The 288358-nt window shown below is 39.2% G+C and overlaps 9 protein-coding genes and 1 long non-coding RNA gene across 10 annotated transcripts; 6 read left to right on the top strand and 4 right to left on the bottom strand.

The window, feature by feature from the left end:
* The first annotated feature begins 98211 nt into the window (after positions 1–98211).
* LOC134671665 (uncharacterized) lies at positions 98212–98763 on the top strand. The gene is made up of 2 exons (XR_010099246.1): positions 98212–98299; positions 98627–98763. It is a non-coding gene; the product is annotated as an uncharacterized LOC134671665 (long non-coding RNA).
* A 1120-nt stretch (positions 98764–99883) lies between these two features.
* Positions 99884–279804, top strand: LOC134672088 (uncharacterized). Its single transcript, XM_063529995.1, has 2 exons — positions 99884–99893; positions 277123–279804. Exon 2 carries the CDS (start codon positions 277214–277216, stop codon positions 278195–278197), a length of 984 nt encoding a protein of 327 aa, XP_063386065.1. The 5' UTR covers positions 99884–99893; positions 277123–277213; the 3' UTR covers positions 278198–279804.
* Positions 213976–216006, bottom strand: LOC134671664 (uncharacterized). Its single transcript, XM_063529492.1, has 2 exons — positions 215587–216006; positions 213976–215009 (listed from the first exon to the last, which is right to left on the bottom strand). The coding sequence occupies exons 1-2, from the start codon at positions 215893–215895 to the stop codon at positions 214842–214844; spliced, it is 477 nt and encodes a 158-aa protein (XP_063385562.1). The 5' UTR covers positions 215896–216006; the 3' UTR covers positions 213976–214841.
* Positions 216234–217911, top strand: LOC134672057 (uroporphyrinogen-III synthase-like). Its single transcript, XM_063529955.1, has 2 exons — positions 216234–216340; positions 216497–217911. Exon 2 carries the CDS (start codon positions 216550–216552, stop codon positions 217297–217299), a length of 750 nt encoding a protein of 249 aa, XP_063386025.1. The 5' UTR covers positions 216234–216340; positions 216497–216549; the 3' UTR covers positions 217300–217911.
* Positions 217830–221130, bottom strand: LOC134672058 (uncharacterized). Its single transcript, XM_063529957.1, has 5 exons — positions 220945–221130; positions 220644–220887; positions 219165–219341; positions 218806–218907; positions 217830–218534 (listed from the first exon to the last, which is right to left on the bottom strand). The coding sequence occupies exons 2-5, from the start codon at positions 220737–220739 to the stop codon at positions 218397–218399; spliced, it is 513 nt and encodes a 170-aa protein (XP_063386027.1). The 5' UTR covers positions 220740–220887; positions 220945–221130; the 3' UTR covers positions 217830–218396.
* LOC134672279 (uncharacterized) lies at positions 226169–232766 on the bottom strand. Its single transcript, XM_063530176.1, has 7 exons — positions 232555–232766; positions 232310–232472; positions 230216–230488; positions 228916–229104; positions 228358–228486; positions 227877–227963; positions 226169–226282 (listed from the first exon to the last, which is right to left on the bottom strand). The coding sequence occupies exons 2-7, from the start codon at positions 232430–232432 to the stop codon at positions 226169–226171; spliced, it is 915 nt and encodes a 304-aa protein (XP_063386246.1). The 5' UTR covers positions 232433–232472; positions 232555–232766.
* Positions 233023–238389, top strand: LOC134672277 (E3 ubiquitin-protein ligase TRAIP-like). The gene is made up of 9 exons (XM_063530175.1): positions 233023–233194; positions 233374–233486; positions 233815–234027; positions 234435–234593; positions 235589–235690; positions 236022–236135; positions 236272–236452; positions 236732–236869; positions 237165–238389. The coding sequence occupies exons 2-9, from the start codon at positions 233374–233376 to the stop codon at positions 237459–237461; spliced, it is 1317 nt and encodes a 438-aa protein (XP_063386245.1). The 5' UTR covers positions 233023–233194; the 3' UTR covers positions 237462–238389.
* Positions 240210–257098, bottom strand: LOC134672276 (tudor domain-containing protein 5-like). Its single transcript, XM_063530174.1, has 13 exons — positions 256965–257098; positions 256483–256674; positions 254532–254632; positions 252698–253037; positions 251942–252101; positions 251385–251496; positions 250689–250824; positions 250180–250308; positions 249624–249811; positions 249014–249155; positions 248083–248307; positions 247550–247663; positions 240210–241550 (listed from the first exon to the last, which is right to left on the bottom strand). The coding sequence occupies exons 2-13, from the start codon at positions 256672–256674 to the stop codon at positions 240210–240212; spliced, it is 3180 nt and encodes a 1059-aa protein (XP_063386244.1). The 5' UTR covers positions 256965–257098.
* LOC134672056 (NADH dehydrogenase [ubiquinone] iron-sulfur protein 3, mitochondrial) lies at positions 257268–258264 on the top strand. Its single transcript, XM_063529954.1, has one exon. The coding sequence runs from the start codon at positions 257348–257350 to the stop codon at positions 258143–258145; it is 798 nt and encodes a 265-aa protein (XP_063386024.1). The 5' UTR covers positions 257268–257347; the 3' UTR covers positions 258146–258264.
* Positions 279287–284273, top strand: LOC134672275 (uncharacterized ABC transporter ATP-binding protein HI_1051-like). Its single transcript, XM_063530173.1, has 2 exons — positions 279287–279380; positions 279951–284273. Exons 1-2 carry the CDS (start codon positions 279287–279289, stop codon positions 281135–281137), a joined length of 1281 nt encoding a protein of 426 aa, XP_063386243.1. The 3' UTR covers positions 281138–284273.
* The last annotated feature ends 4085 nt before the right edge of the window (positions 284274–288358 follow it).

Here is a 288358-nt window from a genome sequence, read left to right as displayed (position 1 = left end):
GACTTTTGATATGTTCACCTCCTAACTAGTCTAAACAAAGTTACGGAGTCAAAAATTGTGTTCCTAGCATTTCCCTCTACAACGTTTTTTGAGCATTCATTTACTGACCTAACTACCTTTAAAGCTTACTGTTAAAAGGGATTTTTGTCCACTCCTAACTGTACATCGGTGGACCTTATTACAAGTGACATAAGGTGCACCGACGTACAGTTAACAGTGTGGGCGAAGACACAGTTATACGAGGTCACTTCATTGGCATGTCATATAGCCCAGAGCTGACATTTGCAATCCACATCAAATCAACAGTTGATTGTATCACATGTTCAATGGAATTGCGTTCTATCGCAAACTTGTGATCGAAAAAATAAGTAAGAAAAAATCAACTTTGTTTTATCACTACTATACGGTTTATAATGACTTTGAACTCGGGGTAGGTCGGTTAAGTCGGTTTGGTTTGGTTGTCACCTAACTGTGGATTGCTAATGTCAAATTTTGACAGGCGTGGATACTATCGCTAGACTTTTTTGTCCATGGGCTTGGGCACCATCTTGGAGTTTTTGACGTGCGAAAGGGTATTTTATAGCATAGAGTAAAGCTTTTTTTTTTCAATATATACGTTTACAGGAATTAATGACATCTTGTGAGCGATAGATGAACTAACGCGCTATTCACGGTGCGGCGGCGAGTAGTGGAACTATACGTGACAATTTCCCTCAATCAAAAGGGGACTACACTGTTGATGGTCGATAAAGGCTATTAAGGTAAAAGTACGCTCCACCGAACGCTCTGAATCCGTCCGTATCACCGAATTTCTTCTATTTTAGGCTATAAGTCGATTACTTACAGCTGATATTTACTTGCGTATTTTTTTTTCACGAGTTAAATACCTGTCCCTTCCATTAGGCCTCAGAGTCGGCCAATTTGTGCCGCAGTTGGGACGTGGCAATTGATCGAAACAGGTCGTCGCTGCCGATTGCCACTTTGTATGGGCAACCTTAAAGAAATTGTTAAGAAGTTGCGTATATTTCTTAAGGCCATAAAACCTTTTAAATTTATTTCTGTGTTTCAAAGTATGGTTTTACAGTGTGATTACCTAATTAGTTTGTGTATTTTAGTAAATTTAATTAATTTAGTGCAGTCATATTATCAGAAATTAAGCTTAATGTGAGTTCGGTGATGAGTACACCGACAATTTAATTGGAAGGTATTATCGAACAGCGTCCGGAATCAGGAAAAGCGTATGTTTTTGAAATTATTTTTCTACTGGTTGATTACGAACTATTTAGATTAACTACCTAATCTCACAAATAAATTAATGTATTTGTAATTTTATGAGCAATTGCCGAACAACAATAACCTATATAGATTATTATAAAACTGCGTTTGAAATGTTCATGTTTTACGACTTTTTGGCATCAAAATAAGATTTTTGGCAAGACTATTATCAAACAATAATTTTAGATATTTTACGCCAGTATTAGCGAGAATTTTATACATGTACGGTTTAGTAATGGATTCAAGTATTAAATTAATTGATAGATTTGTAGTTATACCATATTGATTACGATTTAAATACTATTTTCAAAATCTGTTCGCGAAATAGGTTCCTCATATTTTCCATGTTTCGTTCAGCGAACGGCTGTTCGGTGAATGGTACCCATGGTCTCTGCTACCGAACTCACGTTTGCGTTGACCATGTTTCTATTCGACGTTTATAAGAATATCATCCTTATTATTATAACGACTAGGTCTATATTTATATGTTTATTTTTTGTGACCATTATTTCAATGCCAGCCCTTCTCAAACTTTAGACATACTTATTGGACGCCTGATAATAGTCTCGGAATGTGGACAAAAAAACTCAATCTGATAATAAAAATAATAAAGCAATAATATTTTATACAGGATGGTCCAAACCTTGACGTCCAACATTTTTTTTAGATTCGGCTCGTCGTCGTCGTCATCTCGTCGTCGTGGGGCGATTTAAACTTGACTTTTGAAACTTCAAACTTTTGTTATTTAACCTTCCCTAGAAAATGGACGAGACAAAATGCATAAAACAGCCAAATTGTTTTATACATATACGTACATGTTTGATAATTGTTGCATACCTACCTATTTGGGATGACTTATTTTTCAAAAGTATTTTTCAATAAAAAAGACACGTCAAGATCGCTTACCACTTTTCTAATGCTAAAAAACAAAGTATAGTAGGGATTTAATACTGAACTACTAAAGTTTGGGCACCACTCAACACCATATTTTCATACAATTATTTCCTAGTTCGGTAATGCGGCCTCCCTATTCGGTATAATGTGCAAATCACCTTTCTTAGTTCGGTAAATGGTACAATCAAGGAAACTGGAAGAAATTATTTTAAAAATATTTTTAATATACGTCCAATCATTTCAGTAATTTATAGTTATGTTTAAATGAGGACAAATTTATCTAAATTTCAATTTTAGTATTGAACATATTCGTATGCAAATACCAGAACTAATTAAAAAAAGAAACGTAAGTCTAGGTCTTAAGCATTCGGTGAAGCGTACGTTTACCTTATTAATTGAATTTTAACAGCACGAACGCCTTATCGACAAGCGTTCTTTTTGTTGAACCCACACCTACACGTCAAATAATGCTCACTCCACACATTCACCTATGAACGCTCAAAAATGCCTATTCACGCAAGTTTTTTTTATGTAATACTCTGCAAAGTCAGTTGTACATAAACCATATATAGAAAAGTGAGTTTTTTTATTACTGGGTGGAATCAGGGATGAAAATCCCGGAAAAAATTAAATGCTTATCGCACACACAAAAAACAACACAAAATTTCGTTTTTTCCGGTTTTTTTCAGTTTAGGATAACTCAGGTTAGACCGGGCTGTGGCCGGGCCGCCGGAGCTACCGGAGCTACCGGAGCTTCGTTTTCTATGCAAAGCGTTATGTCATCACCAGGGCTCGGGAGTGGCACGGTGGGGGCCCGGCCCGGTCTTGCTATGTGCAAAGCCCTGACCCCCCCCCCCCCAGTATCTTTCAATTTTCATTATGACATTGATGCATCAAGGTGATTTGCTTACAGTACCTATGTTTACAGATGGGCTACCGCAAAATGCGATAATCGAAATTTCGTTATCTGCTTCTCTGTCGATCGAATGGCCAAGAGTAGTAGAGGCAGAAAACAATATTTCGATTTATGTGTTTCGCGGTAGGCCCTGGGATGTGCTATTAACGTCCTCTACGCAGGGTTTTGCGTAATGTTGCCTATTTCCTGCCTCAAATAACAGTTTGACAAAAACTAGTAGAAAATAAATGAGGGCGCCACTTTCTACGTTACTGTCCCTTTTTTGACGTAAAATGCTTAAAAATGGCATCAATTTAGTATGGCATATTTTTAGTTCCAGTTTATTTAATTTCTACTTTTTATGTCGCACTTTGGGTATAGGCACTAACTACTGAAATAATACAATAGAACTCTTTGTATATATATTTTTTTATAATAAACTAAACGGGGATTGGCTCTAGTCACACCTGATTGAAAGTGAGAGCCTGAAGATGATGGAGCTCAGTAAGTAATAATAGCCTATTCACTCTTGCTTTAAAGACACCGAGGTCAAATTTCCCAGGAAACACAGATGACGGGAGCGCATTCCATTCCTTAATCGTCCTTAAAAAAAAATGAGGCAAATCGTTTTGTGCGGATAAATAGTATATTAACAACGAACGGGTGCATTCGCTTTGCTCCTCCCGCCTGAACGTCCGACATAGACCTAGTATTACATAGATGAGCATACGCGTGTCTTCGTGAGGGACAAAACATTCGCAAAGCGACAATATTAAAAACACGTTTTAACATTCCTGACAACATACCAAAAATAATCTACGTAATTTGGTCGGGTTATTTGTTGATAAACCATACTAAATTTTTTGTGGGGAACAAACAAAAAGTGAGACTGTGACAAGGACAAGCAATAATACTTTATCTGCTACTCCTACTGAAATTTCCATAAGTGCATCTGGTTCGGTCGTGTACCTACTAACATTCGTTGTAAGATTTAAATTAAAATGACGAAATTGATCCTTTGTTGGTCTTAAATAAATTAAATTATTTTTTTAATCATAGGGTAATTAAATAACAACAATCTTAACAAATATGGCGTAATTGATCATGATTGTAGGATTGCTTTCAAATAGGATCCATATTATATTAATATGATCATTTATATGACAGTTTAATTAATTGCCTTGTATTTTTTAGAAATCATAATTCCCTCAGTGAGGGTGCTATTGGACGGTCGACGCAGTCTTAATATCATCTTACTGACGTACATTTTTACATATCAAACGACAAAGAATAAATATTCTTTGAATAGGTAGGTATATCTTCCTTTGACATGGCTGCTATTATACCTATATTCTTCAGGATTTGATTTGCCGTGTGATCATCGCTTTCTGGTTGCAACTTGGTGCCATCTAGGAACGTCCATACTATATACTTATATGAAAATAAAAAATATTTATCACAATACCTTCTACTACTACAGGGCGGCACCTTTAACCTTATTTTGGCAGTGATATTAATATATCCCTACAAAAATAGGTTAGGTGTCTAATTGTGCATCAATTATATTTTCAGTGGCTCATCTTTGTTATATATACTAGCTTTTCGCCGCAACTTCTTCAGCGTGGAATTATTAATTTAGGTAGGTAGCTATTATTTTATTCAATCAGTTAATGGGTGATTTCTTGAATGAAAACTACCCTTTGTCGTTCCCCGGGACTCAAACTATCTGTATGTACCCAACTAAATCGTGCACCAGCGCCGGTGCTACACCGTGCGGGCGGGACAGTTCCTATTGACAAAGTCTGTTGTGCAGTTTGTGTTAAGTGCCCATACAAAGTTCCACCGCTTTAAAGGATGATTTCTGGAATAAAAACTATCCTATGTCCTTCCTCGGGACTCAAACAATCTCTGTACCATATTTCAAATAAATCGGTTCAGTGGCTTAAGCGTGAAGAGGTAACAGACAGACAAACAGACAGCCGCACTTTCGCCTTTGTAATATTAAGTAGCTATGGATATACACTAGTCCAAGCACCAAGGGCGTGTAAGCGATAAGATAGAGATTCCGTGCCGGTAAAAGACAATAGATAGGTATATTAATAGTTGATCGCTGGCTGTTCATATTGCCGGCGAGGACTCTCTTTACACTCTTTACTCGCAGCGATCTAAGCTGTCAACGGTAAAATCGCTTAGCGGTAGGTACTCGCTAAGCGATGTTCGCTTGGCGGTCGGGAGACCATGAAACTAGAAAAAATAGTCGTATTGTTTTAGAACATCTATATCGATATTACTAACGAACCTCTGTAACTCAAAAAAAATGTATTTTTACGTTTCTATGTATTACCTGCCTAACACGAATTTTAATGTGTTTTTAAGACTAACAAAAACCTACAAGAACCTCTCTAAGTCGATACCCTCTACAAGACAAAACCTCGTTAACACGAAGTTTTGGCGTTTCCCTTGAGATCCGTGCTATCGAGGTTCCACTGTACTTCTATTCTGTGACTAAGGTTACAATACTTAATTCACGTAGGCTGATATTTGCTTGTAGACCTTATTAACCTTAAATACGGTGTTTAAAACGTCAAACTCGCATTCAAACACTCGCTTCGGTCGCAGCCGGACGACAAAACTATCAGAAGTATCAGAGGGCCTACCGCGAACCACGTTCGACGTGTTGCCTCCCTGTCACACTTACGTACGAATTTACAAGTGTGACAAAGAGGGAACACGTAGAACGTGGTTCGCGGTAGGCCTTCAGAACTAATATACTCGCTTCTCATCGGCGTGAAGTTAGCAGCCTAAAGTTATCTGCCTATGATAACCCGACCAAATAAAGAAGTCTCGTTTTATAAATTAAACAAAACAGTAAAATATACGGTTTCAAGGTCAGGGACAAACTTAAAAAGCAAATAATGATTTTTCTGATGTCCTGGCTAAATGTGTGAAATAAAATAGGAAAAATATTGCAACAATTACATAGGCAGCTAACTTCACAAAATGCAGCCTTACAAATACGATCAATTTTCTACATGAAGCTGTCTAGATTACACTTTGTGTTTGGTACCATTAGAACCGCCTTGTAACCAGTTGTAAACGAGGTAAGTTTCGTAAATTTTGAAAGAAAATGACTAGCCCAAACTGACTGAAAAAACATATCTGCCTAAGTAAAGATGACAATTTTCTGGAATTTCCACATGAAGCTGTCTAGATTACACTTTGTAGTTAGTACCATTACAACCGCCTTGTTACCAGTTATAAACGAAGTAAGTTTCATAAACTTTCAAAGAAAACTACTAGCCCAAACTGACTGAAAATACATATCTGCCTAAGTAAAAATGACAATTTTCTGGAATTTCCACATGAAGGTGTCTAGATTACACTTTGTGTTTAGTACAATTAGAACCGCCTTCTTACCAGTTATAAACGAGGTAAGTTTCATAAACTTTCAAAGAAAAGTACTAGCCCAAACTGACTGAAAATACATATCTGCCTAAGTAAACATGACAATTTTCTGGAATTTCCACATGAAGGTGTCTAGATTACACTTTGTAGTTATTACCATTAGAACCGCCTTGTTACCAGTTATAAACGAAGTAAGTTTCATAAACTTTCAAAGAAAACTACTAGCCCAAACTGACTGAAAATACATATCTGCCTAAGTAAAAATGACAATTTTCTGGAATTTCCACATGAAGGTGTCTAGATTACACTTTGTGTTTAGTAAAATTAGAACCGCCTTCTTACCAGTTATAAACGAGGTAAGTTTCATAAACTTTCAAAGAAAACTACTAGCCCAAACTGACTGAAAATACATATCTGCCTAAGTAAACATGAAAATTTTCTGGAATTTCCACATGAAGCTGTCTAGATTAATTACACTTTGTAGTTATTACCATTAGAACCGCCTTGTTACCAGTTATAAACGTAGTAAGTTTCATAAACTTTCAAAGAAAACTACTAGCCCAAACTGACTGAAAATACATATCTGCCTAAGTAAAGATGACAATTTTCTGGAATTTCCACATGAAGCTGTCTAGATTACACTTTGCAGTTACTACCATTAGAACCACCTTGTTACCAGTTATAAACGAAGTAAGTTTCATAAACTTTCAAAGAAAACTACTAGCTCAAACTGACTGAAAATACATATCTGCCTAAGTAAAGATGACAATTTTCTGGAATTTCCACATGAAGCTGTCTAGATTACACTTTGTAGTTATTACCATTAGAACCGCCTTGTTACCAGTTATAAACGAAGTAAGTTTCATAAACTTTCAAAGAAAACTACTAGCCCAAACTGACTGAAAAACATATCTGCCTAAGTAAAAATGACAATTTTCTGGAATTTCCACATGAATGTGTCTAGATTACACTTTGTGTTTAGTACAATTAGAAACGCCTTCTTACCAGTTATAAACGAGGTAAGTTTCATAAACTTTCAAAGAAAACTACTAGCCCAAACTGACTGAAAATACATACCTGCCTGAGTAAAAATGACAATTTTCTGGAATTTCCACATGAAGGTGTCTAGATTACACTTTGTGTTTAGAACAATTAGAACCGCCTTCTTACCAGTTATAAACGAGGTAAGTTTCATAAACTTTCAAAGAAAACTACTAGCCCAAACTGACTGAAAATACATATCTGCCTAAGTAAAGATGTCAATTTTCTGGAATTTCCACATGAAGCTGTCTAGATTACACTTTGTAGTTATTACCATTAGAACCGCCTTGTTACCAGTTATAAACGAAGTAAGTTTCATAAACTTTCAAAGAAAACTACTAGCCCAAACTGACTGAAAATACATATCTGCCTAAGTAAAAATGACAATTTTCTGGAATTTCCACATGAAGGTGTCTAGATTACACTTTGTGTTTAGTACAATTAGAACCAACTTCTTATCAGTTATAAACGAGGTAAGTTTCAGAAACTTCCAATGAAAACTACTAGCCCAAACTGACTGAAAAACATATCTGCCTAAGTAAAAATTACAATTTTCTGGAATTTCCACATGAAGGTGTCTAGATTACACTTTGTGTTTAGTACAATTAGAACCGCCTTCTTACCAGTTATAAACGAGGTAAGTTTCAGAAACTTTCAATGAAAACTACTAGCCCAAACTGACTGAAAAACATATCTGCCTAAGTAAAAATGATAATTTTCTGGAATTTCCACATGAAGGTGTCTAGATTACACTTTGTGTTTAATACAATTAGAACCGCCTTGTTACCAGTTATAAACGAGGTAAGTTTCATAAACTTTCAAAGAAAACTACTAGCCCAAACTGACTGAAAATACATATCTACCTAAGTAAAAATAACAATTTTCTGGAATTTCCACATGAAGCTGTCTAGATAACACTTTGTGTTTAGTACAATTAGAACCGACTTCTTATCAGTTATAAACGAGGTAAGTTTCAGAAACTTTCAATGAAAACTACTAGCCCAAACTGACTGAAAAACATATCTGCCTAAGTAAAAATGATAATTTTCTGGAATTTCCACATGAAGGTGTCTAGATTACACTTTGTGTTTAGTACAATTAGAACCGCCTTATTACCAGTTATAAACGAGGTAAGTTTCATAAACTTTCATATAAAACTACTAGTCCAAACTGACTGAAAATACATATCTGCCTAAGTAAAGATGACAATTTTCTGGAATTTCCACATCAATCTGTCTAGATTACACTTTGTAGTTATTACCATTAGAACCGCCTTATAACTGGTAACAAGGCGGTTCTAATGGTAATAACTACAAAGTGTAATCTAGGCAGCTTCATGTGTAGGCAGATATGTATTTTCAGTCAGTTTGGGCTAGTAGTTTTCTTTGAAAGTTTATGAAACTTACCTCGTTTATAACTAGTAACAAGGCGGTTCCAATGGTACTAACTACAAAGTGTAATCTAGACACCTTCATGTGGAAATTCCCGAAAATTGACATTTTTACTTAGGCAGATATGTATTTTCAGTCAGTTTGGGCTAGTAGTTTTCTTTCAAAGTTTATGAAACTTACCTCGTTACTAACAGTTAAGAAGGCGGTTCTAATTGTACTAAACACAAAGTGTAATCTAGACACCTTCATGTGGAAATTCCAGAAAATTGTCATTTTTACTTAGGCAGATATGTATTTTCAGTCAGTTTGGGCTAGTAGTTTTCTTTGAAAGTTTATGAAACTTACCTCGTTTATAACTGCTAAGAAGGCGGTTCTAATTGTACTAAACACAAAGTGTAATCTAGACACCTTCATGTGGAAATTCCAGAAAATTGTCATTTTTACATAGGCAGATATGTATTTTCAGTCAGTTTGGGCTAGTAGTTTTCTTTGAAAGTTTATGAAACTTACTTCGTTTATAACTGGTAATAAGGCGGTTTCAATGGTACTAACTACAAAGTGTAATCTAGACAGCTTCATATGGACATTCCAGAAAATTTTCCTTTTTACTTAGGCAGATATGTTTTTTCAGTCAGTTTGGGCTAGTAGTTTTCTTTCAAAGTTTATGAAACTTACCTCGTTTATAACTGGTAACAAGGCGGTTCTAAAGGTACTAACTACAAAGTGTAATCTAGACAGCTTCATGTGGAAATTCCAGAAAATTGTCATTTTTACTTAGGCAGATATGTTTTTTAGTCAGTTTGGGCTAGTAGTTTTCTTTCAAAGTTTATGAAATTTACCTCGTTTATAAGTGGTAATATGGCGGTTCTAATTATACTAAACACAAAGTGTAATCTAGACACCTTCATGTGGAAATTCCAGAAAATTGTCATTTTTACATAGGCAGATATGTATTTTCAGTCAGTTTGGGCTAGTAGTTTTCTTTGAAAGTTTATGAAACTTACTTCGTTTATAACTGGTAATAAGGCGGTTTCAATGGTACTAACTACAAAGTGTAATCTAGACAGCTTCATATGGACATTCCAGAAAATTTTCCTTTTTACTTAGGCAGATATGTTTTTTCAGTCAGTTTGGGCTAGTAGTTTTCTTTCAAAGTTTATGAAACTTACCTCGTTTATAACTGGTAACAAGGCGGTTCTAAAGGTACTAACTACAAAGTGTAATCTAGACAGCTTCATGTGGAAATTCCAGAAAATTGACATTTTTACTTAGGCAGATATGTTTTTCAGTCAGTTTGGGCTAGTAGTTTTCTTTCAAAGTTTATGAAATTTACCTCGTTTATAAGTGGTAATATGGCGGTTCTAATTATACTAAACACAAAGTGTAATCTAGACACCTTCATGTGGAAATTCCAGAAAATTGTCATTTTTACTTAGGCAGATATGTATTTTCAGTCAGTTTGGGCTAGTAGTTTTCTTTGAAAGTTTATGAAACTTACTTCGTTTGTAACTAGTAACAAGGTGGTTCTAATTGTACTAACTACAAAGTGTAATCTAGACAGCTTCATGTGGAAATTCCAGAAAATTGTCATCTTTACTTAGGCAGATATGTATTTTCAGCCAGTTTGGGCTAGTAGTTTTCTTTGAAAGTTTATGAAACTTACTTCGTTTATAACTGGTAACAAGGCGGTTCTAATGGTACTAACCACAAAGTGTAATCTAGACACCTTCATGTGGAAATTCCAGAAAATTGTCATTTTTACTCAGGCAGATATGTTTTTCAGTCAGTTTGGGCTAGTAGTTTTCTTTCAAAGTTTATGAAATTTACCTCGTTTATAAGTGGTAATATGGCGGTTCTAATTATACTAAACACAAAGTGTAATCTAGACACCTTCATGTGGAAATTCCAGAAAATTTTCATTTTTACTTAGGCAGATATGTATTTTCAGTCAGTTTGGGCTAGTAGTTTTCTTTGAAAGTTTATGAAACTTACTTCGTTTGTAACTAGTAACAAGGTGGTTCTAATGGTACTAACTACAAAGTGTAATCTAGACAGCTTCATGTGGAAATTCCAGAAAATTGTCATCTTTACTTAGGCAGATATGTATTTTCAGCCAGTTTGGGCTAGTAGTTTTCTTTGAAAGTTTATGAAACTTACTTCGTTTATAACTGGTAACAAGGCGGTTCTAATGGTACTAACCACAAAGTGTAATCTAGACACCTTCATGTGGAAATTCCAGAAAATTGTCATTTTTACTTAGGCAGATATGTAATTTCAGTCAGTTTGGGCTAGTAGTTTTCTTTGAAAGTTTATGAAACTTACCTCGTTTATAACTGGTAACAAGGCGGTTCTAATGGTACTAACTACAAAGTGTAATCTAGACAGCTTCATGTGGAAATTCCAGAAAATTGACATTTTTACTTAGGCAGATATGTATTTTCAGTCAGTTTAGACTAGTAGTTTTCTTTGAAATTTTATGAAACTTACTTCGTTTTTAACTGGTAACAAGGCGGTTCTAATTGTACTAAACACAAAGTGTAATCTAGACACCTTCATGTGGAAATTCCAGAAAATTGACATTTTTACTTAGGCAGATATGTATTTTCAGTCAGTTTGGGCTAGTAGTTTTCTTTGAAAGTTTATGAAACTTACTTCGTTTATAACTGGTAATAAGGCGGTTTCAATGGTACTAACTACAAAGTGTAATCTAGACAGCTTCATATGGACATTCCAGAAAATTTTCCTTTTTACTTAGGCAGATATGTTTTTTCAGTCAGTTTGGGCTAGTAGTTTTCTTTCAAAGTTTATGAAACTTACCTCGTTTATAACTGGTAACAAGGCGGTTCTAAAGGTACTAACTACAAAGTGTAATCTAGACAGCTTCATGTGGAAATTCCAGAAAATTGACATTTTTACTTAGGCAGATATGTTTTTCAGTCAGTTTGGGCTAGTAGTTTTCTTTCAAAGTTTATGAAATTTACCTCGTTTGTAACTAGTAACAAGGTGGTTTTAATGGTACTAACTACAAAGTGTAATCTAGACAGCTTCATGTGGAAATTCCAGAAAATTGTCATCTTTACTTAGGCAGATATGTATTTTCAGCCAGTTTGGGCTAGTAGTTTTCTTTGAAAGTTTATGAAACTTACTTCGTTTATAACTGGTAACAAGGCGGTTCTAATGGTACTAACTACAAAGTGTAATCTAGACAGCTTCATGTGGAAATTCCAGAAAATTGACATCTTTACTTAGGCAGATATGTATTTTCTGTCAGTTTGGGCTAGTAGTTTTCTGTGAAAGTTTATGAAACTTACCTCGTTTATAACTGGTAACAAGGCGGTTCTAATGGTTCTAACTACAAAGTGTAATCTAGACAGCTTCATGTGGAAATTCCAGAAAATTGTCATCTTTACTTAGGCAGATATGTATTTTCAGTCAGTTTGGGCTAGTAGTTTTCTTTGAAAGTTTATGAAACTTACTTCGTTTATAACTGGTAACAAGGCGGTTCTAATGGTAATAACTACAAAGTGTAATCTAGGCAGCTTCATGTGGAAATTCCCGAAAATTTTCATTTTTACTTAGGCAGATATGTATTTTCAGTCAGTTTGGGCTAGTAATTTTCTTTCAAAGTTTATGAAACTTACCTCGTTTATAACTGGTAAGAAGGCGGTTCTAATGGTACTAACTACAAAGTGTAATCTAGACAGCTTCATGTGGAAATTCCAGAAAATTGACATCTTTACTTAGGCAGATATGTATTTTCAGTCAGTTTGGGCTAGTAGTTTTCTTTGAAAGTTTATGAAACTTACTTCGTTTATAACTGGTAACAAGGCGGTTCTAATGGTAATAACTACAAAGTGTAATCTAGGCAGCTTCATGTGGAAATTCCCGAAAATTTTCATTTTTACTTAGGCAGATATGTATTTTCAGTCAGTTTGGGCTAGTAATTTTCTTTCAAAGTTTATGAAACTTACCTCGTTTATAACTGGTAAGAAGGCGGTTCTAATGGTACTAACTACAAAGTGTAATCTAGACAGCTTCATGTGGAAATTCCAGAAAATTGACATCTTTACTTAGGCAGATATGTATTTTCAGTCAGTTTGGGCTAGTAGTTTTCTTTGAAAGTTTATGAAACTTACTTCGTTTATAACTGGTAACAAGGCGGTTCTAATGGTAATAACTACAAAGTGTAATCTAGGCAGCTTCATGTGGAAATTCCCGAAAATTTTCATTTTTACTTAGGCAGATATGTATTTTCAGTCAGTTTGGGCTAGTAATTTTCTTTCAAAGTTTATGAAACTTACCTCGTTTATAACTGGTAAGAAGGCGGTTCTAATGGTACTAACTACAAAGTGTAATCTAGACAGCTTCATGTGGAAATTCCAGAAAATTGACATTTTTACTTAGGCAGATATGTATTTTCAGTCAGTTTGGACTAGTAGTTTTCTTTGAAATTTTATGAAACTTACTTCGTTTTTAACTGGTAACAAGGCGGTTCTAATGGTAATAACTACAACGTGTAATCTAGACAGCTTCATGTGGAAATTCCAGAAAATTGACATCTTTACTTAGGCAGATATGTATTTTCAGTCAGTTTGGGCTAGTAGTTTTCTTTGAAAGTTTATGAAACTTACCTCGTTTATAACTGGTAACAAGGCGGTTCTAATGGTAATAACTACAAAGTGTAATCTAGACAGCTTCATGTGTAGGCAGATATGTATTTTCAGTCAGTTTGGGCTAGTAGTTTTCTTTGAAAGTTTATGAAACTTACCTCGTTTATAACTAGTATCAAGGCGGTTCTAATGGTACTAACTACAAAGTGTAATCTAGACACCTTCATGTGGAAATTCCAGTAAATTGTCATTTTTACTTAGGCAGATATGTATTTTCAGTCAGTTTGGGCTAGTAGTTTTCTTTCAAAGTTTATGAAACTTACCTCGTTTATAACTGGTAACAAGGCGGTTCTAATGGTTCCAAACACAATGTGTAATCTAGACAGTTTCATGTGGAAATTGGTTCGTATTTGTAAGGATGTAATTTTGTGAAGTTAGCTGCCTATGTTATTGTTGCAATATTTTCACATTTTATCTCACACATTTGGCTAGGACATCAGAAAAGTCATTATTTGCTTATTGAAGTTTATCCTTGACCTTGAAATGGTATATTTTACTGTTTTGTATAATTCATAAATCTCGACTTCTTTATTTGGCCGGGTTATCTTAGGCAGCTTACTTTAGGCTGCTAACTTCACACTCGTTCGCTTCTCGCTGTTTGCGCCCCAACTCGTTTCCAGTTTTATAGCTCTAATCGCTTCTCGCTCATCGTTCTTAGTAAAACCAATCCCAGTATATTGAACCTAAAAAAATAATATATTATATTTACATTATAACACGAGGTACGAAAAATATACCAATTATTTTACACTACTGGAAACTGCAACTAAAACGTTCGATATGTTTCGGAAATGTTTGGGCACAGTCATTTGTAAGGTCAAACATGCCTCCCATCACCCATCAAATTAAATAAAATGTTCCGTAGGTTGTATGTCAAACTGTACACAGGATACAGGTGTATAAAGACGGGCCAATAACACCTGCTTTATAGGTATCTATGGTTTTATTTTTGAAGATTATCTACCTATACCTACGTAAAATGAACACCAACAACGCCGTTGTGGTTGTTCGTTTTTCGTCAAGTTCTTAAAATAGTCCTATTCTGCTTTTGTTACCCATTCTACATTCGTCACAATCGTCGGTGGCTTTCAATGTAGAATGCGTGACGAAAGCAGAATAGGGCTGATTTAAGAACTTAGCGAAAAACGAATAGGACGACCCAAGACGATACCACTACGCCATATTGGTTAGTACCAACCCCGCGACCCGCCCCGGCTTCACACGGGTTACACAAAACCTTAACAAATCATACACCTAAATCTTCCTCAAGAATCACTCTGTTGATAGATGAAAACCGCATGAAAATCCGATCTGTAGTTTTTGGGTCTATCGCGAACATACATACACACACAAACAGACGCGGCGGGGGACTTGGTTTTGTAAGGTGGAGTGATTATATACTCGCTGTGGCCAGCAAGGCTTTGCCCGCGTGGAATTTGGTCAGTTTCTCTTCCTCCCTCTCTCCCCGCCCGGGAGGGCATAAATAAAAAATAATTAAAAGCCTAAGCCGAAACACCTATTAAATACTTGTCATGGAGAAGTTACTTTCTGGTCTTCATGAAAAAGTTCCATTTACCAAATTGCACTGTTTAAATGCAAATGTAAAAATATACTATAAGTACCTATATATATATATATATATAAAAGATTTGAAAAGTTTCGTCTATTCTTTCTGCAACCCATCACCAGAAATAGGTCTCGACTAAAATGATGCTTAAAAATAACTTGCAGATTAAACATAACAAAGAAGAAGGAATAAATTCTTGCGGAATGATCATTCACAGAGATAGGTAGAAAATGGGTAGAAAGATGGACAGACGGACGGATGCACAGACGGATAGACGGACAGGCGGACGGACGGACAGACGGACAATAAAGTGATCCTAAAAGTGTCCTGTTTTTTCCTTATGAAGTACGGAAACCTAAAGAATTACTTTCTGCTTATCATAGCGCTCTTTCTTTCGACACACAAGTACTTTATAGTAAATGATAATAGTATTTACTTTATCCTCTTCAACTCGATACCTACACCCTAGGATAGACAGACAGACGGACGGACTCACAGACGGACCGACGGATAACGAATTGATCCTTAAAGGGTCCCGTTTTTTTCCTTTTGAGGTACGGGACCTTAAAAAATAACTTGTACTTATCATAGCGCTCTTTTTTTGGACATATCGTATAGTAATACTCGTATTTACTTTACTCCTCTTATTACATATTTTGGTCCCTTTTACATACTACTTCGTGGGTTAAAGAAAAACTATTAAGGTAAGTATATAAAAATTCTACTTACAAACATACCTACACGTAATATAAAACAACCGGGCTAGTGCGAATCAGACTCGCGTTTCTATGGTTCCGTACATAAGTCCGACTCACGCTTGACTGCACATTTCTAATAGGTTTTCCTGTCATCTACAGGTGAAGATTTTTTCAAAATTTTAGACTATTGTTTCGGAGATAAGTAACTTTTTGGCTCTATCTATGTATTTTAATTTTTTTTAATATACCTATGTCCATCTTTGGGTCACTAATTTACATATGTGTACCAAAATTCAACTTAATTGGTCCAGTAGTTTTGGAGTAAATAGGCTGAGACAGACGGACAGACAGACGCACGAGTGACCCTATAAGGGCTCCGTTTTTTTTCCTTTTGAGGTACGGAACCCTAAAAACAAACCTCCTATGAGCAGATCCATTTCACTAAATGTCACTTTTTTTGAACGTAAATACTTGCTTTATTGATGAAAACACAAAAATCGCTATATGTATGCCTACTTATAAGATTCGAGGAGTTCGGATGGACCCATCATCAGAACTGGGATTAGATAAAAACGGGACCAACTTGGAACTACATATACCTATAATTTCAAAAAAATCCAAATCGGTTCACCACCGCCAACCGGTTGAAATTCTAACTTACGAGTATGTAGTGGTTTACAAAATTAAAAATACCTAATTTCGAAATTTCATTATAATATAGTTTTTGAGTAAAATTGCTGTGGCATATGGACAGATAGACGGACAAGCATGACGAAACTTTAAGGGTTCCGTTTTTGCAATTATAGCTAGGGCACCCTAAACTTACAGTGTTTGGTAAATTTCAACTACCTATTATCGATCAAAAATTATTATTCCCAAGAAGAAAGTAAGTATGTCTTATATAGTTTATTTTTTAACTGTTAGACAATTTTACCTTAGTGTACTTATGAGCTTAATAGTTAATTTACTTACTTCTTTTTTTTACTTTGAGACATTCTTAGTGGTAAACGTATTCGCTATAGCCGAAAACAGTTTATAGATGATTATCTTCTATCGATACTTTAAAATGTTGTTACTTTCCCACAGCCATCGGAAATTTATTATCTTTTAAACTTTCGTTTTTCACGCGTTCCTGAAACCATAAAGTAACTATAATCTGTGCTGAAACTGAACAAATCTGTACACATGAACACTGAAGAACGTGAGATTGATCTGAAACCAAAACCTGAAAGCTGAAATCTAAATTTGTAGAATGTAGTAGAACGCATTGAGCACTGTCAGTTTGTTGATATTCCATATTCCATAATATCAATATCCAGAGAGGAAAATTGCGACTACGTTTGTATGGAGAACTGGACATCCCCTTCCCTCTTAATAATATGCTTCGGCACATGATTATACATATTTATATGTAGGTACGTGCATTGTATTTCCATATCTTACAAGCACCAGGCAAGAGCCAGACGGTGCCAAAGAGCATATAATCACTACGTTTTAAGAGTCGGCACTCTCGAACAATCCTCAAACCGAATTATGAACGTACATATCCCAACACACCAAATACAGGCTTAAAGATCTCGCATCCAGGCCATAATTGTTAAAAAAAAAACCACACACAATACTACCAACACAAAAAAAACAACGCTAGGGCTCGACACTTCCAGTACCTACTGTTTATCGATATCGATAAATGTGCGATACGTGCTGCTGTATTTACATACTGTACTACTGTAACAGTACATTTTGAGAATCACGTGGATTAATAAAATAAAAGAACATTATATATATAAACAATTTTATTTTACATGATAAAAATAACATAGTTTATTATTCAAGTAGGCATATTACAATATGCTGAATTCGCGCGCATTCTTTTTTAATCTGGTCCCTTTTTATTGAAGGCACTGGATGGAGAATGATTTCCACAAATGAACTTGTTTCCATTCAGCTTTTGAATAGGTAAATAAATACGCCAAATCCTCATTTCCTTTTCCTCAGCTTTGCCCATAATCGACATCTGAAATAAAGAGATTATCGATAGAATTGGTCGTACACTATTCGTGTCATAGGTTACTTAGACTTTTTTACTTAAAAATACTTTATTCACTAAATATTTTCGTTTTAATCATGGATTGTACACGACTAAAACTAATTAAATTAGTAACTGTTAACGACTCAAAGTAAAAAATGAAAATATTGCATACAAACATCAGTTTACCGACCTGTTCGGATCAAGTTGGAAATTTGTCCAAAAATGCGTCAGTAGTTAGTCTTCTTACACACCCACTACAAACTTCACATTTCCTTAAAGATTTGGCCCCCATTTAAATAACAGCTAAAGTTATTTTACCAATTACAATAAAAAATAACCACGTATTTCCACGTTCACGACAATTCAAATGACGTTTGACGTTTTACTACCAATCATACCAACCTAAAGAAAAGTAAGTATAATACGTCTATGTTAAAAGCAAGTATGGTATGTGCCACCAAAATGCAACAGCAGTCATTTTAATTCGATAAGATTATTTCTATGCCTCAATGTTGGTAACAAGTGCTTTCTTAATTTATCAAAGTATGGGGTGTCGATGGGCTGGACGGTGCTTGCTGGATACTTATTGGTTTCTGAAATCTTCGACTAAGTCTTGGGTCATACTTATGAAAATAAAGCTCTTTACATAACGTATAATATTTTCCTTTTTCCTAATTTTTTTATATATTTTGCATTTTTTTCTTGGATATTTTCTTGACTTCGATTGACGTGTTTATTATTTTCGTTACGATGACAGCGTGAATATTGAAAAAAAAAATATAACGTGAAGGTTGAGTCCGCAGGTGAAGGTATAGTGATATTTATAGTTGGTCAAGCAGATTTTGTCAGTAGAAAAAGGCGGCAAATTTGAAAAATGTAGGCGCGAAGGGATATCGACTCATAGAAAATTTGAATTTCGCGCCTTTTATAACTGACAAGATTTGCTTGACCACACAAGCAAGAACCACCATTTACATTAATATGATAAACATTTAAATACCAACTTTTTGGCGTTTATCGTGCGTACTTCTATTCGTCTTTTGGGAAAAAATACCACAAACAAAGGGCCTACCGTGAAACACGAAATTCCAAATTTCGTTAACTGCCACTCTATCACTCTTGCATATCCGAGCCATAGAGCGGCAGATAAAGAAAATTCGCTTTTCGGCTTTCGCGGCAGGCTGTAAACAAACCGCCTTGATCCATCAATGTTATACACCGTGTTCTTATTGAATTCCGTTAACTTCGTGGTATCGTTAAGTACGTTTAAGAGAACTAAATAGCATAGTTAAAAAAAAAATTGGATCATGAAAATAATAACAAGGTTTAGGTTATGCTCAGAATAAAATTGGGTAATAAATGTGACGGTTATTCTATTATTTCGAAATTCTTACCTAAAAAGTTTTCAGATGCAATGAAATCTTCGGATTTAAAATGTGCTGAACATATCTTTGAGGTTTCTTTGCTTTACGACGTACCGCCGCTTCCCACAGTTTCATACACTTTGGTCTTTCGGAAATGAATGATTTCCTGGATTTCTGCAGCCAAATACGCAGCACTGATGCATTATTGTATTAACATATCTTGTAAGTACCTTATCTTAAAGTCGAATTATATTAATATCTTTAGCAATTTTATTTTAATCCCGATTTGAAAGACTTGTCAAAATTGTCAAAAAACTGTTTACTATATGGATCGGTCATGCACTCTGGCGGAAGAACAATGCAGTAATATTCCCTATTAGAATATCGGTGTCTTTGAGAAAGTTACTTAATTTAAGCCCAGGAATGCACCCTTGAAATTAACGGAAATTAAAAAAGAACACGGTGTATAGTTGGTCAAACCAATTTGTCAGTCAGTAAGAACCGGGAAATCTTTAGTCGTCCTTTTCTTTTGGGTGCTAGTACTAGTGTAAAGTGTAAACCAAAGAATGTATGATTGTCTCTGTCTATGATTGAAAGGAGACCTTTGAAAAAACTACCTATATTTATTCGAAACATCTGTGAAAACTTGATTATTGACTTGTTTACTTACTTGAAACTTGATTATGTATGCAAATTTTGAGCTTAATTGAACACCCGGGAAGTGGGTCTTTAGATTTGATTGTTACAAACAGACAACGGGGCAGGTGAAAGTGAAACTAAATAAAAGCTTGTAAAAATGTGGCTTCTGGAATTTCCAATTTCTATTGGAATTTCAGATGAAAACGTCCTTGTTGCATTTGAAGCATAAAGCCGTACCCTTATTTTATGGAAAGCCTCAAAATAACAACGACGACCGGTCTGGCCTAGTGGGTAGTGACCCTGCCTGCGAAGCCGATGGTCCTGGGTCCGAATCCCAGTAAGGGCATTTATTTGTGTTGGAATCCGACACAAGAGCAGCCGATGCAACGGAGCCACGCCGTTTTGTCGACTAAATAGTGTTTAGTTTTAAGTTTATAAAATACATTATGTATGTTAGTCTGTCAGGTATTTGTAATATGGGCCTTGTTGCCTGAATTAAATTTCTAAATAAATAAATAAATAAAATTTGTATGATGATACAGATATTTGTTCCTGAGTCATGGGTGTTTTCTATGTATTTAAGTATTTGTATATTATATATATCGTTGTCTGAGTACCCACAACACAAGCCTTCTTGAGCTTACCGTGGGACTTTGTCAATCTGTGTAAGAATGTCCTATAATATTTATTTATTTATTTATTTTTATAATTCGAGGCTACTAAGGTGGCAAAATATGAGTAGGTCCAATGTAGAGAATGGCACAGGCACTAGTTCTTACGAATTTTACCTGAATTAATTAATTAATGGAGCTGATGTAAAAGTGACTTGGGAAAGTTGGCAACTAGTCGCCGAATCTCCGGTTTTCCAGAGATTAGCCCCTAATCATGCACCTAACATATAATTAATACCCTGGCTCATGGCTTAGGGCTTTTAACAACACAATAAATGCTTATTTTGCCGCATTCTTCACTATCTCTCCCTGCCATCTAACCCAGAGGGGAGAAATATACCTTATTGTGGCTACTCCATCTTCCTCATGATATTATACTTCACAGAAAAGCAATTGGTTAAGATAGTTACAACAAGTTCATTGTTAATAGCCGGGGTTACGACCCACGACCATTGGTTTAAAAATTATACTTTTTACCTATATGATTTGTAAGTATGTTTATAATATCTGTTTTCTTTTTGCCATTTTGAAGTATATGTATTGCTTTATGTTATTTGTCAATATTTTTTAATCATAGACAATTGTCACATGTTCGTTTCATGATAGATCTACACCCACGCAACTGCATGTCATGTTCTTGCGGTTTATTTTTATAACGCCAAGATCGAAATTTGACTGCTAACTCCATCTTGCGTCCAGTAGAAGAATCAAAGTATTGTAGAAAAATAAGAATGCAGTTTACTCTATGCCGTAGGATCCCCTTTTGAATGTCATAAATCCAAACATGGCAGCCATACCCATCGACAAAAAAGTCTAGTATCATTGACAGTTGCGATCGCAAGTTGTCAAATGTAACAACTTGCGATACATTGTGATCCTAACTAGAGCTGGGACACGTTGGCAAAATGCGTACCAAAAGTACGTTTCTATGAAAGTACCAGTTTTACGTGTACCACCCCAAAAAGGCAATTTACGTGTTTACCGTACTTAAGCGTTTTACAAATAAAGGTTATTTATGCAAATATCGACTTTTCATTAGTAGGGATCTGACGTATCGTGACTTTTTGAGTCAAGGCCATTAATCAAATGAGATATTAACAATGTAAAAATTATTTCCATAATTTTTTGATCCAACAGACACCCAGACGACTGCCAGTTAACAAAAAAAAAATATTTAAAGTAAAGGTAAGAATGGAGGTACGAGGTGTTGGCAACTTCATATCTGTTATATTTCGAAAATTAAAGTAGTACTTGCTTTTAAATACTCGACAAACGAAAAGTCGTCCATTAAGAAAAACCTGTCCCAATAACTATTTCAGTACAACGCCCCACCTCTAGTGTGGATAGAGTTCACTGACAGGTGGTGATTGTACGCAATTCGACAAGTCATGATTTATCAGTATCAACTGGATATCCTCATGATACGTCAAATGTGCCTTCTCGAATACACCCCCAGAACTATGTAACAGCTTATATGGACGTTACACTCGCACAAGTCGTACATATATTTATCAGCGAGAGTTCGATTCCAATTCAATAGAATTCAATAGTATGTTATGGTTTTAACCTGCATGGGTTTGATACGGCCTTGACGATCATCTTGGTGATCGGCACAACCTCGTCACGCACGACTTTCACTTCATTTCGGTTGGACAGAGATCAAAACCGTAACATATTGTCAAATCTGAATCGGGCCCCTATTTACATCCGAAATCGCGTCATACCGGTCAGTTTTAATACTTTATATAGACATTCATGCAAATAATAATTAAATGTGATCCGATTTATTGTTTTTTCGTTACAATATTGATTTGTATTTTACACAAAAATGCGCGTACAATGAACACCTGCTACAATTTGATTTGTTAGGTATATATTTGTTAGGTATAAATATGTTAGGTATAACTTTGTTAGGTATATATTTGTTAGGTATATATTTTTCGTAAAAGCATATACATATAAGTACCTATACGTAATCTATTATCATAAATATTTTTACACTCTTTGTTGGGCAAGATTAAACCCTAAGCGTGTAAACCGATTCTTCAAGATAAAAGGTTGAAGATTGAATGCAGAGCTTATATGTATGAGCTAATTTAAATGTTAATGTAATGTGAAAAGTGCGCGCATAGTAAACGGGTGCCATCCGTTTCAGCTTGCGGCGTTGTCGCTTAAAGCGGGGAAATATGAGCGTAATATCTGGGTCACTACATAACGGCTTGTGGTTTAAACTTATTACTCCTAATTACTGTTGGAGTTGAAACTCTAGGTCCATGGGGTCCCAGCGCGCATAAGTTGTTCGCAGAAATCGCGAAGCGTCTGGTTGACGTAACTGGTGACCGAAAAGCTGGCGGCTACCTCGCACAACGTATCAGCATTGCGATACAGCGAGGAAATGCCGCCAGCATCCTTGGTACAGTGCCTCAGGGGCCTATTTTAGATTTATGCTAGTTATTAATTTCATTTAGTAGCACCGCTGTATATATGTTGTATGTAAATAATGATTATAAAATTATTTTACTGGGTGTAAAATACTTAACTAAAAAAAAACCATATCCCTATATCAATGAACACGACATCACCATCCCATCCCGTCCCATGTTCATTTTCTGCGTCAAGCCACTTCGGAAATTTAGATTAAAGTTCTCTAAACTGTGTATTGGGTAAGAGCCCGATCTTTGATCGACACTCGTGATTGGCACGTATTGTTCAAAGTCTCAGAGCCGGTAATTAACGCACGTCAAGCCTCACAACCACATCATTCAGCTATTTTCAATGTTGGCGTAATGTGAATACGTCGACGCGCTGAAAGCTATTGTGGGTTGGATATTGTGATTGACTTTCCTGATACAGAATTTGCTTATTTACCTCTTTGTTCTTAAGACTATATATGTGGATTTTACTAAAAGTTTGTTTGACTGTAGAATATCACTTAGTGCGCATTAAACTGTCATGATGCTTTATGCAGACCGGCTAAGAAATTTTAATATGTTTGTTTTTACGATTGAATTTTAGAAGATTTTAATGTTCACTAAACATGTATGGACCTCTTAGTCTCAATTAAATGATTTTTATTTATTTATTTTTCGTCTTAGGTTAGGTATTTTTATAATATGAATATAAAAGTAAAATATAAAAACACTTACAAAACAATAAAAATACATATAAACACATTATAAAAAACCTAACCTAGGGTGCCGCCAGCAGCGGGGCAAGGCCCAAGCTACCGGTGGTCAGGGCTGCAGAGAGAGGAACCGACGTACTATCCGCGCCGTGTCCAAGATCTTCCCCATCCTTCCTTCCCCATCTGCCTTCTGCATCTGTCTCTTGATCCAACCACCTAGCGAGAGTCTCTCGAGATGTTGGTCGAGACTCTTCGCTATTAAACCGTTCTATTCTCTCTGTCTTTATTTATTTTATTACTAGCTGTGCCCGCGGCTTCGCCCGCGTGGAATTCGGTTTGTGTCAGTAAGCTGCTAAATATATAAAAAATTGTAAATTACATTACGCTGTAGTTATTTATTTAAAAAATTATAACAATTATAATTTCCTGCATGCAAATTTCTGATAAGAATTTATCTAATAAGATAAGAAAGAGTCGGGCAATAGCCCGACTCTTTTAGTATGAGAAAGTCGAAGTCGCCTAGCTTTGGACCGCGTGCAGTGCGCCACATACGTCGGGCTACGCTCGACTCTTTTAGTATGAGGGTGCCTTCGGCGCCCAACTTTGGCAAGCGTACAGCGTGTCACGTACGTCGGTCTACGTCCGACTCTTTTAGTATAAGAATTTCGTAACGTGTAGTGGCTTTGGTAACCATACAGCGTGTCACGTATACGTCTCTTTTAGTATGAGAAAGTCTAAGTCGCCTGGCTTTGGACCGCGTGCAGCGCGCCACGTAAGTCGGGCTACGCCAGATTCTTTTAGTATGAGAAAGTCGAAGTCGCCTAGCTTTGGACCGCGTGCAGTGCGCCACATACGTCGGGCTACGCTCGACTCTTTTAGTATGAGGGTGCCGAAGGCACCCAACTTTGGCAAGTGTACAGCGTGTCACGTACATCGGTCTACGTCCGACTCTTTTAGTATGAGGGCGCCGAAGGCGCCCGGCTTTGGAACGCGTACAGCGCGCCACGTGCGTCGGGTTACGTCCGAAGGTTTGACTATGAGGGCGCCTGCGTACAGCGTGTCACGTACATCCGGCTACGCCCAACACTTTCAAGTACTTATGAGAAAGTCGAATTCACCCGGCTTTGGAACGCGAACAGTGCGTCACGTACATCGGGCTACGCCCGACACTTTAATATGAGAAAGTCGAGGGCGCCTGGCTTTGAACCGCGTGCAGCGCGCCACGTACATCAGGTCTTCTTTGTATTTTAATAAGTATCCCATTCAATAATAATATTTGGTTTAATGAGATTAGCTTCTCTTAACATTTTTTGTCAATTCGTACTTTCTTAAACTCAAATTTGAACCCACATGTTGGATATATATTATTAATTGGCTTTCACAACCCTTCATTTTGATACCCTACTCGATGCTTTGCACGATATTTTTTCTAAAGGTTGCGTAATATGGCGTATTAAGTCCGCAATATTGGTTTGATAATGTCGTCACATGTTCTCTCATCATCTCACCCGGGATGACGTGAGGATTCTAATGATGTATCGTACGTCTAAATCGGTTAAGGCATTCAGAAGTTAAGGTGGAATAAAGAAACTCACATAAATAAACATATATCTACATACAAACACAAACGCTGAAAACACAATACACACTCTCTCTCTCTCTCTTTTTTTGGGCAGTCGTGAAAAAGATGGCACTGTGCAATGAGGGGTAATTGATTTACTGTCGTTTAATTTTGTTGTATTATTAAATCAACATAATTATTCAATTAAATTTGTTGATATCCGTACCCCTCATCTAAACTTAGAGCTGCTTAGAGTTAATTTGGCAAAATCCTTCCTCGGTGGCTATGCATGTCACGACGTATTAAATTCAGCGCCATCTGTTAGTTTACCAGGGTACTCAATAGTGGTAGCAAATATTTGAAAAAAGTTTGCCCCTCCTTCCTAAGTAGCGCCATAAGATTCAGGGGCAAACTTAAATCAAGCGAGTGTTGTGGCTACCCCCCCTTTTAGGGGTTAAATTTTTATAGCCTATAACCTGGCCGGAGATTTTCTCGACAGATTAGTAAAGTTTGTATCAAAATCCGTTTAGCCGTTTTCACGCGATGCGCGTTCAAATAAACAGACAAACAGATAAACAGATAAACAGACAAACGGACAAAAATTCTAAAAACTGTTGGAACGTGTTCTGTTATCGATTCTAAGTATCCCCAGCCAACTTTTTTTCAAATATCTTCCATGTACAGACTTTCGACCCTCTACAGCTTTATTATATGTATATAGATGTGCCCGCGGCTTCGCCCGCGTGGAATTCGGTTTGTGTCAGTAAGCTGCTAAATATATAAAAAATTGTACATTACATTACGCTGTATTTATTTATTTAAAAAATTATAACAATTATAATTTCCTGCATGCTAATTTCTGATAAGAATTCTATCTAATAAGATAAGAAAGAGTCGGGCAATAGCCCGACTCTTTTAGTATGAGAAAGTCGAAGTCGCCTAGCTTTGGACCGCGTGCAGTGCGCCACATACGTCGGGCTACGCTCGACTCTTTTAGTATGAGGGTGCCTTCGGCGCCCAACTTTGACAAGACAAGACAAGACAAATTATTTATTTGTAAACATAGGTAACAATGTTGGATAGGTACAAATAGTACATTGTGTATTAAGGGCGGGAAATAAGAAATTACGAACGAGTGTCAATTTTAAGCCCGACGCGAAGCGAGGGCTTAAAATGTTCACGAGTTCGGAATTTCTTTACCGCCCGTGGCACACACAATGTTTTTCATCACACTTGTAAGGAAAAAAAGGAGAATTAATAAAAACAAACTTCTGTATAAAACACTTTTCCGCCCTAGGGCGAAAATTTCAATTTCCCGCCCGCAAGCCCTACGTGTAAATAAGTGTTTTTCATCACACTTGCTCGGAAAAGATTTTTTCCGCCCTAGGGCGAAAATTTCAATTTCCCGCCCGCAAGCCCTACGTGTAAATACATCTTTTCCGAGCAAGTGTGATGAAAAAGTATTTGAGAACGCTATGTTTCGCCGACAGGCATACAAATTCGAAATTAGGTATACACATACCAATTAAATTACATTATTACAAGGAAATATACTTAACTAAAGAAATTAATCAATTATACAATAACTTAATCATAATTGCGCGTATTACAAACTCATAATTATTTATTAAAATCTATTCATATTTTTATGTCAATAAGTCATGCATATATACAATACTTATATTCACTAATTACTTACAAGCTAATTTAAAGTGTCACCAAGAAACTCTGGCAACGAATAATAGCACTTAGAAATTAATAAATTATTCAAGTCATTTTTAAACAAGTGCAATGGTTTCATTCTTAGAGCTATAGGAATTTTGTTAAAGATCTTGCTCGCCAGACAAAACACACTTTTCCGCATTAATGCAGTACGAGAAAATACTGTACAAAGGTTGTCAGCACGGTAGGTATCTCTGTTAAATATCTGTGACACTTGTTTAAATAAATGCAGATTTGTTTTTACAAAAACAGCAGTTTCAAATATGAAGAGGCACGGTAGAGTCAACAGATTAAGTTTTTTAAAATACGGAACACAGCTATCCAATTGATGCAGACCACACATTGACCTTATACATCGTTTTTGTGCTTTGAATACGATCTCCCTGTTGGTTGAATTCCCCCAATATATAAGACCATAGCGGAGGGTTGACCCAACGTAACCATGATATGCGGCAATTACTGCTTCAATGTTTACTATCTTCGATAATCTGTAAAGAGCGTATGCATATTTACTTAGCTTTGTACAAATTTCCTCCGTATGTGGTTTCCAAGACAACTTGCTATCAATAGTTAGTCCCAAAAATTTAGTTTCTTCAACCGGTTCTATAGTAAGTCCTTGATAATTACAATTTATAGGCAACATGGGTGTGTTTTGTCGAAAGTGCATTATTTTAGTTTTATTAATATTTATTGTCAGATTATTTACATTAAGCCATCTTATTATATCATTTATAGTATCATTAATTTCTATTTCATAACTATTAATATTTTTACATTCAATTATAACTGTACTGTCGTCCGCAAATAAGACCATAGGGTGCTTGACATGTTTAGGGAGATCGTTGATGTAGAGTAGAAATAACAGTGGCCCTAATACGCTACCTTGAGGCACACCATACCTCAACATACGCACATCCGATTTGTATGACCTTTCCTCTTTCGTATTCAAACATATTTGAGTCAGTTCCGTGGTCTGCTCTCTGTTACTTAAATATGATTGTAAAAGATCCCAAACATTTCCGCGGATACCATATGTGTCTAGCTTTTTTAGAAGTATCGAATGGTTCACATAGTCAAACGCTTTACTTAAATCCATAAAAATGGCGCATATATGTTGTCGTTTGTCGATTTTCGAGATTACAGGGTATACCAAATCGTATATTGCCATATTAATAGTTTTCTTTTTACGAAAACCCTTTTGTTCAGTAGCTAGCAGATTATACTTTTCCAGATAGTTATATAAAGCTTCATATATAACTTTCTCAAATATCTTTGAAAATACCGAGGCTAAGGCAATTGGTCTGTAATTAGATATATTGTATTTGTCTCCCTTCTTAAACAGAGGTTTAACAATCACAGGTTTCAGTTGATCAGGATAAATACCACTTGAAATGGATAAGTTCATTATATGACTAATTGGGAATGCTATGATATGGGATACCTGTTTAATAGCTTTAGTACAGATATCATCATGTCCGACACTGTGCTTGTTTTTAAGATTTTTTATGATCGACACGATGTCACAAGGAACAGTCGGCCTCATATATAAAGACCCCGGGACGTTCGTCGTAATATTGAGCGGTTCAGCCATTGCCATATCGTTACCTTTAATTTCGTCAATGAAAAAATTATTAAATGCATTCGCCATGTCTGATGGATTAGTTATAGTTATTCCATCCCGAACAACTTTTGAAATCGGTTCTTTAGGCATATTTTCACTAGTATTTTTAATGACTTGCCACGTCGCTTTGGACTTGTTAGTAGCATTTTTTATAAAATGAGTATTCTGAGAACGTTGAGTAAGGTTGATGATTTTTTTAAATTTAGCACTGTATGTTTTAAAATGATTTTTATTTAGTAAGCTTGGTTGGGTTCTGTATTTCCAGAGCAGTGTCCTTCTTTTTTTACTACATAATTTAATTCCTTTGGAAATCCATTTAGGTTTCTTGATTACTTTTACTTTAATAGTTTTATATGGGAAACACAAAGAATAGAATAGTTGAAACATTTCTAAAAAGTTATTGTATGCTAAATTCGGGTCGGAACAACTGAAAACATCCGTAAACGACAGGCAATTCATACATTCTTCGAATCGTATTAAATTTTCTGGACTCAAGTCACGCCGCTTGATTCGCCAGTATTTCAGTATGCAGGTCTTTTTTACCGGACATTTCAAAATTTGAGCAGTGTGATCAGATAGACCCAGTTCTACGACTTCGCCCTTACATCCTTTTATATTATGAGCAAAGTTGTCAAGGCAGGTATTAGTACTCTTTCGGGTTGATTCTTTAATTTCTAGGTGTAAGTCGTGATTAAGGAGTAGGTATTCAAATTGAAGGGTCTTATTGTTTCTATTTAGGATATTAATATTGAAATCACCGCACAAAATAATTCGTTTTCTAGTATTATCACATACACTAGAAAGTAAAGCCTCAATTTTATCAAAAAACAAATTAATATTAGAGTTGGGTGTTCTATACAAACAAATAATAATTATACCGTGACATACTAGTTCAACGGCACAGCACTCAATGGCACATTTCACAGAAAAACTTTTGACATTACTTAGTTCTATGTACTCTAAATTCGATTTAATCAATATACACGCTCCTCCTCTTCGACTATCCCTTGAAAAACAGGCAGCGAGTTTGAAATTGGGAATGGTTAGCGAATCTTCAAGGCCATCCAACATGAAATGCTCAGTGATGCATATTACATCGATGGACTTCCCATTCGCTGCTAGGTCTTCCAGGTAGACGGCTAAGGCATCGGCTTTGTTCAGTAACCCTGCTATGTTTTGATGTAGCACGTAGATATATCTGTGCGAAAAAAAACGCCATTGTAATCATTCTGAGTATTTACGGTGGCGTTTTCATAGTTACTTAAGTCGTGGTCGTGGTCGTTTTCAGCATCTGTACTCGTAGCCATAGCGGAGCAAGAGTCTTCGGGTCTTTGTAGATTGGAAATTAGATCGGCAAGGCCGCGAAGCACAGTTCGGACTCCAGGGGGTGTATTCGAGAACGGACATTTGACGTATCAGGGGGATATCCAGTTGATGCGGATAAATCATGACTTGTGGAATCGCGTACAATCACCACCTGTCAGTGAACTCTATCCACACTAGAGGTGGGGGTGTTGTACTGAAATAGTTTTTGGGACAGGTTTTTCCTAATGGACGACGTTTTGTTTGTCGAGTATTTAAAAGCACGGACTCTATTTTTCGAAATATAACAAATATGAAGTTGCCAACACCTCGTACCTCCATTCTTATTTTTACTTTAAGTAAAATATTTTTTTGTTAACAGACAGTCGTCTGGGTGTCTGTTGGATCAAAAAATAATGGAAATAATTTTTACATTGTTAATATGTCATTTGATTAATGGCCTTGACTCAAAACGTCACGATACGTCAGATCAGACTAATGAAAAGTCGATATTTGCATAAATAACCCTTATTTGTAAGTCGCTTAAGTACGGTAAACACGTAAATTGCCTATTTGGGGTGGTACACGTAAAACTGGTATTTTCATAGAAACGTACTTTTGGTACGCATTTTGCCAACGTGTCCCAGCTCTAGTTAGGATCACAATGTATCGCAAGTTGTTACATTTGACAACTTGTGATCGTAACTGTCAATGAAACTAGACTTTTTTGTCGATGGGTATGGCTGCCATATTTGGATTTATGACATTCAAAAGGGGATCCTACGGCATAGAGTAAACTGCATGCTCATTTTTCTACAATACTTTGATTCTTCTACTGGACGCAAGATGGAGTTAGCAGTCAAATTTCGATCTTGGCGTTATAAAAGTAAACCGCAAGAACATGACATGCAGTTGCGTGGGTGTAGATCTATCATGAAACGAACATGTGACAATTGTCTATGATTAAAAAAATAATTGACAAATAATAATATAAAGCGATACAATACTACTTCAAAATGGCAAAAAGAAAACAGATTTATTATAAACATACTTACAAATCATATAGGTAAAAAGTATAATTTTTAAACCAATGGTCGTGGGTCCTAACCCCGGCTATTAACAATGACTTTGTTGTAACTATCTTAACCAATTGCTTTTCTGTGAAGTAAAATAATTACCATGAGGAAGATGGAGTAGCCACAATAAGGTATATATTTTTCCCCTCTGGGTTAGATGGCAGGGAGAGATAGTGGAGAAAGCGGCAAAATAAGCATTTATTGTGTTGTTAAAAGCCCTAAGCCATGAGCCAGGGTATGTGAGGTGCATGATTACTTGATTAGGGGCTAAACTCTGGAAAACCGGACCTTCGGCGACTAGCTGCCAACTTTCCCAACTCACTTTTACATCAGCTCCTTTGATTAATAAATTCAGGTAAAATTCGTAAGAACTAAGTGCCTGTGCCATTCTCTACATTGGACGCTATGCCTAATTAGTTGTTATTGATGTTGAATTTTCAGTGGCATATAAGACACCGGTCGTATAACGACTTAGAAATTTGGATGTTTTCAGTTTGAATGAATAGCAAACTGGAGAGTTTTTGATTAATTTAAAACTTATTATTTTAGGTATTTTGTGACGAAAGGTCTTCACAGACATCGACAGAAAATCGGGAAAGCCCGGCCAGATGCGTCAGACCACGCAAAATGGAGGATTCCATGCCTACTTCTACCATGTATAGGTATCCATAATAAAATTATGTCATTATAATACCGTTTCTTCGCAGCACTACACTTCAGTCCTTTTATTAGAATATGTAAATTATTTTGTTCTGTGAAACTTATTTTGTGTTACGAGGCTTACGAGTTACTTTGACCTACTCGTATTTTGCCACCTTAATAATAGTAGCCTCGAATTGGTTGTTATTTGTGGCTTTCCATAAAATAAGGGTACGTCTTTATGCTTCAAATGCAATAAGGACGTTTTCATCTGAAATTCCAATAGAACTTGGAAATTCCAGAAGCCACATTTTTACAAGCTTTTATGTAGTTTCACTTTCACCTGCCCCGTTGTTTGTTTGTATCAATCAAATCTAAATACCCACTTCCCGGGTGTTCAATTAAGCTGAAAATTTGCATGCATAAGTAATCAAGTTTTCACAGATGTTTCGAATAAATATAGTTTTTTCAAAGGTTGTCTCCTTTCAATCATAGACAGAGACAATCATACAATCTTTGTCTTACACTTTACACTAGTACTAGCACCCAAAAGAAAAGGACGACTATAGATTTCCCGGTTCTTACTGACTGACAAATTGGTTTGACCAACTACTTATATAACATTGATGGATCAAGGCGGTTTGTTTACAGCCTGCCGCGAAACCCGAAAAGCGATATTTCTTTATCTGCCACTCTATCGCTCGGATATGCAAGAGTGATAGAGTGGCAGTTAACGAATTTGGAATTTCGTGTTTCACCGTAGGCCCTTTGTTTGTGGTAATTTTTCCCAAAAGACGAATAGAAGTACGCACGATAAACGCCAAAAAGTTGCTATTTAAATGCTTATCATATTAATTTAAATCGTCGTTGGTGGTTCTTGCTTGTGTGAGTTATATAGATGGTCAAGCAAATCTTTTCAGTTATAAAAGGCGCGAAATTCAAATTTTCTATGAGTCGATATCCCTTCGCGCGTACATTTTTCAAATTTGCCGCCTTTTTCTACTGACAAAATCTGCTTGACCAACTATAAATGTCACTGTACCTTCACCTGCGGACTCAACCTTCACGTTATATTTTTTTTTTCAATGTTCACGCTGTCATAGTAACGAAAATAATAAACACGTCAATCGAAGTCAAGAAATTTATATCCAAGAAAAAAATGCATATTATATAAAAAAACTATGAAAAAGGAAAATATTATACAATGTTATGTAAAGAGCTTTATTTTCATATGACCCAAGACTTAGTCGAAGATTTCAGAAACCAATATCCAGCAAGCACCGTCTGGCTCTCTGCTTGTAAGATATGGAAATACAATGCACGTACCTACATATAAATATGTGTAATCATGTGCCGAAGCATATTATTAAGAGGCAAGGGGATGTCCGGTTCTCCATACAAACGTAGTCGCAATTTTCCTCTCTGGATATTGATATTATGGAATATGGAATATCAAAAAACTGACAGTGCTCAATGCATTCTGCTACATTCTTCAAATTTAGATTTCAGCTTTCAGGTTTTGGCATTATTTTCTTCCATCAATCTCACGTTCTTCAGTGTTCATGTGTACAGATTTGTTCAGTTTCAGCACAGATTATAGTTACTTTATGGTTTCAGGAACGCGTGAAAAACGAAAGTTTAAAAGATAATAAATTTACGATGGCTGTGGGAAAGCAACAATAATTTAAAGCATCGATATAAGATAATCATCTATAAACTGTTTTCGGCCATAGCGAATACGTTTACCGCTAAGAATGTCTCAAAGTAAAAAAAAGAAGTAAGTAAATATTAACTGGCGTGTCTCACTCCGCGATTTCGTTGCTTTGCTACAGGTAGCTAAAAGTACGTCCGTTCGGCTCCAATTTTGGGGTTTGCCATAAGCCGCGCGTGGCGCTGTCGCCACCTAGCGGCCATATCTGTGCTGATCGTAACAGACGCGTTTTGTTAGAGAGTGAGTCTTCTGTACTTAGTACTATTATTTATTCTGTGATTAAGCTCATAAGTACACTAAGGTAGAATTGTCCGTCTATCCGTCCATATGCCACAGCAATTTTACTCAAAAACTATATTATAATGAAATTTGGAAAGTAGGTATTTTTAATTTTGTAAGCCACTACTTACTCGTAGGTTAGAATTTCAACCGGTTGGCGGTGGTGAACCGATTTGGATTTTTTTTTAAAGTATAGGTATCCCGTTTTTATCAAATCCCAGTTCTGATGATGGGTCCATCCGAACTCCTCGAATCTTATAAGTAGGCATACATATAGCGATTTTTGTGTTTTCATCAATAAAGCAAGTATTTACGTTCAAAAAAAGTGACATTTAGTGAAGTGGATCTACTCATAGGAGGTTTGTTTTTAGGGTTCCGTACGTCAAAAAGAAAAAAAACGGAGCCCTTATAGGATCACTCGTGCGTCTGTCTGTCCGTCTGTCACAGCCTATTTGCTCCAAAACTACTGGACCAATTAAGTTGAAATTTGGTACACATATGTAAATTAGTAGTAGTTTTTTTTTTATAATTTTAAAATACATTTATTCGAAGTTATTTAAGAAAATAGCCTAAAAGTTACTTATCTCCGAAACTACTAAGTCTAAAATTTTGAAATACAAAAAATACACAAAATATAAATACATAAAATCTTCACTTGTAGATGACAGGAAAACCTATTAGAAATGTGCAGTCAAGCGTGAGTCGGACTTATGTACGGAACCCTAGAAACGCGAGTCCGACTCGCACTTGGCCGGTTTTTTTAAATTACGTGTAGGTATGTTAGTAAGTAGATTTTTTGGTACTAGAAATAATATTAGTATATATATAGGTATACATACTTAACTTAATAGTTTTTCTTTCACCTATGTAAGTAATATGTTAAAGGGACCGAAATATGTAATAAGAGGTGTAAAGTAAATACGAGTATTACTATACGATATGTCCAAACAAAGATCGCTATGATCAGTACAAGTTATTTTTTCAGGTCCCGTACCTCAAAAGGAAAAAACGGGACCCTTTAAGGATCAATTCGTTATCCGTCCGTCTATCCGTCTGTCCGTCTGTCTGTCTATCCGTCCGTCTGTCTGTCTGTCAAGTCAAGGCCCTTTATCTCGGGAACGGGTGTAGGTATCGAGTTGAAGAGGAATAAAGTTAATACGATTATTACTTACTATAAAGTACTCGTATGTCTAAAGAAAGAACGCTATGATAAGCAGAAAGTAATTCTTTAGGTTTCCGTACTTCATAAGGAAAAAACAGGACACTTTTAGGATCACTTTATTGTCTGTCTGTCCGTCCGTCCGTCCGTCTGTCCGTCTATCCGTCTGTGCATCCGTCCGTCTGTCCATCTTTCTACCTATCTCTGTGAATGATCATTCCGTAAGAATTTATTCCTAACTCGTCTAATCTTACAGACATAATACATTTAAATTTGTTGTTGAATCATATGATGATCAAGCATTCAGATTAAATAAAATGAGTGATATTTAATGAAGTGGAACTGCTGATGAAGACCAGCTGGAACACCCTAACGACGCGTATTTCACGTTTGGCAATATGTCTTCTTCGTTATGTTTAATCTGCAAGTTATTTTTAAGCATCATTTTAGTCGAGACCTATTTCTGGTGATGGGTTCCAGAAAGAATAGACGAAACTTTTCAAATATTTTATATATAGGTACTTATAGTATATTTTTACATTTGCATTTAAAGAGTGCTATTTGGTGAATGGAACTTTTTCATGAAGACCAGAAAGTAACTTCTCCATGACAAGTATTTAATAGGTGTTTCGGCTTAGGCTTTTAATTATTTATTATTTATACCCTCCCGGGCGGAAGAGAGGGAGGAAGAGAACTGACCACAGCGAGTATAGAATCACTCCACCTTATAAAACCAAGTCCCCCGCCGCGCTGTTTGTGTGTATGTATGTTCGCGATAGACCCAAAAACTACAGATCGGATTATCATGCGGTTTTCATCTATCAACAGAGTGATTCTTGAGGAAGATTTAGGTGTATAATCTGTTAAGGTTTTGTGTAACCCGTGCGAAGCCGGGGCGGGTCGCGGGGTTGCATGGTACTAACCAATATGGCGTAGTGGTATCGTCTTGGGTCGTCCTATTCGTTTTTCGCCAAGTTCTTAAATTAGTCCTATTTTGCTTTCGTCACGCATTCTACATTGAAAGCCACCCACGATTGTGACGAATGTAGAATGGGTGACGAAAGCAGAATAGGACTAATTTAAGAACTTGACGAAAAACGAATGGGACAACCCAAGACGATACCGGCGTAGTTGGTGTTCATTATACGTAGGTTTAGGAACTTGTCGCTTTTTTAAAATTTAATTTCCAAAATATCGATCCTAGAAGAAAAATTGTGAGGACCAAACTTGTAGAGAATCAAATTTCCTACAATTTTTGTCCTCACGGTTTTACTGTAAAATCAAAAATGCCCGAGTTATTCAAGAAAAACCGTTTTTTGAATATACACAGAAGCCTGATTCAGTCTACTTTTTGAATTTATACTCCCTTGACCCCCCCGAGGGACCTACGAAAAAAAATCCAAGAACTGATTATTCACAGGTCAAAATCTATAATGACTGAACTAAGATACCTACAAAGCAGGTGTTATTGGCCCGTCTTTATACACCTGTATCCTGTATATAGTTATACATACAACCTACGGAACATTTTATTTAATTAGATGGGTGATGGGAGGATATTTGACCTTACAAATGACTGTGCCCAAACATTTCCGAAACATATCGAACGTTTTAGTTGCAGTTTTCAGTAGTGTAAAATAATTGGTATATTTATCGTACCTCGTGTTATAAATGTAAATATAATATATTATTTTTTAGGTTCAATATACTGGCATTGGTTTCACCAAGAACGATGAGCGAGAAGCGATTAGAGCTAGAAAACTGGAAACGAGTTGGGGCGTCCGGCTGCGACCGAAGCGAGTTTTTGAATGCGAGTTTGACGTTTTAAACACCGTATTTAAGGTTAATAAGGTCTACAAGCTTCGAGAAGGAGGTCAACCGCCGAATCCAACTCGGTTGGGCAGCGTTCGGGAAACTACGTAATGTCTTTTCGTCTGACATACCTCAGTGCCTCAAGACGAAAGTCTTTAATCAATGTGTGTTACCAAGTGATGACTTACGGCTCCGAAACGTGGTCTTTCACTATCGGCCTCATCTCAAAATTCAAAGTCGCTCAACGAGCTATGGAGAGGGCTATGCTCGGAGTTTCTCTGCGTGATCGAATCAGAAATGAGGAGATCCGTAGACGAACTAAAGTCACCGACATAGCCCACCGGATTAGCAGGCTGAAGTGGCAATGGGCAGGCCACATTGCGCGCAGAGAAGATGGCCGATGGAGTCGAAAAGTGCTCGAGTGGAGACCACGGACTAGCAAACGCAGCGTAGGACGTCCACCCACAAGATGGACGGACGACCTTGTTAAGGCCGCCGGAAGACGCTGGATGCGGATCGCTTCCAACCGGTACGAGTGGAGGTCCAAGGGGGAGGCCTATGTTCAGCAGTGGACGTCTTATGGCTGAGATGATGATAATGATGATGAAGGTCTACAAGCAAATATCAGCCTTCGTGAATTAAGTATTGTAACCTTAGTCACAGAATAGTAGTACAGTGGAACCTCGATAGCACGGATCTCAAGGGAAACGCCAAAACTTCGTGTTAACGAGGTTTTATCTTATAGAGTGCATCGACTTAGAGAGGTTCTTGTAGGTTTTTGTTAGTCTTAAAAACACATTAAAATTCGTGTTAGGCAGGTGATTATACATAGACACGTAAAAATACAGTTTCTTTTTTTTTGAGTTACAGAGGTTCGTTAGTAATATCGATATACATGTGGTAAAACAATACGACTATTTTTTCTAGTTGCATGGTCTCTCCGACCGCCAAGCGAACATCGCTTAGCGAGTACCTACCGCTAAGCGACTTTATCGTTGACAGCTTTTATCGCTGCGAGTAAAGAGTGCAAAGAGAGTCCTCGCCGGCAATGTGAACAGCCAGCGATCAACTATTAATATAGGTACCTATCTATTGTCTTTTACCGACACGGAATCTCTATCTTATCGCTTACACGCCCTTGGTGCTTGGACTAGTGCATATCCATACTTAATATTATAAAATTTATAAAGGCGAAAGTGTGGCTGTCTGTTTGTCTGTCTTGTCTGTTACCTCTTCACGCTTAAGCCACTGAACCGATTTATTTGAAATATGTATGGTATAGAGATTGTCTGAGTCCCGAAGAAGGACATAGGATAGTTTTTATTCCAGAAATCATCCCTTAAGGTGGATGTCTAGGGATGGGATGCCGATTATCAGCCAAAAGATGGCGTCACTGTGCACGAATTGTGGATTTTCACTATTTCTCCCAAAATACAAAGTTTCATAAGATGTGTTGATATGTGCGAAAACTATAAAAAATACTACATCCAAATCGAGACATGTTCAACTCAACATTGTCTCATTTCGTTATTACCGGAATCCAACTGCAAAATATTGCAATTTCTTGCATTCACGCACACTTACGTACTTAAAGTCACCTTAAAGTCAGTGTCAAATGTCAGCAGATTCGTAATGTTACAGTAAAGTAACCTAGAGGGCGCAGCGGATGAAATGTTTATTGTTGAAAAAAGATTGGAAATTAAATAATAAATTCTTGTTTGAGCAACGATTAAGAATTACAAGGCATTCAGAAGCAACTAATGTTTTCAACCATCAACTGTCATGTGCTCGTGGCACCCGTAGCCTCTATTTTGAAAAAAAATCAGATTGTAGCTAAGATACATGGTTCAAACCCCGACAATGCCAATTTTTTTTTATTTTATAATTTTAACATTCTCTTTTGAATTATTTTAAGCGTATGTTATTCTTCGAAACTAAACTTACGTGAGTAAAACATTTTCAGTAATTTGATTATTTTTTAATAATATTATGGGAAGATATATAAAAGTATTTTTATTTTCCGGTTTTCAAAGGATATAAATAATGATTAAAATAATTTAAAAAAAGTCATGCATGAGGCTAATTAGGATCGCAGAATAGGTACATAAGAAGTCAACTATCGACGAAGTATAGCTGGTCAAGCAGATCTTGTCAGTAGAAAAAGGCGGCAAATTTGAAAAATGTAGGCGCGAAGGGATATCGTTCATAGAATAGAATAGAATAGAATAGAATATCGTTTATTGCACCATGGTAAAAAACAAGTTGTTACAAAATAATAGTATCTCATGGACCCTAATAGGGTATGGCAAACATTTCCTTAATATAAGTAGGTACATATTAAGAAAAAATACTACAAACTAGCTTTATAAGTTTAGGAGATCAAAACTTATTTACTATAAACTAACTTATTTAACAAAACTGTCAGTGAGAAAATCGGTTACTGAATAATATGCTTTTTCAGCAAGGAACGATTTCAACTTCTTTGTATACGAAGTGTCACTTTCCACTGATTTTAAATAATTTGGGAGGTGATTATAATATTTTACTGCCGCATAATGAGGGCTTTTGCGGTATATTTCTAAGTTTGGCTGGGGTAATTCAAGTTTGTATTTTTGTCTTTTATTCTGTATCTCTTTGAACAAATGTATGTTTTTTCTTACATATATACATAACTCTAAGATGTAAAGGCATGGAAGAGTGAGTATGCCGTGTTTGATGAAATAAGGTTTGCAGCTATCCCAATTTCGGATTCCGACTAGCACACGAACGCATTTTTTTTGCATGACAAACAAGTCATGCACATCTGTGCTGTTTCCCCATGTTAAAATTCCATATCTGAACCATGAATTAGCGAAGGCATAGTAAGCGGCTAGTGCAGTACTGAAGTTAGTGGTTTTGCGAAGCGTAAAGAGTCCATACAAAAACTGTGATATCTTGGTTTTAGTGTTTAATATATGTGTTTTCCAGTTCATATGGTTATCGAGAGTAATACCTAAGAGTTTGAAATTATCTACTTCTTCAATTTCTGTGTTATTAAGCGATAATTTTAATTGTAATGGAGTTCTTTGGTAAGGATAAAATTGAATCAATTTGGTTTTGTTTGAATTTATTGCTAGATTATGGTCGCGCATCCACAGATTGATATGATTTAAGGTTTGTGTCAGTTTTAAATTAAAATTTTCATTATTTTTAAAATCAAAAAGGAGAGAGACGTCATCTGCAAAAAAATAGAACATTTGGATTTCGCGCCTTTTTTTACTGACAAGATTTGCTTGACCAGGTATAAAATAAAAGTTTCCAAAATTTTATTGAAATGATATACCTACATGAAATAATCAAATACAACACATTTACTTAAAATAACTTTTAAAATAAGGCATATAAAATTACCAAAAAGATGAAATAAAATAAATACAAAAAGAAATGAGTCTTTGTTCGTGGTTTGAACCCTGTCATGCTGTTCAACTTGTTAGACTTATACTCAATAGCTAAAAGCCACTAGACCATTTGACCATAGTAGACCCGGGCGAAAAATGCCTTCTTATTTAAGTAACCCATTACTGTCAAAAATATCAAGTTTGAATTGATTTGAAATATAATTTTTCATTGTCGACTTATTGACATCCAACGTTGCGAGCATGTTGTACTTTAAACCATTTGGCAACGTCGCACGCGGGGAAATCTTCTGAAAATGTATGTCCTTTTATATTTTGATATTTATGGATATATGAGGATTCTTCTACTTATGTTGCAAATTGATTAAATTATCGAGAGACAAGAACAAGAAATATGATTCGGTTAAATTGTGTTCTAATGTATGGGGAAGACAAACTAATTATAGCCAGCCTTTTATGAATGTAGTATGATACCTTAGGGTATGGTGCTTTACGCACACTAGCGTCCCTTCCCCTCCCCCTGACGCAACCCCCCCTTTTTGCATGAAATATGTCCCGGTTCACAGTTTTTTACATTTTTTGAGGAAAGTATATATTTTAGGAAAAAAGTGTCAATGAAAGAAATAATCCTTAATAAATTCTTAATAAAAAAGGTCTTATTCATTTTTTTATATGATGCACCTAATTCATGTATTAGTTTGTCAAAATTCGAAATAACATAGTTTTTACTTAGGATTCGAAACTCATTTATTATACACAGTGTAACACGAGGAACCCGAATAATTTTGACAGCGTATTCCTGATCATATTTAGATACAAAAATGTCCTATAAACTTTTTTGAAATGCGGCTAGTTTCAGAGTTAATACCAATTTAAAAAAAAAAAACAAGTTTCTATTGTTACATAGTTCAAAACGCCTTTTTGATGGCGATGTTGTTGTTTGGATTTAGTCTAAATATCCCTATTGATATGTCAAAAAGTGACAATTAAGTAACACGTTGCAAAAACTATGTTTTACGAAAAAAAAGCAAAAAATCCATGTTAACTGACAAGTTTACCAATAACATTTACTTTTTATGTACATACATATATAATATATGTCGAATACCGACGGTCTTAAAGGCGGTGGGCGCGTGGGGGCAGCACCTAGATGTATTACTTCACAGCTAAACCAGTATGCTACCATTGCTACCAGTGCATGAAATAAATATTCGGACTCGTTAACCATACTAGTGCCTACTATATTTCAGTACTAAAAAATAAAAAGAACTAATTTCTTTAAGGATGTTAACGGATTACTTTCAAAACAAAAAGATCACATGAAACCGTTAAAATCTTTATTGAAGTCAAACTAGGCCGGCTCCAACCCTACACATCTGACCTAAGAAGATTTAGCCCTATATGGGACCGGCAACAAAGTCAGAGGGACAAATCTTTTCAAAACAAGTTAAAACAACACATAACACATCCTTTCTTTATTTCACAAAAGTAAGCTTCTAATGAAACATAAGAAATCAAAATAACACTTGAAATAAAACACTTAGCTAAAATGGTTAAAGAACGCTAGATTCTATAAGCTATCAGAATAATCCTTCAGGTATAATATAAGCCTTCAGGAACGTAGCGAGTTAGGCACGAGATATGGCTAACGATAACGTCCGATCTCTAGCGCGGTCCGATCAAGAAGAACTACCAGCGGCGGAGCCACCCTGCTCCCGCTTCAAGTCAAGTTGGCAAACCTGCTCGACCAGTCTACCAACATACCGACAAAATGCCACTCGTGCCTACGCTCACTCGAGAGAAACCTCTCGACGTTCCAAAGCCTTCTACCTGTCATCTTAGTTCAACAACACGCCAATAGATGGCGTTACTTTACGCAACTTTATTTCAACAATGCGCCAATAGACGGCGTTACTCTCTACACAACTTTATTTATTTTGTTACAATCAATACGTATCAAATAATACGTAGCTCAACATTGCTATTTAAAATCGATTAGCCCTATACAGTATGGTACAGGCGTCTAAAATAATGAACTATAACGCTGCAATACGTCTTTCTGGTGTCAGGCTCCGACATATATATATTCAAAAAATTAAAAAAAAGCGGCCAAGTGCGAGTCGGACTCGCGTTCCAAGGGTTCCGTATATTACACAATTTTTAACAATGTATTTTTTTATTTTTTATTTATTTATTTAGATATTTAATTCAGGGAACAAGGCCCATATTACAAATACCTTACAGACTAACATACATATGTATTTTATAAACTTAAAACTAAACATTATTTATGCGAAACGTGAGTGAAATCTTTAAAAAATCCGTAGGAGTCGGATCAAAAACTGTAATTAAGTCCGACTCACGCTTGACTGTACATTTCTAATAGGTTTTCCTGTCATCTATAGGTATAGACCTATTTTATGTATTTTTTCAAAATTTTAAACCTTGTAGTTTCGGAGATAAAGGGGGGGGGGGATAGTCATTTTTGCCTATTTTCTTGAATAACTTCTAAACTGTTTATTCAAAAATTATAAAAAATATATATTTGAGATCCTTACAATAAGCTCTTTCATTTGATATGTAACATGATATAGTTTGGAAATTTTTATTTTTGAATTTTTTCATTTACCCCCCAAAAGTGGCCCCCATGTTTAAAATTCATTTGTTTACAAACTTACATATGTGTATCAGATTTCAACTTGATTGGTCCAGTAGTTCCGGAGAAAATCGGCTGTGACAGACGGACAGACAGACAGACGCACGAGTGATCCTATAAGGGTTCCGTTTTTTCCTTTTGAGGTACGGAACCCTAAAAACAATAAAAAAAATTGTTTTCGGCGAAATTGACCTAAACTCATACATACATTTTTTCCTTCTTTTGACCTCAGAAATAAAATCTTTCGCATTTCTTGAGGACACCTTGTATAATAAGTGTTATAAAATGAATATAACCTTTTTTACTAAGAATTTAATAAGGAACTATTTCTTTCATTGACACTTTTATCGTAAAATGTATACATGAGGTCAAAAAAGGAAAAGATGTAATATGTGTTTAGGTTAATTTCGCCAAAAAAAAATTTTGTTTGGTTTTTTTTTTAATTTTATGAATGAATTTGTACATAAATATTAAATGCTATTGGTAAACTTGTCACTTAAAATGGTTTTTTTTTCGTAAAACTTAGTTTTTTCAAAGTGTTACTTGTCACTTTTTGACATATCAATAAGGATATTTAGACTAAATCCCATAGTAGCAACATCGCCATCAAAAAGGCGTTTTGAACTATGTAACAAGAGAAACATGTTTTTTTTTTAATTGGTGTTAACTCTGAAACTAGGCGAATTTCAAAAAGTTTATAGGACATTTTTGTCTCTAAACGTGATCAGGAATACGCTGTTAAAATTATTCGGTTTCCTCATGTTACACCGTGTATAATAAATGAGTTTCGAACCCTAAGTAAAAACTATGTTATTTCGAATTTTGACAAGCTAATACATGAATTAGGTGCATCATATAAAAAAAATGAATATGACCTTTTTTATTAAGAATTTATTAAGGATTATTTCTTTCATTGACACTTTTTTCCTAAAATATATACTTTCCTCAAAAAATGTAAAAAACTGTGAACCGGGACATATTTCATGCAAAAAGGGGGGGTTGCGTCAGGGGGAGGGGAAGGGACGCTAGTGTGCGTAAAGCACCATACCCTAAGGTATCATTCTACATTCATAAAAGGCTTGTAATTAGTTTTTCAAAAAGCACAATTTGGCCGAATATATGAAAGAGGGTCATTGTTGTTGTAAAAGGTGTGCAAGAAATGATACGTTACTGCACTAGAGCAGTTTAGGTTCCAATTCCAAGTACGATTTTATTATCTAGACACGCGACAGCGTGTCAAGCCAAGTTCAAGCAAAGGAACTGGCTAGCCAGCGCCGAGTGTAATATTACACGAACCACTTGGTGCCACTTTTGACCCTTCTATAACTCAAAACATCTTTGACGTAAACACATAAAACTACGTGTGTTTAATTATATCCATAAGGATATCTAGAAGCCCAAATTTCATGAAGCTAGCTCAAACGGTTATAAAGGTATGAAGGTCAAAAAGTCGTAAATTTTAAGACTGACTTATGACTTATAGTACCTAAACCTAAGCTACTTCCAGATGACCTAGAAGGATGAAATTTGGAATCCAGCTTGGTTATTGTGTGTAACCGTAGGAAAAAATCTAAAAATAAAATAAAGTTAAAAAATAGGGGGGGTCCCCATACAAAAAAAACACTTTTTATTGGGACTGACATATAAGTACCTAAACCTAACCTACTTCCAGATGACCTAGAAGGATGAAATTTGGAATCCAGCTCGGTTATTGTGTGTAACCGTAGGAAAAAATCTAAAAATAAAATAAAGTTTAAAAATAGGGGGGGTCCCCATACAAAAAAAACATTTTTTATTGGGACTGATATAAGTACCTAAACCTAACCTACTTCCAGATGACCTAGAAGGATGAAATTTGGAATCCAGCTCGGTTATTGTGTGTAACCGTAGGAAAAAATCTAAAAATAAAATAAAGTTTAAAAATAGGGGGGGTCCCCATACAAAAAAAACATTTTTTATTGGGACTGATATAAGTACCTAAACCTAACCTACTTCCAGATGACCTAGAAGGATGAAATTTGGAATCCAGCTCGGTTATTGTGTGTAAGCGTAGGAAAAAATCTAAAAATAAAAAAAAGTTAAAAAATAGGGGGGGCCCCATACAAAAAAAAATTTTTTTATTGTACCGTTGGAACCGTTACAAGCAGATATTTGAAACTACCCCAATATATGTATTATTATATTTTCTGTATTAAAATAAAGTTTAGTCAAAAAATAAGTGGTGTCCCCATACAAAAAACTTTTAATACGCTCTAAACAACCGGCCAACGGTGTGTCGTCGGCGGCGCGCGGTACTACATAATTATACAAAGAACAGAAGTAAAAACCATACAGCGGAAACACAAGAAAAAACATTAAATCTCAATACCTGCCTAGTTTTCTTTACAAAAAGTATTGATATCCTACCAAAAACATAAATGTAAAAAAGGAGAGCCAAGTTCAATACAAAAATTATGCTTGGCTGTTGGGCTCGCCGCAAAAAGAATGGAGATCTAAATGAGTGCCACTGCCAAGTTCTATGCAAAATCCAAATATGTATTTATAGGAACAAAATAACATTATAAACAAGTATTAAACTCTATTTCTTTGCTTTATTGGATACCTATAACAATTGCTGTTATTTAAAAAAATGTGAGATCTTAAAGTAGGTTAGATTTGGCTTGGCCAGGTTTTATCAGAATTACAATATATATAAAATGATTGATATAATGAAAACTGGCCAAGTCAAATCTAACCTACTTTAAGATCTCACATTTTTTTAAATAACAGCAATTGTTATAGGTATCCAATAAAGCAAAGAAATAGAGTTTAATACTTGTTTATAATGTTATTTTGTTCCTATAAATACATATTTGGATTTTGCATAGAACTTGGCAGTGGCACTCATTTAGATCTCCATTCTTTTTGCGGCGAGCCCAACAGCCAAGCATAATTTTTGTATTGAACTTGGCTCTCCTTTTTTACATTTATGTTTTTGGTGGGATTCTTTTTACAATAAGCAATTGAAATTTGGGTATAAATGGATTTGTTATACATAGTCATATGCCTTATGGGAATATAGTTCAGAGCCGGAAACCGCTACCAACTTTTAGTATGTTGTTGGGCATAGCATTGGGTCTCCAAAACTGCCGGGAGACGGCGGCGCCGGCCATCTACTTCAGCGGAATGACGTCATCAAAATGACTCCCGCTTCGTTGCGAATATTGCATACTGCACCCAAATTATGCATAACACATACACGTGTGGGGTATTAAATGAAAGCCAATTAAATGAACTATATTTTATTCATACAAAGTGTATCAAAATATGCAACAGTTGAAGAAAAATTTACAAAATAATAAAAATTACGTAAAAAAATATTCGATTATTTGGGTTTTGCAACCAAACCAAAAGTCGGACGATAAAGCAATGTACTACAACATTAAAGATGACGTCTCAAGCCATACACTGATATCAATAAAATCAAAATTGAACCAAATATGTGGAAATTATGCATCAAAATGTAGATATTTGCCCATACCAATGCATAAAAGTTAAAAAAATCAAAATTGGTCATTTTCAGGATAATCCGCATAAGCTTCTAGTATGTTATTAGCAATATGACCTGGATTCTAAAACTGCCGGGAGACCATCTCTGTTGTTCCTCAGTTACAAATAATGACGTCATATAAATAATCACTGCCGAATTTCGTAAAATGTAAATTATAGCTATACCACGAGTCTCACATACACGTGAGTTACATGTAATGAAAGGTTATTAAATTTATTATGATTCACTTAAACATTGTTTGTAAAAAAATGTACGGTTTCAGAGCTAGAAACAACGAAATACCACTTTTTATGGAAAAAGTAGATATGTATCAATTTTATAGCTAAACTAAAACTGTCAAAAATTTTTTGCATATAATATTTGAAAAACTAGTTATTCAACTATATATCACAATTAAAATTTTACATTTCCGACAAAAACTGTGGTAGGTGTGGAAAAAAAACTAAAGCGCCCCAACAATTCTACCTTAATGCGCTCATATTATGCAAAGAATAGTTCTATTTATCGAGTATTAAATGAATGAACATTACATAAAATACATGAAAACGACATTTTCGAATGGAACCATAGTTAAAAAAATAATAATTTACTTGATAAGTAAGCAATATACTGTTTCTTTAAGTACCTAATCTCCTTCTTTCAAAGTCGGTTAAAATGTAGCTTTTGTGACCTGAGCTACAAACACAAATAAATTGACACCTAATTTATCAAAATCAGTTCAGTAGTTTCATGCAAACAGTACCTACTTGCACGCATAGATAGCAAATTCTGCCGTAGTCGGACAAAAAATTAAAATTCAATAATTAACCTTTACTATTATGGCCTGGCGTGGCTTGGCATCTAACGTTGAAACCCTCAGGCCGTAGATGTTAGCAGGCCTAGCGGGCGTCGCCTCGATGAGTTAGCAAGATGCCTTATGGAGGCTTCGAATGATCAGAGGGGTGACCTGTATTTCGGAGAACCAGAGGGAAAATTCTGCCAGCCTTCTCAGCTCAGCCTTGAAACCCTTGCACCAATCAAGATTCCACTTTTATAAGAATACCCAACTTACCCAGTATAGGGCAGAGTGACGCTCTTTTGTGCCAGATTCCAAGATCCTCTTTGCTTTGGGTCACTGAGCCAGTGATGTATGTATGTACGAGGCTAATCGAGGCTTAAATATATAATTATGTATCGCATTAAGTGAACTGATATGGCATTTACCTAGATAAGGCATTTTGTATTAGGCATGTACCTACTCACTGACATGTAACTTTACATTTCTCTAATAATGTAGCGTTAGGCCATGACAATAAGAGTCTATTTCTAGTGTCCGACCGAAGGTTCGGTTTCGGTTTCGGCCAGTATCGGCCAAAAAATTATGTTTCGGCTGTAGTTTCGGTTTCGGCCAAAAAACGGCCGAACCTTTCGGCTGGGCCGAAACTTACGAAATGGTACTTCGGAATAAGACCAAAAGTTGGGGAATAAGTAGGACAACAATATTAATACCTCTAAATATTATACTGATTCATGTATAGGTACAGAAATTAATTGGTTTATTATAAAACACAATTCCACTAATGAGGGCGCCACTGGACGGTCGACGCAGTCTTAAGAGGCTGTCAATACCTATAACGCACACACTGTCTAATTGTTTCGGAGTGAATGAGTGATTTTACCTCAATTTACTATTAGTTAGTGTTCCACATGTCCCCTACATCAGCTTAGCCTTTGGCCTCGCTGCGCCATGCTCGGCGTGTGGTCTCGCTTTTTAACACAATGGACATTGGTTGGAGTCTGTGCTCAACTACTTATCCTGAAGCCTGAAGCACGGCTTTGACTTCGCATGAAAGTTCGCCTCACTGGGGCACTTCGGACTTTTAGGCCCAGGTGAAGATTGGTACCCGGCCTTGCAATATTGTCAACAAAAAATTTCGCGCTCGCGGTTTTGGTTGGCCCTGTATCTACAGGTGAATGAATAGAGTTAGACCAAGAAAATTCTGCAATGATTTTAATAGCATACGCAGTGCAACTAGTGCAAATGTTATTTATACGTCATAATTTCATAGAAGTTTTGATGTTTAAAATAACACTTGCACTGCGTGTGTTATCAAAATCGTTGCAGAAATATCTTGGTCTAACTCTAGTAATTTTCTTAAAAAACTGCTTAAGTAACACCAATTTCAAGGATATGGGTGTTGACAGCCCCATAATATGTGTATAAAAGGGGTTTTGACATTTTTGCAGCGATTTTAACAAGTCTACAAAAGTTTCGGTTTCGGTTTCGGCCGAAACTAGAGCCAAAGCCGAACATTCGGTTTCGGTTTCGGTTTCGGCAAAAAAACATGTTTCGGTCGGACACTATCTATTTCATATTAATATTTACCGCGACTACAGCAGGAGCTGCTATCTACGTATGTAATTATGTATTTTTTACATGAAACAACTGAACTGATTTTGATAAATGAGGTGTCAATTTATTTGTTTTTGTAGCCCAGGCCACAAAAGCTACATTTTAACCGACTTTGAAAGGAGGAGATTAGGTACTTAAAGAAACAGTATATTGCTTACTTATCAAGTAAATTATTATTTTTTTAATTATGGTTCCATTCGAAAATGTCGTTTTCATGTATTTTATGTAATGTTCATTCATTTAATACTCGATAAATAGAACTATTCCTTGCATAATATGAGCGCATTAAGGTAGAATTGTTGGGGCGCTTTAGTTTTTTTTCCACACCTACCACAGTTTTTGTCGGAAATGTAAAATTTAAATTGTGATATATAGTTGAATAACTAGTTTTTCAAATATTATACGCAAAAAATTTTTTACGGTTTTAGTTTAGCTATAAAATTGATACATATCTACTTTTTCCATAAAAAGTGGTATTTCGTTGTTTCTAGCTCTGAAACCGTAAATTTTTTTTACAAACAATGTTTAAGTGAATCATAATACATTTAATAACCTTTCATTACATGTAACTCACGTGTATGTGAGACTCGTGGTATAGCTATAATTTACAATTTACGAAATTCGGCAGTGATTATTTATATGACGTCATTATTTGTAACTGAGGAACAACAGAGATGGTCTCCCGGCAGTTTTAGAATCCAGGTCATATTGCTAATAACATACTAGAAGCTTATGCGGATTATCCTGAAAATGACCAATTTTGATTTTTTTAACTTTTATGCATTTGTATGGGCAAATATCTACATTTTGATGCATAATTTCCACATATTTGGTTCAATTTTGATTTTATTGATATCAGTGTATGGCTTGAGACGTCATCTTTAATGTTGTAGTACATTGCTTTATCGTCCGACTTTTGGTTTGGTTGTAAAACCCAAATAATCAAATATTTTTTTACGTAATTTTTATTATTTTGTAAATTTTTCTTAAACTGTTGCATATTTTGATACACATTGTACGAATAAAATATAGTTTATTTAATTGGCTTTCATTTAATACCCCACACGTGTATGTGCTACGCATAATTTGGGTGCAGTATGCAATATTCGCAACGAAGCGGGAGTCATTTTGATGACGTCATTCCGCTGAAGTAGATGGCCGGCGCCGCCGTCTCCCGGCAGTTTTGGAGACCCAATGCCATGCCCAACAACATACTAAAAGTTGGTAGCGGTTTCCGGCTCTGAACTATCTCTGCGACCGTTTCCCATAAGGCATGGCACTAACAATTTCCATTCTGATATTTGACTCCCCATTCCATAAATAACGATACTTTTGGCCAAATTGTTAATTGAAAATACCTACTCTCAAAAATACCTACTATAAAAATGTATTTAAAAAAACACATGCGTTTTACTTTCCTCGTATGCGAAATGAAAAGTAGAGTGTTTTAACTCGGGTGAAAAGCAGCATTTTTGGAAAAAAAACCAGGCAAGTGCGAGTCGGACTCGCGCACGAAGGGTTCCGTACCATAATGCAAAAAAAAAACAAAAAAAAAGCAAAAAAAAAACGGTCACCCATCCAAGTACTGACCACTCCCGACGTTGCTTAACTTTGGTCAAAAATCACGTTTGTTGTATGGGAGCCCCATTTAAATCTTTATTTTATTCTGTTTTTAGTATTTGTTGTTATAGCGGCAACAGAAATACATCATCTGTGAAAATTTCAACTGTCTAGCTATCACGGTTCGTGAGATACAGCCTGGTGACAGACAGACGGACAGACGGACGGACAGCGAAGCCTTAGTAATAGGGTCCCGTTTTACCCTTTGGGTACGGAACCCTAAAAATATCATCTACTAATGTTATTGTTATGCACAAGCAGAAGATATTATAGAATCTTGTTTATTTACAAGAAGATGACATTTTTCTCCACATAGGTACCTATATATTTTTGAGAAAAATATAGCCAGGTATTTTAGTTTAAAAATCATTGTTACAATAAATATAGGCTTTTCCAGAGAACATTTATATTTCTACCGAAACGAAAGCAGAATTCACAAGGGTTTTCGGTGGACGACTGTAAACGCGAATGATTGTTTGGACTGACCTTTCTATAAATATGTAAATGTATTTTATTGTGTAATAATCATAATAATTATTAAGTTATATTAAATCTGGGAATGAAATTATATCAGAAAGGAGATTCTTAAATGAGTAGGTATACTCGTAACATGCTTTGTGCATTAAATATACCTCCCTCTATTGAGTGAAAATAAAACAAAATACACAGGTAATCTGTGTTGCGGTTTTAAAGTGCCATCTGTTACAGCTTTGACAAATTAAAAATGATTGCTTGTCAAATGAAGTCGCCATGTTAGAATTACACCGATACTATAAGCATCACTCACACAAACAAGCAATGAGGCAAAATTTTACCAATATTCAAAGGCTTTTTTCTTAATAATTTTAATCAAAATCTAGTATTTTTTTACGTTCTGCGAAGACAGAAATATATATACTACCCAAACATTACATATACAAGTGAAGAAACCCTATATAATAGGAGCTAGGGTGCCAAGAAAGTTGTATGAAAATCGAGCAAGGAGAACCACCTTAAAGGGGTGGAACTTTGTATGGGGACTTAACACAAACTGGACAACAAACTTTGTCAATAGGAACTGTCCCGCCCGTGCGGTGTAGCACCGGCGCTGGTGCACGATTTAGTTGGGTACCTACATAGAGATAGTTTGAGTCCCGGGGAATGACAAAGGGTAGTTTTCATTCAAGAAATCACCCTTTAACTGATTGAATAAAATAATTCCATGCTGAAGAAGTCGCGGGGAAAAGCTAGTATATATATAACAGAGATGAGCCACTGAAAATATTATTGATACACAATTATGTAGACACCTAACCTATTTTATATTAAGTAAGGATATATTATTATCACTGCCAAAATAAGGTTAAAGGTGCCGCCCTGTAGTAGTAGAAGGTATTGTGTTGTGATAAATATTTTTTTCTTTCATATATAGTAACAGCACCAGTCATGGGACATTTAAGAGGGAATTTGGAGTATTTGTGATATTTCCCTAATACATGTGAATGGTCTACCGCTAAGCGTATTGAAAGATGAAAGTCCTATCCGTCTTTCATGTTTTAGGCGTGTTGTATCAAAGATACTGCAATGAGTTTCCACATACTTAACAAATTAAAACTATGCTATTTTTCTCCAGTCATGGACACCAAAGCTCCAGTAATGGGCCCCCCAGTAATGGACACTGCTCTATCAGTATAAAATAGTGAAATAGGTCATCAGATCTGGTCCATGTTATCATAATATTGCATTATCATCCGATTTGCATATTTAATTACGAATACAAAATTTCAACTCAATCGGAAAACGGGAAAGTGGCTCAAACTCGGCTACCAAGATTTGACCCACACTAAAAAACGATATTAATTTATCCGAAGTCCGAGCGTACCTCCTGGTTGACATATTTCGTAACTAAATTTACTTCTGTATTGTTTAAACATGAAATGATGGCATGGCAAGCATCATTATGTAAATTGTCCCATTATAGGAGGTATGCAGTTTTAGAGCTCCTATAATGGGATTGGGCCAAATACCACTATTTTTTTACATCTGTGGAGTCACAACATAGTATGTTGTATACCTTATCTCATGGTAAATGCAATTAACAAAGCACATTCTAGTTTTCATCAAGTATTAATTAATTAAAATTTAATAAATTAACTCACCTCTCTTAGCGAAGTTGTTAAGAATTCGTAGTGGTATTTTTTTTCAGTGACACGACAACTTTTGGGTTGACGCCAATTTCTTAAAATACAACCAAATTTAATAAAAATTCAAACTGAAACAGCTCTAGGACTCTTATTTATGATAATATACAGGCAGTGTTTATAAACTACTTTTAGACACTTATTTTACAGGATTTGTGGTTTTTTGTCCCATTACTGGTTCCACGCCCATCATAGGGTACACTACTATATATACTATGGACATTCCTCGATGGCACCAAGTTGCAACCAGAAAGCGATGATCACACGGCAAATCAAATTCTGAAGACTATAGCAGCCACGTCAAAGGAAGATATACCTACCTATTCAAATAATGTTTATTGATCCTATTTGAAAGCAATCCTACAATCATGATCATACACGCTATATTTGTTAAGATTGTTGTTATTTAATTACCCTGTGATTAATAATTTAATTTAATTTATTTAAGGCCAACAAAAGATCAATTTCGTCATTTAAATTTAAATCTTACAACAAATGTTAGTAGGATACACGCACAAACTTATTAACTAACTACATATTTACAGATGATGGTGTAATAACAACAATTTTGACAAATTTGGCGTGTATGACCATAATTGTAGGATTGCTTTCAAATAGGATGCCATATACAGGGTGGCAAGATAAGTCGGGCCCTGGAGGGAAACTACCTTAAATCCTTAAGCTGGCTCATTTTACTTTAAAGGAGACATTCCTTTATTTTTAAAAAGAAACAAAACTTGGTACAAAACAAAATTTTTATGGTAGTCTCATTGCGGCCTTTGTATTAGAAAAATAATAATCCAACCAAAATTTCGGGTCGACAATTGAGTCCAGGCCTGCTACCAAAACCTGATGTCCTATTTAAGGTGAGGCGGCACTAAACATAGGTCTGCTCGTGCATGGAATACTGCTGCCACTGGCTATCAAATCTGCTGCAGACTTTTTTGGTCCGACTATCAGCTGGCAGCCCTGGACTCGATAGAGCGCCGGGCTCATATACTTTTTGGCGATGGCTGTCAAATCAAAGTTACAAAGCCTCGATCATATCATCGCCGACGAGTTACATGTCTATCGGTGTTCTATCGGATATATTCTAGGGAGTGCGCAAAAGAATGTGTTATTCCCACTAGTTACCACCAAGTTCTTACCAGTGGTAACTACTGGGCATTTTTTCCCACCTTTTACCACTGGTAAAAAAAAATCCCACTAGTTACCACCAACTCGGCTTGGTGGTAACTACTGGGAATTTTTATTCCCAGTAGTTACCACCAAAATATTGTTAGAATTCAATACTAATAAAAACAGTATAAATAGTTTAGTATACATGTAGCGTGCTGAAATAAATAATTATGTGTCGGTTACTGGCGTATATGGCGGTCGGATACTTATCCATACCCCGAAGGTAACGGAATTCAACAAAAACACGGTGTATAGAGATGACACGGGGGAGGGGCTAAACGACCGAACCAGATGCACTTATGGCAATTTCAGTAGGAGTAGCAGAGAAAGCGGTATTATTGCTTGTCCTTGTCACAGTCTCACTTTTTGTTTGTTCCCCACCAACATTTATTTATATGGTTTATGGTGGGCAACAAATAACCCGACCGAATTACGTAGATTGTTTTTGGTATGTTGTCAGAAATGTTAAAACGTGTTTTTAATATTGTCGCTTTGCGAATGTTTTATCCCTCACGGAGGCACGCGTATAGCTCATCTATGTACTATCGGGTGCAGCGACGGTTGAGCATTTCTCAACGAAAATCGCTTGCACCCAAAACTTTAAAACGTCACGCCTTCTTATATTACAAGTATTACAACCAATCACAGTCGTGCCTTAAGTATATTGCATCGATATTGTTTTTGGGTTCTTACCTGACCAACCCAAACATGTGTTGACCATCGTTATCAGTTGCATTTTAAAGGGCATTCTATGTTAGAAAGATTACACATCTGGTGCCCGTAAAACAATTGTGCGACCAAGAATACGTGAAAACTTTTTTTAATAGCCATAATGTTTGTCCAGAATTGTTAAATTTTGCGCACTTTGCGTGCAGAGACCGTGCGGCGTCTTAACTTAACATCTGCCCGCTTAAACGAATCTTAAATTGTTTAACGACTCTTACTTTTTTGGGCACGTATTTAACCGGTCAACTAATTAATCGGATTTCAGTAGCTTAAAAAATAGAAATAGGTACTAAAATGAATACCTACTTTGGCAACAAAAGCGTTAAAATATTTCAATATGAGCAAGCTACCAATTATTTATTTAGCAACTGAATTATTATGACTCGCGCACGAAGGATTCCTTACCATTGCGCAAAAAACGGCAAACAAGTCACGTTTGTTGTATGGGATACCCCACTTAAATATTTATTATAAAAGTAGTTAAGTATAAATTAAACACATCAATAGTATTATTTATTGATCTTTATTGAACTCGTTAAGCACTCAACTTTTTTGAAACTTAGATAAAAAAATGTCTAGAAAAAAGGAAAGTCGTCAAGAAATTTAATTTTACAACCGAAACTGCGAGGTAAGGAATTTGAGTTGGGTCATTACAATGCATTCAATTTTAAGTGTTACTAGCCAGATGTTTCTTGGTGGTTTACTTATAAAAAAAGGTAAAAAAAGCTACTCCTTTCGATTTCATATCCGTTGCAAATTGTACCGTATTGTTAGGCACGTTACGTTTATATTAAAAATTTAGAGTTACTGGTCAAAAATCTTGGACTGTTCCCATTGGTGGATAATGTAAATAAGTGACCGCGTCTGGGGTGCATTTGAAATCGAACTGTAGGATCCCATATAACCATTCCAGTCGCAGAATCATCAAAGTGGTAACTAAATGTCAGATGTGTCGTAACAGAGTCCACACAATGTGTCTAGAATTGTTTCGAAACAAAGTGTCGTCGCCGTGTGTACACTTTTCCGTAACAAGGTGTCGACACATTTGTGTGCACTTTGCGTGCGGTTTGCGACTAAATCTGACAGCAAATTTGTGACAGCAAATGTCAATATAAAATACCTCTTGAAACCCAAGGTTTGTCAAACTACTATTAGTGCCTCGTGTGCTCGTAAGTAATTCTAGTAAGTCATCATGGGCGATGCAAATGATAATAATCGACCAAAACCATATAAACACCCAACACCCGTCATCCTTTTACAGAAAAGTTTTTAAAGAAATGCAATAAGCTACTTAGGTCAGCCAACGAATGCTCCAAAAAGTTGTAGAGGGAAATGCTCGGAACACAATTTTTGACTCTGTAACTTGGTTTGGGCAAGTTAGGAGGTGAACATATCAAAAGTCCCCGGCCGTAGCCCTTGAGCGGGGGGAAGAGAGGGGGCTTTGTTTGAAGGTCCCATTTTCCGGTTTTTCGATTATATCTCGGAAACTATGCATCTTAGCGACATGGCCATTTATACAAAATGAAAGTTAATTTAATTTGTTACAAGTTTATTCAGTAAATTATTTCGATATGTTAAATAGTTTTTGAGATATCCGCTCTTGAAAGTTTATTTAGGGCTCTCAATTTTATCTTGATATATCTACATCAGTGAAGGTGCTAGGCCGTGTATGGTATCGTTTTCGTATAAATCTGGGTTGCTGAATCCATTTAAGGTATCACATTGACACCATTCCACAAAATTAAAAAAAATCTTTTTAGGGTTCCGTACGTCAAAAGCAAAAACGGAATTCTTATGGGATCACTCGTGCGTCTGAATACACAAAATAGTTCTTTACCTATAGATGACAGGAAAACCTATTAGAAATGTGCAGTCAAGCGCGAGTCGGACTTAATGTACGGAACCCTTAATACGCGGGTCCGACTCGCACTTGGCCGGTTTTTTTTAAACTCCTCTTGACGCTTAACCGCTGAACCGATGTCGTTGAAATTTGGTATAGAAATAGTTTGCGTCCCGGAACAGGACATAGGATAGATCTTATAACCAAAATCATCTTTTAAAGGTGTGAAAAGTGGCGTGGAAATTTGTACGGGAAATCAATAACCGCTGAATCGATTTATATGAAATTTGGGATGGTCTACATCTTTGATTTAGTTAAAAATGGTAAAAAAACATGACTTCAAACCTAAACTTAAACAGTATTAACTTCAAGAAGTCAATTCTAAATTCCCTCCTACACCTCATTTCACACCTTTAAAGGATGATTTTTGAGATAACTTATTATGTCCTGTCTCGGGACTCAAAATATGTGTACTAAATTTAAATTAAAACTGTTCAGCAGTTTAAGCGTGAAGAGGAGTTTAAAAGAAAGTATTATAATAAGTTTATATGTTTTTACTTTGGAATGGTGTCAATGTGATACCATAACTAAATTTGGTACTGCGAATTTATACGAAAACGATACCAAACATGGCCTCGTAGCTTTACTGTTGTAGAAGTCAAAATAAAATTGAGAGCCCTAAATTCTTATTACTTGGCCAAACTTGTGCAGAAGGAAAAGGAAAAATAAAAGTCTTCGGCAGGAATATAAGACACAAATATAATTTTATTTTCGTTACTATTTCAATCATTAAATATAAACATACCTTGATTATATTATTCTAGTGAGATTCTCATAGATAAACAAAAACATTTACTTAAAAAATTACAAGGTCGAAATGTCACGGAACTTGTGAGAGTACCTAATATGTGAAAAATAAAAACTTTTATGACAAAAAAATCTGGACACAATTTAAGAAGCATCCAATTGCGTCGAGGAATCATCTGTATTTTTGCTGGTTTCATTACCTCCTCGCTTCTTTTTTTGTCCTTTGTATTCTGTAGCAATTTGTTAGATCTGAAAATAAAGATAACTTGCGTCGTCACGGATGTCGATTTATAGGTTTTAGGGAGTGCAGAATTCGAAAACGATGATCATTTTATAATCCAAGATGGCGGCTACGTATTTTGTCATAAAAGTCGTCATGAATATCGTTTTATAGGTTTTAGGAAGTGCCGATTTCGAAAATGATGACCAGTTTGGAATCCAAGATGTGTGCCGTGCACTTCGTCATAAAAGTCGTCATGGATATCATTTTATAGGTTTTAGGGAGTGCAGAATTCGAAAATGATGACCATTTTGGATTCCAAGATGTCTGCCGTGCACTTTGTCATATAAGCCGTCATAGATGTTGATTTATAGGTGTCAGGAAGAGCAGATTTCGAAAATGATGACCATGACCCATACAACGACATCCATGACGACTTTTATGACATAGTGCATGGCCGCCATTTTGGAATCGAAAATGGTTATCATTTTCGAAATCTGCGCCCCCCAAAACCTATAAAACGATACCCATGACGACTTTTATGACATAGTGCATGGCCGCCATTTTGGATTTCAAAATGGTCATCATTTTCTAAATCGGGGCCCCCTAAAACCTATAAAACGACATCCATGACGACTTTTATGACATAGTGCATGGCCGCCATTTTGGAATCGAAAATGGTTATCATTTTCGAAATCTGCGCCCCCCAAAACCTATAAAACGACACCCATGACGACTTTTATGACATAGTGCATGGCCGCCATTCTGGATTCCAAAATGGTCATCATTTTCGAAAGCGGGGCCCCCTAAAACCTATGAAACGACATCCATGACGACTTTTATGACATAGTGCATGGCCGCCATCTTGGAATCCAAAATGGTCATCGTTTTCGAAATCTGCGCCCCCTAAAACCTATAAAATGACACCCATGACGACTTTTATGACATAGTGCATGGCCACCATTTTGGAATCCAAAATGGTCATCATTTTCTAAATCTGCGCCCCCCAAAACCTATAAAACGATACCCATGACGACTTTTATGACATAGTGCATGGCCCCCATTTTGGATTTCAAAATGGTCATCGTTTTCTAAATCGGGGCCCCCTAAAACCTATAAAACGACATCCATGACGACTTTTATGACATAGTGCATGGCCGCCATTTTGGAATCGAAAATGGTTATCATTTTCGAAATCTGCGCCCCCCAAAACCTATAAAACGACACCCATGACGACTTATGGCACAGTGCATGGCCGCCATTTTGGATTCCAAAATGGTCATCATTTTCAAAATTGGGGCCCCCTAAAACGTATAAAACGACATCCATGACGACTTTTATGACACAGTGCATGGCCGCCATTTTGGATTCCAAAATGGTCATCATTTTCGAAATCGGCACTCCCTAAAACCTATAAATCGACACCCATCTCGACTTTTATGACAAAGTGTTTGGCTACCATCTGCATGCAAGACATTTCTATTATTTTTACGTACAAAAATGGCCCCCTGTCAACTTGCAACCGAGATTTAATCGATAATTAATTGGATTAATATTCAGATTAATTCAATTTCAATCTATGTTAGGTCGACTAAACTAATCGCGATTAAAATTTGAGGATTAACTTTTTTTATTCCAGTAATTAGTCGAATAAACAGTGAATCTTAATAAGTCCCATCTCTGACCACGGCATTTTTACACTTTGAGAATATCTGAAAACAAATGAACACAAGGAGCCATTTTGCAAATCCAGTAACTTTGTTATTACTTTTGACAGCGCGTGTCATGTGTCTACACAGAGTCGACACAAAGTCGAAACATTTGCGACTACTTTGTGACTGCAATATTTCTTAGCCTTAAACCATATTTATACATCATAATTAACAAGTTTCGTAGTATGTAAAGCGTTATTTCTGTTATTTAAGTATAGTATACGCATCGAAGTACTAAAAATGCATCAAATACTATAGTTATGAACACAGGCACTGAGAAGTAAACAATTTCATTTCCGGCAAAACTAAAACAATGTGGTGGCGCGTTGATTATATTACACTTAGTTTATCAAATCACTCGAGCAGTTTAATTCCCCATTATAATTTAAGTCCTATTGTAATATAAATGCAAACAATATATAATTACGTCTTGTAATCCGTTTTAGAGATGGCGTATTAATGTCACTTATTTTTATTTAACTATTTTTCCATCTGACAGTTTCCATTTGACAGGAACAAAATGAACGAATGAACGAATGATTTTGGCATAAAGTAGTCGCAAACTCGTAACAATGTGTGCACACGGCGACCACACTTTATGTCACTTTGTGTCATGTGTCGACCCTTCCCCATTTCTGGTAACTGTGTCGACACGGCGACGACTCTGCGACTGGAATTGTGACCGAAACAGACGGTGTCGACACAAGATGTGTCTACACCGCGTCGTAACGGCGACTAGAAATGGTTGTATGGGATGCTCAACCGTCGCTGCACCCGATAGTACCTAATACTAGGTCTATGTCGGACGTCCAGGCGGGAGGAGCAAAGCGACTGTACCCGTTCGTTGTTAATATTCTATAGTTGGTCAAGCAGATCTTGTCAGTAGAAAAAGGCGGCAAATTTGAAAAATGTAGGCACGAAGGGATATCGTCTCATAGAAAATTTGAATTTCGCGCCTTTTTCTACTGACAAGATTTGCTTGACCATCTATATTTGTCCGCACAAAACGATTTGCCTCATCTTTTTTGTAAGGACGATTAAGGAATGGAATGCGCTCCCGTCATCTGTGTTTCCTGGGAAATTTGACCTCGGTGTCTTTAAAGCAAGAGTGAATAGGCTATTATTACTTACTGAGCCGGTAAGCTCCATCATCTTAGGCTCTGTTTTCAATAGAGCCAATCCCCGTTTAGTTTATTATAAAAAATATATATACAAAGAGTACTATTGTATTATTTCAGTAGTTAGTGCCTATACCCAAAGTGCGACATAAAATAGTAGAAATTAAATAAACTGGAACTAAAAATATTCCATACTAAATTGATGCCATTTTTAAGCATTTTACGTCAAAAAAGGGACAGTAACGTAGAAAGTGGCGCCCTCATTTATATTCTACTGGTTTTTGTCACACTGTAATTTGAGGCAGGAAATAGGCAATATTACGCAAAACCCTGCGTAGAGGGCGTTAATCACATCCCATGGCCTACCGCGAAACACGTAAATCGAAATATCGTTTTCTGCCTCTATCACTCATGGCCATTCGATCGACAGAGAGGCAGATAACGAAATTTCGATTATCGCGTTTTGCGGTAGCCTATCTGTAAACATAGGTACTGTAAGCAAATCACCTTGATGCATCAATGTTATAGTGAAAACAGTCCAAATAGCGTGGCTACATTCCAAAATCGGTCCGTGAATGTCAAAAACGTACAATGTTTAGTATTAGGATGCCGTCCATTTGGATGAATCCATTGTAACGGCATCCATTTGGAAGGCTCTTCAGTGGCCTGCTTAACGCTTTGCATAGAAAAGGAAGCTCCGGTAGCTCCGGCGGCCCGGCCACAGCCCGGTCTAACGTGAGTCATCCTAAACTGGAAAATAACCGGAAAAAACTAAATTTTGTGTGTGCGATAAGCATTTGTTTTTTTCCGGGATTTTCATCCCTAATTCCACCCAGTAATAAAAACTGACTTTTCTAAATATGGTTTAATTACAACTTGCGTGAATAGGTATTTTTGAGCGTTCATAGGTGAATGTGTGGAGCGAGCATTATTTGACGTGTAGGTGTGGGTTCAACAAAAAGAACGCTTGTCAATAAGGCGTTCGTGCTGTTAAAATTCAATTAATAATAGCCTTTATCGACCATCAACAGTGTAGTCCCCTTTTGATTGAGGGAAATTGTCACGTATAGTTCCACTACTCGCCGCCGCACCGTGAATAGCGCGTTAGTTCATCTATCGCTCACAAGATGTCATTAATTCCTGTAAACGTATATATTGAAAAAAAAAGCTTTACTCTATGCTATAAAATACCCTTTCGCACGTCAAAAACTCCAAGATGGTGCCCAAGCCCATGGACAAAAAAGTCTAGCGATAGTATCCACGCCTGTCAAAATTTGACATTAGCAATCCACAGTTAGGTGACAACCGAACCAAACCGACTTAACCGACCTACCCCGAGTTCAAAGTCATTATAAACCGTATAGTAGTAGTAAAACAAAGTTGATTTTTTCTTACTTATTTTTTCGATCACAAGTTTGCGATAGAACGCGATTCCATTGAACAATGCGATACAATCATCTGTTGATGTGATGTTGATTCGAAATGTCAGTTTTGCACAAGTGGAATAAGGCCCCGGAGTTGATAATTTTCCCACTCAATGAAGAAAATTTGTCTATTGATAGGTTCTGATTAGAATTGTACACCAAACCGTAATTATATTTTTCAATGTCTTGCTCAAGTGCATGCTTAAATGAATCAATCCTAGAGTTGTATAACGGTGCACCGCAGATATACGGTGGTAGAGCCATTATAATGTTTGTATGGGAAATGCGTGTTAACTTTTTATTTATTGTGTTAACTAATTCACGGAAGTCCTGCGTTGTATAAAAATCGGTCTCACCGATCATAATTATACAAAAGTCTTGTTTGGTAAACTGGCTGAGCTTTGCTTCGATGTCCCTTAGTAGTACATTTATTCCTACATTAGGTGTAATAAAATGACACCACTCGAACTGTGAGTAGAAACTATTCGATTTCATATTACGCAATAAGTGAGATCTTTTACTGCTAGATATTAAACATAATTTGTTAAGTTGATTTTTACATTTTGTCAATTCAGTAACACGTTGACAGTGCCTATTTTGTACTATACTCAATTCTACTGGTGGTGAAGTAAGCCGCAGTTTTTCTTCAAGGCTCTTGATAACTAAGTTTAGGTCTATTATTTCCTGTTTTGAATGAGATAATTCATTTTCCAGTGTTGTTATCATACGTTCCATTTTTATAATTTTAAAGGGGTGACTTGCAGATGGGCTGGAATCGATTGTGTTCATAGGTGTCGCCACTGAAGATCGGGTCTTGCGAACAACTTTGTTCGAGGGCGATGGGGTTCTACAGAGGTTTTTCAATGTACTTAACTCCTGCGCGAGCTTGTTTGATTGGCGTGTAAGTTCATTCTTTTCGAGTATTACATTTTGTAGTTCTAACTCTGTGCTTGCTAATTCAATTTTTAATTTTTCTATTTCACGCTTCAACTCTATGACAAGGCTAGACTCGTTGGTTAGGTCAAGACTTCGTGACAGCTCCTCGTCTTCATATTGGAATGTATCTTGCATATAGTCCTCAGTGTGCAGTATAGATTCAGTGGACTTCGATCTTAATAACACATTATTCTGTGTGGTAGAGACGCTTGGAGTATTTATAAGCTCTTCCGTAACTTGAGAGCTATCTCTCTGGATAATTGGAACGCATGGAAAGCTTTCAGACTTTTGCATAGCAGAGGAAGCTTCGTTGTGGACGATAGAAGTCTCTAAAACTTCGTCATTGTCCAGTTCGGGCTCTGCCGAGGAAAAACAACCAGTACCAGTACCAGTGGGGGCAACGGAGACATTTAAGGCTTCTTCAGGCTCTTCCGCCACTTGAGAGCTAACGCACTGGGCAATCGGAAAGCTCGGAAAGCTCGCAGGCTCGTGCATAGTAGAGGAGGATTCGTTGTGAACGAGAGACTCTAGCTTTTCCGAGGAAACAGGACCAGTAGGGGCGTCTGAGACATTTAAGGCTTCTTCAGGCTCTTCTGCCACTTGAGAGCGATCGCTCTGGGCAATCGGAACGCTCGGAAAGCTCACATGCTCGTGCATTGTAGAGGAAGGTTCGTTGTGGACGAGAGACTCTGGCTTTTCCGAGGAAACAGGACCAGTAGGGGCGACTGAGACATTTAAGGCTTCTTCAGGCTCTTACGATACCAAAGGAGAACAAATCTGGTCGTTGGATTCGGCAATAGGTGCGATGGTATCAGTGTATTGCACCGCTCCACTTTCGGAAGCTGAGTAGTATGAGAGATTTTCTGGCTCAGATTGTTTTTTACAAGGGAGATTATTTGCTGAAACTAGTACTGCCGACGCGATCTTATTTGTTGTTTTCGTATTTTTTCTCCTTAATGTGACATTTTGTTCGTCCTCACTTCTTAGCATAATGGGGTTTTTTCTTGTCGAAATTTGGTTTGGTGAGAGTGTACTTTGGCGACACGGAAGGCATACCCAAGCTTTCTTACTTTCTGTCGTCATTAAATTAAATAATTTACCAGATCTTCCTGCACATTTTTTGTCAAAAGTATGTTTGCACTTGGAGCATTTCAGTATATCTTTATTTAACAGGCTCTCATTGCATTTCGCGCATGTTGGCGCCATCTTACCACTCATTCGGGAAGTAGACTCAACACTCGTATGAACGTAAGCGCAGACGCAATGTACAGTATACTATTGGTGCTTTCTGGTTCAGCGTTACGTTAGTAGATGGCGCTCTGAGTGCCCTTCGCGGTAGTAGCAGATACCTCGGGCGCACGGTATCACCATACAGTATATAGATGGCGCTGTAACATACTCTACTCAGGTCACTGGGTCAGCGGTGTAGTTCAGGTGTTTTACGCTAGGTGGTTATGTGAGTTAGCTGACCTTTGTCTTAAGTTTGAATGTCTTTGTTTATTTTGAATAAATTAACGGATACTAAAATGTTATTTATCACTTTATCACTGTTTTACACATATATCACAGTTACATTCCTTATTTTTATTGATATGGGATGGTCAGTGTAAATAGCTGTTTCTCTGATTTTCTTTAAATACACGAATATTCCGAGTTAATGACACTAGCAAAAAATAGTCTTTTGTCACTTTATGTAAGGTTCTTTCGCGTAGATAACACTTTCCAGGCGTAATTGCACAAAGTTTCACATGTTAGCTAGTTTGCTACACTGATATTTGTTATTAATCTATTTTTAAGTAAATATTATGCACTGAGTTGACGTTACTCGTGGCAGTGGCGCCATCTCTCATCATCTTTGGCAAGCGTACAGCGTGTCACGTACGTCGGTCTACGTCCGACTCTTTTAGTATAAGAATTTCGTAACGTGTAGTGGCTTTGGTAACCATACAGCGTGTCACGTATACGTCTCTTTTAGTATGAGAAAGTCTAAGTCGCCTGGCTTTGGACCGCGTGCAGCGCACCACGTAAGTCGGGCTACGCCAGATTCTTTTAGTATGAGAAAGTCGAAGTCGCCTAGCTTTGGACCGCGTGCAGTGCGCCACATACGTCGGGCTACGCTCGACTCTTTTAGTATGAGGGTGCCGAAGGCACCCAACTTTGGCAAGTGTACAGCGTGTCACGTACATCGGTCTACGTCCGACTCTTTTAGTATGAGGGCGCCGAAGGCGCCCGGCTTTGGAACGCGTACAGCGCGCCACGTGCGTCGGGCTACTCCCGACGTTTTGAGTATGAGGGCGCCGAAGGCGCCCGGCTTTGGAACGCGTACAGCGCGCCACGTACGTCGGGTTACGTCCGAAGGTTTGACTATGAGGGCGCCTGCGTACAGCGTGTCACGTACATCCGGCTACGCCCAACACTTTCAAGTACCTATGAGAAAGTCGAATTCACCCGGCTTTGGAACGCGAACAGTGCGTCACGTACATCGGGCTACGCCCGACACTTTAATATGAGAAAGTCGAGGGCGCCTGGCTTTGAACCGCGTGCAGCGCGCCACGTACATCAGGTCTTCTTTGTATTTTAATAAGTATCCCATTCAATAATAATATTTGGTTTAATGAGATTAGCTTCTCTTAACATTTTTTGTCAATTCGTACTTTCTTAAACTCAAATTTGAACCCACATGTTGGATATATATTATTAATTGGCTTTCACAACCCTTCATTTTGATACCCTACTCGATGCTTTGCACGATATTTTTTCTAAAGGTTGCGTAATATGGCGTATTAAGTCCGCAATATTGGTTTGATAATGTCGTCACATGTTCTCTCATCATCTCACCCGGGATGACGTGAGGATTCTAATGATGTATCGTACGTCTAAATCGGTTAAGGCATTCAGAAGTTAAGGTGGAATAAAGAAACTCACATAAATAAACATATATCTACATACAAACACAATCGCTGAAAACACAATACACACTCTCTCTCTCTCTCTCTCTCTCTCTCTTTTTTTTTGGGCAGTCGTGAAAAAGATGGCACTGTGCAATGAGGGGTAATTGATTTACTGTCGTTTAATTTTGTTGTATTATTAAATCAACATAATATTATTCAATTAAATTTGTTGATATCCGTACCCCTCATCTAAACTTAGAGCTGCTTAGAGTTAATTTGGCAAAATCCTTCCTCGGTGGCTATGCATGTCACGACGTATTAAATTCAGCGCCATCTGTTAGTTTACCAGGGTACTCAATAGTGGTAGCAAATATTTGAAAAAAGTTTGCCCCTCCTTCCTAAGTAGCGCCATAAGATTCAGGGGCAAACTTAAATCAAGCGAGTGTTGTGGCTACCCCCCCTTTTAGGGGTTAAATTTTTATAGCCTATAACCTGGCCGGAGATTTTCTCGACAGATTAGTAAAGTTTGTATCAAAATCCGTTTAGCCGTTTTCACGCGATGCGCGTTCAAATAAACAGACAAACAGATAAACAGATAAACAGACAAACAGACAAAAATTCTAAAAACTGTTGGAACGTGTTCTGTTATCGATTCTAAGTATCCCCAGCCAACTTTTTTTCAAATATCTTCCATGTACAGACTTTCGACCCTCTACAGCTTTATTATATTTATAGATAGATTATATTATATAGATAGATTATTTATTGTAAATGTTGTTCAGCGTGACCTAAACTAATGAAATCCATCTTGGTGACACGATAAAAAAACTAAAATGCAGATACAGTCAGCATCAAATAAATAGCGGCGCGTCAGCCAAAGTGGCCAAAAATATTGGAACCCCCCCACCCTCACACCCCAACAGGATTAAGGACGTTGCGATATTTAGCTGCTTCGGCCGTCACTATCTATTAAACGCTGACTGTAGTACCTACTCGGACCGTATCGGCCACCGCAGCCTCGTAATGACTGCCGCATTCCTAAAGTGAAGCGAACGCTGCTGCGTAGGTGAGTCGAATGCTGGAACAAACCTGTGGAAATGTAAATGAGAGAAAGTAGACTTCGCTGGTAATATGGTCACATTATGCGCAGAGATGATAGCTACTCCGTGAAAACTGTACTCAACATCGGTACCCAATCTAGAGGAAGAGGCAGACGATCAGCTACCTGGTGGTCAACTGTGGAGAAGGATTTAAAGCCCAGAAGCTTACACCAACGACAACCCGGGATAGTATATCCTGGCGCCGATGCACAAGGAGGCCCAGGCCCAGATAAACTGGGATAAGGGCACAAAGAAGAAGAACCTACGAAATCTGTTACAACTGTAGGTACAATGCACCCTTGCATAGCGTTATTTAATTGTTTAAAAATGGATCCCATCAATAATATTGGTCATATTATGATGATATTGCCAATGTCAAAAATGTTTGATACAGCATTGCGGACAATTCAATTCACTTAGTTGCACTGATAGTTGAACTATAAATACCTATGTTACCGCGTTTACCAGGTGTTGACTAAAGACTGGTTAAACGCGTTCAAGAAGAATTCTGAGTTCACTGTTGCGCACAAAAACAAAAATGTAGTCACAAGACGACTTATCTCTACTCAACCCTCCTTCGGCCTCGCATGTAAAGCCTATCGTGGCCAGACGCTTCGAGCATATGGCCTTACAAAGAGCTCGGCTTTCGACCTTCGTTCATATACATAATATTACACAATAAATTACACATAATCGGAGCGACCAAGGTTTTCATAAATATCAGAACCGAGCCTTTATTATCAAGATGTTAAAGTTTGAGCAACTTGGCAAATATGTAAGTATGAGTTCTTCTAACAAAGTGATGCCTATAGTAGGCAGGCGATCGCAACGCCACCGTTGATCGAGGGAGGGAGAGTGGCGGTAGCGGCTGGTCGCTGCTTAATTAAAAACAAATGAACGGTGCCGCTCGTCTCTTACATCTACTGAAGCAATGCGGGCTTTAAATAAGAGGCGGGGAGAATCCCGTAGCGTAGGTGACAAAGGTTTTATTGAAGTAACTTTATTTTACTTCAATATTACTTGTGTGGGTACATATTATATCTACTGAAAACCGATTTAAAACTTACAATTTGATGTTCATGTCATCTCATTTTGACATCAACATCCGTGTATGATAAGATGAGATAACCTATTTAGGTTAGGTAATGATGGGTACAAATCCATCGCCGATTTTTAAAATTTTGTTTTAAATGTCATTCTTGTATTAATTTTGCTTACGGCAATAGGCAATTCGTTAGCTCGTTTGTTTCATAAAGAAGTGGAAATGCCCATTTGGAAACTTGCATGAGAATTTTCTCATGGATTCTTTCATGAGAAAATTCTAGAATCTTCCGAAAATTTTGAGAATGTTTCTACAACTTGCACATTGTTACACTCAATTCCATCCATCCTTTGTATCAATTTTGTACTTAAGTAATGACAAATTGGTCAATAAAGGCCACGTTTGGGTGGTCGGTAATTGAATGTCATAATCGCGGAAGTAAATGCAGCGGCGAACGTCACTAAATTTACCTTTACGGTCCGTTTACCTGGGATATAAAACATGGATTAACTAGCCGTTGGGTATTTAAACAGGAGCTCAGTTAACTCTTCAAACGAATCCTTTTACTGCGATATTAACATAGTTTTATCCATTTACGGAACAAAAAGAAGACTCCATCTGTTTGCGGAGCTTAAGAGCTTAGCGGTTGCTTTATGAAGTTGGCGTCTGTTTGTTGGCCATTAATACCGTGGCGGTTTACTTCAACCAGGATCCCATTTTACAAACTTAAATGTTTACTTATTGTTACATTGGTGTATGGAAATCCATTGTCGGCGCGTTTCATAAAAGCACATGCAAACATGGTGCTTTGCTTCGCAGCCCACTATCGCGAACATTAAAACAATATTTCTGCGCATATTTGAAAAAAATCACGTTTTTCTTCGGCTCTGCAGAAGGTTTTTATAAACCAAACAGTCATATATTATTTAGGTAAGTATAAGTACTTACACGAACAGGCGCTAAAGAATAAATGAAGACGTGGAATGTAATAATGTCCTCCGCCTCCTTAAACCCTCGCTAGCTTTAGATTTACGGCCGGGAGGGAAATGTATTTAGACGCCGAGAAAAACACTGCGTGGGCACAACTCTTTACCTCGTTTTCTCTTCAACGTTAAACGTCATGATTTAGTATACGTGTTTGGTCCCCTCCCCTTTTTTTTCCTATGAGAGTATTAAAAAATAACCGTCAGTAACTTGATTGTTGACAACACTGTCACAATCAATTAATTTTGTTATCAAGCAGAAACATCTGCGAACGATGCCTAGAAACAAATTAAGAGTGAAGAAATTCCAGTGAATTTCTTCACTCTCCTTTCAGACAGACAGTTCTTGGAAGGACTTGAACCCACGACCACTTGATGGCTAGCCCAGTGCTCTGTCCCCTTACCCTGCAGACCTTACCCAATACAGCGAATATTTCCACTATATATGACAACCACCCAACACAGTGAATTTATCCACTTTTAAATTATTACCTTATTAAGGCTGTTACGGCTGTTATGAGGGTAGGAAATGCGACAGTGAATTTCGACAAGGCGTTCGCAGAGGGGGTCCCTCGTTTGTGAAATAAACTCTGCTTATGACGTTCGCCCTCCGTCACAGACAAACAGCCTTGGCGTTAAATAACGAAGTTCACTGTCATCTTCTTATGCAAACGAGTGCGTTAAGTTAAGGATAATGAAAGTAAATGACAATAACAACCCCATTTAGTAATATGTTTCGTAAAAAAGCTAGGCGGCTCGAGTAGTCCTGATTGACAGTGACAACATTATGTCCGCGTCAACCATCACGCGTCAACGCTACAGTAATAATGCCGTAACTTAATTGCATCATTGCGTATGCAACGATTTTATTTTAATACTACCCTACTAGTTTATATCTTGAAACCGCCCATGTTCGTAAAGCGACTCCAATGCCACCCACTGAATTAATAAAGCCTGTATGTTTTGTTCTATGTGTCAGCCGTCCGCAGCCTGAATATGCATCACCTTTCCTGTCGTCCCTGTCTCCTCTCCCAATCAATGTGCTAATCCTACCTTTGTAAGTTTTTTCTAACAAGGTTTTGAGAATATCGAATATTTTACACTTGTTTTTATAGTTTGTTAGTCATTGAAATGAATGTAGCCTCCATGTTCTAACAGTATGTAACACTCTTAATTAACAACCGGTGGAACTGTAGGTATAATTTTAACGATGTGTTTGCATTTCACTTTAAGGTTTAATTGTCAGTTCGCAGCGTGGACGACGGTACTACGATGCCACCATCCGATATATCTGAGCGCCGATTTAGGATGCCGAGGTAGCTAAACATTTGCGAATGATACTAAATATCAGAATCGGAACAAAAGTGACCTTAATTTGTGAAACGATAACTAAATAAATGATACAAATGGCCCAATTCGAACTTTAAGATACGTCAGTTAATAGATCTAGAAAAGATATGGATTAGATATGTCTGTGTCAAAAGTGACGTTTTTGTTTGAAAAAACAAAACCGATCAAGTTCGTGTCGGACTCGCGTTCCAAGGGTTCCGTACATAAGTCCGACTCACGCTGACTGCACATTTCTGATAGGTTTTCCTGTCATCTATAGGTAAAGAACTAGTTTGTGTATTTTTTTCAAAATTTTAGGCCTAGTAGTTTCAGAGATAAAGGGGGGGGAATGGTCGGACAGACAGACAGACGCACGAGTGATCCTAAAAGGGTTCCGTTTTTTCCTTTTGAGATACGGAACCCTAAAAATGTCACATTTGACACTGACATATCTAATCCATATCTTATCTAGATCTATTAACTGACGTATCTTAAAGTTCGAATTGGGCCGAAACATCCTTCTAAGTGTACGTTCGAATTGGCCTTAAATAAATTATATCAATTCAAAGTTCCAGTGCACGAACGGCACTCTTAGAGCTGACAAAAGCAGGCTCTCCAAGTTTCCACGCAAATAAATTTCAATAAGCACCCATTTACATTAAAGTAATTCCTATTGAACGCCATATTATATTAAATAGGGTACCTATTGAGAGCCAGCCTTGAATGATTTAACTGTTTATTCAAAATAATTATGTTAATTATTCAGATTAGCGAGCGTCGTGAAAAGGGACACTTTGTATGGACCACGACGACGCTTATTCCGAATTTTAAAATTGCAACTTGATTTGTTAATGTGCAAACGTAATCCACGTCCATATGCAAGGGAGACGAGAGGCTTCGGGTAGTGCCCGATGCTCAAATCCCTTCGGAACTTGACGCCACGCGACGCTCGCGTGCATGTGCCGAACGCGCCGCTGGACGCTCGCTACTAAAGCTACCTTTTCACTGAGACGAAGATGGAAGGAGACGAGGTGTCTATTACCAATAGCATTGGTTGTAATGCAGCGGCGCGGAGAAGAGAACCCATATACTACCTACTTATAGGTTGATTCCAGCCCGTCCAGAGAGAGATGAGAAACTTTCACTGCGGGGCGTGTCAGGATTGTATGTTGGTAATAACATTTAATGTTAAGATTATAATTTCTGAATGTTCATCATTCATTTCGGCCCCAGCGATTTGTAAATAAATGGTGAGCTTTATTCACTTCCCAAATAACAAAACTAAAATAAAATATGAATACGACTAAAATTTATTTAGAAGTAAAATAAAAAATTGCGGCGAAAATTCTAGTGTGCAATTTTACGTTGTTTTACTCTTTTAGTGGTTTTAAATGTTATTTTAGGCCACCTTTCTCTGCCCGCGTTAAGCTAAAGCTCCAGACACGATTATTCCGAACTAGGGTACCTACCTACAGACCTAAACTAAGATTAGTAACAGCTGGTACTCGGACTTGTGAAAGCCTAGGGTTGGCCACTATTAAAATAAATTATTTCAGACCACGTGGGCACCTGAAAGCTTTTGGACAAACTGCTGTAATTTTTTATATGCGATTTATATTTCACACTTTGAACGCCAAAAAACCTTAAAGGCGTCGTAATAAATCGTGGCTGTGGCGCCAAAAACGCGTACGAAGTAACCTTCACCGTTTCCCGTACTAGTTTATATTTGCTAGCTTATGCCAGAGATACCTATTGGCGTGGGCAATAACGTTCTTGGGTTTGACAGTTCAAAAGGTTAATAAATCAGAAAAATACGTAGAGAAGATATTCGTGACATCACCCGTTTTTGTTTCGTTCGTCGTTTCCCTTACATTCTTTCTTATTTAGACTGCTGTCTATGTCGAATTCCTATAATCCGCTGATCTCAAATAGGAATTAAATACACAATAGACAGCCGTTTGCCAGATAATGCCTGTTTTTTCTAGCCCGGTAATGATGGGCGATGTAAGTAAGTAAGTAGGTGTTACTGGCGTGAATCCTAATATAGTATAGTAGCAAAGTGGCCGCCACACTCCTAAACCAACACATCTAAGTAGTTGTTTCAGCCGCGAGCCTCCAATAACAACGGTTGTCTGTTTTAAGACATTACAAATAGAAATACTGCAGTGTTGGTCCGACACACTCTACATGGCATTTGCATTGTCGAATTTCTATAAAAATATGACGTTAATAAAGACACTCCCTCACTTTATGTTCAAATCTGTCCAAAGTAAGCATAAATGGACTCCAGTACCTACGTTATTGCAATGTTTCCATCGCAATGTAGGTAGTCGTTCCCGACCAAAGGTCAACTTCATTAACGAAATATCATCACGCGATTTTTGCCCATAATCGCTGGTGCCATGTAAATGTTATTAGTGTCCTGAGCCAACACGGCAGGTTGTTTCAGCCGCGAGCCTCGGATGAGCCCGATTGTGTCTTTAATAACATTACTGCGGAAAGTTCGCACTCGCTCCAGAAAGAAGTTGTGTTTTCACTAAATTACATTCGAAGCTAGAGCTTCCATTTGCGATGCGGCTTTATTTTAGCTGCCGTCCTATTGAAGGATTGAGAGAAAAGTGGGATTTATTTTTAGTACCCATCTAAGTCATAGTACCCAATAGTAAGTGATTCGCCCTAAACAGAGAAACAGGACATTTTGTGGCTTTTAGGTAAAGCAAGTATGGTATGTGCCACCAAAATGCAACATCAGTCATTTTAATTCGATAAGTTTATTTCTATGCCTCAATGTTGGTAACAAGTGCTTTCTTAATTTATCAAAGTATGGGGTGTCGATGGGCTGACTGCCAATGTCTCACCTTGATTCTCAATGGCCAAAACCAAGCGGTACCCACCGGTCACCGATTAGATCAGGCAAATATAAAGAGGTTGTATCGTCATTGAGTGACAAATACGGCCCATATAAATCCGTATCTAGAATGTGTTTGTGACGTCACCTTATATGCATTTTAATATGGCTATGGTGTGTTGTACTATAAAATTAAACGCCTCTGATAGGAAAGTGCTTTAAAAAACCTATAAGCGAGGCGGATAGGGGCGGCAAAATCGGCATAGCCTACGGGCGGCAAATGTCTAAATCCGGCACTGATTATATAGATAGATTATTTATTGTAAATGTTGTTCAGCGTGACCTAAACTAATGAAATCCATCTTGGTGACACGATAAAAAAACTAAAATGCAGATACAGTCAGCATCAAATAAATAGCGGCGCGTCAGCCAAAGTGGCCAAAAATATTGGAACCCCCCCACCCTCACACCCCAACAGGATTAAGGACGTTGCGATATTTAGCTGCTTCGGCCGTCACTATCTATTAAACGCTGACTGTAGTACCTACTCGGACCGTATCGGCCACCGCAGCCTCGTAATGACTGCCGCATTCCTAAAGTGAAGCGAACGCTGCTGCGTAGGTGAGTCGAATGCTGGAACAAACCTGTGGAAATGTAAATGAGAGAAAGTAGACTTCGCTGGTAATATGGTCACATTATGCGCAGAGATGATAGCTACTCCGTGAAAACTGTACTCAACATCGGTACCCAATCTAGAGGAAGAGGCAGACGATCAGCTACCTGGTGGTCAACTGTGGAGAAGGATTTAAAGCCCAGAAGCTTACACCAACGACAACCCGGGATAGTATATCCTGGCGCCGATGCACAAGGAGGCCCAGGCCCAGATAAACTGGGATAAGGGCACAAAGAAGAAGAACCTACGAAATCTGTTACAACTGTAGGTACAATGCACCCTTGCATAGCGTTATTTAATTGTTTAAAAATGGATCCCATCAATAATATTGGTCATATTATGATGATATTGCCAATGTCAAAAATGTTTGATACAGCATTGCGGACAATTCAATTCACTTAGTTGCACTGATAGTTGAACTATAAATACCTATGTTACCGCGTTTACCAGGTGTTGACTAAAGACTGGTTAAACGCGTTCAAGAAGAATTCTGAGTTCACTGTTGCGCACAAAAACAAAAATGTAGTCACAAGACGACTTATCTCTACTCAACCCTCCTTCGGCCTCGCATGTAAAGCCTATCGTGGCCAGACGCTTCGAGCATATGGCCTTACAAAGAGCTCGGCTTTCGACCTTCGTTCATATACATAATATTACACAATAAATTACACATAATCGGAGCGACCAAGGTTTTCATAAATATCAGAACCGAGCCTTTATTATCAAGATGTTAAAGTTTGAGCAACTTGGCAAATATGTAAGTATGAGTTCTTCTAACAAAGTGATGCCTATAGTAGGCAGGCGATCGCAACGCCACCGTTGATCGAGGGAGGGAGAGTGGCGGTAGCGGCTTGTCGCTGCTTAATTAAAAACAAATGAACGGTGCCGCTCGTCTCTTACATCTACTGAAGCAATGCGGGCTTTAAATAAGAGGCGGGGAGAATCCCGTAGCGTAGGTGACAAAGGTTTTATTGAAGTAACTTTATTTTACTTCAATATTACTTGTGTGGGTACATATTATATCTACTGAAAACCGATTTAAAACTTACAATTTGATGTTCATGTCATCTCATTTTGACATCAACATCCGTGTATGATAAGATGAGATAACCTATTTAGGTTAGGTAATGATGGGTACAAATCCATCGCCGATTTTTAAAATTTTGTTTTAAATGTCATTCTTGTATTAATTTTGCTTACGGCAATAGGCAATTCGTTAGCTCGTTTGTTTCATAAAGAAGTGGAAATGCCCATTTGGAAACTTGCATGAGAATTTTCTCATGGATTCTTTCATGAGAAAATTCTAGAATCTTCCGAAAATTTTGAGAATGTTTCTACAACTTGCACATTGTTACACTCAATTCCATCCATCCTTTGTATCAATTTTGTACTTAAGTAATGACAAATTGGTCAATAAAGGCCACGTTTGGGTGGTCGGTAATTGAATGTCATAATCGCGGAAGTAAATGCAGCGGCGAACGTCACTAAATTTACCTTTACGGTCCGTTTACCTGGGATATAAAACATGGATTAACTAGCCGTTGGGTATTTAAACAGGAGCTCAGTTAACTCTTCAAACGAATCCTTTTACTGCGATATTAACATAGTTTTATCCATTTACGGAACAAAAAGAAGACTCCATCTGTTTGCGGAGCTTAAGAGCTTAGCGGTTGCTTTATGAAGTTGGCGTCTGTTTGTTGGCCATTAATACCGTGGCGTTTACTTCAACCAGGATCCCATTTTACAAACTTAAATGTTTACTTATTGTTACATTGGTGTATGGAAATCCATTGTCGGCGCGTTTCATAAAAGCACATGCAAACATGGTGCTTTGCTTCGCAGCCCACTATCGCGAACATTAAAACAATATTTCTGCGCATATTTGAAAAAAATCACGTTTTTCTTCGGCTCTGCAGAAGGTTTTTATAAACCAAACAGTCATATATTATTTAGGTAAGTATAAGTACTTACACGAACAGGCGCTAAAGAATAAATGAAGACGTGGAATGTAATAATGTCCTCCGCCTCCTTAAACCCTCGCTAGCTTTAGATTTACGGCCGGGAGGGAAATGTATTTAGACGCCGAGAAAAACACTGCGTGGGCACAACTCTTTACCTCGTTTTCTCTTCAACGTTAAACGTCATGATTTAGTATACGTGTTTGGTCCCCTCCCCTTTTTTTTCCTATGAGAGTATTAAAAAATAACCGTCAGTAACTTGATTGTTGACAACACTGTCACAATCAATTAATTTTGTTATCAAGCAGAAACATCTGCGAACGATGCCTAGAAACAAATTAAGAGTGAAGAAATTCCAGTGAATTTCTTCACTCTCCTTTCAGACAGACAGTTCTTGGAAGGACTTGAACCCACGACCACTTGATGGCTAGCCCAGTGCTCTGTCCCCTTACCCTGCAGACCTTACCCAATACAGCGAATATTTCCACTATATATGACAACCACCCAACACAGTGAATTTATCCACTTTTAAATTATTACCTTATTAAGGCTGTTACGGCTGTTATGAGGGTAGGAAATGCGACAGTGAATTTCGACAAGGCGTTCGCAGAGGGGGTCCCTCGTTTGTGAAATAAACTCTGCTTATGACGTTCGCCCTCCGTCACAGACAAACAGCCTTGGCGTTAAATAACGAAGTTCACTGTCATCTTCTTATGCAAACGAGTGCGTTAAGTTAAGGATAATGAAAGTAAATGACAATAACAACCCCATTTAGTAATATGTTTCGTAAAAAAGCTAGGCGGCTCGAGTAGTCCTGATTGACAGTGACAACATTATGTCCGCGTCAACCATCACGCGTCAACGCTACAGTAATAATGCCGTAACTTAATTGCATCATTGCGTATGCAACGATTTTATTTTAATACTACCCTACTAGTTTATATCTTGAAACCGCCCATGTTCGTAAAGCGACTCCAATGCCACCCACTGAATTAATAAAGCCTGTATGTTTTGTTCTATGTGTCAGCCGTCCGCAGCCTGAATATGCATCACCTTTCCTGTCGTCCCTGTCTCCTCTCCCAATCAATGTGCTAATCCTACCTTTGTAAGTTTTTTCTAACAAGGTTTTGAGAATATCGAATATTTTACACTTGTTTTTATAGTTTGTTAGTCATTGAAATGAATGTAGCCTCCATGTTCTAACAGTATGTAACACTCTTAATTAACAACCGGTGGAACTGTAGGTATAATTTTAACGATGTGTTTGCATTTCACTTTAAGGTTTAATTGTCAGTTCGCAGCGTGGACGACGGTACTACGATGCCACCATCCGATATATCTGAGCGCCGATTTAGGATGCCGAGGTAGCTAAACATTTGCGAATGATACTAAATATCAGAATCGGAACAAAAGTGACCTTAATTTGTGAAACGATAACTAAATAAATGATACAAATGGCCCAATTCGAACTTTAAGATACGTCAGTTAATAGATCTAGAAAAGATATGGATTAGATATGTCTGTGTCAAAAGTGACGTTTTTGTTTGAAAAAACAAAACCGATCAAGTTCGTGTCGGACTCGCGTTCCAAGGGTTCCGTACATAAGTCCGACTCACGCTGACTGCACATTTCTGATAGGTTTTCCTGTCATCTATAGGTAAAGAACTAGTTTGTGTATTTTTTTCAAAATTTTAGGCCTAGTAGTTTCAGAGATAAAGGGGGGGGAATGGTCGAACAGACAGACAGACGCACGAGTGATCCTAAAAGGGTTCCGTTTTTTCCTTTTGAGATACGGAACCCTAAAAATGTCACATTTGACACTGACATATCTAATCCATATCTTATCTAGATCTATTAACTGACGTATCTTAAAGTTCGAATTGGGCCGAAACATCCTTCTAAGTGTACGTTCGAATTGGCCTTAAATAAATTATATCAATTCAAAGTTCCAGTGCACGAACGGCACTCTTAGAGCTGACAAAAGCAGGCTCTCCAAGTTTCCACGCAAATAAATTTCAATAAGCACCCATTTACATTAAAGTAATTCCTATTGAACGCCATATTATATTAAATAGGGTACCTATTGAGAGCCAGCCTTGAATGATTTAACTGTTTATTCAAAATAATTATGTTAATTATTCAGATTAGCGAGCGTCGTGAAAAGGGACACTTTGTATGGACCACGACGACGCTTATTCCGAATTTTAAAATTGCAACTTGATTTGTTAATGTGCAAACGTAATCCACGTCCATATGCAAGGGAGACGAGAGGCTTCGGGTAGTGCCCGATGCTCAAATCCCTTCGGAACTTGACGCCACGCGACGCTCGCGTGCATGTGCCGAACGCGCCGCTGGACGCTCGCTACTAAAGCTACCTTTTCACTGAGACGAAGATGGAAGGAGACGAGGTGTCTATTACCAATAGCATTGGTTGTAATGCAGCGGCGCGGAGAAGAGAACCCATATACTACCTACTTATAGGTTGATTCCAGCCCGTCCAGAGAGAGATGAGAAACTTTCACTGCGGGGCGTGTCAGGATTGTATGTTGGTAATAACATTTAATGTTAAGATTATAATTTCTGAATGTTCATCATTCATTTCGGCCCCAGCGATTTGTAAATAAATGGTGAGCTTTATTCACTTCCCAAATAACAAAACTAAAATAAAATATGAATACGACTAAAATTTATTTAGAAGTAAAATAAAAAATTGCGGCGAAAATTCTAGTGTGCAATTTTACGTTGTTTTACTCTTTTAGTGGTTTTAAATGTTATTTTAGGCCACCTTTCTCTGCCCGCGTTAAGCTAAAGCTCCAGACACGATTATTCCGAACTAGGGTACCTACCTCCCATACAACCATTTCCAGTCGCCGTTACGACGCGGTGTAGACACATCTTGTGTCGACACCGTCTGTTTCGGTCACAATTCCAGTCGCAGAGTCGTCGCCGTGTCGACACAGTTACCAGAAATGGGGAAGGGTCGACACATGACACAAAGTGACATAAAGTGTGGTCGCCGTGTGCACACATTGTTTCGGGTTTGCGACTACTTTATGCCAAAATCATTCGTTCATTCGTTCATTTTGTTCCTGTCAAATGGAAACTGTCAGATGGAAAAATAGTTAAATAAAAATAAGTGACATTAATACGCCATCTCTAAAACGGATTACAAGACGTAATTATATATTGTTTGCATTTATATTACAATAGGACTTAAATTATTATGGGGAATTAAACTGCTCGAGTGATTTGATAAACTAAGTGTAATATAATCAACGCGCCACCACATTGTTTTAGTTTAGCCGGAAATGAAATTGTTTACTTCTCAGTGCTTGTGTTCATAAATATATTATTTGATGCATTTTAGTACTTCGATGCGTATACTATACTTAAATAACAGAAATAACGCTTTACATACTACGAAACTTGTTAATTATGATGTATAAATATGGTTTAAGGCTGAGAAATATTGCAGTCACAAAGTAGTCGCAAATGTTTCGACTTTGTGTCGACTCTGTGTAGACACATGACACGCGCTGTCAAAAGTAATAACAAAGTTACTGGATTTGCAAAATGGCTCCTTGTGTTCATTTGTTTTCAGATATTCTCAAAGTGTAAAAATGACGTGGTCAGAGATGGGACTTAATAGATTAACTGTTTATTCGACTAATTAATGGAATAAAAAAAGTTAATCCTCAAATTTTAATCACGATTAGTTTAGTCGACCTAACATAGATTGAAATTGAATTAATCTGAACATTAATCGAATAAATTATCGATTAAATCTCGGTTGGAAGTTGACAGGGGGCCATTTTTGTACGTAAAAATAATAGAAATGTCTTGCATGCAGATGGTAGCCAAACACTTTGTCATAAAAGTCGAGATGGGTGTCGATTTATAGGTTTTAGGGAGTGCCGATTTCGAAAATGATGACCATTTTGGAATCCAAAATGGCGGCCATGCACTGTGTCATAAAAATCGTCATGGATGTCGTTTTATACGTTTTAGGGGGCCCCAATTTTGAAAATGATGACCATTTTGGAATCCAAAATGGCGGCCATGCACTATGCCATAAAAGTCGTCAGGGGTGTCGTTTTATAGGTTTTAGGAGGCGCAGATTTCAAAAATGATGACCATTTTGGATTCCAAGATGGCGGCCATGCATTATGTCATAAAAGTCGTCATGGATGTCGTTTTATAGGTTTTAGGGGGCCCCGATTTAGAAAATGATGACCATTTTGAAATCCAAAATGGCGGCCATGCACTACGTAATAAAAGTCGTCATGGGTGTCGTTTTATAGGTTTTGGGGGGCGCAGATTTAGAAAATGATGACCATTTTGGATTCCAAAATGGTGGCCATGCACTATGTCATAAAAGTCGTCATGGGTGTCGTTTTATAGGTTTTAAGGGGCGCAGATTTCGAAAACGATGACCAATTTGGATTCCAAGATGGCGGCCATGCACTATGTCATAAAAGTCGTCATGGATGTCATTTTATAGGTTTTAGGGGGCCCCGCTTTCGAAAATGATGACCATTTTGGAATCCAGAATGGCGGCCATGCACTATGTCATAAAAGTCGTCATGGGTGTCGTTTTATAGGTTTTGGGGGGCGCAGATTTCGAAAATGATGACCATTTTGAAATCCAAAATGGCGGTCATGCACTATGTCATAAAAGTCGTCATGGGTGTCGTTTTATAGGTTTTGGGGGGCGCAGATTTCGAAAACGATAACCATTTTCGATTCCAAAATGGCGGCCATGCACTATGTCATAAAAGTCGTCATGGATGTCGTTTTATAGGTTTTGGGGGGCGCAGATTTAGAAAATGATGACCATTTTGGATTCCAAAATGGTGGCCATGCACTATGTCATAAAAGTCGTCATGGGTGTCGTTTTATAGGTTTTAGGGGGCGCAGATTTCGAAAACGATGACCATTTTGGATTCCAAAATGGCGGCCATGCACTATGTTATAAAAGTCGTCATGGATGTCGTTTTATAGATTTTAGGGGGCCCCGCTTTCGAAAATGATGACCATTTTGGAATCCAGAATGCCGGCCATGCACTATGTCATGAAAGTTGTCATGGGTGTCGTTTTATAGGTTTTGGGGGGCGCAGATTTCGAAAACGATAACCATTTTCGATTCCAAAATGGCGGCCATGCACTATGTCATAAAAGTCGTCATGGATGTCGTTTTATAGGTTTTAGGGGGCCCTGATTTCGAAAATGATGACCATTTTGGAATCCAAAATGGCGGCCATGCAGTATGTCATTAAAGTCGTCATGGCTGTCGTTTTATAGGTTTTAGGGAGCGCAGATTTCGAAAATAATAACTATTTTGGAATCGAAGATGGCGGCCATGCACTATGTTAAAAGTCGACATGGATGTCGTTTTGTTGGTCATGGTCATCATTTTCGAAATCTGCTCTTCCTAACACCTATAAATCAACATCCGTGACGACGCAAGTTATCTTTATTTTCAGATCTAACAAATTGCTACAGAATACAAAGGACAAAAAAAGAAGCGAGGAGGTAATGAAACAAGCAAAAATACAGATGATTCCTCGGATGAGACGGCAGACATCTTGGAATCCAAAATGGTCATCATTTTCGAATTCTGCACTCCCTAAAACCTATAAAACGATATCCATGACGACTTTTATGACAAAGTGCACGGCACACATCTTGGATTCCAAACTGGTCATCATTTTCGAAATCGGCACTTCCTAAAACCTATAAAACGATATTCATGACGACTTTTATGACAAAATACGTAGCGGCCATCTTGGATTATAAAATGATCATCGTTTTCGAATTCTGCACTCCCTAAAACCTATAAATCGACATCCGTGACGACGCAAGTTATCTTTATTTTCAGATCTAACAAATTGCTACAGAATACAAAGGACAAAAAAAGAAGCGAGGAGGTAATGAAACAAGCAAAAATACAGATGATTCCTCGACGCAATTGGATGCTTCTTAAATTGTGTCCAGATTTTTTTGTCATAAAAGTTTTTATTTTTCACGTATTACTCTCACAAGTTCCGTGACATTTCGACCTTGTAATTTTTTAAGTAAATATTTTTGTTTATCTGTGAGGATCTCACTAGAATAATATAATCAAGGTATGTTTATATTTGATAATTGAAATAGTAACGCAAAAAAAAATTATATTTGTGTCTTATATTCCTGCCGAAGACTTTTATTTTTCCTTTTCCTTCTACACAAGTTTGTCAAGTAATAAGAATTTAGGGCTCTCAATTTTATTTTGACTTCTACAACAGTAAAGCTACGAGGCCATGTTTGGTATCGTTTTCGTATAAATTCGCAGTACCAAATTTAGTTATGGTATCACATTGACACCATTCTAAAGTAAAAACATATAAACTTACTTTATTTTAAACTCCTCTTCACGCTAAAACTGCTGAACAGTTTTAATTTAAATTTAGTACACATATATTTTGAGTCCCGAGACAGGACATAATAAGTTATCTCAAAAATCATCCTTCAAAGGTGTGAAATGAGGTGTAGGGGGGAATTCAGAATTGACTTCTTGAAGTTAATACTGTTTAAGTTTAGGTTTGAAGTCATGTTTTTTTTTATCATTTTTAACTAAATCAAAGATGTAGACCATCCCAAATTTAATATAAATCGGTTCAGCGGTTATTGATTTCCCGTACAAATTTCCACGCCACTTTTCACACCTTCAAAAGATGATTTTGGTTATAAGATCTATCCTATGTCCTGTTCCGGGACGCAAACTATTTCTATACCAAATTTCAACGAAATCGGTTCAGCGGTTAAGCGTCAAGAGGAGTTTAAAAAAAACCGACCAAGTGCGAGTCGGACTCGCGTATTAAGGGTTCCGTACATTAAGTCCGACTCGCGCTTGACTGCACATTTCTAATAGGTTTTCCTGTCATCTATAGGTAAAGAACTATTTTGTGTATTCAGACAGACAGACATACAGACGCACGAGTGATCCTATAAGGATTCCGTTTTTTGCTTTTGAGGTACGGAACCCTAAAAAGATTTTATAATTTTGTGGAATGGTTTCAATGTGATACCTTAAATGGATTCAGCAACCCAGGTTTATACGAAAACGATACCATACACGGCCTAGCACCTTCACTGATGTAGATATATCAAGATAAAATTGAGAGCCCTAAATAAACTTTCAAGAGCGGATATCTCAAAAACTATTCAACATATCGAAAAAATTGACGGAATAAACTTGTAACAAATTAAATTAACTTTCATTTTGTATAAGTGGCCATGTCGCTAAGATGCATAGTTTCCGAGATATAATCGAAAAACCGGAAAATGGGACATTCAAAGCCCCCTCTCTTCCCCCCGCTCAAGGACTACGGCCGGGGACTTTTGATATGTTCACCTCCTAACTTGTCCAAACCAAGTTACAGAGTCAAAAATTGTGTTCCGAGCATTTCCCTCTACAACTTTTTTGAGCATTCGTTGGCTGAACTAAGGTAGCTTATTGCATTTCTTTAATAAAAACTTTTTACAAAAAAAAGAAAACCGACTTCAAAAAGGATGAAATAAAATATTATCCTTTTTAAGTCTATGCGTTACCAACTGATATGTTTGAAGTCGGTGCCAAGCCAACTTTTGAAGCATACCATGATTTTGATGCGATTCGATAAGGATGTACGTTGGATTGCCTTACACGACAACAATGAACGTACTTTTTGTAGGTACAGTCGACGTTAAAAACTGTACATGTTCGTACATGTTTTGTGATCGTCACGAATAAAAATCTTTTATTTTTTTTTAAATATGTTTACACTTTTCGTCTTATTACAAAGGTACTCCTAAAGGTACACCATGAAGGTGCAAAAGTGTAAACATATCTTTGACGTCGACTGTACCTAAGAACACACCTCAGAACACACGATCAAACCTTCTTGGCACAGTCTGTACCATGTTTGTCGGCACGCAAGCGTGGGATTGGGACTGAAGTTATTTCCCGTCCCTTATTTAGAGGACTACATTTCAAAATATAAAACAATTCAAGGATTTGTTGCCAAATTTCACCTAAAGCGGTTCAGTTGTTTAGCCATGAAAAGGCGACAAAGAGGCAGACAAAATTACTTGCACATTTATAATAGTTATTAAGTACAGTTCTAATGGGATTTATAGTCATAAAGCTGATTATTTTTGACGGGTATTGTTACTACCCAAGTAACATTTTAGTCCTATAATTTTAGTTTTTATCGCTAAAAGCTTGTATAGACGTCGTATTAGGGTTCCAGAGGTGACCACCTGTTGTATAAAAGCGTTTGGCAACACCTTTTTGCTCTATAGGCTTATACAGCTAATATATTCTATAAACAATTGATGTAAAGGTTTACATCATCATTTTATAGAGCCGTTATAGGCGTGTACTATGACAGGTTCAAATATAACCACTATAGAGCAATATTACTGTATAATAGTCTTTGGAATCACTTTTATGCAACAAATTTGCACTATTAAGGTCCTCTGCAAGCCACTATAGTTTTGTGTTTTAACAGTGACAAAAACCCAACTATACAACGATTTTAGGATATAGTGGCTTTAGAGATCACTGCTATAGTACATAATACTTTAGTAGTTTGCTCTTTTACAGTTCCCTGCAAGCCGCTATAGTTCTGTGTTTTAACAGTGACAAAAACCCAACTATACAACGATTTTAGGATATAGTGGCTTTAGAGATCACTGCTATAGTACATAATACTTTGTAGTTTGCGCTATTAAGGTTCCCTGCAAGCCGCTATAGTTTTGTGTTTTAACAGTGACAAAAACCCAACTATACAACGATTTTAGGATATAGTAGCTTTAGAGATCACTGCTATAGTACATAATACTTTAGTAGTTTGCGCTATTAAGGTTCCCTGGAAGCCGCTATAGTTTTGTGTTTTAACAGTGACGAAAATCCAACTGTACAACGATTTTAGGATATAGTGACTTTAGAGATCACTGCTATAGTACATAATACTTTAGTAGTTTGCGCTATTAAGGTACCCTGCAAGCCGCTATAGTCTTGTATTTTAACAGTGACAAAAACCCAACTATACAACGATTTTAGGATATAGTGGCTTTAGAGATCACTGCTATAGTACATAATACTTTAGTAGTTTGCGCTATTAAGATTCCCTGCTAGCCGCTATAGTTTTGTGTTTTAACAGTGACAAAAACCCATCTATACAACGATTTCAGGATATAGTGACTTTAGAGATCACTGCTATAGTACATAATACTTTAAGTAGTCATATGAACACTATTATACAACTGTTTTGCTCTGTAGTAGCGTTTTTGGGACATATTTATAGCATTAAAAAGCGCTTTCGTAGTTTTTAAATCCCTATTATATCTCATCGCTGTAAACGTCACAATGACTCTTTTATATCACAAAACTGTTGTATAGTGGTTTTTCTGTTTTCTTTTAAAAGACAACAGCGTTATAGCTGAGTTTTTATGTCTTTTATAAACCGAGTTAGATACATAAAGGTAGAAACCGACTACTTGTAAATGATAAATTTGATCTGTAATGGCTACTTATATCTTGCTTATATAAGTTCAGGCCTAAGCCACATAATGTGGTTCCGTACAATAGTACATTTCGATGCTAGTGCGGAAGGTATGTCATTACTTCACGAGTACCGAGATATCTTGCCACGAGCCGCAGGCGAGTGGCAAGACTCGGGACGAGTGAAGAATGACATTTCCGCACGTGTATCGAACGACGTTTTTTAATACAGTTGCGAAAAAATAAGAAAAACATTGTTAATCGTACACTAAACAAAAGTGGTAACAGTGACAGCTCGGTTAGACGTCGTCTTTAAGTATATTATATCTATGGGCGTTTGACAGCTATTCCGTTCCATTCAGTCAACTTATTAAGAACGGAATTTTCAATATTGAATAATAAAAAATAAACGTGTTATAATGACGAAGAGGTAAGTAATTAAATATGAAATATGTAATATTTTTCGTATTCTTACATTAACGGTAGGTTTTTATGCTGATTACGACGTTTAAAGGAAAATAATATTAACACTCATCAATAAGTAGTCGTGAATTGGAACAAATATAAATTTAAAAAAATTGGAAAAGTAAAAAGCACTAGTTCGAGATAACCAACTTTCCGCACGCTAAACAGCTACGTAAAGTAGCACTTTTTGAGCAACTGTATTAAAAAATATTTTTATATTAATGAATTGATAAAAAAAGACCCCAGTGATATAAGTGATTGTAGTTCAGATTTATCATCAATGATTTAATACAAGCATATAATCGTGACGGTTTAGATATTTATCGACATCCATTATTAGCACATTTTTTTTACCAATAACACTGAAAAAGAAAACAACAGTAAGTAATAACTACATCTTAATTTAAAAAAAATCCTACGTCTTTCTAAAGAGTTTGTTGGTGTAACTGGGTCACCGCAAAATTCTTTTGGAACCCTAATTTTAATCATGATGGCGGTGAATATTTCGTCGTAAGTTCTATAGTTAGCCTATAAAAGCGTCGGATTTACTTCTTGGCTATATAGTAGTAACTGTGGTGAATATCATAATAATTTATTAAATTATTTTATTTTAAAAATTTTATTCAATTTTACATATTTTATTAAAATCATAAATAAATCGAGGGGGCATTTAAAATTCCTCATTAACCTAATACTATTCTAACGGTAAAACTTCCGTCCCATATACTTTTTGCGCTAAGGACCGAATTATTCGACATCTAAATGACGCATATTAATTAATATAAAGTCTTTACTTGTCACCATTTTACTTAGTACCGTTTTTGTGAAGTAAACACACAACAAAACCACTCACAACAGTTGATGGAAAACTTGATAGCAAATTGCGTAGTAAAGGAACTATAAATTCTACAATAGTATAAAAAAGCACTATATAATGGAATCTCAAATGCTACTATAGTATAAATTAACACTATAATGGCGTTTCTGACAACAAATTAGAACAAGAGTCATGCATTACATCACTTTTATAGACCTAAAACGTCACGACTGACACTGCTACAGGTCTACTATATCACTATATGGCACATAAGATGCGCCATTTTGGCTGTATACAACCTTCTTAGGTCTTTTATAGGACCTTAAGTGGTATTTAGGAAACGTTCTATCGACTGCTATAGTACCACAAATTGTTACTTGGGTACTTGGCTTGGCACCGACTTCAAACATATCAGTTGGTAACGCATAGACTTAAAAAGGATAATATTTTATTTCATCCTTTTTGAAGTCGGTTTTCTTTTTTTTGTAAAAAGTTTTTATTTTTCCATTTTTAGTTTTAACGCATTGTTAAGAGCGCGACGCATGAATGAAAAACAACATCATGATTAACACTAAATTCGTGGACCTACTTTAATCAAAGGAATTTTCTCGAGTCCGTCTGGGAAATTATAATTCCTGTCACTACACTAAATCCATCCTCCGCCCCGCCACTGACCCAATCCCTCAACCCCCCCCCCCCCCCCCGATCACTCTACCTCACAGCGCATCAACCCCTGATCCATGTACCCTTTGGCCCTGAAACAACAGCCCTTCAACCACCATTACCCGACCCCTTAACTCCTAACCCTAACCCCCGATCAGTACCTATCCTTACCAGCTTACCATTGTTACCAGAGTTTGACATTGATTTATTCGCTAGCGTGTGTGTAACTTACCTACTTTCTTTGCATCTCGCTCGTACTGGCATATTAGTGCGAGCGAGATGCATAAAAAGTAAGTTACGAAAGCGTTAGCGTCGCTAACTTAGCGAATATGCGGAATATGTCAATGTCAAACTCGTGGTAAGGCTACACGTGCACTACATCAAATTGGCGGTGTTCGGAAGCAAATGCTCAAGTTACTTTAGAAAACACCGAAATCACTTTACATGTGCCTTTAAAAATTGAGGAGTTCCCTCAATTCCTTATGGATTCCATCATCAGACCAGAACCAAAAATAATACCTTGGAGGCAACTCCTTCCAAACAAAAAAGAATTACTCAAATCGGATCACAGGTGCCGAAGTAATCGCTGAACATACTACATTTAAAAAATCATCATCATTATCATCAAAACAATCATCATCATCAGGTCTATTTCATCAAAGTGGTGGTTTTCGGGAAAAAATGCTCGAGTTGCTTAAGAAAACACCCAAATCACCATGCATGTGCCTTTAAAAATTGAGGAGTTCCCTCAATTCCTCATGGATCCCATCATCAGAACAGAACGAAATTAAAATGGGACCAACTCGGAGGTAGCTCCTATCAAACAAAAAAAGAATTACTCAAATCGGACTACGGATGTCGGAGTAATCGGTGAACGTACATAGAAAAAAAAAATAGCCACAACCGAATACAGAACCTCCTCCTTCTATGAAATGGAAGTCGGTTAAAAACTTTTCTGTAAAAGGTTGACGGGTGTTGGGTGTTTATATGGTTTTGGTCGATTATTATCATTTGCATCGCCCATGATGACTTACTAGAATTACTTACGAGCACACGAGACACTAATAGTAGTTTGACAAACCTTGGTTTTCAAGAGGTATTTTATATTGACATTTGCTGTCACAAATTTGCTGTCAGATTTAGTCGCAAACCGCACGCAAAGTGCACACAAATGTGTCGACACCTTGTTACGGAAAAGTGTACACACGGCGACGACACTTTGTTTCGAAACAATTCTAGACACATTGTGTGGACTCTGTTACGACACATCTGACATTTAGTTACCACTTTGATGATTCTGCGACTGGAATGGTTATATGGGCTACAGACCTAAACTAAGATTAGTAACAGCTGGTACTCGGACTTGTGAAAGCCTAGGGTTGGCCACTATTAAAATAAATTATTTCAGACCACGTGGGCACCTGAAAGCTTTTGGACAAACTGCTGTAATTTTTTATATGCGATTTATATTTCACACTTTGAACGCCAAAAAACCTTAAAGGCGTCGTAATAAATCGTGGCTGTGGCGCCAAAAACGCGTACGAAGTAACCTTCACCGTTTCCCGTACTAGTTTATATTTGCTAGCTTATGCCAGAGATACCTATTGGCGTGGGCAATAACGTTCTTGGGTTTGACAGTTCAAAAGGTTAATAAATCAGAAAAATACGTAGAGAAGATATTCGTGACATCACCCGTTTTTGTTTCGTTCGTCGTTTCCCTTACATTCTTTCTTATTTAGACTGCTGTCTATGTCGAATTCCTATAATCCGCTGATCTCAAATAGGAATTAAATACACAATAGACAGCCGTTTGCCAGATAATGCCTGTTTTTTCTAGCCCGGTAATGATGGGCGATGTAAGTAAGTAAGTAGGTGTTACTGGCGTGAATCCTAATATAGTATAGTAGCAAAGTGGCCGCCACACTCCTAAACCAACGCATCTAAGTAGTTGTTTCAGCCGCGAGCCTCCAATAACAACGGTTGTCTGTTTTAAGACATTACAAATAGAAATACTGCAGTGTTGGTCCGACACACTCTACATGGCATTTGCATTGTCGAATTTCTATAAAAATATGACGTTAATAAAGACACTCCCTCACTTTATGTTCAAATCTGTCCAAAGTAAGCATAAATGGACTCCAGTACCTACGTTATTGCAATGTTTCCATCGCAATGTAGGTAGTCGTTCCCGACCAAAGGTCAACTTCATTAACGAAATATCATCACGCGATTTTTGCCCATAATCGCTGGTGCCATGTAAATGTTATTAGTGTCCTGAGCCAACACGGCAGGTTGTTTCAGCCGCGAGCCTCGGATGAGCCCGATTGTGTCTTTAATAACATTACTGCGGAAAGTTCGCACTCGCTCCAGAAAGAAGTTGTCTTTTCACTAAATTACATTCGAAGCTAGAGCTTCCATTTGCGATGCGGCTTTATTTTAGCTGCCGTCCTATTGAAGGATTGAGAGAAAAGTGGGATTTATTTTTAGTACCCATCTAAGTCATAGTACCCAATAGTAAGTGATTCGCCCTAAACAGAGAAACAGGACATTTTGTGGCTTTTAGGTATTTCCTAATCAAGCTAAAAATAAAATTCTTCCAATACAAGTCCGTAGTCTACTGCCTGCTCACGTATGCAATGTAACACCTGTCATATAATTCCGTACGTTACAACCTACGAGTGCACGCGCGTGTCTACACATGGAACCAAAGCTCTCAGAACACGCAGCGACCAGATGGTCTATGTTGGACTTCAGTAAGCGGGTACTTACTCTGATCATGAGTGACAACTTTTTTAATATTTCAGAAAGTCGAAGGTCCGACTATTGTGTCCACAAAGTCTTTGTTCAACTTTGAATGATATTGAGTTGTCGAAAGTCGCGTGTTTAATATTTAAGTTTGTCACATAAAATATTCTATTGTATTCTCCTATTCAATCAAAGTTTGTTCCACGGCACAAAAGTCTACTAAAGTAATAATAAATGTCAGTTCAACGCGTCCGTCCGACGCTAAAGATGGCGGGGTCATAGATTACCTTTCATAGATTTTGCATCATAAAACTTTATATAAAATTACATATGTGCTAACTAGTTACACATAGGTACTTTTAAATATATATTTTAGGTAAATTGATTTGAGAGGGTGCTATGATATGTCAACATACTCGGAACCCAAAACCTTAGGGTATAGTCATGAACGCTCTATCTAACGTGTTGGCAAGAAATCTTCACACGAGATAAATCGAGGGAGTTCCGGGCGCAGATACCTAAAGACATTAAATTAGTTTGTAGAATTACACCAACAAAGTCTCCAGCGATTTTGAAAGCCCAAGCAGTGCAAGTGATATTTATACGTCATTATTTCATAGAACCTAATTTACCGAAAGTGCGATGGATGAGAGTATCTAATGTACTATATTTACATATTTCAGTAAATCATATAACATAATGTATTTGCAACGCAGCAACTCGCCAACACTAACATCACGCACCTGGCTCTGCTCACGGCCCGGCATCAACAGACTCTATAACTGTCACAGTGACATCACCATGACATAAGCACGAAAGACGTCCATACACTACCGCAGTCATGAACACTCCATCTAAAGCGTTGGCAAGCGATCTGTGGATGAGATAAATCGGAACAGTTTCGGCCGTGGAAAAACACGTGAAACTAGTTTGCAGCAAACAAATTAAATAAACCGAAGTCGTTTAGCCGCGGACTCGGAACAGGCTGGCGCTCCTCGACATTCGGCACGATTCGGGAAATGAATTAGAGAGTCACTAGATATTAAATAGTAACGATACCTATGTGACGTTCCACGGCAAAAGGTACCATTGCCCCGGCTGAATATTGGAGCGGCGTTAATAATTGCGTAAGCGCCATATGCATTTGTTATGGATAGTTATGATCTGTCATTGTCAAAAATGTCGTTTTTGGTTGAAGAAGAAGATCAAATTCAGAAGCTGTTATTACAATCAAGATACGCCTCCAGGTTTGTTATTGGCGGTTTTTGGAGGTAAACAACACAACAACTATTCATCCACCGTCTCAGTACAAAGGAAGGAGATTCTTTCCCTTTGTTATTGTTACCTCCTCCCTAGATTACGTTCTGGAGGCTGATTCTGATTTAATGATTCGAATAAATTTTAATCATGTTTTGATAAGGCCTCGACGATCGCTTACGTGCCAACGACATGACTTTAATTGCATTTTGTAAGTGCTTACTCAAGTTCGTCTGAAATAAGATAAAAACCGTATTAAATAGTCAACCGAGAATCTACCGCTCTTCATGTGAATCATGTGTATCACAGCTGTTCGTAGCGCGCTACGAAAACTCTACGCGGCGGCGTAACTACGACGATTAAAGATGCTCCGATAGAAATACAATGTCGCGCGACGCTGTGCGGCGTAACCGCCATCGACAATAAGGTACATTTTCATAGATAATGCCCCATATAATATACCTATAAGCTAAGCGGCCCCTCCAATCCATATTTCGCTCGCACTTGTCCGTACATGTACTGGCGCGAGCGGCGCACGGGCGAATGAGAACAAAACGTCTCAATTCAGGTATCATTTTGATAACAAAATGCTATTTTTAATTATTATACCGACACTGATGATAACAAATTTACTATATTTTATTTAGTTGGGAAACCGAAATAAGTACTTTAAGTGTGTCAGCACGGAAACATGATATGCAACATTAAAACTCGTTCCACTTGCGTTTATGTGCCTATCTATCAAACAAGATCCCAGCGTTCACGATGAGAGTACACGTCTAGCACACGGTATTACCTAACTTATAACGTTCTTACCTGAAAAGCCTGCTTTGAAAATAACACTTAAGTGTTCCGTATAAGCGTGTCTGTTATCACCAGGTGTACCTGTATGTGTGTGTGTAAGCACGTTTTCGCGTACGTGTGTGTAATGTCAACATAATCTTCCGCGGTAATGGACCACTCGCGCGTAATACAGCGAAAGCGGCATTAGGAAATTACAATCTGTTGTCGATTTGATATTGATGACATTTTGTTCTCTATCGTCTCCATGTATTGGGTTCGCATAAATAAATATAAGATGAGTACATTGGCACTACTAGCGACCTTTAAACACGTCAAAATATTACAAATATATTATTATGCGATTTATTAGCTAAACATTAGCATTTGCGGCGTCCATGGAACTCTGTTCCCATCGACTTGTTTAATAAAATGTAAAATTTGATTTCAATAAATATCAATATCAATAACAATAGTCAGACAGTTGATTGTTGAAAACTTTCCCACTTTTTCGTGAGGAAAATTAGCTCAATCTTGCCTACGAAATGACGAATATAATATACTATATTATATATTAAGGCATATCTACTAAGTACCTATTAAATACATTATAAATGAGTCGTAACCCGATGTATAACGAGGAGCTTTAACAGAAGCACGCGTTGGTGGACCGACGCAGGGGTGGTGTGCTCAATATGATTGTGTCTCACGAAATTTTCATTTTTTAGGTCCTCCATCGCTGTATATGTATACGACAACAATTCTATCTTCACCGATTAGACGTTTCCTGATCAATATGACCTCCAAATCTTATAGAAAAGAGCGTACTCGTCTCGTCTACTCGTTTGCCTCCTGTATCATAAAAAGATACATCAATAAAGATCCGATGTTTTGATTCGCATGCCACGTCGCGTCAGGGCTTACCTCGCGAGCTTACTTTTCCACGTGAGGCGGAGCTGCTATAGTGGGCTTATTTTACCATTCTATATTGTGAGGAGCGGGGCGATCGATATTTTGAAGGCATGGTTATAAATATGTGTTACCAATATTCACATAGTATAACAATGTATTTAGAGACTCTAGAGCTATCGTGTCTTATAGTAAGTCAAGTGTAAGTGTGTCAAGTCTCGGGCAGTTGTGTAAAAGTGTGTGACAACCCTACTGTGTTATTGTGCGGCGTCGGCATTTACGCAAACATCTAAGGTTACTTTTTACATTGTTGTGATATCGTTTGTTGACGAAATCTTTCGAAAGTATTCTAATTGTAGGTTGACCATACATTTAGTAAATAAGTAATAACTTTTTTTTCAACACGACAAAAACATAAAATAATTAAGTAGTGTTAATATGCCTAAATAAATCTGGTATGAAACCGTTGCGTATAATTTACTAAATGTGCATTGTTGATCCTGCTCACGTCTCCTGAATCAATCTGTATAAAAATTAATAACAGATTTCTAAGTTCTAATAATCCTCTTCTAGATGGCAATAAAACGTTTTTATATAATTTAGTTTTCTTTTTTAAAAGTTAATTCATAAACCTTGCAATCACCCGAACACATGTGTAACATACATTAACTTCGATCATTAGGAGCCACCTCCGGTAAAATGTTGTCCAAACAAATATACAAAGTGAAGTTAAATGGCTTGTAAAAGGATATTCTGTTGAAGTTGCGGCCGCGGTCCGCCGCGACCGCAGGGGGCCCACAACACACAACACACGATTACTATGGGTCGCTATACATTTACATAGGGTGGCCAATAGTTTACATACTATAAACTTTCATTTTATATTATATTAATTTAATTTTTAGGGTTCCGTACCCAAAGGGTAAAATGGGACCCTATTACTAAGACTTCGCTGTCCGTCCGTCTGTCCGTCTGTCTGTCACCAGGCTGTATCTCACGAACCGTGATAGCTAGACAGTTGAAATTTTCACAGATGATGTATTTCTGTTGCCGCTATAACAACAAATACTAAAAACAGAATAAAATAAAGATTTAAGTGGGGCTCCCATACAGCAAACGTGATTTTTGAGAAAAGTTAAGCAACGTCGGGCGTGGTCAGTACTTGAATGGGTGACCGTTTTCTTTTTGCATTTTTTTCCGTTTTTTTTTTGCTTTATGGTACGGAACCCTTCGTGCGCGAGTCCGACTCGCACTTGCCCGGTTTTATTTAAGACAGATGAATACATATAAGTACAGTAGTCGTTCTCGGCTCTCATGCGTTAAGCCGCTTAGTTCAGTCCAATTCCAATGCCAGATACGATAAGAAATATTCGAAACCTGGCAAATTGTCGAAGCCTAGATAATCCCACAGCAATATGTAATAGGTAGGTACTAAAAGTGTTTCAGGCCCATAGTTAGGTCTCAATCAGTGACAGCGAATATATGTATACATATAGAGAGAGCTCTCCTACTAAGCATGTACATTATTACGGTCCTGGCGGCCTAGCATAAGTGTTAGTCCTAATCCGATTGTGCTAATATATGTGGGATCATTTTTGAGCTCTAATCAAATTTATATACTTAGTTATTCTAGTTCGTTGGTCAATCCAATCACAAGTATCGTCAAATATCTGATAGTCAGCGGTTGATGTCTAATTTTACAGCATCCAGTTAAAACAACGGCCCTTTAGTTTAGAAGTGAAACAATTTACTCCGACCCAATCGCACAAATTGCCGAACGCCGAAGTGGTTGAAGTTAAATAGTCCGCGACACGTAAATCTTCCAAACTTGGCGCGCTGTCGGCGCCGAGAAATAATCCCCTAGGCTACGCCAATTCTGATTTACCAATTTTTTATAGTTTGCATAGATACATAATAAATAAATTATACTATAGGACATCCTTAAAAAAATTGATTGAATCCCAGAGTAAGCTCGAAAACGCTTGTTTTATGGGTACTCACACAACGATACGAATATATGAAACTAACATACAAATACTTATTTAAATACATAGAAAACACTATTAACTTGAGAACAAATAAATGTGCCCATCTCACAAATAAATGTTACGACCTTACATCCAGCTCATTTCTCCCACACTAATCAGTGTAAGCTGACGTCAAAATCGTATCAAAACATGATTAAAACCGTAACAAATTGTTTAATCAGAATTGACCTCAGCAGCTGCAATGATGTAGCCCCTGAAAAAGACATACGATTTTGAGAGCGACAAATCCCAACTAGTAGACGTCAGCAGAGGGATTTTAAAATCAATCGAGATAACGTACGTCTTATCCGCGCCATAACGACGATTGGCGGAGAAGGTCACATTCGAGTTAGGTCACGTTCTGAGGACGTCACTTTCGAGATAAGGTTAAGGTATACGTATAGGTATTGGGATAATTCCGACTACTCCGACATGTCGGCAAATTCCACCACCCATAGTAAAATAATGGAATTTTAGAGTTTATTTTGGAATTATCCACAATATTTTTGTCAAATACACTTATTTTGTCAAATAAATAAATAACACTTAATGTATGAAGTCGCTATAATAAATAATTAACTCACATTAGGATTTAACTCGAGAGTTATAAATAAAATTATCAAAGGTTCTTTTCGTTTTAAAATTAAAGCTGTAGGTAACTTTTTACGTAGGTTTTAAGACAGCTTACCTACTACGTTCCTCTACACACATCTCTGTTGCCGCAGCCGCCACATGACGACACTGCGGTAATATTCCATTTACCCGGCTTGTCGGGAAGCCCGGGCCATACTGTAAGATTGAATTTGGCTCGGGATCAGATCATGTTTGAGCCGCTTGCTGCTGTTAAAATCTAAGCCATCAAGCTATAAACATCTTTATTACGGATTGAAACTTGACGCGTGACTTGTGCGTCGTTTTACCGGAAAGTTTGCATTCGGATTGTGTGATATAATTCACGATAAATAATGCGGTAACATAGTTTACTTTCAAGAGTTTACTTTCAAGATTAAATCCGTAACAAATTGTTAAATTAAATTGACTTGCAATAATGTAGCCCCGGAATAAGGTACCTACATTTGATATTAGGTGAGAGCGATGAATACGTAAAAAATAGAGAAAATAAAATAAAACATGTAACTTTAAGAGCGATGAAACCCATCTAGGAGTAGAGTTAGCTTAACCTAGCAAATCAGATGGATTGCAGAAGGATTTTAAAATCAATGAATAACCTGTCTGTAGTGTCTGTTTTATCCGCGCCATAAAGTCATCTTTATGGCGCGCAACTCTACTAGTTGGATTTAGTAGCTCTCAAAATGTCATGCAATAACTTTGGTTAAGGTAGAGCATGCATTCTACTTTTCTCCTAAGACCCAGAGTCAGTTTTGCAGTTTTGAATTTAGTAATTCCATTATAATACAAATTTCGATTTGATTTAGGCCTTCTAAAGGGATTTTTTTATATAATTAATACCTCTAAGTAATATAAAAACCTATAATAAAAACTTGATAAGTTTATCGTGAAATTAACCGATCGCATTAAAAATACAATACTACGTTCCAAAACTGGAATAACTGATGTAGCTGAAACTGCCGCCAAGCTCAAATGGGATTGGGCAGGACACGTCAGCCGTATGCCGGAAGACCTGTGGGCCAAAACAGCCACCCATTGGGTCCCACAAATTGTAAGGCGTCACGGTAGACCTCGTCGGAGATGGCGGGACGAGCTTGACGCTTTTGACAGAGACTGGTGGGAGACTTCTGAGGATAGGGATACGTGGAAGAATAAGAGGGAGGCCTTTGCCCAACAGTGGGACAATATAGGCTAATAATAATAAAAATAATAATAAGTTTATCGTGTCCCTCGCGAGCTGTAAGTGCACGAGCGAAGTAATTTGTCGCCCGCGGCTTGTTCCGAGTGCTCCGCGAGCACCGGCGAAGCCAGTCCTGTAAAAACTTGTGTACCATGACCTCGATGTTAGTCCAGTGGCCGGCAAACAATAGCAAATGTCCTTGACGGCATAAAGGAATTCAATAAGCTAACTACCCGCCAATTTCACATACGTAATAATGCTCAACGACGATGACGACCACGAAAGATCGAGATCTCTCCTTAATGCTAAACTCAGGCGCATTGACACCGACTCATCATTGAAAATATTCCTTCAAAAGTGATTCCATAGTGAAAACTACTTCTTGAGTGTAGAGCGCGCAACAGGAATAACACAAGTGCAGCCCGTCCTAATGCCCGCGCGGTCATTACTCACGAACCTCTTACGATATGAAAGAGTTCCACTTGATATATCGTCCTGAACTGAAGCGACAAAATTAGAGAGACCAATTAATCTTACGATGAGAACTTTATTTAACTTGTATGTTGAAACGCCTTTATTTTTGCCATTGTACCTAACTCAGTTCCTGTAACTCTTTTACCCATTCTTACTGACTTCCAGTTCAGTAGATGAATAATGATCGTTTGTAGAAAATGTTTATTATATGTAGGTACTTAATGGAGATGTTTCCGATTGGCATTTTCGATAAACAATAAAAAAACTATAAACGACAAAATATCTCCCGTCATATGGTTATATTTAAAAAAAAATTAGCCGGCTTTGCGTTGCGCTGTCGAGTATATATTTCATATAAGTAGGTAACTTACCTATAACTTCAATAGTAAACTCACGAATCAGTAACTCAGTTACCAAAGTCCCAACCAACCAAATAAGAGGTGTGCTAGGTGCAGAAAATTGTAAAGTAGTTCAATATTCTAAAGTTAGGTGAAGTTGGCCGCAGCTGCGGTGCGATGCGACGCAAGTCGACTCAACAAGTCGCATGATGCCCGCAACTATTCAAATGAGATAAACTCACGAACCAACAAACTTTAAGGTGGAGGCAGACATGAAAAGCTTTTTTTTAAATATGTTAGTAGAAATCGAATTTAAACTGTTAAGAGACATATTACCATCAAATAATTTTATGGTTTAAACATAACATGTCGCGCGAGTGACTAAAAATAATGAGTCTCAACCGTAAAACTATTTAATGTAGACTAACAAACTAGATGGCAATGATGGCACTATCTATACATATAAGTGCGGAGCTAAAAAAAACATTATGCTCGTTATTAACAAAATCCCGTCGGTATTCATTCTAAAGTACTTCATGGAATATTATATAAGAAAGCATTTTAACCCATTGTTTTAAAATAATGCAGGTTTAACGAATAATATTATAATTTAAACATCTACTCGCATGCTTTCACGGGCTCAATGGTACCGTCATTAAGAGCCGCATACGCCTCAACAAGCGACTATGCCGGGAATTTATTGGGACGTTTTTATTGCCATGACACATCGCCAAGCATCCATGCTAATACGGGGGGTTTGTGGAACCGCACGATGCTCCACTGTGTGAGCAGGACAGAGGTATCTACGTATATAGCTATGTCCCGTTTGTTCACTGGAGCGAAGGCGTACGAGATGCTGTTTGTTAATAGGTACTTAGTTACTATCACAACTTAACTAAAGAATTAGAAAAAGTTTTGTTTTGTTTATAAAACGAATAGGTTAAAACTTTAAAACTTATATTAATAATAAATGCCATTTTTCAAAACAATTATTTTTATTACGTTGATAGGTACTTATCTCTAAAGGTAAAACAATCCTTTATGTTAGTTTTCAATAAAGCTTATAGGAATTTTTCGGATTCCTCAAAATAGCGGTACGTTTAAATAGTCTTCAGTAGGCAAATAATATGGCCGATATTTACTGGTACTTCCTAGATTGAACCTTTCCGAATTGAAGGGGAGAGAAATTTCAAAGTAGCCATACCTTCACAAAGCACCTCTGCAGTAGGTACTTACTTATACCTACTCGAATTTCTTAGACCGATATTCTATGTGATGCGGAGGGATGACAGTTATGTGACGAAAAAGGTATTACGAATGAATGTGGAGGGAAGTAACGGGAGAGGAAATCCGAGAAAAAGGTTTCGGCGGAAAGTCGCCAGCCTGTCGGTATTCTACAGGCTGCACTTCGGGGAGTGTGCCCAAGAGCTACACGAGCTTATTCCACCGTCCCCATTCTACCATCGGACTTTTAGACGCACGGCCGGTTTCCATCCTTACATGGTAGATATTCCACCAATTCGCACGAAGCGCTTTGCTTCTACTTTCCTTATGCCTTATGCTTCAACCTTCAAATCAAGAGTGAACAGGCACCTTCTGGGCGAGCTCGCTCCATCGTAGGCCACGTCTACGCCTCGGCTAGTCTGTGGCCATGAGTAAGCCCATTCATAATAATAAAAAAAAAAAAGGTGGATGGACTGTGTGAGAGATGATATGAAACGAACGCAAGTGAATGATGAGATGACGGGCGAGAGAGAGGTATGGAAGAAAAAGACATGCTGCGCCGACACCAAATGAATGGGATAAGGGCAAGCGAATGATGATTTTCTATAGTAAATATGTCAGAATTGTAAATATCGTCACTTACAATTAGTCACTGTACCACAACTTTTCGACAATTTTAATTACACATAGAACTTTTAAAATCACTTTTACTGATGCATGCATGTACTTAAATGAATTAGGTGTATAAAAAATATTCCCTTTTCGATAAATAGGCAAATTAGAGTTGCACTAGTATCTTCTTGGGTCAGAGGCGTAAGTGAGGGTCAGAGGTGAGTAGGTAATTACGTATCACTAAATTGGAGTACATAATTATTAAATTAAATTTTTGTCTTGGTCGGAACTCCATAAGTCACAATCAGATTTTTTAAACATACCTAAAACCTGTCTCAAAATGATGTCAATGGCTTCATTGAAACTCACAGATATCGTAACCTTAACACACACAGAGTTGGGTTAAGCTGCACTGTTAAATAAACAATCGTAGTCTCGAGCAACCGACGGGTGTCCAGTGTCCAGCCATACTAGCCATAGTGTTAGTTTAGGTCATTACTTCACAAGAAGTAAAATAATTTTACTTCTTCTCATCCAATTCGCAGTCAAACATAAAAGGTTTCCTTACTTATGTAATTATGTTGTGTGCGCAACAAACCAAATTACGTCGAAATTAATGTAATTTGTGCAGAAAACAAAGCGAACTGAAGCTGCAGATTAATTTACTGTTGTTTGTAGATCTAGACTCGTATTAATAATGGTCTGCCAGAATCAGAATGTAAAACAAAAGATAATTTAATAACAAAGAGCTTCAGTACAATGCATACATTTTTAATACAAACGCAATTTGAAACGAGGCGTAAGTTTTAGTGCTATGAAACGATTTGAATAGAATTTTTGAAGTGAAAACTTCTTTAGCGGTGTTGTGCACTTTTGGAGGTGGGGATTTTTTTTTTAAACTAGAGACAGCGTAAGGCGTAACCCTCTCTTTCTGCCGCACGGCGAAAATGTATGCCTGAGCCTGCTGTTTCGTCTAGGCGGCGCAAGGCGCTTGCGTGACGGTGTCATGTGTGACGGACAATGTCATTGTTTTTTGATTTAAATGCCATCTAATGAGTTTCCCTCAAACTGGTATTAATATAACTGTAGTACTCACAGTGATGTGCTTAGGGTATTCAAGTAATGCGACGAAATAACGCTAGATGGCGTTTACCTCAATTATACATAGTGCTGCAAACATTTTGCACTATATGGCGCTGTTATTAATATTTTGAGTTACAATGTCGTTGAGTTTTCACTTCTGCCGGCACTCCCGGAGTGAAACCCGTTGTTTTTTTTTAGGGTTCCGTACCCAAAGGGTAAAACGGGACCCTATTACTAAGACTCCGCTGTCCGTCCGTCTGTCACCAGGCTGTATCTCACGAACCGTGATAGCTATTAGACAGATGAAATTTTCACAGATGATGTATTTCTGTTGCCGCTATAACAACAAATACTAAAAACAGTATAAATAAAGATTTAAGTGGGGCTCCCATACAACAAACGTGATTTTTGTCCGAAGTTAAGCAACGTCGGGCGGGGTCAGTACTTGGATGGGTGACCGTTTTTTTTTTGCCGTTTTTTGCATTATGATACGGAACCCTTCGTGCGCGAGTCCGACTCGCACTTGCCCGGTTTTTTATTTGGCCTTAAAAAACAGAGTGCAAATAAGTTTTGATTTATTTACGAGAACCAATGTATTGCGTACATAATTAGGCACCACAGTTAACTTTACGTTTGCAAATATTACGGTTTTTATTTTCCCTTATTTTAATAACCCACCTGGAGTCGATGCAGCATGTTCTTTTCTTCCTGTTTCTGTTTATTTTTTTTCATCCATACTCCCTCTCCGTCCTATTTTAGACACCAGTCTTTATTTCACTTGTCTGTGATAAAACCAAATGTACCTACGTTTACCGAAATTAAGCTCCCACAACGCGGGTGTGCCCGCTATATCCATCCGGCGCGCTCGACTTTAAAATTAACATGATTATTCAGAATAATAAATTCAGAGCTCCAGGTAGATAGGTACCTAATGCAAGGCTGCTATATTAGGTTAGCACAAGCGAATGCTCACCTCAGCGTAGTTGAGCAGGTACTTAGCAATATAGGAAAAGTAGAAAAATTATCTATGTCGGGGCTAATTTTACGAGTATGCAAACGATAAACGATACTTCCACAAGTACCATCAGCTGTAATAGTGCATGACGACTTTATCAATGAATTCATTCATAATGTCTCCATGCGATTTCGCAGCTCACTGTACAGTCAGCAAAACTTAAATAAATTAGAGGAAAAAAATACAACATGAAGGAAATTCAGTTCATGTATATCTACGGCATCGTAGCTCTAAAATCTCAAATAGCTAAGGTGGAAAAGTGTAAACAAAGATTAAGCGTTAACAGCACACTACATCGAAATGGAACTAAGCTATTAGATTAGAATCGTCCACAACACAGTCCTTTGAATCATCATCTACCCACTTCTACATAGAGTTGTGGACCTTTGGTTCTCTGCGAAATTCTTAAATGCGATATAAAGAAGCATTTATAGCTCCCTAGTGTTTGCGAAGTGAGATCGGCAGATCAAAGCTCTCACCAAATCAAAGCTCTCTCTCACTAATCAGACTTGTCCTGGCTGTGCAGTTTCACGTGTAGTAAGTAATCCCTGCAGAATTGAAATTAACGCGTCAACGTTCCCTATATATGTATGTAGTGGTGGCGGTGATGGTGACTAGGTGTGCCTAATGTATTCTATGACAAACATTCGTATTCAATCCGCATAAGAGCATCATGTAGATATGTTGAAAATACTAGATTTCTAGTTAACATTTAGTCAGCTATACTTAATATTTAATATTGTTTGTGTACATTGTCGCACAATTACGAAGCACTCAAAAATATTTATCACAAGTTTATTTGCTAAACGCTTCATTTACAGGGTGGAAAAAAATCGAGCCCTGGAGGGCAACTACCTTAAATCCTTAAGTTGGCTCATTTTACTTAAAGGAGACATTCCTTTGTTTTTAAAGAGAAACAAAACTGCACTCAAAGATTTTTCTTTTTTTCTTCAATTTTGCTTGTCTAAAAATATTCTTGAGTAGGTACTAAATATTCAATTTTATGGATATTTTGTACGACAGACGAGTGTGAGACCTAATATTTCTTAAGGAAATGTTATCATTAACGTTAAATGCATCGAATAGTAGAAAAAAATAGCGAGTGTTTATTTTTTGGAAGTTTTACTCGGTTCTATTCCCGGTCGAGACAAGCCAATTTAAAAAAATATTTGAATGCAGTTTTGTTTCTTTTTAAAAACTGGACAAGTGCAAGTCAGACTCGCGCACGAAGGGTTCCGTACCATAATGCAAAAAAAAAACAAAAAAAAGCAAAAAATACGGTCACCCATCCAAGTACTGACCACTCCCGACGTTGCTTAACTTTGGTCAAAAATCACGTTTGTTGTATGGGAGCCCCATTTAAATCTTTATTTTAATCTGGTTTTAGTATTTGTTGTTATAGCGGCAACAGAAATACATCATCTGTGAAAATTTCAACTGTCTAGCTATCACGGTTCGTGAGATACAGCCTGGTGACAGACGGACGGACGGACGGACGGACAGCGAAGTCTTAGTAATAGGGTCCCGTTTTACCCTTTGGGTACGGAACCCTAAAAATAAAGGAGTCTCCTTTAAGTAAAATGAGCCAACTTAAGGATTTAAGGTAGTTTCCCTCCAGGGCCCGACATATCTTTCCACACTGTATATATTTAAAGTACTTCATTGATAAGTTATTATGACGCAAGATAAGGATGACTCACGCTAGAATGGTCCGGGTTTAGGCCGAGGCCTCCGTTCGTTCGGCCTCACTCGTTTTATGTAGAATGCATCACTTGATCACTGATCACTCGTCATAGAAAACGAAGTGTCGCACGCCTCGGCCCGGACCCAAACCGTTCTAACGTGAGTCATCCCTTATTGTACGTCTTTTACATTACTGATATATATGTAATATGACTTGAATTTGTCACTAAATAAATCCCCGACCAGAGAAACCTTCCACCGGTTCTGAATGTGAGCGCACTTTAACTAAGTGGAGCCACTTTTGACTTGAATTAGTACTAGGAGCTGGGAATGTATCTTCTTTTGACTAACATTTCCAGCTAAATGTAACGCTGTCTGCCTTTGTAAGTACGTTTAGGAATGTTGGGTCCTAGACACGTGCCATGTTGAAGTTCATTGCAAATAGGTACATTAACATTGTCTGGCTGGCGGTGTAATGTTGGCTTGAAAGACAACCTAGTCTGATAAACAGAAATTGAGAAGGGTGTGCTAGTTTACTTACCTAAAATATTAGTTCTTTTTGTAATTATTAAAATTAATATAATCGCATATAAGGGTCAAATACAGCAATTACGTTCTCGCCTCACCAATGGACATACACAAAGTTAAGGGCTATAAAGCGTAATTTGTTACACAGCATAACGTATAACTAATATTAAACGAATTGATAAAAAAACACTTACCTACTATATTATATATACGTACCTATTACGTATTGAATAATGTAACATACTACAAATTTCTTCATGGTGGGTACCTCCTAGTATTTTCGCAATTGGACTGCTCAATTTAAATGGACTTAAAATTCCGCTATACCCCACAACTGTTTGATCAGCGATATTCATTCCAAACACGCGTTGCGTCGGCGAGAGCTCCACAAAGGCAGATTAACACGTTGATTGCCAGGTGATGCATATTCACACTCGGCCCGGGGCGACACGGAGCACTTGCTATAGACGAAGTATGTCGCCATCACACGACGCTACAGTTCCCTCACTTCAGGTGTCCCGTTGGCAACAGCTCCACAAAGACAAGATTAACACAGTGTTATAAAAAGAACTACTCGCGGTGTGTCGACCGCGAGTAGTTCTCATGAATCTCTAGTGCTCATGAAGCCAATTCAAACGTACCTACCGTATGTAAACTAGGTTAAGATGCAAACCATATTATTATGGTGTTGCTAACTAGCAATGCAGTATTTTTTATACATAAAAGATTGCTTACATTGGCTACGGTAGCTCGCCATCTTCGTAGACACTTCACCTGTGGAGGGTAGTCTATGTGTGGGTATGGGGGAAGGGAGAGGACATAACGCAATGAACACAGCCTTTGTTTCTGTAAATACCATCGTCCCATTAGGACTCGCGATAAGATGAACCGATTACTCCATACACTTAGGTATACTATAATCCCATCAAAAACATAAATGTAAAAAAGGAGAGCCAAGTTCAATACAAAAATTATGCTTGGCTGTGGGGTTCGCCGCAAAAAGAATGGAGATTTAAATGAGTGCCAAGTTCTATGCAAAATCCAAATATGTATTTATAGGAACAAAATAACATTATAAACAAGTATTAAACTCTATTTCTTTGCTTTATTGGATACCTATAACAATTGCTGTTATTTAAAAAAATGCGAGATCTTAAAGCAGGTTAGATTTGACTTGGCCAGTTTTCATTACATCAGTCATTTTATAAAGTTATTCAACATATGTATAATTCTGATAAAAACTGGCCAAGCCAAATCTAACCTACTTTAAGATCTCTCATTTTTTTTAAATAACAGCAATTGTTATAGGTATCCAATAAAGCAAAGAAATAGAGTTTAATACTTGTTTATAATGTTATTTTGTTCCTATAAATACATATTTGGATTTTGCATAGAACTTGGCACTCATTTAAATCTCCATTCTTTTTGCGGCGAACCCCACAGCCAAGCATAATTTTTGTATTGAACTTGGCTCTCCTTTTTTACATTTATGTTTTTGATGGGATATCAATACTTTTTGTAAAGAAAACTAGGCAGGTATTGACATTTAATATTTTTTCTTGTGTTTCCGCTGCATGTTTTTTACTTCTGTTCTTTGTATTAATTATGTGGTGCCGCGCGCCGCCAACGACACACCGTTGGCCGGTTGTTTAGCGCGTATTACAGGTTTTTTGTATGGGGACCCCCCCTATTTTTTAACTTTTATTTATTTTTAGATTTTTTCCTACGCTTACACACAATTACCGAGCTGGATTCCAAATTTCATCCTTCTAGGTCATCTGGAAGTAGGTTAGGTTTAGGTACTATATGTCAGTCACAATAAAAAAGAAATTTGTATGGGAACCCCCCCTATTTATTAACTTTTTTTTGTTTTTAGATTTTTTCCTACGCTTACACACAATAACCGAGCTGGATTCCAAATTTCATCCTTCTAGGTCATCTGGAAGTAGGTTAGGTTTAGGTACTTATATGTCAGTCACAATAAAAAATGGTTTTTTTGTATGGGGACCCCCCCTATTTTATAACTTTTTTTAATTTTTAGATTTTTTCCTACGCTTTCACACAATAACTGAGCTGGATTCCAAATTTCATCCTTCTAGGTCATCTGGAAGTAGGTTAGGTTTAGGTACTTATATGTCAGTCACAATAAAAAATGGTTTTTTTGTATGGGGACCCCCCCTATTTTATAACTTTTTTTAATTTTTAGATTTTTTCCTACGCTTTCACACAATAACTGAGCTGGATTCCAAATTTCATCCTTCTAGGTCATCTGGAAGTAGGTTAGGTTTAGGTACTATAGGTATGTCAGTCAGTCTTAAAATTTACGACTTTTTGACCTTCATATCTTTATAACCGTTTGAGCTAGCTTCATGAAATTTGGGCTTCTAGATGTCCTTATGGATATAATTAAACACACGTAGTTTTATGTGTTTACGTTAAAGATGTTTTGAGTTATAGAAGGGTCAAAAGTGGCACCAAGTGGTTCGTGTAATATTACACTTGGCGCTGGCTAGCCAGTTCCTTTGCTTGAACTTGGCTTGACACGCTGCCGCGTGTCTAGATATTGTGTCACAGGGTCTGTTGTCACATTAACGTAGATGTCATACATTTTTAGTAGTAAGTAGGCGGTAGTACGTAGTAAATTTTAGTATTTAGCTCCTTCTACTTGTCCTCCTCCTATTAGGGTGGCTACCGCGAAGAGAGAACCATGTAGTGAGCTTGTATGATAATTTACGTACCTACGTAGGTACGCCATCAATGACATCATACTGTTTAATAATATGATTGTATTATATCAGTTTGACGCGAATGAAACTCTTCTAATTTATTTATTATAATATAAACCTAGCCTTCATGTTATTGCCAATGATATATTTATTGTGACAACATACTCGTATATCATATTATGTTAGTTCGCCTCCGGTATGTATGTGTGCGCAAATAAAACAGCGCTTATCCTAGTTAATGGCTCTATCGAGTGGGGATAGTGTGAGCATCATTAGGCCCGGACCGCGACGGGCTGCACACATTCGCAATATTTTTGTTTCGACAGTATAAGCTCTCTCATACCGGGACCGATATATTATAGGCAGGTGCCTAATTTGAGGCCAGGTCAAACTAGTCTATGCCTGAGCGGCCACCGCGAAAACCGAAATTCGCAAATTGCGGGGATCTTTCTCTTTTACTCTGATGAAGGCGTAATTAGAGTGACAGAGAAAAATCCCCGCAATTTGCGAACTTCGATTTTCGCGGTTATAGCCCAGATAACGCGGTAGGTAAGCTTCATGAATGATATCACTGGACAACCCACGCTCCGGGCCCACAAATACTACCCCCGGACAAATCTTTCCTCCGAGGAAATTACTGCTATTGTTATTTTTCTATTGTTTATTACAGGTTTATCCTTATCGGGTAAGATGGGAAATAATATAAGATGATGCACGCTTGACCGTTTAACGGGTGGGCTTTACTTTGATGGCTGATTATTTGGTTTTTAGTGTCCATGTACGCTCAAGGAATTTGAGTTAATACTAGAGTTCAATGCGTCGGTGCGAATAAAAAAATCGCTACGTGTTTTTTTATGATTTTTTGATTTTGGCATATTTGAATTCCTTTTTAAATTTCCCGTCGACCCACATACATATTTTTGTTATATCTTTATTAGTTTTGAAAATAAAAATTCCGCTATGTGAACACAGAACAACATTTGTCCAAAACAATAACAGAACAGAAACAAAAAAATAGTTATGTGATTGTTTAGTACATAACGATATTAAATGCCTTGTTTTCCGTCGAGGGTGATGGCGATAATGTTGCACATGGCGATTTATTGTAGAATGGATTACCCGACATAGACCCTAAAATCCGCTATGTATAATCTATTGTAGAATGGATTACCCGACATAGACCCTAAAATCCGCTATGTATCATCTCTCGTACTATGTTACTTTGGCAACAAATCGCTATGTATACAAACTTCACATATGACGATCTTAATGAACCAAATTTAAGTCGCTATGTAGCAATAATAATATTGTAAAAAATTACATATAAATCTGTTTAGTTTCTTCATGAGTATCATGTAAAAATCATTAATCAATCAAAAAAAAAACAGGCGGTACAAATATATTACAAACAGGAAAATAAACAGTTATTTTTGTCTCCTGAAAAGTAGTTTAAAAATACTTGGCGATTTTTTTATTCGCACCGACGAATTGTATCTAAGAATAAATGGATTGGATAAAAAACGCGGATACTATAATATCTAATATCAAATGGGGTTTGTTGTGGAAGTAGGTACCTATCTACAGTTTATGACGGCATATGGAAATATAAAGCTATATTATTATCTTTAAAGCTATATTTGACTCCCCTTTATATTAAAGGTCTATTTTATTTGTAAAATCTCTTGCGGCCTTACAGTTGACTTTAGACTTAGGTAAATAGTGGAATTACATGTATACTATACTCGTACTATTAGTATTAGCTTCTTAAAGAAATTGGCTCCAATTAATTGTCATTCTGTATATGCAACAAGTAGCAATTACAGTATTTATTTATTTATTTTAAATTACTTAGTTATGCTTTTAGTTGCGTCGTCGTGTTGCTTGAACTTGGCCTCTGTTCACGACAGTTCTCAAAACTAAATAAAGGAAGTAGTTGGCTTTGGTCGCTATTGAGACCCGCGCCCGGCCCGGCTCGAGCCAAATAAAGGCTCTAACTTCAAATAGACTCGTTTCAACTTTCTGCCGTTGACAGATACCTACCGGTATTCCTTTAAATAGGAAATATAAATAACAGGATATTTCTATTTGTTAAGAGTCACACGAACACTCCGCCCAAAAGCAACTCCCATAAAATAGAAATAACGCTCTTACTTTAATTACATGAAACTTATAATTGAAAAAACTGATAACGTGCACTTTTATTATTTTTGAACGTAAAGTTACGTTCGAATTAATTATTTATGAGTGAAAATCGTGTTACCTACTTACTTTAAATAAACATAGGTACCTACCTACATGAAACTTGGCATGTCCATGTACGTAGGTAAATTATATGTATACGAGTATTAGTACCTACATATACGAGTGTAGTATGCCTGGTACTAGATAGTTTTAGTTGCTATAAAAAGAAAATAGAATCATTAAAAGTTTTGTATCTAAACTTGTATTCACTCTAATTAGTAAATTCTTTGTACTTTTTACAATTTCCAGACACGCCAACTATTTAGTACCAGACGCAGACATAAATAAATGTTTCTTGTAGTTCATGTCACATATTATTTCAGAATGTACTTAATTATGATGTGAGAGTGTTTTTTCGATTGTATGGCGGCGGCTAGGTTCGCGGGACTCTTAGAGTAGACGAGGTGGAAAGTTATCGGTTTCAAAACATGTGTCCAATTTGCATTCGTGCAAAACACGTTCAGAACGGATCAAACGAAGGTTGGGGATAGAGGACCTTTAGAGCCAGTGATTTGATCCCCATGTATATTCAGCGAAAATTAACAGTTTCGAAGACACCATGGAAAATTGGCTCCTTACATTTGATTAAACAATAATAAAAAAACAACGGGTTGTACTCTGGGAGGGCCGACAGAAGTGAAAACTCAATGACTAGTCCAAAATGTCTGCAGCACTATGTATAATTTTATATACCCATCCTCCTTTCTATTTAAAAACTTTAGTTTCGAAATTGCTGGCCAGTGAGCTTAAATTTGTAGCGTTAATTGTTTAAAATTCGAATAGAAATTGTAAAGTTACCCTGCAGACCTCACATCTAAATATATTTGGTCATGATATTTTGAGTTTTATTCACCAGTACTAGAGTTCACTTTTATTAGCGATTTCATCAAGATATAGCTTTATTGAATTATATTGAAGTGATATAAAGTTAGAATGTAACTGTGAGATCCTCGTATTTCAGCCCGTACAAGATTAGAACATTGAGCTTTATTGCTTAATATAAAAGTCCAGTTTTAAATAATTGACCTGATTATGATACGTTATGACTAAAGTTCTTTGGTGAATAACTTTGTCCGTCACCCATGACGTCAGCGCGTTACGCTGTCTAGAGTTTATATTTTTTTCCCCAACTCAAAAAGTGCTCAGCGCCGCTAAAGAAGTTTTCACTTCAAAAAGGTTCCTTTATTTTGAGTAATAAGTGACTCCTTCTATAGGTGTCCGTGTGGTACTTATACCACTAAACTACTATATTATACCACTCCATCTAAAACGCAGAGAAAAGTGTTCAAACAGTTCAAGTTTCAAATGCTCGCCGCGGACTCGAATTTAGAGGGACGGACGGCTCGATTCGGGAAATGAATTAGATCTCTGCTAGACATCAACAAGTTACGATACGGATAATTTAAAGATATCTGTAAGATAATTTGACGTTTCCGCGATTCTGGAGGTATTCTTGAACGATTTCGACAAGTTATGACTTAGATATCCAAGTCACATCTAGTCGATATCTAATGTAAATCTAGTTGATCTCTATATGGGGAAACGAGATATCTTGTGATTATCTCGTTTCCCGAATACGCGTGGGAGTTGGATAGGATAAAGTGCTCTCTCACGGAGCGCAAAACCTTTTTTTTTATTTATTCCATCCAAAAAAAGATTACGTAAATAGTTATAATTACTTGTATCCACATATGATGTACTATATTAAACCTTAATTCCTGTTCAATAATACTAGTGTGTAAGACAAGTTGGGACTGGTACTGAATACACGCCACTCTATTAAATTTCAAGCTAACATGTTTGAAATCCTGCGTTCAACGATGTATGATTATGCTATGTGTTATTTTCAGCAGCAATATAGAAGTAAAATAAGATAAAAAATATTGATAGCAAATTAGATACGCATTACATAATACTTACAAGGATTGAGAAACGCTTACAAAACAGCATAGAATTGTATTAACACTGTACATATCCGTTTATTTACCTCTATCCAACATTCTAGATAACTAATACAAATACATAATGCCCCAGATACGCTGTAAGTATCTGTATTACCTGCTCAATATATCAAAATATATCTATATATCTCAATATATCTGCTCAATGTACCTATCAATATATTACTATGGCAGGTTAATCAGATGTTAGTTATTGCCGGTTCAATTGGCGACGATAGATTAAGTTAATTGAATCGTTAACAGGTTTGTTTACTATAATTACTATACTATCAGAAACAGTGTTAACAGACCATTAGTGGAATTAATTTGATTTAACTACCTACATTTATTAATTGCAATCCATGGTCCATACAGTTGTTATACTTACATTATTAGGTACCTACAATAGGAGAACATTTACTCGCTGAACTAATGCTACTGAATAGAGTTTAGCAAAGTAAAGTTATTTTAATATCTTATTACATAATATTACCTTTTTTTTATATTATGAATGGGCTTACTCATGGCCACAAACTAGCCGAGGCGTAGGCGTACCTTAAAACATTTAATTGTTTAGTATTTAAATGTAATGAATCATTACTAGATTATAATAACTATTTAATTCTGGCATTTCTGTTTATATAGATAGGTAACATACTGTACCATTGCAGACTAAAGGTGGCGAAACGACTTGAAGTAGATATTTAATTTCATTGTTTTATGCGGGTTTTGCTGTATGTACATATTTTACATTATTCATAGTCAGGTATCGTTCCATTAGTATAGCGTGTCACGTTACCTATAAACAAGATTTGGCAAACCGTCGTAAATCGCTGTTCACTTTTAGAAATTGCTAGATAATTTTAAAAACATTTAAAATCACATTACTTTAACCTGGCAGATCCGCTTCAATTGCAAAACCAAAGTGCAGCAACAGGAAATTAAAATAGCAAGCTGCACTCAGCGTACGGCTGCCCGAGCACGGCTGCTTAATCAGACGTCTGCGGGCGCCCTTATTGCGCAGAGTAAATGAGAAGTGGATCCCTGAGCGTTTAGGTAATTGTAGGAAGCGTCGTTGAAACTTCCGGCATTTGCTGAAGTGCGGACAGTGGTTAGCGTTAGCTGCGAGGCAGCAAGCTAGAAGGCACACCTACTTGTAAAAGTATACAAAGAAACTTTATTATTTGAGCTAACTTTAATGCATTAAGTCCGCCATTTGTACTATCATGTATTGTGCAATAAAGATTAAACACCTAAATATATAACTCACAGTTGTGGAACTAGGAAGTTTGATGTAATATTGTTCCCACTATTTTGATTTTTATAGAAATTATTATAGTTTTTTTTGTAATTGATATATATTTTTTCTTCAGAATAAGGTCTTCTATCAGTTTTCTGATAATATCATCAAATGAATATCAAATCAGGATAACATTACTTGGCTGTTAAGTTTAGCCGTATTTATTCTAATCGTATTAAATATATTTATTATGCTTTAAAAATCTCCACTAGTGCATAGTGTAAAATTCCATGTTATACAATTCTCCCTAACCGTTACACCTTAGTGAAAAAGTACGAGTATTGCAGGTTACGTACTATGCCTAATTATACCTAACTAAAACTAAAATGCCACATTAAGTTTACACTGCACGCGGTGTATCGCGAGCCATTCTTAACCGAGTTATTGTGCCCTTGCTACAGGCCCCGCGACCCGTCCGCCGGGCCCGGGCCTCGTCGCCCCGGTACAAACAACGTTAATATTTACGTGTACGTGACGTGAATCTCCAGCGAGGGACATAATTTTACAAGTTTCCATTAAACTGTTATGGAGATAAAATACGCGGAGCTCGTAAGTTAATCGCTGAGAGGGACGAGGGCGGAGTGCAAATCTGTTGTTGATAGAAGGCCCCTTCAGGCGAATCTAGTTACTAACAGATAAGTTTTTCTTCGGCTTTACAGCTAGTTACATAAATATACTTATCACAAAAGGCAAAGTAAATAGCCTTTTAACTGTATAGACATCTATTTTCAAGAAACATTTATTTTTACACAAACCAAACATAGTCATTGTAGCCTACACAGCTTGCAAATATTCAAAATATAAAATCGAACAATGTAAAACATGGGAGATATTTAAATTAGTTTAAATTATCCCGCAGTCTAACTAAACTGCCCCCCTGCAATTTCAGTAAAATGTTATTAATTTAAAGTGTTGTCATATGATAATAGGTATCATCATATGACAACACCTGCCTGCTTAAAATACTTAGGAGTGCTTATCGACAACAACCTTAACTTTAAAAATCACATCTCCGCTTTATCTGGGCGAGTAAGGAAAATCTGTTACATTATGCGACTTCTCAGAAATGCAGCTAATATACTCACACTTAAAACTGTTTATTACGCGCTATGCCAGTCCCTCTTAACATACTGCAACACATGCTGGGGTAGTGCTGCAAAGACTGTGCTTATCGAGGTCGAAAGAGCACAACGCGCAGTGCTCAAAACAATGCTGAAGAAACCATTCAGATACCCAACAGCATGTTTATACAACGAAGTTGAAGTACTCACAGTGCGACAACTTTTTATTTTTAAAATATTACTACGTAAACACAAATCTGTATTGACTTCTAATGACCATGCACTTATGCTACAAAAAAGAGTGTATCGTACACAAACGCCAGAAGTTCAGAGTGTTGTGTCAAGTTGCTAGTCGTTTTGACCCATATATCTCAAGTTTTATCTACAACAGAGTCGTGAAAAAGTGTCAAATTAAGGACAGCTCAGTTTATGAGGCGAAACGGCTTTTGAAAAACTGGCTGACCGGCCTGTCGTACGATGAAACGGAGGAGTTACTATAGTAAACTCACTATATTGGAGTAAACACGCGTTCACTAACCTGGTTACGTTATTAATTATCTACATTAATTTTTTCTGTAGTAGGTATCCCACCAAAAACATAAATGTAAAAAAGGAGAGCCAAGTTCAATACAAAAATTATGCTTGGCTGTGGGGCTCGCCGCAAAAAGAATGGAGATCTAAATGAGTGCCACTGCCAAGTTCTATGCAAAATCCAAATATGTATTTATAGGAACAAAATAACATTATAAACAAGTATTAAACTCTATTTCTTTGCTTTATTGGATACCTATAACAATTGCTGTTATTTAAAAAAATGTGAGATCTTAAAGTAGGTTAGATTTGACTTGGCCAGTTTTCATTATATCAATCATTTTATATATATTGTAATTCTGATAAAACCTGGCATAATTTTTGTATTGAACTTGGCTCTCCTTTTTTACATTTATGTTTTTGGTGGGATATCAATACTTTTTGTAAAGAAAACTAGGCAGGTATTGAGATTTAATGTTTTTTCTTGTGTTTCCGCTGTATGGTTTTTACTTCTGTTCTTTGTATAATTATGTGGTGCCGCGCGCCGCCGACGACACACCGTTGGCCGGTTGTTTAGAGCGTATTACAAGTTTTTTGTATGGGGACACCACTTATTTTTTGACTAAACTTATTTTAATATAGCAAATATAATAAAAAAATGTATCGGAATAAATATAATAATACATATATTGGGGTAGTTTCAAATATCTGCTTGTAACGGTTCCAACGCTACAATAAAAAAATATTTTTTTGTATGGGGACCCCCCCTATTTTTTAACTTTTTTTTGTTTTTAGATTTTTTCCTACGCTTACACACAATAACGGAGCTGGATTCCAAATTTCATCCTTCTAGGTCATCTGGAAGTAGGTTAGGTTTAGGTACTTATATGTCAGTCACAATAAAAAATGTTTTTTTTTGTATGGGGACCCCCCCTATTTTATAACTTTTTTTATTTTTAGATTTTTTCTTACGCTTTCACACAATAACTGAGCTGGATTCCAAATTTCATCCTTCTAGGTCATCTGGAAGTAGGTTAGGTTTAGGTACTTATATGTCAGTCCCAATAAAAAATGGTTTTTTTGTATGGGGACCCCCCCTATTTTTAAACTTTATTTTATTTTTAGATTTTTTCCTACGGTTACACACAATAACCGAGCTGGATTCCAAATTTCATCCTTCTAGGTCATCTGGAAGTAGGTTAGGTTTAGGTACTTATATGTCAGTCCCAATAAAAACTGTTTTTTTTGTATGGGGACCCCCCCTATTTTTTAACTTTATTTTATTTTTAGATTTTTTCCTACGGTTACACTCAATAACCAAGCTGGATTCCAAATTTCATCCTTCTAGGTCATCTGGAAGTAGGTTAGGTTTAGGTACTATAAGTCATAAGTCAGTCTTAAAATTTACGACTTTTTGACCTTCATACCTTTATAACCGTTTGAGCTAGCTTCATGAAATTTGGGCTTCTAGATATCCTTATGGATATAATTAAACACACGTAGTTTTATGTGTTTACGTCAAAGATGTTTTGAGTTATAGAAGGGTCAAAAGTGGCACCAAGTGGTTCGTGTAATATTACACTCGGCGCTGGCTAGCCAGTTCCTTTGCTTGAACTTGGCTTGACACGCTGCCGCGTGTCTAGATATTGCAGTATTGTTATTTCGCAGCTCACATTTACTTTTGTTTTTATTCTACATATTTTCCAAATACATACTCGTTTTTTTCAATGGACTGTTGTGTCAACCGACCTTACCTTTATCTGTACCACACCAAGTATTGGCCTCCGCGATACAGGCTTGCCTAGTGCGGAGACCATCGATATCGAAATTGCATCGCACGTTAAGATAAGTTCCTTACATAATAAATTAGTGAATAAGTTTGTAAATATAGTTTACTTAAGTTTATTGTACCTACTTATCTTAAATAAATATTTTTCATTTTTCATTTTTTCATTTTCATCTTACCAAAATCATATTTTAACAATTAAGCACGTTGCGTTACTAAGCGACACTCCGATGAAATGCTCCAATACACCATAATTTTATGAAATTCGTGTTTATTAGAAATCATTGAGTAAATAGGTACCATGCTGAAATATTTTGTTACATATTTTTATGGCTTAAAACATCCTATTATCTGTGCAACACAAAGAAAATACAGAAAGGTAGAGCATAAAAGGGATGTCTTTCATGGGCTCTCTTTGAGTAAGTCCCTGTAATATTTTATATTTACTTTTAACTGTACCGTATTTACTGAATGGGTCATTCAAAGTACAAAGGTTTAGGGTTCACATTTGTCTTCTTTGTACTCAAAAGTTTTGAACATTAGTAATATAAATATAGATAAATACTTATTATATAGGTACATAGGAAGCATACATAACTCCCCTGATTTATGGATGCTTGACTTGTCCCTACAAAAAAAAATATGCCTGATAAAAACAGGGAGACGTGAGACTGGGAATCAAACCCAGGGCCTCCAGATGTATAAGGCAATCGTCACTATACGAGTAGGCTATTAGTCCGTTTACGTATAATACATAATTATGTATAATAAAAATAATATGACGTATATAGGACGTAACTTATGACCCAAATTTCACCTAATCACTTACTAAATATGTACAATTTCAGCTTAAGCTAATAAGCGTATAGCTAAGAGGGACAGGCGATCGCTCGGAATAATTAAATTGCCACTGTCGAGTTGAAGCACAAACAGCCAGAAATTCTGAGCGACACAGTTGATTAAACTGAAAAGGAGTCCGGCGGTCCTTTGAGCTTGCAGTAGGAGGTACTTAAGAGACTTGTACCGGGGCTTGAATAAATTTAAATGACTAATATTTCGGACGCGACATGCCTTACTACATTTCTCATATCAGTCGTAAGTGACGTTCAAAATCTCATTGAATTGTTAATCGTATTCTGGTGCAGTAAATCTCAACTTTAAACATTTTCGATATCACTTACGGTAGTTATACTTGTTACGGTAGTACAAGTAGGTATACATACACCGAACTGTAGAAACGCTACTTAACTTCATCTTGCTGCTTGCCTTATTTTAATATTTGGGTTAGGCACAAGTTTTCACAAGCGGCGGCCATTTTACTTTCTAAACCATGGAGATAACTGCGCCTTTTGAACAGGTTCACTACGTCGTCGGGTCTATTCGGCCCGACATGCAAGTATGTGGCTTATAATTGTCACAGAGAAAGTGTTAAATGATGAGTCAACATGAGTTACTAGTGATTTATTTATAGCCACCAGCAACATGCTGAGATGGGGCCATTTCGTGGCACTTTAATCTTATTTTGTGTTTTCTTTTATACTATGTACTGTTCCGATTGTTTGTGCTTACGAATAAATCTATTCTATTCTATTCTATTCTATTTACCACAGTTTAACGTTATTGTAAATGGCGTCAAGGTTTTAGATTTAGCTCACCGTTTCAAGGTAAAGCCACATTATTACATTAACTCTTTTTTCGAAGAGTCTTCTTTGTATGAACTATATGACGATTCTAACGAATTTAATTTATTGCAGTTTGTTTATTTATTAATGTAGACTTATATTCATGTCTAGCAATAAGAAAGCGAAACGTGCACACGTCCACTTACTTTTAAAAGGATCGCCACCGCGGTTTTAATTCTAGCTATTAGCTAGCCACCATCGTGGTTTAAAAAAATCCAATATGTACGAGTAAGTAGCATACCTGATATATAGGTAATGCCGGTAATGGTATACTAATATTAAAAATCAAATTATGACATTTCGCACTCAATGCTGGCATAATGCAGCGACCATTCTCCTGGTAATAATTGAGTGACAATTTACCGGCCGATGAAATGGCGTACATTACCCACGGGCCGGCCGCGCCGCGGCGCGTTATGATCGGTGTTGGCTGTCTGTATTCTGATTGTCTGGGGTAGCAGGGAAGTCGAATTCGCAAATTAACCAAATCGGCATGACTGGCACATTTATGTAAATTTTTGTGTTCATAGGTAACTAATACTCATCCAGAAAATGCTATCCAACACAAACACTGTTAACTTGAATTGTATTATCACATAGTTCCTAAATAATAATGTGGCTACCTCCTGTGTCCATCATCAGATCAGCTCAATGGTACTATACTTAATATAGCATTATGACCCAACTTACTGTGTGTGAAGTTTCAGCTAAATCGAATAGTGAGAAGTGGTGGGTCTAATTTAGCTTTGATTTGATCCTTATAGGTACATGCAAATTTTGCAAGTTAATTTAGGTGGTAAAGAGGGAACTTGAGAATGATGTTAAAATACATAGTTATTTACAGTACGGTCCCACTTTCCGTTGTATGATTTACAGTACATGGTGGCCCTTTAAACTTTCACAAGTGCGGGAAAATACGACCATATATACTGTAAAAGAGATTTTGGTTGTATGTTTGGAGAGCAAAGTCTAAGAAAAAATCGTGCCCTCGTGTTTGTCAGCTGAAGGAGATGATGCTGTTCAGCGCGATATTGTCATCTTTGTGTCGTGGTAAAACTGGATTGTCAAGCGTCAACTTTTGACTACCAAAATAACCGTAAAATGTACGATGCCATACATACAGCTCTAGCTTTATGTGCACAGAACGACTCCCCCGTGAATAGTACACGTACCTAGAAATCGTCTAAGCTAACTTTGCACTGATTTGACCGACTGACGTGTCAGTATTAACGTTATATTTTCATAGAAATTTGGCATTGATGACATTGCTACACCTTGTCATTGCAAATGCCACGCAAAGTTAGCGTGTTTCGACTCTATTGAATTTGGAATGGCACTCGGGCATTCGCGGCGCATCCCGCCAATTGATTTAAATATGAAACGGCTCGCGCGAACGCTGCATACCATTAATTGAGGATTACTGCCTGGACGTCTATTCGGACTTGTGTAACATTAATCTACTTTAAATGTTTTCATTTATTATCATTAAGCTAATTGAACACAATTACAAGATAAAACGAAAACCCAAATCACCAGTTTTCTCCGTTTCAATAAAAAATGTCTTTACTTTAGCTATATTTTGCGAAGTTAAACGCCTTTTCAACTATATCTTGCTGTTAACATAATTTTAACTGTGAAACTTTTTAAAGAAAATGCAACGACAGTAGAAACATCCGCACAACGTCTGTTAATGGTTTATTGCATTTTCCATTTATATTAAACGAGACTAAAATGTCTGGAGTGCCGTTTAAAGTTCCGAGAAACAATAACAAAGTGCTCGAAAGGAACGTTTAGCGCTGCGGCGAAATAAAAATAAGCGGGGAAATAAAAATATAATAGAGCTGTGAAATAAAAACATAATTGAGGTCAGTAATAGCGGCGCGGCGAGCCTAACGAGCGGGCTTCTAATTACGAGCCGCGCTCTGCAGTTAGGATGATGACGCTGGGAAATATCGACGAGGGCGAACAAGCCATCGTTGTATGGCGAGATAGACTCGGTTCTAATGGTACAGTACCTGGGGGCCTAGCCAAGTGATAATCTTTTATAGAAAGCGCCGAACGAAACTTAAATAATGTATAGACGTTGTTTATTACCTACATACCGGGTGTGGCCTGTAACACGAGCAAATAATTAAAACATAGATTGTACTCCTCAAACGGTGACACTTTTGTTCAACAACTTTTAAAAAATATGAAGTATTTAGACTCCCTATTTTTCATACAAAATAAATATTATCTTCAATGGACGCCATCACCACGCCATATAATTGTGACTGACGTTGTTTGTCAAGCCATACACTGCACATAACAAAATACACATAACAAACATACACATAACAAAATTCGCAATACACAATACACTGCGTCCTTGAATAACTTTTAAAGTGTATTAAAAATCAAACTACAAGTTATTTTTAAAAGTCGCTGAACAAATGTTGATCAGTATGAGGAATACAGCCTACAGTTAAATTTTTTGCTCATATTACAGGCCACACCCGGTATACATTCGAACTTTCGATTGGCATTTGTTGATCTGATAGACGATTATCATTTTGGCTACGGTCGACTCGACTCCCAATATTATTAGAACATGTATTTTTGATTTATTTTAATTGCAACATTGTTTTTCTTTTTTTCGATTTCTAAACAAAGCTAATTCAATCACACGTCAAAATGCTATTGATTCAAATTTCATTGTCGATTTGCTGACACTTGGCAGGTAGGTGGGTCGTTTCGCTAGAAAATAGACACAACCATGTATTACCTATCCAAAATTCCAAAATAACCTATCTGCATCTAAAATATAAGACAGTGTGTTGAGTATTTTTAAAGAAATAAGAAAACTATCACGTCGATAACCACATAAACATTATCGGAAACGTTATTAACTCCAATATATCATTTCAACTGACATTGGCTCCCATTTCTTTAGTTACTTAGTTCAACTACATTCTATTTTTTTTCAGGTATGTTGATATTAAAATTAGGCAGTTAACTGTATGAATTTATAGCTCAAAATCAACAAGCAATTCCAAATATGTAAAACGGACTCATTCCTAGTAAATCTGCACAACTTTGCAGTTTTCAGTACGTTTTAAGTACTTTGCTGAATTTTTGGCTGACACTTTTATAAATATTCAGTGTTTCCAAAAGCTATTGTGAGCGAATACAATGTTTACGTTCCAAATAACCGCCGAAATCGCGAGTAATCTGCCAATTTGCACGACTAATAGAGGCAATTACGCCGGAAAATGTTTATTTTCCCGAAAATCTCGCACTGTCTTAAAGGAACATTTAGTGGGTCGCGTCGCGTCGCTGGGTCGCGGCGAACTGTGCTACCCAACTACGCATAATTTTCGTTACGTTGTTAGAATTTGGCCTTTATTCCACGAGAACATAGTTCACAATCAAATGAATTTTCCAATGGCTGTTATACGTGGTAGGGCAGTGAGAATTCCATTAAGACCTCTGCAAATACGACTGAAATTACTATTTACATTATAAACCGATTTTAAAACGGGAAATTAACTTACAACTTAGTAGTCACGCACAGTATGATTTCAGATAAATGTTTCCTTTTACAAACACTGCGTCGAATATGAAATTAGGTCCAATTCAATCAAAATCAAAATCTCAAAAGTATTTAGGTACGTACATAGGATTCTTTGAAAAGAATTTTATTTAGAAAAAGTCGCTAAATGTCGGTTTATGCAGACCAAATGTCCCGAGGACGAATCGAATCTGGAGGCCTTGGGACTTGTTCATATTTACTTTCGCTTGTGACATCAGTTTAGTTAATCACAGGTCTAGAGTTACCTATCTATAGAGATAAACAAACAAACGACATGACCATAGACTTTTACACTCGTCTTCGATGCCGTCGACGAGGCCGACCACCGCGAAATCCAGATACACTCCACGACGACACGCCACTACTCGCGGTGCACCCGCACCGAGTAGCTGACAATCACACTACACTCCACACTTCCAATAAGACAGCTAGGTAACTTTTAGACTCACCCACACACTGCCTCACAGCGTCCGCGCGATGTCGATGTCGCGATCATATATATATCATCCCTATCGGTGGTTCGGGAGGCCCAAAAAAGGAGTCCTCCCAACCGCAGCCAAGACCTCCAGAAAAATTCTTAGGGATGCTGTAGAGCACAGTACAAAAAAAAAAACAATAAATGTTCATTATTTTTCTGACTATACCACTGTTTACTTTGCTCCTCCTGCCTGGACCCCCATACTCTTTTGTACTCATGAATTGTTCATAATATATGTGTGATGGCTTCCCTTTTGCACAATTATCTTTGAGGCGGCATTCTAGATCTGTGGTTTGAAACCAGCTTTTACAAAGTTTGGACATTTATCATGATTTGAAAGCAGTTGTTGTTTAGCGGTTTCCCTGGCTAGTTTACCATTTCAGCTCTGTAACACAAAGCGAGCTATCTAGGCAATACGGAGTTGTATCGCGAGTAAAGTTGCAACAAAGGCGCAGCTGCAACTCTTTAAACTCCGCCGATGCACTGGAACGGATATCGCTTGCCCACTAGATAGTGCATGCAAGGTAACTCGCGCTCAGCACCTATTTGCGTTCATATTGGTTTTAGCTTTCTTCCTTATGGCAAATGTCCAAAAAGGTACTTAGTTAACTTTAGATCCGTGAACCCTTGCACACTATTAATTGGTAAAGTAATGTTTTTCAGATACGGATATGATGGTCCCAGTTTTCCGCGAGACAGTGCAAAAATGCCAGCGTCTAGCACTTATTGTTGGAACAAACGTTGTTAAAACTTACAGTTACTTTTTCATGACGAAAACAGCATCGATTAGAAATTAACTATGTTCCCATATTTTCAAGATCTGACATGCATACATTTTTATCAAATAATACAAATAATTAAGAAATAAAATCCTTTCCTGAATATATAGCCAATTTTAGATTAAAATGCTTTAATTGCAATTGAGTAGAGCGTACCGTAGTATTTCGGCCTATATAAGCTTTTATGCCTGGCAACCACGAATCTTTATGAACTCACAATGTAGTGTTTACGAGGGAGTAGTCTATGAGTGGGAACAAATATATCCACGTCCGTGAGTGCCGATATCGGAACTACCTACACTCATTTAACTTGGAGACGCCGAGCTGTGGATTCATTATTATCTCCCACGGTCCAAGAGCTCACTGCTCAGTGATATGTTACGAGTACGTAGGTACCATCTGTGGGCTTACCACTATTTTATGAACTTCTGAAATCTGTATAAAGGACCAATTATTTTATTACTATTATTAAAATGAAACATAAATTCCAAATTGATAAACAAAACAAATCTTGGAACTTTTGTGTCAGGACTCAGGAGGATCATAATATACACTCGTGAATAGGTTAAAAAGTGTTTTTTTGCTAATATGATTGCACGGACTGCACAGAACACCGCGCAGTCTATTTCTTTAAAATTGTTAGTGATTGTTTTTGCTATATCGACAAAGTCGTAATTAATTAATTAGTTATACTTATTTTAGGTACATAATTACCTCGATCTGAAAAGAGATTTCCTCGCTTCTACTCACACACATATCAATTTGCAATTTCCTTAGAGGCTTGCACATGCATAATTGCATATTGAGGAATTGTATTGTATTAATTATGTAAGTACATTATGTCCCCATTATTCGATTGAGCTGAAAAGTCACATACTTGCGTAAGTTGGGTGACAATGCAATATTCTTCTCATGTGATGATTGACACCGGAGTTGGACATAGGAACTCTATGGTGATACACCGCAGCCTTATTGTGTTTAGGTTTGTTAGATTTGTCTCCATGAGCCTAGTTGACTATTTAGAAAGAAAACTACAGTCAGCGATTAAAGCTAAAGCTTATGTATCAAACATGAAAATTGTGTCAAAAAACTTATTAATGTAATTGCCACAAATAAATCTTTTTTTATTTCCATTACACGGTCATCGTATTCACATACTATTTCTCATGTGGTTGGTGTTTGTAGCATTTTGCTCGAAGCTCGGCCACTCGAGAGTACTCGCGCCGCTCGCTCGGCAACCTCGAGACGAAAACTTGATTTATTCTTCGCAGCGAACTGAGAGCTCCCTCCACCACCCCCTGAGGGGGCTGAATAAATAATAAGTGTATTTGTGCTCGATTTGAGTCCATCCAACAGGAATTTTAATTTTATGTTTTTTTGGTGGTTAGCTGCGCCATGAGAACAAGTTGTGGTAGGATAAGTAATGATGGTTTAAAGTCCGATATTGTTGTGCACCGAAGGATTTTTCGAGGGACTTTTTAACGATATTCTGAACTCATCGGTACATTGTGTTTAATTGTTACTTACGGATATATGTATTAAACAAGTTTCTTGTAAAACTTTATGCGAAGAGGCTCGAAATCTATAACACGAACATAAGCATTGATAGTGATAAGTAGATAAGTATGCTTTAGAACCATTTCTTATTACGAAGCGTCTTCAAATGCCTCCCAAAAAATATTCCAATAAAATTAAAAAATATATTCAAGTACAATTCATACTTTCACAACCAGAATTATTAGGAAGAGTAAAATTACAGCAGTTTTTAAAGGAGTTTTTTATGTAAATAAATATGATTTAAAAGTCATGGGGCCACATAAACAAGAGTAAAGAGTTTTCTATGCAAATAAATGTGATTTAAAAGTCAGGCCACATAAATAAAAGTAATGTGTACCCAAATAAAATACTACATTAACTTTATTTCTTAAAAAGTTATAATCTTACAACACATGCTATACTTAATACGGCAGTTTACTCTATTTAAGTCTGAATAAAGCGTCACTAGACTAAAATCAGTTCCCGACCCTTCTTTGAATCGCCCCAACGTGTAATAATGTCTAATTTAGAACGGCTACAAATATAATGACCACCAAAAAATACTTTGGTACCCTAAATAAAAAAATCATGCTTACCAAAAAAAATTACTGAACACCAAAAAAATAAGGCCTAAAATTACAAATGTACCACCATTTTAATTACGACTGCACTTCAAATTGTATTCGAATACCAAATATATTGAATGATTACCAAAAATCATTAATGATCACCAAATCTTGAAGACCAAATAAATGCGATATTTTCACCTAAATAAACCACTATGATACCAAAAAATTTATACATATTACCAAATAAAGTAAAATGATGCCAAAATTACTAGCCCCTCCCGCTCAACCCCCGTACCCCGCACCGCATAACATAGGTAGGCATACTGAAATGCTACTAGAAAAGTATGTTAGGTTAGGTTTGTACTGCTATCAGTTAAGTGGGCTAGGTTAACACTGCGACCCTTACAGAAACGAATTGCTACTAGAAAAGTGGGTTAGGTTAGGTTTAAACTGCGACCCTTACAGAAAAGAAATGCTACTAGAAAAGTGGGTTAGGTTAGGTTTGAACTGCGAACCTTACAGAAACGAAATGCTACTAGAAAAGTGGGTTAGGTTAGGTTTGAACTGCGAACCTTACAGAAACGAAATGCTACTAGAAAAGTGGGTTAGGTTAGGTTTGAATTGTGACCCTTACAGAAACGTAATGCTACTAGAAAAGTGGGTTAGGTTAGGTTTGAACTCCGACCCACACAGAAACGAAATTCTACTAGAAAAGTGGGTTAGGTTAGGTTTGAACTGCGACCCTGCCAGATAAGAAATGCTACTAGAAAAGTGGGTTAGGTTAGGTTTGAACTGCGAACCATACAGTAAACGAAATGTTACTAGAAAAGTGGGTTAGGTTAGGTTTGAACTGCAGTATCGGAGGTCTACAATCGAGTTCCCGAAACCCCGTCAACAAAGCGCGCGGCGGAACACCCCAGGGGGTTTAGTCCGTGGAAGTCGGACATACCCACTGAGCTTCTCCCGGGCCAGTGGGATCCATAAGGATTCCCTCTGGGTCATCAAAAAAAAAAAAAAAGGTTTGAACTGCAACCCATACAGAAACGAAATGCTACTAGAAAATTTTGCTTTGCTTTAATAGGATAGCAAGATTTAAAAATTTGGTTATAATTTTACATTAAAATGGAGTTCTAATTTTGGTGGTCATTTACTATTTTTGGGTTTACAATGATTATTTTGGTGTCATTTTATTTAATAGGATAGCACGATGTAAAAATTTGGTTCTCAATTGACATTAAATTGGGGTTTGAAATTTGGTAATTATTTACAATTTTTGGGTTAATAATGATTAATTTGGTGTCATTTCCTTTAATAGGATAGTAAAATGTAATAAAATTGGTAATCATTTCACATTAAAATGGTGTTACAATTTTGGTGATCATTCATTATTTTAGGGTGGTAAAGTAGATTTTTTTGGTATTAAATTTTATTAAATCTGGTGATCAGTTAAATAACAGCCATTTAGAACAAAACATGAAAGTTTTGTGTTGCGTAAATTCTGCCGACATAAAAGAAGTTCGGAGAAAATTGCGAATTAATATTTGGAAAGTATTCCCTGGGCCTTGTCGCTCCGCGGCAGTACTCCGGACCCCCGGCATTCCGGGTATGAGCTTCATTACTAAATATTTTTCGTGAAATTATAATCAACAATCAAACGTGTAATCGTAGAATATTGTTTTTGATTGTATTATTTGTACGTTGTATGTTTTTTATTATGTGTATGGCAATAGAAATATAAATGCTTTGTGGAAATTTCAATAGTCTGCTCGTTACGCTTGGCGAGATACAGCAGCAGCGCGCTGACAGATGGACAGACGGACGGGTAGCGAGGGTTTACCGGCTTTGTGAAAATTTCAACTGTCTATCTATTACAGTTGGTCGGATACATCCAACTAAAAAGTTGATTATCGGTTTTAAAATATAAATAAAATATGTGCCTATGTTATAAAATATAAATAAAATATTTAAGTTATAGTAGGCAGAGAATAGTTAGCAGGAAGTTTACATTTAATTATTTAAGTTTAACCTGTTTAACGTATATTATGCATACTAGCATTCTAGCAGTAGACTACTACTACTACCACTAGACTACTACTACTATGGCACTACTACTAGATACGTCTGCGAGCGATATTCCAAATTTTATATTAAAGGAAAAAATTAAAAAATTACGCTTCCGCTTCCGCTTTAATTATTAATTATTTTTCCATTTTTTCCTTTAATATGGACTACTACTATGGTACTACTATGGTACTAGAATGTAAATTTTCATGATAACAAACTAATCTGAGTCCGTTCCCAAACCCCAACCTATATCAATACTAAATTCCATCTAAATAAAAATAAAAAAAGGCTTATACATATAAAAATAAATTCAGACGTTTAAGCGCGAAGAGGTAAGGAGCGAAAATACAAAGTTACTTTCATATTTATGTCAAAAAATTTGATAGGAAGTAGAGATTTGTATACTTTTACAGCCGCTCCTTGTCTCAAACCCCCTACTACCCTTTACTGCTAACACCCATTATATTATCACAGATAACCATTTTCCAGTACTTTGCACCCAACAACCGGAGCGGCCGGGACGAGCGACATTACTTTATTATAAGCGAGGCGGCCATTACCGCCGGCGCTGCTAATTAATATAAATAATTGACCGATATTTCAGCGACGACGCTGGAGCGGCGAGAGTAGGGCGAGAGCTCATACAAGCTTTAAATATTTTAACTCGTTTTGATATTATGTAGTGTGTACCATATAAGGCAGGGTCGCCGTGTGACGTGGGCCTTGACGCCTTGGCCACGCACGCTCCCAGGCAGCAGCAGATAAATTGAGAGAAAGTAGACTTCGCTGGTATGGTCACATTAAGCGCAGAGATGATAGCTACTCTGTGAAAACTGTACTCAACATCGGTACCCAATCTAGAGGAAGAGGCAGACGACCAGCTCCCTGGTGGTCAACTGTGGAGAGGGATTTAAAAGCCCAGAAACTTACACCAACGACAACCCGGGATAGAATATCCTGGCGCCGATACACAAGGAGACCCGACCCCAGGTAAACTGGGATAAGGGCACGAAGAAGAAGAAGATGGCGGTAGGCGGCAGCGTCGAGCTTGCGTTCCGAGTCTCTTTGATTTCCTGTATCAATCACACTAACAGATACAAAACAAATGAAACGTCCCATTTTCCTCGCCCTGGATGGAGACCTCGTTTAAATGAAAGTAACGATTCCCGCTTTCCCTCATTAAGGAAGAATGTCCGCCTTAATAAATAACCCCATTTATGCACTTATTAAATAATAGAAACAGCTTCCTGGAATCTGATTCTATTTTTTTACAATTTGATATGGTTTTCATCCTGTTTTCAGACGATCTTGAAAATCCCTTGCGCAGAAAGAAGTTTTGCTTGCTCTATTTGCTTTACATATATGTATATATTTTTTCAACTAAAACTGGGACATATTTTGAATGAGTTATAGCCGTTATAGGCACCGTTATACTTGAGTATACTAGCCTATGCCTTTTACGTAACATACTTATATTTTATATAAGTATATTACGTAGAATTTCATGCAATTTAAGCATGTCGTTTTAAAAAAGAGCGTAACTTCGATTGTATAGGAGCGGCTTTATGGTAGTTCAAGGTCGTATCAAATTGTCACAACGGAGTCGACCTCCAAGGTGTGACAGGAGAATGTTTGTAAAGTCGGGTAATCGCCGGCAAAGCTGTTCGGGAAAGGGTCGAATTTACCTTTATTGTGGGATTGTGAGAAATATTTGGGTGTTTCGGCGCCTGCGAGGTATAACGCGGCGGCGAGGGGCTTGAAACAAAGGCTTCACGACTGTATTACTGATGTTTCGCCAAAAACATTTTAAGTTTTTAATATTATAAATAAATAAATAAATAAATATTATTATCATGGTATGTGTGGTCTGTAAAGTATGTATACCTCCAGGGTAATTTTTTTAACTAGGACATTTGGGCAGCCACCTGATCCCGTGCTGCTACGGACGGCTGCACAGTCCAAATTTAACTTCAGTGGGATGTACCTATAATATGATACGCAGACGTAGGTGCTCGTGGGAAAACTATTAAATTACCCAGGTTTATGCACCTTCCCGTTTCCCGGAAATTCCTACACTGTTCTAAATACCAAATGCCACGAAGATAAGGCCGGTACCCCCACACAGATAATTGACTGTCCGTGATCCTTATTGCCAAGGCATAAGGTTGAACGATGCTCAGAGAGTGTTGCCGTTACAGCCGAGACGTTTCTCAGAGTTTGTAGCAAGCTCGGGGACCCATTAACGATAAGGCAACGCCGAGCAACTGCTAGTGTTTTAGGTTAATTTGTTACTTTACCAATAGCTACGTAATCAGGTATAGGTATCATTTCCATTTAGGTACTCTTTGTTCTTTGTCATTGTAGTTTCACCTTTCTTCATTAACACTCAATTAATATGACAGTCAAAATATTTTAAAACAACACTTACACGAAACCTAAAACTCTGTTTGGAAGTTAGTATTTGGTAAAGTGAAATCCCTACTTAATATTATGAATTCGAAAGTAACTCTGTCTTTCTGTCAGTCTGTTACCTCTTCACGCTTAATTCGCTGAGCTAATTTAGATGGAATTGAGTAGGTATTCTAATAGTTTAAGTTCCCGAAAAAGACATAGGATAGTTTTTATCAATTATCATCATCATTACTCCACGCAGACGAAGTCGCGGGAATGAAACAGTACAGTTTATGTATGTAAACCTATGGACAGAACCGCGTGCAAGGAATCAACGGCGCGGGTCACGACCTTTATCATACGTGAGCAATATTAATATCAGGAACGTGAGCCTCTCCAACGCCGGGAGACTCCAAGCTAATAGGGCCTCACACGACCTTGGCTAATGGCATAAAATTTGTTAATATTAATATTTGTTTGTTTGTTTGTAAGCAATAATGTACTTATACTGTAAGTTTTCGTTTTTTTTGGCAATAAACATTTTGAATTGAACCAAAGAGAGCTAGCGTCTCCGGTGACTGTTTATAACCACTCATTACAATCCTGTGTGGCATTCAAAAACTCATTCAATAGTTTATCCAATATCAAACAGATCAGATATTAAGTAATCAATTCCAAAATCAGACATACCTTATTTCAACAACTTGTTATGCTTGGTGGGGCAGAGTGCTGGACGTTCTGGTACAGTTTCTCCCTCTCACAATAAAATATCTGGTGAAAAAACGATATATATATGAAAACCAAATAATTTCAAAAAAGCCATGTGTGCTTGCTTACCATATATTTTATGACGATTGCGTGTTTAGGTACATGTGCCTTAATGACAACGTGCTTGATGATAAATCGCTTTTAACCAGTTTTACACCCTTTAAAACTGACCTTAAAACAAAACGCGGAAACGGCACAATTGAGTCAATAATCAAATGAACATTTTTAGGCACTTTATCACTCGGCACATTATTCATTTCCGGGTCCCTGGTAACGAATCGCGCCCCGAGGGCCCAGCTCGCGAAATAACAAGTTTTTGCTCGTTTGCGGAGGCGAGCAGATTTATATGCTCGCGTCGTCCATAGCTGCGTGGGCAGAGAACTCACTTGCTTAGATTTATGTGCTGGCGTTAGTCACAGCCTCGGGGACAGCGGAGTCAGCCGCTGGCTCATACTCCAAGCAACTTATTAATAGACATGTAACCAAGCGTGTTGCAATCCACAACTACAGCTACAAGTGAGTACACGTCATGCATTATCAAAGCTAAGTCTTCTATCAGGGTTGGCGCATCAACATTTTCTTAAACCAAGACGGGTTTTGGATCTAGGTAGAAGAGCTCTCTTTTCATTGTCATAAATAGTCATAATAGTAGGATATGGGAGACTAGGAACGTTTGGAGAATTTGACGGAGCTTTTAATGTAGATTATATAATTTGAATATGACATTGCGCCTTCGAGAATCAAGCCGGGAGCTATAAGGAAAATCCGCGGTCTACTTTAATGATGTTGACGCAGTAAGTAGGTCTACACCGCGCCGAGCCCTCGCAGCTATTTTCCTATGCAAATACCTGTTATTCCACCTATCAGCTCTAACAAAATATTGTTACATCTTGGGAGGCCTTACTCTGTGTCATTTTGTAAATTATTAAGTTCAGCTTTCATGTTTATTTATTCAAACTTTAGTGCACAAAATACACACGTATATAAATACATTCTTTATTTCAAACACAATGATCGACACCGAAATCTCGGCTCTATAAGTACCTTCCATTCAGGTTATACAACACATAATTCACAAAAGGAAATTAAATTATGCGTAGTTTGAGTGGGAGCGATGAATTTTAGTGACTGCTGGTATTAAATGAAATATCTAATAATAAAACTTGGAACGAAATAACAATGTTGTTCATTCCATTCTTAATTATAATTTGTCTGAATTTCGGTTCATTACAATTGGCTTACAGAGTTTCGCATTTTAAAACATTTTATTTCGCAGTATTTTCTGTTTGTAGAATAACTTCTCCCTCATAAAGGTAATGCCTTTTAAACATTATTAAAAGCTTTAAAAAAGAAATATGACTAAAATAAAATTCTGCGTACCATATATACTTACATAATGTACCTACATTCAACGGAATGTTTTGCATCACATAACAGACTTACTATTTCACTTCTACAGTAAATATTTGATTAAAATTCATCGGCCTACGCTATGCGACAACATTTCCATCTTCACTATAGGTTGCAGTCCTCAATTTTCTCCAGAAACTTCTTGTATGGAGTTAAAAAACATTACTCCCTTTGTTCAGTCAGGTAAGCAAAACCGAGTTTCCGCTTGAATTCCGCTCGCATAGTTTGAGTCATTACTCGTTAGTGTATAACGTTAGTTGTGTCACTACGAGTTCCGGGGCTTGCTTACGTTGTTACCTAGCAAAGCGGGTGGGATTCGCACTATGGAGGTTACAGCAGGTACATGAGGCGCTCCAGTTGTGGAGCGAGTGAGAGAGTTCATCTGAACAACATTCATTTATAATACACGTAATTACGACCTTGACGATCGTATTGGTGACTGATTTCACTTGTTTCACTTGATTTCACATGCAGCAATCAGCGACCGTGAGCAATCTTCAAAGTCGTATCAAACAAAGATCAAGACCCCTATTCGACAAGCGACGTTTGACGTATCGTGTTGATCTCCCGTTGATGTGGGAAAAATCATAAGTTCTCGAATACGTACAATGTCAAAATTTGACATTAACAATCCACAGTTGGGGTGACAAGCAAACCAAACCGAACCACCCTTAGTTTAGAGTTGAGTTTTGCTTGTACCAAATGACTATCCACCGTTGATGGAATCAACACTCAGTATGCAATAAAATCAACTGTTGATTTGGCGTGGATGCGAAATCTGACAGTTGTACGTGTCGAATTTGGCCCCAAGACTGTTACAAAGTGTTAAATCCGAATTGGACTCCAGATGTCAATGTTTTCTATTAGGAGAGCCAACATTTTGACACATTAACCTACACCATTAGTTTGTAGCTCCCAAATGCAATTGGAAACCAACCGAATTGCAGCCGTTGTGACAATACAAAGGGCCGATGAAATGAAATAGGTAGGTTAATGATTAATTAGTGGCCGCGGTAGCGCACCCTTTGCAACTTCAGTACCTACTGCAGCTCCGGCCGATTTGTGGCATTTCCTACTACATTTACATTGGCGAGCTCTATATATGTCGTCGTAAATTTAAGAGTTGGACTCTTGTCGGTGTAGCTCTCTCCATTTGACTATCCAGGGCCGCCTCCTTGATTTCCTTATACGACATTACAGCTACCTTTTCTTTTATTTGTGTTATGTAGCTTATCCTCGGCCTTCCCCTTCCTCTCTTGCCTGCAATCTTTCCTTCTATTATGTTATTTATAAAAGCGTCATGTCGTATAAGATGACCAATCATTTTCCCTCTCCTACTCTCTATTGTCCTCAACAATTGCCTTTTCTCTCCTACTCTTTTTAACACTTCTTCATTTGTGATTCTTTCTGTCCATTTGATCTTTTCCATTCTCCGCCAACACCACATTTCAAACGCTTCTAGTAGTTCTCTGTCTTTTTGTGTCATGGTCCATGCTTCGCATCCATACAGCGCTATGCTCCATATAAAACTTTTAATGAATTTTCTCTTGGTTTTCCTCGATATGTTTGCAGTCATTAAATATTTTTTATTGTAAAAAGTGTGTTTTGCTAAGCCTATTCTAGATTTTATGTCTGGCGTACATCTTGAGTCTGCTGTTATGATGCTGCCTAAATATTTAAAACTAGTGATATTTTGAAGTGGAGTTTGGTCTATTACTATGCTTTGGTATGGTTGTAAGCCTGATTTAGATGTTGTTAGTACTTTCGTTTTGCTGATATTAATTTTGAGAGAGAATTCTTTAAATATGCTGTTCATTGTATTGAGTAGCAGTTGCAAATCGCTGTGTGTTTCTGCGACTGCGGCAATGTCGTCCGCGAACCGTATAAACTTTATTACTTGGCCATTGAATTTCACTCCTACGTCGGTCGATTCCCAAATTTTCTTTATGGCAACCTCTATGAAAGCGTTGAATATGAGTGGGGATAGTGGACATCCTTGTCTAACCCCTTGTCGTATTTTCGCCCGAACCTTTTCCGATGCTAGCTCTATTACGGTTTCTTGCTCTTTATAGATTTCGTGTATTATCCGTCTATCTCGGTAGTCTAGCCCTATGTCCTTCAATGTTTTCGTCATCTTGTTCCAATCAATCTTATCGAACGCTTTCTCTAGATCCACAAAAGCGATATGTGTACTTAGTCCTAGATCCATTCGTCGGTCTATTATTTGTCTTAGAGCTAGTATGGCCTCTCTTGTGCCCTTCTTTTTCCTGAATCCGTATTGATCTGTACTTAAGGTGCTATCTATTTTTCCTTCTATTCTATTTTGGATAATTTTGAGTAATATTTTAGATACATGTGAGATCAAACTTAGGGTCCTATGCTCTTCGCATTTTAAGGTATTGGCTTTTTTCGGCAAGGTCACAGTTTTGGTGAGTTTGAAGTCTTCCGGTATTTGCCCTGTGTTATATACTACTTTTGTCATTTCGAATAATAAGTGAAGTAAGTTCTCGTTAGAGTATTTGATCAATTCTATAGGTATATCATCATATCCGGCTGCTTTTCCATTCTTTATGTTTTTGATAGCCAGATCAAATTCGTCCTTCATTATATCTGGCCCTAGATTATCTTGTTCCACTGCTTTTTCTTCTTCTATATCATCCTCTGTCAACCCGGGGCCACTGTATAATTTTTCTATGTACCTTTTCCATCTGCTGCATCTATATATGTATATGCGTGTAATTATTTAGTGGTATCATTATTTGAAGCCTGAAGGCCCGAAATAGTAACATTCCTAAGTGGTTATGTTGCCGTAAAACCCGATTTTAGTGAAGATGCGTTTTAGAAGACATAGACATAGAAGACATAGAAAAATTTTATTTAACACCACATTGAAAAATATTTACAGGCAATGCTACAAAACATTATAAGCTTAGAATTAAACTTAAATAGGCAAAAAATATTATGTTTACATGTAGATATAATTTTTTTAAATTATGATGTTAAAAAGGAGCGAACCTCAGCGTGTGTTGCAGCAGGCTTGCCTACTACAACGCTGGTTTTCAGGCCGACCCTTCGTACAATATGAATTTGCTTGCTGCTTGTCGGAAACTATGGCTAAGACTATTTTAGATTGTGTAGAAGATAATATAGTTATGTGTATATATGATTACTACATTACTCTTCATCAAAAAGAATACATAGTATAGAGGGGTCCTGTCATTGTCAATTTTGTAGTCACGGTACATTTACTGCCATCTATCGACACACGATTAAAACTTAAAATATAATTTTTAAGAAAAAAAAACCGACTTCCATGGGGGCCCATGAAAGATTATTGTAGATGGTACACTATGTAGAAAAGGAGGTAAAACCACCCACTTTTCTACTAGCATTTCGCTTCCGTATAATGGCTCCTCTACAGGATGGGCCAACGCCGCCCACTCCAAGGGACGCAGCCATGCGGTAGAATGAGATAGCAATATCACTTGCTCCCTCTAACGCATAAATGCGTCCCTTGGAGTGGCCGGCGTTGGCCCATCGTGAAGAGGAGCCATGAGGGTCGTAGTTCTACCTCAGATAGCAGTTCGGTTCTGTGCGGCTCGCAGTTCGAACCTAATCAAACCCACTTTTCAAGTAGCATTTCGTTTCTGTAAGGCTCGCAGTTCTAACCTAACCTAATCCTTGTTCGGTTCTGTGAGGATCGCAGTTCAAACCTAACCTAACCCACTTAATGGCGCATGCCGTAGTTTAAGCGGGAGGGGCTAGTAAGATTGGCATCATCGTACTTTATACCTACATTAATTTTATGGTAGGTAATCATAGTTGTTTATTTAGTTAAGGTATCATAGTGGTTTTCTGGGTCCAGGTCCGGGTCCGAGACCGGGTCCGAGTCCGGGTCCGAGTCCGGGTCCGAGTCCAGGTCCGAGTCCGGGTCCGAGTCCGGGTCCGAGTCCGGGTCCAAGTCCGGGTCCGAGTCCGAGTCCGAGTCCGGGTCCGAGTCCGGGTCCGAGTCCGAGTCCGGGTCCGAGTCCGGGTCCGAGTCCGGGTCCGAGTCCGGGTCCGAGTCCGGGTCCGAGTCCGGGTCCGAGTCCGGGTCCGTGTCCGTGTCCGGGTCCGAGACCGGGTCCGAGTCCGGATCCGAGTCCGGGTCCGAGTCCGATTCCGAGTCCGGGTCCGAATCCGGATCCGAGTCCAGGTCCGGGTCCGAACCGGATCCGGGTCCAGGTCCGGGTCCGAACCGGATCCGGGTATGAGTCCGAGTCCGGGTCCCAGTCCAAGTCAAAATCGAAATTCGTAATCACCAATCGTGTACCATGCGTCATTGAAGAGTTCTGTTCTGGTCATCATCAGCAGTTCCACTTCATCAAATGCGACAGTTTTTAATGTAAATGCTTGATTTTATGATGAAAATACAAAAAAATCTATACGTATGCCTTTAATATTTGAGGAGTTCCCTCGATTCCTTATGGATCCCATCATCAGAACTCGAGCTTGACAAAATTGTGGCTTAAAAACTTAACTTGCTTAACGAACATAACGAAAAGGAAAAATCGCCAAACGTGAACTATGCGTCGTTTAAGAGTTCTGTTCTGATCATCATCAGCAGTTCCACTTCATCAAATGCAACAGTTTTTAATGAAAATGCTTGATTTTCTGATGTAAATACAAAAATCTCTATACGCATGCCTTTATGATTTGAGGAGTTCCCTTGATTCCTCATGGATTCCATCATCAGAACTCGAGCTTGATAAAAATGTGGCTTAAAAACTTAACTTGCTTAACAAACATAACGACGAGGACAAATCGCCAACCGTGAACTATGCGTCGTTGAAGAGTTCTGTTCTGATCATCATCAGCAGTTCCACTTCATCAAATGCAACAGTTTTTAATGAAAATGCTTGATTTTCTGATGTAAATACAAAAATCTCTATACGCATGCCTTTATGATTTGAGGAGTTCCCTTGATTCCTCATGGATTCCATCATCAGAACTCGAGCTTGACAAAAATGTGGCTTAAAAACTTAACTTGCTTAACAAACATAACGAAGAGGACAAATCGCCAACCGTGAACTATGCGTCGTTAAAGAGTTCCGTTCTGATCATCATCAGCAGTTCCACTTCATCAAATGTCACACTTTTGGGTGTATATGCTTGATTTGTTGATAAAAACCCAAAAATCACTATATGTATGCCTTTAAGATTTGAGGAGTTCCCTCGATTCCTCATGGATCCCATCATCAGAACTAGGTTTTGACAAAAACGGGACCAATCTGTATGCATATACATTCAATCAAAAAAAGAATTTTCAAAATCGATCTAGTAATGACGGAGATATGGAGTAACAAACATAAAAAAAAATAAAAAAAATAAAAAAAAAACATACAACCGAATTGATAACCTCCTCCTTTTAGATTTGGAAGTCGGTTAAAAATTGAAAATGTATAAATTAATCAAAATAGGTTTATGGATAAATTATTTTTATTTTTTATTGTTCCATACTGACCCATGTTCTTTCACTGATATGTGTTAAAATTGTTGAATATCAAACGGTGTGTCAACGCCATCTAGCCGATAATAGGCCAAAGGTATAAATTATAATGGCGCCATCTATTCGAGAATGACTTTTTCTCTACATCCGAGGCACGTTTTTTTCTTAGACTTTATTTATCTTATACGAAGTTATATATATCTCTGCTCTTCATTAAAACAAGTAAAAATTCAATTTAATAACTACCCAGTTTTTGTTAGCCCCCTATTATAGAGTCCCATGGTTCCCTGTCGCATCTCCGTTAATATTGTATTACTAGCGATCCGCCCCGGCTTCGCACAGGTTAACAAATTATTGCCTACACCTAAACCTTCCTCAAGAATCACTCTATCTATTGATTGGTGAAAACCGCATGAAAACCCGTTCAGTAGTTTTGAGTTTATCGCGAACAAACATACATACACATAAACAGACAGACGCGGCGGGGAATTTTGTTTTATAAGGTGTAGTGATGTATGTCACTCACTGTGGAAGTCAATTTCACATCCCCTTAAGCCTGTTTGCACGCGTAAAGCAAGTTAACTCTAAGAGGCAGCGCGTGCCCCTGCATCTACACTTGCTATTTGCACACGCAAGTCTTGCCACTTCATTTGAATAATGTGTATTTAAATGTTAATCATAATAAACCACAAGAATTTTGTATGAATCGCCGACGTGTGGAGAAAATTGATAATTACATCATCCTCGTCAACACTGTAGCAATAACACCGCAATAGGATAATTTTACTTTATGCATAACTCGCTCGCGTCCAATATTCGCTGACCGCAAGTCTTGCATGCTCCGTCTAATAGGTAAAGTAGGTGGTTTGTGGGTCTTTCGAGCCCGAGCCAACCGTCGTGAGCTTACGACCGTGAGATAATCGAGAAATTATGTTGACATTGCCTGCGTGCCTACAGCAGGAGATCGATTATACTTTAACAAATTGATGTGGTGTTGAACTGTTTTGATACGACCTTGACAATCGTGTTGGTGATTGGAGCGCATCTGGCGCACGCCCTCACTTTATTTCGCATATACCACTCAAGGACGTTTAAAAACGTAAGAGTTTATTTAAATCGAATGACTCCAGGTGAACTAGTGTTTTCTCATCTTATATAAGCGCGCGGCTGTTTTATACGATAAACGCACCGTTGAACGCATGCGATCAACTACGGAACGTAAGAAAAAAATCATTTTACATTGATAATTTAATGGAACAATATAATCAATATAGTGATGTTGTTTTACGCGGTAAGCGCATTGCAATTTTTCATACATTCCGGTAACTCGTGGGTTCCACGCTGTATTTATCGCCTATAACAGCCGCGCGCTTTAGTGTTTTCCCGTTTGGATCCCAAGGGAGCCTGTAATCTGCTTTTGGCAACCTCATCTCAGGAATTGGCGCATCACATTCCAGAGGGGAAAGTAGGCCTTATTGGAATTAGTGCGGTTCTGATTCAAAGCAGTTTTTTTCCGAAACGAATAAACATAATAAGTATACTCTGTCCACCATTTCCGTCAGTAGAAAAGAGCGGCAAATTATAACAAAAATAGAAATGGGGTTGACACTCGTATCGTATTGTATATTTATTTCCGATTTCTGTATATAGACCTCAACAATTCACGAAATAAAATGTATTTTTTTTCCTACGTAAATTAATCAAAGACCTCCTGGTAAAGATTCCCTTTTGGAGTTATAATTTCCAACTAAATAACAGGAAATGATTACTGGGTCACGAGGCCTGTACATCTCGAAAAAAGTCAATGTACCTGGAGTGTAATTGGAACTTACATTTTGTCAAAATGATGTAATTTTGTTATCATTTGCCCGCGTCTCACTTTTATCAACTACATGTAAGAACAAGTACGAGCGAAATGCATGAGCGAATCATAATAAAATGACATCATATTGATACCAAAACATACGTTCGAATTGGCCTCCTAGTAGAGATAACCGAGGTACAATTTTTACCTAAACAACCGGAAGTTATTATTACACTTGGCTTGTAGAATCTCGTAAAAATCGATTGTACCTGTAATTTCTTAAATTTAAGGAAAAACTCGGAGCAGATTTCGCGGGAAAGCTGCCCGCGTGAGGACGCGGGCAGCTTTCCCGCGAAATAGCCTGTGCTATGGGCGGCCTGCATTATATATATTAGTGTTAAGTGAACTCGCACTTAAAACTAATCAATGCGTAAACGGGCCCTTAAAGGCACTTAGTCAAGAAGTAAACGTTTAGCGGGTTGCTTTAATTCTTAATTTTTTTAGATTTGTTTTAATTTCAATTCTTTTATTTTATAAATAGGTATTCAATCTCATACGCGTAAGTTTTTTTATTTATTTGTAATAAAAAGATGCCACTTTAGGTATGTACCTATATGAGTTATACGACAAATGATTAATCAAAACTACTTCAGCCGTTATGTGGTTAAATGTTACTGTAGGGATGGACCGTCATAGTACGTACCTAGAGGTCACATATTTGGAACAAAAGGTTCGAGCCCAGCCTGCGGTGCGGTGGGCCGCGGTCCAAACGGTTGGACCTTTATCGCACTGACAAAGGCGACGTACGCGCGTGATTGAACCGTCAACCTCGATTGCGTGTGCGGGTCTGAACCTCAAACATGTTTTAAGTGCGGAATCTCGTGAAACAAGTGCGGAATCTCCTGAAACAAGTCAATTTCACCTAAACTCAAAATTAATAAGACTCGTTTTCGTCAAAGGAATCATCTTTTGTTTACTCTTAAACAATGAAAGAATAAGCAAATACGGAGCGCTTTATTGCTAATACAATATTAATTAAATCACAACAAGTAGAACAGCCTTCCAAGAAATTTCTCTGCAATGACAGCTTTGGATTAAACTAGATGATGTAACTGAATGCTTTACTAAAGTTTAACTGTTCTCGGGAACTCCGAGACGCTTGACGTATTTCTATCAAGAAAACGGGCCAGTCAATTATTAATAATTATCATTTATACTCTGGCAAACCAGCTTTGTCAGTAGAAAATGGCCGCAACTTTGAAAAAAGTAGGCGCGATGGATCGATCTCCCACACTTTAATTTTGAATTTTGCGCCTTTTTCTACTGACAAAGTAGTTTTGCCAACGTGTAGCTTATACATTACTATACATAAAATTATATATAATATACTAAAATACAATGCGTGTAACAAGTCTTCATCATTATTTTTAATTGGTTTTCTGTGTATTCAGCAGGTGCAGCAGGACAGAACAAAGGAAAAAAGATAAAAGAAAGGAAATTCGACGCCTTTGAACTGAAAATAATGTATGCGGTAATTAATTCAATAATGAGGAAATTCGAGACCGCGATTTGGTTAATTGTATGATGTTGATGATGCGGCCAACATTTTACATTAAATAAATCATTTCGTCGGTCTTCGTCAAAATTACTTGTATTAATAATATCAATAGTATTACATAGAATGTGGAGATGTTACATCTTTGTCATGTCTAGATTTTGATGTGTATAAAATCAAAAGCACCTATAAAAACTATCAATGAATAAAAACTACCTACGGACACAACAGGAGGAGGTCACCATAAATCTATACCTACTCTAGTCTAGTCACTAGACCAGACTCACCGGGCGGTAACAGAAACTGACGACGTACTCGTATGCTTTGTTATGCCCTTACTGACTCCAAAAGTTGGTTTGACCAAGTTCGTTAAATATCGGTCCGACGAGTAGGTTCATCCCGAAGTCGCCACTGACCCGATTGCAGAATCCTCAAAATCAAACGCTATTTCAAATAATCAATTTAATCAATTGGTCTGGAATATTATAATTGTTAATTAAATCTTTTAGATTTACACGAGCAAATAAATGTTCCTAAATAAACTGATTTTAACTTCCGCTGTGATGGAAGCGAGGGAGTTTATGTTTATGTGCGAACTGGAATAGATTGTTTATTTATCATTTCCTTTAACTTATATTTACTTTTTCTTTTCCCTGATTTTTTCCTTCTAAAACTTTTCTTTCTCCTTTTTTCACAGGTAGGTATTATAAAAGTTTCATTTGCTATTTACAAAGGTTAGTTTTTTCTTAATAAGGCTAAAACAAAGCTACCGATCGACATAAAAGTGTAGAAATTTATGGAGGGTGCCACTGCATTTATAGTATGCTTCACATGATGGTTGCCAAAGGCAAACAGTCATATATCGCTCTCATTCAGGTGAAAAATATATACTAAATGTACTACTTAACTAAACAGACTTGTAACCATTGTTACCAATAAACTTTCATTTTCATTTTGCCGCATAAGCGCATCCTGTTGTCTCTGGCAACAACCTAGTAGTTAACCACTAGAACGAGGGGCGGCTGAATAGTAATCTACCTAAGTATGAAATAAAAGACTGTAGTGTCCAGTTTTATTTTATTTTTCTATGTAGTCCCCTTCGAGGGAAATGCACTTATTACATTTGTCAAATAATGACATTAACCCATGAAAAAAAAAATCTTTTGGTTTGTCGTCAAAAAAGTCCGTTACAGCAGCCTTCATCTCATCATCAGTAGAAAATTTTCTGCCTCGGAGGTCTTTCTTCAGATTTCGGAAGAGAAAATAGTCGCAGGGGGCTAGGTCTGGACTATACGGTGGGTGGTCAATGGTACCGAAGCCTAATTCTTTCATAACCAGCTGCGTTGTGCGGGCAGTATGGACAGGTGCGTTATCGTGTAACATCAAAATTCCTTTGCTTAATTTGCCTCTCCTTTTTTCTTTTATTGCATCCCTTAACTGGCGTAGCAGGTTAGAATAATATTCAGCATTCATGGTAGTTCTTTTTGGTAAATAATCAATCATTAATATTCCTTCTATATCCCAGAACACCGTAGCCATAAGTTTGCCAGCTGACGGTCGAACTTTAAACTTCCTAGGAGGCTTCTCGTCTTTGAACTTCCATTGTAAAGACTCTTGCTTACTTTCTGGGTCCCACTGTCTGATCCAGGTCTCATCACACGTCACTACTTTTGACATAATTTCTTCTTCTTTCCCCCGACTCATGTTCAAAAAGTCCTTACAACATTTCACCCGTCTGTCCATGTCAAAAGGCGTTAACATTCTGGGGACCCAGCGCGCACTCACCTTAGACATGTTCAAATGTGTATGAATTATTTCATTAACTCTCTCTTTACTTATGCCCACATCTCGAGCTATCTCCCACTGCGTCACCCGTCGGTCTTCTAGAATTATTTTTTTTACTTTGGCTACATTTTCCTCCGTAACCGCAAAAATCGGCCTTCCACTACGGGGGTCATCCTCCAAGCTTTCACGACCAATTTTAAATTGCTTGGACCAAAATTTTATAGTGAATTCTGAAGGGCACGAATCACCAAACACACGCAACATACGCTCTCGGATATGCGAGGGCGTATTTCCTTCTTTTGTTAAGAATTTGATCACTGCACGGTGCTCAATTTTAACTATTTTGATTTTTTCACCCGACATCTTGCATAAATTCGAAAATTGTACACAAATGGCATTTACGGAAACAAATGAATGTCACAAAATTTGAAAAAAGAATAAATAACGAATAAAATTGCATTGCAACCAGTAACATATTTTAATATTTTTTTGACCAAGGAGATTACTATTCAGCCGCCCCTCGTAGTTCCTACTTAGTTCATTTCTACTCTTTCTTTTTTATTCTTTCCAACAGTAAACTTATTTCAACTTTGTTAATCATTTAATCACCATATCACCAAAAGAATTTATGCATGTACAATATTGTTTCCCAAATTGGTAAACAAGGGGATCGTTTTCCGTAAATAATTCACCGATGACAATTAGCGGGCGCTGCACGCGAACGCACGCCGCGCCATGCATTATTCACGCTGCAAATTGATTTAAATATTAAACAGCGACGCCATTGACGGACGAGTGGCGACGGGCCGGCACATTGCGGCTAAAGTAACATTTTCTAGAGTAAATTACCGCTTTTACAATGAAAGCATATTATTTACTGTGGAAAAAATGCAACATATCTACATCATATACATACGGCTTCTACATAGCTGCCATATGCAAAGACAGTGACTACAAATGTATACCTAATGCAAGTAGGTACTAAGATTAGTACTATATTTATTTTATTTATTTATTGATAAATAAATTTAACTCCCATGGTTATCACTTATCTCGATAGGTACCTACTACTACGCCTAGTGAATGTTCTTTATTTCTTAATTTGACAGCGCAAAAGTGAAAGTTAAGCGCTTTTTCTCTTTGAAACGCCTTAATATTTATTTTTACAATAGTAAACGAAGCTAAACAAAGGGCTGCGATAAGAACTTTGCAGCTTTGTTACTGATTTATTCCACGACAGCCAACTGCACGAATAGCTTGTTCACGAACGTAAACAAGCATGGGAAACCGATTCTTATTTAGCTATTTGTTACGGATTTGATCTTGTTCTGAATTGGTGCATGCGAAATGCATTGGAGCGGAGCTCGTGCGCGAGACGTGTACCAGTCACCAATATAATCGTCAAGATCGTATCAAAACAAGATCAAATCCATCATCATTTCAGCCTATATACGTCCCACTGCTGAGCACAGGCCTCCTCTCATGCGCGAGAGTGTTTGAGCTATAGTCCCCACGCTAGCCCAATGCAGATTGGGGACTTCACATACACCTATGAATTTCTTCGCAGATGTATGCAGGTTTCCTCACGATGTTTTCCTTCACCGAAAAGCTAGTGGTAAATATGAAATGATATTTCGTACATAAGTTCCGAAAAACTCATTGGTACGAGCCAGGATTTGAACCCGCGACCTCCGGATTGAAAGTCAGACGTCATATCCACTCGGCCACCACTGCTCGAATTCCTTCTAATCAAATCCATAATAAAGGTTAAATTAGAATCGACCTCCTGGACTCCAAACTATGGGTACCCACCCATTTTATAACGTCACACATTCACTGACTATTACATGCATTCAATACATATAATATACATACATACATACATACATACATACGTAGAGGGGCATGCCCTCCAATTACGTACTAGGACGAAGTGACGGACGAATCTATTGATTGAGCCGAAGTGATTAAATTGTCCTTTCGACTGAGTCACCGAGAAAGCCGCAGACATCGAGCCGTTTGAAAGGAACATCCGACGAACATTGTATTAACTTCAGTTACATTTCTATTCAATACGATTGAGGACTCCATTGGAAACTTTATATTGTTTCTGGTAACTAGGGATTTTATTGTTTACCTATTTGGACCAGTCATTACTTACCCAAGGTAGTTATCTTATCCGATAGGTACAAAAATAATAGTTTAATTTCCAAATGACTAAATTTTATTTTATCTCCTTTTGAATATTGTAATTTAAAATCTCATGTTTTAATCATACTTTCTATAATTGTAAGACGTTTGTTTCTCAAGTAACAATAGTAAGTACTAAACTAAACTGGAAACAGTCGTCATATATAGTCGAAACGGCCCAGGATAGTATGAAAATAAAAATAATTAATTTTGTACTAAGAAGGCAGATCGTTTCAACTAATTGGGGCAGTCGAAATTGAATTATCTTTACCTAAAGAGGTCTATTTTATAAATTCTAAAAATTAAGTAATTATTTACTGACAATAAAAAATAAATAAAAATCATTTATTTCAGAAAACAAGTTCCATAATATGGTTAGTAACTCTTAACTTAACAACTATGTTAGTTTATTTGTAAAAAGACAGGAGAGAAAGAGCACATAAAAATAGAACTAAAATTAAATTATAAAATAACAAGTACCTAACAACACAAAAATACACGCGACCACCCCCCTCTGTCGCCTCATGCATCCCATGGCCTCCTCATAACATGCAGATCCATGAAGCGGCCGAGGACGGGCGAATCCAACCTGTCCGCGATCATCTGCAGGATGCTGTTGCCGCTCCCTCGCACACGTCGTATGACGGACGCCGACTTTTTGCGTATTATCGCATAAAAATCGTCGACGGCCGCGTCGGCAAACATGCCCGACGCGCTGCAATAGCGAGGGAGCCGCAACAGGGCCCTGAATGCGTTATTGTATTGCACTCTTAGTGCATTGTACGCCCGCTTCGTAAAGCTGACCCATAGACCACTCGTGTAAAAACTTTGGCAGTACGCTCTAAAAAGAGATTTACAGGCACACTACAGCGAGTGAATCTATGAGCCAGCATATTCCCGCGAACGGACAATGACCTTCGCTCACGTTCTATATCCTTATCATCTTTAAGGTCTTCGGATAGCACATGGCCCAGATATTTAAATTCTGTCACTCGTTTTAACGGTACACTGTTTAAAAGAAGCGGTGGAATGTATTGTGGCAACCTGTTTCTACCTTTGAAAATCATGAACTCGCTTTTTTTCACGTTATACCTTAAGCCATGAGTATCCGCATACCTTTCACATATATTTATCAGCTTTTGCAGTCCATAGAAAGACGGACTGAGCAGCACCATATCGTCCGCATAACTTATATTATTTACGCTGATATTATCCAGGCGGCACCCGATATGCATGCTACTCAGCTCGCCAATCAGCTGATCAACATATAGGTTAAATAACCTTGGCGATGTTAACCCTCCCTGTCTTACCCCACAGCTGAGTGAATACTCGTCAGAATACACATTTGCCCACCTCACTTTGTTCTTTTGATTACCATACCAATATGAAAAAAGACTGACAACCTCAGGTGCCACGCCTGTCTCCCTTAACTTGTTCCAAAGTAGATCATAAGACACGAGATCAAAAGCTTTGGACAAGTCAAGGAAACATGCGTATATAGGCGATTTTCTATTGATATAGTAATCAACAGTGTGCTTCAGTGTTAGGATTGCGCATTCAGTACCTAATCCTTCTTGAAAACCAAACTGTGCATTGCATAGTTTTATATGTTGGCTAAGATGAACGTCCAGTATTTTATCCAACACTTTAGCAACCACTGTAGCAAGCGAGATGGGGCGATAGTTCGCTTTGTCGGAAATGTCACCTGTCGAGTTTTTTATCAGCGGTATCACAACAGTTTTCATAAGGTCACATGGTAAATATGAGTGGCGTAAACAAAATGTAAACAACATAGATAAAACTCTGCATAGATGCGGACCTGCGTGCTGTAGATGTTCTATACTTAGCCCATCGTGTCCTTACCCCTCTTCATGCACTTTATAACCCGGCCCACCATTGTACTTGTTATTTCAAAAACCGGACTCGTTGTAGTGTCCAATGGATTGAGCACCGCACATGACTTTAGGGGTGAGTCTACCTTAAAAAATTGCCCAAACATATTGGCAATGTTCACGGGATCGCAAGTACCATCAACACTAACAGGCAGAGATACTTTCCCATTCAACTTTTTTGTGTTTTTCCAAAACTTACTGAATTGCTTAGACGCATGTTGCGAGGCAAGAATATCCATGTCGATTTGTTCTTGATTGACTTGACAAAACTTAAGCCTAGATTTAAATATTTTTCTACTACGGCACATAGCCTCATAAACAGGCCCGCACCGTGGTCTATTATGCAAAACATATGTGCAAAAATCCAGCCTAGCCTGCTTATGCGCCTGTGACACATGTCTATTCCAACCCCGCAGACATCTATTTCTATTCCCTACTCGAACAGGTTTTTTAGTACATGACTCTATAGCCGCCTGCCTCAGAGTATTAATAATATTCTCATAATATTTTTCTATAATTATCTTATGTGTATCATCCTTACAAAGTTTATCGGCACACAATTGAAACTCAGAAGGAAAATCTATTAATTTTAGTTTATTATCACATATGTTGCTATATTTTTCAATTTCGTCGGGACTTCTCAGGCCCCAGATAACATATTTATTACAGTTGTCAGTGCTTATTTGTAACTTACTTGCGATATGACCTAAATCACACTCAACCCGCATTGGGAAATGGTCCGACCAATATACGTCATACAAGACTTCGATATTTTTTATTGTTCTCCACGCTGATTTGCTAACTATACAGTGGTCGAGCCATCTCTCACATCCATGCGCCTCGCTTACGTAGGTATAAGTATTAGACGCAATACCTAATTTCACAAGATCCGCACAGACCCAATCATTTTCACTACAAAAATTGAGTAGTTCCCCTCCGAAGGACGCTGTAGGATGCGCATTTATGTCACCTAGTATATAAATATTTTCAATACTGTTGTCCTGTACTAACGCATACAACTCACCCAAACATTGTGTAAACAAAGGCAAATTGTCCCACTGGTCCGTCGGCATGTACACGCACATTATCAAGATTTCACTGTGTCCAGATGTTACCGCTCTTATCGCACATATTCGATCACTACAACACTTAACCACCGAGACGTTCCGGAATACACTACTTCGCCATAATAACGCCACACCGCCATGGGGACGACCGCGAAGAATACCCGACGTTAAATCGATTGCCGATTTACCCGTGTAGTTGAAGTCTTTGTCAATGCTGCCAAGAAACGCCAAGTCGTGTGGCATCAGCCAAGTCTCTTGTAATGCTACAACGTCAGCTGTTTTACACAGAGACTGAACACAACTTACGCTTCGCCTAATATTTTTACAGTTGTAACTTATAAATATATTATTTTTCACTTCACTATACACAATATTCACGCTAACTAATTTAGCAAATTTCGCCATCATATTCTAATTATAAACAATGGTTTTGAGATTCGTGGTTTAATTTAACCTACCTTTCAAACTGTAATCACAAATTATTAACGTTTCAATGCACATTAATATGTATTCAACAATAATTCCATTTTCCTTAATTATGAAGCTCTTTTGTATTACAATTCTGCAGCTGTTTTGCTGTTTTCAAAGTTAAACAATAAACGCTCACAGTCGTGCGCTGGATAAAATAATTGCTAGAGAACCTAAAAGGAAGAGTAGCAATGTAGCTTACAGATGTAGTGCATAATTGTTTGCCACCGTATTTTCACGGAAACGCATGAACGTGTTATGCTATTTCAGTCAGTGTCAGTTCAATAAGTAGGTATTAAGACTGACAGGCGTATTCGGGAAACGAGATAATTGCAAGATTAGTGACGAACTAGAGATTTTTGGGATTTACATTAGATATCGACTAGATGTGACTTGGATATCTAAGTCATAACTTGTGGAAATCGTGCTTCAAGAGGACGTCCAGAATCGCGGAAACTAATAGATATCTATTTAATTTTCCGAATCGAGCCGTGACAGAAGTAAAGCAGCATGACCGATCGGTCAGTATCAACAGTGATGTTTTTTTGGTTGAAGAACTTTTGTTCACTTTTGACACTGACACATCGGTATCGTACCGCTGTCACTTCGTATAAGCATTGTTCGAATCGGGCCGAATGTTAAATATATCGCAAACCGAAACGGCACGGTTCAGCTAGCGCGCGCACTGCCCGGTGATAAAAATGTATGCCCTTATCGCTTGTCTTTTTTTGCTGGTCTATTTATCTTGGCAACTTGACTGCTAACCGCACGACGCCAAATACATTTATTTCACATTATGCTTATACTTTGTTGTTGTTTTCAATTTCTCAAAAGCGGCCAAGTGCGAAGTCGGACTCGCCCATGAAGGGATCCGTTCCGTAGCAGCAAGTAACATGATAAAATTGCGGTTTACGATTTATAACGTATTTAAAAAAACTACTAACTAGATCTCGTTCAAACTAATTTTGGGTGGAAGTTTGCATGATACTGTACATCATATATTATTTTTCGTTTTATCATTCTCTTATTTTAGAAGTTACAGGGGGGGGGACACATTTTACCACTTTGAAAGTGTCTCTCGCGCAAACTATTCAGTTTAGAAAAAAAAATATATTAGAAACCTCAATATCATTTTTGAAGACCTAATACCCCACATGTATGGCTTCGATGAAAAAATTGTTTGAGTTTCAGTTCTAAGTATGGGGAACCCCCAAAATTTATTGTCTTTTTTTTATATTTTTGTGTGAAAATCTTAATGCGGTTCACGGAATACATCTATTTACCAAGTTTCAACACGGACGGACGGACAGACGGACAGACGGACAGACAGACAGACAGACAGACAGACAGACATGACGAATCCATAAGGGTTCCGTTTTTTGCCATTTGGCTACGGAACCCTAAAAACAACGGGCTAGGTACCCGTTGTTTTGATACATATTTTGTGGGATCCCATCTCGTCGCATAATAATTGATTGTCATAATGTAATGTTACGCATAAAACTCTTTTCGCATATTTTTTTTTTTATTATGAATGGGCTTACTCATGGCCACAGACTAGCCGAGGCGTAGACGTGGCCTACGATGGAGCGAGCTCGCCCAGAAGGTGCCTGCATATTTTTTTCTCCAGCTGAAACAGAAAGTATTTTCGAAAATATTTTGCATAGGTTGTGTAGAATAAGGTAGGTTAGGTTAGGGTTGTGTTATAATTTCTCAGAAATGTTAATATTTCCAGCACAGTAACAATTATGCGAAATGAGTTTTATGCGTAACATTACATTAGGACAATCAATTATTATGCGACCCAATATGGACCCATATTTTGTACATACATCCCTAGAATAGTGCGGGCCGAGCTTTCAATCAACGAACTATGACTTGAAAGCATCCCTTTTACCATACGATTTAATTTGAAAAGGTTAAAGGACAAAACCCCGGAAATGAAATACGCGGGAATATTGTAACGTTCGAACGCCCGTTCATAAATCGATGTGATGATAGTAATTAATATATGTTGATGCGTCACCGAGGACGAGCCATACGTCAGGGAGAAGGTAATCGCGACAACAACGAGCTCATCAATCAAGGGTAGAGCATCAGTAGCGAGCGTCCAGCGGAGCGGGCGGTAAGCCGCGCACCATGCGCCAGCGTGGCGGCGAGCGGCAAACGGTGTCAAGCAAAGTGCACACACACGCCACTCGCATATTTGCATTTGTGTAACATTCATGAAACAGAATCGGTCTTTAAAATATCAACTTGTTTTGTTATTGATATGATACGACCTTAACTCTACGACGTTCATTAAGTCCGGTCGATGCCTGGCGAGTCTTGCGACAACACTCGCCGTGAATTTCGCACGCACTAGCGATCGTTTCATATCAACATTAAAACCATAACACATGACAAAATATGGATACGACTCAATAACATGCGCCAGTCAGCATGCACAGTATAGGGTAAACGCCCATTTCTCGACATGCTTGACTTGACCCAATAGTTAACACCCTGATCTCACCTCTATTGCTGTTGACTACAAATGCTGTTACAAATGACATGCACTGTAGTAAATTGTTGAAACGAGAGTAACATCATTACTTACTGAAAATATTCAACTGACTTATATCAGCGCTCTATAACCGCACGCTGAATTCATGCATAAGGGGCTGAGCCAGGCTTAGCCCGTTTACGCCTGTGACGACTGTGGGCCCGATTCGGATTTTGAAATAGACATCTAGTAGATATCTTTTAGACATCACTAAGATACGATAACAATATGTTTAAGATCTAACCTGTCAAATTTGACATTTGCGCGATTCTGGAGATACTCTTGAACGATTTCCACAGGATATGACTTAGAGATCCAATTCACATCTAATAGATATCTTACTCTATCTAACGTAAAAGTGACATTGGTTGCCCGAATTGCGCTGCAAAAGAGAACTAGTTGATATTTAAACTATAACATATCTAGAATGGATCTAGTACGTGTCGTCTCTAATGAATGTCTTGAAGTTCGAATACGGCAGTGTGTATCACGACTGAAAAACTTTTATTGATACATCGGCTTTAGCGCGAGTTTCTGACGACGCGCGACGCATAGTCAATAGTTTGAAACTTCTTTTATAGGTACAGTCAACTGTAACCGTATGGGTTAGATGTGTCAGTGTCAAAAGTGACATTTTAATTTGAAGAAGTGTCACATTTGACACTGACTTTTCTGATCCATATCGTTTTTAGATCTATTAACTGGCTTATCTTAAAGTTAGAATCGGGCCGTTAGGGCGGCCAGGTACTTTTACTACTCGCCTAGTAGCGCATTGTGTGTAGGTATTATACCTACAGCGCGCAGACCTTGTAACTTGTTGCTCCAATTATAGACAAGATGTATTGGCGCAGATATATGTATTATACATATTACCTAAATTGCTTACCTTTCGACCAATTTCTCGTCATCGTTTTATATACTAATATTATATTCAAAGTAAAAATAGATATGTGACATTCGCGAAAAACTACGATATACAAACATGAACTATTGAGTATGCAAACTTTTGAGTTTCGTTTTACGTAAACTACAATATTATCTAAAATTATTTGTCACAGTTTGTTAGTCGCTGTAGGTAACCATTTTTCTACCAGATAAGTTTAGTTCTCGATTGGAAATGAACAAAAGATAATTGGTGACAAAGAAACTATTTGCGCTAACAATCGCCGCTCGTCCAACAATGCTGTGCCGATGCCACGAGGACGTAGACTACCTTCCACTAGACCCTTCACCATCACGCGCATCATCTGCACTAACCACTCATCAATGCACAGTGGTGGCGGAGTGTCAAAGACTAAAAGGATCACACGAGCGTTTTAATTCCGAATTATGTATATTTATATATACTGTTTTTTCTACACACATATGATAAGCTCTCTATGGTTTGTTCAGGAACCGCATGTTACGACCGGCATAGCAGTATCGCTGTTGGAGTGCGACAATGAGCAGGCTGAACGGATAAAATTACAAATAAAAATATTTAATACAATAAACTCATTTATTCCCAAAGTTGCCAGAAACATTAGTTTTTTTTTTCTCCATCTAGCAGTACTAGCAGTAGTAATCAGTAGTCGAGCTGTCTCCAATTAAACCCGGGCCCAATCGCGACTCCCCCGGATTCCGCAGAGCTTCATCGAACGACCAAATATCAAGAGAGAGGACTCATTAGTGCACTGACATTTATATTTGTATTAGCGCTATTATAAAATAAATTTAGTTTAATTTAATTTATACGCAAAAAAATTACTTTATTTTATTTTATTTTATTTTAATAGGTACAATAACATAATGCAGGCAAACAACATTATAAAATATTTCTTACATAAGCAACTTATACATTACTTACATTACGATTATAATTGTACACAACATTATCATGGAATAATAATTATTAAGCTAAATACCAATTTTGACTAAAAAATCTTCTGTTATTAAGGATAATAAAAGAATATAGTACAATAAATAGTTATAGCACGATAAGATAATAAGTATTTACTTACAATTTTGGGACAACAAAACATTTTTGAACTTAGGTAAAGACATGTTCAAAATATCTAAATCAATATCCAAGTTATTATATAAACGACACATTCTAAAGATAGGCGCATTATTGGATACATTGTTATTAGGAACCATAGGCAAGGCAAACAATTCTCGATTCCGCGTTCTCTTATTGTAGGCTCTAATGGAGACATAATCCATGAGGTTACAGTCGAGACCACCATGCACAATTTTATGGAGTGTAACCAGATCAACAACATCGCGTCGGGACGATAGTGATTGTAAATTATATGCTGACAGTCTATCTGTATATTCGGGAAGCGCACGACGCGTTTTATTTTTAGCGGAAAGATATCGTAAAAACTTTGCCTGTATTGATTCCAATCTATCAGAGTGTGTTTTATAAATTGGGTGCCAAACCGACGAGCAGTATTCGAGCATAGTTCGAACTAATGCGGAGTATAGAACAATTAGGCTGTTTGACACTTTGAAAGGTTTTGCAGTTCGCTTGATAAAACCAAGCATACGATTGCATTTCAACACCATATGTTCATAGTGACAACGGAACGACAATTCACTATCCAATATTACTCCGAGATCTCTAATGGAAGAAACCCTAACTAATCGTTTGCCGTTAATATTGTACTCGTGATTGATCCAGTTGGTTTTTTTAGTGAACGTAATAGACTGACATTTATCAATATTTAAAAACATGAGGTTAGTGCTGCACCAATCAAATATTAGGTCTATATCTTCCTGGAGGATGAGGCAATCATTTTCAGTATTGATGACTTTAAAGATTTTTATATCATCTGCGTATGCGAGACATTGCGATTTAATCCTATTTAAAAGATCATTCACGAAACAAATAAATAATAATGGACCCAGATTGGAGCCCTGCGGCACGCCTGATTCAGCCATAAATGGAATAGAGTCATAACCGTAGATGCTAACGATTTGGGAACGTCGATAGAGATAGGACTCAAACCAACGCAATAAATTTCCATGGATCCCAAGATGATTCAATTTTTTCACCAGTATGGCATGGTTCACTAGGTGTGTGGCATGGTCTACATCAGTAGACACCGTATACGTGTGAGCACCAACGGGATCCTGAAAATGATAGCCGAGCGGTTTGATTCTGTTATTTTGGGACGATATATCGAGTTACATGTTCACAAACATGCAGGTCGGTAAATCGGCCACAATAATCAGTTATATAACTTCATTTATGTAACTTAGTGTATTGTACTGTAACGTAACATAGCCTGTAAGTTAATACTAACAACTATGGACTGTAACTGTCTGAAAATAATTTGTTTTTATTATTTATCTAGAATCTGGTAGCCAAGCGTTACTGCTTGCTTCCAGTGGTTCGAAATCTGAATGTATTTCTTATGAATTACCACTGGTTAACTCTAAAGTTATAATTGTTATGCATCAAGAACATTTTACAAGATAAGAAATTTGTTTTAAAAAACTAAAAACCGGGACCGATTACATAACAATTTGTAACTAATAATATTAGCGAAAGTCTCTTTCTAATCAAAGGAATTGGAAAGAGACTTCCGGTAATATTATTAGTTGCAAGTTGTTATGCAATCGGACCCTGGTTGTTTTTTTTGCGATTTTAGAACGCATCATAGAGTGTCTAAGTATGATATGTAAGTATTAGTCATATGCCTTATGGGAATATAGTTCAGAGCCGGAACCGCTACCAACTTTTAGTATGTTGTTGGGCATGGCATTGGGTCTCCAAAACTGCCGGGAGACAGCGGCGCCGGCCATCTACTTCAGCGGAATGACGTCATCAAAATGACTCCCGTTTCGTTGCGAATATTGCATATTGTACCCAAACTATGCATGGCACATAAATGTGTGGGGTATTGAATGAAAGCCAGTTAAATATGCTATATTTCATTTATACAGTGTGTACCAAAATATTCAGCCATTTAAGAGCCATTTGCAAAAGAATCAAAATGATGTAAAAAAATATTCAATTATTTGGATTTTACAACCAAACCAAAAGTCGGACGTTAAAGCAATATACTACAAAATTAAAGACGACGTCTGACGCCATAAGTTGATATCAATCAAGTCAAAATTGGGCCAAATTTGTGGAAATTATGCATCAAAATGTAGATATTTGCCCATACAAATGCATTAAAGTTAAAAAAATCCAAATTGGTCATTTTCAGGATAATCCGCGTAAGCTTCTAGTATGTTATTAGCAATATGACCTGGATCCTAAAACTGCCGGGAGACCATCTTTTTTGTCCCCCAGTCACGAATAATGACGTCATACAAATAATCACTGCCGAATTTCGTAAAATGTAAATTATAGCTATACTATGAGTCACACATACATGTGTGTTACATGTAATGAAAGGTTATTAAATTTAGTATGATTCACCTAAACATTGTTTGTATAAAAAATGTACGGTTTAAGAGCTAGAAACAAAGAAATACCACTTTTTATGGAAAAAGTAGATGTATATCAATTTTATAGCTAAACTAAAATCGTCAATAAAATGTTGCGTTAAATATTTAAAAAACCAGTTATTCAACTATAATAATTCAGCATATATTCGTCCCACTGCTGGGCACAGGCCTCCTCTCGAGCGCGAGAGGGCTTTGGGCTATAGTCCCCACGCTGGCCCAATGCGGATTGGGGACTTCACATACACCTTTGAACTTCTTCGCACATGTATGCAGGTTTCCTCACGATGTTTTCCTTCACCGAAAAGCTAGTGGTAAATATCAAATGATATTTCGTACATAAGTTCCGAAAAACTCCTTGGTACGAGCCGGGGTTTGAACCCGCGACCTCCGGATTGCAAGTCGCACGCTCTTACCGCTAGGCCACCAGCGCTCCTCGATAATTAGAACTATTCTTTGCATAATATGAGCGCATTAAGGTAGAATTGTTGGGCCGCTTTAGTTTTCTTTCCACAACTTCCACAGTTTTTGTCGGAAATGTAAAATTTAAATTGTGATATATAGTTGAATAACTGGTTTTTCAAATATTATAAGCAAAATTTTTTTGACGATTTTAGTTTAGCTATAAAATTGATACATATCTACTTTTTCCATAAGAAGTGGTATTTCGTTGTTTCTAGCTCTGAAACCGTACATTTTTTTTACAAACAATGTGTAGGTGAATCATAATACATTTAATAACCTTTCATTACATGTAACTCACGTGTATGTGAGACTCGTGGTATAGCTATAATTTACATTTTGCGAAATTCGGCAGTGATTATTTATATGACGTCATTATTTGTAACTGAGGAACAACAAAGATGGTCTCCCGACAGTTTTAGAATCCAGGTCATATTGCTAATAACATACTAGAAGCTTATGCGGATTATCCTGAAAATGACCAATTTGGATTTTATTAACTTTTATACATTTGTATGGGCAAATATCTACATTTTGATGCATAATTTCCACATATTCGGTCCAATTTTGATTTTATTGATATCAGTGTATGGCTTGAAACGTCATCTTTGATGTTGTAGTACATTGCTTTATCGTCCGACTTTTGGTTTGGTTGTAAAACCCAAATAATACAATATTTTTTTACGTAATATTTATTTTATTTGTAAATTTCTCTTAAACTGTTGCATATTTTGGTACACTTTGTATAAATAAAATATAGTTTATTTAATTGGTTTTCATTTAATACCCCACACGTGTATGTCCTATGCACAGTTTGGGCGCAGTATGCAATATTCGAAACGAAGCGGGAGTCATTTTGATGACGTCATTCCGCTGAAGTAGATGGCCGGCGCCGCCGTCTCCCGGCAGTTTTGGAGACCCAATGCCATGCCTAACAACATACTAAAAGTTGGTAGCGGTTTCCGGCTCTGAACTATCTCTGCGACCGTTTCCCATAAGGCATGACACTATATGTCCTTTGTTAAATAATAGATGACCAATAGATGACTTTCAAAGGAAAAGTATTTTCACTTGTCACGTGCCGTGTCGTGTCGTGACTCGTGTCATAGTAAAATATATCAAAAATTATGTTTCTGAAAATACTTCCCTATTTTCCACAGAGCGTAATCGAACCACGAAAATATCAATGGACAAACCAGCGGACTCATTAGAGCCAGTAATTGCACTGACATTTATATTTTAATTAGAGCGCCCACCTACCAGCCATGAAACGCCAACATCTAGCAAGGTATTGGCGTTTCTGATTAATATCGTATTGAGGTATTTTATGAAATTCGATGATGTGGCGCGATACGGAGTTGAAAACAATTACGGCAGATATTAATTTTAATAAACGTCAAATTATTGACACTGACAGATCCGAAGTGGGGTAAGAGAAACGGTACGGTATATGAAGATTCCCTACAAGTGTTTTTTGCCCCAATGTTTCTCTTGATGATAATTTTGTTTGTACCAATTACTGCAAAATATGAATAGAAAGCCGGAGTAATTAGAGCTATTATTCTATTCTAACTAGTAATTACAGTAGCAATTAAAGCACTAAGTAGTGCACTGAATTTATGTTTACAATTAGATCAGCAGAATTAGCGTTCCTAATTAATATCGTAATGAGTTATTTGACCAAATTCATAGAATTCTGTAACATTATATTTTGTCTATTTTAGGTGAAAGCAACTCAATTTTCAATCAAGTAAACTGAAAATCCTAATTAGATTCCAAAAAAAGTTGCCACTGTAATAATTTGTTTGTAAAATAATAGTAAATTTCTTTTTATAGATACACACGCGAAGATAATGTATTTAATGGTAATTTTACTTCTACGGTTTAAAAAAGTACTTTAATTTACTTATTTTTACATAAATACAAGACGCGCTAGTAAAAAAGTGGCAACATTTCTTACTTTTTTTGGAATCTAATTATGATTTTCAGTATAGGGAATGAATAAATGATTATGATTATGTTTTTAAAACATTATTAAAACTTTTGTTGTGTGTCTATGCCGGTTAACCAACACGGTTACACATAAAGCTCCACGTTTTGAGCGAAACATACAGAGAAACTTTCGACTTGAAAGACATAATGCACAGTGTTACTCCACAAAAGTTAACTGCGGTATGGATGCACTTTACCTAGTTTCTAGCATGTTTCTAGTTGCAAGCATACATTGCAACAGGCAGCGGCTGAAAAATATGCAAATGGTGTTAGACGCGGACAGCTGGGGAGGACCAAAAGAAACAAGTTACTTTCACGGGCTCCAGCGCGGGCCGCGGGCCGCGCGCCTTACCCACTCTCATGAATAATACATCAAATGCTCCAAACGAGTGCAGCCTGTCCTTGCTACAGCATGAAGAAGCTTAATTATCGTGATACGGCTGTGTTACGTGGTTCACTCAAAGTTGTGTTGTTATCATGTGTATAGAGTTTCCAAAAATGAGTTAGGTACTTTCATGGGCTCACGGGCCACGGCGCATATTATGTAGAACCACGACTAAATTCATCTAGTCCTCGAAACTAGTGCAGTTAGTACTTGCTGCAGCCTGAAGAAGCTTAATCGGGTCATTCGCAAATCCACAGGAGATTCCGCTGTATTAGTGCCTCATTTTCGGTGACGTGACTGTGCCACGTTCGATCTACCTAAACCAAAACTGCTTAGCGGAATGTCCTGGGAATTTACGAATAGGTATAGCCAGGGGAATGAGATTGTTAAGAAATGACCCAATTACGTGATACAGATTATATGTCTCACTAACAGTTACCAAAAAAAGAACTTGTATTCACACGGGACCCGCGGTAAAATTAGCCCCTGCTATGAATATTTCATTCGATAGTCGCCACGAGCGCACTTTATACTCACGACAACATAAAAATCGAATTATGCACCTATCGTAATACAAGCGGATGTGTATGTAGAGTAAAAAGTGTATATTATTGCGCCAAAAGAGCAGAGGGCCTACCTCGAAAACCGGAGTTCGAAATATGCGGGAATCTTTCTCTGTCACTTTAATTAAAGATAAAACTTGGAGTAACTGAGAAAGAACCCGCCATTTGCAAACTTCGGTGTCCGCAGCAGGCCCTCAGAACGTAGGGGAACTACGTTCAAATAAATAATTCCACGAGTGCACTTTAGACACACATAACAGTATAAGGCATTTAAATAATCCTTATGCTGACTTTAATATATTATATATGTTACGAACAGAGCAAGTACCATTCTGTATTTATACAATATACCTACAGGTAGACTCGTGCTAGGAGAGAAACCAGTTACTTTCACGGGATTCCACATTGAACAATAATCTCACTTCTCACGACTAGTGAAACTAATTAATTAAATATATTCGTAAGATTATTACGCTAAACTAAACTCCAGTTTATCAAACTGAAGCGGCCATACCTGCAAGTTAGTAGATATAATTAGTAACCGCCACTCCAAGTTGACGCAGTCATTAAGGTGTATAAATGTTTCATGTAAGTTGGCTCACTATAGAGACTTGGCGGTGTGTTTACTGTGCGAGTCGCATACCAGGGTAAAACCAGTGTCAAGTGACTCCGAGATCCTTGTGTTACATCAAGGCCAAGTAGGCAGAAAGGGTTCCTACAAAAGTGTAAAATGTAGGTAGGTATAAGTATACATATCGTAATACAACAAGTTACATATGCGTAAGAAGTTACAAAAAAAAACCGGGTAAGTGCGAGTCGGACTCGCGCACGAAGGGTTCCGTACCATAATGCAAAAAAAAAAAAACAAAAAAAAAGCAAAAAAAAAAACGGTCACCCATCCAAGTACTGACCACTCCCGACGTTGCTTAACTTTGGTCAAAAATCACGTTTGTTGTGTGGGAGCCCCATTTAAATCTTTATTTTATTCTGTTTTTAGTATTTGTTGTTATAGCGGCAACAGAAATACATCATCTGTGAAAATTTCAACTGTCTAGCTATCACGGTTCGTGAGATACAGCCTGGTGACAGACGGACGGACGGACGGACGGACGGACAGCGAAGTCTTAGTAATAGGGTCCCGTTTTACCCTTTGGGTACGGAACCCTAATAAATAGTTACATTCACGCGCCTTACGGTGTTTTTCAACTGCCTATGACTTCTTGCACTCTAAGCGTCACTTGCACTATCCCACTAACCCGGGTTAGCCACTGAAACCGTTACCCAGTGCCAAATTGTACAGGTAACCATGGTAGCTCCAGGTTTAACCGGTTAACCCCTGTCTGATCCGATATCGGATGTCGGATATCCATAGGAAAAAGGCAGCTGCTAGAGAGTGCCCTGAAAACGCTCCTGCTGGTACAACGTTAATCACCTGTAGGTACGTCTAAGCCTTTGCGATTGGAATGTAACTTGTTTACTAATTTGTTATCAAAGCGGTGACAGCGGTCCCGCGGTGCTTGTGACAAGCACAACTACTACACGTCTCAAAGTTTCCAACTTTCCCCGGTCTCCCCTCGAACAGGTGGCAAATACAGCGTTTACATGACAGCTTGATTTGAAACTATAGGGTTAATTAAAAGTCTCTGCCAAGCTCATAACATTTAGCTGTATGTATACATATTAGATATTGGGTAGTAATTCGGTCAAATTGTGTTTTTTGAAAAACTAATTATAGCCAGCATTCTATGAATGTAGTATGATACCTTTAGGTATGGTGCTTTACGCAGGCTAGCGTCCCATCCCCTCCCCCTGACGCAACCCCCCCCTTTTAGCATAAATATGTCCCGATTGGGAGTTTTTTTTGTTTTTTGGGGAAAGTATACAATATAGGAAAAAAGTGTCAATGAAAGAAATGTTTCCTATTAAATTCTAAACAAAAAAGGTTATATTCATTTTTTTGATACGACGCACCATATTCATGCTATGGCTAGATGAACTTCGACAAAATTTAACCGTTGAAAAACTTGCAGAAGATCAATATAACATAGTACGTGATAGTACTAAAAGAAATCATACAGGACAATAACCTTGCAAGCTTATTTTCCGTATAAGATTTTTTTCAGTACTATCACGTACTAACTTATAGTGAACTTCAACAAGTTAATACATGAATATGGTGAGTCTTACTAAAAAGTTGCATATAACCTTTTTTGTTTAAAATTTATTAAGGATTATTTCTTACCTTGACACTTATTTCCTAACTCTAATACTTTTCTCAAAAATAAAAAAAAACCGTAAACCGGGACATATTTCATGCTAAAAGGGGGGGTTGCGTCAGGGGGAGGGGGAGGGACGCTAGTGTGCGTAAAGCACCATACGCAAAGGTATCATACTACATTCATAGAATGCTGGCTATAATTAGTTTTTCTTGCCCATACATTAGAACATAATTTAACCGAATCATAGGAAGGATATAAAATAATGGCGAGATAACTTGGACTCCTTTTTGAGAGGCTGGCCAGATATAACAGTAAACAGAGACCAATGGAAAAAGAGGGGGGACGCCTTTGCCCAGCAGTGGAAACAGAGGGGCTATCACGAAAATCGAAATTCGCAAATTGCGGGGATCTTTTACTATAATGAAGGCGTAATTAGAGTGACAGAGAAAAATCCCCGCAATTTGCGAACTTCGATTTTCGCGGTTATAGCCCAGTGCGCTCTGAATAATACCTACTTACTACCATTATTCTTGTTAAAATCCAACATACTTTAAGGACAAAACAAAAAAAAATCTGAGCTAGGAAAAGCACATACGTAGTCATTATCCTTTTTTGAAAATGAATAATTACAAAAGACTATTTTTTTTTTCAAACAAGTCCATCTGTTATATTTTGGGCTAATGTCGTCTTAAAATTAATCAAGATCTTCTTTAGGTACCTAACTATTGTTAATCTCTCAAAAGTACATTTTACATTAGCTCCTGAATCAAGAATTTGTCAGAAAAGTAATTATGGGTACGAATTTCTGAGTGACACGCAATAAATAGTAACCAAATAACTATTAAACTAAAATTAATATTGAGTACTTAATATTAAAGCCAATTCGTCGTATAAATAAAATCTGGAGGCCAATTCATACTTTCATTTTGACTTCAAAATGATGTCATGCGCCTCAGAGGCTTATGCTGAGTGGAAATTAATTTGATCTGGCCCTTTTCGGGATATGTACGTATGTCTGTATGTCACTTTATTGCACATAAACCGGACAAAATATAACAAAAATATTTTTATGTAAATACATATATTGTTGATATGTTGATGCTTCAATATAAAAAAATATATAAATAAATAATTTATTCCGGACAATAAGGAATCCATTATAAACATATAGGAACACAATCTTATAACCAATCAATCAATGATTTATCAAAGAATGCCACTTTTGGCACTGGCAGATCCATCACATCCATAACAAATACACATCAATTTCATAATCTGTTAATACAATCAGAATACGCTCATCACGCGCTATAACAAAATAACATCATTTTAGTATCGGAATATAGGTTGGAATGGGCTCCGAGTCGTCGGCTCGGCTACATCTCACCTCGGTGAACTTGCTCCGTTTAATAAAGGTTATATTTCTATTCTTGACATTTTGCTCGAAATATATAAACTGTAAATAACTTACGAGCTTAGGCATCTGTCGGGAGTTTGTTTGAAATAATGTACATTTTAGAGGTAGAGTAGAGAGATGAACACAGAAATATATTATAATAATTTATTAAATGAATAGACCACGCTTATTATAATCTGAACAAACTTCTGTCCTAACATAAAACACCCAAGCATGTGACATTCGAGAGTGAAACAAAGAACGCGTAGCTCTTTGTGCGCAAAGGCGTAGCACTCGTAGCCGTAGCGCCGTAGCGCTCGCTGGCACGCGCTACGAGATAATTACATTCTACGCTTTTAACATCTTCTCAAGCTTTTCAAGAAAGTGAAATTGTATACTTTTATTTTATTTTAAGAGTATCGTACTCAGACGAGAGTATATGTTGCTCTGCTCTTGAGCGAGCGGAAACGCCAAAACGATTTGTTTATGATGTAATTTTGGTGCTCATTTTTCACGTTTTGTCACTTTACCGTCTCTGAGTGATAAGTAGGGAATGCAAATCGGTTATTGTCGGTTATTTTTTGTATGGAAATAATCGGTTATTAACCGAAACCGCGGTTATTTCCATACAAAAAATAACCGATTTGCATTCCCTAGTGATAAGATAACAACTCTTACGCAGGTTGATGTATAACGATACATGAATTTAATAGTATTTTATCCAACCGTTGTTTAAGAGAGGTCAAAAAAGGCGAGTAGCGTCAGTAACAACCGAAAATTGCTAATAAAGACATAAAAATTAATTAAATAAAGACGCCACTAGTATTTTTTGACTCAGTTAAACAACGTTGCATACAATACTTTTTCTACGACCAAGCACTTTGAAATAAAATTGAAAATTTAACAAATCTTTTTAATTCAAGAAGTAGCAAAAATAAGGTTGGCAACACTGTATTTCATTCAATATTTTAAATGGTCATTACACGAAGAATCCAAAAATATACTGCGTGTATGCACAAATTCTTTTTTGGGGAATAGACTAAAGACTTGTCTTGACAACTATAAGGTAGGGTTTTAAAGGCGACCCGTGAAGACCTCAAGGCTGTGACGTCACCACCACTTACATGCGCAACCACCATAGCACCAAGCGCACAGCAGGGGAGTGGCACTCGTTCATGAGTTTGTGCAAGTGAATACGGGCTCGCTTTAAATTGTCTAAGGAACCACCTCTGAGATCTATTAATTTAATCTACCCTCAAATTTGGTTAATTTTACAAAATCGTTTTTTTTATTATTTTTATTATAGTTTTTTATTATGTATTAGTTGTTTTACTTCCTAGAACACTAAATAACAGCTAAACTGTTACATTGGCGCCCAATAATAGGTTTCGAGCCGTATTCACTTGTGCTTGCTGTAGTATTATCTAGTAATCTTTGGTGTTGGTTGCTTCTTTAGTTATAAGTCTTCTTTCCCAGTGATCATCAAAATCGTGCTGGTAAAATCGTTAATGATATTGATACCTGCTACTTTTGAGATTTTCTTCGTCTACCCACATTTTGCTGATCACTGTTAACTACCTAATTTTTAAGTTGATTTCAATTTCTTTCTGCTTCTTTCTGCTTCTTTCTATTTCTGTATTCTTCTGGGTAATAATTTGCTGCTTTTATTCTTCGTTAAATTGCAACACGCACCTACGGGCTAAACATGTCTTACCAAATTAAATATCTTTCATTGCAAAAGGCTGAACTAGAGTACGAAGTCGGTGTCAGGGGAGGTAATATAGGAGAATCTGTTCAGGAGCTTAGGAAACAGATTGTCAAGTTAGGTCCATTGCTACCCCCCGAAGACATATTAGAGTCTCACTTATGTAGATCCAAAAACAGATTTAGCACAGGTTAAAGATACCTTGGTTAAAACGAAGGACAACATAACGTCTTTAAAATCTAAATATGACAAAAATGGTTATTCACGGACAGAGACTATGCTTCATCATGTCTACTACCGACTCATTAGGGTAGATAGGGCAGAGGCGGATAACTCAATTTACTCGGAGCTATCTAGAAGTTTTAAACAGCAGTTCAGCGAACTTAAGTCTTTGAAAACCGAACCATCTTCGGTTCCATCCGGCTCTGACCCACTGTCAGACCTCATTTCGGTGACCTGTGAGAAAAGGCTTATTTCAGATGTGGTTAATAAGCTGAAGTTCTCTGGTAAAACGTGTGTGCGGTCTTTCATACAAAAAGCTGAGGAACTAGCGATTTCCAGAGGTATGTCCAAGGAAAAGCTGCTGTCTTTTGGCTACGAAATTTTTACTGACTCTGCTCTGCATTGGTACCGCTGTGCCAGAAATAGGGTTCAGTCATGGGATGACCTAGTTAAGCTCTTAATACAGGATTTCAGTCAAGCTAACTACGACTATCTTTGGATGTCTGAAATAAAGAAGCGGACACAAGGCGAGCAAGAGAACATTACAATTTATGTTTCTATTATGCAGGGTATGTTCTCTAGGCTTACCAAACAACCGTCCGAAGAGGAAAAACTGGAGATACTGATGCATAATATACGGCCTATATATGCTAGTACTTTGGCAGCGTCTCCCAATATCACTAGTATTCAGGGTCTTCTGGATTTATGCCGCAGCTACGAAAATATACAGTCTCGCATGGCTCATTTTCAGGAGCCACCTAAGGTTAATTCCGATACACTGGCGCGGGAATTTGCGTACGACAGGCAGAATCCTAGCACTTCCAGTAACCGGTTTGGTGCTTCGCAAGGCTTTAGTAATTCCAACTACAGGCAGGATAACAATGATAAACCTAGATTTTTCAAATCCTACCCAAATAGTGGCAATCAATATACAAAAAAATATACGGACCCGACGAATCAAATAAACGTTAATGCAATAGAGACGAAGACTAATTCTAATTCTAAAAACCTATATTGTCCTAGATGTCGCGTGAACTCGCACTCTTTAAAGACTTGTAGTCAACCCCATTTCCTGATTTGTTTTAAATGCGGCAAAAAGGGCGTGCGTTACCCGGACTGCCCGGATTGCAAGTCAGCTGTTCAAAAAAACTAGATGCTGTGGGTTGCAGAAATGGAGAACGCATGATGAATACAACTAACGTTAATAAACAGGACAGTGCTGACTGGGCCAATTGGCTTAATTTCATTTCAAGCTTCTTTTCATGCTATTCTGTTTCTTCAATCCACAATGTACATTCTGATCGTTCTCGTCCTCACGTTATGGTCGAACTTCAAGATAAGCCACTAATAGGATTGCTAGATACCGGTAGCCCGGTGACGATTCTAGGAAATAATTCGCATACATATTTTTTGGAAAAGGGATTCACCTTACAGCAGGGGCCGTCAACGGATCTCATATCGGCCGGTCGCCATAAACTACCTTGCTTGGGTATTATGTACATATCTGTAAGGTTTCTAGATCAAAATCACTTCTTAGCTGTCCACGCCGTGCCCAGTGTACAAAACTCGCTCATTCTTGGCATGGGTTTCTGGAGAAAGTTTGGGTTATTTCCTAAACATTTGTCTCGCGTTTTGATGCGACCCGAGTCCGAGGTTGCGCTTGCTAGTATTGAATTAGATAATACTAAACAGCTGTGTAGTTACGACCATTTATCTAACGACCAAAAAACTACTGCTGATCACATCATTTCACAATTCTATGACATATCCTATGAAAAGTGTGGTCTAGGTAGGACTACCCTAACTACTCATATTATTGACACTGGGGATGCTGCCCCCATTCGTCAACGTTATTATAGGATGCCACTAGAAAAACAGCGTGTATTAATTGAACAGATCGATGAAATGCTTAAGGACGACGTAATTGAACCCTGCGAGAGCGCTTGGTCGTCACCGGTTCTGCTCACACCTAAAAAAGACGGTAAACTAAGATTTTGTCTAGACAGTCGGAAGCTCAATGCTGTAACAAAGAAAGACGCATATAGCCTACCTTATATAGCCGAAATTTTAGATAATTTACGCGATGCAAAATACCTTACTAGCTTGGATCTCTCTAAAAGTTTTTGGCAAATACCGCTTAGACAGGAGGATAGATGCAAGACAGCTTTTTATATTCCGTCCCGGGGTACCTTCCAATTTAAATCAATGCCTTTCGGTTTGACCAATGCATCAGCTACACAACAACGCCTCGTAGATAGACTGTTCTATGGTCCAGAATTTGAGTATAAGGTCTTTGTGTTTATTGACGACATCATAATAGTATCTCCTACTTTTGAACAACACATTTCTCTCTTGGTTCGGGTTAAAGAAAAACTGAAGACCGCGAACCTAACTATAAACTACGGGAAGAGCCAGTTCTTTAGGAAGCAATTAAAGTATTTAGGCTATGTGGTGGATTCCAATGGTTTACACGCTGATCCTGACAAAGTCGATGCTGTTGTTGGTTATCCTACTCCTAAAAACCGCAAAGAAGTTAGGAAGTTTTTAGGCGCAGCTTCTTGGTATCGGAGGTTCATACCTAATTTCAGCTCTCTAGCTGCTCCCTTGAATAAGTTAACGTCTCAAGCAAAAACTGCACCTCCGTTCGCGTGGACGACCGAAGCGGATGCGGCCTTCAGAGCCTTGAAGGACTGTCTAGTTTCTACCCCAATATTGTCATGTCCTGACTATTCTAAGCCATTACAGGTACACTGTGACGCTAGTGATGTAGGCATTGGCGCGGTATTAACCCAAATTCAAGACAATACCGAGAGAGTGATTGCGTACATGAGTAAAGCTCTAACTAAACAGGAACAAAACTATAGCGCTACAGAGCGCGAGGCGCTTGCTCTTCTAACGGCGGTCGAACATTGGCGTTGCTACCTTGAAAACGGTCAAAAATTTATTGTCTATACGGACCACTCAGCGCTTAAGTGGTTTCTGAACTTAAATAACCCTACGGGCCGTTTAGCTAGATGGGGCGTCAGACTTTCGGCATTTGATTGCGAAATAAGACATCGTCGAGGCGTTGATAACGTAGTTCCCGATAGCCTATCTCGTATACCAGTTTCAGCTATTGATACGTCAGCACCAAGTACGAGCCACAGTCTAGCGGCTATAACAGATCCTTGGTACCTAAACATTTTTAATGGGTGTCAAAATACACCCGCATCGTTTTTGGACTATCAGGTCATAAATAATAAACTATATCGCTACAAAAGAACTCTAAATCCTCTTGTAAAAGAGTTTGAGTGGAAAGAGGTAATTCCATTGGAAAACAGACGGCAGGTTCTTGAACAAAATTACTCTTGTCCTTCAGCTGGTCATTTTGGTGTTCTAAAAACATACAAACGTCTGTCTCTTAAATATTTCTGGCCGGACATGCATAAGGATGTGGCTGAATTTGTAGGGGATTGTGATGTTTGCAAATCGTATAAACATGCCAATCACACCACTCTGGGTACTATGGGCCGGCCAAAAGATTGTAGTAGACCATTTCAAATGATCAGTACAGACCTAGTCGGACCTCTGCCGCCATCTAGAAAACAAAACACATTTCTATTAGTCGTAACATGCTGCTTCACTAAATACTGTCTGCTATTTCCCATACGACGAGCGACTGCTGAAATCATTTCGCGTATACTAGAGGAACAAGTATGTATTTCTGGTACATGGCATTCCAAAAACGATTTTAATGGACAATGGAAAACAGTACGTCAGTAATACTCTCAAATCATTATTTACTAAATATAAAATTCCTGACATTCGATACACCCCTAAATATAGTCCTCAAGTAAATTCGGTAGAAAGGTATAATAAAACTATCGTTACAGCCATCTCATGCTTTATAGAGAATAATGATCACAGGTCATGGGATTCCAATATCCCAAAAATCCAGTTTGCTATCAACTCATCGGTAAATGAAGTGACTAGTCATACACCATCCTTTCTAGTTTACGGTAGAGAATTGGTGACTTGTGGATCCCATTATTTAGATAATGACACTATTAATGACCTAATATTCGCACCTAGGGATGAGTACGCAGAGAACTTGGGTGTACTACGTAGTATATTCGATCAAACGCAACTGGCCTTATTAAAAGCACACTCTAAAAACTGTGGTACATATAATTTACGGCGTAAGCAGGCCGAATTTAGTGTCGGCGACACCGTTTGGAAGCGTACCTATTATCAGAGCGATAAAGACAATAGGTTTGCCAAGAAACTAGCACCTAAATTTATTGAATGTCGGGTTGTATCAAAAAAGTCACCACTAGTATACGTACTTTGCGATAAATATGGAAATAATTTGGGTGATTGGCACATCAAAGACTTAAAACTTACTAACTATAGGTCCTAAAGCCGTTAATTGAGTTGTTCTAAGGGTATTTATTTCTATTAAAAAAAAACAACTGCGTTGGTCTCACTCTAGTACAATGCGTTCCTATTATAACTATCAACTTTTTCACGAATACTCCGACTAAGGGTACAGGGTGGAAGCTTCTACCAGGTCCATCACTATAAACTCTTGGTTTAAAAAGAAATACAGTACCTACCTACTGATTTTCTTCTACTATTAAATACACATTTTATTTATCTAAGAATTAAAACTCCAATAGGAAGCAAGAATAAAAAGATGTGAGACCACTAAATATTTTAACATCCACTATTGGCCACCAGCGAGTAAAAGTAAAATAGTACAATTACTCTGCATGGAAGAGGCTGGAAGCATACTATAATATGCAACGGCGTTTTAAAAGACGAAGAATGACAGATTGGTATGAAAGAGTGAAGAATGTGGCAAATTAGTGCTTAGGGCGGGTAGCTAATGAGTCAGTATAGCGATAGAGGATTTTCCCTAGGTAAAACCCTTCCCAATCAAGGGGGGTATGTAACGTTAGCGTTTCAACGCTCCCTGAGTGATCAGTTTTGTCATAAAGGGTACTAAGAATAATCTTAAAAACTAAATAAATTATAAAAGGTAAAACTAAAATATAAGTGCCTAACTAAACAAATAATTCTACTGTAATATTATTGCTCATGTAGCAATGTAGGCGCTTATCCATCGCGAAACACGTATGTGACGTATGTATCGTCATCGCGGGGCGCGAGGGGAGTTCATGCATATGGCTCGTTCATTTGGACTTCCGCGGCGGCGCGATGTGTTCGCTCCATCTTAAATTGTAACGGTCTCAAGCAAGACTCCAAAAATGTGCCGTCGGAAAATTAATAATTTGCAATAGAAACTATCGTTTTCTAAATTTATTTTGTGCGTGAGTGTTTTCCCCCGCTCGGGTGAGTGTTGCAAAATTATATTTTATAGCTACTATGTGCTAATTGTATCATTAGATAGTTATTTCTTCCTAATAAGGTGTGTGTTTAGCTTAATTGTAGTTAAGATCCTTTTATTACGCTTCGCTGCAGTAATTCTGTACAATTGGTTTCCTTTGTTCCTTGTAACATAACGAATTTCTACCCTCTTGCCTAAAAAGTGAAATCATGATTTGCAATTTCCAAGTAAATGTGTAGGTTAAATACAACTAGAGTAAAACTTAATTGCCAATGCTTAACATAATTGTTTTTCAATATAAATTCCACATTTACATGTTTTGAATTTAATAATTTTTACTGCATAAGTACTTACTCCATAGTACTGAGCCGATTTTGTATACTTCTACCACATCACTGATCACTATTTAATGCTTTGAGCTTGCCTTCCTTCTTTCTGCACTTTCATCTTGCGCTTTCTCTTCACGCGGCAAAATGTTGCAGGCAGTAACGCAAAATCGGACATTTTACTAAATGTCCAATAATGATAAATTCCAGGGGTCCTACCACCTACGTCTCCAACATTGGCTCCGGAGTCCACCTGCTGCCCTGCTGACCCGTGAAGACCTCAAGGCTGTGACGTCACCACCACTTACATGCGCAACCACCATAGCACCAAGCGCACAGCAGGGGAGTGGCACTCGTTCATGAGTTTGTGCAAGTGAATACGGGCTCGCTTTAAATTGTCTAAGGAACCACCTCTGAGATCTATTAATTTAATCTACCCTCAAATTTGGTTAATTTTACAAAATCGTTTTTTTTATTATTTTTAATATAGTTTTTTATTATGTATTAGTTGTTTTACTTCCTAGAACACTAAATAACAGCTAAACTGTTACATGTGCACGACCTTTTAAATGACAAATAAAAGTGCGAGAGTAGAAAAAATATTTATCACAATGAATACAAACAGCAACACTCCTAATTGTACATCAGTGAACCTTATTACAACAGGCCACCGATGTACAGTTAACAGCAGTGTGGGCGACGGTACTGATAGTGTTACAGACGCCAATTGATATTTACATTTTGACTACAGAAGATAACATTTTGTCATTTGACGCGAATGATAACAAGAATCGCGCGAATGATAACTATTAAATGATGTCATTCAAATGAATGGGCGTAACACACTTATTTAAATAAACCACTTGAAACACCTTTCAGTCAGTTCTTAGAAGCCCGACTGCATTAAATGATAGTCAAGTAATAAAGTTTATAGAAAATACAATTTCTCTAGCTTGAGTACGCAACCCAACTCATTTGAATGATTCAACAATCTAAAACTTGTTTATAAATTCACTTTACCAGTTATTTGCTTTTAATTTAGTCGACTTAATGCCTAAAGAATAATTTCTAGATCGGAATTTCTAATTGAGTTGAATTAGCAGATGTTTTAATAAAATGTTCCCAGACATCTAAGTGTTTCTTATTTTTTAACCCACGTTGCTGATAAATTAACATACCCGCCTGATTGTAAACTGTTACCATAACCTATGAACGCTTACAAGTCTATTAGTGATATCACATTCACATTTTTCGTAAGGATTTTGTAAAACTATTTGGAACGTCGGAACCTTGAGGTCGGTTCCAATTCAACAATATGTTATGGTTCTGAACTGACTCGCTCGCGTGAGTTGCGTTCTCTTGCGCGACTCCATACATCAAGCGCGAATTCACGTATGGACTCGCGCGCGAGAACTCAACTTATGCTAAACCGCCTTATGTTGGTACGACCTTGGCGATCCTCTTGATGATTGGTGCACATCACATGTCACGCACGACTTTCACTTCCTCTCGCATGCTCCAATCAGCGTGAGCGATCTTCAGGGTCGTATCAGAATAAGATAAAAACCGTAACAAATTGTCAAATCTGAATTGGGCTCCATTTGTTTAGGTTCCAGGGTGTGAGGATGATCTATATATACTGCTTGCGTGTTAGTAATTAGTATGTGTTTCTTAATATACCTACCTACGCTGTATATAATGTACTTATACATTGCCAACCTAAAATAAAACAGTTGTATTTCAACAAAGACGGTCTTCATCAAAGAAACGTTCAAACAAATATCAGAAGCAAATAGAATTAAACACGGGAAATTTCAATAGAGGCGCGCAAACAAAAGCGCGCGGTATAGTAATTATAATTAAACTACTCATTATGACTCGGGCGACGATTCTAACTTACTGCCGTATTCGAACTTCAAGATATTCACAAGAGATGACACGGACTAGATCCATTCTAGATACGTTATAGTTTAGATATCAACTAGTTCTCTTTTGCAGCGCAATTCGGGCAACCAATGTCACTTTTACGTTAGATAAAGTAAGATATCTATTAGATGTGAATTGGATCTCTAAGTCATATCCTGTGGAAAACGTTCAAGAGTATCTCCAGAATCGCGCAAATGTCAAATTTGACAGGATAGATCTTAAACATATCGTTATAGTATCTTTGTGATGTCTAAAAGATATCTATTTCAAAATCCGAATCGGGCCCTTACTAATGTGTATTGATCTCGTTTTGATATCGATTGCCCGTGAATCTCGCTCGTGTATACCAAAGGACGGTAACGATGGACAGGAGTAGTTTGATGGAGATTGGAGCTGTACAGTCACCTGCAATAGTATGTTACTCTTCGAAATCTGCAAAAATATCTGACACGAACTTATTTGTAGAGCCCTAAGAGCGTATCACATATTTTTACCGCCTTCGGAGAGTAACATACTAGTGCAGGTGACTGTACAACAATTAGATTTTTTTGGAAAATAAACATTACTTACGTATTAACATAGAACACCTAGGCCTTTCATCATTTGACGTCGCAATGTTACGCGTGAGTACCTAAGTAGTCGTAATTAACTAGCTGTATATTATTAGTAGGTGACTACCGATGTCAAGATATGTATGTATGTACCTATGCTCATGTAAAGTGGCTTCGCAGTTTCAAACAACATGCGAACAATGTGTAGGTGACGCGAAACTTAGGCGGTAAACGAGTATAGTTTGTGACACGTGGAGAAATGTACCGTGTATGCCAAGGGATTAATACACCCTTTATCCTTTTCAGAATTTCTGAATTCTTTTAATATGTAGTCCTAAAACGAGTTTTTATTTACCTAACAACAAGTAGTACAAACATCAAACTATATTATACTTATAATATTTATTTTGCAACTTACTTAAACATAAGTCAAACCCCACAAAAGTCGTAAATTCCTTCCGAGCACCATTTGTCGGCGTCCGTTGCGATTGGCCACATAACTCCGCATACCTGCAGCTGCAAGCTGCATGCTCCGCCGGTGCATGCCTGCAGGCTACTGCATGCCTCGACGATGCACTCTGTGCGGGTAACTTGCCCAATTTCTGCCGTGGGACGTTTTCTTTGTTCGAGGAGCGTGTTTACAATGTACTGTATAATACCAACCTTGTATGAAAAATTAAACGAGTTAAAACGGGTCACTCACGTATTTTTAGGTCGAAGATTCCCGGATATGTTTTCCTCCGTAACGAGGAACTAATATCTAAAAAAAAAATGAGAGTGGCTGTATCAGGGACACAGCCGCTATGGCTGACGTGAAACGTGGTGTGGACCGCCAATGCGAAGGCCGAAGGCCGAGCTCCGCGTAGGGCCGAAGACCCGAAGCGTCCAAGATGTCAGTGCTTTAGCACAGAAAAATAGTAAAAGTGTCTAAATGCGAAGGCCGAAGGCCGAGCTCCGCGTAGGGCCGAAGGCCCGAAGCGTCCAGAATGTTAGTGCTTTAACACAGAACAATAGTACAAGTGTTTAAATGCGAAGGCCGAAGGCCGAGCTCCGCGTAGGGCCGAAGGCCCGAAGCGTCCAGGATTTAAGTGCTATAACACAGAACAATAGTACAAGTGTCTAAATGCGAAGGCCGAAGGCCGAGCTCCGCGTAGGGCCGAAGGCCCGAAGCGTCCAAGATGTCAGTGCTTTAGCACAGAAAAATAGTAAAAGTGTCTAAATGCGAAGGCCGAAGGCCGAGCTCCGCGTAGGGCCGAAGGCCCGAAGCGTCCAGGATGTTAGTGCTTTAACACAGAACAATAGCACAAGTGTCTAAATGCGAAGGCCGAAGGCCGAGCTCCGCGTAGGGCCGAAGGCCCGAAGCGTCCAGGATTTAAGTGCTATAACACAGAACAATAGTACAAGTGTCTAAATGCGAAGGCCGAAGGCCGAGCTCCGCGTAGGGCCGAAGGCCCGAAGCGTCCAGGACATCAGTGTTTTAGCACAGAACAATAATACAAGTGTCTAAATGCGAAGGCCGAAGGCCGAGCTCCGCGTAGGGCCGAAGGCCCGAAGCGTCCAGGACATCAGTGTTTTAGCACAGAACAATAATACAAGTGTCTAAATGCGAAGGCCGAAGGCCGAGCTCCGCGTAGGGCCGAAGGCCCGAAGCGTCCAAGATGTCAGTGCTTTAGCACAGAAAAATAGTAAAAGTGTCTAAATGCGAAGGCCGAAGGCCGAGCTCCGCGTAGGGCCGAAGGCCCGAAGCGTCCAGAATGTTAGTGCTTTAACACAGAACAATAGTACAAGTGTCTAAATGCGAAGGCCGAAGGCCGAAATCCGCGTAGGGCCGAAGGCCCGAAGCGTCAGGATTTAAGTGCTATAACACAGAACAATAGTAAAAGTGTCTAAATGCGAAGGCCGAAGGCCGAGCTCCGCGTAGGGCCGAAGGCCCGAAGCGTCCAGGATTTAAGTGCTATAACACAGAACAATAGTACAAGTGTCTAAATGCGAAGGCCGAAGGCCGAGCTCCGCGTAGGGCCGAAGGCTCGAAGCGTCCAGGATGTTAGTGCTTTAACACAGAACAATAGTACAAGTGTCTAAATGTGAAGGCCGAAGGCCGAGCTCCGCGTAGGGCCGAAGGCCCGAAGCGTCCAGGATTTAAGTGCTTTAACATAGAACAATAGTACAAGTGTCTAAATGCGAAGGCCCAGCTCCGCGTAGGACCGAAGGCCCGAAGCGTGCAGGACATCAGTGCTTTAGCACAGAAAAATAGTACAAGTGTCTAAATGCGAAGGCCGAAGGCCGAACTCCGCGTAGGGCCGAAGGCCCGAAGCGTCCAGGATTTAAGTGCTATAACACAGAACAATAGTACAAGTGTCTAAATGCGAAGGCCGAAGCGTCCAGGATGTCAGTGGTTAAACACAGAACTGACAGACTGGACGCTCCGGGCCTTCGGCCCTACGCGGAGCTCGGCCTTCGGCCTTCGCATTTAGACACTTGTAATATTGTTCTGTGTTAAAGCATTGACATCCTGGACACTTCTTGCCTTCGGCCTTACGTAGAGCGCAGCCTTCGACCTTCGTATTTAGTTAGACTCTTGTACTATTGCTTTTTGTTTGAATACGGAAGTCGCACATCTCGCGAATGCGTGATGTATTATAATAATTTTGGATAATATCTAAATTTTATCTGTAAAGATTATTTGGGGTCATAATGATTCACTGTATCTAGATGAACTTGAATGCAGCATTTGATGGGTGATTTTAAAATAATTAATTACAGCGTCACACCTATTTAAATAATTAAATGATCAATTCATTTTGGAGTAATGAATGTAACGATTAGGTACAATTTTTTGTGTAAATAACACACCAAAATTACGAGAATAGATATGTACGAGCACCTGATGGCCACGAAGGGTTGCGGGGTGCGGGACGCAGCACACGGCTAGAAGAGCGCGGCCGATCGGCCGCTCCAATCAGTCGGCGAGTCACCTCTGAAGCACGCGCACGTCGCTCAGAGTCAATTTTTATAATTTTTATAATTTCGTAATTTTAGTAATAAATATATAAAAGTATTGCTGGAGTTCTTATTGTCCGCCTGGACAATAGTGGCGACCGTTGGAAGAAACTTGCAAGAACGTTCAAATTTAAACTATCATTTAACCGTTAAATGTAACGGTTGTTTAACGACTCGCCGACTCACCGACTCGGAGAACAAAGGAGTTTGCTGTTGCGTTGCTGGAGCCTGCAAGGACTATCTACGGTGTCTACGTGGCGTCTGCAGGTCTATTCCGGGGGAAGTACGCCTAATTAATTCCATTCCTTTGTTTCAATCCTATTTAAAAAGAAATTGTTTCAATTTGCGTGACGGCTTTCTTGCATCTTAAGCGTTAGGTTTATTCCTAATCTAGCTTGCCTAAAAAAACAAGACTATTTGCTGCACGCACCTGTGCTTATCTACTTCTATTGTTCTTTTTCTTTGAATATCGAAGTTAGTTATTTTCAAGCATCATTTAGGTATAATTGCCTGTTTTCCTTATCAAGCTTGCATTGTTAAATATAATACGCATTGCACATTCGGCTGATAATTATTTTGGCTGTACGTATTTATAATTACGCATTTAAATTTTTTATTTGCATACCGGCATAGTTGCGCATATAAAAAAAACCGTTAGGGTTTGAATTTGCCTAGTCATTAACAGTGTCTCATAGTGATTTGCCGACTATTTCAGCGTTCGCTCGGGCTCAGATCGAGTGAAGCGCTTGCTGTGCTTGGCGCGCAGCATTGTCATCGGCGTGCCTGCTGGCCTGCTGTGTGTTCGGCCGGGGCAACCTTCTTCTTCGGGCGGTCACTGCTGAGACTGGACTTACTGGTTAGACTTTTATTGTTGCTTATTTCATTGTTCAGTGTTTTTGAATTTGACTCTTAAATTTACATACATTTATTCTTACAAATATGTCAACAACGGACGGAATAGTGAAACCTGAGGTTGAGTTAGCTAAATTAATTAAACAACGCGGAAGTATTAAGGGCCGGCTTACTAAGTTTAACGATTATTTAAATAATTTGCTGAAATCCAAGCCTGCCATTTCGACTTCGGCAAAGTATAAAGAGTTAGAGTTGAAGCTAAATAAGTTGCAATCTGTGTTGAGTGAATTTGATGACGTTCAAGGTCAAATTGAGTTACTGCATAGTGATTCTTCTGATCAAGTGCAGGAGCGCGATGATATTGAAAATCAATTTATGTCGTGTTTAGCTGTCGGGCAGGATATATTGGATCATTCGTCTTTTTGTAACAAAGCGCAATCAGTTCACGATGATCAGTCTATGGCCAGCTGTCATTCAAATTCATTCGGTGGCATTAAGTTACCTACTATAAAATTACCGGTTTTCGGAGGAAGTTATTTGCAGTGGCTCGAGTTCAAGGACAGTTTTGAGTCGATGATACATAACAACAACAATATTCCGCTGATTAATAAATTTCATTATTTACGCTCATCCTTGGAAGGGAGTGCGAGTACAGTTATTAAGTCAATCGAGTTCAGTGCAAATAACTACAATCTTGCGTGGGATCTTTTATGCGAACGGTACAACAACAAAAACATTTTAATTAATAACCATTTAAAGGCACTATTTAATTTTGAATGTATGTCAAAGGAGTCTTACAAAGCTCTCAGGTTTGTTGTCGACCATTTTTCTAAACACTTGCGAGCTCTCGAAACACTAGGGCAGCCTACTGACAAGTGGGATGCGCTCATTATATTTATGGTATCTGTGAAATTGGATGTAACAACAAGTAAAAAATGGGAGGAACTTAAATGTAGTCTTAAAGATTTGCCCACTCTAAATGAATTCTATTCGTTTTTGCGGAGCCGTGCTGATGTTTTAGAAACATCATACAATAATCACTCTGACAAGGGTGACCATAAATTTGGGTCGCGGGAACAAAAACCTAAAGGGCAACCTGTTCAATATAAAAGTTTTGCGACTACAGTAGACGAGAAATCAAATCTCACGTGTGATATGTGTAGCCAGGCTCATCGGTTATATGACTGTCCCAAATTAAAAGAAATGAATATTGAAGAACGATTTGATGAGGTTTCTAAGCTTCGAGTATGCAAAAATTGTTTTCGTAAAGGTCACAATGCATTCCAATGTAACTTGCGAGGTTGTTGTCGCATTTGTAAAAAGAAGCATAATACGTTGTTACATAAACAAAACGTGGAAGTAGAGAAATCGACGCCTAGTACCTCTGCTGCGCCGGTGGTGTTGTCGGCGGTGGTATCTGAGGAATCTGAAGGTCAGGCCTTGCTATGTACCGCTTTAGTAAAGGTAGTTTGCAATGGTAAAGCATATACAGCGCGTGCATTTTTGGACCCCGGGAGTCAGTCTTCGTTTATTACGAATGCGTTTAAAAAGCGGTTACGCATAGATACAGACACAAAGTTCGTAAACATTACTGGAATAAACAAAAATGTAACTCGTATTTCGGAAGAATGTCGGCTTCAAATAAGCTCTCGGGTTCGAACGTATGACATAAATGTCAAATGTTTGGTAATCCCAGATATTACCAGTGTATTGCCTGAGTTTCCAATAGACACAACTGAATTTGAGATACCGAGTGACCTTGAGCTTGCGGACCCGAGATTTTATTCTCCTTCAGAGATAGACATTCTGTTGGGATCGAAAGTGTATTGGGCCATGGTCATACCTGAGATGATAAACTTAGGCAAAGATAAACCGGTTTTGCAGAATACTCAATTAGGGTGGTTAGTTGCGGGAGCTACGCCCAATTATCATACAACATCAAACGTTGTTTGCAACTTTAGTCAGGAGATTCGTGACTCACTAGAAAGGTTTTGGTTAATTGATGATTTACCTTCTGAAAAAACCTATTCTCCGGAGGAGCAGCTCTGTGAGCAGCATTTTGTAGAAACCTTTTCTCGATTACCTAATGGGAGGTTTTCTGTTCAAATTCCTCTGAAGGAGGCGCCTGAGGAGGCGCTAGGGCATAATTTCAACACAGCAAAAAAGTGTTTAGAAAATTTAGAAAAAAAGTTTGCTAGACAGCCTAACCTAAAACAAAAATATAAAGAGTTTTTGCAAGAATATAGTGATTTAGGTCATTTAACTAAAATTGAGCGGCCTAAATTCGGTGTGTACCTACCACATCATGCTGTGGTGCGCGAAAATCGCGAAACTACGAAATTGCGGGTAGTTTATAATGCGTCATGCAAAACGTCATCTGGAAAGTCTTTAAATGACATCCAGCGTGTTGGTCCCATCGTACAGAGTGATTTGATGTCTCTTTTATTGCGTTTTCGACAGCACAAGTTTGTTTTAATTGCTGATATAGAGAAAATGTACCGCCAAATTGAAGTAGACCCATCGCAGCGTTATTTGCAGTTAATTTTATGGCGCGACAGTGAAAATCAACCAATACAAGTTTTTCAACTTAATACAGTAACATATGGGACTTCGTCAGCCCCATTTTTAAGTACACGCTGTCTTTTGCAGTTGTCATTAGAGTGTCCAGACGCCGTGGTCTCAAACGTGATAAAAAACGATTTTTATGTAGACGACCTAAATACGGGAGCTGATTCTGTAGAAGAACTAAAACATATTGCTTACGGCGTAGTAAAAGTCTTAGATTCTGCCTGTTTGCCTTTGCGTAAATTTCGTACGAACTGCGTAGAATTGTTTGAAGGCAACGAAAACGCGTCAACGTCTCTCGACTTGTCTAAAGAGTCTAGTGTTCTAGGTCTTAACTATTCGCCAGTATCGGATACGTTGCAATTTTCAAGGGATCAAGAACCCGCGGCTGTATGTACAAAAAGGTCAGTTATTTCCACTACAAGCAAAACCTTTGATCCGCTGGGACTGATGTGTCCATGCATAGTCACTGCTAAGATTCTACTTCAGCGCCTATGGAGCGAAAAACTTGATTGGGACCAGCCTGTTCCTGACGAGTTTGCAAAGAGTTGGTCGAAGCTGGTGAAAGATTTTGCTCTTCTGTCACAAATCAAAGTACCTAGGCGTGTGTTAGGTGATAACCCAAAATATATCGAATTGCATTGCTGTGTTGACGCTTCTCAGAATGCATACGCCGCATGTGTCTATTTGCGTTCAGTGGATTATAATAACGAAGTTAACGTTAGATTATTGTGTGCAAAGACGCGGTTGGCCCCAATTAAACAGGTCACTATCCCGAGGCTTGAATTATGTGGAATGCTCTTAGGAGCGAGGCTATGTGACAAGGTTTGTAAGTCACTACGTTGTGACATACAAAAGAAGTTCATTTGGACCGATAGTACTGTCGTGTTAGGATGGCTTAAAGCTCATACTCAAGACTTAAAGGCCTTTGTATGCAACCGCGTAAATGAAATACACGAGTTGACGCCAGGCTATACTTTTAATCATATACCTACCGACAAAAACTCTGCAGACATTGCGTCCAGAGGTACTGATCCTAAATCCTTAATCTCTTGTTCGCTTTGGTGGTTCGGGCCACCATTTCTAAAGTCCGAGCCTTGTGACTGGCCTATTCAAACCCATGCACGTATACTTACTGTCGATTTGCCAGAGACAAAACCTTCTAAGGAAAGCAGTGACATAAAGTGCCATGTAGGAGTCACGAGTGATGGGGTCATACAGTTTGATAGGTTTTCCGAATTTAACAAAATGAAGCGAACTTACGCATATGTCTTACGCTTCATAAATAATTGTAAGGTTCATAAGCCAAAATTATCTGGACAGCTAGATATTACCGAATTAGACCATTCGTTGCAATGTCTCGTAAAGGCATGTCAGTCTGAATGCTTTGATAGTGAAATCAAAGATATTGCTCAAAATAAGTCAGTAAATCGTAGGTCAAAATTGCTGTCATTAAATCCGTTCATTGACTCTGATGGAGTCCTGCGAGTAGGGGGTCGACTCCAAAACTCGCAATTTGAATACGATAAAAAACATCCTATCATATTAGATGCTAAGCATCGACTGACCAGACTGATAATGAGACACGAACACTTGCGCTTATTTCATGCCGGTCCTCAACTTCTCTTAGCTTCAATTAAGGAATTATTTTGGCCCGTAGGAGGCAGGAACTTGGCCCGTAGCATAGTGCAAAAGTGCGTAGTCTGTATCCGGTTTAGAGGAAACCCTGTGCAACCAATAATGGGTAATGTACCACTTGAACGAGTAAGCTCCCCGTACGCCTTTTATACATGTGGTGTCGATATGGCAGGTCCGTTTATGATTGCTAGTAAGAAAGGGAAAGGAAGCCGCACTTCCAAATGTTACTTATGCATATTTGTATGCCTAGCGTCTAAAGCGGTGCACCTTGAGCTGGTAAGCGACCTTAGTACGGAAGCATTTATTTTAGCCCTGCGACGGTTTGTGTCTCGCAGAGGTAAGCCATCTGTAATATTTTGTGATAATGGGTCAAATTTTAAGGGTGCTAACAATGAACTGAGTAAATTAATTAAGTCTAGTCGTCAGTCGGTCACTGAGTTTGCTAATGAGGAAGGAATTAAATTCATGTTCAGTCCAGCCTACTCTCCCAACTTTGGTGGCATTTGGGAAGCTGGAGTTAAATCAGCTAAATATCATCTTCGACGTATTGCCGGTAGGGCTTCCCTGACGTTTGAGGAATTAGGATCTCTGTTCTCGCAAATTGAAGCAATTTTAAATTCTCGTCCTTTAACCCCTCTCTCGTCGGATCCCACAGACCCATCTCCTCTCACTCCTGGGCACTTTCTAATCGGACGGCCTCTCACTTCAGTGCCGTCCCGAACCGTCACTACTAAGTACCCCAACAGATACGAGCGCATAGAGCAACTGAGACAGCACTTCTGGGACCGGTGGCGGCGAGAGTACATCGCAGAGCTTCAGCAACGCACAAAATGGAAGACCAGGCAGCAGGAGCTTCGAGTCGGGGACCTCGTCATACTAAAGGAAGATCAGCTACCTCCTCTACAATGGCGACTTGCGCGGATAAGTCGTCTGTATCCTGGTGTAGACGGAGTCAATCGTGTCGCTGATGTAATCACAAATCGAGGAACAATAAGAAGAGCCATCAACAAGATGTGTGTTATCCCAACTACAGACGTTGTCGAAGGGAAGAATGGTTTACCTACCCATTAAGGGCAACAAAAACTGAATTCTGTAGAAGGGACTTTGTCACACTACCAAAAACGACCTAAAGAAGATACAGTTTAAGAACAAACTACTGTTTTCACCTTTCATCTTCAAGCGAAAGCAATCAAGCACATTATGCACATTATAAGCATGGGGTTGCAGGTTGTCGAAGGGTTGACTAGACCTCCATTCTAGACCCGCGAAAGGCAACATAAAGAATTTCTGCAATTTTTTGGATCTAGCTAAACGCGTTGCAGGTTGTCGAAAGGTTGACTAGATCGCCATTCTAGACCTGTGAAAGGCAACTTAAAGAATTGCAACTGTTTAGTTGAAAGCCAGGCTTTCAACGCCGGGAGGATGTACGAGCACCTGATGGCCACGAAGGGTTGCGGGGTGCGGGACGCAGCACACGGCTAGAAGAGCGCGGCCGATCGGCCGCTCCAATCAGTCGGCGAGTCACCTCTGAAGCACGCGCACGTCGCTCAGAGTCAATTTTTATAATTTTTATAATTTCGTAATTTTAGTAATAAATATATAAAAGTATTGCTGGAGTTCTTATTGTCCGCCTGGACAGATATTTTATACGGGTAATACACGTTTTATAGCAAACTCGTTCGTGTCTTTCCTGTAGCCATTTGCGCATTTACGCAGCACCTTTACAGGCAGAATATTTCATTCAATACTTGAGACTCAAATGAGAAAAACGGGATATATGTGAACCACAGTCGTTACCTTTTATAGTACCTACATATTGTCCACAGAAGTGACCTTTTCTCAATTATGTTTTACCCATTACATCAGAAAGTACCTAACTAAGATTACTATATACTTACTAGCATTAGGAACTCGGGATTGTCAAGCAGCCGTCATACGTTATATGTGATCTATCAAAGTAACTCGCGCCGCCGCGCCGCCTTAGATGCTAATGCATTATTTGAGGAGATGAGCATGTATTACTATGGTGAATGTGGTATTAAAAGAACCGTTATAGCTTTATCTTACTGTTTCAGGTATATTTTGTCAGTTTTGCGCCCTATTTTTCGCACACGGTGGCCTCAAACAAGAGCAGTGATAAAAATTCTGTAAAAACTGTCACATTTTTATGTTTTAGCAGCTTATTATAATTCCACGTACTTTATTTTACTCATATTTCATTAAAATAAAATAAGATCTATCAAATGGCACCAATTTTACCGAAATCGGTTAATGGGCTGATGAGTCATTACTAAATGAACACTGAAAATAGGGGTCATTTTAGCTCCGAATACGTCGTCTCTAGCGCAGAATCAGCGCCATCTATGTCAGCGGCACGTACTGTTCCGAGTAATGGCTACTTTATTCTATATATCTATATCAAAACTATGTTTGTAGGTATTATAGTTTCTGAGATATAAGCCACCGCGCCATAACACTTTTCGTTACACTTGGTTTTTGGTCCGGCACCTCTACTACGGCTTTTTAAAGACGTTTCACGTCAAAACATCAAACGCACTCATGTAGTAGTCTCGTGTGATAGTTAAAAAAAATACTAAGTATAGGACATTTATAACATAAATTGACTAAGTCCCACGGTAAGCTCAAGAATAGAGGACGATAGGTATATATAATACATATATACATATTTATAAATACTTAAATACATAGAAAACACCCATGACTCAGGAACAAATATCTATCTCAGATCATGTGATAGTTTAACTGTCGCTGTAAATATCTAGCTACTTTGCCTCCGGTTTTTATAATGCATACTAACTGAATATTACCTACGATGAGCAGAGATGAGGGGAAACGTATGAGAATCCACCAATCCAGCGCAGCGGAGAACAGAATCAATGCTCTTGGTTGCACCTCTGCTCACATCTCAGTTTATCTCCTCCGCCTCAGTGGAATGGCAGCCTAATACCGGCCTCAACGAGTCAACTCAACGCGCATTTTCAATGACACGTGAAAAATGCAATCAAGAATAAAGTACCTAACTGACCCGAGCATCTAGAAAATGGAAAAGGAATCCCGGGCTTACCCGGCGTGCGGCGGAACTCGTAAAATAGAGTAACGACTCACTGCTACTGACTATTTATTGGCAAGTGGTAAAATGTGGGATTAGAGGGAAGTTTGCTCATAACAGAAACGATTGTGCTAGCATGTTTACTAATCAAACACAGTGTTGACATATTTATTTACAGTAACAAACTAAATTTATGAAAAACTATAATCCGACTTTTAGTTCGTTATTCGTTGACTCTCACTCACTCATTCACCAAAATTGGCTCCCTAATGTCGATACTATAACTATTGGAATTATGACATATCATCAATGTTGTACACACATTTACCCTGTACCTTAATACGTACATATCCTGAAACCATAACTCTTTTCGTAGTTGGGTAAAACAAGCATATGGATCGACTGACATTTTGAAATCCGATTTTGGTCCACATGTTACATTCTACACTCCTGAGCATAATTTACCCCTATGAGCTATGCTAAATAACGGGAAAACCACCGTTCAAAGATGTCCATAACGACTGGTGCTCTTGCCTCAACTAACGCGAGCGATCTTTAACCATATCCAAGATAGTCCTTATTTTGTTATGGGATTTTTCGATGCCCTACGGTATCATTTTAGAATTATGAGAAACGTATTACGAGTACTTAGACACTCGCGAGTGATAAACGGGCAAAGGCGCAGATTACCCATCGTATAAATAACAAAAGAAAACTAAATTAAAATAAAACGTTACAAAATGCAGAGCAAGGTTGAACAAGTATCTCAACACAGTCGGAAGGATACAGACCCGTTGAGTGGCTCCGCTTTTTTACAGACAGGGAACTTAAGCCAGTAGAGATTAACGGATCTTTAGGTAGCCGTTTAGGAAAACGAGCAGTTTATTTTGGAACGATTATTGAACTAAAAATAACAATATTTTGACATGAAAAAAAATGAAAAATGAAAAATGTTTATTGTGTTAAACAATACAATTTGAATACAATTACAATTGAGTCCTCCTTGTAAGTATATGTATACCTGTATCAGGAGAACCCGCTCTGTATTAATGTATGTCGTTACATAATTTTAATTCAGCTTAATTATGCTACATTTTTATTAATAATTAAATATATTATATAGAATCTAAGATTTGGCTCTACTCAATCCGTACCTATCTAAACTACACACACATTGATGAGTAACTATATCTCCGAAGACAATATTAAGATACACATTATTATAGACGCCGCCCTCGTCGAACGCCTTCCAGCCTCGCCATCGGCGGTCCACCTTGTTTGGGACCTCCTCTAGCTACATATACATTTCAGTTCACGCTCACCAGTCATGACATTTCCTACCCACTACCAATTAAGTTTAAAAACGGAAAGTAACGAAGTGTTTTCATCGTTTTGTTACTTGCAATCGCAACGTTAGTGCGACGAAACTAGTATCTTATTAAAACTGTTTTTCGTAACTGTTTCTTAACAAAACGAAACATTGAAAAAGGAGACTCTGAGCACCGTTTCTGCGCGTAGGCTGTATTTGTAGCAACAAAGCCTTTGAGCTGGAACGCGGGGATTAAAGGCTTAAAAAGAGAAAAGCTAGTGGACGGCCGCTATCTATACAAACGTAAACTCATTTTCCACTATATAAAATAAAATATTTATATTACCTATATAAAATATTTTTACATAATTTGATGTAGGTATAGCCACGGTGGCTAATCTTGGTATTTTTTTCGATTTTTAGGGTTCCGTACCCAAAGGGTAAAACGGGACCCTATTACTAAGACTTCGCTGTCCGTCCGTCCGTCCGTCTGTCAGTCACCAGGCTATATCTCACGAACCTTGATAGCTGGACAGTTGAAATTTTTACAGATGATGTATTTCTGTTACCGCTATAACAACAAATACTAAAAACAGAATAAAATAAAGATTTAAGTGGGGCTCCCATACAACAAACGTCATTTTTCGCCAAAGTTAAGCAACCTCGGGCGGGGTCAGTACTTGGATGGATGACCGTTTTATTTTTTGCCGTTTTTTGCATTATGGTACGGAACCCTTCGTGCGCGAGTCCGACTCGCACTTGCCCGGTTTTTTTTACTTATTTACATGTATGACGTTACTATGTTAGAAGCAAAAACAAAAAACTAACCATTTTATAAGCTTCTTATGTTAGACGAATGGGAATAGCTGTGTCCCGGAGAGGAAAGCGGAAACTATGTTTGTATGGAGAGCCGGTCGTCCACTTCCCCTTAGCGGCGAACATCAAAGTGGAATCGTTGTGATGCGGCTCACGCAAATACGCGATGGAAGATTAAGCGACTTATTTACTCATCTCCCCGCACATTAATGTTACAGACAATCGGATTAAACGTATGGAATAGTTGCTGGGATGAGCTTAACAATAGTTAATTTTAATAAACAATGGAGAGAGGGTAAATCAATTAGCCTTAAGGATTAATTTAGTCATAAAGCTAGGGGCACATTCCGTCTGTCCGTCTAAACTAAGTTTGCATTAATTTGAAATGAAACGAACAAAGCAAGGAAGTGTATTATAAACGTCCATATTTTCATACAAATTTGATATAAATTATGGCATTGCCTCACGTTGTTACTGTAAATGGCGTGCAGAGTTAGCTTGGTCCGACTCGATAGACCCATGAGGTCGAAGAATCAATGAGTAAGCCTTATGAGAAAACTCCTGCATTTCGAATTGTCGCATTTTCAAATGTGTCATAACCAATTACGGGAAATTGACTTTCCTTCTGATTTGAGTCAATGTGCGGATCGGATGTGTAATTGTGAATCTCATAGGCAGATAATAAACGAGCTGTACGCAAAAATAACCCAAGTAATGACACGTGCTGCGGCCTTGACCCACAGCGGCCGGGTAAACAAAAGTAGGAAAAAGGTAGTAACAGGGTGGAATCTTCATGTTAGTGAAGCGCATAGGGAGGCCAGGCGATGTTTTGAGTTGTGGGTTTTGTATGGTAAACAGTCAGGTGGGCACTTTTTTGATCAAATGCGTAAAACTCGGAGTACATTTAAAAATAAACTAAGATGGTGTTTAAAGAATCAAAATCAAATCAGAATGGATATCATTGCTAAGCAGCATGACAAAAAAGACTTTAAATCTTTTTGGAAAAGTACGCAAAGCCTCAACTCAAAGCCTTGTCTACCTACGAGTGTGGATGGGATAAGTGATCCTAGTGACATTGCCAATCTGTTTATGCGTCAATTTAGAATACAGGCTGCTCATACCACTGAGATGGAGTATGTGGGGCAGTGCGGGGGGCGGGGGGTGGGGATGCTCGATGCTGAGCAAGCAAGTGGTGACTCGCCGTTGGTTTATTTCTCAACTCGGGAGGTGGCCGACTTAATAAATAACATGAGGCGTGGGAAGTCACCGGGGCACGACGGGCTTAGCATCGAGCATCTTCAACATGCTGGCGTACATCTCCCACGAGTTCTCAGTATGCTTTTCAACCTCTGCATCCGGCATAGTTATTTGCCTGCGAGTCTCATGCGTACACTAGTGGTGCCCATTGTTAAAAAAAATGAGAGTGGCTGTATCAGGGACACAGCCGCTATGGCTGACGTGAAACGTGGTGTGGACCGCCAATGCGAAGGCCGAAGGCCGAGCTCCGCGTAGGGCCGAAGGCCCGAAGCGTCCAAGATGTCAGTGCTTTAGCACAGAAAAATAGTAAAAGTGTCTAAATGCGAAGGCCGAAGGCCGAGCTCCGCGTAGGGCCGAAGGCCCGAAGCGTCCAGAATGTTAGTGCTTTAACACAGAACAATAGAACAAGTGTTTAAATACGAAGGCCGAAGGCCGAGCTCCGCGTAGGGCCGAAGGCCCGAAGCGTCCAGGATTTAAGTGCTATAACACAGAACAATAGTACAAGTGTCTAAATGCGAAGGCCGAAGGCCGAGCTCCGCGTAGGGCCGAAGGCCCGAAGCGTCCAAGATGTCAGTGCTTTAGCACAGAAAAATAGTAAAAGTGTCTAAATGCGAAGGCCGAAGGCCGAGCTCCGCGTAGGGCCGAAGGCCCGAAGCGTCCAGGATGTTAGTGCTTTAACACAGAACAATAGTACAAGTGTCTAAATGCGAAGGCCGAAGGCCGAGCTCCGCGTAGGGCCGAAGGCCCGAAGCATCCAGGATTTAAGTGCTATAACACAGAACAATAGTACAAGTGTCTAAATGCGAAGGCCGAAGGCCGAGCTCCGCGTAGGGCCGAAGGCCCGAAGCGTCCAGGACATCAGTGTTTTAGCACAGAACAATAATACAAGTGTCTAAATGCGAAGGCCGAAGGCCGAGCTCCGCGTAGGGCCGAAGGCCCGAAGCGTCCAGGACATCAGTGTTTTAGCACAGAACAATAATACAAGTGTCTAAATGCGAAGGCCGAAGGCCGAGCTCCGCGTAGGGCCGAAGGCCCGAAGCGTCCAAGATGTCAGTGCTTTAGCACAGAAAAATAGTAAAAGTGTCTAAATGCGAAGGCCGAAGGCCGAGCTCCGCGTAGGGCCGAAGGCCCGAAGCGTCCAGAATGTTAGTGCTATAACACAGAACAATAGTACAAGTGTCTAAATGCGAAGGCCGAAGGCCGAGCTCCGCGTAGGGCCGAAGGCTCGAAGCGTCCAGGATGTTAGTGCTTTAACACAGAACAATAGTACAAGTGTCTAAATGTGAAGGCCGAAGGCCGAGCTCCGCGTAGGGCCGAAGGCCCGAAGCGTCCAGGATTTAAGTGCTTTAACATAGAACAATAGTACAAGTGTCTAAATGCGAAGGCCCAGCTCCGCGTAGGACCGAAGGCCCGAAGCGTGCAGGACATCAGTGCTTTAGCACAGAAAAATAGTACAAGTGTCTAAATGCGAAGGCCGAAGGCCGAACTCCGCGTAGGGCCGAAGGCCCGAAGCGTCCAGGATTTAAGTGCTATAACACAGAACAATAGTACAAGTGTCTAAATGCGAAGGCCGAAGCGTCCAGGATGTCAGTGGTTAAACACAGAACTGACAGACTGGACGCTCCGGGCCTTCGGCCCTACGCGGAGCTCGGCCTTCGGCCTTCGCATTTAGACACTTGTAATATTGTTCTGTGTTAAAGCATTGACATCCTGGACACTTCTTGCCTTCGGCCTTACGTAGAGCGCAGCCTTCGACCTTCGCATTTAGTTAGACTCTTGTACTATTGCTTTTTGTTTGAATACGGAAGTCGCACATCTCGCGAATGCGTGATGTATTATAATAATTTTGGATAATATCTAAATTTTATCTGTAAAGATTATTTGGGGTCATAATGATTCACTGTATCTAGATGAACTTGAATGCAGCATTTGATGGGTGATTTTAAAATAATTAATTACAGCGTCACACCTATTTAAATAATTAAATGATCAATTCATTTTGGAGTAATGAATGTAACGATTAGGTACAATTTTTTGTGTAAATAACACACCAAAATTACGAGAATAGATATTTTATACGGGTAATACACGTTTTATAGCAAACTCGTTCGTGTCTTTCCTGTAGCCATCGCATTTAAGGGAATCTAAAAGCATTTTTTTACGCAGCACCTTTACAGGCAGAATATTTCATTCAATACTTGAGACTCAAATGAGAAAAACGGGATATATGTGAACCACAGTCGTTACCTTTTATAGTACCTATTGTCCACAGAAGTGACCTTTTCTCAATTATGTTTTACCCATTACATCAGAAAGTACCTAACTAAGATTACTATATACTTACTAGCATTAGGAACTCGGGATTGTCAAGCAGCCGTCATACGTTATATGTGATCTATCAAAGTAACTCGCGCCGCCGCGCCGCCTTAGATGCTAATGCATTATTTGAGGAGATGAGCATGTATTACTATGGTGAATGTGGTATTAAAAGAACCGTTATAGCTTTATCTTACTGTTTCAGGTATATTTTGTCAGTTTTGCGCCCTATTTTTCGCACACGGTGGCCTCAAACAAGAGCAGTGATAAAAATTCTGTAAAAACTGTCACATTTTTATGTTTTAGCAGCTTATTATAATTCCACGTACTTTATTTTACTCATATTTCATTAAAATAAAATAAGATCTATCAAATGGCACCAATTTTACCGAAATCGGTTAATGGGCTGATGAGTCATTACTAAATGAACACTGAAAATAGGGGTCATTTTAGCTCCGAATACGTCGTCTCTAGCGCAGAATCAGCGCCATCTATGTCAGCGGCACGTACTGTTCCGAGTAATGGCTACTTTATTCTATATATCTATATCAAAACTATGTTTGTAGGTATTATAGTTTCTGAGATATAAGCCACCGCGCCATAACACTTTTCGTTACACTTGGTTTTTGGTCCGGCACCTCTACTACGGCTTTTTAAAGACGTTTCACGTCAAAAAAAAATTGAAAGTTTGTTTTAAATTTGATCATTAATAGCTGTCAATAGAGTTGAATATTATATCCGCCATAAATGGCTTCGTATGTGGTAAAGGGTTAAAAAAATGTATAAATGTAGTATATTTACATATGTAAGTACAATTAACCTAGTTTATAAGCAACAGACTAACAAATGTGGACTGTATTTGTCTGAATAAAGAAATTATTTATTATTATTATTTCTTTATTCATCATTTCTCTTAGGCTAGGGTTTTTATAATATGAATATAAAAGTAAAACATAAAAACACTTACAAAACAATAAAAAATACATATAAACACATTATAAAAAACCTAACCTAGGGTGCCGCCAGCAGCGGGGCAAGGCCCAAGCTACCGGTGGTCAGGGCTGCAGAGAGAGGAACCGACGTACTATCCGCGCCGTGTCCAAGATCACCGCCTTCTGCATCTGTCCCTTGATCCAACCACCTAGCGAGAGTCTCTCGAGATGTTGGTCGAGACTCTTCGCTATTAAACCGTTCACTGATTATTATTATTATTTGTTTCTCCATTTTGGAATTCACGGGCTTACAAATCCCGGTCTTTTGATAGGCTTGCGTGGGGATATAGATCCAACACGTAGAGGCCCCTTGGAGAGCTTTAATGTCATGTAGAACGCCTGCTGGAACCCGTTCACAGGCGCAACAATAAACACCTATGAACCGGTCGCAGCAGGCATTGGGACTATTGTAGAAAAAGTGAATAGTATACCGGTCTATGGATTGAAGTTTGGATGGACAATGAGACTGGGCTATTGTAGAGAAGTCCGGACACCTGCCATAACAATGCTAAAACACGTTATCGAGGCAGGTGGTGACTTGCCGCTGACTAGATGGGCCCCTGAAACTGCCGTCGCGAAGACGACCAGGAGCAACATCGGTGTGAGCGGCTCAGGGGTGTCGAGAGGTGTGCGCCGCTTTCTACCCAGTGGCTGTTACCAGCCACTGTGCCAACTCGCGTCTTATGCATCTTTCACTTCCACCCCTGGAGCATATAGCTCTAACGACTCCTCTCTGGACGGCCAATTAAGGCAAGCCAGAGCTGAGAGTCCTGCGGGTCCCCTTGGGGTCCACTCCGACCGATGAAGACACGCCGGAGACGGAGACCCTGACTGACTCTCGGGAGCACTCGGGTCCGTGGGGTCGTTACTCCCTAACAGCTCGCCACAAGCTGCCCTGCGGGCTTATTATTATTCTCTTTATTTATTTTACGTCTTAAGTTAGGTTTTTTTATAATATGAATATAAAAGTAAAATATAAAAACACTTACAAAACAATAAAAAATACATATAAACACATTATAAAAAACCTAACCTAGGGTGCCGCCAGCAGCGGGGCAGGGCCCAAGCTGCCGGTGGTCAGGGCTGCAGAGTGAGGAACCGACGTAATATACGCGCCGTGTCCAAAATTACCGCCTTCTGCATCTGACCCTTGATCCAACCACCCAGCGAGAGTCTCTCTAGGTGTTGGTCGAGACTCTTCGCTATGAGACCGTTCGCTGACACGACTATCGGAACAATGATCGTCGAGTCAACATCCCACATGGCGGTAATCTCATGAGCTAAGTCTAGGTACTTGCTGGACTTGTCCTTCTCGGCCTTCACGAGATTCTCATCATGGGGGATGGTGACGTCGACGTTATTATTATTATTATTTCGTGACCTCTAATCAACGTTAGCTGCTGACTCTGTTTGACGCTCACGGTCAAGGTCATATTATTATAAAAGTAAGATAAAAACCCCCGTCAATATAGACCATTGTTAATATAGACTCAGCTTCCGTGTAGATCAGATATAACATGAGCGTAACAAAGAGGGCGGCGGGGCGGCCGCATTAATAAGGCCCGATCGGCCTTTGATGTCGCAGTATTGCCGCTGATAAAGAGCCTCGTTAATTATTAAACACGCTCGAGCGTAACTCACAATTTTCTTTTAATTACCGTCCTGCCTGGGTTATCCATATGTTAGGATTTCTGCGGACCGAGCGGAACTTTTTTTGTTTTTTGAGGTCCACGGCCGGAAATATTAGATAAATTGTTTTTTTGAAGTGAGGAAAGTGGGTGAAATTTACTTAACCTTGGCTTCGTTTTGTAACTGTGCTGTAGCTGTAAGTACGAGTATGCTGTACCACTAATACGGCACCATTTCCCGAATCGAGTTAGTTTATTGTTACAGAAACATGTAGTCAACATTTGTAACATTTTCATGTACCTAATACTGTTTACTGTATTCTCTCTGTGTTATGTACTTGTTTTGTGCAATAAAGTGTTTACTACTACTACTATTTGTTTATGAGCTTGAATTAATTTTTGCTATAATAATATGTATAAGTATCTTAATTATTACTTAATGCTACCCGCTGTATATATAAGTATGTATTGTTGTTAATTTGATAGACGTGACGAGAATGGATAGGATAAGGAATGAGTATATAAGAGGAAGCCTGAAAGTTGCACCCATAACAGAAAAAGTAAGGGCAAATCGCCTAGCGTGGTACGGGCATGTGATGCGGAGGGATGAAAGTCATGTGACGAGAAAGGTATTACGAATGAATGTGGAGGGAAGTACGAGGAAAGGAAAACCGAGGAAAAGGTGGATGGACTGTGTGAGAGATGATATGAAACGAATGCAAGTGAATGATGAAATGACGGGCGACAGAGAGAGGTGGAAGAGAAAGACATGCTGCGCCGACCCCAAGTGAATGGGACAAGGGCAAGAGAATGATGATGTTGTTAATTTGATACCAACAGTTTTATACGTACATTAAAACTATATCACAACCCCAATTGCTTAAGTGTTACAACATAATGTAGTAATGGTCTAATTTTAATCGACATAAAGTATATCAACGTACCACGTTATGTACAATAGAGCAAAGTAGGCCCATTTTACGGCCTACCTATAACTATAATCTATTTATAACTTTTATAACACGCAATTGATCTTCGTTGAGCTTCTCGCGATTGAGTTCCTCATGAAAAGGAAATTCTCCATGACAATCCGTGTTAATGGTCACCCTAGCGGACGAGGGACAAAGGGGCTTTCATTAAAAATCTCCGCGAAGTTTGAGAAAGCCGGCGCTCGCTGTGACGGCGTCCACTAATGCGATTGGAGGTATGTGCAGCGGCATGTTATGTAGGCCGAGCGAGGCTATTCACGCCGCCTCTTTCACTACATATCATGCGAAAAGGTAATTTGCACATGTCAGAATCAGAAGTGCGACTTAGAATAAAATATCGTCCGTGGCGTCATTTACTCTTTTCTCGCATACCTATTTATATTACCATGACTTACGTACAATCCTAGGCATATATGTATATGTGCACAAGTGGTGCACAATATGTAAATGAAGGAAACACAGACAGAAAATGTTAAGTCATTTCAGTAACATTTTGTGATATCGTGATGTCCTAACCTTAGTTAGGAACGATGTATATACCTAATAATGTAACATAACCTACGTTCCCGTGTACCTAAAGCCGAAAAAGTTATGTTAATAAATAATACAGAAGACCTTAGTAATATTTAATTACAAGCTATGCATTATGAGATTTATTTTATTTTCCGTATTAGTTTTATTCTAGGCTTTTAATACATATGTAACAACGACATATTGGAAGTGTTTTTTATTGGTATAGCGCTATCTCTTTCTTACCTAAGTGTTTATACATATGTCAATCCTTATTTCTCTAGTGTTGTTAGTACCTGTCGAATGAGAGTATTATGGTTCGACCTAAACATCGACTTTGCCCTTGACAAATGAAATAATAGTGCACGAGTGACGAAAACATCACATGAGATTTCCAATATACATAAGTAATACTTATGTATATAAGTATGTATAATTCGTGTGCTTTGTTAGGCCATTTCGCTCGCTTAAAAATATAAAAATAAAATCTGACAGCAGTAGGTATAATATGAAGGGTTAGGGAGTGGTTTAAGTACGTAGTCCAAAAATAAAGCGATCTCAAACATAAGGCCCGAAATATTTTAAACATGAAGATGTAAACGAAGCGCGGCCACGAGCGCGCAAATATTTTGTTTATTGATCAGACGCATATTCAGAACAGAATGGATATATCCAATTCGAACAATACTTATAACAAATATTAAAAAAAAACAGAGAGAGAACTCTAGCTGTTATAATAGCTCTTTATATAGGGAGAATATCCTGTTTAGAGCAAACAAACTTTAATACAGTATAACGTATTTGTCGTTTGGGACCTACGCGGTCGGGCTACGATCTAAAGCAATTAAAACTTGTACGAATATCACGCACGGGCGCCACGGCGGAGTACGAGTGAACTAATATGTTGGTCTGTTGAACTTCAATCCCACTTGGAATGTGAACGTAATAATACTTAGTAGGTAGTTGAAATACCTGTTCCCTCGAAAGCAGTAAGTGTTAACTTGTGAAGGTTAACTGAGGTTAATAAAAGTGTTCAAGATTTGGTTGAATCAAGTGATCACCACACCTCCATCGACTTTTTATGTTAAAAAAAGTTAAGGAACTATTCAAAAGTTTTATGTTGCACGATACCTATTTTAAATTTTGGTTGGCCAGTTCTTCAGGTGAGCGCGGTCGAACTTTCCGGAATATTTAAGAGTCCTGTTTTGTGCAAACCGCCGGGTGCCGGGTCCGCAGAAAACTCGCCTAAAAAGGGTTAAACCGCGACCGCAACCGCGCCCCGCGGCTTCGCCTCCGGCTCTCGATAGCAATAATTAAACATTCATGACCGTTTTATCCGCTTTCTTTCTGCAAAACGCGGGAGAATAATGCTGCTAAATATTTAAGTTACAATTAGGATTAGGAGTTACAGCATTTTATTTTTGCGGCATTTAATTGCCTGGCACTTCTATCGCTTTAAAACACTCCCTTCGGTCGCGTTTTAATTTATATAATTTATCGGCGCTCGTTCCGAATTTCTTCGTTCTTGCACTTGTATCGTAATGAACTATAATAAATGTAGAAATAAATCAATAAAATAATCATTTTATATGTCCCTTATGGGTGAAAAATGGAACAACATTTATAATGTTGACATAGGCACGGAAAGTATTTATTCCCGCACTATTTAGTACCTCAGAAAGTAGCACCATAATGTACCTACTTACTGTAAAAGTAATTTATAAAGGTTTGACGTAAGGTTTGTGATTAAAATAATCGTAAATGTATAATTTTCGTTTCATAATGGAAGAGTTGTAGAAGTAACAGACGAATTAAAAAAGCACGAAACATTTTAAGCTCACTCTATTTGTTACCATTATATTTAAAATAAAACAAGACTGTGACGGTTGCGTCCGTGCCAACCTAAATTGTTAATTTAAAATGTATGACAAAGTTTAAGTAATTCCGGAACTTTGCGTCCTTGAGGTTTGCGTCGTGTCTGGAGCGCCTGTGGTGTAAACTCACATTTTCGGTTTAAACTTTTTAAGAGCAATGTTTTTAAATGTAATATCGTGTCGTTATTCCGGCGAAGGGAAGTTAGTTGGTTCGAGGGTGTAATAAAACTTTTAATAGACTAACTGGAAGCGTAAAGTGCAACATCCGAGCCGCGCCGCGACGTATCCTCGGGCGACTCCTTACAGCGAGATAACTTGAGACTCACCCTAGTCACGCTGTTACCGTTTTTAACTGAAAAAGTAATATTTTCTTTTATAACGAGTTGTTTTTCATTTTATTTCCATGAACTCTTAATTTCATATTTTAATATTAAAAAACCGCTGACATTTTAATCAATAGAACAAATTCAAACATATTCTGCGCTCTCCTAAGTAATTCAGACTGAAAGGCATTTTTTACAACTCGAAATGTGCTTTTGCCGATAAACTGAAATTGTATTCTAGGTTTTTATCCACTAAAAATATATTCACAGGAATTCATCTCACGAACTTATCCTCTAGAAAATAAAACAATAAAGTGGTACCCAACTAAGCAACAATTAGGTTAAGCACATCTCAAGTATAACGTCTTCAAGTATGTAAGAAGGGTCGACCCGCCCGCTGACAAAGCGTTTTAACTGTCTGTGGCCATTCGGCGTGTCGTGCGCGCCGGACCGTGCGTGCCCGGTCCGATCCGGTCCGGCGCCGTCCTTTCCGGTCCCTCCCTGCACGACCACTGCACATCCTTTATTACATTATACTGGATTACTCGCTGAAAGTAACTGGCACACACTGACAGATCTTTTTTAGAAAATTCTCGCAATAAAATCCGAAATTATGTAGATAAGTTTACGCTCATTGATTCCTAATGAAGTGCGAATTGCATTTTACGTATAAATCCTAATGTAGCTTATACCATTATAGAATTTGCTTAGGGAAGCGCCAGAAAAATTCGGAGAAATTTTTACATAAGTAATCAGATGAGACACAAATTTGGTATAAAAACATTGCGAGTATTTGAAAAGCGGGCCGTTGCCGTGGGAGACTATTACTTATTCCGCGCCCGTGGGAGCGTGGCTGGAGACAATATTTCTTTCACCTACCAAGCAGTTTGTTTAGGTAAACCATCATCCGCACGATTATCGCACGTCTCAAGCAAAGCCACTTTTGATGTAAGTGTGCCCTGGAAACGCATTTATTGAATGAATTGACATTGACAATGATTTTCAAATTGAATTAGTGATTGTTGCAAGATAGTATGGAATGGATGGTTGACTGGCAGAGAATGCCATTTGGCATTAAGTCTGCGATTTGTACTTTATTTTTGTTTTGTGCAATAAAGTTTAAATAAATAAATAAACTATAGACTGCATGGGTTTTCAAATTGCTGTTACTTACCACAGCGTAGTGTGGGGAGGCATTACGATCAGCACATAATATCTGTATTTTGTATGTAATTCGACATTAAGAGACCATATACTCGTACATCTCTTAGTAATTGTAATACGTTAGATTGAATTGTTAGTTTTATTTTATAAAATTGTTGATGTTATTATTTTTGCTTTTATGTAAATACAATGTTGACGTGTAAAAGTGCCCTTGTGGCCTATTTGCTGAATAAATGTTGATGTTGATGTTGATGTTGATGTTGATGTTGCAGTAGGTAGATATTCAATTTATTCTTATTCTATTACCAAACGAGAACTCGCTAACCAACGATAACAACTGGAAGTCGATTATAATTTAACAATTTGTTGTCTGGTTTTGATACGCGCATCTCCCACACTTCATTTCCCACGCACTATTACTTCAGTGGGAACGATATTCAAGGACGTACCAAGATTAGATTAAAACCATAACAAGTTATTTAGTGTTCATCGGGCCCCAGTGCAGTGGCTTCCAAACGAGAGCTCGCTAACCAACGACAACAACGGGGCAGTACTTCCACAACGCAAGCGGGGTAACTATAACACAATATTTACGGAAATGTGCGATATAAAGCAAAGACACACGCCGGAAGTCAAACCCGAAAAATCGACGTCGCCCGCAACTTTCTATTCGTTTGGGAATAAAGGCTTGGCCACATACAGAGCGCGACGCAGCGCCGCGTCCGCGCCGCGTCCACGCCGCGCGACCGCGGCACATGCTAACAGGTTACCGACGTCCGCGCGGCGCGTGCGCAGCGCTGCGCCGAGCGAACGCGGCGGCCCGCCGCGTCGCGCAAGGTCACATCAGTAGGATCGGACGTTAGGCAGCGAGCGGTGCGCCGCGTTCCCGCGCGGCCGCGCCGCGTTCACGCGCGCCTTGAGGCCGTGTTGAGAGCGTGAGGCCGGCGCGATCGGCGCGCGCCCTGTTTGACCAGGCTTCGCGTCGGCATCACGCGGCGCGGACGCGGCGCTGCGTCGCGCTCTGTGTGTGGCCAAGCCTTAAATGTTAATGGCTATAATTTATTGCTTTAATATAATATCGCAAGCAAGCGAGGGAAACGCGCACAGAAAGCGAATCCAGAGTTCAAAAATACGATACCAACATTATATTAATGTCTATTGGTCTAGCTTGCGCTTTATCGACGCAAGAAAGATTAATGGTTGGTATCATGTTGGTACCATAATATTTTTAAAATTTCATTCACCCGTTTAATACAGGGTTTATAAGAAAATAATAATCCCTATGCAGATTTCAAGGATGATTTTAATAACAAAAAGGTAGTGTCTTAAGCCATCTGATCACAAACCTCCTACCTGACTTCCCCTTATCTTACAAGCAAGGTAGGTATTTTATATGATTTAGATTCGTACCCTCTTACCTCTTACGTATTTTCTAACCGACATCAAAAAAAAGGAGGAAGTTATAAATTCAACCTCACTTTTTTTGTATGTTTGCGACCTCATCATTATAAATCAACCGATTTGTTTTTTTTTATTCAAAAGTTGGTACCATTTTTGTCAAATACCAACACCAACCATCTGAGCTTTAAGCACGAAAACCGAAATTCGCAAATTAGAGGCATCTTTCACTGACACTCTAATTACGCCTTCATTCGAGTAAAAGAGAAAGATCCCCGCAGTTTTCGAATTTCGGTTTTCGTTTAGCCCCTCTGGTTACTTTTCCATTTTTCTTTCACTTCAGAAAATGTCTTTGTCTTTTTTCGTAGCATGAATATGAGCAGTCGTTTATTCGGAATGGCCGCCGTATTTCACACGAAACCTCCGTCCTCCGCGTGAAACATCCTCAATCATTTCTACGAGTACTTATTTAGATCATCGACTCATATTTAAAGCAAGCGTTAGGGTCATAGCAATACTTACGTAAGAACATTCTACTTCTACATATTGCAATAGGAATATACCTACCTCGAGTTATATTTGACTTGTCAAAGTCATGACATGAGTATGTTATAGTAAATAGTTTACTTTTCTTATACGTAAAATGGCCACCGGGATGCGTTTCAAATAGTTTTGTTATAGTTTCATTGCTAATCTTGACGAACAAGGCGTTGAAGGCGTGGGCAAAAACTTCCGTGAGCTCTAATTTTCATATTATTTGATTGTCAACTGTCTCATAGCAAGTGAAAGAAAATCCGTGGTCTACACCCCTACCTACCCTTCCGAGAAATAGGCGTGATCATAATTGTACTTATAGGTATGTAAGTACTTATGTCAACTGTCTAATTACTACCCCATACCCGCAGTAGTAACTAAATAACAGCAAGGATAATATTTATTGTCAAAATAAATTAAAACGAATTACGGTTTAAGAATAGATAGGTACCTACATAATTATATTTAAATTATCCCTTATATTTAATTTAACCGTAATTTGTACCCGAAATGTATCAATTTCCTTTGTTCCCAAGAGTACTCGTATTTGTATTGGCTAATGAATATTAAATACCTGTCAGCGCCGACGTGTCTCTTCATTCCCGTTCATAATTACTTAAACAAGACAGAACCGTGCCTAATTAAAACGGAAAACCCTGAGAATTCCCTCGCGGAGCCCGCATTCTGTTCTTGTGTAAGTAAACATTTTTCCGTTTACTTTGATAGGACAATATTTTGCTATTTTAGATAAACTCGAGATACAATTCCCCGGAAATTGTTTGTTCATTGCCGCCGGTAAAGACTCGCATGAAAATACATTTCTCATTTATAGCGGCAATTTCGCCCTCTCGGCTTTCTTCATTTATTAGGTTTTTCTTCTAGTTATAACAAAATTGTTGGGAAATATCTTGTACATTTTGTAGCATCAATGGCGGCAAATTGAGTCGGCGTCGCTTCATTTATAATAAACATTGAACAGTTGGCTCCTGTAATGCCAAATATAATTATTTCACCCGACGCTTACAAAACAAAATAATAAGACTAGTATTTAATTTAGACTACTTATTTACATTAACAAAACGTGGACCGTTGAAATTTCATTATATATTTGCCTTTGTGGCAGCCAAACGTCGTACGTATGGAATACACTTAACTCAGCGCAGCACCCACATCTACGAGCGTCCTATTTACTCTGCCGTCACTTTGTTTCTCTGTTTACCCGACCCCAAAGCGAGCGTCACTTCACTTTTCATTCCCGACGCTTCCAAATGAGAAATTCTTTTTTGGAACACTCAAAAGCGTAAATGAATACACAATGGCCGTAACAAGCGGAGCCTGACAAATTGGCTTAACGGATTGCGAGGCTGTCGGCCGGCACGCACCGGCGGGCCGGGCGCCGGGACGGACGCCGGGCCGGGCGGCGGACAACTTTACAACGGTTTTTATGCGACGTGCGTCAGAGAGTTTACGGCCAGTGCTGACGTGACTGAGATGGGCGTTTATCGTCCGATCTTATTATTACAGTTTATGTTTTGAAACCTTTGGGAACGGTTGAGTCCCGTCGAGTTTACGACAGATCTCTAGTGGGCAGATTTTCTTCAACATTCATAAGCGAATTTTAATATAAGTGCCCAAATTGAAGATCTTTAACTTTACATTCATATCTTGTAATTTTCGAACCACTAAAGTTGCCGGACAATTGTACTGCAATTTCCATCTATATTCTACTTCAAACGCACGTCTCTCCAGACACTTAGATACCGGGGAATAGTTAAACTTCGAGAGTTCGAGAACTTTCAAGAACTGTTACCTCCTTCTTCTGGCTTTTGGTCGATATAATCCCTATTGAGATGTATTTCACTCTCCGAACTCGACTCTACGGTAGTTTAAGTATCCTATATGATTCTAGCCATGTGAGCACATCGTGCAGAAATTTTGTATTTAGAGTATCCTTTACGAGAGCTACAATTACAAAGTCAAAATGCTCCTGTCTCGCATTTAGCCAGCAATTTCCCCGGTACCAACAAATCGGGACGACAAATTGGTCAGACCCCATTAAACCAGAGCAAGGTCTAATATATGTACACAAACCATTTGACATTATCTCGGGCCGCACAAAAATAGGACACAATAAAGATTATTTCGCATGGGATCCACCAACGTCGGCCCAGTTAACTGACTATTCGCAATCCTTATCTCGTTGCTACAAGGTTCACAATTGGTCTGTGTTATACGTGGAATGGAAATATCCTACAGCTCCCCTTAGGGTCTGTACGGGCACTTTATGTCTCCATTTTATGGCTACAAAACGACAACACAACACACAACATGAGCATCATTACCTTAGTTAAGTTAGATTTATAAGAATTAAGCGTTGTACAGTCTTTTCATTATTGTAAAAGGTCCTGGCAGAATATCAGCGATGTGGCTTGCCGCATCACCATGCTGAGCCAGCGCCTATTCTCTGCCACGACACATGGTTTTGCATTTGTTTTATTTTTCTTCTACTTTAAGATTTGTAAATTAATTTTTATGATAATTTTAAGCTGCATGTCTTCTTTCATCTATGTACCATGTATGTTGTGGAAACGAATAAAGTTTTTATCTATCTATCTATCTACTTGATTACAGGGTACCTTATTATACATATACGCTAGCTTAAAATTATGTACACTCGTGTTCGAAAATGTCAAGCAGCAATTATATAGGCGAATTAATTAATAATGTCACTTTTAATCAACTAATTATAATACTTTCAGTTTTCCGTTCCACATTGTACATAATATTAGGACACCGGACATAGTTACTGTTGTAAATCATATTTATGACCGAGTCTATCGCGAATTTCGTTACTTTTTTTTACCGGCTTTTCGACACAGGTTTTAGTCGTGGTCACAGCTAACTGAGGTCGCAGCAAATGTTTGTGTAACTACCCCACGAAAAAACTATGAAAAAGTTTTGGGGGGTTGGGGTGTCCAAAACGCGAAAGTTAAAAATGTTACGAGTACACCGTTACTATCCTCGTAAGACACACCATATAAAGTTTTCGAATTGTAATTTGAACCTTATTCAATAAATAAATAAAATAAAACGAATGTGGTTTGTTTTGTAAAGCAATGAAACACAAGAAATGCTACTTTATATAGTTCATGAAGGGTAGTAGTTCAAAATCAATATAAATCTATTTCCATAATCGACATTTCTGGTTGAGTTTAAATTTAAAAATATAAACGACATGAATATTTTTAGCTATTCGAGCGAAGTATACGAGCTTCGAGCGAAGTATTTTTTACATTTAAAGTATTTTTAGCTGATAACAGTGATAAATAACTTCGTGGAACGGGAAGCTCAGACCGGCTACCGATATTCCATCCTTTTGTCATAGGTACACTAGCCTCCATTCAAAAGGACTTGAAAAAGGATATAAGCACTTAGAGACGATGTGTCAATTTAAGTTAATTTATTGTTTAATTAATTAAATACCTAAATGAAATATTGAAGCACAACTTAATTACTACACCCCATTTTATATCATCCAATGAAGCTTAAGAGCTAAAATTTACGAGTAGATTTTGATCGCTGCTGGGAAGACAACTTCATTACAAGACTTTGTAATGTTATAGCAGAGCAGCTAAGCTAAGCAGCCTTTATTAAGGACATAATTATTAAAAAAGTTAATTTTAACTTTTATTTAATAAGACAACGTTCCATATTCAATAACCAAACAAAGCTTCCTTACGAGTAAGGTAAAGGACATTTTTCATTTAGCTTGGGCAAAGAGAATAGATAGTATAGAGGGCTATTGCCAAAGTAAATTTTGTAGTCACGGTACATTTACTGCCATCTATCGACACACGATTAAAACTTAAAATAAAATTGAAAATGTAATAAATTAATCAATATATATTTACGGATAAATGATTTTTAATTTTTATTGTTCCATATTGACCCATGTTCTTTCACTGATATGTGTTATAATAATTTTCTGTCTCATTTACAGAGGGTTCTATTAATAGAAGTGAAAATAGAGTATATTTCAGTTATAGAGGTGGTTAATAAGGTATTTAGTAATTATCTTTACAAATAAATAAGGTAAAATAATCCTTGTCCCTAAATATTTTTTTAATCTGTTTAAATATTTATTTATATTTATTTTGAATGATTCTCCAAAGGATAGATACTTCAAAAATTAAATTAAATTTGATACGGACTTCATTGCGTAAATTTAATAAATAAATAAATTATTTATTCGTGTTACTTATCAAAATATCAGCTTTCGTCTCGATAGTTTTAACTACTTACATAAATTAACTAAATCAAACTTGAAGTTGTTTAGACAAAATTAGGCAAATGCGGAATTTGTGGATAGACTAAGAGTTAGTAAGAATACGGAAATTGTTCAATGAAATCCAAGTTAGAGAGGTCATAGATTGACGTTATCTCAGACACAGAAGTCAATTCCCTATAAAATTCTAAAAAACAATTAGGAAAATGTAATCTTATAAATATGGTCTCAGTAAAAGAGGTAAAATACACTCTCTGTCTCAATTATAGAGGTAAATGTGACTATAAAATCACAACAACGATCCCAGTTATAGAGGTTCGTTTTATCTCAGTAACAGAGGTAATTAATTCAGTGCTAAAGTGTCGGGACCGCACCATGAGTCCCAGCTATATAGAGGTTTCTCACTTATCCAGGTCCCACTTAACCAGGTTTCACTGTATATATATATCTCTGACTTGGGTAAAGTGAAAGATGTCATTTAGTTATCGTGTGTTCATTTTCCTCGGACTTGTCTGTCCTACATCTAATTAGCTCAAGCAACACGCAAGGGCGAATGACAACAAAATGACATCATTTAGATATCATTTTGATGGGAAACGTTTGAATTGGTCTCAGTGACAAAGTCTTTGACGTCTACGTTATAGAGATACATACCCACGTCTGAAACGTCGGTAAATAATATAAAATTTCCATATCCGGTTCTATTAATGACGAACAACGCAATTACCCATCCATTAACCCAATTCCTGAAAATTGGCACAAGAAAACCGCTTCTGCTTCGCTGCCCGCATTAAGAGCACTCTCGGGGCGTTTCACAAATCATATATCAAGACAAATTTTAAATGTATTTCTGGAATAATTTATTATTCGTTTAGTAATGTAATATTAACCTAGGTGAAAGTAAATATTTAGCCTCGGACGTCACCAAGTTTTCATGCCAAGTGCTACCTACGTCACAAGTTTGCTCAATGTTAGCGTGTTTCATGTGGTCAGAGTCTAGGGTGAGGGTCGTCACAAATCATTAAAACGATGACCACGACCACTAAGACAAGAGTAAAACAACAAAGAAGAAGAAGATTAACTGGAGAATGTTTTAAAATAAAAGGGACATTTAACCAGTGACCCGCATGAAATGTCTGACTCCAGCCTGCAACTATTAACAAGCCACAAAGCATCGCATTGTCGGTCCGATAAGAGCGCGGGTAACTTTTAAAAGCCGGGAGATGCTGAACTTTCCCCGGGAACTCGGCATAATTTAGTTAGGACCGACAATAGATACGCGAATGCACATTCTTGTTCCTGGAGTTGCAGCGTGCAACTTTATGTTGGATGTAATTTTTAACCCAGTTAGCTGGGAACATGAATGGAATCTGCATTTGTATGCGCTGGAAGTGTAATCGTAATACAAACGAACAGTTCGATTTGAGTAGCCATACGTCAGGATTCTCCTGACATGTCAGGATTTTAGTAGTTTGTCAGGATTGCTGATTTGGTGACCATCAGGGTTTATTAAGAAACGTCATCGTCAGAGCGGAAGTTAGCACAATTGATAAATGTTCGGGTTGGCTAGAGAGAAAGCAAGAGTTAACTATAGCTACAACACGCGCGTACGTTATTACACGTTATTGCACGCGTTAAGAGGTTACGCAGTGGTGCACAGAAAACTTTTTTAGACGTCTTGTATGCTAGGCTGTAGCCTGTAGGCTAGAGTATCTTTTTTACACTTTGCGTATTAAATATATGTATTGGTTTGCATTACTTTTGCAGCCTTGTAACTTCTTGTACTTAAACAAGTTTTTATAATAACAAGTATAACTATGTACATATATTTAATCTGAGAAGACTGGTTTTTGCCAGGAAATATTCTAAGTATAATAAATTCAATATAACAACTATTCTCATATCAATATAACCTAAATAATCAAGTTTCACTTCAGCACTTATTCCACGCATTCCCACAATTTCCGACACAACCTTTGACCTTTGCCCTGCCGTGATAATTCTAATTTCAAATGGCACATGAAGCGATAACTCCGACTGAGGACAAATGTCACGCGGCGGATGTGGCCCGCATCTCGCCTGTAACGACCACTCGCCCCGGGAGAAACTCATCAAACAGGCGAAACCAGAATATTCACGCAATCCATTACCGCTTTTATTCGATGCCGGAACAACTCTATGAGTTATCACGCAGCATTGGATATTGGAAAAAGAGAACGTTTCAACCGGATGGCGTTGTGGTAAGTTAGGCATAAGAGTGTATATTTATTTGTCGTCGAGATGGATATGTTTTATTAATTAGCGACCCGCGCCCTCTCTCGGTTCGCTTCTCTCGTTAATTTGCGACATTACTTCCTCTCCGCTAAATTTTCATTAATTATTTGCATTAATATCATGACGAGGATATATTTGGGGTGTAATGTGCCGCTGCTATTTGTAGCTGTCAGCGGCGGCCTGGAGCCCGATTCTGACTGACAAAACTTGTTACGGTTTTGATATTGTTTTGAGACAACCTTGAAGGTCACTCACGTTGATTGGTACTTGCAAAATGAAGTGAAAGTCACGTGTGAGATGCTCGTCAATCACTAAGACGATCGTCAAGATCGTATCAAAACCAGTTCAAACCCGTATCAAGTTATTATATCCGAAGCGGGCTCCGGGAGTCGCGAGACTCGCGACACTCGCCGGAACCGCAACACTGTGAAGCCCAATTACTGGTTGTTGTATTTAATTAGTTGCAGAGTGTGATTGTTATCAAAATGAGCGGTTTCGCTATAATACATATGTACCTAGGTACATTCTGGTCTGGTACATGTAGATTGAGCAAATACTGACATACAATTTGCATGTCACTGCGTGACAAGGTAGCTTGGCTCACTTAACTATGATGTTCATTTCACATCCTATGTGTACCCTAACATTGCAAATACATAAATAACTTATGACTTACGTATGAGGTGGGTCCTCAATTACTCATCATAGTCATCTCATGCAGCGCCAGTTAAGCCACCCCTGGACAAAAACTATAATTATGCTTTTATTTTTATTTATTTTTTGCTTTTTTTATTGGTTTTTGGTCTGGCCTAGTGGGTAGTGACCCTGCCTATGAAGCCGATGGTCCCGGGTTCGAATCCTGGTAAGGGCATTTATTTGTATGATGATACAGATATTTGTTCCTGAGTCATGGTTGTTTTCTATGTATTTAAGTATTTGGGTCAAACAGATCACTGTGTTACGTTCTTTCCTGTGGACATACAGAAAGTTAAGGGCTATAAAGGTTAATTTTCTTATTTAACCCTAACTCACGTAAAAAGGTCCTCCTTTTATTTACAGAACTATGATAAAATCATTACTTACATGCCCACAAGCTGTTAACTATTGCCCACAGGAGAGAAAACTAGCGTGTTCGCGCGAACTGTACGTTTTTCTCTCCTGTGGGCAATAGTTAACAGCTTGTGAGCATGTAAGTAATGATTTTATCATAGTTCTGTAAATAAAAGGAGGACCTTTTTACGTGGGTTAGGGTTAAATAAGAAAATTAACCTTTATAGCCCTTAACTTTGTGTATGTCCACAGGAAAGAACGTAACACAGTGATCTGTTTGACCCATTTATATATTATATATATCGTTGTCTGAGTACCCACAACACAAGCCTTCTTGAGCTTACTGTGGGGCTTAGTCAATTTGTGTAAAAATGTCCTATAATATTTATTTATTTATTTTATTTTATATCCAAAAAGTGGATCACATCGCATTCCCAAACTATGGATATGCCAATAGTTTTAGATTCTGAGTCTGAAGTAACTGTCCTATTGCCATTTTAGCGTGTTATTTGCAAGCTATTTGTCATGTTTGCAATTTTGATTTGGCGACCAAATTCAGTGCACGATATCCGGGTTCGTTTTCACCCTCACACATATTTTTCTCCGTAAAGGCTCTGTTTGTTTACACATTATTTAGTGTAGGTCTGTTTGCTCGCACAGAACACTACACGCAAGTAGTAAATGATTGGATGAACTAATCATAATCAATGTGTAAACAGGCCCTTACGTAATAGATGGACTACCTTTTAACCGCCAGCAATTTTTGATCGAGCGTACTCGTGTCGCCACCGACAGTAATTGTACCACGCAGGGTAAGGTTGGCATAGTTACGGGAGTTATAAATGTACTGTAAAAACCAAATCAGATCTTTGTCTTATTTATCAGACTGTGGCGAAATGAGCTGGATATGTAATGTCTTATATATCAGACTCTGGCGGTTAAAGGGTTAAGCAACAAGTAGGTAACGATAACTTATAAAGAGTCATATCTTAGGTTTTTAGATCTAGGTATCCTTTCGCCTGACACTTTCTGCTATTTTGCTGATAACGGACAGTTACCAGCAACCCTGACCTCCCCTGACCTGACCTGACCTAAGTAGACCTGATCTGACCTGAGTAGACCTGACTGCTGCTATATTTCTTAAATAAAGTATACATTTGGCTGTCCCTCTAGACTTCTAGTGGTGATAATGATAACCCCCCTTATACCTTTTTTAATTTTCTATTGAGTGAATCGTCGTCTCACGATCTCTCAGCCTATGCTATAAATAATCATAATCAGCTTCTCCCGATATCACCTAAGATATCACCTATTAGTGTAGGTACATGTGTATGTATAACCAAGCGAGTTCCATTAAATAATAAACACGCTAGGCTAAACAGCCGTGTGAAGTGTTATCGTAATGTAATGATGTCTTTAGTCGGTCATATTGTAGTATCGTCTGAGCAAAATTAACATTCGGTTGTAATGGTTATATCAAAGCTGATTATTATAAATGCGAAAGTAACTCTGTTTGTCTATCTGTCCCCTTGTATGTTACCTCGTTACCCTTAAACAGTGAACCGATTTAGATGAAAGGTGTGTAAATTGTCCCAGGCCCGGGGCAGACAGACGAATTTGCGGGCAGAAGCTATAAGCTACTATTTTCCTACCAATCCTACCAATTTTCATCTAAAACCGTCCAGCGGTTTAAGCGTGAAGAGGTAACAGACAGACAGGGTTAGGTACTCTCGCGTTTATAATATTAGTACCTAGGCACTGGCATACAGCGAATTCTTTACTCTCTCTAAAACTGACAAGATTGCAAAAGTAGTTAGGTACCTATTTATCTACATATTTGTCTTTAATCTCTACCGAACTAGTAATACTATTACTTTTTGTAAAAAATTGTATTTTTTTGCAAAACAAATGGAGCGCACAAGTGCGTCGTTTAATTCCAGGCCTGTATTAGCGCGTACCTAGTCCTTATCCGCGCGCGGAATACAAAGCGGCTCATCACGCGCGGCGCGGCGCGCGGAGTGACGGCACGTGACGCGTGACGCCCGCGGGACGGGCGCGTGCCTGCCACACAGCGAGAATAAAAAACTAACGTACTAGATAAGGACTAGGACATTACGGAAAATGTGTTGGTAATGGGCATATTCGAAGTACCTACGATGACTGCAGTGTAAGATTGGATTGTAAGGAATGTTATGAGCATACGTTATACGCGTAATTATATAAAGTCCATCCTTTGCCCTTTACAGGAGTTAAACCTTTAACTTGATGTGTAATGTTTTCATGTTAGTGTATTTTCCTCGCATTGTTGTAGTCAATTTTGTGTTTCACACAGTCGCAAAGTTTGTTTAACCCACGTGTTTTAAAAGTTGAAACCGTCGTAACGCTTCAGACTCTGCTACACAAAGCTCACACGTGGTTCAACTTTAGAATCTTTCGCTTGAGTATCCATATTAGCACAAGGGTTTAAATATTAACTTTGCCCCCTTATAAAACAAATTATTGTTCCCTATTTGTAAAATATTGAAAGTTTATGCATTCCGTCGGTCTTTCTCCTGTCACCGGAGTCCTCAGCGTCTTGATATCGGCACAAAGGAGCGCTGTGGGACGCTCGTTACGGCCGTAAATGCCGTTAGTGGGACTCTCTCAGACGTAAAACCTAAGTGTTATTGCAATACCTCACCAAGCACGAGTCGCTAACAAAGTGTCTCATAAGAATGTTCAATCTCCTGTGTAACCTCGATATTTTGTTTTCGAATTTAAATGCTGTCTAAATTAGAAAAGTTAAAATCATCATTTTAGTTTTGGTCCTTTATAAAAGGCATGTGGACCTGGGCCCAGTTTTATAAAGTTACAAGTTACAAGTTTACAGGCGTTTACTGGCAACACTTGCTCCGTTTTTTACAATTTGCGTTTTATAAAAGTACTGTGTTACAATTTTACAAGTTACAGGTACAAGTGCCTGTAGCTCAACCATAGATGAAAATACGGGAGTTTTATAGTTTTAAACTCATAATCGAACAAGCGTTTTATAAAAATATTGTAAATTACAAGTGTAGATTGGTACACTTGTATAGCCCGCTCCACACTCGTGCGCGAATCGCGGCGCGAAGCCGCGAACGCGAGTCTGGAGTCGATTTCGCATATCAGCGAACTAGACTCCACACTCGCGTTCGCGGCTTCGCCCGCGATTCACGCGCATAGTCTGGAGGGCGCTTAACAAAAACTTACATACGTCTTGAGTCCTGTAACAGCACAACAGCAGTTACTTGTAGACTCGTTTTCTGAGAGATTTTAAACTTTACTCTTTATTGTTAAGCACCAACGCCAACGATTGTGCCAGGGCATGCATACTTTTCCATGCACTGACCTTATTAGTTTTTGTTAATGTATCTGTAATATATAGTAAATAGGAAATAAAGGGACAATATGTTTGATACTGATTTTATTGACGATTCGTTTTATTTTATCTACTTGGAAATGGAAAGGGATTATTCCCGATATATTTTGTCGTTGATTTATTAGCATTCGTCTCTTTATTTAAGTATTATAGTGCATTCACATTATGGTAAAGTGTACTATTCATAATTTTCGATACACAGCGTATTTATCTTTGAGCCGCTACCGAAACGATACATGTAAAAATGTGAAAGAGTACTTATTTACATGTTATTTTCTTATTAGGTAAATATTTCATGAAATCTAACTTAATCTGAATCTGAAAACGGCCCAAAAAGTATATCCTTGGCATGGATCGCCGCTCTCCCACTCGATTTTTCCTTCATTTCTGGCCATTTTTCCAGTAATTAATATTTTACAGCAAACAAAAACACATCATTTAGTAGAGCACCGAGTATCTATGACAGACGTTTTTTTTTAAATAGTGATGTCCTTCACACCTGTAGATTTCACATGTAATCGAGATTGACCGTGGTTCTTTACAACTGTAATAATTTATGTGTATTTATAAAACACCTGTAGCCGTTCACAGTGCATTACAGGTGCCTGTAGCCTGTACTCTTGTAACCTGTAACTTGTAATTTTATAAAACTGGGCCCTGGATACTGGATAGCATTATGTACCTACACAAAACAGATAGTCGCTTACGAAATTCAATTAAATGACTTGACCGTCACTGGAAGATTTATATTACATTTGAGAAAATATCTATATCCGAATTTGGTTTACATTGTTAATATATTAAGCCAAGCTTTAGATCTAAAAGAGACTTCGATAATCCAATGATTCGAGGAAGATCATAAGAAACTGGGGCGTGATGAGGGCTTCGCTTCAATACATTAGGATGTACTCTTATCATAAGCAAAATGATAGTAGGTACCTAACTATATGTAGTTCTAGTGAAGTACTTTCAAATACAGTTGGACTACTTAAATATATGGCGCTGTTCCCAATATTCCCAAGTTTCCCAACTCTAGTTATACTGGTTCCGGAGAAATGTATTCGTCTGTGATGCGAATATTCGAGCTGCAAGAGAAGGCGCGGCAAAGACACACGCAGTCCTAGTCGTAGTTAGTAGATGTAGCCGTAATTTAAGACGCGTAGAAGCGGAGTTGAAGTGCAAGAATTGCATGTTTCCCATTACCAGTAGTTGGTATGAGCACACAGTGTTTCCCATTTTGCTATACACAACAGTAAAACTGAATTATGTTTCGATTTTTAGTGTTCCGTACAAAACTTTGTTTACGGAACACTTATGGGATCACTTCGGTCTTGCAAATCAGTTAAATACGTTTTTCTCAGAGACCGTTTGACATAGATACCTAAAATTTGGAACAGTTATAGCAATTACCACCACTCATATTGTAAATAAGTCAAAACTGCTTATTTCTTATTAAAGGGGGAAATTTAGTTGGTTGAGAGGGGTAGGCTGAAACTTTTTTCATTTGTAAGAATCGTGTGGGGTACCATTAGAAAGCTTGCAAAAAATTGAGTCGATGGACTGATTTTGACTTAATTTTAGACTGCAATAGTTTCGTCAAAAAATGCATTTAAAGTTGCAAGTTTTCATACAAAAATTTTCACCTCTGTCCTGGCGATTTTCGCGAAAACTATAGCTAACAGGCAGCTGACCAGTCAATACCCAACTTAAAGAAGCATGGAGACGGCGGGAAAATTATCAGCTTAACTTTATCTTTATTAGTTTTTCAACTGCAGCTTGACCTTTGGTTGCTTAGGGCTAGCTAACTGATGCTTACACTGGTCAATTCATATTAGGCGAGAAACATCCTTAGTTAAAACTTTAGCATTGAAATTTATGACTTATGTCTTTGACACAAAGTTTAATTCTGCTTGCTTATTTTTGTGGGATATTTAATTTTATCTCAATAGCCTACTATAAGTATGAGAGAGATCTACAAAATACGACCTTATTATATAGCAAATAAGTTTCAATTTCGAACGGGCTTTCCAACCAATGGACTAGGCATCTCAAAAATCTGAAAAATTCAAATTAAGAATTCCGTTCTTGACTGTCGTTGTGTTTTTTTTTTTCCACAATAGGACACATAGAGTTAGTAAGGCGTATAGAGATAATAAAGTCATTTAATATTTATGAACAGCTTTGGCCTCATGTATAGATTTTATTGAGAGTATCTGATTCGTCGAAACAATATACACAATATTCCTTTTCATTAAGTACCGTTACATTTCTGTATTAATTGTATAATTATAATATCTATTAATTATATTCAGTACTTATGTATATTTTTGAACGGATCGGTGAGCAACAAGATTCAGGGCTATAACCGCGAAAATAGAAGTTCGCAAATTGCGAGCATTTTTCTCTGTCACTCTAATTACGCCTTCATTGGAGTAAAAGAGAAAGATCCCCGCAAATTGCGAATTTCGGTTTTCGCGGTAGCCTCTCAGTCCTGTTACGAGAAAATAATTTTGGAAGACATTAATAGTATATGACAGTTAAATATCACAGTTTTTAGAAACAAAGGTAAAATTGACGAAATATTTAAAGTAAGCCGATCTGGTTTTTTAGCAGTTCTAAATAATATTAAAGTCTATATATATGGCATAGAACTAGAAACAAAATCAAATAAAAAATAATAATGAGTTCTAAATTCAAATTGACACACACATCACATTCATTCACATTTAAGGTATTATAGGCCAAGCGCGCACTACGATATTAATTTTTGCGACACGATTTTAGAATCGCGCTGTAATATATTGCAGAAAATTCACTGCGCGCACTGCGATGAAAAAGTCGACGATTTGTTCACTCTCAACGTGGATTTCGTACCAGTCGCTTATCATGAAACGTGTCTTTAATATGAGATTGCTGTATGACTTTGAGCATTATTTATAACACAAAGGTGATCCCCGTCTATTTCCATAATTAAATGGTCAACATCTAGCGTCTCATTTTGAGACTCCATTGGAGATGCAGGTGCCGAGATGTTGGGGTTTGGAGAGCGAAATGCCGACTGAGGTCCGGCCGGGGTGCGATTTTATTATCATAGTGCGCGCGGGGCCATACAACTCCGCATGCTGCAATTCACTTTGCGACAATCGCGTCGCGAACAATCGCGGAAAAATGTGACAAATCACAATTTTAAAATCGCTGCGATTTTTTTGTCGCATATGCGCGCACTAACAGGCGCTGTTGGCCTAGCGGTGAGAGCGTTCGACTTTCAATCTGGAGGTCGCGGGTTCAAACCCCGGCTCGTACCAATGAATTTTTCGGAACTTATGTACGAAATATCATTTGATATTTACCAGTCGCTTTTCGGTGAAGGAAAACATCGTGAGGAAACCGGACTAATCCCAATAAGGCCTAGTTTACCCTCTGGGTTGGAAGGTCAGATGACAGTCGCTTTCGTAAAAACTAGTGCCTACGTCAAATCATGGGATTAGTTGTCAAGCGGACCCCAGGCTCTCATAAGCCGTGGCGAAATGCCGGGATAACGCGAGGAAGAAGAAGATGCGCGCACTAACATATAAACACATACGTTGCATTTCTGCGACAAAATTATCGCAAGACAAAAAATCGTGGTGCGCGCTTGGCCTTACTCTAAATTATTATAATACATCAAGCATTCGCGAGATGCTCGACTTCGGTATTCAAACACAAAGCAATAGTACAGTCGGCGTCAAAGATATGTTTACACTTTTGGACCTTACTTCTTTGTAATAAGGCGAAAAGTGTAAACATATATTTGACGTCGACTGTACAAGAATCTAACTAAATGCAAAGGCCGAAGGAGCGATTCGAAGATCCGAAGCGTCCGACAGACGCGCGCCTCCCGTAACTTTTCCAAGTATTTTTAAGTACAAGTGTCTAAGTCGCAAGATCCAAAGGCTGAAGTCGCATTGGGCCGAAAGCCCGAAGCATCCAGGAGGTCAGTTCTAAACACAGGTAATTAATACAAGTGTCTAAATGCGAAGGCCGGAGGCCGAGCTCCGCGTAGGGCCGAAGGCCCGAAGCCTGCAAGATGTCAGTGGTTAAACACAGAACTGACAGCCTGGACGCTTCGGGCCTTCGGCCCTACGCGGAGCTTGGCCTTCGGCCTTCGCATTTAGATACTTATACTATTGTTCTGTGTTTAAGTACTAACATCCTGGACGCTTCGGGCCGAATAATGGACGTGGAACCAGTAATGGGACAAAAAAACATAATTCCTCTAAAATAAGTATCTAAACGTAGTTTATAAACACTGGCTGTATATTATCACAAATAAGAGTCCTAGGGCTGTTTCAGTTTGAAGTTTTATTAAATTTGGTTGTTTTTTAAGAAATTGGCGTCAACCTAAAAGTTGTCGTGTCACTGAAAAAAAAAACCACTACGAATTCTTAACAACTTCGCTAAGAGAGGTGAGTTAATTTATAAAATTGTAATTAATTAATACTTGATGAAAACTAAAATGTGTTTTGTTAATTGCATTTACCATGAGATAAGGTATAACAACACACTATGTTGTGACTCCACAGATGTAAAAAAATAGTGGTATTTGGCCCAATCCCATTATAGGAGCTGTAAAACTGCGTACCTCCTATGATGGGACAAATGACAGAATGATGCTTGCTATGCCATAATTTCATGTTTAAACAATACAGAAATAAAATGTAGTTAAGAAATATGTCAATCAGGAGGTATTCTCGGACTTCGGATAAATTAATATCGTTTTCCCAAACTTTTATTTAACTTGCCCTGTTAGTTAGTGTGGGTCCAATCTTGGTAGCTGAATTTGAGCCACTTTCCGATTTCCGATTCAGTTGAAATTTTGTGTAAGTACGTAATTAAGTATGCAAATCGGATGATAATGCAATATTATGATAACATGGACCTGATCTGATGATGGAGACAGGAGGTGGCCATGGGAACTTTATCGCATTAAACCCTAACTAATTGTGTTAGGGTATATTAGAATTGTCTCGATGGATCTAATACAATAATAATTGGCTGTGTAAAGAAAAATACATTCAGCGATAAAAGCTTATACCAAAAATTGTTTTATTTTGCCGTAATTTATTCCCCATTTCAATATTTTATACTGATAGAGCAATGTCCATTATAGGGGGCCCATTACTGGATCCACGCGTCCATTACCGGGGGCCCATTACTGGAACTTTAGTGTCCATGACTGGAGAAAAAAAGCATAGTTTTAATTTGTTAAATATGTGGAAACTAATTGCTGTATCTTTGATACAACACGCCTAAAACATGAAAGACGGATAGAATTTTCATCTTTTAACACGCTAAGCGGTAGACCATTTACATGTATAAGGGAAATATCATAAATACTCCAGATTTTCTCTTAAATGTCCCATGACTGGTGCTGTTACTATACTATTGTTTTGTGTGTGTAGTTGAATACGGTATCCTAAAAACAGGCAAACAACCTCTGTAAAATGTAACGATGCGAGCGGTACGGCTACCATCAGTTTGGCATTGACATAAACGCTACCGTGGGCGTGAACATAATTTACTTTCTATGCATCTCGCTCGTACTGACATATTAGTGCGAAAGAGATATACCTATAGGAAGTAAATTACGTTCACGATATCGTTTATGTCAATGCCAAACTGATGGTAGCCGTACGGAACACTAAATGCCTCGAGCTATCTCGGACTTGGCCAAATTATTATTCATCATAATCGCTAGCACTTTCGATCCAGACCTTTGTAGTCCTTTTTAGGGTTCCGTACCCAAAGGGTAAAACGGGACCCTATTACTAAGACTTCGCTGTCCGTCCGTCCGTCCGTCCATCCGTCCGTCCATCCGTCCGTCCATCCGTCCGTCCATCCGTCCGTCCATCCGTCCGTCCATCCGTCCGTCCATCCGTCCGTCCGTCCGTCCGTCCGTCCGTCTGTCACCAGGCTGTATCTCACGAACCGTGATAGCTAGACAGTTGATATTTTCACAGATGATGTATTTCTGTTGCCGCTATAACAACAAATAGTAAAAACAGAATAAAATAAAGATTTAAATGGGGCTCCCATACAACAAACGTGATTTTTGACCAAAGTTAAGCAACGTCGGGAGTGGTCAGTACTTGGATGGGTGACCGTTTTTTTTTTTTGCATTATGGTACGGAACCCTTCGTGCGCGAGTCCGACTCGCACTTGTTTAGTTTTTAACCTTAAAAGGACAAAAATTTCTTCCATGGTTTCGGTTGATTTAAAGGGATATTTGTGACGTCCCACGGAACCTTTAACCGCCATAAGGTAGGTACTTACTTTTAGTAGCAGTAGTAGTAGTAAACTCTTTACTGTACAAAAAGACATATTAAAAATAACATACAATTAGCTTATTAGCAAGAAGTATAAAGGCGAACTTATCCCTTTGAGGGATCACTTTTACCAGTGGAACGTCACATTTAACTACAATGGCTAATATTCAAAACAGCGGAGTTGAGTTAAATTAAATAAAAACTGTAATACGATAATTTACATTAAAATAAACAGCATTGCGCTATAAAAACCACGAAACAAACATTTACTTAGAGCACTGATTTAAACTTTCACGATTATTAAACATTATCAAACTGCACAACGGGACTTAATCGCGTATTTAAGTTTTAAGATTTACCTCCGACGTTTCGAGGACGGCGTTGTCCCCGTGGTCTTATCTTAAAACTTAAATACGCGATTAAGTCCCGTTGTGCAGTTTGATAATATTTACTTAGAGCACCGAAACACTTACCTATTTACCATCAAGACGTTGAAGATCAGACCGTCTAGCATGAGTTGCATTCTCGAACACGAGTTCTCGCGCTAGAATGCAACTCATGCTAGCAAGTCTCGATTGTAACCATTTGCGATAATACTACGTTAGTTAATGTATCCAGCCTGAGAACGTTTTCACAATATCCGATCCAATATCGGATGTCGGATACTATCACAAAGAAACAAAATATAAACAGTGCCTTTTATAAAAGGCAAGCTTTAATGCAAAGCTAAAATAACTTAATACCATGGGGGGCAGCGGTCCTTGTCCAAGGCTCATCCGACATCCGATATCGGATCAAATAATAATAACGCACTCAGGTTAATGCAGATGGCTGCAGGAGGTTAATATTATTGCAGATGACTGCACCACAAAATGATCCGCACGTCTCCTGTAAATTGAAAAAAGCTTACAATTATTTTGAAGTCTTCGCTCAGTAGGTATTCCGCTGCTAACTCTAAACTTCTATCCTTTCACCGGATACTTATCTGCTATAAGGAACAGAGAAATCATTCCTTTCTCTGTCCCTCTTAGCAGAAAGTGTCCTGAAAAAGGATAGATGTTCTCCGAGTTCAGAGTTGTAGCTTTTCATCGTCGTCTCTTGCGCGCAGCAGCAGGAACACAAGAAGGTTATACTCGGCGGAGGCGCCGCGCGCAAGCTTCAGCGTGCCTTCCAGCTGCTCGCGCCGCGCGTCCGCCTCGCGCAGGCGCTCCAGCGACGTGCCCAGAAACGTACGGAGCTGATGGACAAGAGATGAAGGGTCTCACTATCACGGGTTTTACCGTGCTACTTTTTGCCTGTCCCTTTTACAAAGTATTCGGCAAAAGGATAGGTGCAGTAATCCGTATAGATTTAAAGAGAGAGCCTCTCTTCATAAGTATATAGGCAAAACGAGCCTAGGACCGCCTTTTTTTAGTCCAGGGCAAGGGGACCTTATCGGGTCAACACATCTCTATATTTCGCAACCCTAAAATACTAAATGTTTTTCTACGTTTATGTCTGACCTTGGCTAAAACCATTGTGATGTAGATGGGGATCTTAATTAATCTCCTAATGAAAGATGTTTATGCAAAATATGTGAGCAGCGACTCAACTTGGTCGCGGGCGAGCGAACTTCGAGATATCTTTCCCCAATTTAGCGACGCACCTAAAGGTCCAACTTACAAATTGCTTCGTCAAACTTCTTGCCAAATAATTTACCCCCGTTGGCGAAGTTAGAGTTCACAAATGCCTCCGCGGAAAGTTATGACATCCCTACTTGCCGCCAGGGTCGTTAGGGCCACATCTACATTTTAAAGAGAGGGAGGCTCCTTTACCTTCAGTATCCTTCTCTCCATTAGTTTTCTGTGTATCCACTCGAAAAGGTAAACAGTGATGCCGATGATGATCATTATAATATGTGGTAAAAGATCTGCAGATTTATAATACGATTGAAAAAATTCAATCGTGGAGGAATTCTCCGGTGATCCGACATCTAGGTTAAGTGCGCCGTTCTCTCTTACGGCAATAACATCTTTTAATGATTTGTTTGGTAGAATGTAGGAAGTTGGCACAGACAGCAACACGAACGCCGCCGACAGCACCCACAACGCGCTGCTACTGCAAGGCAGGCAGTGCAGCGCCATCGAGTCCGCTGCTCAGCAGGCTGCCTGACAAAGTCAGCGATAACTCGACCGTGAAGCAAACATAAATTATCTTGGTATACTTTAAAATATAATTTATTATTATTTAGGTCAAAATTTATCTGGTTGTCGTTATAAAATAGTGACAAGATTTTTTCCTCTCCGGTTTGAGAAGTAACATGACAGCGTCATAACGAAAGAACCGTGAAACGAAACGTAGACGTTGACTCGCGCGTTCGAAGAGACTACACTGTAACTTGCGGTTTCAAAAGAAACTTGAACAACTTATATGAAATAAAAAAAAATCGAGCTGTCAAATGTGTGTCACTGTCACTTTGTCACTGGGGTTTGAGGAAAGACGGAAGCGTCAAATTACAAAGGATATTCAAAACTTTCAATTTTCTTTTTTATCTAAAAAACTACTGGGCCGAACGGAACTCAAAAAAACGTAAGTACAAATTGTTATTTCCCTAGCTTACTTATTATTTAAAACAGCACTTTTGGTATCGTCCGTAACTAGAGCTTTATTTACAAGTAGTTTCGCGGTCGCCTCATTAATTCAGTTACGTCGCAAATATTCTCACGGTATTTCCTCGTTCCTCAGGGTCACCTGTCATGGGCCGCGCGACACAAAGGAGCGCCAGCTGAGTCGACGCAATGAAGAAGGTGGTGCTGTTTAAGGGCGCGTCGGAGGAGTACGAGCGCGCCTTCCGCGAGCACAACTATGAGGCGATCTTCGTAGAGCCTCTACAGTTCACGTGCGTGAACCTGGAGGCGCTGGGCACGGCGCTGCGCGGCGAGTACGCGGGGCTGGTGCTCACGAGCGCGCGCGCGGCCGAGGCGGTGGCGCGCTGCTGGGACCCCGCGCGCTTCGTGGCCTGGAGCGCGCGCCGCGTCTACACCGTCGGCGACGCCACCGCGCACAAGATCAAGCTCCTGCTCGGCCTCGACGCCCGAGGCGCCACTGCCGGCAATGCTGAGAACCTCGCCAAGATCATTGTGAAAGAAAATGCGAGCTCTAGCAAATTCTTGTTCCCCTGCGGAAATTTACGATCTGAAACCCTCCCGACCATCCTTCAATCTAAAGGTATTTTGGTAGACTCACTAACTGTTTATGAGACTAAGGAGAATGAAAATTTAAAAGCAGATTTGATGGAGCTGGATGGGTCTGCACATGACCCGTGCTGTATGGTGTTCTTCAGCCCTTCGGGCTGTGAGTACATCCACCGGCAGCTGCAGACGTTCAGCAACCGGCTGACCGACCTGCCATACTTTGCCATTGGGAACTCCACTGCACATAAGATTGAGAACTTGGGCGTAGAGATTGCGGGAGTGGCGGAAAAGCCCCGCGCCGAGAGTATGATAGAGTCCGTACACAAGTATTTTGCTGCAAGTACTAGTAGTTAGTGGCACTATTAGTAAACAAACAAGTAGTGACCATTCACCCTGTAACATGTTGGCTGCCCACCATACTACACCAACAGTATTCCTGTGCTCCCAGGTTTTGATCCCACTGGTGATGCTCATGTCATGGCAATAAACATGTTAATGGTCCAGATTAAAAAATACCTGATTTAAGCCTCATTGCCTCTTTAAAGTCCTAAAAATTCAGCCTAAGAAAAAATATGATGTTATATCTAAGTGTGACCTATAAAGGGTTAAATGTTCTTACTTCTTTTGGACATAACTAGAAAAGTGCAATATAAAGGTAAATATGTATATAAAAGACTGATATATATAATCTGGTGGCCATATAACAGCTTTCAAATTTGCATTTTTGTGAAAGGGGTATCCAATTTGAATTAAAAATAGAACACAGTAATTATAGTGAAAAAACTCAAATATTACAGGCCATAAATTGTACATTAAATGAAATATGATAGCTCTTATGAATAAAGTATTTCCAGTTCAATTATTTAGAAATCATAAGCATTAGGTGTTGGTATTGTTATATTTTTTTATTGTTTGTTATAATTCTTACACATGTATGTACAAATTTTTCATAGAAAAATATTAAAAGTGGTAACAGTAATTTGGTATTCACTTCACCCACATTGCTATTCTAGTGACAGAGGACTCACCCGATTGTGCAATACTATGTACTGTGCACTGTTGCTTCACACAAGCTGGCACTGTTGCAATAGTTCCCTACAATAATTTAGCGTATGCGCTATCTCCAGGTCCAGTGAAGTTTGTTGATAATGATTATATACACTTAAGAAGCCTACTAGAGGTACCAATTACTTAATTATATACTAGGTAATACGTAGAAGAGTTTGTTTCACTGGGTACACATTTTGTAAGTATTAAAATCACTTTATAAAAGTTCAAACTGCCGTCGTCGCGTGTCGGGCATCTCATACGAGTATGTAATTAGCGCGTTCCTTTGCAACTTACGGCTCCTGCCACTGAACTCGTGATCTGACAGACATAGACGTTCTGTGGGGGCTCGCTGCTCGCAGGCGGAATACGGTATCTTACACGCGGCCGATGTGTGCCGCCTGTCAGACATCGACGTCCTGTGGAGGCTCGCGACGCGGCTCCCACGCGGGCCCGCGCGCCGCGTCCCATCGTCGCGTCACCGCCGCGTATGTGACCACGGCACCACCGACGACTAGGGCCGCGTTGCACGCTGCTAGCGGCTGGAAAGCAACGATATATTTTAGATTATCCTACTTACAATTAAATACCTACGTAAAAAAAACCGGCCAAGTGTGAGTCGGACTCGCCCACGAAGGGTTCCGTACCGTACCATTATTACGCAAATGATTACGTTTGTTGTATGGGAGCCCCACTAAAAGTAAAACTAAATCAAAACTTGCTTCAGTAGCCTATATATTTATCTACCTATCGCCAGCAAGCAAGGGGCTCGACTAAAACGCTTCGAAGCTCGCAAAGTATACCGAAACTCACAGCATGCACATAGCTGGCGAAGCCGCGCAGCTCGCACAGCGTGACGCTGAGCGCGCCGTTCAGCACCAGCAGCGCGCCGAGGACCGAGCTGCCCACCACATCCTGTAACGACATACCTAAGTCGATCACTATCAACCATAGGCGTCCCCTCTTGAAGTACCTAATATACCATGTACTTTGCCTAATTCACAGAAAACGCCGCCTTGCGAGGAGACAATATTCCTCGGAGAGAAACGTCTACACAAACCGAGTTGCCGTTATCTACCAAATTTTTAAGAAGGCACGCTGATTATTGAGCTTTTAGCAGCCTACCGTAGGTAGTGTAGGTACCTACTTACTCTTCCGTCTGCCATACTCACGGAGTAGAGCCACACTTGCGGCGCGTACAGTGGCGCGCCGAGTACCGTCGCCGTCAGCTGCACAGCCAACAGTCCCGCAGTGATGAAGGCCACGCTAGCGCCGCCCGCCGCCAGCCCCATCGCGCCCGCGCAGCCCCCGCCCGCCAGGAACAGCACGGCTGAACACAGACAGCCCAGCTGAAATACAGGCAAGATTTTTAGGGACATCTTTTCAGAATTATTTTTTGTTGATTATCTTATCAGATCGAACCAGAAAGCTACGTAGGTATAGGTATAGTTTGCTCAACTTTGCTGCACTAAATCTGTGTGGAAAATCACACATTGAATTTGTAAAGCTCCACCGATGGCCAGTGGAAATATAGGTAACTACGAGTTTGTATTGGGTAGGTACTTAATTAGTGAAAAGTGACGGTCTCATACTGCTTGACAATTGACATGTTATCATATCTTAGGAGTGTCTGTGCCTATTCAAAACTTTAAAACGAGTCCTCTAGTTTCTGACTTCGTTTTGATTCCTCAAACTTCTTCCTTTTGGAGGGCAAAGTGAAAAATGAGTGATCAATGATCATAGTTGTCTCTATCACAATCACTACGCTGAATATTTGAATGGAACATCAAAATCAGCACTAGGTACCTACTTTATTATTCAGCAAGTGCTACTCGAGTACCTACCTAATATAGGCATCACTACGATGTCAAGAATAGCATCGATGCCGACCTTGGTAACACTAGGGGAGAGTTTTGCAGCATATATAATAATTATGATGGTCTTATCGTTATCTTCTCTAGATGTAAGTGAAGTACCTACTTATAATTTAATAATCGCGAACGATAATCAAAACCTACCAAATTATAGAAATAAAGGCAATGATTAACGCTAATTAGCCACAGGCTATTTATATACCTATTAGAATTGAAAATAGAACATTTCCACATGGAACCTGTATTTTTCAGATAGACTAGCTAGAACATTATAGAATTGACCATGTAGCTAATTCTTCAGTCTACTACCATAAGGACTATACACATCATGCACTGACGTTACTGGCATATTTGATTGTTTTAGGTAGGCTCATAAATTGTAATACTTAGTAGTTAAACATTTTGTTGAAATCAACGATTTGTTTGTTTGTGTGTAGTGTAGTGTAACCTAGTAGATTGTGGTGTATGTCACAAGGGAGCAAGAAGACATAGAGTTCAGAAAGAGAAGAGTTAATTGTGGAATGTAGGGAGCCCGTTAGGTACATTCTATGACTCTTTCCGCGCATATAGTTACGGCGTGAGCGTACATTTAATCCTGACCATAGTGTAAATAAATAATTTTGCTACCATGTGTCACACTGCTTTTCACATCTTCGATGATGAAATTGTTGTTTCATACCGTAGCAACTACACAGGGTTATCACATGCGCGTTGCTGGCCCTGTACCCTCATATAAATTGTCATACAGTACGGCGGTTACGGCAGTACGGTACTTACGATAGCGATCAGCTTCATAATCCCCTCGGGAGAACTCAGGTAGTCGCTGTCGGAGTAATACTTCCGCAGCACTTCCGACTCCGTGGCTACTGCCATCTTGAATATCAATACAGTTACAAACAGTACACACGGGTACTTAATTTACTTAAGTCAAATAAAACCATCAACACTAAAAAGAGGAATAGTCAATTCCTTTTTTTCACCACAATTGGTCACTTAATATTTCCTTCTACATAACATATACCTATAAATACTTAAATATTTACTTAAGTGAAAAGGAGAAAATATATTAGTAGTATACCTATATAAGTTTTCCACTTAAAGATTGAAGTTTAAAAATGATAATTTACACAGTTCCTCGCGAGTAGGTAATCGGCCTCCTTGTGATTTAATTGTCGGTAAACCTTTTCACCTTTACACTTTGAGAATAATAACCAATATGAGTATTAAATATTATAATAGGTAAAGATTAATATTTTCGAGTGGAAAGAAGTTTTTGTCAATGAACAGTACGGCTACCACCAGTTTTGAGATTGACAGATACGCTCGCGTCTATGTAAATTACTTTCTATACATCTCTTTTGCACTAATAAGCGAGTACGAGCGAGATGTATAGAAAGTAAGTTACTTAGACGCGAGCGTATCTGTCAATGTCAAAACTGGTGGTAGTGGTTCAGGAGCGGGTGTGCGTAAGCGACGCGGACGCGTTTATGCGGCTTTAGAACCACTCACACTTATTGTATTCATTCAGTATTGATAACGAAAGGATATAATACAGATAGGTACTTAGTCGTGATTTGTTTTGATAAGTACCATCGTCCATACTGTTGACGATTTGTGGTGCTTATTAACAAACATAATATGCGGTCCACTGAGGATCGTTAAGAAAGTTGGTGTTATTAGGTACACAACAGGACAAGCATGATGTAATGAGATATCCTACTATAGACCTTGGCTGCTCGAGAGGGTAATACTCGTATTGTTACAAATTCACTAGTTGTTTAGTTTTAGTTCAAACCAGTGACAGGTTTACAGAAAGGACTGACAATTCTCCATAGCTGCATCCGTCATTAACCTCGTCAACGATCAGTTAACAGAAGCCATTTAAGTTTAAAAAACCGGGCAAGTGCGAGTCGGACTCACGCACGAAGGGTTCCATACCATAACGCAAAAAATGGCGATGTTGTTATGCGGCAACAGAAATACATCATCTGTGAAAATTTCAACTTGTTTATTAATTAGCTATAATATCATGAGTGGTGACAGACAGACGGACGGACAGATGGACAGACGGACAGCGGAGTCTTAGTAATAGGGTCCCGTTTTTACCATTTGGGTACGGAACCCTAAAAAAATCGGGAGTTTACGTGAAGCTCGCAGATGTCTAAGTATGTAGGTAACAAAACAATCAGTAACATCGTCCATGCCGTTCACTGACAAATCGTACACCTTATTACGACGGCATAAGAACCACCGCTGGTCAGTAAAGTTACTGGTACGGTATGTGCGTGTCGACTCCCATTAACCCGGTCAGGACGGCTCAGGATACGTGTCTACTATATTAGTAACATATTATACTTGTAACATCAAAGTAACGCTATTAAATTTACTTCCGGAAATGATGTCCTACCGGGACAACTTTGAGTTTAAGTTTAGCAAAAAGATTGTGTTTTGCAAGACTTAACCGAATGACTTATTTTCTACCTTCTGGTCCGTGAGCATAGCACTAAAAATAATTGCAATAAATTAGTATTCATTTGTAAATGTCGCTAAAATAACGCTATGCTAGTTATATGCAGCTGTAACGGAAAATATTAAATTATTAAAAAAAAGATAATTTATTTGTTAGGAATGTGGTTCGTGTTAGCACAAAAGGATTAGTCTCGATTTCCGATAACGGGTCCGGTTCCACATTCCAACAACCTAACGGATTGGCATTACCGCATTACATTACGCTTATCGCAATAATATCTCAGCGAATCTAAACAATGTGCTGTGATTTTATGATTAGATCTATTAGAGGATAAATAGAAGAAAACCTAGCTATCGCTTATCTAGCTAACATACTAGCTCTGATATCATCGCCCACATTGTTGGTTAACTGTACATTGGTGGACCTTATGCATACTGTAATAAGGTCTACCGATAGGAGTGTTGCTGTTTGTACATAATATTACCCGTATTTATTATCAATTGCAATCATGTAACCCCATTTTTAAACAAATGCAACATGCTTAAAATGCTACACCGACGTAAAGCTTCATCTGGCAAGTCTTCTTTTTGAGTTTGTATTGGGTAGGTACTTAATTAGTGAAAAGTGACGGTCTCATACTGCTTGACAATTGACATGTTATCATATCTTAGGAGTGTCTGTGCCTATTCAAAACTTTAAAACGAGTCCTCTAGTTTCTGACTTCGTTTTGATTCCTCAAACTTCTTCCTTTTGGAGGGCAAAGTGAAAAATGAGTGATCAATGATCATAGTTGTCTCTATCACAATCACTACGCTGAATATTTGAATGGAACATCAAAATCAGCACTAGGTACCTACTTTATTATTCAGCAAGTGCTACTCGAGTACCTACCTAATATAGGCATCACTACGATGTCAAGAATAGCATCGATGCCGACCTTGGTAACACTAGGGGAGAGTTTTGCAGCATATATAATAATTATGATGGTCTTATCGTTATCTTCTCTAGATGTAAGTGAAGTACCTACTTATAATTTAATAATCGCGAACGATAATCAAAACCTACCAAATTATAGAAATAAAGGCAATGATTAACGCTAATTAGCCACAGGCTATTTATATACCTATTAGAATTGAAAATAGAACATTTCCACATGGAACCTGTATTTTTCAGATAGACTAGCTAGAACATTATAGAATTGACCATGTAGCTAATTCTTCAGTCTACTACCATAAGGACTATACACATCATGCACTGACGTTACTGGCATATTTGATTGTTTTAGGTAGGCTCATAAATTGTAATACTTAGTAGTTAAACATTTTGTTGAAATCAACGATTTGTTTGTTTGTGTGTAGTGTAGTGTAACCTAGTAGATTGTGGTGTATGTCACAAGGGAGCAAGAAGACATAGAGTTCAGAAAGAGAAGAGTTAATTGTGGAATGTAGGGAGCCCGTTAGGTACATTCTATGACTCTTTCCGCGCATATAGTTACGGCGTGAGCGTACATTTAATCCTGACCATAGTGTAAATAAATAATTTTGCTACCATGTGTCACACTGCTTTTCACATCTTCGATGATGAAATTGTTGTTTCATACCGTAGCAACTACACAGGGTTATCACATGCGCGTTGCTGGCCCTGTACCCTCATATAAATTGTCATACAGTACGGCGGTTACGGCAGTACGGTACTTACGATAGCGATCAGCTTCATAATCCCCTCGGGAGAACTCAGGTAGTCGCTGTCGGAGTAATACTTCCGCAGCACTTCCGACTCCGTGGCTACTGCCATCTTGAATATCAATACAGTTACAAACAGTACACACGGGTACTTAATTTACTTAAGTCAAATAAAACCATCAACACTAAAAAGAGGAATAGTCAATTCCTTTTTTTCACCACAATTGGTCACTTAATATTTCCTTCTACATAACATATACCTATAAATACTTAAATATTTACTTAAGTGAAAAGGAGAAAATATATTAGTAGTATACCTATATAAGTTTTCCACTTAAAGATTGAAGTTTAAAAATGATAATTTACACAGTTCCTCGCGAGTAGGTAATCGGCCTCCTTGTGATTTAATTGTCGGTAAACCTTTTCACCTTTACACTTTGAGAATAATAACCAATATGAGTATTAAATATTATAATAGGTAAAGATTAATATTTTCGAGTGGAAAGAAGTTTTTGTCAATGAACAGGAGCGGGTGTGCGTAAGCGACGCGGACGCGTTTATGCGGCTTTAGAACCACTCACACTTATTGTATTCATTCAGTATTGATAACGAAAGGATATAATACAGATAGGTACTTAGTCGTGATTTGTTTTGATAAGTACCATCGTCCATACTGTTGACGATTTGTGGTGCTTATTAACAAACATAATATGCGGTCCACTGAGGATCGTTAAGAAAGTTGGTGTTATTAGGTACACAACAGGACAAGCATGATGTAATGAGATATCCTACTATAGACCTTGGCTGCTCGAGAGGGTAATACTCGTATTGTTACAAATTCACTAGTTGTTTAGTTTTAGTTCAAACCAGTGACAGGTTTACAGAAAGGACTGACAATTCTCCATAGCTGCATCCGTCATTAACCTCGTCAACGATCAGTTAACAGAAGCCATTTAAGTTTAAAAAACCGGGCAAGTGCGAGTCGGACTCACGCACGAAGGGTTCCATACCATAACGCAAAAAATGGCGATGTTGTTATGCGGCAACAGAAATACATCATCTGTGAAAATTTCAACTGTTTATTAATTAGCTATATATCATGAGTGGTGACAGACAGACGGACGAACAGATGGACAGACGGACAGCGGAGTCTTAGTAATAGGGTCCCGTTTTTACCATTTGGGTACGGAACCCTAAAAAAATCGGGAGTTTACGTGAAGCTCGCAGATGTCTAAGTATGTAGGTAACAAAACAATCAGTAACATCGTCCATGCCGTTCACTGACAAATCGTACACCTTATTACGACGGCATAAGAACCACCGCTGGTCAGTAAAGTTACTGGTACGGTATGTGCGTGTCGACTCCCATTAACCCGGTCAGGACGGCTCAGGATACGTGTCTACTATATTAGTAACATATTATACTTGTAACATCAAAGTAACGCTATTAAATTTACTTCCGGAAATGATGTCCTACCGGGACAACTTTGAGTTTAAGTTTAGCAACAAGATTGTGTTTTGCAAGACTTAACCGAATGACCTATTTTCTACCTTCTGGTCCGTGAGCATAACACTAAAAATAATTGCAATAAATTAGTATTCATTTGTAAATGTCGCTAAAATAACGCTATGCTAGTTATATGCAGCTGTAACGGAAAATATTAAATTAAAAAAAAGATAATTTACTTATTTGTTAGGAATGTGGTTCGTGTTAGCACAAAAGGATTAGTCTCGATTTCCGATAACGGCTCCGGTTCCACATTCCAACAACCTAATGGATTGGTATTACCGCATTACATTACGCTTATCGCAATAATATCTCAGCGGATCTAAACACTGTGCTGTGATTTTATGATTAGATCTATTAGAGGATAAATAGAAGAAAACCTAGCTATCGCTTATCTAGCTAACATACTAGCTCTGATATCATCCACATTGTTGGTTAACTGTACATCGGTGAATCTTATGCCTACTGTAATAAGGTCTACCGATAGGAGTGTTGCTGTTTGTACATAATATTACCCGTATTTATTATCAATTCCTTGTAAAGATAACTGTCTTATAGTACTCGTTATAAAATCACGATCAGTTATCTAATTTTAGGAGCAGTCCTATTTGGAATACATACTTGAAACTTGAACCTTCTACTTTCACCATGTTGCCAACATCATTTCTTCCATGTAGGTCGTTCCAATGTGCAACGCGCAGGCGCGCAGGGAGCCTGCGTTCACTGTAGGGGCAGCACGTGCGTATCGTGTAGGTACCTAGTTCCATTTCAAGTTTAAGAGCCAACAGGAGTGGTCATTTCTCCATACAAACTTACTCGACTGTTTCCTCCGTGGGTTTTGATGCTAGAGCAATGATTTTTTCAACACAGATTAATATTGTCAATATCTGTGTCGGACCGTTTTGCTTTTTTTGATATTTTTGTTTTTTAAGGCGCTAGAGCCCTTCAAAAATGGCCTCATTGACTATGCCGCAATGAGGCGTAGTATCTAAAACTGATATCAATTCGCCAAAAAAGCAAAACGGTCCGACACAGATTATTTTATAATCATTAGATTTCCAAGTTTGGTTACGATTGGTTAAGTTTTGGAGGAGGAAACAGTCGAGTACGAAACCTCGATTTTTGAGATTTTTACGCAGGATTTTTCGCCTTGTCCTTATCGCACTAGTTTTAGGAGCCGCTTCCGATAGCGAGACGTGTATTTTTACTTAAAATATTTAAAAATCAGCTCCTGTTTCGTCTAGGTTTCTATTTCGGCTCCAATGTGGCAAACCCTCCAACGTCCACGGTCCCTACAGTGACGGGTCATGTGAGCCGCCGACAGTCCACATGGGTAGTCAATGCAGTCATGCATTCCCTTTGATAAAAATTGTAGATGATTAGGATTATTATATTTATTATAATGTAGGTAACATTTTCTTACGTTTATTCAGTTATTGAGTGTTTATAAATGTACCTATATAATGTTTTACGGTTTTGTACAAAAGCACTCGAAGCCTAATCGCAGAATACGTTTTTTGAATTTTGAAGAAAAATATTATACAGTATGTGTTTGACCATGGGGCTTTAATTCCAGGGCTTGATTTTACTCGCTAAACTGAGCTACTTTTACTATGGGACCAATCCTAAAATCGGGGAAATATTTTTGGCTTTTTCATAGAAAACGTCAAAATGTATGAAAACGTAAAAATGTTTTTGTGCCATAATAAAAGTAGCTCAGTTTAGCGAGTAGAATCGAGCCCTACTGGATTTAAAGCCCGATTGTCAGTAACACCCTGTATAGGATGCATTGATAAATGTGTTATGATGCCAAAATAAAACATCAAATTGTATAAAAACCATATATTATAATTAAAATTGAAAAGTAAAAATCACTCGCACATAGTCTGTTTATGAGATCGTAAATAGAACCGGAGCGCACCGGGAGCCGGGCGCGGAACCAAACGTGATATGTCGATACATACGGCAAACGAAACGGCAGTCACGTGAGATCGGACAGTATAAAATTATTTCCTATAACAATCTTAGTATATAATATCTTCCCTTAAACCTAGGGCGAGACGCCCCGAACGATAAATATACCCGATTACAAGCGAACACGGCCGACCCGCGCCCGCCGGGCGAGCCGAGGACTAGGAGAATTCGTGCGAACCGACCGGGCGGACCGTTCACCCCCCACACTACCGGCCTCCGGGCCTTCACTATAAGGGGTTCTGGCGGCTGGTGGAGGGCACGGGCGGGGGTGCGGCGGGCGCGGGGAGGGCGGGCACGGCGCGGTAGGCGGCGCGCGCGCCCGAGCCCGCCGAGCGCGCCGAGCCCGCGGGCCGCGCCGCCGCCGCCGCCGCCGCCGCCGCCGCCGCCGCCGCCGCCGCCGCGCACGAGCGCAGCGCCAGCGCCACCAGCGTCGCGCACACGCACGCCGCGCCCAGCCCCAACCCCTGCAACACCGCGACACTACGATATTAAAACGCGAACGACCGCGTGCGATTCTGAACGAGCGGGGGCCCGCGACAATTCGAATGAGACGGGCCGCTTTGGATTTTTAGTAACTTTATAAAATTTCTAGAATTGCCAATCTTCACGGCTTCTGCGGGCCCCCAATTCGCGTGGCGTTCGATGCTGGCCATTTAGGATGCACTTTTCTTCGATATCCTACGTTGCTAGCCGACGAGCATACTCCCCGCGTGATGGTAAATGTTACGCATTATGGGATTCTGACCGTTCTGAGGTATTGAGGTTGAGGTATTGAGATTGATTACTCTCTCTCGAGAAGACCTCAGCAAAAAACAGATTTTTTCTACTCAACTTATTTACAAATCCGGAATGACTCACCGCGGCAGTGTACAACAGCGCCATGAGAGAGGTGGGCGCGGGCCGGTACTCGGGCTGCAGCAACGCGTGCAGCGAGCCCGCGCCGCCGGCCAGGAGCGTGCTGCCGCTCCACGCGTGCACCGCTAGCCCCTGAACATACATACAACAACACTTACTCTGAATGCTAAATTTACACCAACTTGACAGTGCTAATATATGACAATACTAAACACCGAAATTCGATTATCTTTACTGAGATTGTACTTCGCCTGCACAATCTATATTATTGACATTGTAAAAAGCACATGAATTGGAAATTGCGTTTGCGTTTTATCTTTCGCTATCTCCAGCTCATTTATAAGATTTTACTTGTCTAGTACACACATTTCAACATTCTAAGCATTATAAACTACTTGCATTACGAATTCATATCAAAATGTCATAATGTCAGTCATTATCGGGGTCTCCACAAAACAATCTACCGCACTCCGATTGGGCAGAGCACGTCTACTCCGACCGCGGTATTGGCGTGCCGATCGGTATAGTCTGTATTAGAATGTGGATTATCTGGTGACTGACCAGCTTGTCCCAACGCAGCGGCAGCAGCGCGTCGAGGCCGGAGACGCGCAGCAGCAGCAGCGCCAGGTGCAGCAGCGCGCTGGTGACGGCGCCCAGCTGCAGCAGCCGCACGCGCGCCGCGCCCGGCAGCGCCCACACCTGCAGCCCCGCGCCCGCCCACACGCAGCTGGCGCAGCCCAGCGAACACACCTACAGATACAACACACATTTCGATGTCTGTCTATATGCTTATATATCATTTTCACCGCACCGTGAAACTCAGACATGCAACAAATAACAGAATTTTTAACAATACAGAACTTCTTGGACTGTATTTTTTTAAACCTATACACAAAATGCAATAAAATTATGGACCCAGATTACATCGCATATAATTAATTTAATAAAATACATCCTAACGTTTCGAACCCTTTACTGCGTATTCTGTAACATCGGGGGGTTCGAAACATCGGTACGTATTTTAAATTCATTATACGCGATATAATCCGTTTCATAGTATTATTTTTTATGTGTCTTCGCGGTAACTGAAGACAAATATTATATACACAAAACAAAACAATATTTAGGATATTTATTTTCGAGTTAAACCAATTTTAACACTCGGAAATATATGGGCCATCAGCAGCCCAAGCGGCATCTTGGTATATAGTTATAACTTGTTACCTAATGAACGTGACTTCTTGTGGGCCGTCGGCAGCCCCCATAGCTTGAAGTACTGTAATACAAGTAATACAATCTTATATGGTACTGAGTGTTAAAATGAATGCCACTTCCAATCACACTTCGTAACATTGAAGTTTAAAATTGGTTTAACTTAATAATATCCTCACATGAGAACAGGTCATTAATTATGCATTGAACACATTAGTCAGATTAGTCTACAATGCATGATTCATGGCTTATTTCCGAACAACTAGGATTATTATTGACCTTTCTAAATCAAATAATGTTTCGTTAGTAAGTGTTAAGTGTTATATTAGATATTAGTATTGCAATTTATTAAAACATACTTACTTACCACTCGCACTTCGTCGCTCAGCAAGGTCAGTAAAAACCTTGGTAACTATTATACTACCCTTTGAACGGCACGCCTGTCGTGTGCGGCGCGTCATCGTGAACCTTATCGCAATGCACGAAGGTTGATATCGGTGTGTGGCCGCGCGCGTCAATTGACGTCTTTAACGGTCAGAGGGTCCTCATGGTTGCAATCGCGCACTGTCGTACGCACTTAACGGCGCCGCCGTCGCAACCGCAAGAATGCAGTCGGGCGGAGGGTATGGGTAGCAGCCGGTGAACTGACCGTAATGAAGAGCATGGCCGCGCCCCTCGCGGTGAGCAGATGGCGGCAGCGGCAGTAGACGGGCGCGAGCGGGCGCGGCGGCGGCGGCGGCGCGCGGCGGTAGTGCGCGTGCGAGTCCCACGAGCGCTCCGTGCCCGCGCCCGAGCCCGAGCCCGGCGAGCGCGCGCCCGAGCCCGCCGTCGCGCCCAGCCCGCTGCCCGCGATCTCGAAGTCCTGCACCAAACCCGCGCTAGTACCCGAGCCCCCCGCACCCGCACACGCGTCTACCGCCGACTATAAGATGCCAGAGATAAACGCCGCTGACGAGGCCAAGCATAGGGACAAGCCGGTCCGAGTGTTTACCTAACAGACGGTGCCGGCATAGATTTTCCTTTCAAACCCTACAATTGTGTCAAATTCTTGTTATTTATTTGGAATTTAATGGCCTGGACGATAGAGACGGGGAAAACCAATGCTGGCGCCGTCTATGTAAACCTTTGACAGTTGCCATGCCTCATTTGTGAACCTTAATGCGATGACGTAAAGTTCACAAATGTTCAGTCGAGAGTGCTGCTATTAGTATGTTAAAGGCTTGGCCAAACACAGAGCGCGACGCAGCGCCGCGTCCGCGCCGCGTGATGCCGACGCGATGCCTGGTCAAACAGGGCGCGCGCCGATCGCGCCGGCCTCACGCTCTCAACACGCCCTCATCGCGCGCGTGAACGCGGCGCGGACGCGCGGGAACGCGGCGCGGACGCGCGGGAACGCGGCGCGGACGCGCGGGAACGCGGCGCGGACGCGCGGGAACGCGGCGCACCGCTCGCTGCCTAACGTCCGATCCGACTGATGTGACCTTGCGCGACGCGGCGGGCCGCCGCGTGGACGCAAGGGACGGCGCGGCGCGGGACGCGACAGAAGCGGGGCGTGATACCGGCGGGACGCAGTCTGTTTGACGTCGGTAACCTGTTAGCATGTGCCGCGGTCGCGCGGCGTGGACGGACGCGGCGCTGCGTCGCGCTCTGTGTGTGGCCAAGCCTTAAAGCGGAGTTAATTTAGTTATTTATTTCTGCCACCAACCCATGACACCTAGTCCCCAAGTTTAACCGAGACAGAGATAAATACTAGATAAATAATAGGTTCCTAGAGACAGACCAAGCTAACTCTGTATGACACTGCAATGACAAACATCATTAATGGTATCATTCATGTCAAATTTCTATGAATATATCACATTTTACTGTTCCAGTTGGTGTAGACTTAGCATAGACAGACTATGTAAAAGGATATTTCATCTTTGGTAGGACTACATTTTGATCTAAACGGCTTGTGATTAACTATTGATTCTTGGCTCTGAGTATATTTAGTGGGAATAAATATAAACAAGAACTTTGCATTTGATTCCTTTGCATAATAAATACAGGCTTGTGCACCATTTTCTTAACCAAAATGCTAGTCACTGTTATTAAGAAATGGTAATATACCAAAGTTAATAAAATTTTACTGCAGCAACACAGGGTAACTTTAATAATTGCACCCTGTATACCTAGGTTAACCTGCTCAAATAAAATAAAGTGGGGGAAGGTAAAGTGACTGATGTATTTGGTTTGCATGAACAAATTATACTAAAACTAGTAGATCAGTGGAATTAGTTAAATTAAACCTTCATAATCTTCATTGCTCTATAAAAGCTTCAGGATAGGATAGAGCATTATTTCGTCCATATAAATGTTTGCAAGCTAAATTTAGGTAACGGTTAAGCTAAACAAATCAGAAGTTTCAAAGTTGATTAACAGGTAAAGTAAAGCAGTTACTGATGGAAAACATTTTAAATCATCAATGTTAAATTATTCTCTGTAATCACACTCACTCACCTTGGCAAGCAAGCAGTTAAAACAGATCTAGGGCACAGTTGCTAATGCAAGATTAATATGCCTATTGGCATCTCGTTCATTCCAATTTGAAGCTAGAAGGAAACCCATTACCATTCAAGATTGTGATTGAGAACAAGAAGCAAGTATCCAAACTTGTTAGAATTGCAATTAGTGTTATATCTTAACTCTTTTAGCATTGGGGGTAAAGGAAGGAAGGCATGAGAGGGACGGGGCGCTACAACACCTGTATGTCCTCGCCGCGGCAGCTAGTGGGCTCCAGGTCGCGAATCTCGTCCAGCAGCAGCTCCACCTCGTCCGTCGAGTACAGCTCGCTCACCGACACGTAGCGCGCCGCCGCCGCGTGCATCGCGCTCTACCGCAGCCCGCAGCCCGCAGCCACGCTCCGCCTGCACCCACAACACAACATAACCAACCCAGCCACACCACCACTCCTACCGACGGTCTCCATCCCCAACTGCCACGGCCTACCTCGCCCGCACGATGACATCGAGATTCCGTCCTGTCTGTAACCACATAATCCAGAGACGCGGCTATCGTTTTATCGACAAAAACTAAACAAATTCAATCTAATGACGCTTCATGGGGACGCCATGTTTGTTATCATTTTTTGTCTATGGGCCGACGTGAAGAGAGGAGTGGTGCCTAGGTCAGAAATAATTAATTATACGGAAATTTCGAATCATTTGATAATTCTAATCGAACAAAAATATTACCTGTAATAATAGGTATTTTATTCTAATTGGAAAAATAGTTATTCAATCAAAAGCATTTCATTGAAATTCATAGCTATTCAAGACTACTTTTTTTCCGCCGTTGAGCAGCAAAGACAATGGACAAGGGACAAGCGAGCCAAGCGAGCGAAACGAGCGAAACGAAACGGCGAATGAATGTCAAACTTGTCGAAGTCGAAGTGCTTTTGATTTTACTTCTCATCTCTCATGGAACTTGAAAGTTAACTTTATTTTTGTTTAAATAAAAGCTCCACCATTAGGAACTCAAAATTAAATATAGATTTAAATGACTTAATTCTGTAGAAATTGCAATGATACGTCGCCTCCTATAACTTTGTAAACATTTTAGTTGATGGTTGAATTTATAAAAACTGACGGTAAGTTTTAAACGGTATGAAGTAGCTTAAAGTCGCTGTTAAAAACACTTATATTTATATTTCCATGTACTTCGTTTATGTTTGTAGTAAATAAGTTATCAAGAAGTGATATTATTTCTTTTTGGGCTACATTATGAAACATAACCTACGTATGTAAACAAAGGGTTTGTTGTGTGCAGATGCACATCCTGTGCACGATATGCAGCGACCTGGTGAACCCGGCCGAGAGCCTGTACGTCACCAAGTGCGGCCATCTCTTCCACTACCAGTGTCTCGCGCAATGGATCGAAAGGTACCATAATTATTAATCCTTAGTTTACTATGAAACAATCTTTTCGTTTCACATTGGTCCCATTATGGGGAACCAACCATCTGTGTCGTAAGCAGAGCTAGAACATACTGTCTTCCTAATCTGTTTCTTTATGGTGTCAATAACATGCATGAGTGCTCAGATTGGCAATAACATTGGTCAGATCTAGCTGAATATATCTAGGAAATCTTGAAATTGTTCTCTTATTATATATCCCATCTCATTTCATATTGAAAACCAAAGTAGAAAAAGATTTACCAATAACTCTGGTAAGTAATAATTTTTAATTAATGTCAATATTTATTTCCAGATCAAAATCCTGCCCACAATGCCGCAACAAGGTGACAGACCGGTGCATGTTCCGCATGTACCCGACGGTGTCCAACGAGAACTCCGGGGAAGATGCGGCAACTCTGCAATCAAGGCTGGACGATGCCATGCTGCAACTGCGGACACAGAAGACGGAGCAAAGGGAACTGAAAGACAAGCTTGCTGCCGCCACAAAAGAAGCTAACAAAAAAGAGTAAAGTTGACTGCTTAACACATTCAGTGCCGAAAACCCGACTGTTGGGTATTTTATGATTTTGTTCCCAGGTCAGACGCCCCAATAGTCAGGATGGTGGCACTACTGTTTTATATGACGAAATTGTTGTGGCCTGGCGCGGACGTCTTGTTTATTTGTGATCAAATCAAAGATACAAAATACACAAAATCCCTATTTTAATTCATCAATTTAAAAATATCTTGGCTTGACTTTTGAAAACGTAAACTGAAATTTAGCAAAAGAGGTATAATAATTTATTTTATCAATGAAGTGTTTGCAATTTTTCAGAAATAGAATGTTGGTTTTGGGAAGGATTACAATTCAAAGAGCAATTTTTCAGCTAACATAATGTTGATTGTTTCAAACTTCATTAATATATTTCACAGGGAGCTACTAAAAGCGGCAGAGAAGAGACTTGTAAGCCGAGACTCTGCCGTCTCAGCGCTGCGGGAACAGCTAGAGTATGTTAAAATACAAAACAAGGAGACACAACGGCTAAAGGAAGAGAATGAGGCGCTTAAGAAGAATATACAGACTCTGAATGGGTAAGTGTAATTTTTTCAGTGTTGTTTAATAAATAAACACTTGGATGGTTTTTGTTTCGAGATTAAGAAATAAAAAAGCGGCCAAATCCGAGTCGGTCCGAGAGTTCCGTAGCAGCAAGTAACGTAATAAAATTGCGGTTTACGATTTATGATGTATCAAAAAAAAACTACTTACTAGATCTCGTTCAAACCAATTTTCGGTGGAAGTTTGCATGCCAATGTCCATCATATTATATTTTTTTGTTTTATCATTCTCTTATTTTAGAAGTTACGGGGGGGAAGACACAATATACCACTTTGGAAGTGTCTCTCGCGCAAACTATTCAGTTTAGAAAAAAAATGATATTAGAAACCTCAATATCATTTTTGAAGACCTATCCATAGATACCCCACACGTATGGGTTTGATGAAAAAATTTTTTTTGAGTTTCAGATCTAAGTATGGGGAACCCCCAAAATTTATGGTTTTTTTTCTATTTTTGGTGTGAAAATCTTAATGCTGTTTACAGAATACATCTACTTACCAAGTTTCAACAGTATAGTTCTTATAGTTTCGGAAAAAAGTGGCTGCGGACGGACAGACAGATATGACGAATCCATAAGGGTTCCGTTTTTTGCCATTTGGTTACGGAACCCTAAAAAGGTGGAAATCATTGTTTACCTCAGTGGCTCGAAGCACAGTACAAAGATGTAGTACATAATTATTTTCCATGAAAACACAATGGAAAACCATTATGCACTACATCTGTATGATGTTGCTAGAACAGAGATAAAAATGCATTTTGTAGACTGCTTGCATTGAGGAAAAGATTGTCTCATACTGCTTGTCAAAGTCAGCTGGTTCTAGGAAGTATCAAATATTAATTTGGTCTCTTGTTATCTTTGAGCTGATCTGTTTAAAATTACTACTTCATTTCCCGCGAAACCCGTTGCAACAACACAATTCACGAATGTCGACCATTGTTGTTAAAGCTCATATTCAATGAATTATTTTAGGCTGCAGAAGGTGCTGAATGCGACAGCAGGCGAAGTGGAGGAGACGCTTCGGGGCTATTCGGATCTGCGGACGCTTGCCACCTTCGCCGCCGCACTCAAACGGTACCCTTATAACAATATGACGCATTTTTTTAGTACAGGGTCATAAATAATAGCAGATAAGATTCTCGTTACTGGTCTTGCGCTTCAACCATGATTGATGTCGCATTTTGTGGGGGTCTCACCTGCAGAGGGGAGATACCTTTTGGAATAAAAATTATTATTTTAAATGTGAGATCATACATTTTCTACGTGCGTTTAGTAGCAAAATGTATGAATCAAGTAAATCGGGCCTTAGATATTTTATTTATTTTGCTCACAAAACATGACAATATATTAAGGCAGAACGAAGTTACTCTAGTTACGTATAATAATATAATGTGGTGTATTTCAGTGCACTGTGTGACTCGGAGTCCAAGAAACGCTCGTGCCGGGAGCTACAGCACAGCGCTGAACAACGTTTGGCCGCCATGCGCGTCAGATATGAAGACCTGCAGGCTAAGTTTGGGTGAGTGGACATTTTCAACCATTTCAAATTCGGCGAATATGGAATTTCCTCCTTTTTTTAATCGATTGATTATAAAAGTATTAAAGGTTAAAAGTGCAATGGTAAAAGTTGTGCAAATTAAAATGTAATTCGACAGACAAGTGCAAGAGAACCTAACCGACATGGAGCGCAAATACGAAGCGTTGAAACACAAGCGGAAAGCGAGCGGCGACGCGGAGCCGCGCGACGCCAAGCAGCCGCGCCCCGCCTCCCCGCGCACCCCCGCCGCCTCCAACGACGCGGTCGTCGACGTCGTTACTGAGCAGGAAGACAGCTTCGTAAGTATACTTATGTTAAGCATCAGATTGCAAGCGCCTATCTTTGTAGCGGGTAACCACCCGATAGTTGACCGAAGCGTTAGCGAAGGTCTCCGTTCAAGCTTGGGCTAAAATGCTTACATATATCCGGATGTTCTCCTCTGCAGGACGCATTTCTCAGCCGATTCTCGTGAAATTTTCTAAGCCAGTTCGAGCCATAAATTTGTTCAGAACTTTATGTTTTGCCCCCCGAGGTCTACACAGCTTACAAAGCCACTAGTAAATAATTATTGTTTATAGTATAAAAAAACATGGTATTTGCAGAACACGGCTGTGAGACGCATCATACAGTCGGACTCCCCCTATTTGAACCTGAAGCAGAGCGGCCTCGCGCTAGGCACTCTACATCAACGGAAGCCTGTGCCGGCCAATCTAAAGGTACCTATTCTCAATTTTAATTACATGACTTTGTATCTTAATTTTTATATTTCTTTATAAATATGTTAATGCTATTCATCGCTAATTAAAATGTTAAGAAAGGGCTTCTATGATTATTTTGGCCTAGCAGCACGGAATCGAATAGTTGCCCTCGGTGACCCATTTAAAAAAACCCTGTCATACAATATAATGTATCGTCGGCTAAAAACCATAGTACACGCTTGGCTTAGTTCAGAACTAGGCGCTATCTCTGCAAGATAGTCTTCAAATTTATTTAATAAGTATTATTTTCCAGGTGTCAGATTTCTCGATCCTCCGCTGCGCGCCAACCAGCATCTTCCACAAGCCGCCCTCCCTCGAGCCCTCCCGGGACGAGTTCAACACGGCCTTCACCTCCCTCCGCCCCTCCCTCAACCCCTCCCCCTCGCTCCCCCCCTACGACGGGCTGGGCGGGCACGGCCGCCCCGACGTCTTCCCCACGCCCCGCCCCAAGGTGCCCAAGGTCACCAGCAAGCATAAGCTGAAGAGATTCAACTCGACCGGTAGCAGGGATATATCGCAGATGTTCGCCGGGTTACGGGATAAGGACTAAGGTTAATACTCAAGTGATAGTTGGATAAGCCAATTTACAATCTCATCATCCTACTTTTTGGATAAATTGAGCGCAGTCGACCTGCCGTTCGGGTATCTGGGATACAAAATGTAGATGGCCTTGATGTGCGCCGGGCTACGGAACTACACGCTACACAAACTAGAGTTTGTGTAGATAGATCATATTGGACACCTGGCTCACTGAGCCACATCTGCCGCTGACTGTACTAAAAGCAACTTTGATATACCTAATGACGTAGCAATAAAGTTTACGAAAAAAATAAAATTAGACCAACATAAATCTGCAACGATTTTGATAGCACATGCAGTGCAAGTGTAATTTCATAGAAGTTTGACGTTTAAAATAACACTTGCTCTGCGTGTGTTATCAAAATCGTTGCAGACTTGTCTTGGTCTGACTCCAACAGTATTGATTATGGTACATTAAGTACCAAATCAACCAGCTAAATCAAGACTACAATTAAACATAAGACTCACATCACAACACAAACATAAAATTTCCAAATCACTACTTACTGGATATTACCTACTTTATAAGGTCCTTTGAAGTTGATATTGAATTTGGCCATATTGTAGCATAATATGTTATTTGATTGTTGACGATATTTCGTTGTATTATACCTATAGGTAGTTTTAAGACTACCTCAATTTTGATGTTAATCTTGCATATTATCCAAGATTAGCTTTACACTGAATTTGTAGAATATGTCCAGACGACCACCAGCAGTGCTGTGTTGTTACTGTTAATTATATTAAAAACAATTGTTAATATCAATCAAATTTCATTGATTTGTTTAATATACACATATATGTTAGGTGTCATATAATAAGAATAAGTAGGAGTGTCCTACAGCAAGACTGATATGTTAAATTAAAATCACAAGAAATAATAATATATAATTACTGAATTTGCATTTTATTAAGTATACCACTATGAATATATTACAGAACTAGCATACCTTTCAAACAGAAATCGACCCTAAATATTAATGTTTAGGTTCCGTTTTTAAATTTACTTTATCAACTATCAATCGTTCAGCACGACCAAGATATTCCAAAAAATCTTTTTTGTTAAAATATTAGCTTCATGTAAGGCTGTAAGCTATCTCTGTATTATTTCAATGTCTGTAGATATCTTTATGTGCCTGATAGTAATCTACACCATGTAGGATATTTAAAGCAAAAGCAGGATTTAAATGAAATAAGACACATATAGTAATATCTTTTAACGTTTATTGAGAAAGTTATTACAATAGTCCAGTGGTCCGAGTTATCTTGGCACGACGCACCCAGGCCTACTATCACAGATCCAATCAACAATGGCTCTTAAACTTAAGACGAGTTGCCGTCAAAATATTGCCTTTTCAAACATTAAAATTATTGGCGAACAAGCCTTATAAGTTATAAGAGATATATTTTACTTATTGATAAATTCTATGTCAATTTGCACTTAACAAGATAGATTATTGTAACAGTAGTCAAATGCGGGAAACATTAACAAGTAGAGTTATACTTAATCCTAAACTATTAATATCAACATTATAAAAGAAGGATACTTGCGGAAATGCAAGTACTTATGTAAAAAAAAACAACTGAACACTTAGTCAAAATGGAAGAACAAAAAAATAAATCAAAAGAGATTAATTTGAGTAATCATTTTTACCGAATTGCTTACAACTAGGGCGCCATTTTATGACCAGAAAAACTTACAATCACAAAACATTTTACGACATTTACGCGTCGCGGATAGGTATTATTATTAACAATAATCAGTCGACATGTTGCGGCCTCGCGAAGATCACGGGCTGTTTCGACCCTGCTGTCTAGGCATGCCATATCTACTACATCAAAATACTATAATACTATTTGACGAGGCTATCTAATGAGTTGAATTTTTGCAAGGCTGGGGATGGATTATAGTTGACAACTATTTTAACTGTCCTGTCTGTACTTAAGTATAATAATACGAGGTCGGGCGGAGCGGTGAGCGGGCCGACATGAGTGACATGACGATAGCGATACAAACCTAAAGTGAATTTGGTATGCGTTAGTGGTCACTGCTCACAGCTTTAAAAGAGCTTTTATAGTTGGCTATACTTCGATGCTAAAATAATGTAGGTACGACAGAAGCGCAAACTTATATTTATCGTAAAAAAGGTCAGTTAACCTTTTGTTTAAGACGCCAATGATCGATATATCCGCACCGCAGGTCCAAAGCCAAAGACGGATTAATCGGTCACAGACCACAGAACAACATATACCTATGTGCATAATGCATAAAGTTCAATTTCAGTTTTGACACTTCGGTGACGTGGCGTCCGAGTGACAGCTTTTGTGTTTGACACGGCGTCGAAAAGTCGAGGTTAAGTGTTATTCTTATTACTAAGTCAGACCAAGCTAACTCTGCGTGACATTTGTAATGATAATGTGTGGCGATGTCATAATTAAAGTAAATTTTCTATGAAAATATCACGTTTATAATGACACTCCCTCATTTTGTTATATTAAATTTGGTGCAAAGTTAGCCAAGACGGACTTTAATTCGCTTTCGCGTCGCCTCACGGACATCGGTTCATAGCAATAAGTAGCAGCAGGAGCCCGTATTCTTCGCTACGGTTGAGGTAGGGCGGTCGCGGGGGTACATTAAAAACACTCACCTGACCATCGATAGGCCTTACGTCCTCGCAATAAGGTTTACCAATAGCGAGTTTGCCGTGATCGATACGCGCTACTTGGCAAAGTTCTCAAAGCCGGGCGGCGGGCGGCAGTTCGGCTTGGCGCGGAACTCGGCCGCGTCGGGGTTGAGGCCGCCGGGGGGCCGCTCGGGGCCGGGGGGCCGCCCGGGGCCGGGGGGCCGGCCGGGGCCCGGCGCCCGCTCGGCCTCGCCGCGCGCGCGCCGCAGCGCCGCGATCATGTAGCGGTGCGCCGCGCCCGGGTCCACGCGGGAGAGCAGCTCGAATATCTCGCACTCTTCCGCGCTTAACCGCACCGAGGGACCGTCCGCGCCGTTCAAGGAGTTTGACGACGCTCGGAGCGGCCCCGGACCGCAGTTTGCAGGTTGCGGGCCGTTAGGCGCGGGGCTCGCGGATTGCAGATTTGGTGAACTGGAGCCATTATGTTGCCGATCGGGTGCGGACCGGACGGTAGACGAATTCGGTACGGGGTTAGGTCCGAAATTTGGCGAGTTAGGCGCCGGGCCGGGCGGATTCATCGATCCCGGGTACGGCCTGAAGTTTTGGGTCGAATTCGGGACGAACTGCTGGGGATTATGCATCGAGTTCGGCACGAACCGCTGGGGATTCTGCGCCGAATTCGGTACAAAATGTTGAGGGTGGGGCGCGGCCGGAAAATGTGGGGGGGCCGGATGAAAAACCGGCGGGCCGGCGTAGTAGCCCACGCCGACCGGCGGGCGGAACCGGGGATAGTACTGCTGCGGGGAGACGCGCGGGCGGAAGTAGCCGGGCGAGTAATGGCGGACCACGGGGACGGAGACCGGAACTTGCCCCTGCGGCTTGTAGGGCTGCGTGCACGGGCAGTACGGCAGCGCGTAGAACGAGGCGGGGTGCGGCGCGGGGCAGCACGAGCGGCCGCCGCAGGGCGCGGGCGCGGGCGGGGACTCCGGCTCCGCGGGGGCGGGGGGCGCCGGGGTCAGGCAGCGCTCCTGAAGCTCCGGCACGGGCGAGTCCAGCTCGGCCGACCGCTCCCGCGGCGACGCGCCGGGGGTGGAGTGGGGCACGGGCGACGGCTCCGGGCTGAGCCGCAGGAGCTCCTCGGTGGGCGGGGAGGGCGCGAGGCGGAGGAGCGACAGCGCCACGGGCACGCGGTTGGCGGCGAGCGCGGGGGGCGGCGTGGGCGGGGGGCTGGAGCAGCGCTCGTCGGCGTCGGTCGCCTCGGCCGGCTCGCTGCCGTCGTCGCTGGAGGTGGGCAGCAGCGCCGCGACGTGGTCGCGGTACGAGTCGACGAAGTCGAGCGCGATGCCGTCGCGCAGCAGCGCGTGGATCTCGGTGTAGTTGGGCGTGAGGCCGTTCTCGAGCGCGTGGAAGGTGGGCAGCAGGTAGCCGTCGCGCGCCTGCAACACCCGACACGCCGTTGAGGCGCGCCGCCGAGCCGCGCCGGCTGCACGGCGCGCGCCTTAACGCGGGCCCGCGAGTCGGGCGTCACCGTCGCGCCGTAACGTTTCTTTAGCAAATTGCTCGGGTTTCAAATTCGACATACAAAACAGAAAATCCATTTAATTTTACTGAACATCGGCAATTAATTTTTGTTTGCGTAACCTTTAAATGGATGGAAAGTTCAAGAATACATTCTTTATACCCAGCAATTTGCTGTGGGCAAACTAAACAAGTGATATCAATGCAATCGAGAAAACTTTTGATTCCATTATAAAAACTTTGATCTGTTTTCTGCTTAGTTTACCGTGAGTATCATGTGGCGTTATTTTCGTTTTATTATTAAAAAAACTATATAGAAAATAAAAGTTTGCTAAATAGAAATTTAACTCCAAATGACACTTCATAAATGTTACGATGCGTGACAGTAGCAGGCCGCGGGAGACTACCACTAAATCAAATTTGGAAGCGTGCGGCGAGGGAGATGACTCAAATACCGTAACCGTTGTTTGTGATGTCAAATGAGATAACTGCGCACTGAGTTAGTACTTATAAAATAATCTCTTATATGTTTTTATAACTGCCATTCAAGTATGTAGTTGTCGACACACACACACACACAAGCAGTCAACACTTCCAAATAAGATCTACATACCCGCGCCCGCGCCGCCCGATTCTCGCGGACCGACAAGTAAAATCAAAAATGCAATGTCACGATAGAAAAGTTAGGATGCGCTTATATGAAGAAAAAATTAATGAAAGAAAAAAAATTATCAAATAAAGACGGAAGTTCGACGACGGATAGTATAAATATGAAATGAAAACAAAGTAGGGTCATTCGCCAGTAACTAGTACGTATTACGTATTAATTAAGTAAAGGTAAGTAAGTGGCTACTTTTAGTAACTAAACTAAAAATTATTTATATTCACCTATAAACAGAATTCATTTTAGTAAAAGGTTTCAATGACTGGCCAGCTTTAATAACTGGTCACCTTATACTAAAATGCATTATATTTATAGGTGAATAGAATTTGTTTTTGGCTTGGGGTGACCAGTTACTGGCGAATTACCTTAGAAAGAATAAATAACTATACACCTATAGGTAACTATTTTCAATAATAAGTAATAACAGATTTCACTAAATTAAGATATAAGTACACAGGGTTATTATATGGTAACATTTACTAATTACCTAAAGATTTTTACACAAAAATAACACTAAAAAAAAGCATTCTCCTTGAAACAAACGAGTACAGTGACCTTTTTTATTTATTAAGGATAAATAAGTACCACTTTTTTTTTCAATAATATGTTGTACCTACTGCTGATTTATAATCAGTGTTGGCAAAAAATCAATTCGAATTGACGATTGACGATTGAGGATTGACCGATCAATCCGAATTGACGATTGACGAAACTAATTCTAAATCTACTGATTGAGGATTGACGATTACTAATCGTTAATTCGAATTGATCGGTCAATCCTCAATCGTCAATTCGGATTGACGATTACTTTGTATGTACCTACCTAATGTCCTTTTTATTTAGGCCATTTTTCGAAACTAGCCAAATACGTTCAAAAGCGGTGTCTGAGTTTACCAAAGGTTCCAAAACATGTTTCCGACGGCAATATGAAGGACGTCCTTTTTGGAACATTTTCGGGACTTTCCTTGAAATTAACCAATAGCGTTCAAAATCGATATCTGAGGTGCTCAAAGGTTTCGAAACTTGTTTCCGAGGGAAATATTGAGAGATGCCCTTTTTTGGGACATTTCTAGAAATTACCCGATTGCGTTTAAAATCGATATCTGAGGTAACCAGGGGTTTCTAATCATCTTTTCAACTGCAATATTGAAAGGTGTCCTGTTTTGGGACATTTTAGTGACATTCTTTGAAAGTGACTGCGTGCATTCAAAATCGATATCTGAGGTGCAAAACATGGTTTCAACGGCTATATTTAGATTCTACACTTTAGCCGTGCACTTACTTTACTACCTGCATTACGCCACCCTGCTGATAACAAGATGCGTTCTCAAAACGTACGAGTGCGAAAGAGATAGCATGATTCTAATCCTTTTATTGTTCTAGTGGTGTCCAGTTTGAGTCCAGTAGAGATAAGACATTCGGTCTTCAACCCTTGTTGTTTGTTAGTGTGTGACTGTGTGTGTTTGTTTTAAATTGGACTGTGGATTTTCTTTTGGCGTTGGCTTGTTATACGGACTTTTGGATTTACTTCTGGACTGTTTCATATGATTAACTTGGCGTGACTTTGAGGATTGGACATCGCAGTTGTTCTTACGGTAAGTAACATTTACCAACTATTATTTGTCGTAAAGGTTAACATTGAATATCTATAGGTACATTTTTAGGGTTCCGTACCCAAAGGGTAAAACGGGACCCTATTACTAAGACTTCGCTGTCCGTCCGTCCGTCTGTCACCAGGCTGTATCTCACGAACCGTGATAGCAAGACAGTTGAAATTTTCACAGATGATGTATTTCTGTTGCCGCTATAACAACAAATACTAAAAACAGAATAAAATAAAGATTTAAATGGGGCTCCCATACAACAAACGTGATTTTTGACCAAAGTTAAGCAACGTCGGGAGGGGTCAGTACTTGGATGGGTGACCGTTTTCTTTTTGCTTTTTTTTGTTTTTTTTTGCATTATGGTACGGAACCCTTCGTGCGCGAGTCCGACTCGCACTTGCCCGGTTTTTTTTATTCTAGAACAATGTTATGTGGGTTTAAAAATTTCACTTTGTTATTTTCGTGTGCAAGATTAATGGATAAAAAATAATTATGAGAATACATCTGTAAGATAACTTCTATATGATATTATAATTATGTCTAAATCAATAAAAAAATATCATATTTCGGGCTCCCTTTGATTTCATTTGATGCTTGTTATGTTTTTATGATAGATTGTTATTGTGAGATAAATGAATAAATAATATCCATAATAACAAGTAAAGTTCAATATATAAAGCCTTGCCAGTATTACCACAAAAGAGATAGGTACAGAAATCAATCAACATACAAAGCGCGCTCGAGCAACGCACACATAGACACCGCTCACGGACACGATATCTCGGACCAGTTGGGACCAGTGCGAGCGCGAGTGCCATCCGCTTGAGACACGCGTCTGTGAACTTTTTTGTGCAATAATGGAGAAACAAAACAAAAAGTTATTATAACTGTACAGTGGACGGTTGTTTAAATTCAACATTAACCGGTGAATTGTCGTTTTTTAAGCTACCAGTGGTTTCAGAGAGAATGCGTATGCGAATTTATTACATTGTACATGATAATGCGAATTTATTACAGTTTAAAATATAATAATCGTGCATTTCGCCAATCTCGAAATTTTTAATATAACAATGACATTAAAATGAAAATACCTATTTGAGTTATTAATGTTATTATTAATTTATATTTCCATTCTTCCCGTTTCATCCTCAACAATAAATCAAACAACTAGATACGAGATACGATACGATGGATACGAGTGCCACTACCACGATAGTTTTTTGTGCATAAGTCATAGTTCGCAACAATCGCAACCCTAGAGCGACCGCCGAGCGTAGGTATGAAAAGTAAAGTACATACATGTGATTGACTTCTGTACTTATCTGTTTTGTGGTATTACAGTGAATACCGAGGGATATCCCGATACTTACTGTAATACTCGCAAGGCATTCAATAAAAATAAATCATTCTTTTGGGCAACCTTTGGACACCTCAGATATAAATTTTGAACGCAATCGGTTGGTTTCAAGAAATGTCCCAAAATGTCCCAAAACAGGGCATCTCGGAATATTACCGTCGTAAACATGATTCGGAACCTTAGCGTAGGTAAAAAGTCATTTCTCGGTATTGCCGGCAGAAACATGTTTCGAAACCTTTGGGCACCTCAGATATCGATTTTGAACGCAATCGGTTAATTTTAAGAAATGTCCCATAAATGTCCAAAAAAAAGGAACTACATACAGGTATTGCCGTTGGGAACATGTTACCTACCATGTGAACCTTTGGAAATCTCAGATATCGTTTTAAAGTGCCAATGAATAATTTAAAAAAATGTCCCGAAATGGAAGGGACATCTTTTACGAATATGAACGTAATCGGCCAATTTCGAAAAATGTCCCAAAAAGGGACATCAGTCAATATTGACATCAGGAACATGTTTTCGAACCTCTGGGAACCTCAGATATCGACTTTAAGTTCAGTAAGTAAGTCCCAAAAAAGGACACCTTTGAAAAGTAATCTTAGGGACTATGGTTAATCTAGATTGAGAATTGATTTAATCCGAATTGAGGATTGATGCGTTAATTCCGATTGATTCAATCGGATTGACGCGTCAATCTGAATTGAATCAATTCGAATTGATCAATCCGGATTGATTTAGTTCAGATTGATGCCAACACTGTTTATAATGACACATTCAAATATGGCTAACGGGTCAAAAATGGCCCTGTGTTTTTTACAAAATACAAGCGCCAGGTATATACTCCCTGTAGTAATTTTGGACACGGCGCGTATAGTACGTCGGTTCCTCACTCTGCGGCCCTGACCACCGGCAGCTTGGGCCCTGCCCCGCTGCCGGCGGCACCCTAGGTTAGGTTATTTATAATATGTATTTTTTATTGTTTTGTAAGTGTTTTTATATTTTACTTTTATATTCATATTATAAATAACCTAACTTAAGACGAAAAATAAATAAAGAGATAATAAAAGTAAAAGACAATTCTTGTTCTACACGTACAATACTCGTCCGTCTAACTAAACTAACTCTGCAGAGCAGACTGATGTGATCTATAATCGTCATATTTTCATAGGAAGTCGAAGGTTTGCAACTTGGGTCGACTCTAGGACTAGGGCGCATTGCCACTTACAAACATCTCGTGATCGTGATTATCTTTATACTAAGTCCACATTATCCGCAATATGTCACAACACTCACACAATCATTATCATAACTAATACTATTTACATGTCTGATTACAATATCGTCATCAAGCGCCGTGTGATGCGTTCTATAAAATGATTGTCGTACTAATGTACATATTTATAGCTTATAACTTCTAATTATAATTAAAATTATATTTAGTTTTTCTAAGTGCATTAACTAAAGGGCGGACTCTTGAACCAATTTCTTAACATACATGTATATATAGATAACACTATCATTTCAGCTGTCTCTAGAAATGTTCCACCCTGTATATAAATAAATGCCTATTTCCCTTGGTCACAGCATCACGCGAACGGCTGGACCGATTTCGCTGATTCTTTTTGTGTGAGACACAGACTCAAGTACCTATGCAAGTTGAAAATGTCTCGAAATGTTTCGCTCCATAACGAAGTTTCTCCGCCGAGTTTATCCCAGGCCGGGCGCGGAACTCGTGTGACAGTACATTATTCGTGCTGAGCGTTCTTATTTTACCAGTACGTATCAAGCGGCGCGCAGCCGCCCCGCCAGCACCAGTTTCTTGCGCAGCACCGCACTTGTTGCCGATACCACCGAGGCCGACACCACACTAGCACTCACCACTGTGGCCGGGGGGGACTCCACAGAGACCACACTGGCCGTGACCACAGTACCCTCGGGGCTCGATCCCTCCTCTTTAAGCTTAGCTAGTCTTTTCAGCTTGGACAGTCTAGAGCTGCTGGCGCTCGACTGACTAACCGCGCTCTTTGCCATCAGAGATCTCAATTTAGCCAGTCTAGAAGAACCGCTAGGTGCACTAGCGTCACTAACAACGCTGGGTTCTTTTTCGGGGCATTCCCACTGTTCCAATCGCCTCGGCGGGCGGCCGACGACCTCCGAGGCGGAGGCCGACACGTCGCTGTCGCTGTCGCTGATCTCCGGGGGGTCGTGGGGGGTGTGCAGCACGCAGGACACCAGCGAGCGCACGTCCAGCTTGTCGGAGGAGGCGGAGGCGGAGGAGGCGGAACTTACCCCGAGCGCGGAGAGCGGGCGCGCGTCCGCGTGCCCGGCGCGGATCATCTGCTCCGTGATGTTCACGTCCTCCTCCGTCGACGTGTCGATCAGGAACACTTCAAGGATGTTCTCCTGCGGGGAAAAAGGTTAAAATTATAATTGTTTCTAAAAAACATTTTCATTTGATACCTTTTATCGCCGACTGTACTTTTCTTTCTGGAGGTTGCTTCGTTTTTTCACAGAATTCCTACGGTCACCTGCCGTCTCATCATTAGATCGGCTCGACGGTACCGGAATATCATATCGTCACCCGACTTACGCGTATGCTAACTTTCAGCTTCATCGGAAACCGGGAAGGAAGTCAAATTTACCTCGCAATATTAATTACAGACAGACAGCGGGACAGGTGAAATTAACTAAAAGCTTGTAGAAATTATACATCGATTCATAAGAGATATCAGAGGACATACGTAAAAAAAGGTCTCAAGGAGTAGGAAAGCATTCTGAAGTCGCTTTCAAAGAGAAAATAGGCAACCCGGGGCGGGCAGTACCTCGCGGTCGACGGCCACGACGTTGGCGACGAGGCGGCGCTCGCGCACCAGGTCCAGGCAGTGCGCGGCGGCGGCGCGCGGCCAGCGCCGGCTCGCGGCCGCCGGGCGCAGCCCCGCCAGGCGCGCGCGCACGCCCTGCGCCGCCAGCGCCGCCCACGAGCGCCGCAGCGGCCGCAGCGACGCCGCCGCCACCGTGTCCACCGTGCCGTAGTCCACGTGCCGCACCTGCACCCGATATTAACTTCATTGCGACCCAGTGATGTAGGACGGTCGGACCCTCACCTTAGTTAGTTAGTTATACTGGGCATTTTCCGCAAATCGACAACCATTGCGCCTATTTTGCGTGAAAACGAAGTTGCACTACTCTAGCCACCCCGGCTCGTCCATGAAACCTAGCAGTGTCTTCGGGTTGCTAACTGCCTCCTTCAATGTGCACGGAGTCCCTAGGTATTGGTTTCTGTATGCTTCTATCTGTTTACAGTGTAAGGGGATATGTTTTGCTGTTTCTTCTTCTTCCATGCTGTCCGGTTTACCCATATTATGTAGGTGTTTGTTTAGTGTGTTATGTACTGTGACCCTCACCCTAGCGTCGGCGTCTAGTCAGCGTGATGAAATTTGGTGTCGTCGCACGGTTGCGTCGACGTAGCGTCGCGACGCTCGGGAAACGCCAATGTGGGCTCTCTCGGAGTATAGTTAATCGTGTTATCGAGTCGGTTGGGAAGAGACCTAATCTTCGACCAGTCCAAAATACGAGCGGGGGGACGAAAAATAATATGTTCAGTGGTCTATTTTTCCTCTCCGCCCCGATACCGAGTAATACAGTCGGAAACCAAAATCTGCGGAGGAACTTCTTTGGCAAATAAAAACAGACAAAAATTCGCAATATATAGACAGGTCATATTTTCTCAACCGTTAGTATAAAAGTACATACCTTGACGGTATCGCTGTCGACGACCTGCACGATGAGCGAGCGGTGCCAGTCGCCCTCGAACACGCTGCTGCAGTACTGCCCCGGGCGGCGCGCGCCGGCCGCCAGCACGCGGTCCATGCCCTCGCCCTTCGAGTAGTACTCCCTGCGTACACAAACATTCACGTGCCAGATTATTTATCCAAATAAGCTAAATTATACAAATACCCATCACAAACAAACTGAGCCCCTGCAATTTAAGAGAGAACACAAGGTCACATCATTGGCGTAGCTAATGCAACTATCATTTTCGTATGAAAGACGTTGCTCTGACCGTGCGAAATTTAAAAAAATAGATGGAAAACTCGACTTTGCCAGGTAAAAAATAGATTGCGAAGTGCGTAATATTTTGTCAGTCAAAGATACACCTCGGCCGCCACCACTACGGGCAGCATGTCTCCTAGGGCTGCTCCGGCCGGGTGCAGTACTCACGTCATTTGGTCCATGTGCTCCTGCATGAGCTCGTGCTCGGGCCCCAGCCGCTGCAGCCACAGGTGGCTCGGGGAGTACACCTCGGCCACCACTACAGGCAGCATGTCTCCTGGGGCTGCTCCGGCCGGGGTGCAGTACTCACGTCATTTGGTCCATGTGCTCCTGCATGAGCTCGTGCTCGGGCCCCAGCCGCTGCAGCCACAGGTGGCTCGGGGAGTACACCTCGGCCACCACTACAGGCAGCATGTCTCCGGGGGCCACTTCGCCCAGGCTGCCCGGTGGGATGCTCTCCAGGAAGCTCAGGCAGTCGGAGGGGAACACGTCTGGGTCCTGACACACATAAATACAATTAGAAAATGCCAATGACAGACTATGGTTTAGGCCCACTATACACACGTCAAATTGAATGTGGCGTGTTTGCTCGCGCTGACCTGAACCTTATTACAAGGAGATAGGGTCTACATGTGTACTTACATAGTCTATGCCCGGTAGAGCGTCATCAGCGTCGAGTAGCGTGCGACTGGCGTGTTTGCTCGCACTGACCTGAACCTTATTACAAGGAGATAGGGTCTACATGTGTACTTACATGGTCTATGCCCGGTAGAGCGTCATCAGCGTCGAGTAGCGTGCGACTGGCGTGTTTGCTCGCACTGACCTGAACCTTATTACAAGGAGATAGGGTCTACATGTGTACTTACATAGTCTATGCCCGGTAGAGCGTCATCAGCGTCGAGTAGCGTGCGACTGGCGTGTTTGCTAGCGCTGAGCGAGGAGTCTCGCGGAACTCGGCGCAAGCGCAGTGCCGGCTCGCAACGTATGCTCGGCTCCTGAGGAGGGAAATGGGTTTTTAGACTTGGGTAGTCCCAAGAAGCACAAGAGTAACAGAAATTGATACCACCCTCCCTAGATTTCCGAAATTTTAGCGACCGGGTGCATTAAAAAAAATAACTAGTTTTCTTAGCATTTTAGACTTATGTAATATGGTAAAACAATAAACATTTTTACTGGTACTCTCTTAACATTCAACAACCACTGCAAACTCGCATCCTCAATAGTCCCACTAGGTCAACCCGGCCGTGATACAAAATTGTACATCTTGAAACAAGTATTTTTACTTTTATGCGTTATGTATGGTTATGTCAAAATGTCGCCGATACCGGCCGGTAGCGGAAGCGACCGAAGTTTAGCTCGTGACCGTATTACATACCTCTGCTCCTTGTACAGTAAGCAGCCAGTTGCCGTCGGCGGCTCGTTGCGCGTTTAACCCTTCCACAGCGCAAGCACACGCCGATACCGATGGGTAGCGGAAGCGAGCGAAGTTTAGCTCGCGACCATATTCCTCTCTGACACAGAATGTTTCATCAAATATTATATTATACGCCACATACAGCAAATGAGCCGCTTACGCGAGTTTAGGGGCCACATATAACGAGGAACATGTTTAATTATACGAACGGGTCTACCGCGATATAATTTCATGGGTTTACCTTAAATTCTGATGTTGCCCACGTAGATTCGTTCGTATAACTAAATATGTCTACAAAACGCGAGAGTTTAGTGTTACATTGCAGAACGAGGAAAGTGCCACACGAAGCAGTTCGTCCGGTTAAGACGTCCCTTGAGCGAGGCATTGTCGCCACGCATTTCTAATTCATAATATGTCATTTCTAACAATTTAAACTAAAAGCGTAACCGTTCAATTAGAATAGTCTCCGACAAACTTTAAATGATTCCGTTGAAGCCAAATTACCGAAAATCAACTACGGTCGCGTTCATAAATACATATATATTTTTTCACCTTATTACATTGGATTAAGAAAAAAAATGAGAGAAATGCTTTCATATTTATGAACTCGTTAGAACAAGAGAGAAATAATTGTAGATTGTAGAACGCGTAACTTACCCATACAGCTGTATAAGCTCGCTGCACCAGACGCCTTCGGGTCGCCGCGCCACCAGCCGCAATATCTCGGACTGCAGGGTCGCCCACGCCGACGCCGACCGCTCGCTCAGGCCTGCACAACAACACTTTACTGTGAAAACCATGTCAATCTGAAAAACAGCTGCAACCAAACACAAATCCCCCTCTTTCTAGCAATTGAAGGCGGTGAAAATTGTTAGGTCCATACAGAATATTTGCCTACCAGAGTCAAAGAGTACGCCCGGACGCGATGCCTCGGGCGAGGCATGTCTTCAAGTTCCAATTTCCTCGCCAATTTTCCCGCCGTTCCTTTTGGCGAGTCAGCTCATGTTGCGGTGCGCGCGCACATGAATATAAGCTGGCATGGTTAAACTGTTTCTTAAAAGGCTTCAGTATCACAACATTCACAACACAGAGGGGGTAATTGCACAAAAGATCCCTATGGGTCGAAAGGGCCCCCGAAAACAATAAGATAAGATCACATCGCATCGGCTTTCGTTTGGAAAATATTTAGCTGAACTAAATGACAATATACTTACTGGAGGAAGTCTGCCGGCCCGAATCATCGTCCCGGAGCGACTCTTTGCTGCCGAGCTTCTGTGACTGGTACAAGAACATCCGCTTCTTATAGAACCGCTGCAACCGCTGGTGCGAGTCTCCTTCTTCCTGCTCGCTGTGCCCGTTGGCTACGGTCTCCACCTTTATTTGACATTTAAGGGGTCAAAATAAAATACACAATAAAGTCAATAAAAATCAAATGTGTGAAGAATTCGCATAAGACTGTTTGAATTTCTGCCAATTGGCTAAATAGGCGGTTCACACAGAATAAGTCGTCGCCTCGCGAAGTAATAGGCATGTAAAGCGTTCTAAGAGTAACATTCTTGACAACTAGTGAACCTTGTTTTTGCAATAAGGTTTACAAGGTTTACGGATTGTCAGTTAATAGTGTGGACGATGGTGCCTCGCGCGGCCACAATGCCTTGACTCTCTACATTTTCTCGAGAGGCAGCTCGTTGTATGTGGACCCACTTAGGGCCAGTTGCACCAACCACATTTGACAGACTGATCAACGTCAGCCGGCGCGCCCCAGTGCTTTACTATGATATTTTCCATACATAAAAATTTAGCGAACTCTTTAACGATACGAACAGTTTGGTGCAACCGACCCTTAATCAATAACTAAAGAGTAACGCAGAAAATTATCATATCACCAACCTAGTTGAATTATGTAATGAGAACATGCAACAAAAATTTACTATAATACATAGGGCCTAGAGAATTATGCTGTTAAGTACCTTCGCTGATGGGGTATCTGAACACTCTGATTCAGCCTTCTTGGCATTTGATCTTGGAGTCATTCCAACAGGCTTTGTGACTAGTTGTGGAACCGGCTCCGGTTTCCAAGGTTCTGAATGTTGTGGTATTGGTTGCAGTTTCCCAGAATCTGTGTATCGTGCCATTGGTTCTGGATGCCTAGATTCTATTGGTGGTTTTCTTTCTGTGTATCCTCTGTTTGGTGTGGTTATTGGTCTGCCATTTGGTATTCTGCTGGTTTCATGGTTGAATGTGCTTGCTATTAGATTAGGCTGTGGTTTTTTAATTATGGACTCTGGCACGCTTCTCCGTTTTCCCCTTCTGTGGAATCAATATAAGCAGTTACGACGGACAAGAAAAATAATATAGGATATAGGTAAGAGGTGATACTTCTAGACATGTGCTGTTCACACTGAGTTTATCTGCACTATAAGTACTGAGATTGAAAGGAAAATCACTGGTTCTAAATAATTATTTATTGTACGTTGTACTAATTAATACACTGTGTCACTAATGGGATTTAAGTCACAATTTAGACAAGTAAAGGTCAAAGAGTCAGTAAATCGATCGCATTATCAAAACGAGTAGTTAATAGCTAACGAAGCTAATGCGTTAACAGGGCAGGTCGAGAGGCCGGGAACAACTGGCGAGTCCCGCGCCTCACGGCTTTTACCTAGAATCTCAAATGTCGTGTCAGCAAATAGTGTCCTACACTAGGTACACGTTTCTTCGCAATGCGCACTTTTATACTTTTATCTAATCCAATAGGTACCTTAAAACGAGCAATCTTGTTTATTTATATAATAAATATATTTCGAGGATCTCGGAAACGGCTCTAACGATTTCAATGAAATTTGCTATATGGGGATTTTCGGGGGCGATAAATCGATCTAGATAGGTCTTGTCTCTGGGAAAACGCGCATTTTTGAGATTTTATACGTTTTCCGAGCAAAGCTTGGTCTCCCAGATATGTATTTCATTTTAAATGCAATCACATCACTATACTTCTCTTTTTTTTTGCATTAGAAAGGACTTCGCAGAAGTAAGCGTGCACTTTTTTATCGGGCTGTTTAATTGGTAAAAAAATGATGTAGGAATATACAACAGCAAAATCAAGTCAGGTCTACTGAGTAAATCCAACTATGAGGTTATTGCATTGCATCTATTGAAGTTATTTTTTTAAACAACGTGTATTGTGTATTACAAAAGTTATGGTAAGTCTCTACATAAATAAAACAATAAACTAAGACCCAAATGTAAATTAACCATCTGCAGCAAACCTCATCAACTTAAAATAGGAGTTATGAGGTTTACAATTTACATATAGTCATCGTAGCAAATTCTTTAATTTAACATTTTATGTAGGTATGCATAATAATATGCATGACGGGTGGGGACCCGTGAAGTGGGGACCTTTGAAGTGGGGACTTCTGATGACGGGGAGTAGATAAATTAAAGATACTCCATGAACAGCACAGCTAAAACAATAGAATTCATAAAATATTAACTATAGGAATGTAGCGAGGTTGACTGCGACACTTTTCCAATTCCATTCAAATCTGACTGACGGTTCCACTCAGGATGTCATCTAATTTCGGGCTGTCCTCAGAATCAGCCAGGAACCAATCCATTAAAGAAGCTGTTCGGGTCATTCAAATAAAAGTCACTGTATCGCAGTCAAACACACTCAAGCATAGACTATTTCAATACTTGACATTCCATCAAACGCAGCCGTCATACATTCATTATAGACGGTCTGCGACATGCATATAATTATATCCTATAGGTTTAGAAGTAGGTTAGGACTATACTTACGCCAGCTTTGAAGACTTTTGGCTCTGGACAAACTGGTCAATGTGTTTGATGGAGTCCGTCACAATGAGGGTCAGTATGGGATTGTTCTGCGGCCCTGCAAACTGGAACCATACAGAACAATAAGCATTTTGTTATAGAAACCTGCGCCTAAGATGGCTTGTAAGTTCTTAAGCTTGCCCATTTTCATAATTTCATACTTTTATAAGTGTAAATTGGTTCAAAGTTTGTGCTCATGTTTGCCAATACAAACAGCAACACTCCTAACTGTACTTTATACTTAGTTTTATAACTGTAATTTTTAATCATATTAAAAATAAGAAACAGAAAAAAAACAATGGGTCTTTTTAAGTGCAAGTAGTTTATTCAAGTTTCATCATTTTTGCCTTTTGTTTCACCTCTACCATTATGTAATTTTCTTTTGTATATTTAGTTTGAAATGGAGCAATAAAGTGGCTTTGTGTTGTGTTAAGAGTGGGACTAACATCACTAACAATGCTGTATGTGTTTTATAAATACTTTGTAACATAGAGAGATTTGTTTATATTACAGGCCTTTACAAATAATGCCCCCCCCCCCCCCCCCCAGCGGCGTGCCTACGGTTTCGGAGTAAGGCAAGCCGAAAGATATGTTTTCGTAATAAATGTCCAATCTCACTTTGAACTCAAATGAAGAATGAATAGATTTGCTAGCGTAAGTATCGCGGCGAGCTAGGCATACTAGGTACTACTATAACTACTAGATATAATTTTACAAACATATCAGAGGGCGTACCTTCTTTCTCTGTTACTCTAATTACGCCTTAATTGGAGTAAACCAACAATCCTTGTGTTTTATAAACGGCTGTAAAAAAATTTCTTTCAATGCGACTGACTTTTCTGAGAATACACAAGTCTGGTGTTGGTTTTGGCGCTGACATGATATCCCGTTTTTCTACAAAGTTTAACGATTTTACCTTGCCTTCGTTGAGTAATACGTGGACGCATCTCATACCGTCACAAGGAACAACTTCATCAATTGTTAACACTTATAAACGTCACAACAAACAAACAAATCCACATTCACTACTTAATTCAAATTCACTTAAATAAATTGAGCTTTCGTTACTTCCGACTCTACTAAATAATAATACACTTGAAGTAAACGCGTGCCCGTGCGAACTTATGCAGCAAACTTCACACCAAAAGCCAGTCTTAAATCGCCATATAAAATGGCTATACATGCCAACAAATAGTTACATCGTTTTATGGCGGTTTGTAGGCTAAGAGCGCCTAGAGCGGGACGAAAAAGCAAGTCCGGTTGCAAGCCAACGAGTGCGAGCAGGATAGCTAGAACATTCTACGCCTGATTTCTTTCGCGCGGACGAGGCGCCACAGCGGCAAAGACTTGCAACACGCTGGCGCCGCGGTCCGCGCGCTGTTGCTTGCATTTAATAATACGGGTTCATTTGGCGCGCGGTTTAGAAATAATCTATATTGATCTTATCACTACGTAATTTCGTTAAGGCAAGCCCGGCTTTTGGGCTTGTATGGAAGTACCGCCACTGCCCCCCCCCCCCCTCCCTGTTATGCAAGACTGACCATGTTCCGATTTCTAATGTAAAATAAAATAATACTACAATTGTTTATTATAATCAATCTGACAATAATTAGAAATCTTGTAGTGATTTGTAGGTCCAGCTTAAAAATAAATGTTTTTTATTATTTTTACTGTCATTCTCAAGCCTTTATTCTTCCAAAAGATAGATATTTACTTGTGTTATTCACAGGGTCTATCAGCATGTTTTGTTTTGACTTGCGTCTGGCCAACTCTATTGTTGTTACAATACTGCAGAAGAGTCTTTAAGACCAAGTTTGGCCTGGCCAGCCACATTCGGGCCCATAACAGGTGTAATCCGTAATATATGCAAAACAAAGGTACAGACGGAGTTGTCAGAGTAAAACAGAAATAATACCAGGAAACAATCTGCGCAGCGTTCCCGCAGAAACTGCACAGGGTCTCGGAAGCCGTGCTTGGCGCAGGGCAGCGGCTCGCCCAGCATGCGCCGGTAGTCGCGCAGCAGCGACGCCGCGTCCATCGTCGTGGCCGACGACACCACCAAAGACCGCAGCACCTTCTTCAAACCCTCCAGGTCCGCCATCGTCATCTATCGACAAATACACACGTGCACACACCTTACGGGAATTCGCAGTTTATGACAACAACATACATGTATTTCAAGATAACAACTAAGAGATGAAACATCGTGAGCAATTTAGACAAGTAGGTAATTAAAACTTTAGAGAGTAGAGAGGTAGTTTAAAATTCAGATAGAATAATGCAAGTTACGCAAGACAGGAACACTTTAAATAAAAATTCTGCGAGATCAGCAGTACTCAACGGTTGAAAACAAAACAAAGTTGAACCGACCCAAGTAAAATCATGAAATTGAGTTACCTGATTTATTAGTTGAACTATTAAGGTTTTAGCATTTGAGAATGTAAGTTAGACATTGGAAATGATCAAAAGTAATTGCAATAATCCAGATTTCAGCCCGCAACAGCACAATAACATATGCCGGGCCATGAACTTGCTTTCGAAGTGGTTTTTTTCTTTTATTGTTTTTCTCTATCGAAATGTATTTTAGCTTCTTAATTTTTTGCCGAAACTATTCAGCACCTACACAAAAACGTTTTAAAATTAGCTTCCAGCTCAGCTGTTAGTTTGACATTTTTTCTTGCCCCTTGTCATGCCCTTGTCAGTCGCAGTGGGTTTTGTTTTGCGATATTTCGATCGAACACGAATTACGTAAGGTTATTTTGTATTTAAAGGAAAACAAAATGTCTTTCTTCTTAAAACGCACCATCGGTGCGGGGCTGGGACTGGGGCGCGTCGTTTTAAATAACGCCAAAGCGCCGGTCGTGCAAAGTGTTGCGTGGAAGAGCGAGACCGCCGCACCTCAAGTGGAGACTCGACCAACATACGCAAAGCTGGACCCCCTGCAGAAGTCGCAGCTGATAGACTTCGGTAAATACGTAGCGGAGTGCCTGCCAAAGTATGTGCAGAAGGTACAGATCACGGCGGGCAATGAATTGGAGGTTTTGATTCCGCCAGAGGGTGTAATTCCCGTCCTATCGTTCCTGAAGGACCACCACAGCGCGCAGTTCGCGTCGCTGGTAGATATCGCGGGGGTGGACATCCCGGCGCACCCTCAGCGGTTCGAGATCGTGTACAACCTGCTGTCGCTGCGCTACAACTCGCGCATCCGCGTCAAGACGTACGCCGACGAGCTGACGCCCGTCGACTCCGCGTGCGAGGTGTTCAAGGCCGCCAACTGGTACGAGCGGGAGATCTGGGACATGTATGGAGTCTTCTTCGCCAACCACCCTGACCTTAGGAGAATACTCACAGATTATGGCTTTGAAGGCCATCCCTTCAGAAAGGACTTCCCTCTCAGTGGTTATGTGGAGGTGCGTTATGATGATGAACAGAAGAGGGTGGTGGTGGAGCCCCTAGAGTTGGCACAGGAGTTCCGCAGATTCGAGCTGGAAGCCCCGTGGGAGCAGTTCCCTAATTTCCGAGGCAACCCGGCTGCTGAGGAGGTCACTAATCCCTCTGAGGCACCCAAGAAAGAATAAATCAATCAATACCTTATATCTATTAGAATAAATTATACTCTGTAAATAAACTGTTGTATTTTTAACCTGTTGTTTACCTCCCCTTATCAGAGATAAATAAAAAGTATGTCATAAAATTACTTATTTTATTGAGTTTGGAAAACTACAAAATCTAGTCCTAGAGTGCATGTGAGGTGATGGAATCATGTCTAATTTTATTGCTAAGTGCATCAATAATAGTGACAATGCACCTTGGAGGGGCTGCCATCTTGTGGCATCATATGTGACACGTTCTTATTTGGAGTGCAATAAGAGCGCGTCATATATTTTTGCGGCCCTAGTTGTGTAAGATACTATTGCTGATGACTGTACAATTAATCATGTGCAGTAGGTCTGCCATCTTGTGGGCTACATCGGAAGCATAAACTTCACGTTTACACCTTGTGCCAAAAATCTCCTCTGCTATGCTGCACTGCCCTCCTAACAATAAGTGCAATAACTCATATTAAATTATCACTAAATAATATACCTTGTTCTCATACAATATATCACACAAGCGACTGAGATTTCATAATTAGTTATTGCACAGGCAGAGCTGCTGCCCCCCATAGTTCATGCACGCTCACTATATTGTACTCAAATTTGTGTGAACATGTCTGCCTGTTGTTTCTGCTCTTGGGATCAGCTGGTCCATGCATACTTCTGATTAAAGCGTCTACACACCAATTAAATCATTGGCCCACATTCTTTAACAATAAATTACACAAAAGGAAAATTAAAAAGAAAAGTATTTACAAACATGTATTATTTTATTTCTTAATATAATAGTCAAATATTTCCATTCAGATGATGATTAAAAAACTTATGTTCTTAAAAAACCCAAACATGTTTTTATGATGTTATACGCATTTCTAGGTAAAGATCACAATAAAATGCGAAAGTTGATGGTAATCACATTTTGACACACTTCTGTGTGCTGTATGTATTGATATGGCTTAACGGCGGTACCGGTACCGCTTGAAGTGGAACCAGAGCTGGAAGATGTTGTTGTGGAAGTGGCAGCGGAACCCGCGCTTGTACGAGTACTCCCACTCGCGGTTCACGATTTTGAAGGCGATGTCCTCGTAGGGCGGGCCGGCGCGGAAGCGGAGCACGGCGAACTCGGGGTTGTCGGCGCAAGGTTTCTGCAAAACGGACACAGTTTATAACTGATGGATACGTAGGACAAGATAAACTACTGCTTACTATTAGTGTACTGTCGTACATTCGTAAATTTGTCGCGGTGGAGTGGATTTGATATACAATACACAACAGTATCAAAAAGTACAATTAACATAATAAAACTTTATAACATACTAATGTCAATGCTGAAGAGCTAGGTGCCAGCTGTAGGTGGTAACCATGGGTGGAATCTGTCAAGTCAATTCTGGACGATCTGTGGTACGATCTTGTCATAGTGATAGTTTTACTTGATCCAAAGTGTAGTTTTAATTACCAGAGAAAAGTCTGGGGTAGCCTTGGGATCGATCAGGTCCGGGTAGAAGATGTTGAACTTGTAGCCCTGCACGATCTTGGGCGGCGGGTTGTCCATGTCGTAGTGCGTCTGGTTGTACTTGTTCCACTCGAAGCCGGTGTGCACGCGGTTGAAGTAGCGCGGCTTGCGCGGCCGGTACTTGTCCGGCCAGAGTGCTGGCACGGGCAGGGCTTCGCTCCTGCACAAAAAACATTTATGTAAACATAGAATAATATGTGTAGTAGATGACTTGGTTTCAAATAAAAAATATTTAGTATTTATAGATGTCAAATATAAAAAAAGTCTCCAAGCCTTTTTTGTGCTCACGGCTGGGTTCGAACCACCGTCGTCTGCAATCGCAGCATACGCCATAACTAGAACTACGTCGTTATTTCTCGAGTTTTGCAATCCTTGAAAGGCTAAACGCCTTGGAAAAAACAGGGCCTACCGCGAACCACGTTCGACGTTTTGCCTCTCTGTTCCACTAGTAAGTACGTAAGTGTGACAGGGAGGCAACGTGCTTCCCGATAGGCCCGGCGGACCTTATTACTATACGGCAGGCATGAGGTCCACCAATGTACAGTTAACAGTGTGGGCGATGGAACCGAGGGCGAGGGTACCTGTCCAGTGCGGCCTCCACGCTGAACTGCGCCTCGTCGGTGCCCATGCCGCGCCGCGCCTCGCGCTCGAACACGGCCGCGCCCGGCTCCGCGGCGCTGACGCTCGCCCCGGCGGTCTGCTCGAGGTGAGTACCTGTCCAGTGCGGCCTCCACGCTGAACTGCGCCTCGTCGGTGCCCATGCCGCGCCGCGCCTCGCGCTCGAACACGGCCGCGCCCGGCTCCGCGGCGCTGACGCTCGCCCCGGCGGTCTGCTCGAGGTGAGTACCTGTTCAGTGCGGCCTCCACGCTGAACTGCGCCTCGTCGGTGCCCATGCCGCGCCGCGCCTCGCGCTCGAACACGGCCGCGCCCGGCTCCGCGGCGCTGACGCTCGCCCCGGCGGTCTGCTCGAGGTGAGTACCTGTCCAGTGCGGCCTCCACGCTGAACTGCGCCTCGTCGGTGCCCATGCCGCGCCGCGCCTCGCGCTCGAACACGGCCGCGCCCGGCTCCGCGGCGCTGACGCTCGCCCCGGCGGTCTGCTCGAGGTGAGTACCTGTCCAGTGCGGCCTCCACGCTGAACTGCGCCTCGTCGGTGCCCATGCCGCGCCGCGCCTCGCGCTCGAACACGGCCGCGCCCGGCTCCGCGGCGCTGACGCTCGCCCCGGCGGTCTGCTCGAGGTGAGTACCTGTCCAGTGCGGCCTCCACGCTGAACTGCGCCTCGTCGGTGCCCATGCCGCGCCGCGCCTCGCGCTCGAACACGGCCGCGCCCGGCTCCGCGGCGCTGACGCTCGCCCCGGCGGTCTGCTCGAGGTGAGTACCTGTCCAGTGCGGCCTCCACGCTGAACTGCGCCTCGTCGGTGCCCATGCCGCGCCGCGCCTCGCGCTCGAACACGGCCGCGCCCGGCTCCGCGGCGCTGACGCTCGCCCCGGCGGTCTGCTCGAGGTGAGTACCTGTCCAGTGCGGCCTCCACGCTGAACTGCGCCTCGTCGGTGCCCATGCCGCGCCGCGCCTCGCGCTCGAACACGGCCGCGCCCGGCTCCGCGGCGCTGACGCTCGCCCCGGCGGTCTGCTCGAGGTGAGTACCTGTCCAGTGCGGCCTCCACGCTGAACTGCGCCTCGTCGGTGCCCATGCCGCGCCGCGCCTCGCGCTCGAACACGGCCGCGCCCGGCTCCGCGGCGCTGACGCTCGCCCCGGCGGTCTGCTCGAGGTGAGTACCTGTCCAGTGCGGCCTCCACGCTGAACTGCGCCTCGTCGGTGCCCATGCCGCGCCGCGCCTCGCGCTCGAACACGGCCGCGCCCGGCTCGGCGGCGCTGACGCTCGCCCCGGCGGTCTGCTCGAGGTGAGTACCTGTCCAGTGCGGCCTCCACGCTGAACTGCGCCTCGTCGGTGCCCATGCCGCGCCGCGCCTCGCGCTCGAACACGGCCGCGCCCGGCTCCGCGGCGCTGACGCTCGCCCCGGCGGTCTGCTCGAGGTGAGTACCTGTCCAGTGCGGCCTCCACGCTGAACTGCGCCTCGTCGGTGCCCATGCCGCGCCGCGCCTCGCGCTCGAACACGGCCGCGCCCGGCTCCGCGGCGCTGACGCTCGCCCCGGCGGTCTGCTCGTGGTGAGTACCTGTCCAGTGCGGCCTCCACGCTGAACTGCGCCTCGTCGGTGCCCATGCCGCGCCGCGCCTCGCGCTCGAACACGGCCGCGCCCGGCTCCGCGGCGCTGACGCTCGCCCCGGCGGTCTGCTCGAGGTGAGTACCTGTCCAGTGCGGCCTCCACGCTGAACTGCGCCTCGTCGGTGCCCATGCCGCGCCGCGCCTCGCGCTCGAACACGGCCGCGCCCGGCTCCGCGGCGCTGACGCTCGCCCCGGCGGTCTGCTCGAGGTGAGTACCTGTCCAGTGCGGCCTCCACGCTGAACTGCGCCTCGTCGGTGCCCATGCCGCGCCGCGCCTCGCGCTCGAACACGGCCGCGCCCGGCTCCGCGGCGCTGACGCTCGCCCCGGCGGTCTGCTCGTGGTGAGTACCTGTCCAGTGCGGCCTCCACGCTGAACTGCGCCTCGTCGGTGCCCATGCCGCGCCGCGCCTCGCGCTCGAACACGGCCGCGCCCGGCTCCGCGGCGCTGACGCTCGCCCCGGCGGTCTGCTCGAGGTGAGTACCTGTCCAGTGCGGCCTCCACGCTGAACTGCGCCTCGTCGGTGCCCATGCCGCGCCGCGCCTCGCGCTCGAACACGGCCGCGCCCGGCTCCGCGGCGCTGACGCTCGCCCCGGCGGTCTGCTCGAGGTGAGTACCTGTCCAGTGCGGCCTCCACGCTGAACTGCGCCTCGTCGGTGCCCATGCCGCGCCGCGCCTCGCGCTCGAACACGGCCGCGCCCGGCTCCGCGGCGCTGACGCTCGCCCCGGCGGTCTGCTCGAGGTGAGTACCTGTCCAGTGCGGCCTCCACGCTGAACTGCGCCTCGTCGGTGCCCATGCCGCGCCGCGCCTCGCGCTCGAACACGGCCGCGCCCGGCTCCGCGGCGCTGACGCTCGCCCCGGCGGTCTGCTCGAGGTGAGTACCTGTCCAGTGCGGCCTCCACGCTGAACTGCGCCTCGTCGGTGCCCATGCCGCGCCGCGCCTCGCGCTCGAACACGGCCGCGCCCGGCTCCGCGGCGCTGACGCTCGCCCCGGCGGTCTGCTCGAGGTGAGTACCTGTCCAGTGCGGCCTCCACGCTGAACTGCGCCTCGTCGGTGCCCATGCCGCGCCGCGCCTCGCGCTCGAACACGGCCGCGCCCGGCTCCGCGGCGCTGACGCTCGCCCCGGCGGTCTGCTCGAGGTGAGTACCTGTCCAGTGCGGCCTCCACGCTGAACTGCGCCTCGTCGGTGCCCATGCCGCGCCGCGCCTCGCGCTCGAACACGGCCGCGCCCGGCTCCGCGGCGCTGACGCTCGCCCCGGCGGTCTGCTCGAGGTGAGTACCTGTCCAGTGCGGCCTCCACGCTGAACTGCGCCTCGTCGGTGCCCATGCCGCGCCGCGCCTCGCGCTCGAACACGGCCGCGCCCGGCTCCGCGGCGCTGACGCTCGCCCCGGCGGTCTGCTCGAGGTGAGTACCTGTCCAGTGCGGCCTCCACGCTGAACTGCGCCTCGTCGGTGCCCATGCCGCGCCGCGCCTCGCGCTCGAACACGGCCGCGCCCGGCTCCGCGGCGCTGACGCTCGCCCCGGCGGTCTGCTCGAGGTGAGTACCTGTCCAGTGCGGCCTCCACGCTGAACTGCGCCTCGTCGGTGCCCATGCCGCGCCGCGCCTCGCGCTCGAACACGGCCGCGCCCGGCTCCGCGGCGCTGACGCTCGCCCCGGCGGTCTGCTCGAGGTGAGTACCTGTCCAGTGCGGCCTCCACGCTGAACTGCGCCTCGTCGGTGCCCATGCCGCGCCGCGCCTCGCGCTCGAACACGGCCGCGCCCGGCTCCGCGGCGCTGACGCTCGCCCCGGCGGTCTGCTCGAGGTGAGTACCTGTCCAGTGCGGCCTCCACGCTGAACTGCGCCTCGTCGGTGCCCATGCCGCGCCGCGCCTCGCGCTCGAACACGGCCGCGCCCGGCTCCGCGGCGCTGACGCTCGCCCCGGCGGTCTGCTCGAGGTGAGTACCTGTCCAGTGCGGCCTCCACGCTGAACTGCGCCTCGTCGGTGCCCATGCCGCGCCGCGCCTCGCGCTCGAACACGGCCGCGCCCGGCTCCGCGGCGCTGACGCTCGCCCCGGCGGTCTGCTCGAGGTGAGTACCTGTCCAGTGCGGCCTCCACGCTGAACTGCGCCTCGTCGGTGCCCATGCCGCGCCGCGCCTCGCGCTCGAACACGGCCGCGCCCGGCTCCGCGGCGCTGACGCTCGCCCCGGCGGTCTGCTCGAGGTGAGTACCTGTCCAGTGCGGCCTCCACGCTGAACTGCGCCTCGTCGGTGCCCATGCCGCGCCGCGCCTCGCGCTCGAACACGGCCGCGCCCGGCTCCGCGGCGCTGACGCTCGCCCCGGCGGTCTGCTCGAGGTGAGTACCTGTCCAGTGCGGCCTCCACGCTGAACTGCGCCTCGTCGGTGCCCATGCCGCGCCGCGCCTCGCGCTCGAACACGGCCGCGCCCGGCTCCGCGGCGCTGACGCTCGCCCCGGCGGTCTGCTCGAGGTGAGTACCTGTCCAGTGCGGCCTCCACGCTGAACTGCGCCTCGTCGGTGCCCATGCCGCGCCGCGCCTCGCGCTCGAACACGGCCGCGCCCGGCTCCGCGGCGCTGACGCTCGCCCCGGCGGTCTGCTCGAGGTGAGTACCTGTCCAGTGCGGCCTCCACGCTGAACTGCGCCTCGTCGGTGCCCATGCCGCGCCGCGCCTCGCGCTCGAACACGGCCGCGCCCGGCTCCGCGGCGCTGACGCTCGCCCCGGCGGTCTGCTCGTGGTGAGTACCTGTCCAGTGCGGCCTCCACGCTGAACTGCGCCTCGTCGGTGCCCATGCCGCGCCGCGCCTCGCGCTCGAACACGGCCGCGCCCGGCTCCGCGGCGCTGACGCTCGCCCCGGCGGTCTGCTCGTGAGCCCGCTGTGCGTTTGCTGCGTGCGCTCGCGTTCTGAACAAACAAAAATAATGTATGGTCAATGTGGGGAAGACCGAAGCGAAGATAAGGTAACACTGTCTACAAGCTCTTTCATCACGAGCATACAAGCGTATGTACACAAAACATATACATATGTATCTTATTTCGTCATCGACCGATCAAAATTTCACGGTTTGTCACATTTTCTTTCTTTTCAAATACCATTATTTTCGTCTTGCTTACATGGTTTTTACTAGTACATGTGCAAAAATTCTGAAAGCAAAAGTACTAGTCTCACATTTTCAAAATTATCTAAGAAGTAATATCAATTTACCTGAGATACTGCAGCCTCTGCTCGTCTATGTCCGCGTCGGTGGTGAGCGTGCCCGGCTCCAGCGCCCGCGGGGAGAGCGGCGCGGGGGAGTAGCGGCCGGCGCGGTATAACGCTATGCAAGCGGTCTCGGATTCCGAGTCCGGTTCCGACTCCCCGCCGGATCCAGAGCCCGACGCCTCCGCTTCCGCCTCCGCTCCGCTCCGTCCCGGCTCCGCTTTGGGACTTGTAGATCTGAAAAATTAGGTATAAGTTATATATTTTTTAAACATATCGGTATTCAAGTAAATGAACTAACGAAATAACGAGCGTAAACTCTCTGGTTTTGTGTGTCTCTGAATTCCTTACCCGGTAGGTTGAGGTTCATCAGCGTCAGGTCTCGTCTCCGGCTCAGGCTTGGCGGCGACCCCTTGCTCCTGCTTGAGGAGCTGAAGCTTCCGCCTCAGATTATTCTGGTGTCGGTCGCGCAGACGAGCGCGGGCCATGTGCGCTGAAAAATATATTCAGTTATGGAAGAACTAAACTGAGGTGATTTTATACGCTGAAAGCCTTAATGAGAAGGAAATTCAATAAGAGTTGGAACTGTTATGTAAAAATATCTTGAAGTCAGTTCAGAATATCAAAACTGTGACAAAAATGTACCTACTAGGACTCCCTACCGCGAACATCACCAACCGAAAATTTGTTATCTGCTATCTAGTTCTTGCTTGTTCGAACGATAGAGACAGATTTCAATGTTAGTGGTAGGCTCTCAGGGTTCTCAACAATATCAAAACACGCACGCTGAAACTATCATAAGTTAGCGCCATTTTACCTTTGAGTTGGCTGAGTAAACTCTCCCAGTAGCCAACATCGATATTGTCAGCGCGGGCGCTGATCTTCTGCTCGATCTGCGATTGTAATGCTTCTAGCTGTGCGCCTGTCTTGCCTTTGAAAATCTATTACAAATAATATATCACGTTAATAAAATGCGTCCGACTTTTACAAAATCCAGGCATTTTTTTATAGCTAAAATAATCTATGAACATCTAAGTCATATTTTAACCAGTCAAATCAAATCATAGCAAAAAAAAATGATTGATTGGTGAGTTGGTGACATACCTGTGTGACGTCATCGGCCACGCTCTGGTGCACGGTGTCACGATGTACCGCTTCATGGGGCTCGGGTGCAGCTCTCCGTAGCTTTGCTAGCTCGTCCTGTCAAACAAAAGAGGTTAGTTTTACTTCCAATAAATCTTGATTTGATTTACAACATTCAACTGGTTTCTGTATTTTGTTATAAAAGTCAAATTCCCCTCATGGGCCACCATTATTTGTAGAAATTAAAGAGCACATTTTAGACAATCGTAATTGTCGTCATCTTGATCCTGAGATAAAAAAATGTTAAAAGTGTTAAATTAAAACATATTTTGTACAATATGTCGCAGATGTTGTCAGAGTTAGTCAATAAAATATGGGTACTTATACTACTTATGTATTTGTATGAGGCTCAATATTATTATTCTTACCTGCACAATGGTCTCGACATCTTTCCAGTACCGCTGGTTTTGCTCCTGCTCTAAAGACTTGTACACAGCAATGTCAGCCAACAAGTCTTCGAGGTCCGGAGCTTGGAGTCCGTTGAGGTAGGTGTAGGGCTCGTGCATTTCGAGCGCGTCTACACACTGCTCTGAGCCCACGTACCAAGCTAGTAGGTCGATCGGCTTCGCTGTGGATGGGCATTAGTAAAACAGGGTCGATAATTGTTTTATGTTGCTTCACCTAAAAACTAACTTCCACTAAAAACAACAAATAGCAGTTTAAAAACATCTGATACGAAAAGTTTTTTTTTTAATTAGCGAGAGTAACGTGTCGTACCACAGTTCTACCTCACTCTCTAACCTTCCGGGTTATCTTTAGATGAGTTTAGAAAAGACTTACCACGTCCGTCACGGATGCGGATCTGCGAGCGCAACCTAGCTTGTTGTAAATGGAACGCGTCTTCTTGCCGCGCCCACGAATCAAACTGCGCTGCCTCGCGCGCCCTGGCCGCGGCTGCTGTCTCTGCTTCGCGAGCCGCGCGCTCTGCCTCGCGCTCTAATCTACGCTGCTTCACCTACATGGCAGAAATGTGGATGAATACAAGAAACCTTATACGCAAAAAATATCTTGGCAATTCTCCTAACTGGTGTCCTGAGCAGGTTACTGAACTCACAGTACTGACAGCCGGAACCACAGAATTAGAAACAACTATCAAGCATGGAATCAACTGGTGACAGAAGCCACCAGTTTTCAAGATAGACTTGACCTTCAGCAATTGGTTATTGTTTAGATGAGTTTTACTAGTACAGATTTTTTTACAAATACTGGGAGTATTTAGTAAATTAGTACACAAGTCAAGAAAGAAGTGTTGGCTTTATTGTAAAAAGCCAAAGAGAAAAATACTTAAACACAAAACATATTTACAAAGTTACTAATATCCCATACATAAACAGGTGCTATTTCATTTTATTTTTATCTCATCAAAATATGCACTAAATTCAATATTTACCTTTTCCAGCTCAATCTTATTCTCAAGTTGCTTCTGCCGGTTCATAGCTTCAAGCTCATCTCTGCTGACCGCCTTCACACCTTCTTTAGCCAGCTTCTTGGTCCACACGAAAGAGTGTGTGAGTGCCGAGTCTCCGAATGGATTGTCTTGGTTGGTGTAGCATTGATACTCGTTGTCCCAGCCCATGCGCTCGCGGCGTTTGCGCTCTTTTTCTTGCTTCTCTTTTAGACGGCGGGCTCTGTGTATAAAGTTAGATCATCAAATAATACTTCAGACAAAAAGTAAAGCAATGGCTCTATTTTCTAGTTACTGATATAACCAGATGTCATAAAAAGGAACACAAAAAAAAGAAACTTTCTGTTACACTTAGCACACAGACATAAGAAAAAACCGGGCAAGTGCGAGTCGGACTCGCGCACGAAGGGTTCCGTACCATAATGCAAAAAAAAAAAACAAAAAATAGCAAAAAAAAACGGTCACCCATCCAAGTACTGACCCCTCCCGACGTTGCTTAACTTTGGTCAAAAATCACGTTTGTTGTATGGGAGCCCCATTTAAATCTTTATTTTATTCTGTTTTTAGTATTTGTTGTTATAGCGGCAACAGAAATACATCATCTGTGAAAATTTCAACTCTCTAGCTATCACGGTTCGTGAGATACAGCCTGGTGACAGACGGACGGACGGACGGACGGACGGACGGACAGCGAAGTCTTAGTAATAGGGTCCTGTTTTACCCTTTGAGTACGGAACCCTAAAAACTAGTAGGTATTGCAACACATAGTGCAATAATAACTCAAGTATGGATTTTTGTGAGTTATCCCAAAAAATGTGAACAAATATACAAATGAATAACATTATGGTAGGGTAAGTGCGTCAGTTAACTGTCCAATGCAGTGGACAGAAACAGGTACTGGATGGTGTTCACTTACCTTTTATGAGTATTAATATGCTTAATTAAATACTCAGAGAAATGAGGATTTAAACAATAAAGAAAAAGCTAAATCCAACATATATGTACTGAAACTTTACCGTTTCTCCTCTGGAGTCTCATTAGCCTTCTGCAATTCTTTCTGTTTCTTCCTCTCTTCTTTAAGTCTCAGGCGCTCCGCCTCCAGCCGCTGCAGCAGCCTCAGCTCCTCGTCCGTGTCACTACTACTAGACGAACTGCTGGTCCTATTCTTCTTCTTCTTTTTCTTTTTACTTTTCTTGTGTTTACTCTTCTCCCTGCTGAGTGACCTGTGTTTTGACGGCGCGGGTGACCGCGTTCGCGACTTTTTGTGTTCTTTCCTTGAGCGATGGCGCTCCACTGAGCGGCTGCGTGAACGCTCTCGGCGTCTACTCACGTCGTGCCTTGAAGACCTGCGGGACACAGCAGATTAAAAGCATTAGATTGCAATTAGAACATTGTTTAGTAGTTAACACAAACATGCGAATTATTTGATGATGTAGTACTTACATTTGTAATTATTAATGGTGCTTATACGTCTTAATACATTACTTTTAACATGGACCTTACACAAAAAATGTGTATTTCAAATTTTGTTAGAAAATATATAACGCAGAATACAGCAGCCGAAGCAAAGCATCTGCCAAGTGTCACTGTCAACGTCATCTTCTTGACACATAATTGGTTTTTAAAAGGATTTGAGCTATGAGTTTGGACGCCTATATGTATTTCGTAGAACAGTTTTATCGGTATCGGTAAAAAATATTCGTAGGCTGTTTGAGGTATGATTTAAAACTCTCCGTCCTATTTACCATGTTCCTTGTTTTGTTGCTACGGTTGCCCCAAGGGCCCAACGTTTTCTGTTCTCTTTCAAGGCGCAGCAACTAGTATCATTTCTCTCTCCTCGCTCGTTAAAAATGCCGTTTGTCAAAAAAGGACAACCATACTGTTGACAAGGTGGACTTCAAATCAAGTGTTGCCTTTCTTGATGCGCCCAGTCTGTATATGTGTGCGTAAAAGCGTATATGTGTGCTCTTTTAGGGATGTGAAAAGTCGATTTTAATCATGTTATATATCGATAGCTTGCCGATAGATTTTAAGCCGGTAGCTTGATTGGTTTCATTAGTATAATAAGAATTAAATAAATATTGTTTTTTTTTTTACACTGAATTAAATATGCTAGTGTCCAGTAGAATTGACACATGAGACAATGATGTTCTCGCTTGATTATATTGTTTAATTTAATTTTAGTTTTGGACACTTGGAGACCTTATACATCTCTAAGTACATATTTATTTATTTGATTTTTATTTTTGATTGTACATACTTACCTATATTTTTAATGTTTCTGACACTTAGAGACCTTTACATCTCTAAGTCAACTTAGGCTAGTAATTATGTGAAGCTATATTACTGTCTTTTTATGTAACATATGAGCACAAAATGCCGTGTCTTACAGCTACATGTTATTACTATTTTAATATTAATATAGGCCGGTAGCTTGAACATGTCATGCTCGCTTAAAAGTCTTTGCTTACGGTGGCGTTGTTGATCGGGTCGCCACTTTCCCGAATGAAGGTTGAGGGAGGCGATGGCTGAGATACGCGTCATACTCGTGAACGGGTGCTGTTTGTGGAGACTGGTCTGTTAAGCTAACACGAGCTATTATACTTAGTAACTTTTATTAATTAATTACAGTGAGACGCCTCATTCTGTTCTCGTATGTTTCTTTTCTTTTAATGAATGTATTAATTATACAGGATATTGACTCTTGGAGACCCTATACATCTCTAAGGATAACTTGATAAACTATATAATCTTATAGTTCTGACACCTAGAGACATTTACACCTCTAAATATTATAGATTTTTTGTGTGTGTTTTTTTATCTGTATTTTGTATGTAATTCGACATTAAGAGACCATATACATCTCTTAGTAATTGTAATACGTTAGATTGAATTGTTAGTTTAATTTATAAAATTGTTGATGTTATTATTTTTGCTTTTATGTAAATTCAATGTTGACGTGTAAAAGTGCCCTTGTGGCCTATTTGCTGAATAAATGTTGATATTTGATATTTGATATTTGATAAACGCTACACAGCGGAACGAAATAGCGATTAATTGAAGCTTCAATATCTTCGTTAAACATAAACATAATTGAAATGCTAATGGATAATGAATATATTATAATATAATAATATAATTCAATTATTGCGGAACACCTATTTTAGGAGGTATTTATGTATTTTAATTAAATATCTGAACTTTCCCTTGGTTCCCTGCTGAGGCGTGACTATAAAATTGTAATCTGATAACCACAATAAAGAATAAAAGCATTTTTGGTCATTTTAGGTATCGTTAAGCCTTTGAAGTAAAATTAAAATTGCAAGAAATGTCGATAGTTTATCGATATGACTTTATCGACATGGCTACAGCAACGTGGGCCTCATTGTTAATCGTACACTAAACAAAAGTGGCAACAGTGACAGCTGGCTGAGACACCGTCTATATATCATAAGTCTATGCCTCCGACTAATAACAACTTTGACATGACAAGTATGACAATGACTTGAGTTTTGAGTTTGAGTTTGACATAATACAACGTTACTAAATATCATGCGTTTTTACATGACACCCAAACGCTCTGAGTGTGAAGCCGTAACAGATTACCGCATCATACCGCAACCTTGGTGTGGTGCAGCGCACGTATCGATATAGTAGTAGGAGATCCCACATATATGGGACCTTCACCAATCTGTCTGACGGATGAAACTATGAAAATATGAAAGAAAATATGTTCCAGAACATAAATAAATAGGGTTGCCTAAAGAAATATGGTCAAGGCTATCTTTAATAAATTTTTGAAAAAAAAATAAGAAGGGAAGACTTTTACGCTACGTCTTACGTAGGCGAACAACGCGCGAACGCGGCGCGGCGCGGCGCGGCGAAATCAATCCTTTGATGCCCATAGAAGTGTCCTACGTAAGCGATCTCGTTGCGAACGCGGTGCGGCGCGATTTGCACGCGAATGTCAGGCGGCGCGGCGCGGCGCGGCGCGGCGGCGGCCGCTTTCGCCGCGCCGCGCCGCGCCGCGTTCGCGCGTTGTTCGCCTACGTAAGACGTAGCGTTAGCGATAACTCATAAACGGCTTAACTGATCAAGTTTGTTTTAATTTTATTTCATTGAGTTTTTTAAGCATTATTTTCATGATTTTTTTCATATTTTTTTGACAGGTGGTTCCAAGGGCCCAACCTTTTCTGTTCTCTTTCACGACGCAGCAACTAGTATCATTTCTCTCTCCTCGCTCTTTTAAAATGCCGTTTGTCAAAAAAGGACAACCATACTGTTGACAAGGTGGACTTCAAATCAAGTGTTGCCTTTCTTGATGCGCCCAGGCTGTGTATGTGTGCGTAAAAGCGTATATGTGTGCTCTTTTAGGGATGTGAAAAGTCGATTTTAATCATGTTATATATCGATAAACGCTACACAGCGGAACGAAATAGCGATTAATTGAAGCTTCAATATCTTCGTTAAACATAAACATAATTGAAATGCTAATGGATAATGAATATATTATAATATAATAATATTATTCAATTATTGCGGAACACCTATTTTAGGAGGTATTTATGTATTTTAATTAAATATCTGAACTTTCCCTTGGTTCCCTGCTGGGGCGTGACTATAAAATTGTGATCTGATAATCACAATAAAGAATAAAAGCGTTTTTGGTCATTTTAGGTATCGTTAAGCCTTTGAAGTAAAATTAAAATTGCAAGAAATGTCGATAGTTTATCGATATGACTTTATCGACATGGCTACAGCAACGTGGGCCTCATTGTTAATCGTACACTAAACAAAAGTGGCAACAGTGACAGCTCGCTGAGACACCGTCTATATATATATTATGTCTATGGGTTGCCCCGTCTCTATATATTGTAAGTCTATGGTTGCTACCTATAGTTCCACGAACTGTCACCCCATGTCAATGTCACCCAGCTTATCTGTCAAATCGGAATTTGTTGACGAAAGTCGAAAGCGGAGTGAACGTAACTATTAATTTGGAGTAATAACTGGACAATGTTTATTCAGTTTCTACATTAAAATTTACATCTAATGACTAGCTCCTCAACCCCGTTTCTGCTTGTTAAAATTGAAAATTAGTATGAGTAGCACATCGTAACTGGTGAATTTCCCATGTAACTTGGAGCTCGGGTAGCCGTTTAAGAAGTGTAACACTGTTAAGGTAGATGTCGCTAGGGTCCCCTTGACCCGTAATATGGTGGAAAGATTTGCTGGCTATGGATGAGGTCTTGGTGGCTCAGATGGCAGATCGCTGGAGTATCGATATACAGGGTGGATTTAAAATTACTGTCTTGGGTGAGACTTGAACTCACGGCCTCTGGATCGATATTCCAGCGTGCTGCCATCTGAGCCACCAAGACCTCATCCATAGCCAGCAAATCGTTTTACCATATTACGGGTCAAGGGGACCCTAGCGACATCTACCTTAAGAGTGTTACACTTCTTAGGCCTAATTGCACCATTCAATAACCGGGGGTTAACCGGTTAAACCTGGAGTTACTATGGTTACCAATGCAATTTAACCGATTAACCCCGGGCTAGTGGAATGGTGCAAGTGGGCGTTAAACGGCTACCGGAGTTCCAAGTTACGTTTCTGCTTGTTAAAATTGAAAATTAGTATGGGTAGCACATCGTAACTGGTGAATTTCCCATGTAACTTGGAGCTCGGGTAGCCGTTTAAGAAGTGTAACACTGTTAAGGTAGATGTCGCTAGGGTCCCCTTGACCCGTAATATGGTGGAAAGATTTGCTGGCTATGGATGAGCTCTTGGTGGCTCAGATGGCAGATCGCTGGAGTATCGATCCAGAGGCCGTGAGTTCAAGTCTCACCCAAGACAGTAATTTTAAATCCACCCTGTATATTCATCTTTCATAATATACGCAAAGAATACTTACCAAAGAGATGCCTTGTGGCTTAAGCCCCCAATAAAAGGTCGTGTTTAGCGTCTTGTGTTCGAAGCGGTATTAACATTATACCAGGTTCATTTTGTTTTAATTTAGAAGGTTGTAAATTGTAAACTTATTGTAAACTCACTTTTAAACTTAGATTTTTGTAATGTAAATTCACCCACAACCTTTTTAGATACTTCTGCGTCAAGGGCACTTGCACCCACAGTAGGTTAAGTTTTTAAATGCATGAGAAGATACCTAGCATCTCATTAATATAACATATACTTTTAATCTATTTTTTTATCTATTACTTGTACTAGACGATAGGTTCTAGGTTCGCTTACGAGTAGACTACAGCATGTGTATTTTCGTTAGTGTAACTTGTTATTTATGGAAAAAACAAGATCAATATATAAAAATCCTCAGTACCAGTCCGCAGTAGGCTCAACTGAACCCGGTTCCCCATACAAACATAGTTTGGTTATCTTTTTAAACGGTCTAGGTCGGAATATACTTCTAACTAGAAATTATAAGAGAAAAAATAGAACGAGCATAAAGTTTTTCATAAAAGACCTTAAACTCTAAAAATTGCTCTATTTTTTTTAATTATAATTTCAAGCAACAGAAGCTAATTTACGACCTAGATGTGGCAGATCCCATTGTGTTTACAAAGTTGCCGTTTTCAAATGAGAACAAAACTACGTTTGTATGGGGAACCTGGTTCAGTCGAGCATACACTCTAGTACCAGTACTAGGCTCACGCGCTGTAGTCTCCCTGTATACAAACCCATTATTGATATGAATAGCCCAATTTTTTGTTCTTGAGTGTTATGTTACGTACATTGTACATATTTTTGTAGTGTTTCGTCTTAATTAGAAGAGATTAATAATTGAAGCCAAATTATTATTATCATGATTATGCGTATATACATACATGTAATACGTTTAAATATCAAACCCAAATTTTTGTAATGCCACGAGAGTAAAATACATATTTTTTTAATTTCTCAATATTTTGTTGTTTATTTTCTCCTTCACCCTGTTATTTCAGATGTGATAGACCTTGTCATATGTCGTTGTGTAGGTATATGCAACTGTGCATAATTTTATGAAACGAGCCGAAGGCCGAATGCCTATTTTAAGGTTACACGATTGTTTCAAAGCCAAGTTATGCACAGTTACACGAGTTACAAAGTAAATTACTTTTTGCTATACATCTAGGACATACATACATAGATTCTAGTTATACATGTAATATTGTTATCGTGTGCCAATTTACTCTGTATACTTTTATAAATCTAACTAAGTGGCTTTTGTTATTTTTTTGGTATATTGTACATTGTGGTGAATTGGATTAAGTAGCTTTTTTATTCGCTTTGATACCATTTTAGGTTTTTACATTTTAATGATAAGTTTTGTTTCTATTTATGCAATTGCTTCATAATTATTGGTTTTAAAACGATTGTGATCATAATTATTTTATGCCAATATTAATTTAGTAAGAAATATTAAATTATATTAGTATTACATACAAATTAAAATGCATTACAGATCCAATAACCGTCCCATTACCCCATGCCATAAAACCACTATATATTATAATTTATATATTATGGCATGGAGTCATGTAACGGTTATTGGATCTGTAATGCATTCTAATTTGTATAATGTACTAATATAATTTAGTATTTCTTACTAAATTAATATTGGCATAATATACGAAATATAGTAGTTTGATGTAACAAAATCATGTTTCGTAATTTGTACGCAAGTAAACTATTAAAATCCACAAAAGCCGTTTAGTAGAATTTATTAGAGATGTTTTGTAAATTGCACCTAAGTAGTAAAAATTACAAAGTTAGTTCAGTAAATCGTACAAAATCAGTTGCAGTAAACTATGCGAAAGCGCTTTAGTAGAATTCACTCAGATAAACCAGGTAAAATATACAAAGGTAAGTAGTATATTTTACTAGAGTTGTTTAGTAGAATTAACCTAAGTAAGTATCGTAAACTATACATTCCTTAATTTAGTTAGAAACTTCAGTGCGTCATACATACGAAAGAAACTTAGTAATTATTACAAAAGTATATTACTTGATTCCACTAAAGAAGTTTAGTGATATCTACGAAACTTCAGTGCGTCATACATACGAAAGAAACTTAGTAATTATTACAAAAGTATATTACTTGATTGATTCCACTAAAGAAGTTTAGTGATATCTACAAAACTTCAGTGCGTCATACATACGAAAGAAACTTAGTAATTATTACAAAAGTATATTACTTGATTCCACTAAAGAAGTTTAGTGATATCTACGAAACTTCAGTGCGTCATACATACGAAAGAAACTTAGTAATTATTACAAAAGTATATTACTTGATTCCACTAAAGAAGTTTAGTGATATCTACGAAACTTCAGTGCGTCATACATACGAAAGAAACTTAGTAATTATTACAAAAGTATATTACTTGATTCCACTAAAGAAGTTTAGTGATATCTACGAAAGTTCAGTACGCCATACATAATAAAGAAATTTAGTAACTATTACATAAGTGTATTACTTAATTCCACTAAAGCAGTTTAGTGATATCTATCAAAGTTTAGTGGTCATACATACTACAGAAATTAGTAATAATTACGAAAGCAAATTAATTGATTCCACGCAAGACGTTTAGTGGTATCTATCAAAGTTATGTACGTCATACATATTAAAGAAATGTATTAATTATTACGAAAGTAAATTCGTACACGCTACGACAGTAATTTAGTGAAGCGTACAAAAACTTTTGGAGAATTACGAAATCAATTTCGTTAAAAGTACAATACTAAGTCCGTAAAATTTACGAAATATATTTTGTCAAACGCACTAAATTACTAAACTAGTTTTGTAAAAAGTTCTTTACTAAAGTAGTTTTGTAAAAAGTTCTTTACTAAAGTAGTTTTGTTAATTCAATTTACTAAAGTAGTTTTGTAAAAAGTCAACCAAAGTATGTTTGGTAAATTCAACAATATTTGTGTGTAGGTCCCAATTCAACCCATAAATTTCGTAAAAATTTCGTAAAATCAACGAAACTATTTTTTCAGTGTAAAAGTTGGTAAATTTCATGAGCCCGGTCTTGCACCGGTTTATGATCAGACAGGTGCTTATCATATCAATGTAAGAGGAGAAGCAGTTTATCATCATAGATTTCTAAAAACTCTTGGATTCTACTTCAATAGAGCAGCCGTAGAAGATGATACAGGGTGTTACCATATTGATTCATCTGGATGTAGAGTATACAAACAGTCGTATCAATGGGTTGGAAATTATCAGGAAGATGCTTGTATAGTTAGAAGACATGATAAATGTTTTCATATTAATTTAAATGGCAACAGGATTTATCAGGAGGAATATGATTATGTTGGAGATTTTAAGGATGGTATCGCTGTAGTCTATAAGGATGGTAAAGCTACACATATTAATCATCATGGAAAGTTAGTACATAATAAATGGTATAAAAAACTTAATGTTTTTCATAAAGGGTATTTTATTGCAGAAGATCAACATGGTTGGTTTCATATAGATATTAATGGTGATCCTGTTTACCAGCAGAGATTTAAAATGGTAGATAAGCATTTTATAATGGGATAGCAAAAGTTGAAACTTTTGAAGGTATGTTAGGACAAATCGATATTACCGGAAATGTAAAGTTTAGTATTTTTGATTTAGGTAAAGAATCTCAAGTGCATAGGATTTCTGCAGAACTTTCAGCCTTTTGGAAAACTTACCTAACAAGCGTTGCTATTGAACTTGATTTGTTAAATATTTTACCTGCAACTATGCCAGTTTTATCTAAAAAGTTAAACATTATCGTACCAAATCTAGAAAGGCTGTTAAGGGCGTTGTGGGAAATAGGGTTTATTGATTACGATAAGGACAAGGACTTATGGCAACTATCATCAAAAGGTAAGTGTTTTAAGGAAATACCATTTTTGCCAAAAGCAGCAACGATGTGGGCAAGAGTTGCCGCTGAAAAGAATTGGTTAAAGATTGCCGATATACTAAAACAGAAGTCCATCTCTTCATTTGAATCTTTTAAGGAAAGAGAAGCATCAGAAGATAAGAAAATAGCGTTTTACCAAGCATTGCTAGGATATTCTAGGTTTGATACTAAAGAGTTTAATTCTAGGATTAATATAGATGGTGCTAAGAATATATTTCTATTTGGTGTACACTCTTTATTTCTTGCTTACTCTGATATACACAATAAAGGTTCTATAGGCCTATATAACGAACATAAAGTACCAAGACAGTTAGTAGAAAATTTAAAAGTCAAACTTATAACTCAGGAAGAACTATCAGTTACAAATTATGAATTAGGTGTCTTTTGCCGCTTTCTGCCGCATTATGATGATGATAAAGTATTATCTTATTTAAAATTGGTCAAAGGAATATCTCGTATTTTATTGATAGAAACTATTTTAGATTACCGCTCTCCAACTGGAGGCTCTGTAGATATTAATGTAATGGTTGAAACAGGAGGTAAACTAAGAACATTAAGCGATTGGGAAAAAATATTAAAACAAGTAAAAGGATTCAAAATTTTTGCTGTTGTGCCTTTAACAGATTACTTATCAGTCATTGATGTCAGGTATTAATCATATGGAAATACTACAAAAAAATGGTTTTTTTATTATCAAAAATCTGGTTCCTTTAAAGCTAATAACTCAGTCTTTAAGTGATATAACAAATAAGATATCAGAGCTATCCCAAGAACTAAGTGTTTCAACTTCTGACTACTTAAACTGTACCGGCAGATGGGGCACGTCATCTCAAGTAACTAGAATTATCTCTCAAGCATTAGATGAAATTATTAAAAATTACCTTGAAAAGTCCTTAAGTACCTTCAGTGTCAGATACTGCAGAAAAAATCAAATGTTATATGTAAAACTGCAGATTTAATAGATGCAGTTCCCTTCCACCAAGACATCTCCTCTAGTTTCAATGATCCTTACCACTTTTCTGTTTGGTTAGCTTTGAATAATGTAAGTGAAACTTCAGGTGCACTGCAAATTATAGAAAACAGTCATAAATGGGAAATACAGCCTTTAGTTGATTTTTGGTACCCATATTTTTTTGATCAGTACTCAAATAATCGGGAAAATTACAAAATCAAGTCATTACCTATTTCAGCAGGAGATGCAATAGTTTTTTATTCACGGTTATGGCATGGTAGTGATAAGAATACAGATGCTAAAGATAGATTTGCTTATGTAACAAGGTGGATTATAAAAGATCAAGATCTTCCCTATGTGCCAAAACCTCAGCCTTCAGTTTTTGGTATACTCAATTGTGGTGAGTTAACAGAATCTGTACTGAGAGAATGCTTGTCATTGTTTGGCTACCAGGAAAGTGTAAAAGCAAAAAACATGGAAGAACTTATCAAGAGCTGGTTAGCCTTTATTACAGACACAACTACAAATATTTCTGAGATCGACACTACTGAGGCTAAGCGAGATTTATATAAGCTACTTATTCTGAATCGAGCATCAGCACTACATGATGCTGGAGACATCTCAGGAAAAATATACAAAAATTTATGGTTTTCACTACTTGTATTTCTCAATAAAAAAGTCAACGTAGTGGAGCTAGCATTATAAATGAACAGAAGTAGAGTTGATAGCTTCAAATGTGTATTGATGTTCATCTTGAATATAGTATCTAAATTCAAACTTAATGTACTTATAATGTCTTTAGTTGCCCTGGTGGTAGCTGTTGATTTGTCTTTTGGAAAGTATTTAGTAAAAAATATTCTAGATACAGCTGTAAAATATCAGGAAGGTAATGTAATTGAGAATCTTTTATTACCTGTAAGCGCTTATCTTGGTATGGCATTACTTATCACTACTGCTTTTAGATTCTATGGCTATTTTGTTGACATTCGAATGTTTACCTTAATGCGTCAAAAGATAGCTGATATATCTTTTTGTAGACTACTCCAACAAGACCATTCCTATTATCAGAACAATTTATCTGGAAGCTTAGTACATAAGGTCAGTAGCTTAATGGATAGTGTGATAGAGTTAATAAGATTGCTTATAGATTGTTTTTTCGGTTACAGCATAGCATTAGTCTTAGCTATTTATACCTTATCATTAGTAAACATAAAATTTGCAATCGCTACATTCACTTGGGTAAGCATTTTTATTTTAGTATCGATTTTCAGCTTTCGTGTACTTACTGAACTAGCTGATAATTAATCGATATTAAACTTTCGTGAGACATATTTTAAATTGTTTATACGACAACTGAGCCTGAGCCTGAGGAAGGACCCCCGACGGGCCCGAAACATGTCGCCAATAGCGACTAAAAATTCAAGTGAGTGAAACCGTTGTCGTATAAACAATTTAGCTGATAATTACTCTAAACAAAATTCACAAGTAATAGCTAGTATAGCAGATAGTATTTTAAATGTTATATCAGTAAGGCTATTTTCTCACCAAGCACATGAGAGACACAATTTTTTTCAAATATGCAAGAAAAGAACTATTGCAGAGAGAAAATTACAATGGGCATACTTTTGTCTTTGGTTTATATATGGCTATTCATTTGATATACTCCAAGCAGTAAACTTGTACTTTTTAATTTATGACTATCAATTGAACAAGATCGCAATAGGAGATATAGCTCTTGTACTTGGAATTAATATATCGATTATAGAGTTTCTTAACCATCTAACTAGGAATCTTACCCAATTTTCTACTCATTTCGGCAAAGTTTCAGATGCATTGCCAATCTTAACTACCGTACCAGAAATTCAAGATAAGAAAAATGCTAAAGAATTAAATTTATTAAGTGGAAAAATAACGTTTAATAATGTTTCTTTTTCTTATGAAGGTCGGGAGTCATTATTTCAAGATTTCTCAGTTACCATTAATCCTTGCGAAAAAGTAGGTCTAGTTGGTTGTTCTGGAGGTGGTAAATCTACTTTTATAAACTTAATCCTAAGGCTATTTGATGTTAAAAAAGGTAATATACAGATTGATAATCAAATAGTATCAGAAGTTACACAGAGTTCTTTGAGGCAACAAATATCTGTAATACCTCAAGACCCATTGTTATTTCATGATACTATTTTAGCAAACATCATATATGGTAGACTTCAATCTACTATCGAAGAAATAATGAGAGCTGCAAAGCTGGCTGGTATTCACGATTTCATTATGACTCTACCAGATCAATATGGAACTACAGTCGGAGAAAAAGGCATCAAGCTATCTGGAGGAGAAAGACAAAGAATAATAATAGCCAGGGCATTTTTAAAAAACGCTCCAATATTATTTCTCGATGAACCAACTAGTCAGTTAGATTCTATAACAGAAAAAACAATTCAAATGAGTTTATTCAAATTGATGAAAAATAAAACTACGATTACTATAGCACACCGTATTTCTACACTTTTACACATGGACCGAATTCTAGTATTTAACAAAGGAAAAATTGTCCAAGATGGTAAACACGCTGAATTAGTTTCTAAGCAAGGTCTTTACAAGGAACTTTGGAATGCTCAAATTGGTTGTTTGAATGGCAAAAAATAAGATGGAAAAAATTATTGATCTGAGAAGTGACACTACAACTCTGCAGAGCTCCAACGTTATACATGCAATAAATAATGCAACTGTTGGAGATTTTGCTTATGGTGAAGACAAAAGCTGTAATGACTTATCAGAATATTGCAAACAATTATTCAAAGTAGAAGAAGCATTATTTGTAACCAGCGGTATGCTTGCAAATAGATTAGCCATTGCCAGTCAAACAAGTCCTGGTGATGAACTAATAACTCATTATAATTACCACGTTAATTTTTTCGATAGCGCAGGCAATGCAAAAGTAAATAATATCGTATTTAATTGTATTAGAAATAATAGCGGAATCTTAGATGTTGATGAAGTAGAATATGCTATTAATTCTAAGCCGAGGTATAAAATTTTTGCTCAGGTGAGTCTTGTTTCTATAGAAAATAGTATAAATGGGTTTAATGGTAAAATTTATCCTTTTGAAAAACAAGTCGAGTTATATCACTTTTTAAAAGCTCACAATGTAAATCTTCATTTAGACGGTGCAAGAATATTTAATGCTCATGTCGAAACAAATATTGCTTTAGCAGATTATGCTAAATATGTGGATACAATGAGCTTTTCTTTTACCAAAGGACTTGGAGCTCCTTTTGGTTCAATGCTTATGGGTAAAAGAGAGATAATTGAAAGGGCTAAAAAGCTACAGGTTTGGCTAGGTAGTGGTTATCATCAGATAGGGTATTGTGCTAATGCAGCAAAGTATGTACTACAGAACAATATTTCTAGGCTTAAAGAAGACAATAAACTCGCCAAACTGTTTGCAGACAAGATTAAGGAAATTCCACACATAAAACTGGTACTACCTTATCCAGAAACTAATATAGTAAGCTTTAGTATAAAAGCACTAAATGTAACTAATGAGGTTTTCTTGAGTAAGTGCCAAGCTTATGGTTTATTGCTTTTTCCTTGGCTCGAGTCTCATATAAGAGCAGTTACCCATCTTGGCACAAAGGAAACAGACATCATGAAAGCTGCTGAAATTATAAAGGAGGTTGTGTTAAATTTAATATGAGAGTAAAAATAGATTTCTTTAGCGATTCAAACACTGACCCTTCAGCTAAAATGAGGGAAGCGATGGCTAAAGCAAAAGTTGGAAACGAAGCTGCATGTGAAGATCCAACTGTGAACGAATTAGTGGCAACCGCATGTAAAATATTAGGTAAACCTGCAGGAATCTTTTTGATTTCAGGAACGATGTCCAATGTAATTGCTTATAAGTACACATTCAAAGACCTGGTGATTACTTGCTGCTTGATGAAACTTCACATCCACTCATAGTACAATCTGGCTTGATCGCAGCCCAGGCACATGCTACTCCTTTGCCCATCAAAGGTACAAGAGGAATATTTACTGGAGAACAAATTGTTGAGTTTATTACTCGTCCTAGTTTAAGAAATATTCCGAGAGTTGGGCTTGTTTCTATCGAACAAACGACAAATTTTGGTGGTGGAGCTGTGTGGCCTTTAGAATATATTCAAGAGATCTCAAGTCTCTGCAAAGAGAATGACGTATTCACTCATTTAGATGGAGCAAGACTGTTCAACGCTTGTGCTCATACTAAAATATCTCCAAAGGAGTATGCAAGTTATTTTGATTCGGTATTCATTGATTTTAGTAAAGGATTAGGTGCTCCAATGGGCGCAATATTGCTTGGAAGTGAAGAGTTTATTGAAAAAGCTTGGTACTATAAGTTTCAAATTGGCGGAGGTATGCACCAAGCTGGCATTATTTCAGCTGCATGTTTATATGCTCTACATAATAATGTAAATTCTTTAGAAGAAGATCATAAAAAAATGCAGCACCTTATAGAAGGCCTAGACTCCATAGATCAAGTTATAATTGATATCGACCTGTATAAAACTAATATAGCGTATTTTTCATTACGTACTAATTGTATATCTACTCAAGAATTAATAAACGTACTAATGACAAATTATGGAATTAGAAAGGCTAACATCAAAGGTAAAATCAGAGCTATAACACATAGAGATATAAGCTATGAAGATATTAATATTACTGTATCTGCTATAAGAAAGATACTAAGTAATTTTCTGCACTAATTGTTTGCAAACTTCTTGTCAAACAATATTATACCAATATAGTATTATGCTAGCATCTACATAGAGCTATTTGGGAATAGGTGTGAACTTTGTCTTCTTTCAATATTTACTGTTCTTCTGTGGATATATGCTGCTTTATTTATCAAGACAAAGTATACCAATTGCTCTACCACTGTTAATAGATACTGACCATGTAAAATTAAGCTATTTTTTTGCCTGCTTTTCTTTTTTTTATGGAGTATCAAAATTCGTTAATGGAATAGTCATGGACTCCAAAAATAATCCACTATTTATGTTTGGGCTATGCAATATTGCAACTGGATTATTAACCATTGGCATAACTTTATCATATAATAATCTAACTTTATTACTGTTAACATTTTGGATTTCACGGGCCTATAAATCCCGGTCTTTTGATAGGCTTGCGTGGGGATATAGATCCAACACGTAGAGGCCCCTTGGAGAGCTTTAATGTCATGTAGAACGCCTGCTGGAACCCGTTCACAGGCGCAACAATAGACACCCATGAACCGGTCGCAGCAGGCATTGGGACTATTGTAGAAAAAGTGAACAGTATTCCGGGCTATGGATTGATGTTTGGGTGGACAATGAGACTGGGCTATTGTAAAAGAGGTCCGGACACCTGCCATAACAATGTTAACACCGTCATCGAGGCAGGCGGTGACTCGCCGCTGACTAGATGGGCCCCTGAAACTGCCGTCGCGAAGACGACCAGGAGCAACATCGGTGTGAGCGGCTCAGGGGTGTCGAGAGGTGTGCGCCGCTTTCTACCCAGTGACTGTTAACAGCCACTGTGCCAACTCGCGTCTTATGCATCTTTCACTTCCACCCCTGGAGCATATAGCTCTAGCGACTCCTCTCTGGACGGCCAATGAAGGCAAGCCAGAGCTGAGAGTCCTGCGGGTCCCCTTGGGGTCCACTCCGACCGACGAAGACACGCCGGAGACGGAGACCCTGACCGACTCTCGGGAGCACTCGGGTCCGTGGGGTCGTTACTCCCCAACAGCTCGCCACAAGCTGCCCTTAGCTTGGACGCAAGGGTTAGGTTGGCCGGCTATTACCAAGTTTATGGTTATAAACTCTAGCATCTCTTCAATTGCATCATCATGGGGAGTTATGAGCGCATCTCAGCAACTTGGTTCTTGTGTTACTTTGATTATATTACCAAGCATAATTAAAATGTATGATGCAAAAAGTGCATTTTTGTACTCTGGTCTCTTATGCTTACTTTTTGGAATTTATATAATATTAAAAGCATATTACAAAGAAAGTGCCAACTTTACTACCTATTATAAGGTGCAAAAATCTCAGATAGGTATCAAAGTGAAAAGTTCTATATGGTTTCTATGTTGTGCTACTTTTTGTGCTTATATTATAAAAATGAGAATCTTCTTTTGGTTTCCTATAATTTTAAAGGATAAATTACAAATTTCTCTTGTACAATCCTCACTAATAACAGGCGTATATGATTTAGGTGGAATCCTTGGAACTTTAATCACAGGAAGAATTAGTGATATGTACTTCTTTCAAAATAGAAGCTTGCTGGCATCACTTTATATGTTGGGTATAGCACTCACTTTTATTGCAATGAACTTTGGTCAAAATATAATTCTTATGAACCTTGGTGCAATCTTATCAAGATTCTTTATATTTGGAGTGCAAGTACTGACAGGTGTTATAGCTGTAGAAATTGCTCCACAAAATAATGTATGTGCAATTGTAAGCTTAACAGGATTATTTGGGTATATTGCAAGTTCAATATTTTCATGCGTGCTCTTAGGAGTGCTTGTTAAGCACTGTGGTAACAGTATTATGTTTTCATTTTTTTCCATTTGCTCTGTTGTTGCACTCGTTTGCTTTTCCATACTATCAAGCAAAGGCCTTAAAAAACTAAGTAAAGCGGTGTAAAAAACATTTCTCAACAGTTAAACTTTGTAGATAGATTTTTTACCCAAGGAATAAACATAGTAACCATATCTTAGTAACAGCTCACTATCTAATAAATTACGGAAATCAAAAACATTAGGTGCAGCCATAATACTCTTTAAACTTGCAAAATCTTGATTTTTAAATTCTTTCCACTCCGTTAACAATAACAAGGCTTCCGCGTCCCTTGCAGCCCCTATAGCATTGTCTGCGTACTCTATATCCTTTAGAACTTGCCTAGCATTATCCATCCCCATTGGATCATATGCAGTAACTTATTAGCCTTGTTATTCACTAACAATTGTGCAATATCTATAGCTGGGCTATTTCTTACATCATCAGTACCAGACTTAAAAGTTAGCCCCCATATCGCTATTTTTTTATTTTGGACTCCATTTAATAGATATTCTACCTTTTTAGCAATGTTTGTTATATGATTATAGTTAGATTCCTTAACTGAATTTTAAATTTGTAGTTGACATTGTGATCTTCAGCAAGCCTTATTAAAGCTGACAAATCTTTAGGAAAACATGATCCTCCAAATCCTGGACCAGCTTTGAGAAATTCCTTACCTATTCTATGATCCATTCCCATACTGTTAGCTAAAAGGTCAATGTCTGCTCCTAATAGCTCACATAAACCTGCCATCTCATTGATAAAAGCAACCTTTGTTGCTAGAAAAGCATTAGAAGCATATTTAATCATTTCAGCAGTAACTGTATCAGTGACTATTAACGGAATATTCTTATCTATAAATGATCTATATATAACTTCTAGTTTTGCCCTAGCTAGCTTAGTTTTTACTCCTATTATTATCCTATCTGGGTATAAAAAATCTGATACTGCAGAGCCTTGCTTGAGAAACTCTGGATTAACCCCCAAATCAAAGTTATAGCCCTTATTAGATAAATAATTATATATATTTTCTGCAGTACCAGGAGGAACAGTTGACTTTATCACTATTAAGCAATCTTGATTAACTCTCTCAGAAACTTCACTTACTGCATTATATACATTCTTTAAATTTGCATTTCCTAGGGAGTCTGATGGAGTATCTACAGTTATAAATACTACTTCTGTATTGGGATTTATTTGAAAATACGAATCAAAAAATCTTATCCTTTGTGACTTTATATTATTCTCTAAATAATCTGCTAATCCAGGTTCATATAGAGGAATTTTCCCTGATTTCAAAAGTTCAATCTTCTCAGTATTTATGTCAATGCAATCAACTTTATGGCCCTGCTCCGATAACCATACGCGTCAAGTTAAGAGATTGTGAGCAAATTTAGAGAGGTTAAAGTGGATACTCTAGCCCTTCTACGTTTGTCTTTTAATGAAAATCGCGACCAAGTTATAGTGAGTTTTTTAAGAAATGCTTTTAAACTATTAATTTTGGTTAATACTAAAAATAACTCTCTAACCCGCCTTTTTAGCTCAATAAATGCCTTTGTTAAGCTAAGTTCTGTATTCTTTTTCACTTCTGTGCAACCAACTATGCCGTGAAATATAAGAATTGCGCACAATTTAGCATATAGTTCACATAATACTCTGCATGGCTTTCCTTTTAGCTTATCAAGCCTGATATGGCTTTTATACAATTTAAATAATAACTCAATTTGCCACCTTACTCTGTAAATCGTTAATACTTGCTCAGCACTAATTTTATTTTCTGGAACATTAGTTATAAATATTGACCAGTTCAACAATTTTTGATTTCTTTTAGAGGATGTATATCCCTGCGATCTTGCTAATCTATTAGCTTTCCTTCTTCTGGCCATAGACTGTTCTTCAGTTAGTTTCTGACATATAATTCTTACTCTAATTTTTGCTTCTTTTCCTAACAATACCTCGTTTTCTAAAAATAACTTATCCTCTAAACATTCTAATAACTCCATTTTTTGATTTGTTTCTACATCATATATGTTGGTATCGGATTTATAACGACTTATGAAATAAGCTCCTATTTCATTGATTTGTTTAAAAGAACTTGGCACAAAATAACCGAGATCAGATATTAGCAAATCATTGCTTAATATATTACTTAAATGTTTCCTATATCCCTGGTCTGATCTTACCCCCTCCGTTAAATTAAGTTGGTCTATTATCTGATTCATGTAGTCGAAAACTAATTGTAACTTTATTCCAGACTTAGTATTGCTTTCATAGCCACTGTAGCTAGTACCATAACCTTTATACATCTCTTCCATACTGTTAGGTAGAGTAATATAGCTACTGTCCAATAATTTAACACTATTAAATTGCTGTAAGATTTTGCAATCAACTTGCAAGATATTTTTAAAGAGAATCACAGATTCATTATACATCCTTTTCATAAATTCCACTGCTTCTTCAGTAAATCTAAAATCCAAACCTTGTTTTGTTATATCTATCGAGTCCTCGTTTAGTAATTGACACATTGTTTCTACGCTACAATTATCAACTCCTATATTACCCAAGACCATGGCTTTTACGAATGATGAACCTTTTAGCTTTCTCTTTCTTTTTATAAACCTTGTTGTAATTGAGATTTTTTCTGCTTTTTCATTAAAAAATTCTTTGAGCTTTTTTGATAAGCAAGTTATTTTATTCATTGGTTCTCTCACTAAAAGTATATCTGGGAGAACTTATACCTTATTATTCTATCTCTTTCATACCTTTATTTCCTTAACTTGACGCGTATGGCTCCGATAACATTGTACCAGATACTAAGCCTACATACCCTACTCCTATAATAGTTATGTGCATTTTATTATCACCTTAAAAATATAGCTTAGCATCTAAAATAAATACCATTAACAATTATAAACTTTTGTTGTTACATTATTTTTCTTAATTGCCTTACCTTCCGAATAAGCTATAAATAAGGTTGATGGTATTAATATCAAAGTACCATAAAAAAAAAAAAAAATTAAACTGTTTATTATAAATAAAATTTACAATTTTTTTAAGGACTAACTTAACCTAATCTACATTATAATAGATTATTAGCTAAGTGAGAGGTTTTCTCATAGTTACATCATTGACATTATTATTACTATATTTTAATCTAATTTATATAATATTAACATTAGTTTCAGCTTATGAGGCTTATCTTGTAATTTATCTATTATATGTCTAGGAAGACTATTTAGGATGTGTGGCAAGTAACTCGACCAGACTCTTTGTCCATAAT

The sequence above is a fragment of the Cydia fagiglandana genome, chromosome 16, assembly GCF_963556715.1.
Source record: "Cydia fagiglandana chromosome 16, ilCydFagi1.1, whole genome shotgun sequence".
NCBI lineage: Eukaryota > Metazoa > Arthropoda > Insecta > Lepidoptera > Tortricidae > Cydia > Cydia fagiglandana.
Note: the sequence above shows the minus strand (reverse complement) of the source record. Positions and strands in the feature narration are given on the sequence as shown.

What these genes read in the sequence shown, in the direction of transcription:
- LOC134671664 (XM_063529492.1), bottom strand. Translation starts at nt 215,895, where the DNA reads ATGGCGCTGCACTGCCTGCCTTGCAGTAGCAGCGCGTTGTGGGTGCTG. An exon ending in TGGAGAGAAGGATACTGAAG is followed by an intron (nt 215,010 to 215,586) that starts GTAAAGGAGCCT and finishes CTTGTCCATCAG; the next exon opens with CTCCGTACGTTTCTGGGCAC.
- LOC134672057 (XM_063529955.1), top strand. Translation starts at nt 216,550, where the DNA reads ATGAAGAAGGTGGTGCTGTTTAAGGGCGCGTCGGAGGAGTACGAGCGC.
- LOC134672058 (XM_063529957.1), bottom strand. Translation starts at nt 220,739, where the DNA reads ATGGCAGTAGCCACGGAGTCGGAAGTGCTGCGGAAGTATTACTCCGAC. An exon ending in TTATGAAGCTGATCGCTATC is followed by an intron (nt 219,342 to 220,643) that starts GTAAGTACCGTA and finishes CCTGTATTTCAG; the next exon opens with CTGGGCTGTCTGTGTTCAGC. An exon ending in CGCAAGTGTGGCTCTACTCC is followed by an intron (nt 218,908 to 219,164) that starts GTGAGTATGGCA and finishes ATGTCGTTACAG; the next exon opens with GATGTGGTGGGCAGCTCGGT.
- LOC134672279 (XM_063530176.1), bottom strand. Translation starts at nt 232,432, where the DNA reads ATGCACGCGGCGGCGGCGCGCTACGTGTCGGTGAGCGAGCTGTACTCG. An exon ending in GCCGCGGCGAGGACATACAG is followed by an intron (nt 230,489 to 232,309) that starts GTGTTGTAGCGC and finishes GGCATCTTATAG; the next exon opens with TCGGCGGTAGACGCGTGTGC. An exon ending in CGCTGTTGTACACTGCCGCG is followed by an intron (nt 227,964 to 228,357) that starts GTGAGTCATTCC and finishes GCGGTGTTGCAG; the next exon opens with GGGTTGGGGCTGGGCGCGGC.
- LOC134672277 (XM_063530175.1), top strand. Translation starts at nt 233,374, where the DNA reads ATGCACATCCTGTGCACGATATGCAGCGACCTGGTGAACCCGGCCGAG. An exon ending in CTCGCGCAATGGATCGAAAG is followed by an intron (nt 233,487 to 233,814) that starts GTACCATAATTA and finishes ATTTATTTCCAG; the next exon opens with ATCAAAATCCTGCCCACAAT. An exon ending in AATATACAGACTCTGAATGG is followed by an intron (nt 234,594 to 235,588) that starts GTAAGTGTAATT and finishes GAATTATTTTAG; the next exon opens with GCTGCAGAAGGTGCTGAATG.
- LOC134672276 (XM_063530174.1), bottom strand. Translation starts at nt 256,674, where the DNA reads ATGACGATGGCGGACCTGGAGGGTTTGAAGAAGGTGCTGCGGTCTTTG. An exon ending in GGGCCGGCAGACTTCCTCCA is followed by an intron (nt 251,497 to 251,941) that starts GTAAGTATATTG and finishes GTTGTTGTGCAG; the next exon opens with GCCTGAGCGAGCGGTCGGCG. An exon ending in GAGCACATGGACCAAATGAC is followed by an intron (nt 249,156 to 249,623) that starts GTGAGTACTGCA and finishes TTGTGTACGCAG; the next exon opens with GGAGTACTACTCGAAGGGCG.
- LOC134672056 (XM_063529954.1), top strand. Translation starts at nt 257,348, where the DNA reads ATGTCTTTCTTCTTAAAACGCACCATCGGTGCGGGGCTGGGACTGGGG.
- LOC134672088 (XM_063529995.1), top strand. Translation starts at nt 277,214, where the DNA reads ATGTTAGGACAAATCGATATTACCGGAAATGTAAAGTTTAGTATTTTT.
- LOC134672275 (XM_063530173.1), top strand. Translation starts at nt 279,287, where the DNA reads ATGTCTTTAGTTGCCCTGGTGGTAGCTGTTGATTTGTCTTTTGGAAAG. An exon ending in AGCTGTAAAATATCAGGAAG is followed by an intron (nt 279,381 to 279,950) that starts GTAATGTAATTG and finishes TAAACAATTTAG; the next exon opens with CTGATAATTACTCTAAACAA.